The 224,568-nt window shown below is 42.5% G+C and overlaps 5 protein-coding genes and 1 non-coding gene across 14 annotated transcripts; 2 read left to right on the top strand and 4 right to left on the bottom strand.

The window, feature by feature from the left end:
- Positions 1-408: 408 nt before the first annotated feature.
- PLA2G4D (phospholipase A2 group IVD) lies at positions 409-23,978 on the bottom strand. Of its 2 annotated transcripts, XM_043472922.1 has the most exons (20): positions 23,856-23,978; positions 19,285-19,357; positions 18,953-19,089; positions 18,250-18,381; positions 17,552-17,592; positions 17,121-17,163; positions 15,788-15,842; positions 15,325-15,455; positions 14,292-14,402; positions 14,128-14,165; positions 13,813-13,948; positions 13,348-13,484; positions 11,527-11,749; positions 7,124-7,241; positions 6,528-6,665; positions 6,192-6,299; positions 5,869-6,066; positions 5,429-5,595; positions 4,583-4,769; positions 409-3,020 (listed from the first exon to the last, which is right to left on the bottom strand). In XM_043472922.1, exons 1-20 carry the CDS (start codon positions 23,898-23,900, stop codon positions 2,794-2,796), a joined length of 2,445 nt encoding a protein of 814 aa, XP_043328857.1. In that variant the 5' UTR covers positions 23,901-23,978; the 3' UTR covers positions 409-2,793. The 2 variants fall into 2 exon arrangements, with proteins under 2 accessions (XP_043328857.1, XP_043328858.1); XM_043472923.1 differs by lacking the exon at positions 409-3,020 and having other exon boundaries at positions 4,637-4,769; positions 5,429-5,566.
- Positions 23,979-44,985: 21,007 nt separating this feature from the next.
- On the bottom strand, positions 44,986-61,113 carry PLA2G4F (phospholipase A2 group IVF). Of its 2 annotated transcripts, none has more exons than XM_043472925.1 (20): positions 60,963-61,113; positions 58,976-59,048; positions 58,236-58,372; positions 58,018-58,146; positions 57,550-57,590; positions 57,294-57,336; positions 56,762-56,828; positions 54,344-54,510; positions 54,144-54,248; positions 53,914-53,951; positions 53,587-53,722; positions 51,842-51,978; positions 51,399-51,621; positions 50,554-50,668; positions 50,191-50,328; positions 49,992-50,099; positions 48,817-49,011; positions 48,380-48,546; positions 47,678-47,864; positions 44,986-47,385 (listed from the first exon to the last, which is right to left on the bottom strand). In XM_043472925.1, the coding sequence occupies exons 1-20, from the start codon at positions 61,071-61,073 to the stop codon at positions 47,165-47,167; spliced, it is 2,538 nt and encodes an 845-aa protein (XP_043328860.1). In that variant the 5' UTR covers positions 61,074-61,113; the 3' UTR covers positions 44,986-47,164. The 2 variants fall into 2 exon arrangements, with proteins under 2 accessions (XP_043328860.1, XP_043328859.1); XM_043472924.1 differs by having other exon boundaries at positions 58,236-58,426.
- A 2,114-nt stretch (positions 61,114-63,227) lies between these two features.
- On the bottom strand, positions 63,228-108,724 carry VPS39 (VPS39 subunit of HOPS complex). The gene is made up of 25 exons (XM_043471565.1): positions 108,516-108,724; positions 100,776-100,841; positions 92,201-92,265; positions 91,867-91,909; positions 90,376-90,470; positions 89,323-89,421; positions 88,787-88,879; positions 86,208-86,391; positions 81,694-81,814; positions 81,461-81,581; positions 76,880-77,009; positions 75,483-75,625; positions 72,872-73,015; positions 72,262-72,403; positions 71,534-71,620; positions 71,134-71,207; positions 70,708-70,806; positions 70,001-70,118; positions 69,365-69,493; positions 68,605-68,707; positions 68,348-68,393; positions 67,111-67,260; positions 66,811-66,945; positions 66,469-66,560; positions 63,228-65,264 (listed from the first exon to the last, which is right to left on the bottom strand). Exons 1-25 carry the CDS (start codon positions 108,586-108,588, stop codon positions 65,189-65,191), a joined length of 2,628 nt encoding a protein of 875 aa, XP_043327500.1. The 5' UTR covers positions 108,589-108,724; the 3' UTR covers positions 63,228-65,188.
- A 1,772-nt stretch (positions 108,725-110,496) lies between these two features.
- Positions 110,497-150,140, bottom strand: TMEM87A (transmembrane protein 87A). Of its 3 annotated transcripts, none has more exons than XM_043471574.1 (20): positions 150,053-150,140; positions 148,591-148,651; positions 145,004-145,089; positions 142,748-142,861; positions 140,418-140,471; positions 140,280-140,324; positions 137,282-137,399; positions 132,479-132,540; positions 131,509-131,692; positions 130,018-130,117; positions 127,450-127,543; positions 126,621-126,692; positions 124,094-124,202; positions 123,120-123,178; positions 122,280-122,383; positions 116,364-116,437; positions 115,977-116,038; positions 114,333-114,388; positions 113,804-113,834; positions 110,497-111,747 (listed from the first exon to the last, which is right to left on the bottom strand). In XM_043471574.1, exons 1-20 carry the CDS (start codon positions 150,074-150,076, stop codon positions 111,706-111,708), a joined length of 1,551 nt encoding a protein of 516 aa, XP_043327509.1. In that variant the 5' UTR covers positions 150,077-150,140; the 3' UTR covers positions 110,497-111,705. The 3 variants fall into 3 exon arrangements, with proteins under 3 accessions (XP_043327509.1, XP_043327508.1, XP_043327507.1); XM_043471573.1 differs by lacking the exon at positions 126,621-126,692 and adding an exon at positions 125,952-126,020 and having other exon boundaries at positions 149,933-150,076; XM_043471572.1 differs by having other exon boundaries at positions 149,933-150,076.
- On the top strand, positions 149,998-214,657 carry GANC (glucosidase alpha, neutral C). 5 transcript variants are annotated; one of them, XM_043471567.1, is made up of 25 exons: positions 149,998-150,122; positions 150,854-151,161; positions 152,493-152,555; positions 154,468-154,576; positions 163,315-163,442; positions 169,283-169,465; positions 175,176-175,224; positions 177,230-177,296; positions 178,743-178,839; positions 180,131-180,311; positions 180,540-180,693; positions 184,188-184,423; positions 187,157-187,283; positions 188,159-188,238; positions 190,261-190,404; positions 191,891-191,987; positions 195,358-195,459; positions 196,545-196,788; positions 201,177-201,241; positions 203,075-203,151; positions 205,874-205,948; positions 209,203-209,316; positions 210,534-210,646; positions 213,131-213,234; positions 213,843-214,657. In XM_043471567.1, the coding sequence occupies exons 2-25, from the start codon at positions 151,133-151,135 to the stop codon at positions 213,950-213,952; spliced, it is 2,748 nt and encodes a 915-aa protein (XP_043327502.1). In that variant the 5' UTR covers positions 149,998-150,122; positions 150,854-151,132; the 3' UTR covers positions 213,953-214,657. The 5 variants fall into 5 exon arrangements, with proteins under 5 accessions (XP_043327502.1, XP_043327506.1, XP_043327505.1 ...); XM_043471566.1 differs by lacking the exon at positions 149,998-150,122 and adding an exon at positions 150,244-150,487; XM_043471569.1 differs by lacking the exon at positions 149,998-150,122 and adding an exon at positions 150,244-150,487 and having other exon boundaries at positions 175,179-175,224.
- On the top strand, positions 199,040-199,146 carry LOC122444385. The gene has a single exon (XR_006270228.1). It is a non-coding gene; the product is annotated as a U6 spliceosomal RNA (small nuclear RNA).
- Positions 214,658-224,568: the final 9,911 nt, after the last annotated feature.

Genomic DNA, 224,568 nt, shown 5'->3' on the forward strand with positions numbered 1-224,568 from the left:
TCTTCGCAGCAGGTGGCCAAAGTATTGGAGCTTCAGCTTCAGTCTTTCCAATGAATGTTCAGGGCTGATTTCTTTTAGGCTTGACTTGTTTGATTTCCTTGCTGTCCAAGGGATTCTCAAGAGTCTTCTCTAGCACCACAGTTTGAAAGCATCAATCCTTCAGCGCTCAGCCTTCTTTATGGTCCAACTCTCACATCCATTTAGGCCAAGTTAATTCTTCACAATACAACAGAGAAAGTTCCAAAATAAGTGCCTAAAGATGCAGGATGGTGTGGCTGTTATGAGCCTGGCACTGATTTTAAAGCCCTGAGTTTCAGCTCTGGCTTTGCCACTTCTGAGTTTAGTGATCTGAGCAAGTTGCTTAACTCTGGTAGATGCCCACCAACCAAAGACCCCCAGGAACACCACTGTAGTTGAACATATTTGAGTTTATTGGTACTTCTTGCAACCAATGAGATCACGCTCTATGGGGAACCATGGAGTGTCTCAGTAAGTGGGAAGTAGGAGGGCTTTATTGTAGGATTTGGGCTTGTGTGAGGTGATTTACAGTGTAAAATATTGATAAACAGAAACCTCAGAGTCAGGAGGCCAGACAAGGGAGCTTTCAGACTCTCCAGTAATGGCAGAGCCCAACAGGAAGAAGAAAGACTCTTTTCTGGAAAAGACTTAGCCAATGAAAAGTCATGGACTCTGTTTACTCAAGACTTCCCACTTTCCTTTTCTTCTCTGTAAAAGCAGTCTCCTTCCCTTCCATTAAAATGTCAGCCATTTGCTTTGCACAAATTGACAAGCTAATCCTAATATTCATATGGAAATTCAAGGGACCCTGAATAACCAGGACAATCTTGAAAAGGAAGAACCAAGTTATAGGACTCATAAAAGACTTGCTACAAAACTATGGTAATCAAGGCAGTACGATATCAGCATAAAGACAGACAAACAGATCCATGAAATAAAATCAGAATCCAGAAATAGACCGTCACATTTATAGCTAATTTATTTTCAACAAAGGTGTCAAGACAATACAATGGGAAAACAACAGCCTTTCCAACAAATGGTTTTGGAAGAATTGGATTTCCACTGGATATGCAAAGGAATGGAAATTGAACTACTACTTCACACATATACAAATATTAACTCAAAATGGATCAAAGACCTAACCCTAAAACTATAAAACCATTAGAAGAAAACATAGATGTAAATCTTCATGACCTTGGATTAGGCAATGGCTTTTTAAATATGACACCAAAAGCACAAGCAGTAAAAGAAAATAAAGATAAACTGGGAATCACCAAAATCCAAACCTGCTGTGCTTCAGAGGATAGCTTCAAGAAAGTGAAAAGACAGCCCCCGGACTGGGAGAAAAACTTTGCAAATCCTACATCAAATGAGAGAACACATAAAGAATTTTTCCAGTCCAACAAAGAGACAAATAATCCAATTAAAATAGGAAAATAGATCCAAATAGATACTTCTCTAAAGAAGATATACAAAAGGCCAAAAAGTATGTGAAAAACTTCTTAACATCGACATTACAAAAATGCATACAAGATACCACTTGACACTCACCAAGATAGTTATAATAATAAATAAAAGACAGACAATGACAAGAGTTGGCAAAGGTGTGGAGAAAGCAGAACCCTCATACAATGCTGACAGGAATGCAAAATGGTGCAGCTACTTTGGAAAATGGTCTGGCAGTTCCTCAAAAGATTAAGCAGAAAATTACCATATGACCCAATTTCACTCCTAGGTATATATGCAGGAGAATTAAAAACATTGTCCACACAAAAAATCTGTATATGAGTGTTCATGGCAGCATTATTTATAATAACCAAAAAAAGAAGAAGCAATCCAAATGTCCATCAACCCATGAATAAAGTGTGGTATACCTACACAATGGAGTATTATACAACCGCAAAAGGGATGAAGTTCTGACACCTGCTACAACATGGACAAATCTTGAAAATATTATGCTGAAAGAAAATTGACACAAAAGGCCACATATGTGTGACTGTATGATTCATATTGTATGATTCCATTATATTGTACGATTCCACACATACTGTATGATTCCACTTACATGAAGTGTTTAAGCAAATCTAAAGAAACAGAGAACAGATTAGGGGTTGCCTAGGGCTAGAGTGGGGGTGGTTTGAGGTTGACAGTTAAGGGGTAATGGGTTTCTTTGGGGTTAACGAAAATGTTCTCAAATTGATTGCAGTTTCTTAATATTGGGGTGGCCAAAATGTTTGGGGTTTTCCATAAGATGTTATAGAAAAATTTGAATGAACTTTTTGGTCAATCTAGTATATAGTAAAAGCCATTGCATGCATACTTCAGACGAATGAATTATATGGCATGTGGATCGTATCTCAATAATGGTGCTTTGAAATAGCAGAAACTGAGGAGGAGGAGGAACAAAGGCAGTAAGAGAAGCCTGTCAGGATGGACTGTGACTCCTGATACCTAGAGCCACCTCTCAGGCAGGCCCTTGCCCTGCCCGTCTGGTACCTCCAGCTTACACTGCAAATTCATGCTCTTCAGGCATGAGAAGGACTGCATGTGAATGTCTGGTTGGACCAGCTGTTTTCACACTGGCCTGGTGAGGAGTTTGTTTTCAGGTCCTCTCAAACCAGCTTTAAAGGTGAGGGAGAACTCTGGGTGGGACGCAGGCCCGAGAGAGCCCGGGAACTTCAGCCCCACAAGGGCTGTGCCCACTGTAGGTGGGCTGAGCCCCTGGCCCCTGGAGGGGTCAGTGAGGCCCTCAAAACCCGGGGCCCCTGAGAAGTCTCAAGTCTGCACCCTTGGAGGCCTGGCCTCTGGGGCCCGGTTCTTCAGAACGGTCCTCAAGGCCTGCAGGATGGTGTCCTGGCTGCTCCGTACATTGTAGTCACAGAGCTGCACCAGGCGGTCGAAGTCTTCCTCCTTGTAGGTCATGTTGAACATGGAATAGGGTGAGGAGACTCCAGTGAGATCTATCTGGCCGGCCGAGAGTTCTGCGGGGCCACGCTGGACACCTGCCCGGGGATGGGAGGGGGTTAGGCACAGGGCCCGGGGCACTGGGGCCTCCACAGCTGGCAGGACTGTTCCTGGCGGCTGGGCACAGGGCTGAGCTGCTTCCCACTGAAGGGGCTCCATGCTTTCCTCCCAGCCCTGTGTCCTCTGCCCAGAACTCTAACTGTGACTGGCAGGACGCTATGTGGAGATATGAAGCGTGCGCTGCTCCCCATACTTCCTCGCAGCGTTGCATGTCTTCCACCTCCTGATACCCATCTCAGCCTCAGGGATAAGGTGGAAGCAGCAGATAAAGTCCATTAGGTTAGTGAATGGTTTCTTAGAATTCATGATGGAAACAAACATCTGAAAACCAAAGAGTTTTTGCTTTGCAAGAAACAGTCTTTGTTGAGAAAGAAAGAGAATTCCAAGATACAGACTGAGCACATTAAGAGTAAAGCTGGGGCTTCCCTCTTGGCTCAGTGGTAAAGAATCTGCCTGCTAATGTAGTGGACATGGGTTTGATTCCGGGTCAGGGAAGATTCCACATGCTTTTGAGTAACTAAGCCCATGTACCACAACTACTGAAAGGCCCATGCTTCAAAACAAAAGAAACCACTGCAATGAGAGGCCTGAGCACTGCAACTAGAGAGTAGCAGCTCCTGTTGGCCACAACTAGAGAAAAGCCTGTGCAGCAATGCAGACCCAGGACAGTCAAAAATAAATAAAAATTATAAAAAACAAAACGAAAAGAGTAAAGCTGGGGAACTTCCTTGGCTTCCAGTGGCTAAGATTCCTTGCTCCTAATGCAGAGGGCACAGGTTTAATCCCTGGTCAGAGAACTAGATTCCACAAGCCATAACTGAGATCTGGCACAGCCAAATAAATAGAAAATGTTTTTTAAAAAGAGTAAAGCTGGAAGTTTCAGAATTATGGCGGGAACTGTTAATAGAAAGCCAAAAATATGTACAAAGGCAGAATTTGACATTCCCATCAAAAGGTCATAAAACTCTGACCAGTTGGTGGGAGGCAAGGGTTAGAGGGAATGTGATGAGAGTTCAGATTTCAGGCACCCTGGAGTAGAGACCCAGTTCCCTCAGAAAGGACCCCAGAATGGGCTGCAGCAGAATGATAGAGAGGCCAACTGTGAGCCCAGGCAGGCTTAGGGGAATCTAAGAGAGAGGGGACTGGGGTCTCTCTCTCCTAGCTGTCCAACCTGGGGAGCCATTAGAAAATCCTTCAACTGGTAGCAATTATGGAGGTGACAGTGTGGGGATTCCCACTTTCCGCTCCCGCCCCTCCCCCCCGGCCCACAGAGTAGGGAGCAGAGCCCAGGTGTAGTGAGCGGCATCAGGCTAGGGGAGGCCAGCGGAGCCTGGGGTCATGACAAAGACGCGCAGCCCAGTGACTTTGCAGGGATCTGGGCATGCGCCACAGGCCAGGGTTCTGCCATGTCCCACGCTGGGTCGGACAAGCTTAAGACTCTCCTCCCTCTGCTGGCCACAGGGGCACGGGAGAGCCCAGCTCAGTGCCTGTGCGGAGCAGACTGCCAGGCTCTTAGTAAGGGGAGGTGGGGCTGCCTCACCGGGGGCTGAGTGGTCCTTGAAGGAGGCGTTGACCAGTGGGAAGTGCAGCACGACAGGCGCGTCGGGGCAGGCGGGGTCTGAGAAGAGATGGCACTCCCGGGGCTGGCGTCGGTCCTTGGGGCTGGGCTCCACGCGGGGGAACGGCAGCCCCCGGGCCCGGAAGTCCAGCTCCGTCTGCTGCAGCACCTGGTGGGGCGGGGGGACCCAGAGAGAGCACCGACTACTTCCGGGTCATCCTATGTCAGCACTCTAGAAAATGCTAGTACAGCTCCAGCCCAAACGGACTGCTCAGGGCAACCTGGTTTTGTCCTCCTCGTGGCCCAGTCAAGCTAAGTGGTGCCTCAGAGGGAGGCGAAGGATCCAGGCGGTCTGCAGTATTGTTTGACTAGAATATTTAGGTGGGGTACAGTCCTAGCACCCCCATCCCCATTTGGGATTGCTGTTCTGGCTTATTCACTCTCAGAGCCTCAAGTAAGCCCCCGTAAAGGACCCACTTCTGTCTCTTGGCCCTACCCATCCCTTTCCCCAGAGTCCCCAGGGAGGCCCCAGGGGGATGGATGCAGACAGGCCAGGCTTTCCTCTCACCTCCGTCCAGCACTTCCTCTTGGGGCGGGCATGATGAGCTTCCTCCCACCCACACCCCCTGTCTACCTTTCCTGGGAGCCCAGAGCCCCAACTCCTCCGCAGCCCTTCCCAACCCTGGCAGGAGCCTGTGAGTCAGAGCCTGTCACTTCTCCCTCTCCTTGGCAACATAGAAAGTCTGGGTCAGTGGCCCTTTGCTCTCCCCTGGAGTGTGGCCTGGCTGGAGAGAGGGTCTGGGTTTCCCATGGGACAACCAGCAGTACCTCAAAGGGCGAGGATAGAGAGTAGTCGAAGGAGATTATGAGGTCCAGCCTGCGGCCTGGCCGGAACATGGCAGGACAGCTGGTGTTGATGAAGTAGCCAGCATCCACCAGGCAGAGCTGAGGCTCCTGCGGGGTCAGCTGGTTGGGAGAGGAGTCTGACTGGCAGTCTGATGCGGGAGGCAGCAATAGTCAGGGGCAGCCACTCAGATACAGACCAACCACTCTCCCACTTCATCCTGCATTTGCCTCCACATCTCCTTCTTACCTCTGTGTCAGTCCCTGAATGCATGTCATTCCGAGCCTTTGGTAAGACCTTCTCTAAGCCACACCCCAGAGGTGGATGCTGGGACCTCCCCAAGATCTCTGGCAGCCCCAGCCATGTCCATCTCCACCCAGGAGCCAAACCTTGTTACCTGGAGACACATGGCATTGGCCCTTACCTGCCCAGGTGGTGAAGGCTTTCTGGGCACAATAGTCCTTATGCATCTGGAGGCCCCGGAGGAAGTTGGAGCTGTGCTGATAGAGTGGTCGGCTGGTCAAGAAGCCTTTAAACATCTGGGCCAGTGCTGTTCCAGGCTGCATCCACAAGGTCTCTGGCCATGAGGAGTTTCCCGAGGAGGCAGGGGGCACCTCTGAGTCTAGAGAAACAGATATTGGTCCAGTGAGGGGCTTGGAAATGCCTGGCCCTGCCTGATCCCGACTGTGCTCCCATCCCGACCCTGCAGCATCAGAAGGGGAAGCAGTCTCACTCCAGGCTCCTTACCCAGGTCCCTGATCTTGTCCCGGATGTGCTGCCTCCAGGTGTCACCAGAGCTGGTGAAGTCGTACCAGGCGTCCAGCAAGTTCAGGGAGAAAATGTTGCTCCAGATACCTGCAGGCCAACCCCCCAAGAGAGTCAGCCTCAGCACTCTGCCCCCCAGTGGTCCCCACGCTTGAGTATGGATGGAGGAGAGGGGGAGCAGGCTGCCCCCACAAGGCCCTTCCCCACAACCCAATATCCGCCCTCACTAGGGGCTCTGCCCGGGACTGGGCACAGGGGTCACGATCAGAGAGGCCTGGCCAAGGGACATCCGGGGCCTTCAGAGTGACAACCCCTCACCTTCCAGAAAGCAGATCCGGGACTCAGGGAGCCTCTTCATCAGCCGCCCCATGAAGAACTCAGAGCCGAAGAGCTCAGGAGGGACAAAGGCTCCATACTTCAGGAACCCGACCTCGTAGGGGGAGAACTCGACCCACTCTGAGGGGGCAGGAGGGAGAGGCAGGAATGAGAGGACAGTCAGCTTGGGAGGAGGGGTAGATCTGACAAGGGCCAAAGACACAACCCCCCAGTAGGTCTCAGCCTCCTGCCGGCCTGACTGACTCTTGCGCTGACCCCTTCCCCACTCAGCCTTTTGTCTACATCCTCAACCACCACAGCCCTTGCCCCAGACGGAGAGCCCTGCTGCCTGGCCCATCAGCCCATCCACACCACCGTCCTTCCAGGAGGTGGGCCACCTGTGCATCATGAGTGTGTGTGTGTGTGTGTGTGTGTGTAAATCCCCCAGATACCTGGACTGCTATGGCCCCAGTAGTGTGTGTGTGTGTGTGTGTGTGTGTGTGTAAATCCCCCAGATACCTGGACTGCTATGGCCCCAGTAGTGTGTGTGTGTGTGTGTGTGTGTGTGTGTACGCAATGAACAGGACTGAGAATGGTACCCTTGAAGTCCAGTGTCTGCAGATCGTTCTGTTTGACACTCAGGCTCAAGAAGAGAGGCAGAGGGTTCTGGCCCTGCTCCAGCGCAGCTCTCTGTCCTGACAGCTTCTGATCCACCACCTGGGATGCAGGCATGAGGGCCAAAGTGAGGTTGGGAGTACCCTGGTGACAGGGTGGGGGTACAGGCTGGGGGGAAGAGCCTGGGGGTCTGGGTGGCATGGGTGGGCACATGATGCAATTCCCACTCCTGCCCCTGTGTTTGACCAGCCCCACATGCAGGGTTGCCATGTAGGGCCTTGCAGGTTGTGAGCTGCATATCTGCAGGCTGCCGTTCACATGGACCACAGTGCCAACAGTGACAGCCACCCCTGCATCCTATGGTGCCAGTGGCCCATCTTCATGAGTTAAAGGGTGGAGGGGCCGTGGATCCTCTGTCTCTCACCCCCACACACACCCCCGCCACACACACAGAGCTTTCTGGAAAGGACTCAGTAATCCCCCTTCAGTGTGCATTGTTAGCTTTGCCAGGGGCTGTCCCTTCTAGGTAAACCTGGACACAGTTCAACCTTTAGCACCTCCCAAACACTCTCCTGACATCCTCCCCTCCCCTCATCTCCTCTGTCCCTGTTTTGCACAGTATAAGCTGTACCCCACTCTTTATCCTTGCCTTCTATTTCCAGTTTTCCCTCCAATAGAACTCTGGCAAGGATTGTGGCTTGCCTTTTGGGGAAGCCTCCAATGAGCCTCACTGAATTCTAGTGGAACAGAAGGGTCTCCTTCTATCCTGGACCATGATGCAAATATGGCTCATCTCAAGCCTCGGCAAGGGTATTGGTGGTGGCTGCCTGGAGCCCCACCTGGGGAAGGATCCTGCCGCCACAGGCCCTGGGCTGTTTCTTGTGGATTGGTACGTGTACCATGAATGCACCATCTCTCTCGGCTCTCAGAGCTGTAAGGCTGAAGGTTGTCCCACTCAGCAGCTAGACCTAAGAGGTTCCCACCCTGCTGTATCAACCTCTATCATCAGATTTACTCAAAATGTGTGAGAAATACAGATAACTGGGTCTCTTCTGAGAATCAGCAGAAGCCACTTAGGAATTTGGCTTTTGTAAATCTTCCCAGGTGATTCTGATGATCAGCCAGGTGTGTATCTAGCCCAGCCCAATCAACGAGCAGTCCTGCTCTTGCACCGATGACAAAGCCTCAGCACACCCCATGTGCTTCCCTATCCCCACAGCCCTCTGACTGAAGCCCATGAGCTCTGGGGCCGTAATTACTGAACCTGTGTACCTCAACTACTGAAGCCCCCACATCTAGAGCATGTGCTCCTCAATAAGAGAAGCCACTGCAAGGAGAAGCCTGTACCTTGCAACAAAGAGTGGCCCCCCTCGCCACACCTAGAGAAAGCCCACACAAAGCAATGAAGACCCAGTGCAGTCACAAATAAAAATAAATAAAATAATAAAAAAAGAATTATTTTAAAAAGCACACAATCAAGGTGAGCTTTAAGAGCTAAAGCATGATGACTAAGGAAAAAAAGAAAATATTTGAAAAACATTCATATTGGGACAAGATTTTTAAAACTGCACGGGTGCTTATTCTAAGGGATGCGCTGTCATTCAATAATACCACAAGCATTTTTATTCTTGTGAGCAATAATAAAGACCAATTAAGTTTGTCCTTTTAAAAATGACTACAAACTACATAACACCATGCATTAAGTCATTACTGGAGGATCAAATGGTAATTAAATATGTCTTCTTTATAGCCTAGGATCAAAATGCACTTTCTAGTACCTCAAAAAGTGAGCTGTTAAAACAAGCTTTCCCTACCTATAATAATTAATTGTTGCCACCAGGCAGAAAAGTCAGTTAATAAAACACTGCACCCTCAAAACCAAACATGAACTTAAACAGTAGAGCCAAAGAATACATAGGATATAGTAATAAAATAAAAATGTTTCAAGTAATTATGTTGATTTTATAAATTCCGTGCAATTTCAACAAAAATCCCAACAATATATATCATGAGACTGGGTTGGCTGATTCTATTATGTATGTAGAAGGGCAAAGCACCAAAAGTAGCCAAGATAATTCTGAGATCCAAGGTGGGGATAAATTTGCCCAATCAGAAACTGAGATTAATCACAAAGGTAGTTACTAAACCAGTGCAGGATGGGCACCAGGATCAAGATCGAGCCCCATTAGAATGGAATAAAGTGGTCAGGAAAAGTCCCACGAATGTATGAGTTACTGTAGATTCATGCTGACACATGACAGAAGTAGCAATGTAGATCATTGAGGATAATAAGTGATATTGGGGAAGTCTGCTATCCATGTGGAAAAAAATAAAATTGAATTCCTACTCACATAATACCTGAAGATAAATTCTGGGTAGATTAAAGCCCTAACTGTGAAAAATAAAGATATAAATCTCATGTAAGAATATACATAAAGATATTTCATAACTTTAGGGGAGGAAAAGATTTCTCAAGGAAACTCTAAAAGTACAAACCATAAAGGAAAAGAATGATACATTGGACTATATTGAAACCATGCATCAAAGTCTATTAGAACTGGTAATGATTAATATCCTGAATTTATAAGGAATTCCTATAATATAATGTTTAAAAGGTGAATTAACTAGAAAAGGATTTGAGTAGATAATCAATGTAAGAGTAAGCCCCAATGACAAATATACTTGAAAATGTTGCCTCATTAAAAATCAAAGAAATGGAAAGGTACAATAAAATTTCCTTTCACGCCCATAAAATGGACAAACATTTAAAAGTGAGAAGAGCATGTAGAGAAAAAGAAACTATAATACACTGGTAGTGAGAGTGTGAATTAACACAACCCTTTTGGAGAACAATTTGGCAATAGCTTAGAAAAGTTGAAGATACACTACCCAATGGCCTAACAATTCCACTACTGGGTATGTATCTTCAAGGCTTAGAGAATCTTGAACACATGGGCACAAGGAGACTTGTATAAAACCATTGTGCAATTAATATTACATTTTCCTTAAGGATATATATATTTTAATAAAAGTATATGTAATAAAGGTGGATCTAAGAAAGTAGAAAGGTTTGTAAGATATTATGTTATGTATAATATAAAGTATACAGGTTACAGATATGTATGTGATAATAAATTCGGGATGGTGGTTAACTCTGGGGGTTGGAGGAAAATGGGGCTAGAGGGGGACAGGGAGCTTTGGCTCTTTCTGTAACATTTCATGTCTTAGGCTGATTAGTGAGATCCTGCATATTCCTTATATTATTCTTTATGCTTTATGTATTTTCTTAGGTCTGAAAATTATTGTAAAAAACACTTATTAGGATTTTATAATAAATATTTTTACCTAATAAAAAATAAGAATGGTTGGTAATTTCCAAATAGCATTTTGCTTGCCAACAAGAACAAAATTTAAAGAAAAAATTTAAAACAAATTCACTTTTTGGTCCTTTACATGATAATCATTTTTGGTCAAATGCCTGATATCCAAAGATAAGAAAGGTAAGAATCTTTCCTCTGCTAGTATATTTGATAGTACTTTTTTGTTACACATATTAAAATACTTTTTGTGTTTTAGTCACTTCAAAAGCTTTAAGAGGAACTATAAGGGGTAAAACAACAAAAAACAATTTCACAATTTTTTTGTGAAAAAAAAAAAAAGAAAACAATCCTGATTTTCATCATTGTATCAGTTAATGTAAGATCCAGAAGTTGACTTACTAAGCTTTTTTTTTTTCTTTTTTTAAAGAAGTAAGATATAAAAAAAATTTATATGCTCAGTTTTGTCTTAATGGTGTTAGGATCACAGTAAAGAAATAAATTTGCTGACACTTGATGCTTACCCTGTGCCAAGGAACCAGCAGTGCTCAGAACAATCCTGTGAGGTAAGTACTATTTTCATTCTCATTGTACATTTGAGAAAACTGAGGCACAGAGAGGTTAAGTAACTTGCCTAAGGACACATAGCTAGTAAGAGGCCCTAGAATTAGAATCCAGGAAATATGGCTCCACAGTCTATGCTTTTAACACTACCATGAAGTGAAGGAGAATACATTTCATGTTACAGTATAAATAAAAAGCTGTTCCAAAAATCTCACTGACTCAAACACAATGCTTAACTGACTTTGGCGCTAACTGGTCCCAAGCTCTTGGGAGATCCAGAAATTTCTGTTTCATGGGTAATTAATTGAAGAATAACCTGACTCAAAAAGTCAGCATTCCAGAGTTGGCAGACACTGAGGTACAGAGGTATGGCTCTTCCCATATCCTTGAACAGTGTACTGGCCTTTCTTTCCCGACAGGAAAGGCACACGGGCCTCAGCCAGCTGCAGGGCTACCCCGCCCCACCAGTGCACACGCCCTCCACCTCACGCGCACAGGTGTCCTACCCGACCGTGCAGCATGAACTCCAGCACCAGACCCCACAGGTCCACGAAAGTCGTGGTGTGGCCCTGCTCAGCCCGCTGCGCCAGCTCCCGGTGGTAGCTCGCCAGGCAATCAGGAGAGAAGGCCTCCAGCTTACTCTTGGCCAGGTGCTCCCGGACATGACTGATGGGTCCCTTGAGGTCCTTCTGCGACCACTCAGGGTCCCCATACAGATGGGCCATTGTCCTGAGAAAACAAAGGAATGTTACAGTAGTAGACCAAGGCTCAGCATGGTTGCTGCAACTCCAGTTTCCATTCTCTGACCTCCCAGCTTGTGGTTCCTGCCACCAAACCCTGCCTGTCTGGGAGCTGTCTCAGGGTTTTCTCTCCTTGGTTGGCACTGTTCAATATAGAGTGTGAGCCACATATGTAATTTACATTTTCCTAGTGACCACATTTTCAAAAAGTAAAAAGAGACCCCCAAAAATTAATTTTAACAGTATATTTCATTTAATTCAGTATCTAAACATTATCATTACAGCATGTAATCAATATTTAAATTAATATAAATTTATATTTTTTCAAACTGTTTTTCAAAATTTGCTGCACATTTAATAACGCATCTCAATTTGGACTAGCCACATTTCATGTGATCAGCAACCACATGTAGCTGGTGGCTACTGTACAGCTATAGGCCCTACTCCCATTTCTATATGTCCTGAAGTCCTTTAAGACACTGCTTGTCACCTAAACCCCTCTGAGGAGTTTACTCATCTTTTACTCCTTAAAGTCACATTTCAATAAGACTCAAAGGAATGAATCTCCAACAGTGAGAAGTCTCACTTCATCATAGGCAGAGTGGGGTACCAGGAGGCAATGCTACCTTTAGGTAAAATAACATCTTGTGACCTACATTTTCTCATCTATACAATAGGGTTGTGAGAGCTGCATGATAAAAAAGGCTGAGCGCCAAAGAATTGATGCCTTCAAGATGTGGTGCTGGAGAAGACTCTTGAGAGTCCCTTTGACAGCGAGGAGATCAAACCAGTCAGTCCTAAGGGAAATCAACGCTGAATATTCACTGGAAGGACTGATGCTGAAGATAAAGTTCCAATACTTTGGCCACCTGGCTCGAAGAGCCGACTCATTAGAAAAGACCCTGATGCTGGGAAAGATTGAAGGCAGGAGGAGGAGGAGATGACAGAGGATGGGATGGTTGGATGTCATCACAGACTCAATGGACATGAGTTTGAGCAAACTCCAGGAAATAGTGAAGGACAGGGAGCCTGGCGTGCTGCAGTTCATGGGGTCCAAATAGTCGGACACGACTGAGCGACTGAACCACAATAGGGACAATAAGGGAGACTACCGCAGAGAGTGTTGTGAGGATACAATGAGGTAACAACCATTAAAGGAAAAAGAGCTACCAATTTGGAGTTCCTGATATGTGTCAGATATGTTAAGTGCTTCACTTGGGCTGTCCCACTCTAATCCTATCGGGTATGTGCTGTTATTACCCCCATTTTGGAGATGAGTCAACTGAGAATCAGAGGAAATAAGTTGCTCAGAGTCACTTAGTCAGTAAATAGTGTTGCCGAAACTCAAAGCCAGCTCTTTCCAGATCAGCCAACCTATGCCTATTCAGTAGCATGGAAAGGATGTCCTGCCATGCCTGACTCATGGCAGGACCTCTGATTGTCTATTTCCTCCCTTTTGAGAAAGCCATTTGGCATCCATCAGCCCATACCACTTGGCTTCCCCACAAAAAGGGTCCCATTGATGTCCTCTCCGTTTCCCCCTGGAGCCTGATCATCTCTGCTCTTCCAAGTCCCAAGGCCCCTCACCATGTAGAGCCTGAGATGCCACTGAAGTAGGTCACACAGTCCAGAAGGCCCAGCTTCTGCAGGGCCAACAGGTGGCCGTAGAGAGAGGTCATGGCCCGGGCGCCTCCTCCTGTGGCCATGATGCCTACGACAGGGACCTGGGTTGCACACAGAGACAGGTTGGCTTAACAAGGACAGGGGTGGAGTGGCCCCCTGCCCCCAGGGATGGGACCTAGTGGGCAGGGCCTAAAGGGTTCAGGATTAGAGCCAGCACCTGCTTCTCCCCAGCAAGTAACAGCTCTCAGCCCTGGACAGGTCCCCAAAGAGAGTGTCCCCAAAGAGAGCTTCCCCACACCCAATATCTGTCCCCCACATGCCTATCCCCCAGCCTCTGCGACTCAAGTATCTGGAGAGGGCACAGCAGTCAGGAAGTCCCTTAGGGCCAGTGCAAGGTATCTGCACCCACGTCCCCCTACCCCCACAAACCTCATCTTCCTGCAGGTCTCTATCCAGCTGTAGGGCCTGCTTCAGGGCCTTGGCCACCACCTGCTTCCTCCTGCTCAGGAAGGCTCTTTCCTCCGCACATAGATCAAAGCCCAGATGTACGGCCAGCTCCTCAGGGCTGGGGCGGTATAGGAGTCAAGGGTCAGGGGGCACCTGCATAGCTCAGCCACTGGTTGGTGAAGCCCACAATGACTGCCGAATAAACTCCCTGCTCCCAACTCCCAAGACTATTCTTTATACCACTCTCCCCGACCCCTGTGACTACCCCTGTCTTCCACAGATATGGATGGCCCTTACCAGCTCTCAGCCTTGAGCTGCAGCTTCACTCCTGGGGCCTGAAATCAGAGCAAGAGACCCTACTCAGGATGCCCTAGACCCTGAGGGGAGTGTGGGTATCCCCTGGGGGACTTCGGCTCCCCCATCTTTGTTCTGACACTTCCCATCTAGCTGAGGCCACTTACGTTTGTAGCAGGAACATCAACGGTCACCTCCTTCCCCATGGCCAAGGACCTCAGGGGCACAGTGAGGTGCCCACCTGAGTTGCCTGAGTCCCAGCCACTGCTTTTAGAGCTCTGGAAGAAAACTTTTGTTCACTCATTCATTTACTCAACAAATCCTTACTGTGTATCTAGACAGTGATCCAGACAGATATAAGCCCCCCTCTGATAATAAAAAAAGTAATTACAATATTTATAATTATTGTAGTTATAATAATTACACAAATAACAGCTAACTGAATTATTTTGCTATATACCTGAAACTAGCACAATATTGTAAACCAACTATACTTCAATTATTATTCAATTAATAATAATTATAATAGCTTATATTTTTTAGTATATCAATGGCTAAGAGTTATTTATTATTCTAACTGAATCATATGCATGAATCTACAAAAGAACAGGTAACAAACTGATGTTAGTAAGTATTGTAAAGGAAATAAGCAATGTGATGTGACAAAGTAACCAAAGGGCTCTATGAAGTCTACTTAAGATGGGAGGATCAAAGAGGACCTCTGGAGAGATGCCATTTGAGCTGAGATCTAACAGAGCAGGAAGAGGAGGAAGAAGAGGAGTAGGCAGCCTTGGAAAGAGACAGGGGGACAAGAAAGCACTTGGGGTGCTGGAAAAGCAAGAAGAGACAATCATGGCTGGAGCATCATGAATGAGGGAACATGGAAGAAAATGAGTCAGCAGAGGTGTGTAGGGGTCAGGTTATGTAAGGCCTGTGGACACAGACATGGGATTTTATTCTAAGAGCATTGTTGGAGGAGCCATTAGAGACTTTAAACAAAGACTGACATGACACACCCCCATGCCCAACCTAGGCCCTTGGCCATCCTCCCTATGTGCCAAGGGCATAGTGCCTAACTGGGGGAGGCTGATAAGGCCACAGGTACCTCACCTTGGCAGGGGCATGGCCAGAGAGAGGCCTGCAGCAGCTAGAGCTGGCCCAAGGCTGGGGTTGGCAGGTAGCTCCAGAGCCAAGACCTACCTTCAGGCACCCACTCAGCTCGGCCTCTTGCGCTGCCATGTAGTGGAAGCAGAAGGCAGAGGCTGTACCCAGGGCAGATGTCTGCGTGTCCTCATAAGAGCCCTTCAGCACCAGCTCCAGCTCGTCCTGGTCTAGGGAGAGAGAGGGCAGACTAGCACAAGGAAACAAAAACCCAGAACCCCAGCTAGGATCCAGGAAACCAGCAGTATTGCCCAAGACGTGGGGAGGCCGAGTGGCTGGACCATGGCAGACAGCATTCTGGAAAGAGCTCTCCCACAACCCCAGTGGGACTCCCACCTCCCGTGATGTGCCTTCCCCCAGTTCAGCGGGACTCTAATGCCCAGAGGAGCTCCGTTGCCCTTGTGCTGTGTGGGCAACCTCCCGCTGTGCAGGTTCCCCAGCCACCCCCGTCCACCCCCCACATTCCAGGCAGAGGCCAGACCTTGTCCTGAGCAGGTCTCACCTGCAGCCACAGCCTTGCTGACGACATGGACATCCAGGCGCGACAGCTCTCGGGCCTGGGGCAGACCACATTGTGGACAGGGCACTCTGCACGGGAAGCTGAGGTCCCCTCAACCTCACCCCCGGAGTCCCACTATCCCAAATCCACTGCACCCAGAACCAGAAGTGGAACCGGATGCAGAGACCTCTCACCCTACCTCTGGTCCCGGAGCAGCCAGGAAAGCCCCGTCTCCACCCAGCCTCCCAGCCTCCTACATTTGCCAAACTTCTGACATCTCCGAAAGCCCCCCAACCCTCAGGCCCAGTCCTTTCTTCTCTTTCTCTGCAGACTCAACCTGGAGGAGACATTCTATTATAACTGCTCCCAAATAGTATTATGCAACCTGCCAGTCCACAGGATGATGGACTGGGTCAGAGAAGCAAAGCCTTAACATTTTAGCCACTGAAACACCTGACTGCCGTCCAGTCGACTGCCCTGCCAAGAGAGTCTGCTGCGTTCTCTCTGTAACGCCTGCCAGCTGGAGCCCACAGCCCACTGCCCTCTCTTGCAGAACTGCTACATTCACAGCATGCCACTGGGCTCCAACACCTCGTGAAAGACAGCTGCCACAGGTGTGGCTCTTTTCAGGGTATTTGAAAAAGTAATACTAGCCCATCAAACAGACACTCGTAGGACCCCAAGGGTGGGTGCTCACTTCAGTTCTAAACTCCAGTGGCCTGACTCACCACAGGCCGGGCCTGGCCTGGCTCCCAGGTCAGGGCTGTATTGCCGATTGGGAGCTTTGCTTTGAGTAGAAAGTTTCTCATCATTGCTCACCACCCATCCCTGTCCACTGCAGCTCTGTGAGCTTGCTGTGTTTCTGGAGAGGGGAGGAGCTGGTTGACCCCTGACTCTATCTCAGGGCTCCCAGCTTGGAAGCACGCCACACTGGAAAGCCCCTCTGAGGTTCATTACCTGAATTTTCGCAGCCTGAGCCTACTGGCCTGGCCTGCCAGTCTTCGTCGCCACCTTCAGGGCTAATAACTATGAACTCATTACACATGACTAAGCACCATCAGCCTAAAATTCCCCGAAAGCTCCCTCAGAACTCCTCTCAGCAGAGCCTCGGCCTCCCCTCTCTCCAAGTGCCCTTGAGGCCCTTCCAAGCCCTGCAACCCAGGTGACCACTTAGCAGGAAGGCCAGGAAGTCTTACTGCAAAGTCCTGTCCTCGCCTCACCCCTTCTGGCCCACCCTCTAACCCCTACCCTCCACCTCTACCCTGGTGTCTGTTTTGGGTCCCTCCCTCAGCCTCCTTGCTTCCTGTTCCCACACAGGTGTGGGGAAGGTGGTTACCACAAGCACGTTGTTGGTGATGAGGTTTTCCGGGCGGTCTGACCTGGAAAAATCAAACCATCCAGAGTGCAGTCTTGCAAAGGCCAATGTTTCCTGTGCTGACATCCCCCTCCCAGCTCGGGCTGCACCCAGATGGGGCCTCCTTGAGTGACAAGGAATGTTCTCTGAGTCCTGGATATGATTCTTCGGGGTGTGGGGAAATGCTTCTGAAGAGCGGAAGGTGGGGAGGGAGGGGGAGAGTGGGGCAGAGAAAATACCACCTTCCTCATTTCATTTCTCTAATAGGGTCCCCTCACCCTGACTGGCAGGGGTGGGAGATGAGGAACAACACATCTGTACTGGACAGACCAATGGGAAGATCTGGATCAAGGATATTTTCCTCAGGAGAGCCTTGTACTGAGACACTCCCTGGGCTGGGTGGTAGCACTCACATTTTCTCAATCAGGAACTCCACGTCCAGCTCCTCCGGTCCCTGAAATTAAAGATGAACCAGTTGCCAACATGCCCACATGTCTTTGGAGTTGGCACAGCTCCAGTACGTGTGTCGTCTCATCATCTCAAGCCACCTCCAAGGGAGGCACGGTGTTACAACAGCTCCATTTTACAGATGAGGAAATCGAGTCTTAGGGAAAAATGGGCTACCTGCCCAGATTACCCACAGCTGGCAAGGCTGAAGGGGAAGACGAGGGACACAAGCCTAAAGAGGCTTGAAGATGCCAAGGGTCCATTTCATCTTCCTCTCAAGGGGGACCAACCCCAGAACTCTGCTTTCCACGCCCCCAGGCTTTGCCTGCTGCAGAAAGAGGACAGACCATCACGCAGGCCTTGGGAGGGTCAGAGTGGTGAGCAGGAGTGATGAGCCCGCACCCCCTGAAGAGCTGGGCACACCCAGCTGTGTTTGTGGTACATGAGGAAGTTTTCACATCATCCCAAACCTTCCTTCCCTGTAGAAGACTAGAATCCTTCATTAAGTGATTCAGCTGATAATAGTCAAGTTAAGCCTCCTCCTTTCCTATTAAAATATGAAAATCTCTGGGAAGGGCCTGGCAGCATCTCAATAGACAGGAGAAACTACGCAACTTCCTCAGCCTGGAGCTGAGAGGTGGGGCCGGTAGGGACCCCCACCCACCTGGGCACGCAGGGAGAAGGTCTTCCGGAGCAGCCTTCCAGGGAGGAGATCAGAGACATCATAGAGAACCTTGAACCAGGCGTCATCCTGCGTGACTGTGTCCTCATCATAGAGGGTCAGCTCCAGAATGTTCTAGGGACCCGAGAACAACAACTTAGCACGTTATTAACTCATAGTGTGGCTCACAACTGTTGAGCCCTCACTTGATGCCGAGGGCAAGAAAAGATTATTATGCCTTCACGCTTTTTACTTCAAAATAAAAATAAAGGTAAAGCCTGAAAGTGGTTAAAGGAAATCAGCAAAGTTCTTAACTTACCCCTGTTAATTTTTGTTTTTATAAGAAATTAAATTCTTTCAAAGAGTTTCCCCCATCCCAGTTCCAAGCCTGCTTTGCTGGTTCCCTAAGGCACGGTAGGTCCCAGGCACTTACTGGGAGTCTTCCATGCATGATCTCATTTAACCTCAAACAACCCAGTCAGGAGGGCTCTTATGCTTCCACTCCATGGACTGGCTTAGGGAGGACCATCACCTTGTCATTCACGTATCCTCTCGCATACAGCGCATCTAGGCTGGAGCACACAGACACCCCATTCCCCAGGGTCTCTGCCTGAGCCCCACAGAAAGGTGTGCTCCACCCCAAAACATTCATGTGTGCGGTACAACCTGTCCCCAGGTGGGTGGCCAGGGATACCCTGACCTTTACCTTGACCTGACTCTGGATCAGGAAAGTGAAGGTCTCGTTCCACACAGGATGACTGGAGTTGGTAACTGTTTTGGTCTTAAACTTCGTTCCAGGTGCGGTTGGCAGCTGTAGGACCACATAGGGGTCTGCCTCGCTCACTGCCAACATCAAGGGAGCCATTGTGAGAGAGAATTCCTCACATCACTCTCCAGGGGGCCTCACCAGGTTCCTCCCAAGATCCCTGCAGCCACTCTGGGCAGCCCGGCCCAGCCCAGCCCCTAGGCACTTGCCTGGGCCTTTCCCATAGGACCCGGCAACCCCACCTCCCCAGAGCCCAATTCACAGTTACTCACACAGGTCAGCCCAGCCCAGGCCCCGTGCCTCCAGGACCCTCACGGTGAGCCGCCAGCAGGTAGAGGCCTCCCTCTGGAGAGAAATAGACCTCTGAGTCCCTCCTGCTCAGGCACAAGCCCCACTGATCAGTACCTGAGATGCTTACTGATGCTGCCAGGCGTTGTAGGGCCAAACAGCCTTTGCCTAGCACTGCCCTTGGGGCCATGGCTGTCAGAGAATGGCAGACCTCAAAGTGGGTAGAATTTGAGAGAACCCTTCCCTTCAGGGGCAGGATTGCACAGTATAGGGAAGAATGCAGGAAATGAAGGGCCAGGGGATGCCCACCTTACTGGACATGTCAGTTTGGGGTCAACCACCCCCAGAGCTCCCAGGAGGGCAGCCCCTTGGTGAAGCATGTGGCCTGGCTGCCCAGTGTCCCCCCAGCCCTCTGGAAAGGAAGTGGGCATGTGACTCCAGGAGGCTGAGTCCCAGGGGCCCAGTGCTCCCTCATGGCCTCAGGTACCAACCCTTTCTTGGGTGTGAATTGGGAAATTCCAAGAGCATCAGGCTGTTACCGTGTGCAGGGGGCAAAATGTATTAAGATGACGTGTGTTTGTCACTCAGTAGTGTCTGTTTGTGACCCATGGACCTTAGCCTGCCAGTCTCCTCTGTTCATGAAATTCTCCAGACAAGAATACTGGAGTGGGTTGCTGGTTCCTGTTCCAGTTAAGATGAGTGTGAGGCTATATCAGCCCACAGACAAGCCCAATGAGTTGGGAAAAGAAACTGAAAGGGCAGAAGCTCCGAGGGGCCAAGAAGATGAGCAGAAGGAGGTGGCAGGAAGAAAAGCAGAGGGCAGGTGGGGTGTGGCTGAGTCCTGCCCAGGGACAGGGCCCTTTTGGGGGGGTGGGGGCGGGTATCCTCAAACTCCTACTGCTGAGGTCCTTGGCACTGCTGGGATCTAGGGGGCCACTGGGTTTTTGTTCTTCCTGAGGCCCCGCTGGGTAGTTTTTCCTGGGCACCCTGCACACGTTTCTTATGATAAGACCCTGCCATCTGAGGCAGAGGTGACACCGTGCTTGCAGGGTCAGGAGACAGCGCTGTGATGAAACCAAAGCTCTTTCCTGTGCTGCATCCTCCCACCGCCAGTCCTGCTTCTGTGCATGTGATCTGAAAGTCTTGGCTCCTGCCAGGAATCATCTCTGCCCTGCATAGGTGCTCCCTGCCCAGGGCTGGCTCAGCGTCCACAGGACAGGCTCTCCATGCCCCACAGAGAGGCTTAAAGGACAATGGGCCACAGCAAAGTCAATCAGGCTTGTGCCCCTGGGTCCTCAATCCTCCCTGTCCTGTGGCTTCTGGCTGAATGTCTTTGTCACCCCAGTCAGTTCTCTGGCAGAGCACACGTGACCCTCCCAGCAAGGTAGACTGGTTTCTCCCTTCTTGGGGATTAGTGGCAGCAGTGACATCCACAGGCCGTAAGCCAGAGGTTGTAATTGACAGGGATTTAGTGACTTTTTAGACACCTGGCTCCATTTCCTCCCCACACGAATTCCATCACCATCCACCATGGAGAAGGTGCAGGTTGGGACCTTGGTTCCTGTGAGGAGTTGTGCTCCAATGCCCACTCCACCCTGGGGAGAGGCAGAGGCAGCCCCAGGCCCCCCGATTCTCAGGGCCACAGCCTGTGGGCTGCTCTGAAGCCACTTGGGGCCACTAAGAAGCATCCCAATTGCTTGCTTTCCAGCCAGCCACCCTGCCCAATTTGGATGTTGCTGCCCATTTTCCCCTCTGGTCATTGAGAACCTCTCAACCTCAGAAAGCCCACCATTCCCTGGAGCATCTCTTTCCTAGGGTGAAACTCCATTCTCTTCACCTCTAAGAGTGTCACTAATACAGCATCTGGAGGACGGGCTGTGACAGTCACTACAATGACTGGTCATTGCTGGGGTAGGAGAACAGAGTGATCAACGCAGGTGTCCAGCTAGATTATCTGGATCCAAACTGCTTACTTGCTGTGTGACCCAGGACAAGTTACTAAACTTCTCGGTGCCTCTGTTTCCTCATTGTAGTGGGACTAATAACAGTATCAACCTGACACAGTGTTTTCAGGCTGAATGTGTTAATGCCTGTAGAATGCTTAGCAAAAAAGTAAGCAGTTTCTAGACAATTGTTCTTATTACTATTTACTAAGTACTTGTTATGTTTATGTTTCTAGGTGCTATACTAAGCATACTACATGTTCAAACTCAGTTTATTCTCCTGACAGTTTGTAAGATAGTTCTCTCATTTCACAGATAAGAGGATTGAGACTCAGCAAGGTTGACTTGCTCTAGGTCACAGAGATAGTAAGTGACATGGTGATTTTGTCACTGTCATGTCTGATTCTTGCGACCCCATGGACTGTAGGTAGCCCGCTAAGCTCCTCTGTCCATGGGGTTCTCCAGGCAAGAATACTGGAGTGGGTTGCTATTTCCTTCTCCAAGGGATCTTCGTGACCCAGGAATTGAACCTGGGTCTCCTACACTGCAGGCAGTTTCTTTACCAACCGAGCTACCCGGGAATCCCCTGGTAAGTAAGTGACATAGTTAGGATTCAAACCCAGGCCTTCAAGACCAAAGCTCACAATCCATAAGAAGGTTCTTAGGACTTTGCTTCTTTGTAAAACCATGCAGATTTCCCCCTCTGCCCTGTGGATATCTCAACATTAGCATTTCATAGATGCGTTTTAGACAAATAGGGTCATTGAGCCAACTAATATGTTAATTAATAGAAGTCTTTTCTCTGAAGAGTTCTGGGGCTTCACCTTCCCTGTTGAAAGACCCTCCCTCCTGGACTACTTCATTCACTAAAGACTGACAATGGACGTTTGTGGAGGATCTCCTGAAAGGCCTCCTGGCCCAGATTCCTGTAGCATCCTGGGAGTGCCTCCTTACTGAAAGTCCTAGACACCCTCTCTCCCCCTGCACGGTGACCCCAGGGCCTCCTCCATGGCTCAGTGCTGGCCCTGCTCAAGGGAGAATGAGGAGCGCTGGAGTCCCCAGACCGGGGTACAGAGGACCTATGACAATGAGGTCTTCAGTTGGGAGAGACAAATGAGCAGGCTGCCTTTTCTCCCTGCCGGCACCCAGTAACCTGCCTATGGGAGGCTGGGGAGACCGGGAGTGAGAGCTGCAGGCACAGCTTCCAGCCCTGAACCTTCTGAATCAGGCTGAGATGATGCTCCCAAACCACACAATTGGCCCATCCCAGAGCAAGTCCTGGATGCCCCGGCCTGCCCCACCAGCCACACTTCTGCTGCCAAGGCAGGCTCCAGTTTCCCCTTCCAGCAGTTGAGAGGTGGGGTGAGGCTGCTGCTGAGGCTTGTCTGCCCCTGGAGCCAACTTGAAGGCCTTGGGGATTCAGCCAGTCCCAGGACCGTCAAATAAGATGCTTCCCAGGTGTGTTGGTAAAATCAGGCTCCCAGGGCCTCTGAGCCAATTTTGCCCCTGGGCCGGGCCTAGAGAAGGCAAGCGTGGAAGAGAATGATGTCCAGCCTTCTCCAGGGAGACGAAGAGGAAAGTGGATGCTTCGGACACCTCCACAGCTGGGTCCTGGGGCACAGGTTCCTATTGGAGCCCAGCCCCTCCACCTTCCTGATCCTGCAGCCTTGAGTTCCCCTTAGCCCACATCAGGGCATTTCCACTAATGTCTGCCTTGGGAAGGGTCCTCCAGATCTCAGGCTGACATGGGCTGGGACAGCAGGTGTCCTGTGATAGAAGGGTCCCCCTCTGTCTTCTCCAGGAGTCCCTGGTGCCTGGCCTGCTCCAAATAAATCTTCAGAAGCATCAGGCTGGAACTGCTTACCTAGCTGCCACTCAGGCCTGGATCTCAGGGCCAAGCTCCAGAAGCCTGGCCAGCTCTTAAGTGAGATAAATGCCCCCGGATAGTGAGCTTGGCATCCTTCATGGCCACTGGCTGGGGCAGCAAGGGAGACCTGAGGAGCCAGTCCTTCTGGCCTGGGTCTGTGGCCAAGATTGAAGAGTCTGGGCTGAGGGAAAGCACCAGTGGGGTAAGAGCAAGCAGTCTGTAGGCCTCTTTGGCCTGGTTGCAGCTTCATAGCTCTAGGGCCTGGAAAATAATTTGAGGGTGGGGATTTGAGATGGCATATCTCCTGAGATGCACAGGGTGGTTCCTGGGTTCTAGCCGGATCCAGGAATTCCACTGCCTGCAGTAGTAGGCTGTGGACCTGGTGGGGTCTCCTTCTGTGACACACAGCCAACATGTTCTCTGATGTGGTGTGTGAGCCTTCGGAGGAAGGAAGGGGTGGGGCTCTAAGGGGCTGCCTGGTCGTTCACGGTGGACTCTGGTCTCCTGGGGCTTACTTCTATGGCTGTTAATCACCCATCCCACCCACTCATTATCCCTAAACACAGATTCCCTCACCTTCTGCCTTCCTCCTTCAGTCTCTGCCTAGGTAGAGACCCTAGGTCTAGGACCCTGCCCCTCCCCAGAGACCAGAATCACCTTGGTTTCAGCTGTGTCAAGCTTTTAGATGCACCCTGGCTCCAAGCCCTGCCCTGAGTGATGCCAACAGGCTTGGTGGCGTTATTACCTGGTGAGGATGGCCAGGTGGTCCCCTAGGTGTCAGTCTCTCCATGCCGACCCTTTGGCTCCACTCCAGGCCCAGCCAGGATGCCAGCTCCCTGGCTGGCTGGCAGCAACTGCTCCAGTGGGATGGGACTGACTGTGAACCTACCAGCCTCGAGGAGCAATGATCCTATAGGGTGACCGGGCCCCACCTCCAGGTCACTCCCTCAGCCCAGCACCTTCTCCTCTTCCTCTGAAGCCTGAGTCAACTCTCTTCTCCAGAAACTTCTGGCAGGGCTCCAGAACCTGCAGGTGAAGCATCCCTTCCAGACCTGGGGTGTCAGGATACCAGAGAGGGGGCAGGCAAGCAGCCAGGAGGCTAGGAGTAGCAAAAGGGCAGCCCCAGAGGCAGGCGCTGAGCAGACTCTGGCAACCTAGCTGCAGGGGGCTCTGGACTCTGGTCCTAGACCTCTTATCCCTTCCATGCAGCTGGTTCTAGAGACAGTTCACTCCTCTCAGGGACTGTAAGTAGACAAAATATGGGAGACCCCTGTAGATTAAAGATTACTCAAGAAAGCAGATCTGCTTAACCACAAAACCAAGCAGGCTTGCTTAGCAGCAAAACCAGGCGGCAGAAGCACAAGGCAGGCCCCCAAACAATAAAACAACGGTGGCTTGAGACCTGCATCCTGCCCAGTGAGCTCAGTAAGTTAATGACCCCTAGGACATGCTTTCTGTTCTGCACGCATAAAAAACAATAACTTGGGCACCTAGTTAGGGACAGGAAAGGGAGGGACAAGAAGACTAACAGGTAGGGACAAGAAAACTCCCCTGCTCAACCTGGAGGAGCAGCTGATGATGAAAGCATGGCATCTATTCAAGAATGAGGAATAAAATGGTGTTCTCTCCCTTCCCACTTTTCCTTTGAATGTGAAACTGTAGCCCACTAAGTTCTCCAGGGCATCACCTCTCAACCATTTGCTTGTAAGCCTTGTAAGTGTCCTATTCCAACATGTGCATGCACGCTCAGTCATGTCTGACTCTTTGTGACCCCACGGACTGTAGCCCACCAGGCTCCTCTGTCCATGGGATTTCCCAGGCAAGAATGCTGGAGTGGGTTGCCATTTCCTTCTCCAGGGGATGTTCCTGACCCAGGGATTGAAGCCGTGTCTCTTATGTCTCTGCATTGGCAAGAAGATTCTTTAACCACTGAGCCACCTGGGAAGCCCCTCTTCTAATAAATTGTTCTTATCTATCACTTTCTCTCCTGCTGAATTCTTCTCTACTCTGAGACATAAAGGACTATGGTACTAGAGTTCTTGGGAGCCCCCTAAAGGACACCAAATGGTTTCACTAGGAGTTTAGAGGAATTTCTGTTAAAATTCAATGGCAAGCTTTGTAGTAAAGGTAAGAGACCAATCAGAAAACTCTTAGATTATGAATATGATAGAAAAAAGCTTTGTGAAGTACCTGTTAAACTATTCATTATGCACATGCTGACTTAAAAAATAGGCACACCATGGGAGTTTTGAGTTAAGTTTTATTGGGAGCAAAATGAGGACTACAGCCCAGGAGACAGCATTCCAGACAGCTCTGAGAACTTGCTCTGAAGAGGCAAAGGGGAAGCTGGGACATACTGGAATTTTATGCAACAAAATGCAGGTGGCTAGGAACATCAAATGATTACTGTTAATTAAAGAAACCAGATATATTAAGTTAAGAAATTTAGTGCTTTTCTATGTATGGGAAGATGCAAGGGCCTGGGCTCACCAAGATCATTTTTTGATATGCACCTCAGCTATCTGGGGCCAGTATCCTGTTTTCTCACATCCTGAGTTTCCTCAGTGTTCACGATACAGAGAGGCTGCAGTCTTATGACTGCTAGGTGGCAGGTTTTCTTTTCTTCCTGAGTTCCTTCAGGACTCACCAGCTCACCATCCATGGTGGTTGCAATCCTTGATGACTGTGACATCCTTTTTTTAATGATATGGCAGAAAATATTGCATTTGTCTCATGACATGATGTGTTCTACTGAAATATCATGAACTTAGTCCATCCTAAAGATCAGTCCTGGGTGTTCATTGGAAGGACTGATGTTGAAACTGAAACTCCAATACTTTGGCCACCTGATGCGAAGAGCTGACTCATTGGAAAAGACCCTGATGCTGGGAAAGATTGAGGGCAGGAGAAGAAGGGGATGACAGAGGATGAGATGGTTGGATGGCATCACCGACTCAATGGACATGAGTTTGAGTAGGCTCTGGGAGTTGGTGATGGACAGGGAGGCCTGGCATGCTGTAGTCCATGGGGTCACAGAGTTGGACACAATTGAGCGACTGAACTGAACTGACTGAGTCATTTTACTGTCAATTCATTATATAACTGAACAATAATGATTTTTTTTTTGAGGCAAGTGAAACTGAATTAATGTTAACCTATTGAAAGTAGATTGAAAATATATTATTACAGAATCAGCCAGAAAAGAAAATTAATAATGGTTCCATGAAAAAGCAAAACATAATTTGAATGAGAAATCATTCTAAATTTGCATGAACCAGGTATAAACTCTAATGAAAAAGTAAAGGTGAAATGTTGAGAACTACAAAGAACAACTTATTTATTCAGATTTTGTCACAGATGAAGCAATGCACAAAGTCACTGGCTGGTGAATGGCAGAGTTTAAGATTATACTCTCTAGACTGAAAGCCCCGCCTCCACCCCAGACTGGGCTCAGACCCTCGAGGGTCATTGGTGCCCTCCATGGGCAGGGCCAGTCCCACAGCAATCCCAGGACCACAGGAGTCCTAAGGAAATACATCCCTCTTGAGAGTGAATTTACATCTACCTGAACTGATGCAGGCCTCATCCGGAGCCACTTGTGGGCATTTCAGAGGCAATAGGTTCTTGTGACCATTCGTATGTGTTAGTAAAATCTGCAAAAGTAAACTACATTAGCTACAACTGTGAAGAACATTGTCTTCCCACTCTTTTATCTTCTCTGTCAGCATTGATGCAACAGTGGTATTTTTAGGATCTGACTAAGGAGAATTCAGGTTAGAGACATGTACATAAATTTCAGTTCAGTGGGACATAGCTACGTGGTTTCATGTATAGTGACGTGACTGTCAGCCATTCTGGTTTAGAAATAGTTTCCAAAATACTCCTACCACGCACTGTACCAGCTTGTCTGGCATTGTGACACAGGTGCAAGGCAGACATTGTCCTGCAATACAAGGAGAATAGGATGGAGGGAAAGAAATAAGGTCTGAAACATACAGACCAAAACTAGTCTGTGGAAAATTCATCCACTCAGAAATAGGAATCCCTAAATGGAAGATATAGGTTTTGTTGAAACATGGTCAAAACAGAAGTTCTCTCCTGAAAGAGATGTTTTCAATCATGTCTTAAATGCACTTTTTCCCCTTTATTTGGTGAGGGTTTCAAGAAACAGGCATTATCCTACTCCTGTACCACAAGTAGCTAGCACATCTACAGTTGCTCAGATATGGGAGAAATTTGATAGAGGCTGTAGCAGATTTTATTTTTCTAAAGATGGCCACAGCAATGTCTCTTGTCCTCATGATCTTCTGGAACCTTACCTCTCCCTTATCAAGAGGTGAAGGCAGGACTTCTCTGGTGGTCCAGTGGTTAAGAATCTGCCTTCAAAGGCAGGGGACATGGGTTCAATCCCTGGTCTGGGAAGATTCCACATGCTGCGGGGCAACCGCTGAGCCTGCCTGCCCGTGCTCTGCAACAAGAGAAGACACCAAAATGAGACACCCTCGCACCACAACTAGAGAAAGCCTGCAGGCAGCAAGGAAGACCAAGCACAGTCAAAAAAAAAACAAAAAACAAAAAAAAGAGGTGGAGGCAGATTCCCCTTCTCTTGAATCTTCTGGGCTGGAGGCACTAACTAATACATTTTGAGGAACTTGACACTGCTTAATTCCGTGGTTAGATCATAAAAGACCATGCAGCTTCTCCTTGACAGCTGGCACGCTCCCACTGAGAGCCACCATGACAGATGTCTGAGTCATTGAGCTTCCGTGCTTTGAGGAAGCCAGGGCACGTGGAGAAGCCAGGTGTCCTTGTCCCCAGGTCCTCCCAGCCCAGGTCCAGGCATGGGGATGCATGAGCCTTCAGATGATTCCAGCCCAGCTATTGAGTCATCCCCAGCCTGTGCTCTTTCTGAATTTTTGACCCATGAAATCTATGAACCTAATGAAGTGGTTGCTGTGTTATGTCACTAAGTTTGGGATGGTCTGTTCCTTAGCCATAGTAACTAAATCAGAGCTTTTTCTCAAATTTGCTAAACATCCTCAAGTTTTACATGGCATTGTCAATGAGCTGTGGGCAGAAAGAAAGTGACTAACTAACTATTGCTATCAATAATTTAAAGACAGAATTTTGTTCTACCAGGCTAGGGGAAGATTGCTTTCTATTTGCTCTAAAGAAAATGATTTTACAAAATTGTGGTTGAATAAAGAGGCTACCAAGGAGTATGAAACCAAACGATGAAGGAAAAGGTATACAGGTTAATTAATAAAAATATTATGTTGGCTTCCAAATTTTTGTGATGTTTTGGCATTTGTCAACCTTACAATTTGTATTTTTTAAATAAGTTTACTTATTTTTGGCTGCACTGGGTCTTTGTTGCTATGCAGACTTTTCTCTAGTTGTGGCGAGTAGGAGCTGCTCTCTAGTTGGAGAGCATGAGCTTCTCATTGCAGTGGCTTCTCTTATTGCAGAGCACAAACCCTAGGGTGCACAGGCTTCAGTAGTTGCGACACATGGACTCAGTTGTTGCAGCTCTGAGGCTACAGAGGACAGGCTCAATAGTTGTGACGTACAGGATTTGTTGCTCCATGGCATGTGGTATCTTCCCAGATCAGGGGTTGAACCCATGTCTCCTGAATTGGCAGGTTAAATAAATTCTTTACCACTGAGCCACAGGGAAGCCCTACAATTTGTATTTTGTGTGCTATTACTTTATCTAATTTTGTATCAACTTGTAAACTTTGGGCTCCATAAAACATGGATCTAGTCTGTGTGTCACATTGTTCAAAGCACTTCACTTATATATCGTATTTATTGATTCCTCAAATCCTATGAGGCAGGTATTATTATTATTATCCTCACATTACAAATGGGAAAACTGGGGCAGGAATTAGTTGAGGAACTGCCCCAGGTCAATCCAAGTATCTAGCCCAGAAACAGTGCTCTTAACCACCGCCTTTGCAAAATGGTCCCTCTGCAGCAAAAATGTAGGCAAGAGGGAGGATCAGAGAGTCCCTGGACCCAGCCTTGCCTGAAGGAGTGAATGTAGTTCTGGGCTTCTCATTTGGGTCTCATCCTTTCCACATCCAGCTCAACTCCAGGAAGGAAGGGTTCAGTCTCGCCCCCTTCCTTTACCTTTCCCCAGAGTAGTGCTCAGTGACAATGTCGCAGGGGAAAGGAAGTATCTGACAGGGTGGAGGAGGAGATGGAATTGATGCCCAGCTGAGTCTCAGTCCGGGAAAAGCCCTGAAGCAGGTGGTGGGATAGGCAGCAAGATGTTGAGTGGGATGGGGATGACACACACTTCGGGGTTCAGCACTGATTACCATACCAAGATCAAGACTCAGGCAGGTCTGTGCTCTTGTTTCACAACTGGTTATTCACTCAGTTGGCAAGAGAGAAAGGACCATTTCCTGTCCATGACTGCTGAAGTCCAAGCAGGAGAGGAGGATCAGCCCCTGTTCTCATTGCAGGATTATTGGAAAGGCTGAGCCCCTCTCCACCCAGGCAGTCCATTCATTCATCCAACAGATGTTTACTGAGTGTCTTCCATGTCTCAGAGGGCCAGGTGAGTAAAACAGGTTTAATTCCCATCTGAGGAAGCTCTGTCCCATACAATCTGCCTTCCTCTCTGTCTCTCAGCCAACAGAGCACATCACTGACTTAGAACCCCGGATGTTACCCTGACGTCCTAGAGTGCTAGAGCAGGTATCTAACCCAGAAAGGAGCCTCTGGAATTTCAAGATAAAGAGAGCCAACAATATCATCATAAACACATATTATCTGGCTAACGAATTTTGTCTGGGGGCAGTGGTGGCAGGTACATGAGTTTCAGGTAAGTTAAGAAATAGGAGCGTGTCTCCAGAACTGTTGATGCACCTGGACCAACCTCCCTTCAGGACACCTCTGCCTCCCCCAACCTGGCTTTCTGCAACTCTGGGGCTCTCCCTGGCCCCCACCCTGCCCTCTTGGTTCTTCTCTCTCTGATTCCTTTTATTCATAAAACCTCTACACATTGGAGATGTGTGTGAACATTTAAAATTTATTGTGTTTATAACTTTTATACTCTATCTCATCACTTAAAAAAATTAAGCCTTTTATACAATTTCAAAACAGAAACCCCAACTAAACTGTTTTAAGCATGAGTAAGACTTTTTAATGATTTTTATTTCTGTGGGTTGATCTATCTCAAAAAAATCTTTCTCTAAACTCTGGTGGTGACCTCCTCCTTCACCACCAGATTTCACAGGAGAACTCCATCTGGACCCTGTGTCCAGAGTTTCAGGGATCCTGCTCTGTTGCCAGGAGTCCATGTGAAATTTATGCTTTGCTTTCCACACAGCATTGACTCATCTGAAATGTGTTTCCTGTAAACATCCAACAACTCACACCCCCTACCCAGGAAAGGACCAGGAGGCAATGATCTGCGTTCTGGGGTTAGGAGGGGTATGGGTTATACCTTTATCAAACTGCCCCTTCCTGCATCTGAGAAAGCAGCACCCAAGCCTCCCCTCCAAGAGCCAAGGAGACTTCCCTCCTTCTGGGCTCCTCAGAAGGGCTACATGAGTGACTTGAGCTAGAGATGGGTCCTGGGGGCCAGGCCAGGCCAGGCCCTCATCACACTCCTCAGCAACAGCTGGGGTAGATTTCTTATCTCAGGAAACAGGGATTAAAATACATATGTAAATGTGCTTCTACTGTTTTGATAATAAAGGCTGGAGAAAGTGTGAGCAAAAGGGAGCTCTCCCACTCTGTTGGTGGGAATCTAGATTGGTGTAGCCACTATGGAGAACAATATGGAGGCTAAAAAACTAGAAACAGAGTTACCATATGATCCAGCAATCCTACTCCTGGGCATATGTCCAGAGAAAAGCCTAATTTGAAAAGATAATGCACCACAATGTTCACTGCAGATCTATTTATGATAGCTAAAACACTTTGGAGAAGGAAATGGCAACCCACTCCAGTATTCTTGCCTGGAGAATCCCAGGGACAGAGGAGCCTAGTGGGCTGCCGTCTATGGGGTCGCACAGAGTCGGACATGACTGAAGTGACTTAGCAGCAGCAGCAGCAGCAAGACATGGAAGCAACCTAAATGTCCATTGACAGATGAATGGATAAAGAAGATTTGGTACATACATATAATGGAATATTACTCGGCCATAATGACAGTTACTCTTGGCTTATTCTCATTCTTGCATTCTTGCTGCCCTTAAGAATTTTTTATGAAACTTAGACCAAAACTCTAACTTGAAAAGATTCATGGCTCCAATGTTCATAGCAGCAATATTTACAATAGCCAAGACATGGAAGCAACCTAAGTGTCCATTGAGAGATCAATGGAGAAAGAAGGTATGATATATATACACAATGAAATACTACTCAGGCATAAAAGAGAGTGAAATAATTCCATTTGCAGTAACATGGGTGCAACTAGAGATTATCGGAGTAAGTGAAGTCAGACAAAGAAAGACAAATATCATATGATATTTCTTATATGAGGAATCTAAGAAAATGATACAAAGGAATTTACTTACAAAACAGAAGCAGTCTCACAGACTTAGGAAAAAACCCAAGGTTACCAAAGGGGAATGGTAGGAAGGAGGGATAAATCAGGAAGTTGGGATTAACATATATACACTTATATATACAAAACAGATAACCAACAAGGAGCTACTGTATAGCACAGGGAACTCTTCTCAATACTTGGTAATAACCTATAGGGGAAAATAATCTGAAAAATAATAGATACATGTATATGTAAAACTGAATCACTTTGCTGTGTACTTGAAACTAACACAAAATGATAAATCAATGGTACTCCAATATAAAATTAAAAAAATAACTTTTTAAAGCATTTCCCAAAGGAACTTGAGTTTACCCAAAACTGAACCTAGGGTTAGTTTAGAGTAACTGGTGATTTTCAATTCCTCTAGCCCTTGGCAACCTTCCCCTTACACAACACTCCAGAGGCTTGAAGACTGGAAAATAAGATGATATGAGCTATAAGATGAAAAGAAATCTAAAAGGCACTCCTGGAGAAAGATTCACAGAGAAGACATTCCTTACTTGGAAACTTGGAACCGGGTTTGGTACTTATGATTATTGCAACACCAATTTACGGTATTTTGTGCTATTTAAAAGTGGCACAAAAACATATTTATTGGTAAAGATGTTATTTCAGAGGTCACCCAGCAGCTGTGCTTAGCATTTTGGGCTGTCTGTGACCCCTCCCCATTTCCCAGCCTAGCTCCTCCCAGACCCTCTCACCACAGTCCCTCCTGAGTCCTCTTTAGGAGCCTAACTCAGATCAAAGGAAGCACCTATGAAAGAGCTGAGAATTCAGACCAGGCTCTCTCACACACATACACAGACACACTCTTTCACATACACCATTTGTTAATAGCTTCCAGAACAAGGAGTCCATGTTTGCGTGGGGTGGCAGTTGGACGCTGGCCCAAGTTCAAAGAGCCGACTGCGGATATTAGGGAGGAGACTGTGCACACCCACCAACAGGCAGCCTTGCCTGCATGGACCCGTCACCCCACAGCCTTCAGGAGGCTGAGCAGAGGAAGGAGCTGAGTTGTGAGGAGGGACAGGAGAGGCTGAAGAGTGAGGAGGAAGAAACAAAAGGATGATGAATCAGAAAGTACTGGTACAGACATAATGTTAGATGAAAGAAGCCAGACACAGAAGAGTACTCTGCATGATTCCTGTGTGTATGCCAGGATCTGGAAAAGAAGAAGGTGGTTTACGGTGATGAAAGTTAACATGTGGTTACCTTCGACTTGGTTATTTTCTGGGAGGGAAGCGTAACAGACTCTTCAGAAGTGATGAAAATGTTCTATATCTAGATCCAGGTAGTAGTTACTCCAGATATACACTTATATAGATATTCACCCAGTGGTACATCTATGGTCATGCAACTTACTATATAAGTTATACTCAATTAAAAGGTTTTAAAAACAGCTAGGGCTTGACAACTGGGGGTGAGGCCAGAGAGCTAAAAAGTTAACTGATTGATAGTTCAAACCCCTAGAAAAGCTGTGTTACCTCTAAGGGTGAAAGTGATTGGTTTGAAGCTGGCAGAAGAATCCTAGTTCCACAGATAATCTGCTCAATTCCAGCAAAAGATTACAGCTTTACTCTCTAGAGACGAGAAGGATTGAAGGACAAGAGGCACATCTGGGGACAGGTAGATTGAGGGGGAGTCTATGTACTGAAATGTGAGTCACCAATCCTAGATTTCTTTCCCTATTCAGCCCTAAGAATGCTGGCAGCCAGCCTTAGAGCACCCCCTGTCAGCACCATTGCCACCTCTACCAGGCAAGAGAACAACGATTCCATTCCAGGGAAATGATCCAATAAAAGAGGAAAAAAACTACAAATACTCCAGGTAAGGGTTGTACTACACAGCTCATCTGATCAACCTATAGTGAAGCTACCACTCAACTAGGTCAGACTGTACACATAAAGCTTTCAGAGATCTTTATCGCTTCACTCTTAAATGTGAACAAACAGCTGAGAATCACCAATATTTGAAGAAATTCTCCAACCTGTAACTAAAGATCACCAACTACAAACCAAAGAAAGAGATTCAGAGGAAACAGATCATGCAGATAGCAGGAAAAAAGTTTAAAAAAATATTATTAATAAAGATTATGCATCTATATAAGAAAAAAATGCAATGCCAAAAAATGGAACACTCAGAAAATACAAAGAATTCCTGTATGTTAAAAATCTGATGGCAGAAATAACTGAAATTAACAAAACAATGAGTCAATAAAATTGAAGAAATCCCCCTAGACGCAAAACTAAGCAAATGAAAGTGGCAACTATTAACTCTAAAGAAAACTAGAACTTGAAAATAAAAGAAATGTAATCATATACTACACAATCACAATAATGTAAACAATAAATACTGACTAAAAATTGTAACAATATTGGGAAATTGAGGGAAGGTAGGATAGAAGAACTGGGCCCTCATCTACCGTTTATTTGTGTGTGCTCAGTCATGCCCCACTCTTTGTGACCCCATGGACTGTAGCTCACTAGGCTCCTTTATCCATGGAATTTTCCAGGCAAGAATACTGGAGTGGGTTGCCATTTCCTTCTCCAGGGGATCTTCCTGGTCTTTCTTATGACCCAGGAAGTCATAAAAAAAAATCAAGAAATAATAGTATAAGCATGTTGCTTAGGTATATGGAGGTGAATACCTTAAGAAACAACTAGAAAAGTTCAAAGCAGTTGCCTGCTGAGTAGGTAGGAGTGGGGTAAGGAATTAATACTTTTTCATTATAAGTTCTTTAAAACTGTTGTTTTTTAAAACTAGGTACATTGATGACTTTGATCAAAATAAAAAGGTTATTTGAAAACATGGACACTTTGTCATTAATAATAAACCATTTAAAATACACATCACAACTGACTACCACTCCCCAGTGCTTCAGAACCCCCTGTTGCGAACCACAGTTCAGAAGCAGTCATTCCTTTTAGATGCTCAGTTCCAGGAGAGGCCACATGGGCAGCAGATTTTTGTAGGTATAGCAATATGTGGCTTTGAAACTTCCTGTCATCCAGGAGTATGCCCAACAGGTTCCTCAGTAAAACAACACTATGTTGGGCCCACTTTTCCCCAAACAGAAACTTTTACCTCTGGGATTTCTCATTTCAGTAAGTAGCCACAATGTCCACCGAGTTGTCCAATGGATTAATCAGGACTTTTTTTTTCAGTTGCTAGTATGAGAAACCAAACTTAAACTCATTTAAGCAGAAGAGTAATTCTTGGAGTCCCAGGAAGCCCATAGGAAGCCCTGGGAAAAGCCCGATTTCCAATTTGGCCTTCAACATTCATCATTGTGCAACTTGGACAAGATACTTAAATCACGTATAAAACGGGGGTAATAATAGTACTGTTTTGAATATGAAATGAGTTAACATTTTAAGCACTTTGGATAGTACCTGGCGCACAGCTAAGGCTCAGTAGATATTCACTATGACTATTTTAAGCTATTATGCAGGAATCACAACAAATCTGGGAGACAAATAAAAATATTCATCCTGGACATATCATAAAGTAATTGCAGAACACCAAAAATAAAGAACAAAAAATAAAAGCCCTCAGGGAAGGGAGATCAGTTGTCTACAAAGGACTGGCAATTAGGGGCTTTCCTGGTGGCTCAGTGGTCAAGAATCTGCCAGCCAGTGCAGGAGATCCCTGATCTGGGATGATCCCACATGCTGCAGAGCAACTAAGCCTGTGTGCCACAATTATTGAGCCTGTGCTCTAGAGCCTGGGACCCCCAACTACTGAGCCCACTCACCACAGCTACTGAAGCTCGCAGGCCCTAGAGCCTGTGCTCTGCAACAAGGGAGGCCACCACAGTGAGAAACCCTTGCACCGTAACTAGAGAGTAGCCACCAGTCACCACAACTGGAGAAAAGCCCAAGCAGCAACAAAGACCCAGCACAGCCAAAAATGAAATAAATAAATAAACAAAAAATTTTTAAAAATTGGCAGTTAGGCTGGCGTGGGCTTTTCAATAGCGGTAATAGAAGTCAGAAGAAAGTAAAATTCCTTCAGACTGCTGAGAGAAAAAAACTGCCAGATGAGAATTTTAACTCCACCAAACTATTATTTGAGACTCGGTATTAAATAAAGAACTTATCAGATTAAAAACAACTGAACCACCAGCAACCAAACCCTTCTAAATATTTACTCCAGGAAGAAGGAAATAGAAAAAGGATGAAATGCAAGAAGGATTGATGAGAAAATAAGTTAGTAAACATATGGTAAACCAAAATATTGACTATGCAAATAATAATAATGATGATGACTAATGTAGGGAATAAAAAAAGTAAAACATAGCATATTGACAAGGGAAATAGGAAGATGTGACTGGAACTAAAACATTCTGAGGAACTTGGTATTGTTCTGGAGGAGAATAAAGAAATGAAACTTTGTGAATTTAAGTAAGCAGGTTGAAATTTGGGGGTACCTACAAAAAGAATTCTTGGCTCAGACAGTAAATAATCCATTTGCAATGAGGGAGACCTGAGTTCGATCCCCTGGGTTGGGAAGATCCCCTGGAGGAGAGCAGGCAACCCACTCCAGTATTCTTGTCTGGAGAATCCCCATGAACAGAGGAGCCTGGCAGGCTGCAATCTATGGTGTTGCAAAGAGCTGGACACGACTGAGCAACTAAGAACAGCATAGGACAAAATAATAGACACAGAGATGTCAATTCTTTCCAAAAATAATCTATACATTTAATGCCATTCCAAATGAAATCCCAGAAAAGGTTTCAGTGGAATTTGACAAGCTGAATCTATAATACATAGAGAAGGTAAAAAAAAACAAACAATAATAGTCAAAATAATTCTAAAGAAGGTCAGGTATGAGGTTTGCTATACTATAAATTAACTATAGCCATGTGTTAGCACAGGAGTAGACAAATACAACAGAATATGGAGCCCAGAAGCAGATCCACACATATTTGGAAAATTATTAGGTGAGAAAAGTGGCAGTGTAGATCAGAGGGGAGAGAACTGTTCCCTAAATGGTGCTGGGGAAAACATAATTTAGACCTTATATTTAAAATTAAAGAGTTTGATATTTACAATATCAGAATAAAGAACATTTCTTAAACAAGAACAAAAAACACAAACCATAAAGGAAAACAATCATATACTCAATTATGCACATGTGCTAAGTTGCTTCAGTTGTGTCTGATTCTTTGGGTCCCTGAGGACTGTAGCCCACCAGGCTCTTCTGTCCATAGGATTCTCCAGGCAAGAATACTGGAGTGGGTTGCCATGCTCTCCTCCAGCAGATCTTCCCAACCCAAGGATTGAATCCATGTCTCTTATGTCTCCTGCATTGGCAGGTGGGTTCTTTGCCACTCACGCCACCTGGAAAGCCCATACTCAATTATATTAAAATGTAATTAAAATACAAAAGTTTTTAATGAAAGACACTTTCCAAAGTTGAAAAACCAAGCCACAGACTGAGGAAAGATATTTGTAACACATTTATCCAAAAAAAGTTTTAGAATAAAAAATATCTTCATGCATTTACAAATCAGTCACAAAAAAACAAAGAACTGAATATAAAAAAATGTTCAAATTTATAATCAGGCAAACCAGGATAACAAGAAACACACAAATAATATGTTCAACCTCACTAGTATTCAGGGAAATACAAATTAAAATCACAGTAAGATATGACTTCATGCACATCAGATTTGTAAACACTCAAAAATTCTACAAGATTTTTAAATGATGAAGCAAATTAAGCATTTTTCCTTCTCTTAGAAGTTCTCCAAAAGCAACATTGGAAAATAATAGAAGAAGCACAAACTCTACCTTTGATGAAACTAAAAGATATTTGAATCCCAACCCACAAAATATGTGGAAGGACTGCCAAAAGCAGCAAAGATCAAGCCATAGAGGCAGGAAGAGGAGCAGGGATGCAGGCAATGCCTGAGCTCAGAGACAGTTCAGAGTGTACACAACAGGGTGTGGAACACACCCTGAATTGCAAAGCCAAAATAAGGAATGGCGTGTATGGGCTTGTGGCAGGAACTTCCCAGGAATTGGTTTAGTTATGAGAAATATAGGAGGTAGTGCTGATTAATATCCCAGAGACAAGCCCTTTGAACATGAAGTTGAATATTCCAACACATGAGCTTGGCTGAGTAATGGAACTCATACACCCTTCCTAAGACATAAAGATGGTTCCTGTTGCGGGTACTAGAGACCCAGGCCTCTCCTTAGCCTTGAGATGCACTTTCTGTAACAGTTTGTATCTGTATTAGGGTTCCCCAGGAAAAAAAAAAAACCCAGAACTAACAGGTTGTATATATATAAAGAGATTTATTATAAGGAACTGGCTCATGCAATTATGGAGGCCGGCAAGTCCACATTTGCAGAATGGAGACCCAAGAGAGCCAGGGGTGCTCATGAAGTCTGAGGCAGCCATCTGGAGAGTTCCCTGTCACTTGTAGAAGCCAGTCTTTTTTGTTCTAGTCAGACCTTCAACTGATTGGATGAGGTCCACCCACATTATGAAGGGTAGGGCACCAATAGCATTCACTACAGACCACATTCTGTACCACTCAGATCCACTTGCTTCCCATATTCAATTTACTCTATTCAGGAACATCTTTTCCAGGATTGGACACAATTTCTGGGGACACAAACAAGAGAAGAACGAGCAGAATGAACTACAGCTTGCGCTGCTACAACTAGTCCCAAACCTGTAACTGATGCTGTCACCTCCCCCAGCACCACCACCCCAGCCCCAATCCTAGGTTCTCCTCCCCCTGAATCAGCATTTCTGCTGGTCCAAGTGGCTCCCATGGTGGGGTGTCCCAGACCCTCATTTCTGAGAGATCTGGAGTTCAGGTCACCATACTGTTAACAGACCATGGTTGCTATAGTTGCCCATCTTACAGTTAAAACTTTGTGTGAGAAAATCAAGATCATCTGATGCCAAACATATTCCTCCCTGCTCTTGTCCTAGAGAAGCTGCTCTAGCTCCCGATGATCAGAATCATCAGGATGGTAGGTAATTCCTTCCTTTGCCTGCTGGTCTACCAGCATGAGGAGCCCCAAATGACAAAGCAGTAGCCATAGTTTTATTGTGTCTCCAAACAGAAGCTCCCAGGCCTGGGAGGGCAACCCAGGGAGGGGTGTGGCTGTGCCCAGCACAGATTGGGTTTAATCTCCAGTCCTTGGGGGGACAGAATGTGGCCCCCAAAGCCTTTGGTGGTCTCCTTCACCCTTAACCCCCACTGTATCAGGGAGACCTTGTGGTCTGCAGCATGGCGCTGTGACCTCATGGTACAAGTGGTCCAAGTCTTTACTGCCCTGGACACCAGCCTTGGGACGGGGGGCAGGTGGGGGGAAAGGAGAGGAGGTTAGGAGCACGTCACAGAAACCCCCATGAGGCCTCTAGGTTGGGCAGAGTCTGGCCTTCATGTTTGGAACTGGAAATACCCATAGGCTAGTCCCCATGTGAGAATCCATGGGGTTCATTGCTATTTATCTTCCTTTCCCAGAAATGAGAAGAAAGTCGCCAGTTCTATGCTCCATCATTATAATCATGCACTGACACCCATTTGCCCATCTCTTACTTCATTACGCTCTGTGGGTAACACTCCGTCCTAGTGGAATCCAACTCTTGGACCACTTGGCACCTGCACTCACTTTAACTCCGTGACCAGGAACCTCAGGTGGGTCCTTGTGTTACCCAGCAGGCCTAGTCTATGTCCCTGGTCCATTTCCTCTGCCACTCCAATAACTCAGTCATCCTTTCTCCACTATCTATAAACCTCTAAAACCTCCAGACTCTCAGCTGATAACCTCAATTCCTATTTCACTGAGAAATAGAAGCAATTAGAAATAAATTCACCAAGTTCAAGCAACCATTTACAACCACGCCATGTCCCCAGCCTTCCCTTCTGCAGCTAGGAGCCAGTTAGTTGTCCATCTCTGATCTAAAGCCAAACCACTGACTCATCCACTAGGTCCCATCCTCTTTCCCCTACTCAAGGACATTGGTCTAGAAATTTTTCTTTCTCCCTCCTGCATTCTCTACTCTTCCTCTCTTGGATCATACCCATGAATGACTACACATGCAATAATTCTTCACTCTCCAAGCAAAAACTCTTTTGCGCCCCTCCCCCCCAATCACATCCCTTTAGCTACTTACCCATTTCTCTGTTCTTCTACACTGCTTAGCCCCTCAAGAGCTTTACCTACACTGTCTCCAATTTTTCTCCTCCAATTTCCTTGAACCAGTCGGGTTTCTCTCTCACTGCTCTACCAAACTGCTGTTGTCCAGGCCCCCAGTCAGCACCCATGGCTAGTCCAGTGATGAATTCTCAGTCCTCACCTCACTCGACCTCTCAACAGCATGTGACACAGGTGATGGAGCTCTTCTTGAAATGCTTTCATCCCTGGCTTCCTGGACACCACACTAACCTGGTATTTCTGCTACCGCACCAGCCTGCTCCCTCTCAGTCACCCTTGCTGCTTCTTTCCACCTTCCTGACTTCTCAAAACCTGTGGCATCAGTTCACACAGCCAACAGGTTCTAGAAGAGTCCCGGACATGCAGCTTGCTCTCCAGCTGCTATTTCTTCCCACCTACCCCATTCCTGCAGCCTTGGGCTCTCCCAGTCTACAGTAGGGTACTTCTAGCTGCTAAAGGGTGATGTTCTCTGGGGCAGCTGGATACACCAGGACTTTAGGCTGGTACAGGCTTGGCAGCAGGTCCCTGGCCACACTGTCTGTAGTGAAAGGGGATCTTAGGTCTTGGACCCCCACGCTGCCTCTTATTCCTGGATTTCCTGGGGTCAGCCTGATCCCACAGCAAGCCTTCTCTAATGGGAAGCTGTTTGTCTAGACACAGCTCAGGACTAGATTCCTGAAGCTGGGCCTAGTCTGGGAATGAGAGACCCCTATCTGTGTCCAGATAGGGACCCCGTCACATGCAGGTCCCCTCGGGAGCTGGCACATGGGACATCAGGAGGGACCCGAGAAAGCAGACTGCATGTAGTGTCTTGCTCAGAGGAAGGCACAGGTGAAGAAAGTGGGGTGATGAGAGAGGCATCTAGGCTAATGTCCATCAGGGGCTTCCTCTGGGCATGAAACTGCAGGTACACCTGGGAACCACACGCCAGTCTTGCAAAATCAAGGAAAGGGGCCTGTGTGAAGGCTTTGTCCTCAGTGTTAATTCCAGCAGGTGACACAAGAATGCCATAGATGAGGAAGGCCAGGTGTTCCCTTAAGCCTGCACTTCCCACCCTTCATGTTACAATACTCCTCAACAGTGATGTCATTTGCCTGGCGCAGAAGGGTAAATGGACCGGTCTTCAGGGAGCTGAAGGAAGTGGCTAAGAGGGCTGCTAACTCCCCAGGCCCTGACAGCCACCTTGAGGACTGAGGAACTCGATGTCTCATTCAGGAACCTCAGAGAACCGCAGCCACTGGCTGGCTCGCCCTGCCCTTAACTGCTGGCTGTCTCTGCTCTCCCCTTCCCACCCCTCCACCCCGGCTCCAGCTCACTCCAAGCCCAGCTCTAGCCAGAGAGACCTGCTCCCTGGGTGGTGGCAGCAGCAACCCCACAGGGATGGGGCCTCGAATCTGCCCAGCTCAGCAAGGCAAGGACCTGAGAGGACATCAGGGCTCCACCCTTGGGTGGCTTCCACGCTGAGGGCTTTTTCTTCACCTCTTGGATGTCAGCCAGCACCACCAGGAACTCCTGCTACAGCTGATAAAACAGAGAAAGCACACACGTGTGTGCGTTCAGGAACACATGAAGATGGACCGCCTTCTCCCGGGCAGGGAAGGAAGAAGAAGAAGAGGAAGATTCATGGAGCAAAGACAAGGGATGAGTCCTGGCAATTGTCCCCAGATGGCTAGATCCTCCCCCCAGCCTAAGGGAGGGTTGGGGCTGGGAACAGGTCACTCTGGTCAGCATCACCAGCCTTACCTCCAGCCATGTGGCAACAGCAAGTCCAGGTCTGAGCTAGGTTGCTCTGAATGTACCTGGCAGGGTGTGGGGAGCAATGAGGACCGAGTCATTTAGGACCAGCCAAGAGACCACTTCTCTGCAGCGCAGAGTGATTAGCACCTCTTAGAAAAGAGCAATCAGCAGTGCTGCGAGCAGACAGCCTTCCAGCTGCTGTGCTCAGCATATCACACACCTCATCTCATTTCACCCTCACGGCGCCTTGTAAGTGGCCCGTGAGAACCTTAGTGAGGCCGGCAACTCTCAGACCAAGAGGTTCCTTACCCTTTTGTGTGTCAGAGCTGACTGGTCCTATGGAAGTGATGGACGTCACCTCAGATTGATGGTGCCTTTGGGGACTAAAAAATACCATGGAGATCAAAAAATAAACTCAGGTATTATTCATAGAATAGAACTTTATGCAATAATAACACTTAACTTTTAAATTTTTATTTATTTTTAATTGGAGGATAATTGCTTTACAATGTGCTGGTTTCTGCCATACATCGACATGAATCAGCTCTAAGTATACACATGTCCCCCTCTTCTTGAACCTCCCTCCCATCTTCTATCCCATCCCACCCCTCTAGGTTGTAACAGAGCCCTGGTTTGAGCTCCCTGTATCATGCAGCAAATTCCCACCGCCTATCTATTTTACATATGGTAATGTATACGTTTCAATGCTACTCTCTCAATTTGTCTCACCCTTTCCTTCCCACACTGTGTCCACAAGTCTGTTCTCTATGTCAACATCTCCATTGCTTCCCTGAAAATAGAATATCTAACTTTTTATTTTTTAGGATGTACAATTGCTGATTTAACCTAAATTTTTTCTTAAAAAAAAAAAAAAAACAAATTCAGAAAATTTACTGGGTAACCGAAAATTGTTAATTTTTAAAAAAATGCTGGGGAGTGATCTCAGCCTGTCCTCTGTCTTTCATCTTGAAACTGGAATTCTCCATTGTAATATTTTACATATCCCTTGCAACACCAAACCCGTCAGATATAAACATAGATTAATAAACTCATAACGTCTCTTCAAGGCTCCGCTGGTCAGTCTGTAGAACTGCATCTTTCCCACCTCCTCCCTGAGTCCCACACTGCCACCTGAAGGCCACCATTGCCATTGCATGGCCAGTGACCTGACCAAGAGCCATCACAGCTGGGAGCTTGTACATAAAACCCTCTTAGCGATGAAATGACAACCAAGAATTACCAAATATATAAAGAAGGCAAAGCCCATGAAGGGTAGGCAACAGAGATTCTGCCCCAAGGAAACTGTTCACATAACAATCAGAAAACTTCCATCAAATGTACATATTAACACCATCTGAGGTAAGTGGTCAAGCATTTCCATGCAATGAAAACAGGTAGTTTCATAAGATCCTATTTGGGAATTTAAGCAGGGAAATGTGACAGTCAAAAATTAAACCCATCCCCCAGAAGATGGATAGAGGAGCAGACTGTCCACAGGTGGAGAACGTATTTATGAACCAAAAAATCATGCAAAGAAAAGTTCCAGAATGCCACACAAATGAAAAAATTGAGTGTATAAAAGGAAGTTTAGGGATACGGAGGATCCATTCATACATTTCAGTATCCATTTAATAGGAATCCAGAAAGAGAGAATGAAGAGGAGTAGTGTTTTAATAAAATTGGTAGAAAATTTCTTAGAGCTTCAAAAAGACATGAATCTCAAACTAGGAAAGAGCTTGCTCATGTTTTCAAGTTGTAACTTTAGAAAAATCATAGTGAAACTTTTGAAAATTAAAGACAAAGAGAAAACCCTAAAAGCTAGGTAAAGATAAATTACCTACAATGGGATGAGAATGCATTTGACATCAAGCTGCCCAGCAGCAATATCCAACACAAGGAAAATAAAAATCTGAGTAAATGTAAATCTGAACCAAGAATTCTTCCCTCCTCTAGACTGTTATAAGTCAGGGCAAGAAAAGCCAAGTCTAGATATATCAGGACTCAGAAGATTTATATTCCACAGATCCTCCACTATCAGTTCAGTTCAGTTCAGTCGCTCAGTCATGTCCAACTCTTTGTGACCCCATGGACTGCAGCACACCAGACCTCCCTGTCCATCACCACTCCTGGAGTTTACTCAAACTCATGTCCATTGAGTTGGTGATGTCATCCAATCATCTCATCCTCTGTCATCCCATTCTCCTCCCACGTTCAATCTTTCCCAGCATCGGAGTCTTTTCAAATGAGTCAGTCCTTTGCATCAGGTGGCCAAAGGATTGGAGTTTCAGCTTCAGCATCAGTCCTTCCGATGAATATTTAGGACTGATTTCCTTTAGGATGGACTGTTTGGATCTCCTTGTTGTCCAAGGGACCCTCAAGAGTCTTCTCCAACAACACAGTTCAAAAGCATCAGTTCTTCAGCGCTCAACTTTCTTTATAGTCCAACTCTCACATCCATACATGACTACTGGAAAAACCATAGCTTTGACTAGATGGACCTTTGTAGGCAAAGTAATGTCTCTGCTTTTTAATAAGCTGTCTAGGTTGGTCATAGTTTTTCTCCCAAGGAGCAAGCCTCTTTTAATTTCATGGCTGCAGTCACCATCTGCAGTGATTTTGGAGCCCAGAAAAATAAAGTCTGTCACTGTTTCCACTATTTCCCCATCTATTTCCCATGAAGTGATGGGACCAGACGCCATGATTTTAGTTTTCTGAATGTTGAGCCTTAAGCCAACTTTTTTACTCTCCTCTTTCACTTTCATCAAGAGGCTCTTTTGTTCTTCTTCACTTTCTGCCATAAGGGTGGTGTCATCTGCATATCTGAGGTTACTGATATTTCTCCCAGCAATCTTTATTCTAGCTTGTGCTTCCTCCAGCCCAGCATTTCTCAAGATGTACTCTGCATTTAAGTTAAATAAGCAGGGTGACAATATACAGCCTTGATGTACTCCTTTCCCGATTTGGAACCAGTCAGAACAAGACCCAGTTTCCCCCTTAGTCAGTCTCTCCCATCCAGAAGCTTCCATAAGCCTTTTATCCTTCTCCATCAAAGGGCAGACAGACTGAAAACCACAATCACAGAAAACTAGCCAATCTGATCACATGGACCACAGTCCTGTCTAACTCAGTGAAACTATGAGCCATGCCGTGTAGGGCCACCCAAGACGGACGGGTCATGATGGAGAGATCTGACAAAACGTGGTCCACTGGAGAAGGGAATGGCAAACCACTTCAGTATTCTTGCCTTGAGAACCCCACGAACAGTATGAAAAGGCAAAAGGATAGGACACTGAACGATGAACTCCTCCACTATAGAACTATTCAATTTTGCACTCCAACAAAAAGAAAGATAAAACCAAAAGAAAGACAGGAGGTCAAAGGAGAAAGTCATAAAAGATGTGTAAACACCAGCTCATCAGATGGCCTATCTGAGAAGCAATGGTCTCTAGGGAGGGGGCAGGAGAGACTCAAGCTGCCCCACCCCACACCAGCAAAAAACACTGGCCCTTTTGAGGCCCAGCTCCCCCAGCCCTCCTGGTTCCCATCCAGCTAGAGGCTCAGATCCCAGGCCAGGCTAGGGACACACACTGGGATCTAGACACCTTCCTCCCAGCTGGAAACCAGAACTAGGGTCTTCTTCCCAGAGTCGGGACAGATGAGGCTTTGTCACATAGGTTCCCTGATTAAAAGAGGAATAGTGACTTGGGCCATGGACAGCATGTATGTGTGATTGAGGGAGAGAGAGAGAAGGGAAGAGAGAGAGACAGATCTAGGCAGAGGCGATACCCAAAGTGAGCACTCCTGGCAGCAGGGGAGTGTTGAATGAGCAGTGAGTACACTAAGTCCCCAGCGTACAAACCAGTTCCATTCCGAGAACATGTTTGTAAGTCCAATTTGTACACTAAATCCAACAGAGTTAGCCTAAGATATCCATCTAACACAATTGGCTATATAGTACTGTACTGTAATAGGTTTATAATACTTTTCACACAAATAATACATAAAAAACATAAAAAATAAAGGAAACCTTTTTAATCTTACAATACAGTACCTTAAATAGTACATGACAAAAGCTGGCATACAGAGGTGGGCATTGAGTGAACAGGCAAAAAGAGTTACTGACTGGATGAGGAAAAGGAGGTGGGAGATGCTTGAGGGATGGTCAGCACTAGGAGATGGAAGGCAAGCTGCAGTTTCACTAGGGCCTGATGCTGATGGAACGCACATTTATATCTTTGAAAGTTCACAACTTGAAGGTTCAAGTGTCGGGGACTTACTGTATGGCAGCTGGACCATGGAAGGGCCCCAGGCAGTTCAGCGTTGGGTGGGGCAGCGGGAGGAGAAAGAGGCTACAGAGGCCCTGGCCAGAGGGAGAGGGCCCGAAGACCCCCACACCAAGCCCAGTCATTGCGGATCTCCTCTCCACAGACCGGAAATCTGCCAATGCTGGAGAGGCTTCGGATGTTTGGAGGGTCCCTTGTGGGTCAGAAGAAATGATAAGCAGAGGAAGAGGGAAGTAGATGGCCCAGATGGCAGGACACACCTGTGAAAAAGGCGGGAACCCAGGCTCTGAGTTCCCAGCTAGGCTCTCTCTACCCCTGCCCATCCCTAGCAGCTGACAGGCACTCAAAGGCCAGCGCCACTGGGAACACACACACACATGCATTCATGTTTGCTCTGCGCCAATAAATGGATATGCCCTCTAGACATACTCATTTAACTTCTGGGAATGGTGAGGCTATTTGCTCAAGGTAGCAAAAGTACACCTGATAAGAGGATGTGACCCAAGTTTAAAGAACAAAGATGGGTAATTAGCATGGGGAACCTCCAGCTGGAGCCCAGCCAGGAGGGGAGATCATCCCACAGCCTTCAGGAGGCTGAGCACAGAAGGGTGGGGAGCCATGAGGCAGGCAGGGGAGGCCAGAGGTGAAGAGGAATTAACAGGCGGGACCTTGGGGTTAGTGACCCAGATGGGCAACCGATGTAGTCCCCCTTTATCCTGGATGCCTTTAGCATGCAGGTGCAGTGGGGAGTGGAGGGATGGTCAGGGCTGGGGCTGTTTGCAGGAAATGTGGATTGGATGGACACATCTTTGCTTCTGGTATCAGCTCAGGGCAGTAGCCTGCACTCAGCTCTCACAGCGCCCCTTCTGTTGAGGGTCTGAAGACCTGGTCCCTCTGAAGTCCTTCTGTGTTTGGCGTGGGCCCTGGGCCATGACGGTCGCCTGAGTCCCTTCACACACTCCAGTGTCAGATGAGAACTGCTCATGTCTGCCACATACCCCTTCCCCAACACACTACCTCCTCCCAGAAACAGGGGAAAGGGGACCCAAGTCCACACACCCCCAGAGACACACCACCTCCTCTGGAAACACAGGGGAGAAGGAACCCCAAAAAGTCCAGGCTGCACCCTGGAGGAATATCCCCAGGGCCTGGGGACCTCAGTGCAGGTTCCAAAGAGATGAGAAGCAGAAGCCCTGCAGGGTCCGCTGCCCCTCCCCCTACCCAGCCCTGGTCTGGAGCCCAGGATCCCTCCTCTGTCCCAGTCCCCCAGCTCCAGCCTGGGTCAGCCTCCAGTCCTATCCCCAGTCTGTCGCCGGTCGAGAGCCAGCTGGAGGGCCTTGCGCACAGTCTCCGCATTGTTCAGGACGTTGTATCGACTCAGGGCCACCAGCTGCTCAAACTCTTGGGGCTCGTAGGTGAAGTTCATCATGCCATAGGGAGTGTCTGGCCCGTTGATGACAAAGTCCCCACCAGCCTTCTCCTCAGCCGTTTTTCGCTCCACACCTGTGACGGGACATGGAGAGAGGCTGGGCTAGGGTACTCTGTGGCTAGGAGTTGCCAATTCAAAAGCCCACCTCCCCAGGACATCCAGCTGGTTCCATGGGTTCTGCTTGGGCCCCCATCTCAGCGCTCTCCCCCTCCAGAAGGAGCCGGGCCAATGTGCATGCTGAGTCCCGGAAGGAGAGGCCAGCTGGGGCCTCCAAGAGGAAGGCTTTCATACATCATCCTGGGGACAGCACCCTCCTCACCAGCCCAGGGTTCTGTGGACCAGACCCAGACCCCAGGCTCCCCTCACCTGGGGCCAGGTGTGTGCGGAAGGTACGGTTGACCAGGGGGAAGTGCAGTATGATGGGTGAGCTTGGGTCCTCAGCCTTGGCAAAGAGGTAGCACTCGTGGGGTTCCTTCATGTCCTCCGGGGACACCTCAATCCTGGGGAAGGAGATGCCTCGGTCCAGGCAGTACTTCTCTGTCATCTGTAAGACCTGAGTAGGGATGCTGACTTGTGCACTTCTGACCCTACCTGAGGCTCCCTGGACTCACACAGGCCCAGGCTTCTACGCCAGCTCTGCCTCCCACCAGCCAAGTGACTTCAGGCAACACAAACAGATCCCACCTCCAAAACCCCACATGGCTGGAGGGAGCCGCTGACTGAGACCCCCTGGGGGGGCCCTGCTGGCTCTGTGGTTACCACTGTAACCAAGGGACAGCAGACCTAGACTTAGGCCCAGACAGGAGCAAGGAATCCACCAGAAACAGCACAGTCCAGAACAGCAGTCTTCTCTTCGCCCAGATAAAGGCTCCTGAGGACTCTCTTTGGCCTCCTCTCCTGACTCCCACTCTCCCCCATCACCTTCCAGATGGGGAGACCAGAACTCCTAACGGTTCACAAGGTGCTCACCCACAGCTCAGAACCCAGGCCCTTCTCAATGGGTGATCCCTCAATGCCCAGCCAGGCTGCTGTAGCAAAGACCCATCCCCCACCCGCCCTGCACCTTACCTCAAAAGGGGCATGCAGGGAATAGTCGAAGGACAGAATGAGGTCCACAGCTCTCTGTGGCTGCAGGCTCAGCGGGAATGGGGAGTTGATGGCAAAGCCTCCATCCACCAAGTTTAGACAGTCCCGCATGGGAGTGAGCTCGTTGGGGAAGGCGTCTGGATGCAAATCTGCACAAAGATATGCTCGTGCTCTGCAGCACCCCTCTTCTCTTCGCCCCTCTCTGTCGAGAGCTCTCCTCCTGTCTCTGACAGCCACAGGGTCTCCCATCTCAGCTCCCAGCCCTGCCTCTCAGCACAGTCATCACAGTTCTTCCCCCGCCGGCCTCCCAGCGCAGCCGGAGCTCCACCCCAACTCCCATCATGGTCAAAAGGCAGAACTGGCCTCAGTGAGCCACAGGCACAGGCAGTAGGTGGGACCCTGCCCAGAGCAGCACCCACCTTTCCAGGCCACAAATTCCCTGCCAGACACATAGTCCTTGTGCAGGAGGAGGCCCCGGGTGAAGTTGGAGTTCTCAGCTGAGGTCAGCCGGGAGGTGCATATGTCCTGTACAACCTGATAGAAGGGTCCCTGAGGGGTGAAGAGCCTGGTTCTCAGGTGCGCTGGATCGTGAAGCTGGAGCTCTTGGCAGTCATCTAGGTGGAGGTGGGAGGGTGAAATTCAGTGAGAAGTGGTGCCCCCCCTTTGCCCAGTGGTCCTTATGCTTCATAGAAGCCCACTTCATCTCCCCATACCCCTCCTCTTCCCCAACCCCAACTCCCAGGCCTCTGACCACTGCTTCCCAAACTTAAATGACTTTCTTTCATGGTCCCCATATTTTGAACGTTGCCTATGACATAGCATGTATTAAATACCACCTACCCTTAAAGCTGCATAGGCAACTTCCAGTTAGAATTTCACCCATTAAACACCTGCTGAGCAATTATCACGTGTCATGCTGGCCACTGTGCTGGGCACAGGATTGCAGAGGTGGACAGGCCTGGCCCTGGCCCTCCAAGGCTCACAGCATACCAGGGGAGAGTCACGTAAAGAGGTCATAATGGTGACAATGCCCTAGGGTCAGGACCACATGGGATGTGCGTACGGTTCTACTGGAATTTGGCGGTCAGACCCTCGATCAATCTGGGGGGACGGAGTGGAACAGAGATGCCTCCTGACAAAATAATGTCTGAGCTGAACTTTTAGAACAGGGCAAAAGTTACCCAGGGAAGAAAGGCGGGAAAGGTATTCTACGTAGCAGGAAGCTCATGGGCCATTTAAGGAGTGGGCTGAAGGGGAGCCCTGAGGTGGGTGGGCAGAGGATCAGCCAGCTGCCCAGTAGCCCCAGATTGATCTAATTGAAGCTCAAATGGAGAATTAAAGGCATAGGCTTATCACAGAGCACTCACAGCTCCCACTCCATTTTCTGACATGGGTCCCCCATCCTCCAGCCTCTCTGTAGACCTCTGGGCATCCAGAGACCCTAAGCCAGAAGATATCTTCTCAGTACATCTCTGAACTGAATGGGACATCCAAGTCCTTTGCCCTCATTCCTTAGGCCTCTGCCAGGGTCCTATTGCTGGGAAGAGGTATTGGGGGCTGGAGGTGGGCTTGGTTGGGGGATCTCTGCTCTCACCTGTGATTTTCACACTGTCTCTACACCAGTCTAGGAAGCTGAGGCCCCGGCCAGCGGTCTTCAGGAAGATCTCATCCAGGCTGGCTGCAAAGGCGCTGCCCCACATACCTAGGGAAAAAGGCAAGGCCCCAGGCCTTCACAACCCCTCCACCCACTTCACGGAGCCTGCCCTGTCCCCAGCCCTCGCACCTAGACGTACCCTGCAGGTAGCAGATCCGGGACTCGGGCCGGAGCTGCAGCAGTCGCCCCATGAAGAAGTCTGAGCCAAAGAGCTCGGTGGGAACATACGCTCCATACTTGGGGAAGCCGACCTCATGGGGGGTGAACTCACACCACTCTGGGAGCCAAAGTGAAGGGAATGTCGCCAGGGGCTTCTGACCAGGAGCCCATGGTTCCCCACCACCCTTGTGCCTGAGCAGGAATATTTGCCTTGTCCAGAGCAGGATGCAGCAGGTCCACTGTGCTGCTCCAAGGCACCCACCTGTACCCTGAAAACCCTGGCCTCTTACACCCGCCCCCACCATTGCCTCTACCTGCTCCCTAGGTCCCCACACCCTGGCACCTGCAAAGCCCTCCCCACTGACGTTGCTGCGGACGTTGACGCTGCTGTAGATGGGGTAAGGGTTCTGGCCCTGGCTGACTGCCTCCTTCTGGTCAGACAGCTTGGCAGGATTTTCCTGGTCAGGAAAGAAGGGAGACCACTTGGCCTTTTGGGAGTTCCCTTCCCACAGCCCCGTGCCACCCTGCGTGGTGTGGTGTGCCCCCAAGACTTCGGTTGCTAAGGGCTGCAATCTAGAGACAGCTCTGGAGAGGACAGGCTTTGGGCTGCAGCAGAGCAGAGGCCACTGTGGGCTTTGTGCAGCCCCAGGGCCTTTGGGAACACCCTCTCCCTTTCTTCCCATTCAAGAAAGCATATCAGAACCCAAGGGAGTCAAGCGACATTTTTAAAGGAATAACTGAAAATCCAATCTACTTTCTTTTAAAAAGTAAATCACTAGAAAACATGTATTCTTTTCTTAGAAATAAGATATCACTTTCACAACTAACAGCCACACACCAGTGGGCCAGGACCCATAGGTCTCCAGGGTCCTAAGAACTTCACTTAGCTCTCATCTCATTTCCTAGTGCCTGCTGGGTCTGCAGTTCCCGGAGAAGACACCAGGTGAAGTGCATCATGCCTGTTTGGCCAGTGGGCTGGAGTGGCATTCTTCCTCATCAGCAGGTTGGAATCCTTTGGTGCACTTTCAAAGCAGACCCGAACTAGGGCTTGACAACTCACCAACCACAACCAGCATCTCTGGCAGTGAGGCCTAAGCACTAAGGTTTTGGAAAGCTTTAGTGGAACTAAGTGCTGATGGGGTAAGGTGGACTGGAGCCACGTTCATTCATTACCGACTCATCTCTTACCTCCTGGTACAGGAAATATTCAACGAGAAGGCCCCAGAGGTCAACGAGGGAACTACGGTGGCCGCTGCTTTCCCGGATCCCCAGTTCCTGGGCGTAGTACTGCAGGCGCTCCGTGGACACTGCCCCCATCTTACTGCTGCACACTCGAGCCTGGGCATGCTCAATGGGGCCCTGCAAGGCCACCTGGGACCAGGCTGGGTCCTTGTAGAGTGTGGAGATGCACCTGGGTATGGAGGGAATTAGGGACAGGGAGGCACAGCAAGAGGATAGAGAGATGCAGGTGTCTGTGAGTCACCCCTCCTCCCCCATCCGTTGCTCTGACCTGCACCACCTACTCAGAGGGCCCTGTGGACAGAGTCCTGGGCCTCCTCACCAGATCACCAGGTCACACTCCTGCCCCTTCAGAGCTCTCCTTTATTTTGTCCTGCCCCTACCTCACTTACCAGGTGGACCCAGAGACGCCGCTCAGGTAGGTCACAGTGTCCAAGAGGCCGAGCTCCTGTAGCCCAGCCAGGCTGCCATACAAAGAAGACATGGCTCGGGTTCCACCTCCGGAGCCCAGCACGGCTACCACCGGCACCTGGGCACAATGAGAGTCATGATAACTTCTACTCCCACTGTTGCTCATCTGCTATTTCTCAGCCTATCAGACACTGGTCTAAGAGTCTTGTGTTATCTCACAGAATCTTCAAAGCAACCCAATGGCATCCCCACTTTACAGATGAGGAAACTTAGGCTCAGGGTGTTTAGATACTGTGTCCACACTCATACCCATAGTAAGTACTAGGCTCTCAAACTGATGCAGTAGAGCCTCAGAGATGGCTCTTAACATTATACCAGGAAAGTATGTACCTGGGAGGTGTATTGGATTTGCTCAAAACAGTGAAATCCAGGTTTCTCAACCTTGGCACTGTTGGTGATTTTGGACCAGATCATTCTTTGTTGTAAGGAACTTATTCTGTGTGTTATAGGACGTTGAGCAACATTTCTGGCCATTACCCAACAGACACCAGTAGCATCCCCCTCTCCTCCCCCAGTGGTGGTGACAAATGTCCCCTAGATGGGTGGGGCATGAAGTTACCCCCAGCTGAGAACAAGAAGTGAAGCGACAAACGCCAGCATGCAGCTTGGACCTGCCCCAGACACAAGAGGTGCCCAGATGTCTTTTTAGGATCAGAGGGGCCAGGTGGGATCAGACTAGAAACTTTTTGGCTCCTCAAATTTTCCAGGAAGGTCTGCTTCATTCCACCCCAGGCTTCTGGTTCCTTTCCCTGTTTTTCCTTCCTTCTCCTGTCTTGAAAAAAATGCTCTGTGGCCACATCCCAACAAGGTCACTGTGCCTTCAGAGGGCTAGAGGAGGCAGAGTGCCTGTTAGCAGGCCTGTGCCCTTTCTACCCTCTGCCCACAGAATGGAGACCAGGTGCAGGGCAGGCATTACCAAACCAGAAGTCTAGGCTGGCTCAGCTGGTCAGCACCAGGCACAGGAGGAAGCCACTGCTTGTTCCCGATTTACCCCAGGTCTCCCCCTCAGCACTGCCTTTCCCCCTGCCTCCCAGACACAGGCTCCCATGGAGCCTCCACTTCCAAATCTCTTTGTCTACTCTTAAAGACTGCATTGTGTCCTTGCCCCTGCAGCCTCCCGCGAACATGGGCGGGAGGCCAATAAGGAGGTAATATAGATTGTGTGAGGTGATAAGGGTGGGACCTTCATCCCATAGGACTGGTGTCCTTGTAAGAAGAGGAAGGGAGAGAGACTCCCCCAAACCCTTGCACATGCATGGGGGAAAGGCCATGTGAGGGCCCAGCCAGAAGGTGGCCGTCTACAGTCAGCAAGAGCAGCCTCATCAGATGCTAACCCTGATGGCTCCTTGATCTTGAACTTCCAGCCTCCAGGCTAGATAATAAATGTCCATTTTTTGAGCCACCAGTCTGGGGTGTTCTGTTATAGCAGCTGGAGCAGACTAATAGAGCCCCCTCAGCTGAGGCTGCTCAGCCCGCATTATGTATGGGGTCCTGACTGTCCCGAGCATGCCCGTCAGCTCAGGCAAACAGGCTGGCTGCCTTCCTCCACTGGTCCCCACGCTTCCTCAACGCTTCCTGTCACCTCCTAGCCACACAGTCAGTCCTCTCAAGGAAGAAGTTGGATTTGGTCCCAGCCACTCTGGGGCCCAGCTCATCCATTCCATACCTGGCTACTGTCGGGAGCCTGGCTCAACCCCAAAGCTTGCTGAAGGGCCTTGGACACGAGCCGCTTCCTCTTCTCCAGAAACTCCTTCTCCCCATCACAGAGGTCGAAGCCAAGACGCAGGTCAAGGTCCCCAGAGCTGCCTCAGATGAGGTTGGGGGTTGGGTACTGGGTGACGGTTCACTGGAGGAGAGCCTCCAGCCAAACCCATTTTCACAGGAGCAGACAGATGCACACTCCAGGGGACCCCTCAGGAAGACCCCATGGGAACCAGACACCCCCAACCTCCAGCTGAGCTGAGTCAGCAGAATAGCACCCCCACTGCCTCACCTCATCTCTGCCTTCACACTCATGGCCACCTCCTGGCCCTGGAAGAGACAACAGCCCATCACCAGAGCACTGAGTGGGACTCACAGCACTGGTTGCTCTGGTGACTCTGGCCCGGATGTGGACATTGTGACTGAGCTCCAGGCTGGCCTTATCTTGACCTCCTCCCCCTGACCCTTTTTGGTGGTGACAGAGCAGGCAGGGATCCCTCAGGCACCTGGACAGGGCCTTACCTCCCCCAGGGCCACGACACACTGCTGCTCCTGGCCTAGGGCCAGAGAGGAGAGCAGGATGCCAGGCTTGCTGGTCTGAGCCTCCTCCTTGGCCCTCGGGTCACCCTGTGGAGAAGAAAACACTCAGAGGAGAGGGAAAGGGGCCTTGTCCAGACTGGACTGATTCTGTCATTTGCTCCTTCCAAGGCCACGTCACTCACCTGGACCATGAGCTTCTCTCCTGGGTCCACCTCCAGCCTGGAGCTGAGTACTGGGTTCACATGGAAGGTGAACGTGGCTGGGACGCCCGTCTCCATGGGAGGCTGCAAGGGCAAGAGCTGGGGCTTCTCGTAGGCTCCAGGCACTGCCAGCTGAATCTGCCTAGGGCCTGAGAGCAGAGCGTCCAGGTGAGTGCCGGGTGAGGGGGTGAGCGTGGGGTGTGTGTGGCTCATGATGGTGGCACCCCAGCTGCAACTCCCCTTTTCTTCCCCTTGGAAATGTCAGCTCGTCACCCTGCTCACTCTCTGACACCGTGTTCCACAGGCAAGGTATCACGAAAGACACTCAGGGTCCTATAACCTGTCCTGGTCAGAACTGGGAGCTGTTGTTGAGCGAAGAGCTCCTGCTCAGGGCTTATGGGGCTGATGATTTTGAGTTTATTGTATTAAGTATATAACACAAGTGCATGCTAAGTTACTTCAGTCGTGTCCGACTCTTTTGCAACCTCATGGACTGTAGCCCACCAGACTCCTCTCTCCATGGATTTCTCCAGGAAAGGATACTGGAGTGGGTTGCCAATTCCTTCTCCAAGGAATCTTCCTGACTCAGGGATTGATCCCAGGTCTCTACGTGTCCTGCATTGGCAGGTGACTTCTTTACCACTAGTGCCACCTCGGAAGCCTGGTATAAAACATGTATTTTTTAATATATATATAGGATTGTATTATAATGCTGCTGCTGCTGCCAAGTCGCTTCAATCATGTCCGACTCTGTGCGACCCCATAGACAGCAGCCCACCAGGCTCCACCGTCCCTGGGATTCTCCAGGCAAGAGTACTGGAGTGGGTTGCTATTGCCTTCTCCGTATATTATAATGATCCTATATTAATTATTATATTAATTACCAGTTTTCAACAGGTACTTCCCCTCTGGTGCCCTATTCAAGCCCTGTGCTGACTGCCTTGGGGCAGGTTTGTGGCCAGAGAGAAAGCAAGTAAGCTGCACATTGTTTCCGAAGCATAAGACCTTGTGAGAACAGAGAGGGTTTGCAGGGGAGGTAGAAGGAGGACGTGGATTTGTGGCACAGAGAGGACAGGCTTGGGGAAGCAGAGAAGAGCTGGCCCTGCCTGGGTGAGGCCAGCCTGGGAGGAGGCAGGAAGAGGCCTGGGGGCCCAGGAGCAGCAGGGCCTGCCCTTGACTCTGCAGCTTTCTGGACAGCAAGCAAGACCCCAGACAGAAAGAGCTACAAATGACACCCACAAAGAGGGGACCAGACAGACCCACAAAAGAGCCCCAGATCCCAAACACTCAGAAGCAGAGGTCCAAATGGAATCCCTTTCCCTATATGCCTTCTTTGGCACCAAATGAGACCTGGAACTTGACATGAGCAGGGGTGGAAGGAAATTTAAAAATAAGTGATACTTCTACTTACACCACAGTTTTCAGGCTGAGACTAATATGGACTATTCATAGAAAGAAACAATAAAAGCTGTGGTGGGGGGAGCAAATAGGTCTGGGTGTCACAGACCTGGGCCTGGATCTGCTCCATCACTTATTGATTGTGTGACTTTAAGCAAACTTCTTCTTTGAGCCTCTGTCTCATGAATTAAAAGAGAGTAACGACTGTACCTATTTTACGAGGTTGTTCTGAGGGTTCAAAAATAAAACACTATAAAATGCTTAGCCCAGTGCCTGACTCATAGAAAGTGCCCGATGTTACCTGGGTAGCACTTGGCCCGGAGGCCCAGACTCCCAGCATCAGAGTGACCTTAGCTGCCACACAGCCTCCACTCCCCTCCCACACCTGGGCCCCCTCCTGAGTGCCTGCCTTCCGCGACAGACCGCAATGGCCCCAGTTCTTCACTTCTGGAGGTCTCTTTGTCACATGACCTCAATTCCTTCCACTAAAGAAGCCGCTGTATTCCTCACCCTCCAACTTAGAGTCAGCCTTGTGCTTGTTTTGGCTAACAAAATGTTAGTGAGTGGCGGTGATGTAACCAAAGACTCGAAAAGCTCTTGCTCATCTGGACTTGCTCTCTTACACCTCTGCAGATGTCTTCAACATATGCCCGGGCTTGTCCGCTGGTCACAGCAGGTAGACGAGGGACATGGGAGCCAAGCCAGGTCACCCCACCAAGCCCAACCTAGATCAGCCCTGCCCCAGCTGACCTCCAGATGTGTCTGCCACTGAGATTTTGTGGGTATTTTTTGTACATCAGTAGTCGAACTGATACAGCCACTGTGCTAGAATACTTCCAGAGACAGAAATTCACTACTTTCAGAGGCAATCCATTTCATCCTCGGTCAGCTTTAAGCAATGAAAAATTAAGAATTTTCTGCCTAAGACCCATCTTCTTGAAACCAGCAGCCTCCAACCCCCCAGGAGAGAAGGCAAGACCCCAGGCCCCTGGCCAGACTCACCGTGCTCTAGACATGGGGCTGTCCCATCGCCCCCGAGGGTGCCCTGGATTCTCAAACATGGCTGAACCTGAGGAAAGCAGAGGGCTGTGGGAGCCAGGGCATCCTTGGGGCCCTGAACAGGGCCTGAACCAGGAGAGAGGGAGGGAGGGCTCTCTGGGGAAAGGTTGAGCTGACATCCTTCCCAGGGCCTGTGCCTTTATGAGCAAGAGTTTTCTGTCATAGACCCCTCCCAGGACTCAGAGGCAGTCCCCTGGAAGGAAAGGGGAAGGAGAGGAGGGGCCCTGGCCAGTGGCTCCTTGGCAGTCTCAGAACCCAGGGGCCTGAGTGAGCAGAGTGCTGTGCCCAGGAGGGAAGGCTGGCTTCTGGGCTATTCCCTCAGGTGGAGGCAAGGTGCCCCCTTGTCCTTGGAGATGCATCCCCCGCATGTCACCCCTTGAGTGCCCTTCAGGCAAGTGGGCATGATGGGCTCAGTCTGGACTCCTCAAAGCCCCCCCAAGCCCTGAAGATCCCCCAACTGGTCTCCCCTACTCACCACCAGGACCCCATTAGTGATGACTTCAGACGCGGGCACCTGGCTGCAAGGGACACATGAATCCCTCAAGATGGCTGTTATTATAATAATGTAACCAAAGCAGTTGAAGAACTTGGGAAGCAGGGCAGGTTTGGGGTTAGAGTGGGTGTCAGGATCAGGACCTCCCCTCTTAGACCAGGTCAGTGCAGGACCTAGTGATTGGGAGCTGGTAGGATCTCAGCATAAATGGGAGGGTACGGGCTCCACTGGAACTCACCTCTTCTCCAAAACAAATTCCACCTGCAGCTCGTGTGAATCCTACATGGAGGGAGCAAGGGAGCACCAGTTTTCGAAGTACTCCCACAGTTTCAGGACCTTCCCTCCACCCCCGATCCTACTCAGCTCCAGGGACTAGAAGGGAGACCACTGTCGTGGCTGCTCATGGGCCCAGGATGGGGTAGCGGCATCGCCACCAGGAGCTCCATCCATTCAAGGCTGTGGGCAGGTATGTTCTAGACACTGAGGATTAATGACTGACAGAGACACAGAGCCCGTGCCCTCAAGGAGCCCACATGTTGGCTTCACTCAGGGAAGGCGTGTTTGCAGGAAGGCTTTGTGGGACCAGGGCTGCAGGATGGAGGACATTTGTCCTGGAGGTCTGGCCCATGCTGACCGGGAGACCCCTGTGCCCACTGCCTCGTCTTCTCAGGCTGAGCCCACTGCAGGCGCAGGTGGGGCAGCTCACCTGCTGGCTGAGGGGGAAGGTGTGTCTGTGTGGTTGGCCTGGCTTGAGGCTCCTCAGATCAAAGAGCAGCAGGGAGAGCTGGTCATTCTCCAGGATGTCCTTGTCATAGAGGGTGAGCTCCAGGACATTCTGGGGACAGTGTCGAAAGGGGGGACCTGAGACGGGGCAGGAGGCAAGCATCTGGGAAGAGACCTCCCCCTCCGCAGTCCAGCCCCCACCTTCACAACACCATGGATCCGGTAGTGGAAGGTCTCGTTCCACTCGGGGTCCCTGCAGTTGGCCACCACCCTGGTCCGGGCGGGGCTGGGGGATGCTGAGGGCAGCCACAGTTGCACATAGCAGTCAGCTTTGGACACTGTAGGTAGGATGGACAGGTCCTCAGCCTCTAGCTTATGACTGGAAAGGTTGCCTGGAAGAAGTTGGGGCTGGGTGGGAAGGGCAGAGAGGGGAGGGGAGGCTGCCCATGGAGCAGGCTGGGGTAGGGAGATGGGGAGAGCCCATGTCTTCGACTTTTGAGTCCATCTCCACCAGGGAGACTCCTCCCATTGAAAAGGATGGAAATTCTGTGGTGACCAGTTGAAGAGATTATGTGACAGCACAGCCCATGAGGTAATTCCCAGAAACAGCCTGATCCAGAGAACGAGCTCTAAGCTCCCCCCCAATGTGAGCCTTGCAATGGAAACCCCTAGAGATCAGACAGTGACTTCTGGCAGCGGCAGGCCTCATGTGCTCACCCAGGCTGGCACTGCTCCATGCGCCAGATTCAGGAAGGAGTCAGTGGTCTGCATATTCCCCTCCCCTCCAGCTCCTGCCTGCCTGGCCCTTGGGCTCCCTCACCAGACAGACCTCCATCCACTAGACTCTAAATACACATGTGCACTTCTGACCAGCCCCTGTTGAGCTCTGGGGAGGCCCCAGGGAGAGGAAGGGAGAAAGCGTGGCATTAGGGGAGACTCACGCAGGTCTGTGCCCTGGATATTTTTGGCTCTCAGCACCTTCACCTGGAGGTCATAGTAGGGGTGGGTCTCCCGCTGAAAGGACAGAAAGACTCGGTTCCAGGAAGCCAGCTGTGGGGCCTGACTTCCCTGCCATGGGGCCCACCTCGGGTTTCCCTCGTCCCATCACAGAGTGTCAGGCAGCCTGGCCCAGGGTCACTGATGTCCCTGCGCCAGGAACCCAGGAGGCCTTGGCAGGTGAAGCACTGGGAGCTGAGCACATTGGTGATGAATGTGACCTTGAAATCAGTCGGGCCAGGATCAAATCAAAGCTGCACTGTGGACTAGCTAAATGACCTTGTAACTTCATTTCCCTGTCTCTAAGGTGGGTGTTAAGATGATAATCTCCCCACTCCAGTACTCTTGCCTGGAAAATCCCATGGATGGGATTTTGGTAGTCTGGGATTTTGGGATTTGGGAGTCTGGTAGGCTGCAGTCCAGGGGGTCGCTAAGAGTCAGACACGACTGAGCGGCTTCACTTTCACTTTTCACTTTCATGCATTGGAGAAGGAAGTGGCAACCCACTCTAGTGTTCTTGCCTGGAGAATCCCAGGGACGGGGGAGCCTGGTGGGCTGCCATCTGTGGGGTCGCACAGAGTCAGACACGACTGACGTGACTTAGCAGCAGCAGCAGCAAACATCAGTTTCACAGACTACATTTGTATAAACTGTAATGAAATACTATCTAAGTAGTTTCTTGTTCAGATTGACCCTGTACAGTACAGAAAATACAGTATATAGAAATGCCTAAATATGAATTAATGAATCAATAGGAAAAATTTATAATAGTGACCTGAAGAATAGAAATATGTAGTTAAATTTGCCTTACTTACAAAATTACTGAGATCTGTAGTTAAAAATGAAACAGAGTACTTTTACCAGTACCGTTATTATTTATGACCATGTGACTATCTACTAAATTCATTAAGTATCCATGTTTCAGATAAGAGCTGTACTTTATTTGCATGTTTGGAGCCTAAATGTCCTTTCAGAAAACTAGCATGGTATATGTTCTATAGTTAATGAAAGCCTACAGGTCATAATCAGTATTTCCTCCTCACAGGTCAAGAACACTCAAAAACATATTGATTTAAAAAATGAGTAAGAGGATATCTCCAGATGTTTAGTTTCTATTCACAAACTCAGTATAAATGAATCATCTCATTCTGTCTGTAGATATGAAGTAGTTAATAACAAGTTTGTAAATGTATAAAAATGATTCCTGGCATATAAAAAAAAAAAAAAGATGATAATCTCACAGGGTTATAGTGAGTTTTAAATGAGAAATCATACAAAGTGCCCAGCATAAGTACTTAATACATTAACTAATTATGTTTAGTAATTATGTTTATTGTGCACCACAAACGTGCAGCTCTCCTGACTATAGTACCGCTGCTATAGCTGAACAGCTGAAGTGAAACCTCAAGTAAGGTGTTTAGGAGATTATCAAAAGAAAAAACTGTGATGAGCTGCACCCACCAGCTCCTGACAAAGGCTAAAAGATGGTCGAAGACGGGGCAGGCAGGTGAAGGGAAACCTAGAGTCATGCAGCTGGTACTGGTCTGACAAGTCGCTAAGGAGACGGCAGGTTGGGCTCAGGAGAGCAGACTGCAGCCTCCCAGGGGTGAGACTGTCTCCTCCAGACCCCAGCGAGCCCCTCACTCTCACCACCCCCTCAACCACCAACCCCCCAACTCTACCGCCAGGCTAACCCAACCAGCTGCCAAGTGTCACACATCACCTCGCCCTCCACTTCCTAACTGGGTGGGATTATTTTTAAGATTATTGTTTGGCCAGATTCTCTAAACTCTACCAGGTAATCTGGAGTGAATTGGTCCTGGCCCAGATCCAAATGCATTCCCAGGGTTGGCCCCAGTCTCCACAGCAGACTGGGCTCCCGCTCCCAGAACTTCTCCTGTCCACACCCCTGGGGAAGATCAGATACTTTACCCGCCACTGCCTCCACTGAGGTCCCCTCTTCTCTCGCTTCTGTAGCTGCACCACACCCAGGAGGGGCAGCCCCTTGCTTGCCAGCCACCTGGGCCAGAGCGCCCAGAGCATGGCCAGGCAGCCCAATTCCTGGCAGGAAACCCTGCCTGCACTCTGGCCACACTGGCTGCTGGCTCAGGTCTGACAGGTAACTGGGGTGGGGAGGGTGGAGCTGGCCGCTCCACTGAGCACTCTCAACTGGGGCTGGAGGTGGGGTTTGACATGCTCCAGGAAGTGCCTGGAGCCCAGTTTCCTCTGTCAGGAGGGACTTCAGATCCTTTCCAAGAGGATGCAGAATGGGCACTCTGGTTCCCAGTCCCAGCCCCTGGTTTTCAGGGGGCTGCTTATGGAAAATAAGACGCCTGAGGCCTAGCCCCAGATGATTTGATTTAGTGGGTATGGATAGAACCCAGGTGTTTGTATTTCCAACAAGCCTTTGAGATGATGCCAACACATGTGGTCCAGGGAAGAGCAGCCAGAAAGTGTTGTATTAGGGGCCTAGTCTCCCCCAAACTACCAGAAAATCCTAAAACCAACACCTTTCAAGTCCCACCTTCCCCAAGACTCTTAAGCAGAAACTTGGAAATCTCTGGTGTCCAGTGTTTCATCTGAACTCAAAGGTATTTCTAATCTCTCAAGGTCTCCCTCACTTGTTCTTCAAATCCTGAGGGAGCACTGCCCTAGGCCCTGGTCCAAAGGTGAAGAGGGCCCAACGTCATCCTGAAGAAATTCAGACTCCTGATTGCCCGTGGCTTCTGCCCAGGGGCTCTTCTTGAATCAGTGGAAATGCCTGGATGGTCCAGGGACAGAAGTAGGCATATGGCCAGGTGGTATGGATAAGGGCAGGCCAAAACCGGTCCGCTTGTCCTTAAGCTACTGGAGATAAAGGCGTCAGAGTCCCCTCTGACCATTGTGAGCCTGAGGCTGCAGATGGTGTGTGATGTCCCCCTTTCCGTGGACCACAACCATGTGTCCAAGATAGGCACTGTTCCTGGAAGAAAGGCTCTCTAGGGCAGTGAGTTGTTGAGAGATACATTTCTTTTCCTCAACCAAGACCCAGTCATCTCCACTCTCTTTCCTATGGCCCAAGTTGGAGAGTGAAAAAATGACATTCCAAATGAAGTGATTCAACTCCAAAATGAAACCCACAGGCAAGTGCAGACCAGAAACTCCCAGAACTGCTGTTGGCCAGGTCCCAAAGGGGAGTGCCTGTTTTTGCTCAATTTGGAGCATGAGGTCAAGAACCTATGCTGGGATCTCAGAAATGGTGTCCCACCTTCTTGGTGATCTGTACACAGCAGGGGAGATCGAAGGGGGCAGGGGCATGGAGCTAGCTGGGGGCAGAGTCAGCCAGGCCTGGCGTCCAGGGCTCCTGACAGATTGTTTTCTAGGCTGTACCTCACCCTCTCCTGGAAGCCATCAGTCCCATGCCTCAACAAAGTCAAACCTCTTAGTCCCAGATGTTTTTCATTTCCAGAGAGAACTCAGGATGGCCAGAGATGGCTCTTGAGGACACAGAAAGAACAGACCGCTGTTTTGGAGCTGGCCAAAGTGGACCCACATTTCTTCACTTCTTAAACATCCCTCAGTTCCTTACTCCCATCAATTCCACACCCACCATGCACCTCCCGGTCATTCTCAGCTGCAGGAAGAGGCATGTGGCCCTAACATGTGAAGGGGAAACAGTCTGGATCAGCTAGAGCTGCAGTGTGTCTACTGACGCGTTGCGATGAGATGTTCTCCATGTGTGCTGTCAATACAGCACTACACACTAGCTGAACTGGACAGCACAGATCAAGACAGTGTTATAATGAGTTTTTTTCCCTTAGTCACTAATTGGATTAGTCTTTTCAATTCTTTTTAAAATAATTTTTTAAGCTATAGTTTTTTTTTTTTTAATTTAAAAAATAAGTTATTTATGGCTGCACTGGGTCTTCACTGCTACTCTCTAGCTGTGGTGTGTGGGCTTCTCTTGTTGCAACACTCAGGCTTCAGTAGTTGCAGCGCGTGGGCTTAGCAGTTTTGGCACATGGGCTTAGTTTCATGTTCCACAGCATGTGGGATCTTCTTAGACCAGAGATCAAACCCATGTTCCCTGCACTGGCAGGCGGGTTCTTAACTACTGGACCACCAAGATCTTGATTCTTAAATGGGCATCTCATTGTTATTTTTACCAAATTCCACAGGAAAGCGGGGGGGAAAAAAAAGAGACCCAGACAGGCTTGGTTTCTTACTTCAAGATGTTTATTATGAGAGCTTTGCCAGTCCTCACCATAGTGCATTCATCTCCAGCCTTCGCCACACCTCCGTGGAGGGCAGAGAGTCTATGGCAAGAGAATGGAGTTCGGGAAAACTGGGTCATTTATACATTCCAGCAGGGAAGGAAACACACATTTTTTATTCTATTGCTTCAAACACGTGTGCCACACAGGTGGTGGGAACGGGAGGTGCACCCATGGAGGCCAGGAAGGCAGGGCGTGTGGGCTGGGGCCAGTTTCGGCTGCTGCTCCAAAGGAAACTCAGCCTGGTGCTCAGAACTGGTGCAAATGGGGCCCACGGTGGCCCTGCTTCTTAGCAGGGGCATGGCCAGTGGGATGTGGATCTTGTGATATGCTGTTCGGCCTCCCAAAACTGAGCAGGGTCCCCCATCTCTGTGAACAACGTTGATGGCTCTTGTCCCTTCAGACCCTCCATGGAGGGTGTGCCTGGGAGGAGCCTCGTGCACATCACCAGCAAGTCAGGCTACAACACAGGCCCCAAACAGCACAATGCTGCGGTTTAAAAAGGATCTCGGCATGTCAAGGACAGGCCACCAGAGCAGTGTCAGTATCGGGCGCTGTCACCTACCCTCAAAGCTGTTAGACTCTGGGGTCAGGTGAGTCTGAAAGCCCCCAGGGAGGACAGGATACAGGGTGCTCTCCCTGTGTGTCTTCAGCTTGCAGTGCTGGGGACTCGGCCTGTGGGCTCTGGGGCCCTATGGGAGACGGGGTCTCCTCTGAACAAGGGCTCCCCCAAGTTTGGCGGTGAGTTTTGTCACGAGCTCCTGCGCCCCACCAGCATTCTCGGCTGTCCCCGAGCCCCGCACAAGCACACCCAGCATCGTCATTGTCAGTTTCTGATCGTTTCCCGTGTGCAGCAGGGATCCCCCTACCACCCACGTCCCAGCGCAATCCTCCAACTCTTGCAAAAGAAAGCTGGACAACGATGGCCAGGCCAAAGTGGGTGCACGACATGGGCTGGAAAGAGAAAGGCGCCCCAAGCACGAAGCACTCTGCTCAGCAAGCCTAAACCAACCTGCTCTGGGGGGCTGGAGGATGAACCTGGAGCAGGAGCCTCTGCAGACATCTGCCAAGAGGTCACATACCCAGGGCAGCCCACCCTGAGAGCTACTGTCACACTCGGCCCTGAGAACGATGCTCTTCTAAGCTTCTGGGCATGGAGTGCACAGTCCAAGGAGGTTCTATTTACAACACACGTGACAGTCAGTTATCAATGTATTCCTAGAAATCAGGACTTCCTCTTGCTTCTCATTTTACCTTGTTCAAAATTCCTGGTGTCAGGAAAATGGGAGAGAAAGCCTGGGTGGAGCAGTGAGGGGCGAGATAAAGGAAGAAAATAAATAGAGAAGGAGACTGAAAAATCAAGAGTTGATTGGGGACACAGGTGAGGGGATGCAGGGTCAGCAACTATGAAGTGACCAGCGTTACCTAGAGGGCGGACCCGTCCAGCCTCTGCAGTCAGAGGGGCTCTGGGGCTTCTCTGCTCAAGGGACTCCAGGCAGCCGAGCTGAAGGCTCCTGTGAAGTCCTATGTGCATCCTAATAGAAAACTGAATAAACAACCCCCAGGAGGGTTTCAAACACTTGAGATAGTTTCCGTATTTGGGTGACTGGAATGCAAAGGCAGGATGGTGCCCTTCCTATCTCTTTCTGCCCAAGCAGGTATCCAATTCTCCGAAACTGCCTGCAACATAATGGTATAAAAGGTGTAACTAATTTCTTTTCCTATCAAAAATCTGGCAACGTCAGAACACAAGTCTGAATAATTCAGAAATGTTCCAGGGCTCAAGGGAGCCAGTGTCCAAACGGGGAGACACCCGGTGGTGGCAGCAGTCCCGATCCCCGAAGCCAGGGCTCTCCCCTCTGGGGTGGCCGAGCTGTCCGCCGCTCAGTCCTCGGCCTGCTGGGCTCAGGTGTCAGCTGGGTTGACCTCTTTGGAGCAGAAGTAATGCACGACCACCCCATTGGGGTATCTTGCAAATGCACTGCAGGGAAGGAAAATGACCTGGGAGTGAGGACTGCCTCTAAGAGAAGACAAGTTCTTACTGGAAAAGGCACCTTACCAGGAGCCACCCCAGAAGCTACCTACTCTAACCATAAAGGGCAGTGTGGCCACCACCTCGGTCACATATCCAAACAGAGGATGAGGTCCGTGCCATTCAATTGCATGGGGAATTTTTTTTTAAATTTATTAAATTAAAAAAAAATTACTGAAATATAGTTGATTTATAATGTACCCATCTCTGCTGTATAGCAAAGTGACTGAGCTATGCACATATACACCTTCTTCTTTTATATTCTTTTCCATTATGGTTTATGCCAGGAAATTGGATACAGCTCACTGTGCCATACACTAGGACCTTGTTTATCCATTCTAAATATAATAGTTTGCATTTATCAACCCTAAACTCCCAGTCCATCTCACTCCCCCACCGCCTTCTGGTAACCACAAATCTGCTCTCTATGTCTGTAGGTCTATTTCTGTCTTGTAGATAAGTTCATCTGTGCCAGATTTTAGATTCCCCATTGAAGTGGTACTTGTCTTTCTCTTTCTGACTTACTCCACTTGGTATGATAGTCTCTAGTAGCAGGGGATATTTCCTACTGTCAGCAGAGTGTAACACACAACCAGACAGGGCAATCCAGCCTGGCTCAGCAGCGGTTTACTGAGCGCCAACTGCTCATCAGAACAAATTCTGGGCTAACTCTAACAAAGGGCAGTGGGTCTTTTTGAAGGAAAGCATTCTTCCAGCCATAGAAGTAAAAGGACACATCACTTCCTTGGAGGAAGTGGCACTAACTGGAGTATATGCCTTAAAACAGAATGATGCTGCTTCAGGATTTTACCCAGGAGGCAGCAGGCTGAAAGACCTTTTTCTTCTTTCAGAGGTGTATCTTTAAAAGATAAGGACCTCCTGCTCACATACAGCTCTCAAACACCCCGTGGTACATGTCAATGTTGAGCAACCAGAGGAGAAGGGCTTTATGAGCAAAAAGTCAAGAGCCCCCTGCTACACATTTCAGGCCTTTAAATTCTCAAAGCACCCCCACCCCACAGACACACCAGAAAACACGGCCTGACCTCTGGAGGCTCAAGCACTAAAAGCGGCCCAGATAGCCCTCAGCTGCTCTTTCCTCTTGGGTTAAGGGGCTGAAATCTACCCCGAGCAAGCTATGGGTGAGGCTCACCTGTTCCCAATCTTCTTCTTACACACCATGCACACCTTCTCCTCTGTGATTATGCACTTCACCTGCTGGTGTAGAATGCGCTCTTCCTGGACCTGGGAGCAGAGAGAGTGGGGGAGGTCCTGCTGTCTGGCAGGCGGGACAGAGGAGGGGCTGGCACTGTCTCACCTCCCAGCCCACAGGGGCTCCCTAACTCAAACACCCGTGGCTACATGCCCAGCTGGTTACCGATCAGTTTGAGCCACAGAGTTACAAAGCACCCAGCTCTGCCTCTGTCTCAGGGGACGTGGCAATGGTCTCGCATGGGAAAGGACAAGCCTTCACTCGCATCAGGAAGGTGCGTACCCTCAGGAACTCTGCATGGAGAAGGTTCTTGAGCACTTGGTTGAACCTTTTCTTCTGGGCATTCTCTTCTAAGACCTTCTCCAAAAAGATGCGTATGTCGTTAATCTGAGTGTTCGCGGGCAGCAGGTTGATGGCCTGAGGACAGGAAGAGAGACGGGAACAAGGAGAGGTGGGACAGGAGTGAGATGGAAGAAACGCCTGATGTCACGGAGCCTTTAGACCCCCTCCCTCCTGCCAGCCCCTCCTGTGGTTCCACACTCCCCACTTGCGCCCTCCACCTCTGCGAGGAGAGCTGCTGACCTTGGTGGTGTCCAGCTTGCTGTGGTGTAGCTCCAGGACCTGCAGGGCGGCCTGGAGGTTGGCTTGTGGCTCCAGCAGTTCCAGCTTGATCGGACCCAGGCAGTGCACGCTGGGGGGTGACAGGTACATCCGGAGCAGGGACAGATACACCTGTCTCATACACAACAAGCCACGCACGCGTCAGGCCGGCAGCAACCCTCCCCTAACCCTCAGCATGACCACACCTAAAGGCAAGAGGGCTGGTCTGGAGGAACTTTAAAATGCAGCATTTTTCACCTTTTAATAAATTTTGTAAAGTCCGTTGACTGAAGATGTCAAAAATTAAAGATTGTGTGGGACTTCCTGGGTAGTCCAGTGGCTAAGACGCCACACTCCCAATGCAGAGGGCCCAAGTTTGATCCCTGGTCAGGGAACTAGATCACACATGCTGCAACTAAGAGTTCATAAGCCACAACAAAAGATCCTGCACGCTGCAGTGAAGATCAACGATCCCAAGTGCAGCAACTAATACCCGGTGCAGTCAAATAAATAGAAATAAATTATTAAAAAAAATTAAAGATCATGTTCTTTCCAAGAGAGAAAAAAAAATCAAATGCATTGTATTGTTTAGCATTATACTGTTAACAAAATGACTCCAAGAGACCCCTCATTTCCTTTGGCTTTGAAGGCTGAGACTCTGCCACGTATAAGCCGGTAAGGATGAGCCTAAGATGAGATGCTGCATCTTCTGGACCCACAACACCACAGTGTTTCTCAGCCTCTCACTCAATATTCTGGGCTGTGCTGTGCATGATAAGCAGCAACTCTGGCCTCTACCTCCTAGATTTGGGGAGCAAACCCCACCCCCCCACCAGTGGCCATGTAAAATATCTCTACACATTGACAGATACACATGGAATTTATGCAGAGCACACGTGGGCACCTTGTAAGAACCATCAGATGTTCCTTCTCAACAGGCTGACCAGGAAATTTATTGTACAAGTTGAGACTGTTTTAAGAGTAAAGCAGCAGGGGCACTACAAATAATCACACGGATGACAACAGACTAAGTCAGAGCCACCCTGAGCAAACCAAGACTGCGGTCAGCACGGGTGCGCAAAATCAATCAGTGCCCTAACCCATGCCCTGTCATGTCAGCAATTCCTGCCAGTGTCACCTGTGGCCCAAACCAGAGGGCGCTAGCTATGCTAAGAGGGGCAGTGCAGTGCATATGTGCTCCCTGGGGCCAACTACTTACATCTTTGTTGCCATCTTTGTTTTGGTCATAATGCTTGTGGCAGTACCTGTAAGGGAGAGAGTGATCAGACAAGGTCACATGTAGAGAAAGGGCATGGATGCTGCCTGAGTGAGCAGCCTAATGACAGCACAATCGGGGGCCCGGACACGAGGTGACCTCGCTTCAGCTGCAAGTGCAGGGGTGGCTTTCTCAGCCTCTCATCTCTCTGCAGGGCCTCTTTTAGACCCTTGGGAGGTGGGACGGCAGGGTTGACGTACTCTTCAGCCATCCTTGTGTCTTTCAGGATGTGGACGTAGATGAAGAGAGCTTGTTCGTGTTTCCCCATGCGTCCCAGCAGGAGAGCACGTTCTTCCAAGAGGCCTGGGGGCGGGGGGGAAAGAGTGTAAGAAACCATCACCATGACCAGGCAAGCCCAAGGCCAGGGGCTAAGCTATTAGAGGAATGGATATTGGGGAAAAATATTTTTATTACTTGGGATTTTTTTCAAGGAGAAAATTACTAAAATTTTTAAAAGGGAGGAAGGAGGGGACTAGTTTAGGTAGTATTTTATCTCATCTTTTTCTGTGACCATTTGTAAATGGAAGAACAATACTTGATGATCAGCTAAATGCATAATAAGCACCGACAATGTGCCAGGCGCTTCAGCCAAGGGAAGCAGACACCTGGTCTCTGCTCTCATGGAGCTTATACATCAGCCAGACATACGTCTTTTTCAGACAAATTATTCCAGATTACAGAGACTGCTAAACAAGGAACTTGGGCAAGAACAAGTACTGAAGCAACAAACAGGTTTCAACCTGGTTAACAATTAGCATGTGGTTCACACCCAAAAGAGACTTCTCTTAATCACGGTTCAAAAGTGAGTCTTCAGAGAGGACAGAATAGGAGCACAGGCCTGAAACACATGGTTTTTCCCAGGCCCAACTTTTGGGAGGGCTGGGGAACTGGTGTAAGGGAAGGATCCATTTTTGCATTATCTTCTGCTAAAGTGGCTCTGGACCTAAGCCAGACACCCACCATCAAAAGGAAAATCACAGATGAGCCGGCCTGGGTCATAGTAGCTGGAAATTTCCAAGAACATAAGGAGCTTCCGTCGGTATTCTCCCAGCTCTCCTTCCTCCTCACCAGCAGGGACTGGAGCTTTGCCTTTAAAAGAAACCACGCTCAACATGAAAGGATGCTGTTAGGCAGCAGTGTGTGGTGTCATCAAGAAAAAATGAAGGGGATGGGGTTCAGTGATGTCACCACCATGATTAGAGAGCGCCTCCATGATGCTTTCCAGTAGGCCTTCTCTTAGTTTATGGTCTCAGTACGGCCCCAAAACATCAGCTTGAGAAAACAAGCCCACCAAGCTGCTTAGAGAAGCACTCTGGTAGACAAATTGGCTCCTTATCAGCACGGCTGTCACTCTGCACACAGATCTACTCCCCCTCCTCCATAGGTGATGCCCAGGGAGGCTCAGAGATGCCCAGATCCAGACACCAGCCCCCAAGTCTCACCTGTAGGGTCACTTAGCTGCCTTGGGGCCTCCGAGGCTCTTCCTGCCCACCTGGGCCTGCAGAGAAAGTCTGCTTCTCTACCCCACCCACGGTCCCCTCAGGTCCCAGCTCACCTCTAAGGCCTGGGGCCACCCCGCATGCTGAGAACTGGTACCTGCAGGGAAGGACAGGAGATACTCCTTCATCAGACCTTGCACCTTCTCACAGTACAGCTGGATCAGGCAGTTGTGGAACCGAGAGCCGGTCTCCTCCCAAACGTGGATGACGTGCTCCTGGGGCGAGATACAGGTCTGCCTGGTACCCTCCGTGCTGCGGCATGGCCCAGCCCATTCGCCCAGGCTCCCTCACATTTTTAAGGCCCAAAAGGTCCCATCCAGATTGTCCCCTAATTAAGATTACCATGGGATAGTTCTCCTACAACCCAGCAATATCAGGAATTAGCATCTCAATTTCCAATCTAAGCTCCTTTATTAATTGTCTCATAATCATCCAAATCAGCCCATGTAATTAAGGTTAAATATTTACATTTTGGTACTTAGGACTGATTTGGTCATCCTGTGGTCACAGTCAAGTCTGGCTGTACAAATGTGGCTCTGATATGTTTTTCTCCAACAGTTTCTCTCCTTCTCTTTTATCTCTCTGTACGTCACCTAGGTTTAGAAGGTAGCATGAAAAAGTGCCATCTCCAGCTTGGTCCACTGGGCTGTCTTCAGAGAAGACTAAAAGAACCCTCTTCTTTTACAGTCCTTCCAATCCCCAAGGAACACAAACCTTAATCTGAACTAGCTAATCACTGTCTCTTATAGTCATAGATCCTGGGTTTGACTGAAACTTTTTAGTTCAGATCAAAAAATATCTTACCAGGTAAGGAATAGCCAGACCCTTAAAATTCTCCACTAAGAAGCCCAGCACTCGGTCTCGTGGCAGAGCCTCCACCTCTGGGAGGTCCTCAGTAAATATCTGTTGGAATAAAACCTGAGTTCCAGCAGCAGAACCACCTGATGGCAATCCTTCCAAACACACATGCACACAAGCATAGGGTCACACGGACAGACACTGAGGCGGGAAGGGCATCTGTGGCCAGTCGGTGTGGGGCAGGCAGACTAGGTCTCCTGGCGTCTGCACCAGGCTCTTTCTACTGCACTCCACCCGCTGTCCCATGTGTCCCAGTCTTGGAAATACCAGAGAACTGCACAAACCCTTCCTACCCCTCCACCCACAACTGTCTAAAATAAAATCAGAACCAACCATGGTAACCAATAAATCCAAGGGACTCTGTGATCCTACCTTCAGGCCATCCTCTGGAAAGTCTCTCAGCACCCACACTGAGTAGGAAAAAATTAAATGCAGATTTTCTGTGCCTAGAGGGAAAAGGAAGACTTGTCAGCAGGTGAAGTCCACACTCTGCCCACAGGACCAGGAAGGCAGGTGCCCAGGTTGCCCAGGATTTATCATCCAGAGAAGTTAGCTCTGTCCAGTCACTCAGGGATGCTTGGACCTAACAGACTGGCTACACACCAAGGGGCTGTTGTGGTCCCACCACTGGGGGACTTTCATCCCCGGAGGAACCCAGCTGGGTGAACACAAGGGAGGGCGGGGACTGACCAGCCAGAGTCAGGAAGGGAGACAGGTCAGGTTCACTTGAACGCAATCCCCTCCCCTTGCTCCTTCCACGGGCTGGACTCACCCAGATGTTGCAGGTACTGCACTGTCCGCTCATGGCCTTTCAGGGGGGAATTCGCTTTCTTGGACTGGTCCACCAGCACCTGCAGAGCTGGCCAGGAAGCCCAAGAATAAGGTCATGAGCCCCTTCCAGAAGGCCTATCTCCTTGGAGAGTCACCACACTGCACACAGCTTTCAGCAGCAAAGAGGTCTTTGCAGCAGGCCCCTTTGTCTTGCCTCTAATGTTAAACCAGGCACCTGTACACTTACTCATCTCCAGCTCTCGCCCACCTTTCAGATCTTATGATCACAAAGTACTTTGCCTAACTTATTGTTTCTTTCAAAGAAGTAGAAATGCAGACTAAGTAAAAACCGATGACCAGATCGCCTCCCTAGCTTCCCCTTCAGTGATCCTGTGAACAAGATAGTGGCTAAAGAAAAATCACAAGGAGTCGACAAGCCCACACACAGTGGGGGGTGGGGGACTCTGACTCTCTATCCCCAAAGCTTTCATGGCTGAGCTTTGAAAATCTTCAGATGGAGTTTTTGGGGAACTCTGGGTCTACCATCTCCCCAGATTGCCAGCATTCTCATTAAAATCAACTTTCCTTTGTAATATTTGCCTCTCTCTTGTGTATTGATTTTCAAGCGGGGAGCAGCCGGACGTGATTCAGTAACAAACACCTCAGTAGGTTTCCCCGTGTCAAAATACAAGAGACCCTCTAATCACAGGTGACCCCTGCCCCGGTTACCTTTCTCGTGGAGCCCCTTCTTCTCGTACAGGATGATCAGCTCGCTGTACTTGTGAGCCTTCTTCAGCACGTGCTCGCTCTCTTCGATGTGGCAGTGATTGTTCTCCAGACGGAGCAAGGGGGCCACTAGGGCCACGTTCGTCTGCAAGAGAGGCAGGACTTCAGCAGGAACTACTTCCTGGGGAGGCCCATCCTCTCTCAGCCCAGGCCTGCTTCAGGCTGAAACACCAGGCATGTTACACAAGCAAGAGAGAGCAATCAACCCTTTCCAGGACTACAGGTAGGAGCTTTCATAGCATTTATGCTCTTTCACACAATGTTTTTTAAGTGTGTGTGTGTGTGTGTGTGTGGAGGAGAAAAGAGGGTAAAGAAAGGGGAAACTGTCTTTGGGGAACTGTCCCTATTCACCTTGTAGCACCAATCCCGGTCTTGGGAGAGAAGACCAGCCCATTCTAAGATTCTGGGTCAACATCTCATCTTAACCCCTCAATTCCAAGAAGCTCACAGATGTCAGGTTCCTAAGATCAAATACTTCACTCTTACTAGTGGCAGGGATCCCAGGCTAGGGAAGAGGGAGGATGGCAGGAAGCCAAGTGCTGGGAAAACTCACATGAAGGTAGCACTTGAGCAGGGTGGTGTCAATGATCTGCAGCAGCTTTTTCTTGGATTTGATGGTAGGAGTCCCTTCCATGAGAGGGGAGGTGCTAGACTGGTGATCAGAGTCATTCAGCTTCTTTACCAATTGGCTTCGTTTCTGCCAAGGGCAAAAATGCAGGGTCAAGGCCAGGCTTAAAACTTCCTTTATCATCTGAGCTACTGGGCAATTCCAAATACCTTCAAATCAGCTCACACCTATCCACCCTGATCCCACATTGGCATTTATCAGGGATCAAAAATAGATGCCTACCAAACCACCAGATACAGTAACGATGATCTACTGAGTATTTACTACACACCAGGCACTGTGTCATGCAGTTTATAGATTTATCCTATTTTACATCTAAAACAAATACAGGTATTATTAGCCCCATTTTATAAGTGAAGAACCCAAGGCACAGATGTTAGCTACCTCATTAGTAACAGAGGCCGACTTCAAATTAGGGTTGGATTCCAAAGGGCATGTTTTTATTTTTTTTAAATCAACTTTATTGAGGTATGAGTTACATACATTAAATGTACCCCTGAAAAGTATACTATCAGATGCACTTTGACAGATAGATACATGCATGTAGCCGCCACCCCAATCAAGGAACAAAACATTTCTATTACCCTTTAAAGTTCCCTTGTGCTCCTCCCAAAGAATCTCACCCATTCCCTACATAACTGATCTGACTTCTATCACTAATGATTACTCTTTCCCTATTTTGGAACTTCAAATGGGCTTTCCAGGTGACTCAGTGGTAAAGAATCCACCTGCCAATGCAGGAGACACAGGTTTGATCCCTGGGTTGGGAAGATCCCCTGGAGGGGGGCCCACTCCAGTATTCTTGCCTGGAAAATCCCATGAGCAGAGGAACCTGGTGAGCTACAGTCCATGGGATGGCAAAGAGTCAGACTGACTTAGCAACTGAGAACGCATGCTTTCTAGAACTGCATATAAATGGAATCATTCAATTTGTACTATTTTGTGTCTGGAATGCCCATGGTCTTATTTGTTCTACCATCTCTCTGGCACAAGGCTGGTGTCAGTTACCTCCACACATTCCAAACTCAATGGAGAAGGTCAGGGAAGACTGTGCTCGGGGTTCTAAAGCTAAGATATTGGAACTAGAGGGTCTTCTGTGATGCCACATGCTTGGGACGCTTTCTGCCCCGGGAGCCTTTTCACTTGGCTCATGGACTGTGCAGTGTGCAGACAGAGGCAAGCTGGTGCGCTCCGTGCAGGCTGCCAGCCAACCATGGAGCCCGATGTCAAGCAAGTGCCAAGACGACAGATGCCTGAGTGGACCTGTGGGACACCCGCTGACCCAGAAGCAGGTGGTGGGTAGCTGGCTTACAATTTTCCTAGCAATACTTATGCCCCTCCAGGACACCCCTTACAAGTCTGCAGAACACTTATGGGAAAAAATTTTAATAAGTTCTCTGACTCTGAGTCAGAAAGGATGACATGGCTAGATAGCATCACCAACTCAATGGACATGAATCTGAGCAAACTCCAGGAGAGTGAAGGACAGGGAAGCCTGCCGTGCTGCAGTCCACACGGTTGCAAACAGTAGGACATGACTTAGCGACTGAACAACAACTGACTCTGAATGGGTGCCCAGGAAATAAATAATAGCCTTAAGCATGGAAATTTAGGGTTCAGAGACATCAATGGAGATATCAGTTTTAGTGCTGATCTAAAAATTTCACTTATCTGTCTGTAACAGTAAACTGGAAATAATTTAAGTCTAAATACTCCCTCTAAAAAAACATGTTATAGAAGAATACTTAATGACAGGGAAGGACTTTCCTAATATATGGCTAAATGCTTTAAAAGTAAGCTATAAAACAGTATATATCTTGATATCCATTTGCAATTTAAAAAATCTGATAAATAAATAAACAAAAATTATTCACAAGTACATATAAAACTCTGGAAGGACAACACTAAAATGTTAGTTACTTTTCTCTAGGTGGTAGAGCAATAAGCGATTTTTTAATTTTATTTTATACTTTTCTGTGTTTTCCAAGTTTTCTGCATAGAGCAGGTATTTTTTTCCCACAAGTATAACTGTTCCCCAAAAGTTCTTTAAAATGCTTATTCTTTTCAATGAACCAAACTTTCCTCTTTTTAGTTCCTATAAGAGCTTAGTGTGAATCTACCAGGAACAGAGTATGCTTCCTGGTACCAGGATTTGGCAAAAAAGAGTTCTATTCTATTGTTATAACCCAACAGCAAATGCAGGAGACCTAAGAGACACGGGTTCAATCCCTGGGTTGGAAAGATCTGTGAAGGAAGAAATGGCAACCCAGTCCAGTATTCTTGCCTGGAGAATTTCATGGACAGAGGAGCCTGGTGGGCTACAGTCCTTGGGGCCGCAAAGAAGTGACTTAGCAAAATATGCTTCTACTATTAAGCAAGGAGGTGAAACAGAAAAAATGTGCCCCCCTCAGACTTCTACAGTGTTCACTTATGGAACACCTGTGGCATTACAGAAGCCTCCCCCTTCCCTGCCACAGAGAAGCAGGTACTGAAACTCCCAGGCGAACTCTTCCATATACTTTGGTATCACACCTACCTGAGTCAGGTAGTCAATCAGAGCTAAGTGAGCCTTCTCCAGCTCAGCCCCAGACAGCACAGGCAGTGGGTTAGGGTACTGCAGCTGCTTCCTGTAGTCTGTGGGCAGCAGGTCTGGGTACAGGCCCATCACATGGGTAGGATCTACATGGAAGGTGAACACGATTCCCCAGATAGAAGTACAGCAATTTAAAGATAAACTAAAACGAGACTATCACTACAAATAAGTTCCAGATTGACTTTTTTTTTAAATGACTTAAGTTCATAAAAACTCAAGCTATACACATATATTTTGAACACTAAAACATTACAATGATTGCATGACTCTATTCTAAGACATATATAGAATTAAAAATGAAAATTCATTAACTCACTAAAAGTAAAGAAGAAAAAGGAAAACCTGGTAAGACAGTGAAGTTGAAAAGATCACTAGACTTAAAAAATAGAAAGTGTGTGTGTGCGTGTAAAGGAATATTAGTAAAACAAAAACACCAGGCAACAGGCTATGGAATACACTGGTAGCATATATGGCAGAAGCTAATAGGCTGATTATATAAAATTAATTCACACAGATTGGTTTAAAAAAACATAGGATTTCATTTGATTAATAGACAACAGACATGAATAACTGACAAGAGAATAATACAAATAAGGGGGAAAATCTAATCCTGGCCAACCAGATTCCTTTGATCTTGAGAAACAGATTTAAGGATGACAAGCAGTATGGCACACACCAACATGTCCCCAATCTGACACGCTTCTTTTACGTAATGTTGACACCCCACACCATGAAGAGTGTGTGTTCCCTTGCCCCAACTTGGAAGGCCCTTGTAAATCAACAGAACATGGGGAGAAGTGATCACCCTAAATGGCACTAAGGCTTCCGGCTAGGTCTCTTGGATCACCAACTCCAGGAAAAGCCAGTCACTCTATATAAGGACATTCAAGCAACCCTAGAGAAGCCTGTGTGCTGCAACCAGAAGAAGCCCGCACTCCACAACAAAGACCCAGAGTAGCCAAAAAAAAAAAAAAACAAACAACCCTACTGTTGTATCCTACTAGGCTCAAGTCAGTGACTTTTGTCTAGAACTGCAGTCAATGATCTAATCACTAGATGATAAAACACATGTCTGTTGTCTTGAACGACTTTCTGTTACCTTCCTCTAATGGCAAGGGCAAACTGGAAGTCTGTGTATGTGGATGAGACCAGAGTCACAAGATCAGGGCTGTAAATAGATAGTCACATGGCCACCCACAGGATCCTGCTAAGTACAAGGATCAATCTAGATGAGGTTAACTTTCCCCATTCTCGGAAGTCTGGTATCATTTCTCCCCATTCTTTCCAGCTTCCCCTCCCTCTGTTTAGTTCCTCATCCCGAGGCCAGACCCCCTTGTTACCTGTGCCAAGTTTAGCAAAGACCTGCATGGACTCATCGAAACGCTTCTGGCAGAAGAGGTTGAAGGCATACAAGTTCTTGATGTGATGGATCTGTTGCTGCTTTTCACTGTCGGAATCATCTTTCATTTCCTGAAAAGAGAGTAGAATAGGTAGGCGCTCACTCACTCGTCCAATATCTACCAGGTATCAGACGATATCCTGGAACATGTATATGCCACAGGGTACAAAGCAGTCACGTGGCTCTGACCTCACAGATTGCCCTTACAGTCTAATCATAAGTAACTATGCAATTAAAACACAACAGGACTTCTACAAAATACCTGACCAGTACTCCTGAAAACCATCAGGATCATGAAAAACAAGGAAGACTAAGAAATTTCCACAGGTCAGAGGACACTGTGAATGTGTGCCACCTAAATACTTTGTGATTTCTGGATTTGAACCTGGAACAGAAAAAGGGACAATTAATGGGAAAACTTAGTGAAATCTGAATAAAGTTTAGGGTTTAAAGAAAAAAAATCAAAACAAAGCAGAGTGAGTGATGACAGAACCACGCGGGTGGGGTGTTCAGGTCAGCCCAGTGTGGACAGCGGGTCCAGGAAGGTTCCCAGGAGGAATGCAAGCTGAGACACAAAGGTGAGTTGGAGCTGGCCAGGTGAGGTTGGCAGGTGACAGATGGGGGAGGGGAGGACATCTGAGGCCAAGAGGACAGCACTGTGCAAGACCCTAAAGTGACAGACAGAGAGCATGGCGTGCTCAAAGGATGGAAGATGGTTAACATAGCTGGCATGACTGGGAAAGGTCCTGTTCACAGTATAAGCCAAATATCTGTTTCTTCCTTTAACCGTCCCCCTCTTATATCCTTCTTAGCCAATCTTTACCACATTTAACTTCTTCCTTCAAAATGCCTCTCCACGTTTCCCCTTCCTTTCTTCTCCTCTTCTGTCGCTGTCACCCCATCCAGGCCACCACCAGCACGTGGCTGCGCTTGGGCTAAGCTCTCCTGTTTGGTGCTTTAAAGGCTCTCAAAGCCTGGCACAGTCTCCTTACCTAGGTTATTTCCACACATCCACGCCACACCCACCATGCCAGTCAGAATGGGCTCCAAGTGTCCTGGAAATACTCGTTTCCACACTTGTTTTCACTTCTAACTTCCTCAGGCTCTGTAACTCTCCCTGTTTCAAGCTCCTGGTCTGACCTATCTTTAAAAAGTCCAACCTTAGGATTCTTTTTCTGGCCTAATAGCAAAGTTCAGTATGTAACTGCCCTCTGAAAGTTTCGTGTATGTCCTCTGGTTAATTTAAATGAGAGGCAGGTTCCTCAAGAGCCAAGATGATATCAAGCAACCTTCTTCTGTCATAGAGCAGAATACCTAGTAAGTACAGGCCTAGAGAAGAGAAGGGAAAAAAGGAAACCCACTTTTTTCTTCTCTACCGAAGATGAAACAGACAACCAGCAGCAGAAAGAACACCGAAAAGCCATTCCTGTTAAGAAAAACGGATGCTAAAAAAGCCATGTGCTACATAATACCCTTTTCATAAAGCTCAAAAACTAGACACATACTCAAGCACACAAATATATGTAAAACACTATCAAAAAAAATCTAAGGGCATGATAAACACAAAGGTTCATTTAAGAAGACTTTCTTCTCTCTCCTTGCTATTCTCTGGAACTCTGCATTCTATTGGGTATATCTTTCCCTTTCTCCTTTGCCTTTTGCTTCTCTTCTTTTCTCAGCTACTCATAAGGCTTCCTGAGACAACCACTTTGCCTTCTCACATTTCTTTTTCTTGGGAATGGTTTTGGTCACCACCTCCTGTACAATGTCGAACCCCCGTCCATAGTTCTTCAGGCACTCTGTCTATCAGATCTAGTCCCTTAAATCTATTCATCACCTCCACTGTATAATCATAAGGAATTTGATTTAGGTCATACCTAAACAGCCTAGTCGTTTTCCCTACTTTCTTCAATTTGAGTCTGAATTTTGCAATAAGGAGAAATGATTTGAGCCACAGTCAGCTCCAGGTCTTGTTTTTGCTAACTGTATGGAGCTTCTCCATCTCTGGAGGCAAAGAGTATAATCAATCTGATTTTGGTGTGGACCATCTGGTGATGTCCATGTGTAGAGTCGTCGCTTGTGTTGTTGAAAGAGGATGTTTGCTATGACCATTTTGCATTCTCTTGGCAAAATTCTGTCAGCCTTTGCCCTGCTTCATTTTATACTCCAAGGCCAAACTTGCCTGTTACTCCAGGTATCTCTTGACTTCCTACTTTTGCATTCCAGTCCCCTATGATAAAAGGGACATCTTTTTTGATGTTAGTTCTAGGACGTCTTGTAGGTCTTCACAGAACCGTTCAACTTCATCTTCTTCAGCATTAGTGGTCGGGGCATAGACTTGGATTACTGTGATGTTGAATGGTTTGCTTTGGAAGCGAGCCTAGATCATTCTGTCATTTTTGAGACTGCAATCAAGTACTGTATTTTGGATTCTTTTGTTGACCACGAGGGCTACTCCACTTCTTCTAAGGGATTCTTGCCCACAGTAGTAGATATAATGGCCATCTGAATTAAATTCGCCCATTCCCGTTGTCGGACACAACTGAGCAACTAACATTCCTGTCCATTTTAGTTCACTGATTCCTAAAATGTCGATGTTCACTTTTGCCATCTCCTGTTTGACCACATCCAATTTACTTTGATATATGGACATAACATTCCAGGTTCCTATGTAATACTGCTCTTTACAGGATTGGACTTTACTTTCAACAAGAAATATAACCACAACTGGGCATCATTTCCGCTTTGGCTCAGCCTCTTCATTCTTTCTGGAGCAATTTCTCCACTCTTCTTCAGTAGTATATTGGACATCTACTGACTTGGGGGGTTCATCTTTCAGTGTCCTATCTTTTTGCCTTTTCATACTGTTCATGGGGTTTTCAAGGCAAGAATACTGAAGTGGTTTGCCATTCCCTTCTCCATTAGTCATGTATGGATGTGAGAGTTGGACCATAAAGAAGGTTGAGCACCCAAGAATTGATGCTTTCGAACTGTGGTGCTGTAGAAGACTCTTGAGAATTCCGTGGACAGCAAGGAAATCAATCAATCCTAAAGGAAATCAACCCTGAATATTCATTGGAAGCACTCATACTGAAACTAAAGCTCTAATACTTTGGCCACCTGATATGAAGAGCCAACTCATTGGAAAAGACCCTGATGCTTGGAAAGACTGAGGGCAAGAGAACAGGTGACGACAGGATGAGGTGGTTGGATGGCATCACTGACTCAATGGACATGAATTTGAGCCAACTCAGGGAGATGGTGAAGGACAGGGAAGCCTGGCATGCTGCAGTTCATGGGGTCTCAAAGAGTCGGACACGACTTAGCGATAGAACAACAACAAAACACAAAGTTAGGATAATGGCTGTGTCTGGAGCATAGGCAGAGGGATGGGATGGGGAGGGATGTACCGGTTACAGAAGTTATTTTTGGGGGGGTTAGGTGGTGGGTTTATGGGTACTCATTATTTTTAAAATGAAAATAAAATAATTTAGGGCAATACACGAGTGGGGAAAAAAACAGTAAGATGCTAAAATTAAATGGCCCAAGAAAGAAACAATCTATGGGATAGTAAATGTGTCTAACTAATTAAGACTGGATTTTTGTTTTCAGTCTAGAACTTATACACCCAAAATAAAAGTTCCTCCTCAAAAGTATCCACCACATATGATTATAATCATTTGTACTCCAAAATTTATGATCACTGTTTCCCTTTCAGAAATAATTTATAAGATACTCTAAAAACCAAATTTTCCTACTATTAACTACATAACAATCACTTCTCTTACTAAATTAGCACTGTCTGGTTTTAATGAGTAAGTGAGGCTCGGGATGACTTTCAGTTGTTTCATAAATTCAAATCCACTCTTTCAAGATGACAAAAATCACCACTAGGGATGTTTAAAAGAATAAGGCAAGACTTGAAAGTCAATCTTCCAGAAGCATGTTGGCAATAAGAGCGTCACTGCAACAAGAGCATGGTCACCACCCAGCCGAGAGTGTGAGGAGCGTCCCAGGCGGACATTCGAGGAGGGTGACGGCCTGAAGACTGGGGCCCTGCTGAAGGCAGCAACCTGAGGTGTGCTCAAAGTACCTAAAGAAGGCCTGCTTATCCAAGCCCAGGAGCCTACTTGTGAAAGGGACTCTGAGAGGCCTTGGAGCTGTTGCATTCAACCAAACTATAACCTTGACAATGACGATTGTTATTTTGCTATTTGCATTGTCTTTAATTTTTCAAGGCCATACCATATCTATTCAATTATTTTACTGTCCTATTAATTCAATGAAATACTATTAGTATAATTGGCATTCCTTCTACATTTGACAGAGACAGTGAGATTACTTCGAGTTACACAGATACTTTTATGGCAGGGTCAGATCCTGAATCCAAGCCCTTTGACTTTCAGCTCTGTGCTTATTCCTCCAGTCCAAGCAAAACATGAACATCTAAACCAAAATCACCTGCCTTGAAGAGGGACGAGGAAGGCAAACTCACACCCACATATCAGAAACAAAGACTTACTGCGAGCTGCAAAGCCAATTCAAACTGCTTGTCCTGGAGAAGCTGCTGGATTTGTGTCGCCATGGGGACTGGAATGAGTCTCCAGACAAAGTGATTGCTGGCCACATAGATAATGTTTGATCTGGAGACAGGGGTAAGAGAATTAGCAAGAGAGGGCCAGCTTTATGATGACCCAGATGACTTTAAAGTTTTGGAATAAGATGGCAGCTACAGTAAAGAAAGGAATTCCTTACCCGCCCGAGGTAATGAAACGGGGTCTTTGCAGTTCAATGCTCTGGACCAGAAGCCTCGGCTCAAATGTTCGGATTTCCACATATCGAGGCAACACTGCAATGATGTAGGGAGGCTGGTGCTCTGCGCGAGAGAGAACATGTTGAGTTGAGGTTCTCTCTAAGGCTTTAGGTTTATAGACATTTCAGCTTCTCATTTCTAAGCTGCACTTGGATCTCCAAATGGTCCACTAGTCAAATACCAAGCCAGGATCCTATACTGTGATATACAAAAAAAAAAAAAAATTGCCTGTCTCAGTGATGCTAAGAGAAATCTTAAGGATGCATCTTAGCTTTGCTCAGAGTGACCAGACTCCATTCCTCCTGTTTTGCTGAGAGGACTGGGTGAAAGAGTCAGCAGCTCCTTTCTCATCAGTCACAAAGCCAGGCCAAACCAAGGCCAGTGGCAGCTCCCCTAACGAGTCAGTCAGAGAACAAGGTGACATAATTTCTTTCATCCTCTTAGGAAAGGCAAGAGGAGGGCAACTTCTTTTTATTTTTTCCTGAAAATTATTCTGAAGAGAGAAATCCACATTTCTGGTCTATGCTATCTCTGCTTGAGATCATCACATTGAAAAGATGCAAAACTCCACGTGATGCTCAATGGTTCACAGAGAAGGCAGATGGATGGCATTCTCAGCATAACCATTTTCTTACAGGAGGTAATGGTGTCAAATTCATAGGAAAAGAAAGTGCTGGGGCAGGGGGAGAGGACATGGATGGTTTTTTAATAGGTATAGAGTTTTCCTTTCACAAGAGGAAAAGGTTTTGAAATCTGCATGACAATGTAAATATACGTAATACTACAGAACTGTGCACTTAAAAATGGTTAAGGTGATAGATTTTATGCCATGTGCTTTTTTTAGCCACAATTAAAAATAATTTTAAATTAGTAAAAAAAAAATGAACCACTAGATGGCATAATTATTATATAAAAATTTAACTTCAAAGGATATATCTATAAGAATAGTTTCTTGGTGTGATTAACTTGCTATAAATTTATTTTCTTGTCATTTACTTTCAGATAAAAGGCTTTTCATATTATACATGCTATTTATACTCTAAATGAATTGTACAATAAAAGTTCAAAACCAGAAAGGAACTCAGAAATGAGGGAACTGAGGCCTTAGTAATTCCTTCATTAGTTGAAATGCTACTGTTGTTATTATGTTGATATCTTTCATCTTACCAAAAAACAGAATTAAATAACATATTTTCCTTTTTTAACACTGGCCTCATTTTAAAAAGCTCTTACAATTTTCAGCAATTATCCTTCAAATAAAAAATAAATAAAAATTTTTAAAAAGCTATTATAATTTTCTTTCATGTTAATTTATGTAACTATGTAAAACTTCTGTCTTTTTAAAATCTGGCCTACTTTAATAGGGTCTAATTTAACAAAAGAAGAAATCTATCATAGAAACTCTTTCGGTTGTCACATTTTATGATTCATTCAGAGATGGTCTGGATCTCTCTGAGTCATCAAACATGGCAGACTGGTTGGCGTCCAGAAGGCACGTAATGAAGGGTGGACAACAACAGTGATTCTTCTAACAGCAAGCATTTACTAAGAGGCTAGGATGTTTCAGGCACTGCTCAAAGGGAACTAAGACATGAGCGCAGAGCTCACAGAGCCCCCACATGAACAGAGGAGACAGACAACTCATTGCATCCTGCGGGACATGCAGCTCGCATGACAGAGAAACTCCAAGGGATGGTGGGAGCACCCAGGGGGAAGTGACTAATTCCGCCTGTGGGTCAGAGAAGACCTCTGAGAGGAAGTGCCACTGAACAGGGGACTTGTCATATGAACAGGATGCTGCTGGGCAAAGAAAGGAAAAGGCAACAGCCGGACGAAAGCACAGGAATGGGGAGTCTTTTCCAAATGACTGGAGCAATTAGGAAGGAAATCCAAAAAGCAGGGGATATATATATACATATGTGATTCGAGTTGGGAAAGAATCTGCCTGCAATGCAGGAGACCTGGGTTCGATTACAGGGTTGGGAAGATCCCCTGGAGAAGGAAATGGCAACCCACTCCAGTATTCTTGCTTCTTGCCTGGAGAACCTCATGACCAGAGGAGCCTGGCAGGCTACAGTCCATGGGTTACAAGAGCCGGACACGACTTGGCGACTAAACCACCACCACTGCTGATTCACTCACTGTACAGCAGAAACTAACACAACACTGAACAGCAGCTAAATGCCAATAAAAATTAAAATTAATTAATAAGATAGTACGATAAAAAAGAATGACTGGAGCCTGGGTACAGTAGTGAAGAGGAGAGCCGAAATATAATCCAAGTTTAAAATGGACTCCATTCAGGATGAACAGAGAAATATATACATCAACATATATACACTATCAGGTGTAAGATGGATGATAGCTGGTGAGAAGTTGCTGCGTAGCACAGGGAAGCCAGTCTGGCACTCTGTGATGACCTGGAGGGAAGGGATAGGGGGAAGGGAGGGAGGGAATATATGTATAATTATGGCTGATTTGCCTTGTGTATGGCAGAAATCAATACAAAAATTAAAAGGAAACAAAAACACATGTACTCTATTCAGGAAGCTAAGACTTCTTCCTGTTGAAGGGTACTCTCTCACCCTACCTAGGAAGAATGTCCCCTCCCTTCTCACGTTAAGCCCCTAAACTTGTGAATATACATGACCTTTCTGTTGTTTGGTCACTAAGTCGTGTCTGACCCTTTGTGACCTCATGAACTGTAGCATGCCAGGCTTCCCTGTCCATCACCATCTCCCAGAGTTACTCTAACTCATGTCCATTGAGTCAGTGATGCTACCAACCATCTCATCCTCTGTCTTCCCCTTCTCTTCTTGCCCTTGATCTTTACCAGCATCAGGGTCTTTTCAAATGAGTTGGCTCTTTGCATCAGGTGGCCAATGTGTTGAAGCTTCAGCATCAGTCCTTTCAGTGAGCCCCATAAAATACTGACCTTTTGCTTTATCTTCCTTCTGGTCTGTTCATCTCTAGCCACCACCAGAATAACCACTAACACTTTTATGACTTCTACCATTTAGAAATCTACTGGCCTCTTGGACCTGCACGTGGACCCCTAACAACTGGCCCCCTCCTCATCCCTTCATAATCCATACCACCTGTTCAATCAGGTCAGTCTCTGGATGCCTGCTCACAAACTAGCATGTCTTCTGCATAGCTGCTCATTTTTTTCTGCTTAAAATGAAAGAAATTTTTCTTCAAGCTAGACCTTAAACTCCCTGCCTGGTCTAGTCCAATTTTAACAAAACTTCTTACTGACTAATTGAACAGTGAACTTCCCCTTTCTCAACTACCAAATCTCAACTCATCAGATTTAATACCTGAAGCAGGGTCTCATTTCGTCTCTTTACCCAAGATGTAATCCTTGACTCCCAAGCTAGGGCCCTTAAAGACAGCAGGCTGGTATGCCCCTCCACAGAAGTAACTAAAATATTTAATATTCACTCTCCCAACTAAAAATGAATTGCTGCGAGCGTGGTCATGGGCTTCCAGGTAATATCACTGCAAAGTGCTGGGAGCCTGAGGCAGGCGTAGGAGCAGAAACACCTGATGTGTGGGGCAGACATACTTTGAATACAATCTGCAGCCTCTAAGCTACAAAAACAAAAGCAGCAATAACCACCACATCAAAAACCTTTTAACGCTGTTATACATACCATAGGACTAAATAATTTCCAAGCTTAGTCTATTTGGCAGAGGATAAAATAAAACCATTAAAAAAGAAGGCAGGGCTTCCCTGGGGTCTTCCCTGTTTGCCAATGCAGGAGACATGGGTTCAATCCCTGGTCCAGGAAGATCCGACATGTTGTGAAGCAAATACACCCATGTGTCACAACTACTGACCCTGTGCTCTAGAGCCTGGGAACCACAACTACTGAAGCCTTTGTACCTAGAGACCCTGCTCTGCAATGAGAGAAGCCATGGCAATGAGAAGCCCACGCACAACTAGAGGATAGCTCCCGCTCGCTGCAATTAGAGAAAAAAAAGCCTGCATAGCAGAGAAGCCCCAGCATGACCAAAAATAAAAAATATATTAAAAAAATTTTTAAACAAATGTAAAAGAAAAGGAAGTAAAAGATAAAAATAGCAGCAGACAATCACTTCCTAAAACATGAGACTCTGTTTACATTTTCCCCCATTTAGTCGGAAGCTGGCAAAACCTAACTTCCTACAAAAGTCAAAATATTCTCCTTTTTTTGTGGGTGGGCCGCACTGTGTAGCATGTGGGATCTAAGCTCTCCGACCGGAGATCAAACCTGTGTCCCCTGCAGAAGCATGGAAGTCCCCAGAATATCCCATCTTTTATAACCCAGAAACACTTTTCTACTTACAAGAAGGGGAACTGAGAGTAAGTGACGCTGGAAACCAGTCTGCTAAAGCTCTGAGTGGAGCCCCATTCTATGAGAGTGGCATGGCCCCAGCCCAAAGTGGGAAAGAGCAGCTTTGCAGGTCTTACCCATGGCCACTGGGATGTCTGTCCAGTTCAGGGCACACTTCTGTGTGCAGATCCCCTCCTCATTGAGCACCACGGTGAGATCATCCTGACCCACGGCTACTTTTCCATCCGCCAGAGGTGCAACTAAGGGCTCCAGCTGTTTTCCTGTTGGGAAGAGCTCTTTGTTGGCCCCCTTTCCATCCACCTACAGGAAGACACAAAGTGAGTCACCTAGCTTTCTCCAGCCAATGGCATGAACTGAGGGATGGCCTAGAAAAATCAAGTTAAAACCCCAAGTCTACAGAGGCCAATAATATTCCTTATCTGGCATAAAGAAATATTAATAGTCTGTTATGACAATTTTTGAACCGGTTCTTATTTTCTCTAACATGGAGACAGGCATCTAGCTTGGCAGCTAACGGTCAAGTGCTAAAGTAATTGGAATTCTCATACAATGCTGGTGAGAACACAAAATGGTATAGTAGCCTTATTGGCTTCTTATAAAATTAAATATACACTTACCATGGGACCCGACAATCCCATTCCTAGGCATTTGCCCAGGAGAAATGAAAAATCTGTGTTTACATAAAAATCTGTGTGCAAATGTTTATAGTGGCTAAAAATTGTAAACAACTTTGTCCTTCCATATAATGGAAGTCATAAGAATATACTGACCCACACACAACATAGATGGATGTCAACTGCATTATGCTAAGTGAAAGAAGTCAGGCTCAAAAGGCTACATACTGTATGATACTATTTATAGACATCTGGAAAAGGCAAACTATAAGAGAAGAAGAACAGATCAGTGGTGACTAGAGGTGGGGCTGTGGGAGGAAGGCTGACGTCAGAGGGAGAGCATGAGGGAATTTCTTGGGGTGATGGAACTGTTCTGAATCTTTATTTTTCTGGCCTCAAGGTATGCAGGATCTTAGTCACTCCCTCGATCAGGGGTTGAACCTGAACCCCCTGCAGTGGAAGCGTGACGCCCTAACCACTGGGCCACCAGGGAAGTCCCCAGTTCTGAACCTTGATTGTGCTGGTAGTTACACAACTCTAGGCATCTGCCAAAACTCTGAACCACATGTCCAAAAGAATGTTGCTGTACATAAATAAAGGAAGTAGTTTTGAATAAACTAGTCCTAAAGCAAGATTCCTCACCCTCAGAACACTCCACTCTCAAGAAGGTGACAGCACACCTAAGGCAGGCAGGGCAATGAGAGCCCTCCTCCAAGCCTGGCGCCGTCCCCCAGCGCTCACAGACTCCTCTCAGGTACCTGTCTGCCGAGCTGCTATATAGTGAGTTACAAAGCAGTAACTCAGCTGGCGGTGGAGGTGTAGTCACTAAGTCACGTCTGACTCTTGCAAGCCCGTGGACTGTAGCCTGACAGGCTTCTCTGTCCACGGGACTTCCCAGGCAAGAATACTGGAGTAGCTGCTCATTCCCTTCTCCAGGGCCTCTTCCCAACCCAGGGGTAGAACCCACATCTCCTGTGTTGCAGGCAGATTCTTTCCCATCTGAGCCACCAGGGAAGCCCAGTAACTACCTAGGAGCTTGCAGTTCTGATGCTGATAAAACGAGGCCAGCCCAAGAACATAAATATAGAAGGAATATATTCACTAGAAAAACAATGAAGAGCAAACAGAGCAGGAAGGAGGGAAGTAGGAGGTGGGGAGAAAGACTTCTAGGACTGATTGCCAAGTCTAGATTACGAGAGGGGTATGAAGATGAGGAATTTATATTATCCTATAAAATGAATGGTATACCAACCTTGTCTACATACATATGCACACTGGAGGGAAAAAAACCAATGCTGTGGATATTTACCACTTAGGTTAAGAGAAAAAGCAGGTTACAAAACAATGTGTATAACATTATATTTTTCGTAAATAGAGCAGATGCACATTACTAAAAGGTTAACAGTGACTGGAAAAATTATAGATGACTTGCACTTCCTTTACTCTCCTTATCTATATTTTCTTATTTCCTATAATAAAAACAAAAGGCTTTCGAAATTTAAAAAAAATGAAAACAATTTTACAACAAATATACTATAAGATTCAGGGAGGCAAGAAACTCAAAGTCTCAAAAATACTTAAGTTACTACTAAAATCAGGGCGTTTCCTGGTGGTCTGGTCGTTAGGATTCAGTGCTTTCACTGCCTGGCTGGGATTCAATCACTGGTTGGGGAACTGAGATCCTGCAAACCAGGCAGCGCAGCCGAAGTTTAAAAAAAAAATACTAAAATTAGTATATAATTCCTGAACACCGAAGCCTCAAGATAGCAGCCCATGATAATGCTACTGGACAGAGCCAAGCAGTCCTAATTATCTAGATACAGCATGTGGATAATTCATTATGTAGAGAACTGAGAGATGACGCTGTCTGGCTTAAGATACACAGACATCTTATTTGCAAAAGATGTTTAGAGCATGAAAAAGAACCAAACATACAAACACAAACTCTGTTATGCCAAAACTCTACCTAATGCAATCTCTCGACCTGCAGTTCAGAAGCATATAATCATCTCCCCCAGGTAAACTCACAGTCAACTTCCCCAAGGTAAACTGATGATATTTGCATAAAAGGTAAACCTTACCCTTATTAGGTAGTAGTCTCTCTTGAAGCCCACACAGATAGAATTTTCACACCATGCCATGGACTTGGGCACATCTGGTACACTAAAGTCCCCCTGGAGAAAAAGAGCAAGTGTTTAACTGGAAAGATGTTAAAGGGGGAAAAAAAATAAGTGACCTTCCTGTTATTCTACTCCCATCTGCAAAATCACCCTCACCCTCCTCTAAATACAATTCTATTAGCACAAGACCAGGAAAGCACTCATAATAAAATATGAAACCCATGAAATGGACAAGGTGCATTTTAAAAAGGTGAAAACCCATTTTGATATAAATCAATCTGTGGAGATGTAGGGCTGTGCTTCCCTTGTCTCTGAAGACCAGGAGACTCTGACAAATGTGCATGAGTAACTCTTAGGTATTCAGAGTGGAACATTCATCTGGGAAGAACACTGGGTTCCTGGGCTTCAAAGGAATTGAACAGCCAATCTTTCAAGCTGTGGGTCAACTTAGCAGCAGCTCCCACCCAACCCACGGATTAGGTAACCGTGGACTTTACCTGCAATTCGTGAAATTCCCTGTCTTTCCAGAAATAGAGCTGCAGCTTCTTTTTCACAGCCACACACATCCGCAACACCTCCTCCCCAGTCTCTGTGTGCTGGGAAGAGACACGCAGAGCAAATGAGGATGCGTACACTGATGACTCCAGAAGTGGGTGACAGCTAATTCAGAGATTTTCCACCTGAAATGGCTACTCATCTGAACATTCCTGTCATACAAAGACATGCTGCCAGAGAAGCTGAGCACAACACACACCATTCTCTCAAGATGGACTCACACCCAACGTGCTGAGGAGTGTGTCCTCCCCATGGGCTGCTAGTCAGAGACACTGGCCCCAGCAAACCTCACAGACGGAAGTAGTTTAGAGAGGAAAATCTAGACAACTGCTTCCTCCTTTTTTCCTTAAATGTTTCTTGCTCATAGCTGTCAATACCTGCAGGGGCAGGGATCAGCCTGTGTCAGTGATAGCAGGCCCGCTTTCAATCCTTTAAAGGAGTAGGGGGGATAGAAAATGTCTAAGCATAAAACAAACAGTGCAGTGTCAATGTACACCATAAGTGCTAATAAGTGATCAAACCTGAGTTAGAGGGGTGAGGCAGATTGTGAAGAAGCTAAGGATGATGAGCTGGCAAAAATCAGGAGAAGTGTCTTTTCTAAACTGCGAAAACTCCCTAATGATGAAGACCACAATGATACGTTTAAAACATGAGTCAATTAATGCCACAGAGCTATGCTCATGTACTATCACAGTCCTGATTCCTCACTAACAGTTTGTCCATGGCAAGCGGTTTCATTTTTAGCTAGCTGCCTCCTGAAATACAGTGGTCCGGTGCTCTAATTAGCACACAACCAGGGAACGCAAATATTCTAGCTTCGGGTCACGTACTAAGGGGGAGGTTTCTCTAATATGATCCAAAATCAAATACTCTCTTTGGAGCCTCTGCTGAGTTTGGATATCAATATTACATTCTTCCCATCTACTGGGAGGGATGGTGAGGAAAGGCTGTATTGATCAATGCACAAAGTCAAATTTTATCTTCCTTGCACTTACCTGGAGGTCACATGTGAACAACGATGCTCCCTTTGCCTTGGAAACCGTAGTGATTTGTTGAAATGTCAACAGGTCATGGACGTAAATATTATTTTCTGTTTGGTAGGAGATAAAAACACCACTATAAATTATTACAATTCTCTAGGATAGCCAACTTCAAGACAAAAAAAAAAAAAAAATGGCAAATGCTGGTTCAAGACATTATCTTCAGTTTCACTAGCAATGACTTATTCTGGTCCATGAACCAGTAAAAAAAAAAAATAAGTAAGAGATCACTTAATCTTCTAAACTTGGATATTTTGTTTCTTTCAATCTGGGCTAGCTTGAGTAAAAGAGCTCTTTCACTTCAAACAGCACTCTTACACTTGGTCTTTCTCAAATCTGGAAACTCCTGATGTAATATCTGTAAAAGAAATTCCTTGTAAAACTACTCATGTTAGGAGGCTCCAATAAGAGAAAGGAAACACCCTATGGATTCTGTAAAAACACATGGTGAGAATTTTTTGCCTAGCAAAGCAAGCACAACAATTTCACTTGGGCCCTCTAGCCAGTTTTAGGTACTTTAAATGTTTCTCTCTTAACTAGAAACTTAAATTTAAAAGGATTCTACTATTCGGGCACTGGGCTGAACATACAGAGCATGAGGCAAGTTTCTTCTGCTTGTCAAGAAAAGGCCTTACTGGCCACCTCCCATGAAACTGTGGCTTTTCAAACAAAGCCTTGAATAGTCTGGCCCTGATCTCTCACCTGTTTCTAGCCACTCTCCACCATATACCTGAAGTTTGGCCACATCTCAGGGCCTTTGCTGAAGCTGTCTCCTCTGCCTTTAATGCTCTGCTGACCTCTGTCTTCCTGCTGAAATTCTAATCACCCACTAGACACTGCTGTCCCTCCTGTTATTAAGACCCTGCACTTTTTATAAATTTTCACTGGAACTTGTGTGTCTGCATGCTCAGTTACTTAGTCGTGTCTGACTCTTTGTGACCCTATGGACTATAGGATGCCAGACTCCTCTGTCCATGGGATTCTCCAGGCAAGAATACTGGAGTGGGTTGCCACATCCTCCAGGGGATCTTCCCAACCCAGGGATTAAACCCGGGTCTCCTACATCACAGGTAGACTCCTTCCACTAAGCCCCTGGGAAGCTCCACTGTGACTTATCCCACTATAATATGAGTACTTTCTGTCATTTTGGTCTTCAGAATCAAAACTTAAGTTTTAAAGATGGAAACCATGTCTCATTCAACTTGGTATCTCCAATGTCTAGAGTAAGGCACAATATATTTTGAATGAATGAAATGACACTTCTTGGAGAACAGAGCTCAAGATATGGGGGATGTACCTTTATTACCTGTGTACCCTGCTGTATCTGGTGTGGAATGTGTCAGTTTCACTTTAAATAACAACTGTCAAATTAACCATGAAAAGGTTAATCAGATCACAGTTTCTGTTTCTTGATACATGAAATACAAATGCAACCCCTTTTCTTACCTAACAAGCTGACCAGAATCTTAAACTGGGAGACCACGTGGATCTAGAAAAGAGCAAATCATTAGATTCAGTTAAACATTTCTGACAAGGTTCAGCAAATGTTCATTTTAACTAAAAATAAAAAGGGACTAAAAAGCCAACATCAATGGCAAGGATCTGACTTATATGCAATCACAATTTCTGCTCATGAAAGAGGATTTCAGGTATGTAATGGATGGACAGATATCCCTGCAGAAATAGGAGGACAGACAGCAGACGATTCAAAGACAAGTAAATAATTTTACCAAAGTTCTAGCTTTGATCAGGTCTCTTAGACATCAATTTCGTGGCTTACCTGCTGAATCTTTTTGGAGAAGTTCTTATTGGATTTCTCTAATGTCACTTCAAACCTGTTGCAACCTATGGAAAAGAAACAAACACATTTCCAAACACAGGAATACCTATAAAAAGAACCATGACAAAAAATGCTGCTCCATACCACTCTCCTACATGAATCATTAAAAAAAAAAAAAAATCCTGAAAGAACAGAAGTTGGAGATCTAAAAGAGACAGTTGTCTTTACTAAAGATAGTAAGTTGCTTTCAGCTCCAATTTTGGAACAAAGGGTTTCATGCACCTCTTCCTGGTGTTAGCAGAAAGGACCAAACCACAGTTTACTGAAGCTGCAAGGTACTTACAAGGATTTTATCCCACGTAATAGTACCTTGGCAAAGTATTTCATCAAAAGAGTGTAAAAAGTAACAGTCAAATATGGGAGCCCAAGCAATGAATCCCAGCCCAAAGCGTTCTTAGATCTAACTAACTCCCAGCAGCTACCATATGTCTTGCATCACAGGACAGAGCAAACACCAGCCCCGGAGCTAAAGCAACTTAATGCATCTACACTTACTGCCACTCTTGGATGATGCTACACCTGCTGACACTGTTGCAAAAAAAAGGGGGAAGAAAGTTATAGGTCTTAAAAACACGTGAAGCCCATCTTGCTCGGGTGACCAAAATATTTAGCATCAAAAACCACCAAAGGGTCAAAAAGAATAAATATCACAGCAATAATAGCAGTTATGATTAACTAAGCAACAACTAAGTGCCAGGCTCCGGATTTTTAAATTTGTGTGTATTCTCTGTGACTTCACAACCACCCCAAGAAGGAGGGTGGTTATTATTCCAATTTCATCTCTGAGAGAACTGACAGGTCAAGCAGTTAGAGAGCAGCCAGGAGAGACAGGCCAGAGGCAAACTCAGGGCTGACTTTACATGGAGCCTGGGTAAAGCCTGCACCCTGCCACCTGCCTCCCAGCTAGAGGAGAGACTATGTACATTGCTGACCATGCAAGTCAAGTCGGTGGAGATTCTCTGAGCAGCCACAAAGGCCCACGTCACCAAAGTTGGTCTTACTTCCTCCACATGTCTCTAGGAAGAGGAGACGAAGATGGGGCCTTGAAGTTGTGGGTGATTCAGAAACCTACTCTGTATTATGTCATTACATTTCATAAGGGAAAAAAAATATCAGCCATTATTGCTTGATAAAGAGTTCTCTATTTGAAAAGGGCATTATTACCTCTAACAATTCTCTTTCTAGGCAGAATTATCTAGGACAGAGATTGTCACACGTTTTGATGTCAGGACCCATTCATCTTAGAAATTACTGAGGATCAAACTTCTACATGGATTACAGCTATCAATGTTTACCATATCAGAAACCAAAACTGAGAAATTTTAAAAACGTGTATTTTGGTGGGGAGGCGTGCTATCCTGCGTCTTTGTAGCTGCACAGGTTTTTCCCTAGTTGCGGTGAGTAGGGGCAATTCTCTAGTTGTGGTGTGCTGGCTTCTCATTGTGGTGGCTTCTCTTCTTGCTGAGCCCGGGCTCTAGGCAGGTGGGCTTCAGTAGTCGCGATTTCCAGGCTCTAGAGCACAGGCTCAATAGTTGCAAGGGCTTAGTTGCTCCCCAGCATGTGGGATCTTCCCAGATCAGGGATTCAATCTGTGTCTCCTGCACTGGCAGGCAGATTCTTTACCACTGAAACACCAAGGGAAGCCCCTTAAAAACATGCATTAAATGACTTATAACAGTAATAAGCTCATTGCATATTAGCATAAATATTTTTATCAATAACAACTATTTTCTCCAAATTTAAAAGAAAAGCATTGTTTTACACTTTTGTAAATCTCTTTTAAGGTCTGGCAGGAGACCCTGGTTCAATGGCTGGGTTGGGAAGATCTGCTGGAGAAGGGATAGGCTACCCACTCCAGTATTCTTGGGCTTCCCTGGTGACTCAGTGGTAATGAATCCATCAGCCATGTGGGAGACCTGGGTTCAATCCCTGGGTTGGGAAGATCCCCTAGAGAAGGGAAAGGCTACCCACTCCAGTATTCTGGCCTCAAGAATTCCATGGACTGTATAGTCCATGGAGTTGCAAAGAGTTGGACATGACTGAGTGACTTTCACTTCACTAACAGAAGACAGTTGGCTCTCATATTTGTTTCTGCATTTAATATGTTTTGATACACTGTATGGCTGAGGTATATGACAAACATCTGTCCTCATGTGGACATGTAGTTGAAAAAGGGAGGAATAGCTTTTTAATAGCTTTTTCAGATAATTGTGGATCTTTGATGCTAGACCAAAACTTGACAAAGGGAGTTTCTTGCAATCTGGAATCTGAAACCTATTAATGAACTTTTCTGTTAAAGTCCATTGGTGTATATTACATTTTGAATGGCTCTTTTATTTATGCTTTGTTTAGAAAATATTGGTTCACATAGTTATGCAGATTTTCCAAATGTTGACACATTTTGTTATACAATTGAGAAAAAAAAAATCATGCTCATTATCACCCCAGTCTCATCAGAAAAAGCTTTCAGTGCTGAGAAGCTGTCAAGTTCATGGGGTTGGATACAATTTTTCCACAATTCTGATTTTCTCTTGAAAGCTCTAACTTTATCAGTTAACTGGCAGTAACACTACTGCCAGTTGTTTTCTTTGAAGTGAGAGACTCTATTCATTTTTGAGAAAACATCTACCAAACACCCAAATGCTCTGAAAAACCACAATCTATCTGTTAGTCATTCTCTCAAGCAGAAATGATGCTCCATTAAATAAATGGTCAGCTCAGCTCAGCTCCCAACAATCACATGAGAGCTTTCCCCTGAGATGGTCACCGGGCTGCATACCTTGCACACAGCAGAAGTGATTTACGTGTACTTCCCATTATACCACAGAGATTACTGAAGAGGTGTTCTCAAGGGTCAAGATATAATAAAACTAATACTTTTTACTGCCCCACAAAGAACATGTATGCTTAGTTGCTCAGTCATGTTTGACTCTTTGCAACCCCATGGACTGCAGCCCGCCAGGCTCCTCTGCCCATGGGGATTCTCCAGGCAAGAATACTGGAATGGGTTGCCATGCCCTCCTCCAGGGGATCTTCCCAACCCAGGGATCAAACCCAGGTCTCCCACATTGCAGGCGGATTCTTAACCGTCTGAGTTACCAGGGGTGAAACTGGCAAAAGAAAAAAAAAACACTGTGAGCATACACTGGGAAAAAAATACAACTGCTAGGTCAGTGTGGTGCCAAAGTTTTTTTTGACACATTGTCATGAAGTTGTTTTAAGGGGCAGCAGTATTAGCTGCCACTATTTTTAGACCATCAGTGCAAATGTTGATAAATGTCAATGAAAAAATGATAATGTTTTAGTGTTACGGTGCGAACTTAAGTTTTGACGTTGTGGATCCTCTGAAAGGATTGTGGGATACCTCCTGGGGTCTAGAAACTGTCGACTGAAAAAAATGCACAACCTAAAAGTTGAGAATTATATTTTATTCTGTAGGCTTGCTGAGGACCTCAGGAAGAGCCAGGATATATAGGAGTTCAGACCAAAAACAAAACAAAACCAGGTGGTCAAACATCAAAAGATAACTGCTATTCAAGAAAACTAGACTTCTCAAGTTTAGTGCTTTTCTATGTATGGGAAGATACGAGTCTGGACTCACTGAAATCATTCCTCTGATACGCACCTTAACCATTTAAGGCCAGTATACTGTTTTTCAGGCTTCCCAAGTGGTGCTAGTGGTAAAGAACTCACCTGCCTGGGTTGAGAAGATCCCCTGGAGGAGGGCATGGCAACCCACTCCAGTATCCTTGCCTGGAGAATCCCATAGACGGAGCAGCCTGGCAGGCTACCGTCCATGGGGTTGCAAAGAGTCAGAAACGACACAACCGAAGCGATTGAGCACGCAAACACATATACAGTTTTTCTCCCTTCTGAATCCCCTCAGGGTGCACAGCTTGAGCCTGTAGTGGCTGATGGCTTGAGGGTCACACATCCTTTGCTCACTGATATGGCACGTAACATTTTTCCTCCACAAGACCAGACTTTGCAAACCACTGCTCTAGGGTGAAGCATCACTGAAGTAAACATAAAATTGTTAAGACCTAAGATGAGAAGCAATCTAAAGCTTCTGTTTAAGATACCAGCAGACTGAAGTTTCTGAGTAAACTGAAGCCGAGAGATGTTTGTGAATTCACAGGAGTGAGACGGCTCAGATCAGATTGGAATCCAGGTCCCGTTCATCCCAGTCTTTCCAAGAAATCTTATTACCCACTCTGTCCCTTTCCTCAGAAAGATAGTCTAGTCGAAAACTTATCAAGGTTTTAATAGGGAGAGAGTAAAGAGACAAACTAGGTAATTCAATTGTTAATCCCAGTAGGGGATTGTCAGTAAGGAAAAAAGTATGGGAGACCCCCGTGTAAATCAATGACCACGCAAGAAAGCAGGTTTGCTTAAGCACATGTGTGTTAAGCCGCCTCAGTCATGTCCAACTCTTTGCAACCCCATGACTGTAGCCTGCCAGGCTCCTCTGTCCAAGGGATTTTCCAGGCAAGAATACTGGGATGGGTTGCAATGTCCTCGTCCAGGGGATCTTCCTGACCCAGGGATAGAACCCTGGTCTCTTATGTCTCCTGCATCTGCAGGTGGGTTTTTTTTACCACTAGCACCACCTGGGAACCACAAAGTGACCCAAGAGAAGCATGAGACGTGCCTCCAAACAATAAAACAATGGTGCATGAGACACACTTCCTGCCCAGTGAGCTCAATGAATTAATGATTCCTAGGTCACACTCCTCTGCACACACTAAAAACAAAAATATGAGGAAAAAGTGACATTATATTGAAACCTCAGATAATTTATCATTTTTAGCATATGTTATTGCCTATTTTGTTCACTTCTATTGTGCCATGATAGTCCCAGTTTGACCATATAGGACAAGAAAACTCCCCCACCTGGCATGGTGGAAGAACTGATGACGGAAGCATGACATCTGCTCAAGAATGAGGAAGAAGGCGGTTTTTCCCCCTCTCCCAACTTTTCCTTTGATTATAAAACTGTAGCCCACTAAGTTCTTGAGGTATAGCATCCTCTTGCCCATCCACTTGTTCGTCTCACAGGCGTCCTATTTTAATAAATCTCTGCCTATCTATCACGGTGCTTCTTGCTGAATTCTTTCTGTGCTGAGACATAAAGGACCGGAACTCCCAAAAAATGCCACCTAGTGGTTTCAGTTTGGAATATCTCAAATGTGGAAACTCAGTTCCATGGCTGATTCATAGAGGCCCAAGTCTATTTCTGGCTGATAAACACAACAGAAAATGGCTTAGAACTGAACTGTTCTCTAAGGGTATATGGAGAAGTGAGGCTTCTAATTAGAGTTTGATTTCCTAACTGTCTAAGGTAAGTTAATACTGCTATCCCAGTGACCTGTGGGGAAACAGGGAAAGTAACTAACCTGTCAAGGGTTACATGATGAATTGGGTGGGGAAGGAACAACCACCACCAGGGTTCCAAGTCAGAGTAACATTAACATTACCAGTTTGAGGCTATACTATGTTGAAAAGTTAACTTTAAGAGTCCAGTTTTCAACTCCTCATCACTTATACAGAAATGATATATTAAACAAGTTACTTTATCAGAGTATTCAGTATTTGATGGTACAAAGAAGTGATTATCTTTTGGGATAAGAATATTAGGTTCTCTTAACTCGATGCCTTGTACATCATCTGAGCCCACAGTAAAGGGTCAAAACAGAGTTGCTTAATGTTGAATAAAATCAAAGGCAGGTTTAATTTTTAAATTATAGACTGGGTTGATATCACAGAATACAAATATTCTGGCTTTGAAAAATTTAAAGCAAGGGCCAATAAAGTACCGTCTGGGGGTCAAACCCAGTCCTCCACATGTTTCTATAAATAAAGCTTTGCTGGCACACAGCCACATCCATGCTCTTTTGCTACAGTAGCAGAATAACCATGACAGAGATCTTATGACCTGAAAAGCCCCAAATATTTACTATTTCCGTAAGTAGATAAGATAGGGGCTCCCCAGAGAAAGAGAATCAGTCGTGGTTTTCTTGACATAAAAGAAGCCATTTTCGTTCCCCTAAGCCGTTCCGTGATCTAAACCTGACCACAGTGCTCGTCCCTGCCAGGTCTCAGTAATAATGATCTTCAGGGAACAAGAGAACAAACCTTTATCAGGCAAGAGAAGTCACAACAGCAAAAACAACACATCAGGTATCAAGACCCCCAGTTCTGTTTCATTGGTAAAGATTAGCCTACTTTCTTAAGATTTTGCAGAATTTAACACCTGTCTGCCCACCCTTGCTGAAGGAATAATGATGTTGATCTTTTCAGACCCTCTTGACTTCACTCAACTAAAGTTTCAGTTCTCAACTACCCAAGTCTCTTAATTTAAAAACTTTCCCAATTTTGCTGCTTGGGGACACACTGCTTTGGGAAAGATCTCCAGTGTTCTCCTTAGTTGCAACAAGTAATAAATCCTTCTTCCACTCTCTTTCTTGCTTGTGTCTTTTTGCTCAACACCCACCAAGAGGCGAATCCAGTTTTGGGGTAACATTTAGTTCTTTTTTGGGAACAAGTTAGCAGACTATTGATTTAAAGTTAAAAAACTTAGAAATGAAATATAGTAAGTCTCCTACATACTAACATTCAAATTGCGAACTTTCAAAGATGCAAACACGCGTTCCATCAACATCCGGTGTGACTGAAATTGCCGGCTGTGCCCTCCGATTCTGTTAGTTGGGTACCCAGGCTAACTCTGTTGGTCTTACAAACAAACAGGACTTACGAACGTGCTCTCAGAAAAGAACTCGTTCATGTGTAGGGGACTTACTGTAAAGCCTATTTTGATCTTCTGGTTTCCTTTCCTACCCCATCACTGAACTTGACTAGGTACCATTCTCCTCCCCTATTACACCAGTGAAGGGAAGCAGAATATACCACCCTCACATACGCTTCTCTGACACAAAGATTATTCTGAGCTGAAGGTAACTGAGGAGCAGCAGATACAAGAAAAGCTCTCTACCCTCCCCCATCTACCAAAGAGCAAGACACAAATTTACAAAGGTACCTTCTCTCCCCTCTCTACCAAGGACAATATTTAACTTAGAGACAACTCTAGACCCTTATCAGCCCAGAGACTACACCAGAGCAATCTACGCAACAAATTTATCTTATCTCCAGCTAGTTTCCCCATATATTTGCCACTCTAGAAACTCAAAGTCCTCTTCCTTTGTCTTGGTGCTTCTCTGATTTACAGCTCCTCATCCAGTCAACCTCAGATGGGTAAGAGTAAAAAAGAATTCTTTCCTCCCTTACACCCAGTAAGATGCTCTTTTTTCCCCAATATGTTACCCTTGTTACGAGCTCCAAAGAGAATGCTCTATTTCCACTCTTACAGAAACCTATTTACTATGGAAAGTTACATACTAGGTTGAAAGTCATATAATTCTGTTTTTTCTAATATAGCCAAATAATGACAATTTTATATGGTTCAACCTACTTTGGCATTAACAGCTTATTCCTATAGTATGTATCTCCAGGATATAATATACAAACACATCAATGTTCTACAAAGAGAACACAGAAATAAAATTAGGAAAAGGGAGTGAGGAACTTTTTCCCCACTAGAGGGCACTCTAACAGAGTAAACTTCAAATATTTTTAGAGGCTTCCCTGATAGCTCAGTTGGTAACAGAATTCTCAGGCAATGCAGGAGACCCTGGTTCAATTCCTGGGTCGGGAAGATCCCCTGGAGAGGGGATAGGCTACCCACTCCAGTATTCTTGGGCTTCCCTTGTGACTCAGCTGGTAAAGAATCTGCCTGCAATGTGGGAGACCTCGGTTCAGTCCCTGGGTTGGGAAGATCCCCTGGAGAAGGGAAAGGCTACCCACTCCAGTATTCTGGCCTGGAGAATTCCGTGGACTGTATAGTCCGTGGGGTTGCAAAGAGCTGGACACAACTGAGCGACTTTCACTATCTACATTTTTACTGACAGAAATATTTGATTAAAGTTTTAGTTTTCCAAGTCCTTGCATCTGACCCCAACAATTTTGTGAGATACTTTATAGAAGAGGAAACAGACACTGGAAAGGACCTACTCAGAGTCACATGTCGGAGAAGTAAAGCCTGACTCAAACCCAGGTCCTCTCTGCCCTAGCCCACCCTGCAGAAGTTTAACACGATCTTTAAAATCAATCGCTCCTAACTTTTCTTCCCTTTCTATCGCACCATTTACACAAGAATTTTATTCCTGTAATATTTCTTTTTTCTGGCCTGAGTCTCCAAGAAGTGAGAAGGGAAAACACATCCAGCCCCACCTCCCAGAAGGTGATATGGGAACGCAGTCTGAAAAAAAGAGAAAACCCTTGAGAGTCTCACAAGTTTCTCCTTACTCCCCGCTCTTCCACTGTGCTACCACCAATCCCCACTCACCTTTTTAACGGTCCAGTAATCATTGATTTCACAGCTGTATACCAGTTGACTACCAATTTTTTTAACTTGAGTAGTAAGCCACTTCTTACTTGGTTCTGAAAAGTTGCCACTTACCAACATCTTTCCGAATCCTATAGAGAAGAAGATGACCTTGTTTTGTTCCAACAAGCAGCCATTCCTCTGAAAAAGAAAAGGACCATCAGCTTTAGTAAGACCCTGTTTCTTTAGGTGGGGCTTATAATCAGAAATCAAAGGGTTGAGAAAATGAGTTGGCTTTGATAATATGTGTTTTGCAAAACTAAGAAATGTTTATATTCAAGAAATGTTTGAGAATCATATAATTGAAAACAATATTTATTGAACTAGGTGAGACATATCAGAGAATGAAAAATGCCCCCAGCTTCATTGTTTCAAAATGAAACCGACCAAAAATATGATAGAAGTTTATAAAATCATAAAATGGGTAGCATAAACATAAGACTAGGTATGTTTCCATGTGATATAGCGCATGAAGCTTACAGAACTATCTCAAAAGATGGTCTAACAGATAGTAGCAAGTGTGACAAAGATGTGAAGAAACTAGAATGCTCATACATTGTTCTCAGGAAAATAAAATTGCAGCCCTATGAAAAACAATCTTACAGTTTCATAAAAGACTAAACACAGAGTTACTGTATGACCCAGCAATTCCAAAACCCATGGGTATACACATAACAGAAATGAAACATATCTTCCCACAAAAAATTGTACATAAATGTTAACAGTAGTGTTATTCACAATAGCCAAAAGGTGGAAACAACATAAGTATCCACCAACGGATGGGTGGATAAACAAAATGTGGCATATCCATTCAATGGAATATTCCAGTCATTAAAAGAAATGAAGTGGTGACATATGCTACCATGCAGATGGATCTGACAATATTATACTAAATGAAAGAAGCTAGACAAAAAAGGCTACATATTGCATGATTCTATAATATTACATGAAATGTCCAGGATAGGCAAATCTAGAGACAGTAAGATTAGTGGTTGCCTAGAGCTGGTGGGCTTAAGGAGAATGGGGCGAGTGGGCTTGGGGAAAAAGAAATGGGATTTCTTTTCAGGGTTACAAAAATGTTTTGAAACTGACTGTGGTGATATTTGCATAACTCTGTGAATGTACTGACAACCATCAAATTGTACACTTTAAATGGGTGAGTTTTACGGTATATGAATTATATCTCACTAAAGCTCTTAAAAGAAAAAAGAAATGATGGTCTTGGTTACTGGTTCTTTAATTTTGATGTGCATCAGAATTATTTGAGGATTTATTAAAATAGATTAGTAGGCCTTGCCCTCAGTTTCTGATTCAGTAGGTCTGGAAGTGGGCCTGGGAATCTGCATTTCTAATAAGCCCCCAGGCAATGCTTATGCTGTTTGTCTAGAGATAGCATTTTGGGAGACACTGCTCTTGGCTAAAAGTCAAAAGGTTCTCAAAGGACTTAAATAATTACCCTAATAGATATATATCAAATAATTAAGCTAAATTAAGCATGTACAGATATTTCCTTGGCTTTTTGATGCTGTAACATAAAGGTCACTCACTCCCTTCATAAACTTCTAGATCCTCTGCAAAATAAAATATTGGATAATGACATAGACAAACTTTACTGAGGATGCAGTAAAGTATTCCTGGAAATGCTAAGCACTTATCAGATGCTATAACAACTATCCTTTGAAGTATCTTTTTCTTTTTTAAAAGAACTTTTGGCCATACCACATGCGGGATCTTAGTTCCCCAACCAGGGATTGAACCCATGCCCCCTGCAGCAGAAGCATGGAGTCTTAACCATTGGACGGCCAGGGAAGTTCCAGTATGTCCTTAACTTAAATCTCTATTTTATAGATGAGGAAGTTGAGGCCTAGGGAATAAGTAACTTGTCCAGAGTCACGCATTTAGTAAGACATGTGTAGCAGAGACAGGATCCCAACCCCAATTTGTCTTACCCTTAGCCACATGCTGAAAGTGAAAGTCACTCAGTGTCCAACTCTTTGCAACCCCATGGACTGTTCATGGAATTTTCCAGGCCAGAATACTGGAGTGTGTAGCTTTTCCCTTTTCCAGGGGATCTTCCCAACCCAGGGATCAAACCCAGGTCTCCCACATTGCAGGCAGACTCTTTATCAGCTGAGCCACAAGCAAAGTCCAAGAGCACTGGAGTGGGTAGCCTATCCCTTCTTCAGGGGATCCTCCCAACCCAGGAATTGAACCAGGGTCTCCCACATTACAGGCGGGTTCTTTACCAACTGAGCTATCAGGGAAGCCCTGATATGAAGCACATGTTATGATGCACTTATTAAGGCATCTCATCTCAAAACAATGGGTGTTAGCCACAGGCTATCTGAAAGGTACGGTTATGTTTATAAAACAGGTCCGGAGCAACACCAGAAATATTTCTCCAGGTTGATGTCCTTAGTCTTCCAGAAAAAGATAATGACTCTGTTCTCTTTTAGGTTTTAAAGTAAAGGCAGGACACAGAAAGTAAGATAGTGTGCTCTCAATGACATAAGTGGAAATGAGAAATAACACTAGCTCCAGTAGAACACTGGTGATTTATGTCAGAGCAGAACATGGGGGAACAAAAAAGAATGCAGTTCACAAGGCTTGCTTTGAAAAATATATCATGTTTAGAACTTTACTTATATTAATAGATATCACTGTACTGAGCAATTGATAATATTAAGGTTGATTTTCAGGACACCCACCAGTATTTCAAATACAAATAAAACACAATTTTTTAAAAATTCACTTACACATAAAAACCTACAGCAAAAAGGCCAACATAATGTTCACCATCTTCCCCATCCTCTCCACCATGACCCCCAAACACCTGCCAGTTCCTGTTTTTCTTTACCTCTTTCAACAGGTTCATCAACTACCCAGATCTGCAAGGCCTATCAACTTTACCTCTACAAGGTACCTGGCAACAGCCCTCTCCCAGAGTCCCCGGGGACCCCTCAGCTGGTCTCACGTTATGTGTCCTTCCATGTTTGCTGGCTGTTACCTTAAAGCACATCTCCAATGCTGTCCAGTTGGGGTTTAAAAAATCCTCATGAAGATGGACTGCCAAAACATGAAGCCAAATTCCTAATCATGACTTTCAAGGGTGTGCTTTCCATTTTTATTGACATGTTTATTTGCCAATAGACATTTCTATCAAATGTCTACTGGTGATAAAATGGAATCAAATAAATTTCGTGAAAATTTTAAAAAAATTTTAATTGAGGGACTTCCTTGGTGGTCCAGGGGTTAAGAATCCGCTTTGCAAGGCAGAGGACTAGGGTTTGATCCCTGGATGAGGAACTAAGACCCCATATGCCTTGGAGCCTGAGAGCTGCAATATGCAGCAACTAAGACCCAATGCAACCAAATAAAATAAATAAATATTAAAAGAAAAAACTTCTTAAAAAATGTTTTAATTGAAACTTTATTTGACCCTTCTCGATTATTCCTCTGGAGATGCTGACGAAAATGCACTTATCATACATGCAACATATTGAAACAGCTTTCTTTTAACTAGGAAAAGCACCACACACATATTCATTTCTAATAGTCAAAGTCAAGGAAAAAGAGTGCATCATCCAGACATAACAATGGCACAGAGCTCTGACGAGGCCTGATTTGGTTACGGAAGTCAACGGGGGTTCAGGTGGCCGGAGGACCAACCCAGGGACCAGAGGACCACCCCATGCATGCTCTATGTCACCAGACAACATAGCTGTGCGTGCAAAACACCGGAAATGAAAAGCCTGCAGAGCGGGCAGAGCACGGGGTAGGGGGAGTCTCTCTGGGACTCAACGCTGCACGTCAGAAAGTGGAACATACTACACAAACGGGTAACACAGGCAAAAACAAAGGAGAGTCAGCCCTAGAAAACTCCCAGTGGCCTAATCCTGAGCCACAAGATCATAGACACGATTCCTCCAGGGAAGGAAGGTGGAGCCCTCTAGCTCACAATTACCCTAGCGAAGCTCCATCCAACAGTGCAGCTCAGTCCAAATGCATGTGATAAACCCCCACTGCTGAACATGGCATCGAGTACAGAGATGAACAGGATAGTGGTCACTTCCCTTCTTTAAGTCACAGGGCAAAGAACAGTGTTTCTCAAAGCATCAGCCCCTGATTAGCTGTGTTAGAATCACTTGGACTTATTAAAAATGCCCATTCCTGGAAAAAAAAAAAAAAAAGCCCATTCCTGAGCCCAGCTCCTAGAGATTCTGATGCAGTGATTCTGCAGTGGTGCCCTGAAATTTGCAGTTTTAAATTTTTTCATTATATGATACATTTACCTAATTCCAAAGCTAAAACTATGAGAAGTCCGTCCTGTCCACTTCACCTTGTTCTCTTCCTTCTGCTGTAAGTAACCATTTTAATCATTCTTGATTTATTTTTCCACTGTTTCTTTGGAAATCAAATAAAAATGATTTGGTATACACACATACAGATACACACACATATATCTACATTTTTTTATAGGCTCTGAATATATATTAAAGTTTGAGAACCAAGCTCTAGAATCAGATATGATTTACTGGATTTACCTTGGAAAAACTACTTAAATTTTCAGGTTCTTCCTCTGGAAAATGGAGTTGTTATTATTGCATAAATGCTTACTACATCTAAGTAGTCAACAATGAAAGCCCTTACTATTAGTCAATTAAACAAATATTTAATAAGTATCCATTGAGTCAGGAACTGTTCTAGACACAGTAAATAAACCTATGGACAAAACAAAGTTGTTGCTCTGAAGGAACTTATACTCTAATATGGAATGACAGAGACAATAAAAACATATAAAATAGCAGTAAGAGGCTTCTATGATAAGAAGATAAGGCTGAGTAAAAGAGGAGCACATTGGTGGATGTGGCATTTTCTTTTATACAGAATAGCTCGGGAAAATCTTGCTGATTTATGTGACATTTCAGCAAACAAAATGAGGAATGAGCCATATATCTAGGACAAGAGACTGTCAGGCAGAGGAAACAGCAAGTGGAAAGGCCCTGAGATTAGTTACATGAGTTACATGCTTTGTGTGTCCACGGAACAAGAACAACCATGTAACTAGTAGCAGAGAGGAGCAAGGGAAAAGACCATAGGGAAAAACAAGGAACATAACTAGAGGCCTGGTCATGACAGGTGTTGCCAGTCATGTTAAGGACTTTGGAACTTATTCCAGTTGTGATGTGAAGCTACTGGAGGGTTTTGAGCAGAGGAGAGATGCAAATAGATGACGTTTTCAAAGGATCTCTCTACCTCTATGTGGATAAAATACTGCAAATGGCACAATGGCAAACCCAGGGTGATGAGTCAGAAGACTATTACAGTCATTCAGATGGGAGAGACTGGTGCCTTCATCAACAGCAGTAAACAGTAGAGATGGAGAGAAGCGGCTGGATTGTAGAATTTTTCAGGAGGTGGAGCAGATAAGATTTGCTGATGGACTGGATATGGTGTATAAGAGAATAAGAGAAGTCAAGGATAATTCCAAGGCTTTGGGGTTTAGCCAAATGGGTAAATAGAAATGCCATTTCTGTTTGCAGAGATAATGGGATACAGAGGGATGGGCACATTTTGAAATCAGGAACTGTTCTGGCCATGCAACCAGATATCCAAATGAAGATGCTGAAGAGGCAACTGGATTCTACAACTCTGGAATTTTGGGAGAAGTCCTCCTCCTCCTCATCACCATCAGTATCTTCCTCACTTCCATATCCCAGAAGATGGGATTATGGTGGCTCTATGACATCTTCCAGCTCAAATATTGTCTGGCCCTCCAGAGGCCTGGAGGTTCCTGGATGAACTTTCCACCTAGGGTCACAATGTAGACAGAAGGGGTAAAAACTAGAAACAGCAATATTTACTGCTGCTAAAGCCTGAAAATAAAGTAGTTTTGAGGCACAAGGCAGTAAATGGCTTCTCATAGCCCAATACCTAGTGCAGCAATCTTGTAGGCAACAGGTGTTTCTCCTGTTTTGCTGGAGTTTAGACAGGCCAAAAGCTACCTACCATTTCAAAAACTGTTTCTGGAAAGCACAGGTACAGAAAATCTTTATGGTAACAAACTGCAGTTGGTGAAAGAGCCTGAAGTATGTGGACTACTAGTCCCACAGGGTATCAGGGTCAAGGATTTTGACAAGTTAAGTGGAGTGTGGCAAGTGGCTGCATCCATCCTTTTCAGAAACATATGTCCGAGGCTGAGTGGATTAGCCTTCCCTCCATGTTCACATATGAGGCAGCGTAAGTCTCTGTTATCATTTATCTTGTATTGTAATCTGTTCACATTTCTTTGTCTGCCACTGTGTGTCCCAGGAGCACAGGCACTGTTTCTTACTCATCTTTGAGTTCCTGTTTCTAGCAGAGAGACTGGCCCATGCAGGCACTTAATACACACTTGAGAAAGAAACAGGGGAGTGATCCCCTTTGTGCTGAGTGGCAGGCCTTTCATTTTTTCAATTTCTTTTTTTTTTCTTCTCTATTTATTTTAAATTTTTACTGAGAGCATTTAATGACAGAAAAGTGGAGGTTTTCTTGAGATACTTGGAGGAAGTAGGATTCTCTCCTTAACCCTAGGGCAGATTGCTGTGGAGATGTGACTTTAAAAGTCCCAGAGCTAAACAACTATACTATTACTGTATAGCACAGGGGCCTGTATTCAGTATCTTGTGAAAACCATAATGGAAAAGAAGATGAAAAATAATGTATGATATATGTAAAACTGAATCATTTGCTATACAGTAGAAATTAACACAATGCTGTAAATCAACTACATTTCAACAAAATAAAATTTTAAAAAGAGGTTCATGGCAGCTGGGGGAGAATGGGGGGTGCACACATTAATAAGATATGTAGTGAAGGTACCTTACTGAAAAGGATGTGAAGAACTCTGACTGAGTGGCACTGTCCATGACAATGAATAGAATGCCAGCTACCCACCAAGATTCCACCAGGCCCATCATGATACTCAGCTCAGTATAAGATCTGATTAAGGTTCTGAGCCACCTTGATTTCTAGGACCTGGGCATTAACAGGAAAGACTGAAATTACTTCTGTTTGGTCTTTGGTTATCAGACACACAAACACTCGTGGATAGGAGCATAATGTTCACAGGAGTCAAGGTTTATTTCAGAAACCATTTGTATTCTAGAACAGAGACACCTGATCTTGCTTTCTGTACTGGCCAATTCCAAGTGGATCATGCAAAGTTTAATGGGTTAGGTTTCCTGACAGCCTGAAATGACCCTCTTCTCCTTATAGGAGTTAGGTAACTTGGGCATTTTGATTATGAGACAATCAACCACTTGGCTAGATTAAAAGTGGAGAGTAACAAGTTAGCTACAGTAATTAGAAGTAAGTGATGAGGGACCATTAAGGGGGAAAAGACATAGCTGCTTACTTGTTCAATACAAAACAAGCAAACAAAAAGCAAAACAATGTTGTCTTTCACCTGGAAAACAGTCTGGACAAGTTCAAGCCCCTAGCCGTCTAAGAACTTCTGTGGAACTTTGTTACCCAAACTAAAGACTTACTAGGAACAGAAATAAGCCAAAACTGAGTAGTTAATAAGGAAAGTTCCACCCCCACTCCCTACCGAGAGCAAGGGCAGATGGACATCCCTAAAATGCCTGGATCCCCGGAGATCGCCTAAACAGCTTCACCACCCTCACTGTCAACAGTGCTCTGCTTCCCCTCATCCTAGGCCCCTCTTGGAGGACGCCCGACCAGAGTTCACACAGCCAGAGGCCGTCCATTTCCCTAGCCTCGTGAAAGGTCTCAGTCGCTCCCGCGCTGACCCCATCTGGCCCCTCGTCTCACCCCAGGCAGCCAGACAGTCGATCTGCAGAGGCAGCTTTTCTAGGATCGGCACCGGCTCGAAGGCGTCGTGCATGGCGGCAGGTGCAGTCGCCGCCACAGCCTCAACCGGACTGTGCCGGCTCGGGTGTGGGGCCGGAATCACGACCAGGGAAGAGTGGGGACCTCGACTACTGGCTCTCGAGCAATAGAGCCATCAAAACACCGGACTTCCTGCAGAGTTAAGCCCGCCCCTTCCGCAGCCGAAGCTCCGCCCCTTCCGCCCCGGTTCCTAGAGTAATCGCCAGGAGTGATCTGGTACCTAGGATAAGCGTTTTTCGCTGGACCATCGTGTAGCCCGAGTGGTCATGGGCTTAACACGGTGGAAAAGGGATCTTAATCTTTGAACTGTTTTGGGCATCAGAGCCTGATGAAGAATTCAGGCTTTGGAGTTAGACTTGGGATGGAGACCTGTTATTTAGAAAATGAGCTCAGTAGCTGTGGCGTTTAAGAAACAATCTCTAGAAGCCTTGGTTCTGTATCTGCAAAGTGATGGTAGTGTTGTGTACCTAACCTTGTGAGCTGTTAGCAACAGCTGACATTCTAAGCACTCAATCAATGGTAGTTTTAGTATTACCATTATAAACCCAACTAATTCGCAGTAACTTTCCCTTGTATTTTATTTTAGGGGCTTATCGAGGCCAGTGGTTCTCAAAGTATGGTCCCTACGTCAGCATCACCTAGGAACTTGTTAGAAAGGCAGTCCCAGACCTCATCCAGCCCTACTGACTCAAACACTGAAGGTGGGGAGGGGTGGGTGGTGGTCCAACTGTGTTTTAGTAAGTCCCCAAGGTGAGTCCATGAACTTTTACTTAAAAGTTTTAGAACCAAAGCAAGAATGATCTGTATCTGGCAGTTTACCCCCAAGAAAACAGATAGTATGCCATGAAGTGAAGCATTTGGTTTAAAGCAAAATGTAAAAGAAAAAAGGAGTGAGTCTTTGATATAATCGTATTAAAAGAAACAAAAACAAAAAACCTACAGCTCTGGTCACTTTTAGTTTCTTCATCTGTAAATGAGTTTCATCTGTAAATCTGTCCCATCTTTATCAAATACTGTTTCTGATAATCAAATGAAGTATTTTCAAGTAGTAAGAAACACAAAAATTGCTAAAGAAATCTTGGGGCTAATTTTCCCCATAGAAAGAAACTGAACACCTTGAAAATTTAGAATTACCAGCTGTTCTGCTAGAAGGCCTGCTACCTTGTAGTTCAAGACCAAAATAAACCATGTAGACTCTTAAGTTGGTTACAGGTCAATGTGATAATATAAATTACTTCTGAACCTAGTCTAAGAACTGATACACTACAGCCAATCACATTAACACAAGAAGCCATGAGAAAACAGAATTACCAGGCTATAGAATTTGTGCTATATACCCCTGCTTTTAACAGTAGGTTTCTGGGAATTTCCAGGTAGTCTGGTGCTTAGGACTTGGCACTTTCACTGTTGGTGGGGGGACTAAGATCCTGCAAGCCATGTGGTGTTTAAAAAAAAAAAAAAAAAATATATATATATATATATATATATATATATATGGGTTTTTGCCTAGTTTCAAATTAATATCTAACCAGTCTCAAAATATATGACCAACTATCCTGCTGCATTATGACCACTATTCACTTGCTGAGTTTTGGTGTGGAAGGACAGAAGCACACAAAGTTAATACCAGCCCTTTGCAAATGGGTTAACCTGAGAATAGGCAGTTCCTGTTGTTTCTTAAGAGATACTATCTAGGTGATTTCTGTTGTTGTTAATCACCATACCAAACAGCTAGAGAAATGTTACATAAACACTTTAGTGAAGATTGTAGTCACATGGTCACTGATTTTAACAGAAAATAAGACAACATAGAATAAAACCCATGTAAGGAAAATTCAATAACAGTGTGAAGAAAGAATGGTCTTCAGAGAAAGTCTTGGGAAAAAAGTGACAAAAACATGAATTTTGTTAAAACTTTTTAATATTAAAAAGTGGCATGAACTTTCTATGTAGAACAAAAAATCTTGGGAAGGCAAAATTGGACAAAATCATTTGAACAAATAATAGTGCTTCAAATGAATCCCATCACCTTGTGATGTTTCTTATAAACCATCCCTAAGCCAACACCAGATACAAGTACAGTCAATCCTAAAAAATGAGCAGCAGTCCAGGGCCTCCACATTATTTCATGCAGAAAAAACTGTTTAAGAAAGAAGGACCTGTTTCCTTTATATTAGCTCCTTCTTCTGAAGCATATAATCCCTTTAGCAGGGTGCTCACTCACATGCACTTATGATGGAGTGCCTTTCTGCATCTAGTGCAACACCCAGTGAAAGGCATGAAGGCAAACAAAGCACTGCCCAGGACTCCACAATGCTGCCCTTGAAGGCTTACAAAACAGTAGTTAAAAGTTCTGGAGTGTGCACCACATTGCCAGCAATGGGATGTGTCACAATAGCAGATGTCAAAAGAGTTAAGCTAATATTTCTCTCTAAAGTACATCTGAAATAGAAAAATCTTTAATATACACCATTTGTAAACAAAATTGCACTTGATTTTGCTTCTTCAAATGATCTAAATCACACTGTAACAGTCTCTCTCCCTTTGTTGTTGTTGTTTTAATCACTGATAGAACTGTGGCTCCTTAACGCAGGACTTTTTTTTTTCCTCTAAACTACCTCTGCAAGATTTAACCTTGGCTTCCCAGGAAATGCAAAGATAATTAACAATTTCACCCATCACCTACGTAATTCCCTAAATAAATAAAAATTACAGGCAGTTGCTCCTGGATATTACGTATTATGGCGTTGATGTCACAGTTCTTCAGAGGATGTTAAATTTTTTAGTTTGACAGATTAAACAATTTAAACATTATAGAAGGTTTAGGAACAACATACACAAGTTGCATAAACATCCATGTCAGGGTGTGGGAGGGAAAGGGGCATCAATGCTGCAAATAGAAAACTTGTAGATTCTTTTCATCCTATGAACTTGTTTTCAAGAGTGTGTTCTCCTTGTTCCAACACCTCTCGCCAGCTCTAATGCACAAAGATCAAGGAACAGATCAAGATGTCATTGCCTCCTTTAATCCCATGGAGCAGTGCAGTGACTAACATAGAAGCTGATCTCTTTCCAGGTACTAGCCATCCTCAGTTGCAAATCTTCCCATTCTTTACTCCATTTTGGACCTTTCGAAGTGTGTGATCATTCGTTCCTAGGGAGGAATATTAATTTTAAATGGTCTACATTCCAAACATCTTTTACAAAAATGATCACAGGTTTTCTTAAGTACTTGCTTAAGTTCATTAGCTATTTAGAGTAATACTTCCTAATCATCTATGAAGATTTTGAAACATACAGATGTCCAAGTCCAAAGATTAACTGAAGCAAAATCTCTAGGCTTCTGGGCAACAAGTCACAAATCAAAAGGAACTGTGTATTTTAGAGTCACTTAAGTTTAATAAAAATGTCTACCTCCTGTGATCCAGGAATTTAACTTAATGAAAGAGTCAAGGATATGGGCAAAGATTTAGCTTCTACCATCTCTACCACTGTTAACAGAATACCAGAAAGAATTGTGTCCAAAAACATAAGACTGTATAGACAAACTACAGTATATCCTGATTAAAATTACATCTGATGAAAAAGTTCTAGACATCTGTTGCACAACAATGCACATATAAATTAACACTTTGCACTTGAGAAAGGTTAGAATGGTAATTTTATGTGTTTTCCATAATTTTTTAAAATCATGTAAAAAATTACATTTGATTATAAAACAGTATTTATAATATGCTGTTTCAATTGAAAAAATTAATGTAATACTATTAAATTTCACAGTAACTACACAGGAATTTTACTTTAGAATGTTCTTCATTTTTCCCACACTCGGACAGAACTGTAAATCCCTTTGCAATATGATCAATTACATCAGAAAATCTATCCTTTTCACATTTTCTCTTAGAAATACCCCTCCCTGAAGCTCTCTGTTCTCTTCCATTCTGGACTAAATGCTCTCCAAACCTGTTGCTCAGCTGTCACTGAGAATTTCTTACATCATCATCCTAGGAATTTATCCCTGCCTCTGTGTCAGATCCTTGATTTCCTGGATCCAAAGTCTTTCTCTTTACAGCTCTCTCATATTCATATATTTTATGAATAAACATTTACATAATAATTTTACTTTAGAATACTTTCTAATTTTATTCTAGAATACACTTCCTGAGAAAGCACACATAGGATATCAATTACTTTATTTTTTGCATGAATGAAAACATCTTTATTTTATCCTCAATTGATAATTGAGTATAGAATTCTAGTTTGAAAATAATTTTTCTCAGAATTCAAATACATTGTTCTATTATCTTCTAGTTTCCAATGTTGTTGAAGAGTCTGATGTTGCTGAAGAGTCAGACTCTTCAACTCTAGTCCTTTATCTGTTTCTCTTGTAATTCATTTAAGTTCTTGAACCATTTTTTCATACAGGACAATATAAAACCATGAAGTCTGCCACCAAAAGTACTACAATAAACACATATTCCCCTGAACAGCACAACTGGGTTTCACATACTCAGCCCTCTCTGGTTGAAATATGGATGTCTGGAAAGCTGAAGCCAAAAGGGAAATCCTGAAGGCCAACCCAATTATAAGCAGAAGGTGGTGCCCAAGAGAAAGAACTGAGAATACACCACAAAAAGCCAAGTGTTCTGTAAACAGGCTTGTCTGAAAGGTCCAGTTCTCAGTTAATTCAATGCATTGAACAGCTAAGGAATCTGACACTGTGTGCTGTACCACACAGCAGGTCAGTGGGAAGTGAAGAAACCAATTTTTAACAGTCAATCCAATACAGTAAGTCACAATTGGGCAAAGGCTTTTAAAGGCTTTCTGAAATCAAGATAACCTAAACATTCAGAACATGTCTAGAAGAGGTTTCCATGAACTCAGACTACAAGTCTGATATAAGACTTCATGAGAAACCTTCTAGATGAAGTGTATGGAGCCAACTAAAAATCAACATAAACATTTTGTTGTTGTTCAGTCTTCAAGTTGTGTCCGACTCTTCATGACCCCGTGGACTGCAACAGCATAAACATTAGAAGTATACTAATTATCCTTATTATCTGTAAGATAGTGACACAGATAGTACTCATAGTAGGTAACAAAATCAGGCCATTAGAGTCAAATAAATCAGTGTTCTTAAACAACAGACTGATGACTGCCTATTAAGCCACCAGACACAAAGTTTATGTGTATATTATTTGATTACTAACCTCATCTGAATCCAAAAGGGCAGGAAGTGCTCTACAGAGAGAAAAACAAACTGATAAATGTAAAATAAAGCCATAAATGGTTCATAAAGGATAGTGGAATAATGAGTACAATTTAATGACATTTCAGGAAAAGACCAAAAAACCCACAAGAATCAGTTACTAAAATTGTATGGACTTTAATAGGACCAATGTTTAATTAACATTATAGACATCAAAAGGAACTCAAAAATTCCAAAAGGATTATCCCACTGATTTTAGGAAGACCTATAGCTAAATCTTTCTGAGCAGAAATGTCATCTGAATAAACAATCTGGATTACTTTCATTTGTATTAATACATCATTCCTAGTTTTTAGTTTCTAACATCTTTTAATGTTTTTAATACTTTAAATTATTTCCAATAATTTAATTTTTTACTTCCAGAGTTAACCACAAGCATTCTCATTACTATGTTCTTCAGCTCAACTCATTTAAAATAATAAAATACTACTTTGAAAAAGTATTCTTGTGGTAATGATTAAAAAACTTACACATCTGTCACAGAAGAAGGAACATTTTCTTCTACCCACTTTAAATCATCTTCCTGCTGAGAACATATAAATGCCAGATGTTACTAAAATGCACCAAAATATACATCTCAAGTAAAGATCTAAAGAGGTCTCAACTTAATCTTTTGTCACTCTGAATTAGTATATTCACGTAACAGGACTGAAAACACAGAAGTCAAATAATTTAATTTGAAAAACTAAACTATATATATGAAATGTAAAATGGTATCTTATATCCCTAAGTGCTTTCTTTTCAATAGTGTAATACCTAGAGTTCTTACTTCATGTAAGCTTTGAGTCTTAAAAATAAAATAAATTCTAAAGCCCTTTTAAATGTAGAGTGAATGCACAGTTCTGAAGGAAAAAAAAAGCTGACTGAAAAAATCTTGATCTTTTTTCCTTTAAAAAAAAAATTCAAAGTATAGTTGATTTACAATGCTGTGTTAATTTCTGCTATATGGCAAAGTGTTCAGTTATATATATATATATATTCTTTTTCATATTCTCTCCATTATGGTTTATCAGAGGATTTTTTTTTTAAGTTATATTAGAGTATAGTTGAATTTCAATGTTGTGTTAGTTTCAGATGTACAGCAAAGTGAACCAGTGATACATATATCCACTTGTTTTTAGATTCTTTTCCCTTATAGGCCATTGAAGACTAGTAAGTAGAGTTCTCTGTGCTATATAGTAGGTCCTTGCTGTTTATCCATCCTATATATAATAGCTTGCATTTGCTAATCCCAAACTCCCAATCCTTCCCTCCCCCAACCCTTCCAACCATAAGTCTGTTCTCTATGAGTCTTTTCTCTTTCATAGACAGGCTAATTTGTATCATATTTTAGATTCCACATTTAAGTGACATAATATGGTATTTGTCTTTCCCTTTCTGACTTAGTATGGTAATCTGTTCATCCATGTTGCTACAAATCGTGTTATTTCACTCTTTTTTGTGGCTGAGTAGTATTCAATTGCGTATATGTACCACATCATCTTCAGTCATTCATCTGTTGATGAGTATTTAGGTTGTTTCCATGTCTTGGCTACTGTGAATAGTGCTGCTATGGACATGGAGGGGGTGGTGGGTGCCTGTATCTTTTTGAATTAATGGTCCGAAAACATGCCCAAAGGTAAGATCCCTGGATCATACGGCAACTCCTTCAGGAGCCTCCATACTATACTGTTCTCCATAGTGGCTGTACCAATTTACATTCTCAACAACAATGCAGGAGGGTTCACTTTTCTCCACACCCTTTCCAGCATTTGTTATTTGCAGACTTTTTTATGATGGCCATTCTGACCAGTATGAGGTAATATCTCATTGTAGTTCTGAAAAAATCTTGATCTTTACTACAAAAAAGACCACCTTAGGTTATTAATGAGGCTATGACTACACTGATGAAAACCATTACACAGAACCATCAGTATGGCCTGGAACTTTTTTAGGACATAGCAGCAAACCATCTAGTTAAAGATTACTAGGTCCCAGACAGAATCTCTTGCTATCTCTGTTTTAAAAATGTTAATTATACAACAGGTTAAAAAAAAATCACTAAGACCTATACATAACTGCTGAATCCACCAAGGGCTAGAGGACAGGGCAAAAAGAAAAGATGTCATACTTACTGCTTTATTTACTTTACTATTTCCATTTGGTTCTTGTTTAGTACTTCTCATTTTCATTCCTTCTGTAGAAGAAAAAAAAAAAAGTAGATACGGTTAACTACGTCAGTGACCACACTGACAGCAAAAATAGATCCAGAGCTTCATTTTAAGCTTACTGACACTAAATTATACTACAGGTAGGTTTCTTCATCTTTACATTTTTGCTGGAAAGTTCAAAGTAAAATTTTCAGCTCATCTATAGCAAGTAAACTGGACATTTAATGTGCCATTATTCACTGAACATGGTTTCATCTAAAGACTGATACCCTTACTTTTGCTTTCCTTTAACTTTACCAAAACCAGAAAAGAATATTTAAAGCACAAATAAAAGGTGAATTTTATCACTACCAAAGCTTTCTTTCAGCATAGGTTCCTTTTGTTCATCCTCCTCCTCTTCCTCAGACAATGGTGAAAAGGCAAACCTGACAGAACAAAGGTAGAACATAAGGAAAAAATTAGAAAAGGAAAAACATTACTCCACTATCTGGATTTTACAGGACTAATTATTGAAACTTCAATTACAGTCATTCATAATATCAGTTTCAAGAATAACACAACAGTTCCTTCCCTTCAGAAAGCTCTCAACTGCTGCTCTGAACAAGAGAGAAGTAGGACGGTATCATAGTTATGAGTGCAGGCTCAGCCACAGACTACTTGTGGCTTTAGACAAGTTCCCTATTCTTCTCTGTGCCCCAGGTTCCTCATCTGTAGATGGGGATAACCATAGAACATTACTGTAATAAAGAAAGCAGGTAAGTTAATTCAAATAAAGGCTTAGAACAATACTTCACAGTAAGCACTCAATAAATGTTCATTTATTAGCATATGTACCACACAGGGGTAAGCATATAATTCAAAATTTCAGCCTTCAAACTGGTAGTTATGATTTGGGAAGTCTGACTGTGTTGTGTTCCAAGTAATTTATCCCTCCTTTGCAACTTGCAAGAGGTTCAGCAAAGCTTCTACTCTGGATAGGTAATTCTCAGAATGCTTAGCTGTGAACTCATTCTGCACTTTTCATCTTACTGTTGCTTATTATTTTTATTTTCCTGTTTTAAAATCTCCCTTACAAGATAAACTCTTTATAAGCTAGGAATAATAGGGAACACCTATAACCTGTTAAAGGGTAACTAACAAAAATGCACAATCCTGGCAATCCCAAGGCACTCACTAGTACTGAGAATATGCTATGTGCCAGTGTGTTCTTAAAAATTCACCTTGTATACACAGAGAGACCTAGTCTTTGCCCCTGACTAATAGGAGGTGATCTTTATCTCCCTGGCATGTCCTGCCTGATATGAGTGTCACTGGTTACCCACTCTGGCTTTGGCCACAGGATAGTCTAATAATGTGATTTGTGTTAAGCTCTCTGACAGTCAAGAATCCACCTGCAATGCGGGAGACCTAGGTTTGATCCCTGAGTTTGGAAGATCCCCTAGAGGAGGGCATGGCAACCCACTCCAGTATTCTTGCCTGGAGAATCCCCACGAACAGAAGAACCTGGAAGGCTACAGTCCATGGGGTTGCAAAGAGGCGAACACAACTGAGTGACTAAACACAGCACATACTCTGGGGCACACAATATCACTTCCAGTCTCCAGAGGAACCAGCAGCTAAAGATTACAAGCCTGACCTCCAGGCCCCCTTGGAGACTGAAGGTTAGCCACACAGGCAGCAGGCACTCAAACCCCAGCAGTGTCCCACAGGCCCGGGGGAGCTTCCCTCAGTGGGCAGTATCAGCGTGTCCTGTCACTGTCATATACACAGTGCAGCCAGGAGGAAGGAACACCGTCTGTGACTCCATGGGGAGCCGACAACTGGAGAGATGCATTTGGACCCCTCCTGGACTCTGTATTGTAAGTCTCTCCTCCAAGCTGATTTTAATGTTTACCCCTTTTCTGTAATAAACTATAGCCATGAATGCAACAGCTTTCAGTGAGTTCTGAGTCCTTTTAGTGAATTATCAAATCTGAACTGGTTCTGCAAATCCTTGAACTTGCAATTGTGTGTCAAAAGTGGAGACAGTCTTATAGGGACCATTCCCTCAGATTTTGCACCTTGGCTAACTCCAGGTAGCCAGGAACATTTCTTGGTCTTTGTGGAATGTACTTCTGGTTTGAGGGATGGGGGATGGAAAGAGAAGGTAGATAGTTCACAATAAAGTATATACATTTTAGAAGATAATAAGTGCACTGAAAGAAAAAAATGGGGCATAGGGGTACTGGAGGATATAAAAATAAATGTATATAACTGAGCAGGACCCTCTACGATCTTCCTGGGATAATTCCTCCCCACACTACCTCCCTCCTCCCTGGCTCCAAACCCTCTGCTGGCCTTTTGTTTGTAGAAAAACTTTAGCTTCCTAGGCCTTCCCCGAGTTCCAAGGAAAAAATTCAATCAGAGAAATGAGAAAATGCGGAAGCAAAGGAAAACAGTCAAGCAAGACAAAACAATAATATTTCAGCCATTCAACAAAGTCAAAGACACTTAAGTTCCTCCTTATGGGCTACATATAATAGTCTAAGCCACATCCTTTGAGCTGTTTTTCAGATACTGAAACCCCCACCAGGCGGAACTATGTGCTGCCAAAAGTCGATAGATCCCAGACTGGCTGGAACCAGAAGGTTGATGGGTACCGATTCCCAATTATCTCACCTCTAACCAATCAGAAGAATGTCCATGAGCTGATCATGCACCCATACCCCTACCCCCTATCTTTAAAAACCTTTCTCTGCTCTGGAGTAGGAAACGGCAACACACTCCAATATTCTTAGCTAGAAAAATCCCAGAGACAGAGGAGCCTGGCGAGTTAAAAAAAAAACCAAAAACCTTTCTCTGAAAACCACAGGGGAGTTTGGGTCTTTTAGCCTAGCTGCCCGGACTTGTTGCTTGTGTTCTGCAATAAACACTGTACTTTGCTTCACCACAACCCAGGGTCAGCAGATGGGCCTTACTGTGCACAGGCAACAAGCCCAAGTTTGAGTCGGTAAAATGTACAAGGGTATTTAAAACATTCTTATAGCTTATTCCTATTTTTAATGTTCCTGTGCATAAAAGGTATTTATTTATAGTAATATTTACTATTACAGTAATACAGTAATATTTACTATTTATTTACAAGCCATTATTTATTTAGATTGAAGCTGGATTTTTTTAAAGTAACCATAATTTTTATTTTTCTTTTATCAAATATAGATTACAATGTTGTATTAATATCTTCTGTAAAAAAAAAAAAAATATCTTCTGTAAAGAAAAGTGATACAGTTATACATACATATACATCTTTTTTTATATCCTTCTCCATTATAGTTTATTACAGAATATAGAATATAGTACACTGTGCTATTCAATAGGAACTTGCTTATCCATTCTACATATAATAGTTTGCATTCACAGCAGGCCTTTAGAAGGACCTACTTACAATGATGCTCCATGGCTGATGTCCAGTAACTTGGTACTTGAACTGTTCCCTAGGTTAAGGGTGGGCCACTGTACCTAGGCTGTCTGTACAACGCAGTCTATAATAAAATTTGCTTTACTTCTGGGCTTTTGGAATTTTGGTGCATATTAGATATAAAGTGGGGCTTCCCAGGTGCCACTAGTGGTAAAGAACCCACCTGTCAAGGCAGGAGACATAAGAGACACAGGTTCGACCCACGGGTTGGGAAGACCCCCTAGAGGAGGGCATAACAACCTGCTCCAGTATTCTTGCCTGGAGAATCTCATGGACAGAGGAGCCTGACAGGCTACAGTCCATAGGGTTGCACAGAGTAGGATATGACTGAAGACACTTGGCAGGCATGAAGATACAAGGTGCTTACATGGCCAGGCCCCAGTAATAACCTGAGTGCTGAGTCTCTAATGGTCTTCCATGGGCAGAAACATTACTGTATTTTTTGTGTTGGGAAAAGAAGCATGTATGATGTATAAATACTTCCTTAGAGGAGGTGAAGAACATCAGCAAACAAGGATTTTTCTATACTCTGTGTCTCTCTTGCTGATCTCACCATTTTGCTGTAACAAACTTTGCTCTGGGATTTTCCTGGTGGTCCAGTTGTTAAGAATACCCCTGCAAATGCAGGGAACATGGGTTCTGAACACTGTTCTGGGAGGATTCCACATGCTGCAAGGCAACTAAGCCTGTGCTTCCACAACTACTGAACTCACACTCTAGAGCCCACAAGATGCAACTAACTGAGCCTGCACACTCTAGAACCTGTGCTCTTCAACAAAAGAAGCCACCGCAATGAGAAGTCCATGCACCACAACTAGACAAAGTCCTTGTGCAGCAGTGAAGACCCAATGCAGCCAAAAATAAATAACAATTAATCAATTTTTTAAAAAAAGTACAACTGTATACTGAGTCTCATGAGTCCTTTTAAACATATGTGGCCTTGGAAACCCTGGAACACCCGAAGTGGAAATAGTCCAAATGCCTATCAATATGAAACAAGTTAATTAACTGTAGTACATCTGTACCATGTAATATATATAATGCCATCCATGAAAATAGATGGTTTAATTTAAACCAGTTGCCTTGTGCATTCAACAGTGCACTGTTGAGTGAGTAAAAGAAGATTCCACATGTGAACAAGGAATAGAATGTGGAAGAATACATCACATTAGGCTATTAACACTGCAGTTACAGGGAGTGTGCACAATGTACTTTTAAAAAAGGAGAAAGGAAGAGAGGTAAAGCAAACATTTTTTTTAAAAGACTGAAGAAAGAGAAAATTCTTGTGTATAGATATAGCCAGCAAATGAGCAGAAGATCAATAGATCAATTTGTAGAGGCAGGTGGCAGCGAAGACTGAGAAGCTGCCAGAAATGATAAGCGCAGTACACTGGAAGACAAAGCTTCCAAGCTAGTGGCCTGCAGAGTCTGACCCAGAGTATGAGGAGGCAGTCGGCAGGAGGCCCTGGTCTCTGGGCAGCCTCATTAAGAAAGGAGGCAGAGCCACATGGAAGTTTAACACTTCCTGAGCCCAGGTCCCTTCAGCTCAGTGCAGCCACGAGTGCGGAGATAAACGTGACAAGGGAGAACCAAGAGCAATTTCTGCTCCCGGCCAAGTCAGTCAGGGGGGCAGCACCGGCCACATTCATCCACCAGGTGCTGACGTCTACATATCTGGGGAACTGCTGGGTATGCCTAACGTTAGAGAGCTGGTCAAGGGGAACTTTGCTTCCACATTGCAGCTGTTGATGGCGTTTGCTTGTGGGACATATGCTGACCACTGAGATGAAGCCCAGAATCTTCCCCTACTCACTGAGGCCCAGAAGGATAAGTTTTGACACCTATCAGTCGTCAGCCTGGCTGCCAAAGGCAAGTATATCCTACATGCAATACTGTGGAGGCCTGCGTCCTGCAGAACGTGTGGCATCTGGAAGGCCCTGTATGTGGACATGCTTCACATTCCAGCACAACCAGAGGCTGGAGGCTGACATCCAGACACCAGGACCTCAATATCCAAATATAACCATGTTATTTTGAATTCAAATAAATTTCTATATTGACGATAAAAAAAAGAGTATACATACATATATCAATACATAACATGACACAGAAATAAATCTATGAGATGCCTATCTATTAAAAAAAAACTAATGTAAAGCAGGGTCACCAGACCTTTGGTTATACCATTTCAACCTTTTCCTTCTTTGGTGGTACAGTTGTATAATATAAACTCACAATTGTCTAAAGCACAAGAAGAAAGGAGAAAAACAGGAAAACAAAGGTATGGCTAATAACAAAATAAAGACAGCCAACTCCTAAATAATTGAGATTTGCCTACAAATAAAGCAAATTCACATGTTAATTTTTATTCCACAGTCACTTAAGTTCTCATTTTACCCTTTCTGTTGTTACAGTAAGCTGAGCTAACAACTATACAAATTGTTCTTTCCTCCTGGAAAGTAGATAGATGATACTCTCATTACAATTGTCACAATCTACTTCCCTTTTACTTACCCGTACAAATATTAACAGAAGATGTCGGAACTGACAAGGACCTCATATCAATAGGTATCAATTTCCCCCCTCATTATACGAAAAGGAAACTAAGGCTCAGAGAGATGAAGAGAGGCAGCATGTTGAAAATCACAACTCAAATTAATAGTACATGAGCCCAATTTCCTAAACATGGACCCACAAAGTATTACTTCCATTATATGACACAGCCCTAACAGTGTCACTCACTGAACCACGCCTAATTGATAACATATCCATTTAGTGGTTATCAGCTTGAATAAGAAGCGTCCCCAAACCTTTGGTTATTCGCAGATGGTCGCCAGAGAACCATGATGACAAACAGGATCATGGAGAACAGCAACCGCCAGATGGCATCATCCACCCACAGCTCCCGCCAATCCTACCAAAAGGGGAGCAAAAATTTATATATTAATATACCATCTTAACTAGCTGTTTGCAAAGCCCTTTGCATAGAACAAGAACCACATTTATTCATTCAACTTGTATTCACTAAGGGCCTGTTATGTGCTAATAAGCACTGTGCCACGTGCTTAGGAAACAAAGTAAATGAACCTAATTTCTTTCCTTGTAGTGTTTACTACAGAAAAGGCTCTAAGCAGACAGAGTACCTGTCAGAGCTTCATTGTAGCTGAGAATCTTTAGGGAAGGGTTTTTATACAAGGTAAGAGAAAATAACATCAGGTTTTTTTTTTAAATAATTTTCACTTCTATTTATTTAATTTTACCATACTAGAGCTTGCGCTCCCTCCAAAGAAATGTTATTGGCCATATTCTTTGTGCTCAGATCTTAAGGACGTGGTTTTTACTCAGATCAGCATTATTCACACAAACTTAATGTTTAAGACTCTGGATTTCTTGTTTGAGAATCTTTAGTTAAGGCAAGATTGGGTTATGACAGTCTGTGGTTATCATTTATAAAATTCTCTTGAACTACTGGTATATATCATATGTGGTATATATAAAATACTCAGGAGGAAAGAAGTATTCTAACTCCCAGAATGAAGACCTAACCCTAATTTGTTATAAAATGCAAACCTTACCACTGTCATCAACATAATTGTCTGTGTACAACAAACAGTACACTATTCCTAAATGTATGTTGTTTGTTAACTCACCGACTGACAAGTCACTATCCTGAACTTCATGGTTGTCCAGATGATAAACACAATAGACGCTAAGAGGAAACAGAAAAAACAAACGTGGTCAGTGTGAATGCTGGTTTACATCCCCCATTACATCATTCAATTCTGGTTAAGTGGAATCTCACACATCCCTAACCCCCAAACATGATCACTACACTTTCTGCTATTTTACACACTTATACAATACAAAACTACTTAACTACTCGATACAAGGTCCATGATATGTACTCTTGTCAAAAATTTCTGTACTTAAAAGAGTAGATTTGTTTACTATCTGACTACTTCAGTAACCCTGAGAACTGGAAAAGACAGTATTGAAAATATGGCTTTTACCAGCAATATCAATAATTTTTTCCCTTCCTTTACCCTTAATATTGTAAATGTTAATTTTTTGTTAGCCAGTCAAATGGGGGGAAAGGGTTGATAAAATGATTGTAAAACAAACACAACTGTTGGTTCCAGTCATAGGTCAGACCTCACTATACTGGTTACAGGAGCCAAAAGGCAAAAAATAAACCTACTTTGGCTGTGGTCTACCTAATGCCTATATTTTACGCATGCTTAGTAACAGACGTGGAAGGAATATAAAGGCAACATATTCTGACCTAAAACTCTATAGCAAGGAAGTATTAATTAATGTCTTCTAAAATAAATATGAATGCTGTATGGCACTGAAACTAACTTGCCTCAAGAAAAAAGAATGAATACAGGACAGAGATATACCAAGAACTGAAAGTGAATGCAATTATTCTTCATCTATTATACTTAAATGATTCTCAACCTCTTCTGAACCACAGACACCTTGGAGAATAACAAAAGCTAAAGACCCATTTCCCAAGAAAAATGCACAAAACTTTTCTATGTAATTTTAAAGAGTCCACCTGTGATCTCTCGGGTTAAGAATCTCTACTCTAAAAGGATCCCATTTAAAGATCAGGAAGACTTACCTGCCACTGCTAAGATAAGTGTGTTGGTGAAATGTCGATACAAAGAGAGTTTTACGATGTTCCTCCTAAGTTTTAATAGCTTCATTGTTTGAGTCAGGCTAATAAATATGTGTTTGAAGGTCAAGGAAATCAACATTCAGAAAAAAACAATAAGCTAGTAAATTAATTCTCAAGTTTCTCTGAAGATATTATCTTAATGATAAGAGGTCTTACAGCTTGCTTATTCTCAATCTCACAAACACTCCCAGGCCTCAACATGATTAATAAGAAAGTCTTCCTTTTCAATGAGATACTGAAGAGAAGACAGAACCAGGATAAAATGAGAATGGAAAAAGAAAAAAAAAGAAGAGAAAAATTATTAAAAATTGAGAAATTAAGACAGGAAGCAGTTTTCTAGAGAAACAAAAATGAAAAAGAAAATGAAGACAAATGGAAGAAAATGAAAATGAGAAACAGGCAAGGGAATAGGAGTCGGCATTATCTTTTCTCTTCCTCTAACGTTAAGTAGCTCTGTTCTCACTGTCCCAGCTAACCCAGCCTAGGGTCATAAATACTTATGCCTATAACCTTCTACAGTTCTACACCTAGATCCCTCGTGTAACATTAAGAAAACTACCATCCGCAGCTAGATTGACCCTGAATTAAAAGGATGGTACAACTACAATTGGCTGAGTATTCCAGGCAGTTAGCCTCTGAAAGTAATGACTCTCCATTTTCAGAACATTATTCCCAAGGAGAAGTTGCCACAGAAGACAGAAGGGGAACTGATGACTACTAAAGAGGATATCTGCCCTCATATCCAACTTTCAGAATGAGCAGACACAAAAATGAGTGAGCTGGAGCTTGTTCTGTGCTTTGACAAATATCTAGCTGCTACCTAAACACTGGGTTATCTCTCTGTTTGGTCTTGTCCCACTTTCCTCTTCATTCCTCCCTGTATTTACAGAGGTTCACAAAGTACACTTGAAAGATACTGATGTAGGAAAGCCCGATCATTTGAATCAAAAACATTTTAATTTCAAAGATCTTTGATAAATGACAATCTACTCAAATTCATAAACTTATTTTGTTTACATTCAGCCTTTTATACCATTAGTTTATCAAGACAATAATATTGCACGATTATACCTAGAAGCATATACATAAAACCAAGAAAAAAAGAAATCCAAAAACTCAAATCCTTCATTCAATAGGCCAAATCTCTAATAAACAGTATTTAATTTTAAGAAGCAGGAGAAAAAAAATTTGTCTGTTGTGTGCTGGCTGACTTCACCTGCAAATGAATCAAAATTTACTTCAAAGAGTGGAAGCCTTCAGACAATTCCAAGTCACCTTCTGAACAGGGGTTCAAAAACATTTGACCTGTAAGGACTTAAATCTGCTAAACTCATATAGAATTTTAAGAGTCAAATAACCTTATGAAGTCTTGAAACCGTATTTTAAGAATCAAAATTTTTTCATAGTTTTCAAAGCATTTAATAATTCCTAGAGGCTGAAAGAAATGGCAGAGCAGTCAGTCACTCTAACACTAAGTGGGATGGACAAATAAGTCCAAAGTCAAAGTTCATTTTAAAAAAAAGGAGGAGAGGGAGGTGTAAAAAGTAAATAAATAAAAGGAACGCCAGAAGTTTGTATTTTGTGCTCAGACACCGTCACTAATTTCTGATGCAATTTGAAAAATTAAAAACAAACAAGAAAACTGCTTACCTCAGGCCTCAGGTTTTTAAACTGAAAATTCCCTAATCCCAGACTAAGGAGTAATCAACAAATTAAAAAAAAAAAAAATCCTTTACAAAAAGATCCTTTTCTCCAAAAGGAGAAAATGGATGGCCATCAAACTAGCCAATGAGAAGGATATCCACCAGCAAAGGGCAGTGTCTAGGAAAGCCAAGGGGATAAAGGCCAAGGAAGCAAGATCAGTCTGGGCCTGCAGACAAAGAAAAAGAGATGGTGAAAAAAGAGATGTCCAGAGAGGCATAGAGAAGAAATCAGCACATGATTCTGCATTTATATAATCAACTGGAGTGATTTTGCATTTTAACTTAAAGAAAACAAAGTGGAGTAACATGTGGTACCTACATCATTCTTCCCTTCTGATAAACCATCATGCAGAATATACAGCTGTTAGCATTTCACACAACTTGTTGACTACAATCTCAACACAGTGAAATATGCTGCTAACTAATAAGGGACAACCACCACATTAAGATCCACATTAAGAAGTGACTATACCAAAAACGTTATGGCAGTACACGCTCCCATCCCAACCTATCATTTTTCATCATTTTGATTTTGAGTCAAAGACTCTTTTCACATTTAAAATTTTCTGCATCATTTATATACTAATAATTACTGATTTCTAGAATTGTATACAACATATTTTACGAAAAAAGCTCATCTCAAAATAAGATGTAAGGCAAGTAAGTATCTGTCCCCAAAATTATGCTGCTCGTTTTCCTAAGTTTAAGATACTATTTATTCATTCAATCCTAATTACTCAATCACCAGGGCATTATTGAAAGGATATCCATAAAATAATACAGGCATCAATTGCTGAGAGGGCCAGGTTTACTATCAAAGTCAAGGGATACGAAAAATACTACAGTAGTAGGAGAAAGAAAATGAAATTGACAGGGTTAAAGTTGCTGAAAGTCTAAGAAAATTACATACAGAGGACAGTGCAACTTGAAAACCAAATGTGCATCCATAAAGTGTTTCATTTAAGGGGCAATTTGTTGCAAAACTTACTGAGCTCAGTTCAATTGAGAGAAAAGTTTACAGTATTTATCATCTTTAATCTGATAATTGATTAGAGAGAGTAATGAGCTAGGGAGGCCCACTTCTTCAAATTAAACCAGCTCTAACATAAATTTCTTTATCATATATCTCAGTGCTTTGGTTTTCATCCCTGATAAAGGCATAATTATGTAATTCTCAATAATTATATAAAATATAATCAGTTCAATTTTAAGAAACCTCTGAAATTCCAGTCCTGGTTAAGCAAAGAGCACTGTCACTTTAAAACAAAAATTAGATTAACCAGAAAATGCTTGTCACTTATGCAAGAATGGAGCCCACTGCTCCATTGTTGCTTTCCACTGAGGAACTAGTAAATAAGCAATAATTTGGGGACAGGTGGGAAAGCATTCACTCCTCATCACACATTAAATTTATAAAGCTCTAAGAGATTAAAAAGAAAAATAAATTATACATACGTTTTGGAAACAAGAGCCCAAAGGTGACTTAGAGGAAAACAGTAAAGAAGCCCACAGACACTTCTAATTAACTTCAAGACAAAAACAAAATGATCACAAAATGGAGAAGGACCACAAAAACTCAGATTAAGCAGTACTGACCCCAGTAACTCTGAGGACCCCTTCCATGCCAGAGAACAAAAGATAAAGGGCCCCTGCTACCACAACCTTGTGAAGAGTGACTCCAAGGCGAGGCCTAAAGAGGAAGAAAAGAGATAGCTGAGTACAAATGCAACAAACCCCAGGACAAGTTAAGTAACAGAAACTCATGTTGACTAACACAGGCTAACAACTTAACAGAGATAAGCCAGACATACTTGATCTACCTGAAAAAAAAACTCAAATAGATGTATGGTTTTAAATCAAGACAGTAAACACTAGAACTTGAGATCCAATCCCTTACTACTAAATTTTTCAAAACCTTTTTATTACAGAGAATCCTGAAATATATTCAATAGTAAAATGAACCCCTATAAACCCATTATCCAGTCCCAAAAGCCATCAACCTACAACTACTCCTGCCTCATGCACATCTCATCCACTTTTCACCCCCCATATTATCCTGATACAATTCCTAGACATCTTATCTTTTATATATATATATTTCTGTATATTTTAAATAGATATGGACTTTGAGAAAACATAACTACAATATCATTATCAAATCTAAAAATTTTAACAGTTCTTTAATACAGTCAAAATCTTATTAAAACTCATTAAATAGCCTGTTATTATGCTCAAAATTCAACAAAAATGAAAAGTCCGAGTAGCTGCAGTGTCATCTGAGGAAAAATCTTAGACCCTTGAAATTCAAATACCTTTGAATCAAAATATACATTTTAACAAGACCCCAAGAAGATTCATTAGAGCATTATAATGTGAGATGCACTGCCTTAAATCATGTCTACCTAAGCCTTACCAATGCCTGTTCTTACATTTTGTTATACACTAGAGAAACTGCAAATGGACAGTTTGGTATTATCTGGTATTATCTTAGAAACCCAGAATATTTCCTGGCCTACAGGAAGCAACCACACACATTAAATGAATAAATAAATTGCAAAAGTGAGAACCCCAATCCCATTTAAAGCAAAACTCTCTTAAATAAACAAATAAATTTTAAAAATTAAGGTCTCCCATTTCTTTAATTCCACTTAAAGCAAAACACCTTGAAAATAACTGCCTATACCTAACTCCTAATTCCTCTCCCCTATTTAAGAAAATTCCTCCTATTTTCTCTTAAACTCACTCCAATCAAGCTTTTTGTTCTGCCCCTCAACAAAACCACTCTTATTTAAGGTCACTAATATCATTCATGTAGTTAAAGCCGTGTTCACATCTCAATCCTCTTACTTGACACAATTAATCACTCCCTTCTTAAAACTGTCTTCAGCTTCTCTCCCACTTCACTAGTCACTTCTCAATTTCCTCTGCCCTAAAAAGACCCTGAAGCTAGGGAAGATTGAAAGCTGGAGGAGGAGGAGACAAAGAGGATAAGATGGTTGGATGGCACCATCAACTCAATGGACCTGAGTCTGAGCAAACTCTGGGAGATGGTTAAGGACAGAGAAGCCTGTTGTGCTGCAGTCCATGGGGTTGCAAAAAGTTGGACATGACTGAGCAACTGAACTACAACAATTTTACTTCACTTCATTGACTTCTAAATAATAATAGTTCAAGGGATCAATCCTTTCAACTCTTCTTTATATACATTCACTTCCTTGATGGTCACATCCTATCTCAAGGCTTTAAATAACATCTATGCCCTGATGACTCCCAAGTTTATGTCTCTGCCCTAATTTCTTCCTCCTACTTCCCTTGTTCGGATATGTGAACTCTTAATCCTGGCTCTACTCCCAATTATTCTACCTAAGATCTTCCTGAACTCGGTTAATGTCACTTCCATCCTTCTATTTGCTTAGGTCAAAACATTAATTGTTGGCATCATCCCTGATTCGTTTTTTTTCTTTCATGTCATATATTTGCTCTATCAGTGAAGTCCATTGTCTCCATCTTCAAAATATAAAAGAATCTGACCACATCTTAGCATCTCTTCCCTGGGGTGTATATATAGTTCTTTCACTAACTTGGATCTTTTCTTAAATGTCACTAAGTGAAGCCTTCCTTGACCACCATAATTATAACTTCGAGTTCCCCCTCCTGGTTAGAACTCTCTATACCCTGTCCCTGCTTTATCTGCTCACTGACACATTAGACTTTTCACTCACATACCTTTGTCTGTGCACCAGCCCACCCATAAATGTAAACTCCAAGTCTTTCGTTTTCTTGCTGTAGCCCTAGGACCTAGAACAATGTCTAATATATAGAAGGCATCCAAGAACACTCTTCCTATTTAAAAAATCTGATTTGCAAGAATATTTTGGAAGAGTAAAGACAACAAGTTTACTCTCAAAGTTTGATGTTTCAATGTCATTTGCTACATTGCAGGTTTCCTGCAGATGCTCCCTGAATTCTAACCAGTGAAATCAAACCCTAATGTTTTTCCAAGTTCTACAAATCTACAAAATTTCAGATGTTTTTGACTTCATAACTATCTCTTATATGAACTCTTTCAGAAGGACACTGGGAACCTGAAACACTGTTTCAATTTAATCAGCATCTTAATTTGCTCTTCCATTTAGGAAGGCAATACTTAAAGACAATACTTACTTGACTATGCCATATCCCAGACTGACTATGATGACCAGGGTTCGAGCCAGTGAGCGTTTAACTGCAGAAAGCAGCTCTGCAAGGATTAGGGCACCCTGGACTGTGAGAAAGAAAAAAACGGAAAAACAGTGCAGCATGTAATCCAAGTTTGGGAAAAGGTACAATTCTAGACCCAAAATGTAGATTTTTAACATTCTTCAGAATAAACGTTGGTATCAGTCCTACTTGAAAAGAATACCGATTCTGCCAATGTTTACAAGTAGAAGCTGATAGGATCTTCCTCATGTGGAGGGTAATCTGGGTGTGTCAATTTACTTTCCCTCTCCACCACCTACTTCACTAAAACCTCAGAATACCCTGAAGTGAAGTAAAGTGAAGCCACTCAATCATGTCCGACTCTTTGGACCTGTGGACTGTAGCCAACCAGGCTCCTCTGTCCATGGGATTCTCCAAGCAAGAATACTGGAGTGGGTTGCCATTTCCTTCTCCAGGGGATCTAATTTATAGCATCTAAGGAGAATTCTTCCCATTTTAAAAAAAAACTGTGAAATATAGCACAGAAAAGCACAAAACACAAACAGAATTTTCAACTCTTTTTTTACACCTATTATTTTCAAGCCATTTCAAAGACTAGAGAAAGTTCTAATTAGTATATCTTACAATAATAGTTACTAATAATTAAATGAAAAAAATAATTATATGGTCTGATGAGAGAACTGAAGCTATCAAAAAACACTTCAGTACAAAACAATTTCTATCATTATCTGTTCACCTTACTAAACCACAAATACTCTTCTATTTTCATGGTATTACTGTATTTTACCAAACAGATACAACCCCCACACCTCTAAGGTAGCTTTGAAATCAAGGTGTGTCTTACAATCAATGGCATCTTACAATTAAACTGGTAGTATTTACTTTCTTTCTTATTTCTTAGATGAATGTAATAATGGTACCTTAAAAATCAATAGCAACCAAGATTCAATAATGGTGAAAATATTCCCAAAATGGCCACTACTGTTGCAACTTTTGAGAGTATATTTCATAAAATTATTCTTAAATCTTCCCTGGTGGCTCAGACGATAAAGTGTCTGCCTACAATGTGGGAGACCTGGGTTCGATCCCTAGGTCGGGAAGATCCTTTGGAGAAGGAAATGGCAACCCACTCCAGTACTCTTGCCTGGAAAATCCCACAGACGGAGGAGCCTGGTAGGCTAGTCGATGGGGTCGCAAAGAGTTGGACATGACTGAGCGACTTCAGTACCGTACCTTACCCTTTTTTTTTTTCTCATACCTTACTCTTAAATCACTGACCCCACAAGTTAAGAGATTAAAAACAATTTCACTATCACAGTGATTCTGCTTAAGTTGTTCTCATAATCAAGTAACTAAAAAGCTACACCTACTTAATGACTGCTGACCTTGGGAAAATTGTTCTTAAGTCTCACCTACCAATCACTCACAAACTGGCAAACATTTTTTGGTACATACCAGATTCTCCTTTGTATCGGATGTTTTGAAATTCTGCATAGAAGACAGCTTTCTCAAGCATTCCCAGAAAGATGACAGCACCAATCCAAAACTGAATTCTCAGGAGATCTCTCCAATAGCAAGCAGACCACGCCAGCCACAGAACACCAAACAGGACATATACAATACACATCACCATGAAAAACTGTCATCAAAGTGGGTAAAAGAAAAAAAGAAGGATTAGGGCCAAGAGTCAATTTAGAATCTATACATAGTCTTAACATATTATAAAAAATATACATATTACACATTCTATTTAAAAAATTATTCTTTATTTCTGTAAAGTTCAATACTAAGATAAAAAAATTGTCTCCTCTTGGGCAGAGGGAGACTGCCTAAGGACCTGTCATCAAGAGTGACCACTCTTCTGTATTAAAAGGTTTTTTTTTAGCTCACAATCAAAAATTATTTAAATGAAGACAACACAGAGAGGAAAAAAGGCAAGGTAGGGTTAGGATACAGCTGAAGGCTATGGAACACCAGAGAGTAGGAAAACTCTAAAAGTACGAGGAAAAAAAGAAAAAGAAAGGAAAAAACAACAATCAAGAACAAAAAGAAACCTGAAAATAGATTAAGGATGTTTTCAGACAGACACAGACTGAAAAGGAGAAAGCATCATCATTTAGTCACACTAAGTGGGATCAGAAACTACAGAGTTTTAAGTACCCCATTTTGGATCCAAGAGATGTCAAAAGTGAATCAGGTATTCTCCAACTCTAAAATTCTACAAGTCATTGAATTCTTCATTTTATAAATGAGAAAATGAGGCATGGAGGGGTTCACTGATACTCCCAAGATCATATTCTAGTAAGAAGTAAGTACAGAACCACAAGCAGTATTTTCTGAACTGTTCAGGAACAAGTCTTTAATACTGCCTCAAAACAAGTTAAACACATCTAATGTTGAGGTTAAAGAATTTAAGTTCACTTACAATCATCAGTGGGTATTCTTCAAGCGTGAGGTATTCATAGGGACCTTTCACTTCAACAGTCACTGCCAAAACACAGTCCTCAGAATTAATGTAAAGGATGAAAAAATTAAACAGAAACATCATCTGACATTTGTTTGATGGAATTAATGAAAATTCCATTGGGTAATTTACTTTTAACCATTTCAACCATGAAGTGTTCTGATGGTTCATGCTGTGTCCTGCACAGGTCTCTGGCTCCATCACCATTTTTGGTAGAGAAGTCCTCTCTTCCCACACTCATATCCTTTAAAGACCAAGCTGAATGTATTTCATCCATAAAGCCTGGTGAGCTGCCCAACTGGAGCTATTCCTCATCTCCTCTAAACTCCAAACATACTTCACATATGCTTTTTCTCACATCACTAACATGCTTTGCAAAGTACAGGGCTTCATTTCTTCATTCTGTTACCCTCTTTGCCTCTTCTCTCTCCTGACCTGTTTTCCTATTGCTTTATTTCTTTTTCACCTACTTCAATTTTACTTAACTTTCCTACTATTAACATATCATTTTCAGAAACTGCTTAATAACAACAAAGTGTTTAATGAAGCAAAATAAATGACAGTAACAACAAGAATGTGAAAGACAGATCTGTCTTACTGAAGTAAACCTATGACTATTTTTAAACTGTAACTGATAAAAACTACCTGGATAAATTTATGTATGATTAATAAATAAACTGCTTTATCTGAAAAGTGACATCTATCTCCAGATACAGACTATGCAACAAATATTTCTTACTAATTTTTATCAAGCAAAAAGGACATACCATTATTAAAAGTAAGACCCAATACTTATATGAAGAAAAGGAGCATCCCATATTAGCAATCACAAAACTTTCATAGCCAAACTGGTTAGTAATCTAAACCTTCTTCATTTAATGAAAGAGTAAATACAAACACTTTGTAAATATTTGTCACATTCTCTGTTTACTCTACAGGAGAAGTCAGCAAAAGACAGTACATGGGCCAAATTGGGCCAACCATTCCAAAGTTTTATTGGCAACCAGTCACATCCGCTTACTTACATACTGTCAATGGCTATATTTACACCAAAGGGCGGAGCTGGGTAGTTGTAGCAGAGAGAACATTTACTATCTGGCACTCTAAAGCTAATCCCTGCCCGATGCTAAAATATAACATACATTTTCTGAGCACTTACCATGTGACACACATTATGGAAAATATAGGAGATGGAAAGATGCATGTATTCTGCCACCAAGTGGATTACCATCCCCATATGAGAGGGAGTTGGAAAGCAACAGAGAACTGTCCCCCCGGAGCCAGCCCCAGAAGGATGTATATTTTCTATGACAAAGTAAAAAGCCATCTAGGCAGAGGACATTACATGATCAAAGAAAATGATCATGGTTGTGAAAATGCAGGATACATTTAAAGGACATGTAGTTCTGAGACTGTACATGGTACTATATAGTAGCATTTTGACAAAAGGCAGAAGAAGGTAAACTTGAATAATCTGTGAAGTTTTCTAAGTCTTGCTGCAGAATTGAACATTTTATAGGTAACAGAAGATACCAAAGGTTTTAATGAAGGGAAGAAAGAAGATAAAACTGTCTTAAGAGAATTTTAGGGCTTCCACAAGGTATAGTTAAGTTTTGAGTATCACCTTCTTAGTTCCAAATGACAGATGGATAAAGCAAAAGCAAAAAAAGAGAGAGGAAACAAAAAGGACAGGAGCTTGAAAAGATAAACAGCTCCATATATCAAAACAGAATAAAAATGCAGAACAGTGCCTGAGACTGAACCCGTGGTCAAGGTGGACTCTGGGTCCTAAAGCTGCAGTAGCTGAGCATGCAGCTTCTACTAGATCACTGAAAATAGCAGGTGTTCAAGATAAAGGGGGAACAGAGTCATTTGATGAATGAAGAGGCTGAACTGGAGGGAGCAGGGTTTCTTCTCCATCCTTTTCAAAGAAAGAAGGTTCAAAGTAAACACTAGCAACTGTTCAATGAGGCTATTGCCCATTAGAAAGCCATGGGTCTGGAGGATATACATATGCCTTGGGTCCAGAAACTGCCAGGTCACCTCTGGTTTGCCTAGATCTGCTATATTCCATATTATTATGGAGAATAAGACCCATCTCTGGTCTTGGGAATTAAATATTCAATACAAGAATCCATAAAACAAGCCCTCAGATTGGGAGAAAATAATAGCAAATGAAGAAACAGACAATGTATTAATCTCAAAAATATACAAGCAACTCCTGAAGCTCAATTCCAGAAAAATAAATGACCCAATCAAAAAATGGGCCAGAGAACTAAACAGACATTTCTCCAAAGAAGACATACAGATGGCTAACAAACACATGAAAAGATGCTCAACATCACTCATTATTAGAGAAATGCAAATCAAAACCACAATGAGGTACCATTACACGCCAGTCAGGATGGCTGCTATCCAAAAGTCTACAAGCAATAAATGCAGGAGAGGGTGTGGAGAAAAGGGAACCCTCTTACACTGTTGGTGGGAATGCAAACTAGTACAGCCACTATGGAAAACAGTGTGGAGATTCCTTAAAAAACTGGAAAAGAACTGCCATATGACCCAGCAATCCCACTTCTGGGCATACACACTGAGGAAACCAGATCTGAAAGAGACACATGCACCCCAATGTTCATTGCAGCACTGTTTATAATAGCCAGGACATGGAAGCAACCTAGATGCCCATCAGCAGATGAATGGAGAAGGAAGCTGTGGTACATATACACCATGGAATATTACTCAGCCGTTAAAAAGAATTCATTTGAACCAGTCCTAATGAGATGGATGAAACTGGAGCCCCTTATACAGAGTGAAGTAAGCCAGAAAGATAAAGAACATTACAGCATACTAACACATATATATGGAATTTAGAAAGATGGTAACGATAACCCTATATGCAAAACAGAAAAAGAGACACAGAAATACAGAACAGACTATTGAACTATGTGGGAGAATGTGAGGGGTGGGATATTTCAAAAGAACAGCATGTATACTATCTATGGTGAAACAGATCCCCAGCCCAGGTGGGATGCATGAGACAAGTGCTCGGGCCTGGTGCACTGGGAAGACCCAGAGGAATCGGGTGGAGAGGGAGGTGGGAGGGGGGATCGGGATGGGGAATACGTGTAAATCTATGGCTGATTCATATCAATGTATGACAAAACCCACTGAAATGTTGTGAAGTAATTAGCCTCCAACTAATAAAAAATTAAAAAAAAAACAAAAAACAAAAAACAAACAAAAAAAAAAGTTGGAAAAATAAATTGATCAAATGCTCAATGCAAAAAAAAAAGAATCCATAAAACAAAAGTTTAAAATTAAGTCAAATGAAATAAAGAATAAAAATTAATGAAAAGACAATGAAATAGGAAAATTAACAAAGCAAAAAACTGGTTAATTGGAATAAAAATATAGTAAAACAGAATTCTAGAAAGATTTTGCAAGTTAAAAAGAGAAGGCATGAAAGCAATATTAAGAATTAAAAAAATTTTTTTTGGTAAAAGAAATATCATTACTAACTTTATGCCAACAAATTTAAAATCCTGAATGAAATGGAAAATTTCTCAGGGGGAAGGAAAAAAAAACCCAATTCAAGGAAAAATAGAAAAACTAAAATATTTATTACTATTAAAGAAAAAAAGTCAGTTGTCTAAAATCTTCATGGGGGGAAAAGAAGAACATCAGGCCAAAACACTATCATAAGTGAGTTCTATCAAACCATTTAAGGAATGGATAATTCCATCCTTACCAAAACTGTTCAACAGAATATAAAACCAGGGAACATTCTTTGATTCATTGCATGAAGATCAGCAATAACCTGAACATCAAAACCCATAGAAGACACACAAGAAATGAAAATATTAGGCCAATTTTACTTTGAACATAGACAAAAAACTCTAAATAAAATTCTGGAAAATAGAATCCGTGTGTGTGTGTGTGTGTGTGTGTGTATCAAGGCCAAACAATGGCATCTCAGAAATTCAAGAACAGTTTAACACTAAAAAATCAGTTAATATAATGCATCACAGTAACAAATTAAATGAGGAATCTATATGATCAATTTAATAAACTTGATTAAAACATTCCATAAAACTGAGTATTCATTCTTAAAAAAAAAAATCTTGAAACAAAGAATATTTTGAAAAATCTACAGTAAATACCATACTCAATGGTGAAATGTGCCAATACTACCAATAAAGTCAGAAGCAACATAAGGATGGCTACCATCATTGCTTCTATTCAATATTCTACTCGAAAAGGCAGGGGAGGGAAGAAAACTGCAAAGAAGGAAGAAACAAAAAAAGAAACTACAGAAAACAAGACTAATTAATAAGTTATTGTAAAATTCCAGGTGATGATTCCCTGAAATGGGTGGCAAAAGTAGAAAGGAGAACAGTAAGAAAAACTGAGACATTAAAAAATAATACAAGTCAATTAATTTAAAAATGTCCAAGTCTTGACTTAGTAACTAAATTTTAACTAGTCTATTGAGAACATGATACTAACTGAAAAAGTTAAAAGCAGGAGTATCAAATAAAGGGAAATGAAATCTAATATCTATAATACATAGTAATAAAATATGAGTACCTAAAACTGTATCTTGTTCACACTGGATGCAGAAAAATGTTAATTTCTCTCCCTCAATTTTTCTACTTGACAACATTCTTCATTTATTCCCTCTCTAAAGCAATTTGACACTACCCACCATGCAACACAACCAGACAGTAGTAATACAAATGATAAAAAGAAACAAAATATACTTACTGGTAAAAAGATTACTTCGTGAATTTTCTTTTGATGATTCCTTGGAGGATGATATGCCAACATGTACAATAAAAATGTATGGTGCATCTTGCCAAGTTTTCAATGGATCATGCATTACCTACAGTGGAAAGAAGACATCAAATCTTTCAATCTTAAGAATTGGGAACACAGGTTAATTACAAAATATATTATTCCAAAATATTTCAGAGTGTGCCTAGAAACATGGTCGATTCCTTCACTTTTACTTATTAATACAGTAGGCAAAACAGGCTTACAGTGCATATATAATAAAGTAGGTTAGATAATAAATTATTCACATATGACTTTTTTTAATGAGGGAAACCTCAGCTTAAATCACTAAATTGAGTCTCTGTTGTAGCTCAGCTGGTAAAGAATCTGCCAGCAATGTGGGAGACCTGGGTTCGATGCCTGGGTTGGGAAGATGCCCTGGGGAAGGTAAAGGCTACCCAGACCAGTATTCTGGCCTGGAGAATTCCATGGACTGTGTAGTCCTTGGGGTCACAGAGTCGGACACGACTGAGCAACTTTCACTTCACTTCACTTCACTTTTAACCAAGTCATGAGAGGATGCCAGGTTGTATTTTACAGACATATCCCAAACAAACTAAAGAAATTTAGTTTAAATCACCTGGAAAAAACCACCAATGATGACATCAGTAACTTATAAACACCAATTCCTGAAACTAATTCCCTTCGTTCAATGCCCTTCTCAGGACCACCACAGTTTCTGCTAACAAGGTCTTACATTTATATAAAATATTTGATCTTAGCTAGGCTATATGAAAAGCCAAGAGTCACTGTCCCCCAAAGTCAGGAAGTAGAATTAATAGCCACCATGCTTGTTGAACTGGTTATCTGTTCCAAGGCCAGTTAGTCTGTGCACAGCCTTAGCAAAAAGCCACTAAAGGATTTGTTGCCTTACACACCAGAGAGACTATGGACCTTCAGAAAAGCAAAACTATAACAGAAAGACAAGATAAACACAAAAAATGCTTGGCTACTTCTTCCTCATGTCTGAAAGGAGGCACAACTACTTAGAATTGCAATTTATTATTTTCGGGTCTTAAAAGGAAAATTAAGATTTTTACTTTTAAGTTATTGAAGCAAATGTTCACCAACACAGAATTCTTCTGAAACCAGAAAAAAAGATCTAAAAACAAATACATCTACAAGAATATTCACTACAGCACTGTTTCAACTGCAGGATAATGAAATCTGAAACCAGAAAAAAAGATCTAAAAACAAATACATCTACAAGAATATTCACTACAGCACTGTTTCCAACTGCAGGATAATGAAACATTAAAAATGTCCAAAAACAGATGATCTAACAAATTGCAACATATTCATATAACAAAATTCTATGCAGTCATTGAAATAACAATGCCATACAATATTTACTGAACTGGAAGGCTGTCTATCTTATATTGCTAAAATTTTTAAAAAGCTGCAATACAGTACATAAGATTCTCATTTTTAATGCAAACAGACAAAATACTAGAAGATAAATGTTTATAATCTATCAGGGTGTGGTAGTATTACAGAAGATTATTTTCTTCTTTTCACTGATGTATATTTTCTAAATATCTGACAGTGAACAAGAAAAAGCCCAATGGATTCTGTTAAAAAAAAAAAACAATTTAATGAAGCTTGCCATGCCAAACTTATTTTTAGGTTAAAATTCTGTACAGCTAAAATAAGGGTAGGGAGAGTGGGGACAATTCCAGAATGGCAGAATAAAGACCCCTGAAAATACACTCACCAATAAAAGCAACAAGAATATGGGCAAAAATTATCAAAATCAACTGAAGACTTGCAACCCATCTGAGATCTGTTTCCTCAAGAAAAAGCACCTGAATTTCAGCAAGAAAAGCAAGCCTGTAGTGTTTTTGTTCACCGTAACTTCTTGACCTTTTTTCTAAGCTCCTTAAAACCAAAGTTTTCACAATTTTAACAGCTGTGAAAAACAGCAGTTTGGCAGCCAGTGAAAAAGTCTGGTGGTCCCCTAAAGCCCATTCACCAGAGCTGTCTGTTAGGTGATGAAAAGCTCCAATCTCAGGGTGTATCTTTTACATGATCTGATTTCAGAGCTCATTCAGTGGGAAAGACCCTGTACTCAGAGAGTTTTCAAAATACTCAGCAGCAACTGTGAAAGATCACAGCTGCCTGAAGTGACATTACCAGATGAGGCTATCAAGAGGCTGACTAAAAACTTAAAAGGAAAATTTGGAAATAAGATGTCCATAGGCGTTTTGAAAACCTTCAAGATATTCCTGGAAATCTAGAAGGCTCCAAGTACACTTAGGGCTGGGCACATATGTGCCAGACGGTGCACACGTGCCCAATCAAGACCTGAGTAGGCCCTAATTACTCACCCCCACTGATCTTGAGGCTCTATACAAGAAGCAAGTAAAAGTTAAGACAGAGTTTTAAATTGTGAAAGAAGCCAGACATAGGTCACAAATTGCGAGAGAGAGAACAGTGGTTGCCTAGAGCTGGGGGAAAAGAGGAATGAGGAGTGACGGCTAATGACTACATGGTTACTTTCTGGGGTGATGATGTTTAGAATTAAATAGTGATTGGTGGTCACATAACTAAAAACCTCTTAACTGTGCATTTTTAAAAGGTAAATTTTGAGATAACACTCTTCAAATTATATTCTATCACAAGATAATTTTAGATGGAGTTCTGGAGTTCAAGGTTCTTTCTTAAAAGTTTCTTACTATTTACAAATAATATTTATAGGGTGGTAATTACAAAGCAATATAGACTGTAGCAAACATGGAAAATACAGAAAACACAAAGAAAATAAAAATCACTCACAATATCATCCACAGATTACCATTATTAACATTTTGGTATATAGCTTCCATTCTTAAGTTTCTTTTTAAAAGTAAGCATAAGATAAGAATTTAAAGTAAACAAACATAAGAACACTAAAATGTGTTCGATGCCCTAAATTCCCTACCACACTTACAGTTTTGTCTCCAGTAAAGGTAAGATTTGTTCCATTCTCCTTAGCCTGAAACAGGAAAAAAGAAAAAAAATGTAATTTATTAATTAATTCAGAATTTCTACTTCACTCTCAGAAATATGTAACAAGAAAAACAATTACCTCCTGTCTTTCTCCTAAAAGAGGCAATCTATGCACAGTATCTCCAGAAAAGCTCTATGAAAGATGAATATAAATTAAACATGTATAATAGCAAAACAAAAGCACAGCTTAAAATCCACAGGAACAGTTAAAGCAAAACATAGCATAAAAGTAAACAAAATAGTATGACATTAACAGACAAAATATTTCCAATTAACCACAAACAAGTGAATAAAACCTTGCTGGGAACTAAAAAATAACAGCAAACCAAACTGGCCACTCAATTTTTCTATAAGATTATAGATACTGTCATTCTTGACAAAACCTTAGATGGAAGATACATAAATAGGATAAATGGATGTCACAGTTCCCCTCTATTTCCAAGGGTGGGGAAACTGTGACTCAAAGCTATAAAGCTTTAGATACAGAAATGGGATCTGAACCTAAGACTCTCAACCCTAGGATCCATTGCTCCTTCCATCACATTACATGACATGCCTGTTAAAAAACCTCCACTAATTACCTTTCTTTCCAGTTATCAGCAGAGGAAGCATTATCCTTCCTGAGTAATTAGGTCATGTTACATTAGACTGGAGGAAGAAACCTTATGAACAAGGATTTATGCCAAAATCCTGGAAAGCTTATAGCAGATATAAAGTAGTTAACCTTGGGAAACAGTATATAATAGGTAACTTTCACAATCAAATCCAAGAAAGGCCAAACAATCCTCCTAGCCTAAAGGATAAATTTGAAAAACCAAAAGAAAATCCCCTACTCAACATCATATTGTGACTAGCTTTCTTTTTCTACTTTACTTCTACTATTCTAAAGCTATTTTCTTTTTCCTTCAAGACTGTAAAATCTATACTATGGCAAGAAAGCAACCCATGTATTGACAGTTCAAATTATCAATTACTTCATTTGCTCATCAATTATTAAGTAAAAGAGTTCTTATCCAGCATGTATATTATCTATGGTGAAACAGATCACCAGCCCAGGTGGGATGCATGAGACAAGTGCTCGGGCCTGGTGCACTGGGAAGACCCAGAGGAATCAGGTGGAGAGGGAGGTGGGAGGGGGGATCGGGATGGGGAATACGTGTAAATCTATGGCTGATTCATATCAATGTATGACAAAACCCACTGAAAAAAAAAAAAAAAAGTTCTTATCAATAATCTTTATTTGCAGTAGCTAGAGAGAAAGCCTAACTTTCCATGAACTCCTTGCCTCTTCAAGGCAAGCTGCTAAATAATTCAAAGCAGCATTTAAATGTAGTAAGAACAAAGCAAAGGCTATAGCTAAAATAACTATTTTCAAACCTATAAAATGTATAAATTTATCCTATCAAAAAACTGGGGTCAGATCCTACTTCTAAGAAAAGACAATCTTTTAATAAACTCCATTTATATGATTACATACATGTAAGCATACACGACATTGGCAATTCCCTGGTGCTCCAATGATTAGGACTAAGTGGTTTCAAAAGCAGGGGTCAGGTTCAATCCCTGCTCAAGGAACTAAGATCCCACAATCACAAGGTAAGGTGAAAAAGTAAAATAATAAATAGAATAAAATACACAGTATAATTCACCTCTTCCCCTTTATGTGAAAAAGGTGTAAAATTCAATCCTTTGACTTCAGGTCTATAGTAGTAAAATCTAAAAATGTTGATTTTTCTGAGGACATATCAACTAGATGAGATAAGAAGAGAATTAAAAAAAATGAAAGTTTCAAAAGTCCATCAATGGATGAATGGATAATATAGTATAAATGTACAATGCAATATTATTCAGCCTTTAAAAAGAAATGAAATTCTGATACATGCTATATGGATGAACCCTGAAAACTTTTTAAGTTAAAGAAGCCAAAAAACAGTGTATGATTTTACTTCTCTGAGATATCTATAACAGTCAGATTCATGGAGAAAGAAAGCAAAATAGCTATTACCAGGGAAGTGAGAGTAGGGGGTTGGTGCTATTATTAATTGTTACAAAGTAACCACTTAAGATGATGAAAAAGTTCTGGAAATGGCTAGTGGTGACAGTTGTACAATAATGTGAATGTATTTATGTAACTGAAAGGCACATTTAAAAATGGCTAAACTGGTAAATTTTATGTTATGTATATTTTACTGCATTTTTTAAAAAGTGGGGCTTTGCTTTTCAAACACAAAGGAAAGCGCATCCTCTCTTTGATGAGAATATTTAAGTAGCTGACTATGTACCAATCAGAACGTGCTTCTAACCTATTTCTGTCAGAAGAAAGAACTGAGGAGAAATGGACATCACCAAAAATACATGTATCATATTTCTCACCTCTTCTATTTCCCTTGAACAACTATCAAATATTACCTGTGCTTTAAAGAGTTCACTGCAGTTCTGGAACAATTTTGATGATGTTTCATATTTCCCAGACAAGTCTTTTTTTTCCTTAAGGTTTTCCAAGTATGTGTCCACTTCTTCCAACTGGAAAATAGAGAAAATACCAAGTATTTAACTTAGTTTTTACATGAAATATTTAAAAGATAACAAATAGACTGTCTTCAGTACAAAGATAGTTTTGGATTTGCTATTTTTAAAATTAATATCAGATAAAGACTATATATTAATATTCAAGAATCTTAACAGTACTCAAGTACAGAATTCTAGTCTATGACTCAAGAAGGGTAGGTCCTCTAAAAATTCCAGGAAGATTTGGGAAACTGTCAGAGTCTAGAGGGTTTTGTTATAAGAAAATATATTTACAAGAGTTCCTTGACTAAATTAACAATACCAACAACAACAAAACTTGTGCTTATAAGCTAGATAAGCCAGAGTATAGAACTACTGCAGCCATTCACAGCCCACTATTAATACTCTGAAAAAGTTCATCATTTCTGTGGCTTCATCAGTTCTGTGATTTTTCTCCCATACCAAGATCTCTAATATCACTCTTTTTTCCTAAGCTGCAATTTCACACTTCTAACTATCTGCTTATTATTTCCATAATTCTGTCCTGTGGCAATTCAAAATAATTTTTACATTCTTACCTCCACTACCCATGAGGACTGAATCTGCTAAGGTCTTGACCAGTTTTTATCACAAGCTTCATCTATATGAACTTTTTAACTATAAATTTAACTAGTGATCGATTGATTAGGAGAAAAGGATCAATGATATTTCAAACCATACTCTAGAAATACTTCTCTCTAAATTTTTCAATCCTTCTGGTCCTCATCATGGGGCTTCCCAGGTGGTGCTAGTGATAAAGAACATGCCTGCCAATGCAGGAGATGCAGAAGACCCAGGTTTGATCCCTGGGTGGGAAGATCCCCTGGACAAGGGAATGGCAAACCACTCCAGTATTCTTGCCTGGGGAATTCCAAGGACAGGGGAACGTGGCTGGCTAAATTCATGGGGTCACAAAGAGTCAGACATGACTGAACGACTAATATACACAGTCCTCATCATATCAACCTTACCCAATGTTCTATAACAAAAACAAAACAGTCACCAACAAAACCCTAATACTGGGTAGAAATTCAAAATGCTTAAGGTTTAAAAAACCAACTGGATGCTAGATACTTTTTAAAGACTAGTACTTTATTTTTCAAAAGAAACCTCAAGAATGTAGGGGAAATGTAAAAAATGAAATGATACAAACAACTGGATAAAAACAGAATGAAAAATCTATCCAGGAGCTGTATATCTTCAATGCTCATGTACATTGTACTACAGCAATTCTGAAAGTGTGGTCCATGGACACTTCCATGCATCTAAGAGGGCAAAACTATTTTCATTGTCCTCATCTGTTATTTGCCTTGTGCTGACAGTGCAAAAGTAATCATCCAATTACCTGAAAATACTATTAAAATACCATTCCTTTTCCAACTACAGATCTGTGTGAGGCCACATTTTGTGCATACACTTCAACCAAAATAACACATCACAACAGACTGAGTGAAGAAGATATAAGAATCTAGCTATCTTCTATTACACTAGACATTAAATAAGAAGTGAAAAAGTGAAGTCGCTCAGTCGTGTCCAACTCTTTGCGACCCCATGACTATAGCCTACCAGGTTCCTCTGTCCATGGGATTTTCCAGGCAAGAATACTGGAGTGGGTTGCCATTTCCTTCTCCAGGGGATCTTCCCAACCCAGGAATTGAACCCAGGTCTCCTGCATTGTAGGCAGACACTTTACTGTCTGAGCCACCAGGGAAGTTCAGACATTAAATAAAGAGATCTGCAAAAATACAAAACACCACCACTGTACCCAGTTTTTTGAAAATTAATTATTTTTCCATTATATTAACATGCAATTAGTTTATCATTGCTATTTTAAAATAAATTATATATATTTATGTATTTTTGCTTTAATTTCTAATATAGTAACCCACATGAATAAAGGCTTTTGGGGTATCTACAGCAATTTTTAGGAATGTAGCAAAGTTCTGAGACCAAAAAGTTTGAGAACTGATAGTACAAGTATGCCTGAAAATTGGAAAGTATAATTCCAGTTCCAGTTCTTCTCCTCCATAGCTACATGACACTCTCTCCACTACCAGGTGGGGATCCAATGATCTCTAAATAAACTCAAAGAAAAGTCTGTAATTATATGTTCCATACCTTGAAGTTGTAGATTTCATTGTAACAGTCAGCACTTTTCAGATACCATGTTATATTCAAAGATGCATCACAAGGTTCTCCATCAACTATAAAAGAAGAAATCTCTATGAATAAAAGATAATTTGATTGCCAAACAAAGTATGTTTCCTAAATTATTACCCCATATCCCACTTCCTGCTAAACCAGGATACTTAAAAGACCATCCTTTCTCCAAACAGAAGGTAATGAAGTAATACATTTCAGTTGTCTATTATCATTTAAATATTTACTAAGCAAAGCACTTAAGTACACAAAGATACATGGCACTGTGTTAGGCCAAATAGGGGAACAGAAGGGAACAAATTACTGAAGACTCTTAAGAAAAGTCTTTAAAAAGATTCTAGCTGAAGACTCAAGGAATAACCACATTGGAAATGTCACAAGACAATAATCAAAATAATTTCATTGAGGGAAAACTTCAAAGTGTAAACCCTGAGAGACCTTAAATGGATACAAAAGAACTATCAACAAAAAGCAAACCTGGCTGAGGAAGGCAGGAATAGCAAAAGCAAAGATAAAAGAATACTAGATCCTTTTTAAAATTCACCTTAAGTGCCGGGGTCCAGCCCCTGCAGGATCCAGGGGAACCCTCAGGATGAACGGCGTCGGCGAGAGAGAGAGACACAGTGAGACAAAGCTCGGGGGCTAAGTCTGAAGTTTATTTTTGCACGGCCCCTTTATGCCCTTAACAACATCTTTTTTGAGGGAAGTGCATATTGCTTACACACAGGGCATCTCAAAACATTATAGCAACTTGACCTTCAACAGAAACAGGATGTCACCCACAAACTTTTAGTTCACAAGAGTCTTTCTTATCATTTGGCCTTCAGGCCTGCTAACGTTTTATGGCTTGCACCTGGTGTGACTTAAGCAACTTCAGTAGCTGACCCTGTTTTTCTTGTGATTAATCTATTTTCTTTCTAATAGACGTCATCTCCATGGGAACTAGATAGGATTACATTATTACGGAACAGAAATGCGAAGGACTGCAAAAACAGCAGATATAGCACAAAACAGGCTCTTAGTCTAAAAGTTAACTACCTGCAAGAAGTTGCCAGCTAATCTCTATCTAACATATTTTCTATTAGGCACATTTGTGACTATTATTTGTGGAGCTTTTCTCACCCCGTGGAGGGACCTATGCTTAATAGTTTCTTTTGTTAGCATACTGTGCTTAGGATGTTCAGAACAATCATGAGCATTTTTTACAATAGGAGCATACATTTATCAAACAAGCCAGAATGCCAGCAAAAGGGTTTGAATTGAAGCATCTCCTTCATCCCTGGCCCCTTCATAGGGTACCAGCGTCTAGGAGATTTATTAATTAGGGTTTTAAGTTGGTCTTTAATCAGTGAAAGAGGAACAGGAGAGCTCTCAGCAGGCAACACAAGAATCTGCAGCAGGGCAAACAAGAACAACAGCAGAAAAGGGGGGAGGATACAGGGTGGGGTAGAGGCCGAGGCCAACCTGGAGGGTCCCTTGTATCCTGAACGGCCTTGTGTGTCAGGTATTTTCTTCATGACCTCGTCATGGGTGGGATCTCCCATAATGGCTCCCAGCACTTAAGAGAAGCCCCAAGGAACCTCATGAAATCACGTAAGTCTCACATAACTTATTAAACATAATTTGGTGAACAATATCCTAATGAACCAAAGCGTAAGTCTGAAGACTTGGGAGTCTATTAGATTGTCAACCTGGGGGAAGTTAGTATTCCCTTTTATCTTCGTTCCAGCAGAAAATGAAAAAACATACTAACCATGCCTACTTTGTGCAAATGTGACAAAGGTAAACACAACTATACCTAGGAACCTACTTTTGGTTCTTAAGAAGCACACCTAAAATTACAATTTTCTCCTTTTCTCTGTTTGAAGTGGTCTTCTCAAACTAATTTTTAAGTGGCACAGTTTTATAAGGCTCAACTAAAATACACAAAAAATCTGATGTGTTGAATAGAATTTATGGAAATGCTAAAAAGGATACTGCAATCTTGTTATGAACTACACAGAAGAATCAGAGAAGGAATTAATCAAATAAAAACCAGTAAGAAAAATCCCCTAGAAAGGAGATTTGCAGGGAAATATAACTGCAAAAATACTACTATTTATGTTAAAAGACATAGAATTTTAGGGGGACCATGCCGCAAGGCTTGTGGGATCTTAGTTTCCCAACCAGGGATTCCACCCTGGCCCTTGGCAGTGAAAGCTCAGAGTCCTAAACACTGGACCACCAGGGAATTCCCAAGACAGAACTTTAAATGAATGGCTTTAAGAGACACTGAAAATGGTCCTGCCAATTTCAAGGAAATCTATAGTATACCATACCCACAAAAGCATAAAATCAGAGACAAGATTAAGTATAAGAAAACACAGAAGTAATAAAGTGAAAGACAATTTTAAGCCTCAACTCCTCTAAAAACAAAGCAGCATCAACATTTCAAAATATGCAGCTTGGCTAAAAACCACTACAAAAACCATTAGAACAGAACACAGGGAAAAAGAATCCATACACAACAAAAGGACAGACTAGCACACAGGCTGTCAGGCTATTCCCAAAGACAAAATACTGCTATCCCTAAAAGCTCTTCTTTTCTAATAAGAAAACCTCACAAGAAAGACCAGCGTGTCACAGTAGGTTTGATTTAAATCAAACTTAAGTCATTAGCCAAGAGATTATATTTTCATGAAAACAGTATATTGTTCACAGAAATTCTACCTGACCCCTCCATCCCACTAGATTGTAAGCTCACTATCTAACACTTCCTTTCTAAAACAGTGCCTGGCACATAATATGTGTTCAATAACTACTTACTAAATGATTCAAAGAATAAAATCGGATATCCAACTATGATGTAACTTTGCACTTTCACAAGGAGAAATATGCAGAGGAACATACATGGATGATCTGGATTTTTAGTCCTGATCTTGAAACGGAGCTGCCCATGATCATGCATTCTCTAAAAATAAAGCCAGTTTCAGAAACAAAAGGAAGCTTTTCTTTAATAAACAATGGGGTATTCTGGATTCAGATACATCGGCTTTCCCACTGGACAGACTGGTTTTGTTCTAAATAATCCCTATTTCCTGGTAATTATCGTTGAGCTTCCTCTTCCAAAGATACAAGTGGTAAAATACTCCTTCTGCAAACAAAAGCTTTACTGAACATATTTGTGCAGAGCCAATGGTCTGACAAACCTAGGTCATGTGTCCAATAAACTTCTAACAAGCACAAAAAAGCAAAATCAGCAGTTATCTCTGTGACTCAGAACAGATTAAAACCCATGCAGTCAACCAAAACAACTTGTCTACTATATACTGCAAACACTAGAAAAACAAGAGAAGAAAATAAAGTTCACAGAAGTAAGTATTCTGAAGATTATTCAGTGAAGGACCTTAGTTACACTATATAAGTTTATACCTAGGTAGTGCTGAACTATTAAATTTCAGAATTTATGTTGAGTGTCAATTATCAGAGGTAGAAAATAGGTAATTTAAAAGTTTAAAGATCACTCAAAAACTCGAATAAAAACTTCATGAAATGCAAAAACTCACATTTCAGGAAGATAGTGGTATTTTTGAAGAGGATCTTTCCAAAACTAAAATAATTTTTCGCCTGCAAAGATAAAGGAGAGATAATTAGCATAAGAATCACTTTAATTCCAAAGGCAGAATATAACTGAAACAAAAACACAAATTTATAAAATGTTGAAGTTACTTTTCTTAACACACACACACACACAAGGCATCAATATCCTTCCGTTTAGTAAAACCCAATCATAACAAAACTGCAGGATTTTGCTGCTTAGTACAGAGACGTGATTTTTTTCCCCACAGGCCATGAAGCAAGGACTCTAGAAGGAAGGCTGCTACAAATCCTAACCTAACTTCAATCTTCCTGGAAGGTATTTCTTAATCAGTTAATTCCCTTTACTCACTAATCACCATCCAAAATAACCCTTCAGTGCTTCAAATAAACTATTCTATATGCCGAGAGCCAGATTTAACTATCAACCGTTTTACAAACATGTAAATACCTAAAACTGAGAGCCTGAAGATCACAAAATGACCAAAAGCTGTAATTCTTGCCATATCAAAAACTCAAATAAGATTTAGGTACTATGACCAGTGAGCAGAGCAGGACAAAAAGGCCACTGTGGTTTTAATAAGACTAATGCTTTTTGGCATTTCCAGCCAGCACCTGATTTGTCGGCTCACAGGACTACAGTTCTTACTCAAACGGGGTTTCGAAAGGGTGATAAAAGGCAGAAAGGATCAACCAATCTAGTCAGTTGTCCTTAAGAAAGACTAACTTACCATAAGAAATTTTAGCATACTGTTTATTCCGTTTTGAACATTCTCATGTTAGAATACATCATTTTAAATGCCTAGGCTTCCCAATTACATGGCAAAGCTTATATTAACCATTTCAAAGTCCAAACGAAATCAACCAACTTCGTAAGTAGAACTATCCATTAACAAAAAAGTGAAGAGAAAAAAACAGAAAGATGTCTATTTACATATACCTCTCATCCAACCCGAGGTCACAAGATTCTGCAAAACTTCAGCTGCAAGAGAAACCATTCTCCACCTACACATCAAGTTTACACGTCTCCAGTCTGTCAATGAAAAGTTCTCTGACTCTGCTAACAAGAAACCGATCCACAGCCACTCTCCGCTCCAGAAATGACCCTGACATTCCTGCTAATCTACCCACAGAAGCGCAGGGCTTCCCGCTCCAGGAAGGTGAGTCCCCGTTAAGGCAGCTACACCGACGCTACAGGCAATCCCACCCCTTTGGAAGCGGACTTTTGTGGAACCTTCATGGACCCCTTGGGCCGCCGTAGCCCCACCCCTCGTTCCTCCAGTCTCAGTTGCTCCTGAAGTGAACACTCACCGACGGTATCGGAATGTGCCACTTGGATCGCCCGGCAGCAGCGACAGGTGCCGGCCCTACACTGAAAAGCGACAAGGGGGACGTTCGAGCGCCTAGGAGGAGAAGAATGACAGGCACCACCTGAAGCCACGCAGCCACCGCCATCTTCACACCCGTGGAGTGCCTATCGAGAGCATTTCGCCTTCTTCCGGTTCGTCTCGCCCTCTTCCGGCTCCGCTCTGGGGGCGGGATCATCCGGGTCCTCACAACCCCTGGGGGCTTGTTTGTTTTGCGACTCAGTGGCCCCGCCCTCAGGCAGTCGTCACGGCTTAGTGTGAGGCTTAGGACCTACTGCGCATGTGTCGTCCTGTCATACCCTGGTCACCTTGGATTGTTAGGATGATCGCCAAAAGCTACCACTGAGTCTGTCGGCCCTTCTCTGTCCTAGCCCTTAAAGGGTTTGGGGACCAGGGAGGAACACAGTGTGGCGTTTGGCTTTCTCCTCCTTCCGTTCGTCCCAGTCCTCGTCCCTTCTGAGTCAAAATCAGCCGCTGGGGCCAGAAGTCTGGGAAAGCCGTAAGTCTGGCTGCTTATTTAGCGTGTAGTAGTGAGTTCTTGGTTGCCAGAAGTATTTAAGCAAACACTGGAGTTTGGCAGTAGTGGAGTATAACCGATTCCTAAAATAGATGGTGTAGTCGATAACCCCTTTTAAAAGCCCCTTCTAGTCCAGAAGAATATGATGTAGCGTTTGGCAGGAAAACATCAACCTCCAGCAACAACCGGCTGGCACTTCCTACTCAAAACTAAAAGTCAGGAGAGGTCAGGTCAGTTTTCAGTATCTGTGGCGTGACCCTCACTGAGGTAGATGTGCGGAAGCCTCGCTGCAATCCCGCAGGCCAGCTCCACTTCCAGGTTCTCACGCTCTTGATTTTCATCCTCTAGGGTTCTTTGAGTACACGCCTCCTCCGATGCAAAAACCTTTTTCGGTTCCTAAGGAAGGGAGCTCGTCACCAACCACTCATAACCAAGAAAAAATTGCCAAATAAATCTCTGTAGAAACGCTAGTTGGAGTCTAGAAATCCCAGGAGAAAGTGTCGATTTGTCACTCCTTAAGGACCTGCAAGTCCCAGAAACTTGGTGGTGAAGCGCTGGTTATTTAGAAAGACTGACAGTCTAAAAGACCTCCTGAAACTCGAGACCCTGTGAGGTGACTGGGAAGCCATGGAATCAGCTGAGAAAGAGGAAATCAGGTAAAGGTCCAGTGGTCCCGCAGGGACTGACTCCAGGGTCCGCAGAGGCAGGGGATAGAGAGTACCGGAAAACAGCATTCTGGATTTGAAGATTTTATTGATTGATTGATTGCATATCTTATTTGCCTGTTTTATGTTTGTGTACTTAATTTCTATCTTTCTCAATTCCCCAGGGAGTGCTTGCTTGGCAGCACATATACTAAAATCAATTCTCCAGGGAATTAATTGATATTAATAGCCCCTTATGAAATACTTGCAGGATGGTTAACAAAACTGTGATCGGAACTCTTAATACATGAATTTCAAACATGCTGCTTTCCAAGTTCAGCTAAATACACCTCTTCCTATATCATTGCAGAGTTCATTCTTCAAAACTGAAAAGAGATTGCAAATTTCTCTAATCTTTACACACTTGATTAAAAGAAACAGTGACAGAGATTGAGTCAGTGAACAATTTGATTACTTCCGTGATAAACCATGGCCAAGGGTATTGTCTGGGCTCATTTTCACAATATTTTGAAGTTGGTGTTCAGTCATAGCTTCCTACACAATCATGGACATGCTTATTACAGATGTGTTCATTATGTGTCTCCATGAAAAATCACTGTGGTTTTATTTCTTTACTTAGAGCCAGTAGTTGTTTTAATTGGTATATATTAAACACATATACTGAAGTATATATACATCTTGATCATGTTCTCTTCCAGAAACAGCTTTTTTGGAAACTCAGTTTTAAAAAACATTGGCCCCTAAATTGTCAGCATCATTTTAAAAAGCAAACGATTTTCCTTCTTCATCTGTTTGTATGCTTATTCTAGCACCTTACACATGCCTCTGTTACAGCATTTGTCAGATTGATTTATGATATTGGTTAGGATCTCAAAGAAAGCTTGAATACTGTCCTTCACATGTTCCTCACAGCCCAACACTAAAAAAGAATATTCTGAAAGTACTTTGTTGAATAAATAGGTGGGAGGGTTGTTTTTATTGGTTTGGTTTGAGGTTTTTTGTTTTTACTTCTTCAAATTTTATTGTATTACTCATAGCCTTCAGTCATTATTTTTAAAGAACCCTTTCTCATAAGTGACAGTGCTTTTTTTCTTTTGCTTTCAAAGCAATCCCAGAGCTTCACGTTTTGTTGTCTACCTTGGGTGGTTTACAAAACAATATTGTTCTGCAGCAAACACATTATCGTGTTATGTTATGGCCTTGACACAATTTGGTATCATAGTGATTTATGTCCCATGTTTATATTATAGTTAGAAAAGGTACAAAAATTGGATTCACACACCCAGTGTAAAACAGATTTCTTAAAATGTCTTTTTATTTAGTGTTGAAGATGAAGCTGTGGATAAAAACGTTTTCAAAGACTGCAGCAAGATTGCTTTCTACAGGTAAGGAGAGGAAGTGTATGACCTAGGCAAAACAGTTCTGAAAATATTTCGCAATTGATGTTTATTAAATTTTTGAGAACTGATAGACTTTCTGAGGAAAGAGTCAATTAGGAAATTCAGTGATCAAAGAGTTTATAGACAGGAGACTTTGACTTTTACTACTTTAACTTACCCTTGTATTATTTTATAATTAATATGTTACTATTAATTATAAGTAATTATATTGTATAGTTATATGTTATAATTAACATTACTATGTTAATAAAGCCACTTTTATTTTTAAAATCAGTGTTTTTAAACTAATATTAAATTTTTGAATCTTTGAAGAAATAATACTTTTACATGGTTCAAAAATCAAATACTATAAAAAAGAAACACATTGAAGAGTTACTCTCATTCCTGTCCCCTTTCACGCCGCTCCACACCTTCCCTGTAAGTAACCAGGTTTATTCATTTCTTATTTCTCTTTCCAGTATTTCTTTTAGTAAATGCATATATTCTTTTATCACAACTATGCTTACACCATATAGCTTTCTATCTACACATGTATGATCAGTCACTCAGTTGTGTCTGACTCTTTGAGACCCCATGAACTCTAGCTTACCAGGCTTTTCTGTCCGTGGAATTTTCCAGGCAAGAATACTAGAATGGGTTGCCATGTCATACTCCAGGGGATCTTCCTGACCCAGGGGTCGAACCCATGTCTCCTACCTCTTTTTTTCCCCTGTTTAATAATTTATTCTGAAGAGCTCTGCAAGAATACATGGAGTTTGTCCTTTTCACAGCTGTATAGTATTCCATTGGGTAAATTATATTATAATTTATTCAGTCTCTTTCCTCTTGCTAGACTTTGGGTTGTTTTCAGTCTTTTGCTATAATGTCACTGCCACAGTGAAAAGCTATACATATCTCAGGACTTCCGTGGTGGTCCAATGGTTAAGACTCTATGCTCCCAATGCAGGGGGCATGGATTCAATCCCTGCTCAGGTGATCCCATGTGCCATATGGTATGGTGTGGCTAAAAAAAAAAAAAGAAAGAAAGCTATGCATATGTCATTTCCTACACATGCAGGTCTATTTATAGGATGAATTTCCAGAAGTGGGAATTTAGGTCAAAGAATAAATGTGTTTGAAATTTTAACTATTACTAGGTATCCCTCCATAGAGATTATGTCATTTTGTACTCCCATCACCAATATATGATTGCCTGTTTCCCCAGAGCCTCAACAAATATTTCTTTAAAATCTTTTTTTTTTTTTTTTTTTTAGTGTCTGCCCCTATGTGGTCCTAACACTGAAGTCACCAAACATATCATACAACTCTTCAATTTATTCACACTACTGTAGAGGCAGAAAAATCATATCATTTTAGTTCTATAGTGAACTCCTGGTCACCTTGTCAAACCACTAGATTATATTGGATTTCCACTAGAATTTACTAATAAGTTTCTATTAAAGTGTACATTTCATGGAAAGAGGGAGAGAAATCAATGAGCTAACAAATGTCACCTATGAAAACTGCCCCTTGGGATTGATATCCATGGTAGGCCAGTGGTTAAGACTTCATGTTCCCAAAGCAGGGGACACTGGTTCAATCCCTGGTTGGGGAACTAAGATCCCACCAAAAAAAAACTGCCCCACCTTCTCAATAAAGGGGAGAAAATACCATCCTTGAGCAGTGTTATGGTGAACAATTTTACTAGTACTCTTTTATTTTGTTAATTGTATTAGCACTCTTATTAATTTTATTAGCTCTCTAAAGTACTTCTATTAGTGCTTTATTGAGGTACTAATATATTGCCTGTGCCCAGTTGACTTATTATTGAAGTGAATTTTAATAACTTCCACATGGTGATATAGTCTTTTGGAGGCTGAGTCACAGATCATTCTCAGGCATCTGTATATATCTGCAGGCGTCAGAAACAGCTGCTCTCCAAGAAGTCTACCTATCGAGCATTACTGGACTCAGTCACAACAGGCAAAGACAGTGCCAGGTTCCAAATCATCAACGAACCAGCAAAGGTGAGAAAAAATATTTTCTACAGAGAATTCTTTGTTTCTATATTTATTTGGGTTGAATGAAGTGAATTTCTACAAAGCCTAGTTAAACTATGTTTGCTTCAAAAATAAACTTTGTGAGACAAATCATGCTATCTCTTTACTATCTACACAATGTTATTTTAAAAGTAATATGCCTGTCAACATATAGATTGCCTTGTATCAGATGCTTTCTTAGATGTTTTACAAATATTATTTCCTTTTAATTAATCTTTAGAAATTATCTAAGAGGTACATTGCATTGTCCCCAATTTTTAGATAAGGAAATTGAAGTCTAAAAGACCACCTGCCCAGAGTCATAGTTAGTAACCAGAATTTTCACCTGTGACTGTAGACTCTGTCACATACCTGAGCTCTTTCTATCACGGTTAACACAATTTATACTTAAGCAAGGTCTGGATTCAGTGACTGTCCAAACCTCAAAATGTGATTGAACAAGAGGAACGATGGTATCTGCCGTTGAGTAAGTCTCAAATGTTCCCTTACCCAAGCTGCTTCACTCACAGATCACCACAGTTCTTACATACTGAAACATCAGAACAGCGTCCTAAGTGCTTTTTCTCATCTGTTGGGCTTGCACACTACTTCCCATGGGCCAGTCACAGAGGAAGTGCTGTGGGCTGAGCTCAGAAGTGTGGTTATGCACAAGTAGCTGATGATTCCAACTTGACCCTCACTTCAGATCTTTCCCCATCTTCTAAAGGTGTCCTCAGCTTCTAAGGCCTCCCAGACCAATCTGGTTTAATTGGTAATTCACTGAAGAACATAGGTAAAGACATGCAGTCTCGGTGCCATGACAGCATAGATAGTAACTCCATCAGCTAACAAATCCCAGTTCTGCGGAGCAGACCGAGAAGACATCCCCACTTGCACTGCAGCATTGTGAGCAAGCTCCCTGTGGTGCTGTCACATGTTGTATAGCATTACACCAAGGAATCTCCTCAGAGAAGACAGAACCAAAACTGCCCCACAACGTCAGGGCATTCCCTGTCACATTTAACTTACCCTTCCCTTGTAGCTCAGTTGGTAAATAATCTGCCTTCAGTACAGGAGACCCGGGTTCGATCCCTGGATTGGGAAGATCCCCTGGAGAAGGAAATGGCAACCCACTCCAGTATCCTTGCCTGGAAAAATCTCATGGACATAGGAGCCTGGTGGGCTGCAGTCCATGGGTTCACAAAGAGTCGGGCACAACTGAGCGACTAACACTTACTTACACTTAACTTAGCCAGTGAAGTGAAGTGAAAGTGTTAGTCACTCAGTCGTGCCCAACTCTTTGTGAACCCATGGACTATAGCGTGCCAGACTCCTCTGTGCATGGGATTCTCCAGGCAAGAATACTGGAGTGGGTTGCCATTCCCTTCTCCAGGGGATTTTCCCAACCCAGGAATTGAACCCAGGTCTCCTGCATTGCAGGCATATTCTTTACTGTCTGAGCCGCCAGGGGCAGGAGTAGCAGTGGCACAGCGAGGAAGACTACTTTCCATATGAAGTTATAGCGATTTTAGTCATTTCAAAGATGTAGAATCTTCTGACATAACTTTCTTGCCTGAATTCAAAACAGGGGCTGGAGTCATATCAACAGTTCTGTGTTCTCTGTCACCACTCCCTGCTCCCAACTTCTGGTTATGTAAGGATGCATTTGTGGTAGCAGCACACTTTGTTCATTTCTCCTAACTACACTGATGGGATGGTTAGCCTTTCTTCAAAACCTAGTGCTGCTTCTTATACCACTCATCTCCTTCTAGAGGAATTTCCCCCCACCCCACTTGGCATCTGTGAGACCTTTGAGTTCACAGCTCATGGTACCCTCAAAATCATAGTTCCTTGACTACTGATCCAAGTATCCCAAACTTGGCATCCTTTTGTAGCCAGGTTTTAAAGGTTTTCATGGGAAAACATGGGATAGCATTAATTTATTTCCTAGAGAACCAGCCACCATTTGCATGTGGTTTAATAGCCAGTACCCGGCCAGGACCCTGTATTCAGCATCAGCAGAAGCAGCTGGATCCAGGAAATGCAAGGAGTCCACAAGAGACCTTCCAGGAGTCAGTAGCCCTAATACCATCAGCCAGGTTGCTTCCTTTCACATTTTTCCTGTCACTTGCTCTTTTTCCTACTTGTCTCCAATGTGTGGCCCCAGAGAGCTGCAGCTGTCCTGAGGTCAGGGCAGGAATCCCTTTCCATTCTCGGGGAGGTTCAGTCTGCTGAGCACCTTAACAATCCATGTCTAGGTGACACATGCTGAGGCAGAGTATATTAAGGCACTCAGAATACCAATGTGGGCCAAAGCGCAGCTTCTCAATGCAGCTCCATGCCAATGAAGTGAGTGGTGGACCCTTTTACATGGCTTCTTAGAAGACTATCAGTGAGTTTCTTTGTACACACCTCTTTTTGGATCCTGAGCATGAGGGACAGTGCCATTCAGGTCAGGTGCTAGAACCAGAGCCCACCAGATCTGTATGCCTTCAAAGGAAAAGAAGCTGTAGTCCAGGAAGACCCACGGGAGCTTAGCACAAGACAGCATGTGATTCAAAAGGGAGCTGAGGAGTCGGACAAGCAAGGGCAAGTGATCTGGGATGTCAACAGCATGGCTCCCAAGACTAAGAACTTTGAGGACCTCGTGGAACAGACTCCACGTTCAGTTATTGGAATTAACAGGGCTGTGCAGGAAATCCACACACTCTGATCTCAGGCAAATGCATGCAAGTGTATGTTTGGGGAGATCACCCTCAAATTCTGAGCTGGACTTCATTTTAATGTATTTTTAATGTCCTCCTTGTCACTTAGAATTGAGATGACTAATAGGAACTTAAGGTTTTGTACCCTCTCTGTTTGTTAGGGACAACAAGGATTCAGATAGTAATTTCTAAAGTTGTCTGAACCTTGTGTCCTGCTCACTGCATAGTCAGGGAGCCACCACTAGTGGTTGTTTCTGGGACGAGATGGATGTTTCACAGGAGATTTCAATTAGGATATGGTATGGCTATAGTCTGGAGATTTTTTTAAAAGCTGCATACATCCACTTGTTCAAAATGATAGCTTTTTACTTCAGGTTCAGAGAGACAGAACCCCAAGTCTAGGAGGATCATATTCAGCTCACAGCTGCAGTTCTCAGATTTCACTGATGAGGCAAATGCAGCCCTCTTAGTGCCTGCCTACCCCACCCTATTAAAACTCTTAAAGCAATAACTTTGTTGTCAATGTCTGTTGTTAATTTTTGAAATTTTTCTTCTCAATTCCTTTCCCCAACCTGCCCCTTTATAAGCAACCAGGAGACAGAACAAAGGTTCATTCAACCTTTTTCAGCTCACACTGTCATAACACTGGGTGTCTCAACAGACATTTCTTTCTCACAGTTGTGGAGTCTGGAAATCCCAAGATCAAGGTTCCACTTCTGGGTGTCACCTCCTTTCTGTACAGTTGATCCTTGAACATATAGGGCTTAGTGGTGCCAACATCCCCATGCAGTGGAAAATCCAAGTATAATTTCACAGATGGCCCTTAATATACATAATTTTGCATCTGCAGGTTCAACCAACCAACGACCACATGGTACTACAGTTGTGTTGTTGTTGGCCTCCTCACTCGGCATGTGGGCTCTGGGGTCTTAATTACCTGACCAGGGATTGAACCTGCACCCCCTGCAGTGGTAGCATGAAGTTTCAACCACTGGACTTCCAGGGAAGTCCCTGTAGTATTTATTATTGAAAAACGATTATTGAAAAAAAATCCATGTATAAGTAGACTCACACAGTTCAAATCTCTGTTGCAGGGTCAGCTGTATATTCACATGGTGGTGGTGGTTGTCGTTCAGTTGCTTAGTCATGTCTGACTCTGCACCTCCATGAACTGCAGCACGCCAAGCTTCCCTGTCCTTCTCTATCTCCTAGAGTTTGTTCAAACTCATGTCCATTGAGTCAGTGATGCCATCCAACCATCTCATCCTCTGTCGTTTCCTTCTCCTCCTGCCCTCAATCTTTCCCAGAATCAGGATCTTTTCCAATGAGTCAGCTCTTCCCATTAGGTGGCCAAAGTATTGGCTCTTTAGCTTCAATGTCAGTCCTTCCAATAACTATTCATGGATGATTTCCTTTAGGATTGACTGGTTTGATCTCCTTGCCGTCCAGGGGATTCTCACCTCAGCACCACAGTTAGAAAGCATCAGTTCTTCGGCTCTCAGCCTTCTTTATGGTCCAGCTCTCACATCCATACATGATTACTGGAGAAGCCATAGCTTTGACTATACAGACCATTGTCGGAAAAGTGATATCTCTGCTTTTTCATAAGCTGTCTAGGTTTGTCAAAGCTTTTCTTCCAAGGAGTAAGCATCTTTTAATTCCATGGCTGGTGGAGAGAGAGCTTATTCTCTGGTCTCTTCCTATAAAGGCAGTAATCCCATCATGACTTCACCCTCATGACCTCATCAAAACCTAGTCACCTCCCAAAACTTCATCTCCAAATGCCATCACATTGAGGATTAAGGCTTCAGCATATGAATTGGAGGGCTGGATGAGGCAGGGGTGGGTTGGGAGAAGGGAGAAGATGACACAATTCAGTCCTTAGCAAACATTAAGTTCCTGGGACCATAATATTACAAAGCAAACTGAAGTGTCACCAGTGTGTTGCTTCTAAGTCAAGAGCCCTAGGTCTTTAAGAAAAGCTGGTTGCAGGTTCAAATGCCTAAGTTTTCACAGAGGGTCTTATTTCTTATGGTATAATAATCAGTATTTGACAAAGAAGCTTCCAGAAGAAAACCTTAAAGGTGTTATCAGTAAAGCGTTGACTACTTTTTTAGAACTCCTTTTTCCCTGCTATTACTGATTTTTTACTTTCAGTCAAAATTTGACCTGGATTGAGAAACAGAGAATATCTACTCTTGTGACATCAGAGAAGGGAAATTTATGTTGTCTTCTGAAAGTGAAAGTGAAGTCAGTCAGTTGTGTCTGACTCTTTGTGACCCCATGGACTGTAGCCTACCAGGCTCCTCCGTCCGTGGAATATTCCAGGCAAGAGTATTGGAGTGGGTTGTCTTCTGAGTATACCTAAAAAGCACTGTTAGCAAGGCTATTTGGAACCGACCTATGTCTTTGACCTATTTTATGTTGCTAATTTTTGCTCTTTTATGACATAAATGACCATTTGGCAAAATGTTTGCTTTGCAGTCTATTTGCAAATTTTCACCAGAGACAACACTTCTAGCAGCTTTTACAAGAATGCGAAGAAATCTCTGAGCACCTCCATGAAATTACCCCCTTGACTCTTCATCTAAGCCTCATGAAAATGAGACTTTGCCTAACCAGCCACCTCCTCAGCTGATGAGGAACAACTGCCACTTGTTATCCAGGATTATTTCTGCAGAAATGGCCAGGAACAGGCAAAATAGTTTGGAATCTATCTAAGCAATCAGAAACACACCTGGACAGGCTAATTGTCCTTGGAGACAGACTAATATCCAGTTTAACTTGCCAGTGTTCTCCGTAGATCAGTGCTTACGATAAACCAATTGGCTGCAACTGAGGAAGGAGCAATAAGTCCCCTACAGCTATTTTAATGTACTCTTAAACCATTCTCTGAATCCTGGGAGGTCTTGACCAATAGCTGAGAAAGGTCCATGCTCACTCTTCTAGGCCTTTTACGTTAGCTTTCCTTACAGTGTAGTAGAGAGACCTAGTGCCAGAGGAAAAGCAAGCTCTACCCGTCAAGGAGTAGTTGATGAGGTCACAATTTCCCTTGTTAATACCCACCACCATTTAAATACGTCTTCTAGGCCTCTTCTGTTAACTCAGTCACAGTCTCTGCTATTTTTTATTTTTAAATTTAATATAAAGTTTATATTTTTTAAAATTTAATAAAATTGTGATAAATCTGCTGCCTGAATATACAAACAAAGCTGTTTTTACCAGTGATTTTTTATAATTTGTCTATTTTTTTTCTTATAACCAAAGAAATAAAAACTAGACATATGGATTGCGAACTACCAGGTTTTATTTTTATTGAGTATGGGAGAAATAAGATAGGAAATGGGAATTTATACTCTCCAAACTACAGAGGTGAGCCTCAGTGAAAAACCAAGTAGAGATTTGGAGTACTAAAATGAACTTCCAAAATGTATTCCTTTCTCTGATAATTTATTTCACTTTCTCTGGTAGGAGAGATTTACATATCTTAAATGTTTCTAAGGGAGCAAAACCCATGCTGTCTCACCTTATTTAAAATGTTTAAAAGTTTTATGTTTCTTATTTTCCATAAATCCATCTTGCTGCAATTTTTATTGCTGTTATCTATGTATTAACACTAAATAATTCTGAGTTTAAGCAATGTAACTTCTGTAACAATGTATTTTTCATCATTTTAAATCATTAATAGAGATTCAATAATTTATTTGGATATTATTTTAAAATAAATGTCCAAACAAGTCTCTATAGAGCAGGAATATTTAGAAATTCTCAATGTTTTAGATAGAAGGATATAACATTCACACCCAGACTTTTTGATAGCCAAGTTTTGGTGGAAGAATTGGGCAATACCTGGCAGTTAAGAAGCCCCGGAAAGTGGTTTATAAACTGTCATCCACAGAGCCCTGAGGTTTCTGTGGAGGTGTCTCAGGACTCAATGCAGGGAGGGGAGGGGGCTCAAAGGTAGAGGCTCTGAGCTTCTTTCTGCTGTCTTCAACCCAAGTAGCTTTACTTATTGGACTTCTGAGAGTCCACTACTGTTAATTTTTTTAAGCCAGTAAAAACAGATTTAAGGTTTAAGGAAATGAATCTATGTTGATGATAATAAGGAACATGTTGATGATAATAAGAGATAAGAATGAACCTGGATATTGACCTTGAAAAGGGTTACCTATTGGCAAAATTGGTTTGCTCAAGTTAAAATGAAAACAAAATGGGGCTTTAACACTGATATATGGGTTTGCTTGCATAAGATCATTTGGGAAAAGCAGGGTTATTGCTATTTTTTCTCATATAGTTAGGATTCTTTCCTAAGCTGTAGCCTCAAGAACAGAACATACCAGAAAAGTCTCTGGTTTAAAACATAAATTTTTAAAAGAAAGTTATTTTACTAAAAATTGGAGGATCTCTGAGTGCATAAACTGGATTCAATATTTGTTAATCACACATAGGCAGACAACCTGTGTGCCCTCTGCTTAGGATGTTCTTGCCCCATTTTTGCCTACCCAGAGTCCTGCTAATTCCTGAAGGCCCTGGTCAAGTCCTTCTTCCTCCAGAGAGATGCCCCTGACCCCTCTCCTTACAGTCATCAATATTCCCCTTCCTTGTCCTGGCACAGCACTGTCCTTGTCCTGACTCAGTACTTATCATAAAATACTTTATAGTTACTACATACGTGTTCCATCTCCTCTAAATTGCACTCTCCCTACGAGTTCAGCCATCCTTTTCACAGCATTCAGCACACTGCAATATTAGATTCCAAATAAATGTTAGCTGAATTAAATTTGAGAGACTAGTGGAAATATATGTCTAATTTGGGAAAGAATACATAATCTAATAGGATTTCAGTCTTACATTTGGACACATTTTCAAATCTTAGAATCCTGATGGCACACTTCAAGTAAATCAGATATACAAAAGAACATTAAGCATATAAGCAGTATTACGTATGATTGGGGGTGGAAGAAAGGGGGAGGTATTGGTCAAAGTGTACAAACTTCCAACTATAATATGATGAATAACTTCTGGAGATTTAATGTACAGCCTAGTGATTGTAGCTAATAGTATTCTATTATATACTTGAAAGTTGCAAAGAGAGTAGATCTTAAATGTTTTCACCACAAAAAGGAAATGGGGAAATGGTAATTATGTGACTTTGTGCAGATGTTAGCTAATGCTATGGTGGTGATCAGTTTTGCAATTTATAAGTAACAAATCAAGGAGTTGAACAACAAACGTACACATGTCAATTGTTTCTCAATAAAGCTGGGGGAAATAATTACTGATAACTACTGCATCATAACCCTATTTTATAATACGAATGTCTGTAAAAGAACTCACAGCCTATTTACCACTTATACCTGGTCACTCCTCAGTGTCCTATTACTGCTTAGGTGCCCTGACTATTTCCTATACTCTGAAGAGGCAAGGTTCCAGTAACATCATTTGGGGGATTTTGTTTTGCTTTGTTTTTGGTTTTTGATGCTGATTTAATATTCTCCCGGTTTCCTATATCTTACTTGCACCACATCATACCTGTTCTGCATTACCTCATGCAGCCTACCCTTCTTAGCTCTTCATTTAACAGACATTATAGTAACAATACATGGGGCTTCCCAGGTGGCTCAGTGGTGAAGGATCCACCTGCCAATGCAGGAGAGTTTGATCCCTGGGTTAGGAAAATTCCCTGGAGGAGGGCATGACAACCCATTCCAGTATTCTTGCCGGGGAAATCCCATGGACGGAAGAGTCTGGTGGACTACAGTTCATGGGGTGGCAAATAGTTGGACACGACTGAACAGGCATGCACGCGCACAGCCCTAGAAAACATAGGAGGTATTTGTTTCTACTATAGGTAGAGCCAGGCAAGTACATTTATAGACTGGAGAGCCTTTTCCTTCATGATTCCCACTGTTCACCAGTTAGCTTGCCCTGTAATAACGTAAACATAGTTTTCTAGTTATTGTAATTTGTAGAACTGACCTAGGTAAGCTGTTGAAACTAATCTCATGTATGTGTTCCCAGGTTCCACTCCTGGCTGAAGTTTGTGGCATAGAGGGAAATATTTTCAGACTTAAAATCAATGAAGAAATACCCTTGAAACCTAGATATGAAGTTCCTGATGTCCTCACAAGCAAGCTAACCACTGTAAGGTAAGCCAAGAAACATGCTACCTGGAATATACCCTCAATATGTTTTTCTATCATACCTTGAGTAGCAGCTTTTGTTTGAGTCTCATATTTTGTGTTTCAAAGATACAACCATTTGCAAAGTTAGTTTTCAGTTATTTGGGAATAAATTTATCCATTTAACGTTATCCATTCTGTATTCTCTTCCTCTGCCATTTGACTCATCAGTACTTATTAATGAAGAGAAGTAGAGCTTCTGATCTCTTCTCTCCTCCCCACAAAGTAAAAAATTTGTCAACCAGACCCTGGGAGCAAACAGAAGAGCTATTTAATTGACTCACTCAGATGAGCAGCAGGGCCCCAGGGATTGAAGGTACTAGCTGAACTCCCAATGCTTATAATCATTTATACAGTTAGACAGACTCACTTTTAATTAACAGCAGTCTCAGAAGTCTAACATGTAATTTGACTTAGAGTCAGAGATAAATTAATAATAAGTTTCTAGGTGAAAAAAAAAAGTCTTTGGGGATTAAAGGGTTTTTCATGTACCTGCAGAATCTGCCTCAGTTCTCAGCACATTTTCCTGTAATATTTTAACTTGGTTCTGTCTGTGGGTTTGTTATTTTCTTTGTATCATTTCACTAAGGGAATATGACATTATGCCAGATGCTTTAATTTTCACTACATCATTATTATAGTTTTATGTGGATTATTTTTCTATGAAAATCTAATAAATAGTTAATAAATTAAAAGGGTAAATTAATCCAGCTATGGTAAACTATCATAAACTTAAAATATATCACTGAGTCATTACAATATGCCAAGAACTTAGGAGACACATGTGCACCCATGGCTGATTCATGTAGATGAATGGCAAAAACCACCACAATATTGTAAAGTAATTATTCTCCAATTAAAGCAAATAAATTAAAAAAAAAGAAACTATTCTCAAGGCTTTGCAGTTTGGCAAATGAGAGTGTGTATGTGTGTGTTTCTTCTTGGTCACATTAGTTTTTACTCTCCTGGATGATTCATTTTACTAGTAGATCTTTAACATTTTTACATCTATGTTCATAAGTAAAATTGGTCTGTAGTTTTCTTTTTCTGTGGTATCTTTGCCCAGGTTTTGGAGTCAGGGTGATATTAGCTTTGGGTAGTAAATATGTTATATTAGTTTCAGTTTTGCTTCTATTTCAACCTCTTTCTAGAGGGCTTTTGGCTACTGTAGTAACTAGAAAGCTAAAAACTGCATTTCTCCATTTCCCAGACTCACATGTAGCTAGTTTCTGGTGTATTTTAGGTTCCATAGAGTTATCTTGATCTCAGAACTGAGTTTCCCATTTTGCTGGTATGCATTGGCAGCATGGGGAAACAGTGGAAACAGTGGCTGACTTTATTTTTCTGGGCTCCAAAATCACTGCAGATGGTGATTGCAGCTATGAAATTAAAAGACATTTACTCCTTGGAAGGAAAGTTATGACCAACCTAGACAGCATATTCAAAAGCAGAGACATTACTTTGCCAACAAAGGTCCGTCTAGTCTATGGTTTTTCCAGTAGCCATGTATGGGTGTGAGAGTTGGACTATAAAGAAAGCTGAACGCAGAAGAATTGATGCTTTTGAACTGTGGTGTTGGAGAAGACTCTTGAGAGTCCCTTGGACTGCAAGGAGATCCAACCAGTCCATCCTAAAGGAGATCAGTCTTGGGTGTTCATTGGAAGGACTGATGCTGAAGCTGAAACTCCAATCCTTTGGCCACCTGATGTGAAGAGCTGACTCATTTGAAAAGACTCTGATGCTTGGAAAGGTTGAGGGCAGGAGGAGAAGGGGATGACAGAGGATGAGATGGTTGGATGGCATCACCAACACAATGGACATGGATTTGGGTGGACTCTGGGAGTTGGTGATGGACAGGGAGGCCTGGCGTGCTGCAGTTCATGGGGTTGCAAGGAGTCGGACATGACTGAGCGACTGAACTGAACTGAACTTGGCAGCTATAGAATGACTCTATATATATAGAATGACTCTAGAGCCACTAGTTAGGGCAGTGGTTTCTTAATCTCTGGATTGCATCTAAGATGGCATGATCCTGGAGTCCAGCCATTGCCACATTAACTTCTCTTTACCCAACTTCCTGTTTCCAGCTGAGAGAGAAGTTCTGTTGGTCTACAGTTATGTGGTATTGTCCTAGGGGTCATTACTGAGCACTCAGCCAGGAACCAGCTACTTCAAAACTTCCATGCCATTGTAAGCTCATAATTTCCCCATATTAAGTCATTTCCTTTCTGCTTAAAATGGCCAGAATTGTTTCCGTTATCTACAGTTGAATCTTAACTGACATAATTGTTGGTATCAGAAATGAATATAAACAACAGATCCTCAAGGATTGAAACATGAGCTTAATTAGCTGATCTAGTTGGATCTGAAGGTAGTGAGGTTTTCATTAGACAATGCAATATTAGTGTTTGGGGCTGAACACTACCCTCCCCGCAGACTCATATGTTGAAACCCTAAGTCTTTATACCTCAGAATGTGACTGTTCAGAGATAGGGCCTTTGAACAGGTAATTAAGTTACAATAGGGTCATTAGGGTGGGCTCTGATCCAGTGTGACTGATTGATGTTCTATAAGAGGAGACAATTAGGATTCAGGTAACACAGAAGGATGGCTTTGTGAAGACACAGCAAGAGGATGGCCATCTGCAAGCCAAGAAGAAAGGCCTCAGAAGAAAGCAAACCTGCTGACACTTTGATCTAGGACTTCCAGCCTCTAGAATTGTGAGAAAATAAATTTCTTGTGTTTAAGTCACCCAGTCTGCGGTAGCAGCTCTAGCAAACTAGTGTAACTAGCAATAAACCACAGCATTCTCTGGCAAAGTCACTTAAATTACTACTTGTGGTCACCTGAAATCAAGTGCCTATTGAAAGTGTGGCTCTGGCAGACCAAGTGGTGGGGCCACAGCATCACCCGATTGTCATACAAAATTCAAAATGCTGAGGTGGCCAGGTTGTTACTAATTTCACTGAAGAACTTAAAGAGAACAATAGTTTCAGGCTTTTAAATTCTTAGCTCAAGATATTGTCAGAAACCTAATAGGTTTCTATGACCATCTTACACATCTCTTATATGTATAGAGTCCTTGTAACTACAGAGTACTTGTAGCTGAAAGTCAGATACAGGGTTAGATTCTATGGTTTGCTGAATTGAAGTGTAAGTTGAATTCAGAGCTTTATCAGGTCTATGAATTTAGGGCATCAACTGTGAAAAGATAGGACTCCTCAAAATTGAATAGCAACATCTGGGAAGATTTGGATAACTCTGAGTACCTAAACACAGAATTCCACTGAGCCTCCCAGTTCAGCTAAAGACTCGCCTTCTCCTCTGATGAGGCTGGCATTACCTTGCTGGGACACTCCGTGTTGACCTCACCTGAAATATACTATGCCACGGGATCCCAGTGCTCCCTGCGCTTCTCTCCTACTGCCTTTCACTGCCTCCAGATCCACTGTCAGAGTCAGACCCCAACATACCCAGGGAGCCAATTACAGTCGAACCCAGGAGGTACCTAAAGAATTAGAAGATTTTATATTGGCAAAAACCTGGGAAATAGGCATGGTGATGGTTTCTGAAGGACTCCTAGACTGGAAGGAAGCAACATAATTTTAGGATCATGCTAAATTTACTGAAATAAATCAGAGAATTCAGATTTGATATGCTATCTAGGACAGCTGAAAGAGGTTCTAATTATTTGCTTGATTGGCTAAGTATAATCTGTAGAGTCAGCTATGGATTCTGCTGAATGAAGCTGAGATACCAGAAATTCCTTGGCACAGTGTAGAAGAAATAATTCATAGACTTAGAGAAATAGAAATGTTGAAGTGGGTATGTCATATGCAGCCACCTCATCTAGCCCCTAACTCTGTTCTCCAAAGAACCCAAAAGACACTAGTCTTCACTGAGAAATATATTGGTGAGGTAACACTTGGAAAACATTATAGTGAGTTAATGTCTTTTCTGAGCTAGAGACGATGGTGGAAATGGTACCATTAAAACAGGGTCCCTGGTTTCAGTGGAGATGATGAGACTGTAAATAGCAAAGTCAAAGTAGCAGCATTTAGTTGTTGGAGACAAGGTGGACAATTTCCTTAACGTGCAGCAGGGCCTGTGTGGTACTCAGAATGGCTCAACCCTCAGGGCAGTGAACAATATGTCAGAGTCCATTAGACTGAAATAGATGGGCTAAAGTCCTACTTGATAGACTAATCAAAAGAATTCTATTTAGATTTGATAAACAGTGAGACACAATCTCTCAATCAATGGAATTAGTTTCCAGAACCCAAGCATCTTACTTGAGGAGAAGGCCTAGAACCCATGGAGGAGGATTTTGCAAGGGTATAATAAGATTATAACCTGTCCCTTTTAATCCTCCCTAAAGAGACCTGTGACCATTTACCAGGGTAACTATGCACTAGAAAAAGAAATATCTAGACCTAGGGTTTTAAGTGCTGCCTCTGAGCTTACATAACTCCTGGGGGATCTAAAACATCCCAGAAGTCTACCTGTCAACTGGGGGCTGATGGAAGTCAGGTGATAAATACATAAAAGTTTGACCTTTCCATCTCACTGTGGACTGAATGGATAATAACCCAATCTGTGTTATTTCCTCAGTTTCTGCATGTATGGTTAGAATGAGAGAAGGAAAAGAAAAATGTTTAAATTCTATGCACCAAAGTGTTTTCCTAGACTGTCCAGACCAAGGTAATAATAATGGTGATGATCAGTTCAGTTCAGTTCAGTCGCTCAGTCATGTCTGACTCTTTGCGACCCCATGAACCACAGCACGCCAGGCCTCCCTGTCCATCACCAACTCCTAGAGTCCACCCAAACCCATGTCTGTCGAGTCGATGATGCCATCCAACCATTTCATCCTCTGTCATCCCCTTCACCTCCTGCCCTCAACCTTTCCCAGCATCAGAGTCTTTTCAAATAAGTCAGCTCTTCGCATCAGGTGGCCAAAGTACTGGGGCTTCAGCTTCAGCATCAGTCCCTCCAATGAACACCCAGGACTGATCTCCTTTAGGATGGACTGGTTGGATCTCCTTGCAGTCCAAGGGACTCTCAAGAGTCTTCTCCAACACCACAGTTCAAAAGCATCAATTCTTCTGCATTCAGCTTCCTTTTTAGTCCAACTCTCACATCCATATATGACCACTGGAAAAACAATAACCTTGACTAGACGGACCTTTGTTGGCAAAGTAATGTCTCTGCTTTTGAATATACTGTCTAGGTTGGTCATAACTTTACTTCCAAGGAGTAAGCGTCTTTTAATTTCATAGCTGCAATCACCATCTGCAGTGATTTTGGAGCCCAGAAAAATAAAGTCAGCCACTGTTTCCACTGTTTCCCCATCTATCTGCCATGAAGTGATGGTACCTGATGCCATGATTTTAGTTTTCTGAATGTTGAGCTTTAAGCCAACTTTTTCACTCTCCTCTTTCACTTGATAGTCAACATTTACTGAGCACTTACTATGTTCCAGGCACCGTGTGATCTCATTTATATGTGTGGTCTCGTTGAATCCTCAGAAAGCTATGTTTGTTCTCGCTTTTATCATTTCCACTTTACAGATGAGGAAACCAAGAACTGGAAAAGATTAACCTGTCTAAAGTTACACACCTAGTGCATATTAGAGCTATGTTCAATCCAGGCTTTCTGACACCAAAGCTCACACTCCGAATTACAGCTTTCCACTGCCTTGTCATGCTATGTCACATGAATGTTGATTTACTGATTTGAACTGAGACTTGCACTGAGCCACATAAACTTAGAACAATTTGTTTTTCTCTCCCTGCCTTGTTTTCCAGGCTGACTTCTTGCCCAGGGGATACAGGCAGTCTGGTGTTGGCAAGTGGAAAAGGAGATCTGAAGTGTCACATCACGGCAAACCCATTCAAGGTCGACTTGGTATCTGAAGAAGAGGTTGTAATGAGCATAAACTCCCTGGGCCAATTATACTTTGAGCAGCTGCAGATTCCTCCCAAGCAAAGGTATTTTTGCACATTACTTAATACATATAGAACTTAAAATCTGATTGTGACTATGTCTCCATAGAAAATTGATTTTTTTTTTATTTGTTAGAATATTGTTCTGAGAAACTTCATCTTTTCACCTGTACAGACTAATGCAGGCTTGATGACAAAAGTTATTCCCAGACATTTGCAAAGGTGGTACTCTTAACACATCCTATATTTTTGACTGATGACATTCTCTACCCTACACCTTCTAAAAAAGGACCCTGTTAACTTGATAAATGTTAATGTGAACTAACATCTCTTCAGAATTTCACTTTATCCCCCTTACAATAACATGAGTTACCTTAGACTTGAATAGTTGCCTAGGAATTTTCTGGAACCAACCACTTGATTAAAGCTGTTTGTGTGTGGGTCACATGAATTGGAAGATAATTGTAGAAGGAGATTTTTCATCCATTTTTACCAATATTGTTTTTAAATCCTCCAGTCTATAGTACTATTTTTATTCAAATAATGAACATCTTACATGAGCTTCAGAAAGCATTCAACATAGTGATTTTTTCCTGAGTCTCAGCTAATTTCTGTTTTTAAAGTTTACTGTTAAAATTTTTATTTTATCACAGAAATGTGTTCATTATACACTAAATATAAAATATTGAAAAGAAGAAAAAATTAAAATACCCATAATCCTGCCACTCCTACTGTTAGTACCTTATGATTTTAATTCAGTTTACTTTTTTTGACTGAAATACTAACAGCATAATAAATCCCTGTGTGTCTGTTATTTATATTTTGTTGTTTATTTATATTAAAAATATTAACTTTAAAGCATTTTTCCTTTTAATAAACTCCTATTATTTTGTTTTAGGGGTGATTTCTAAGTTGGGCTTTTTAATAAAACCCAGTAAAGTCTCCCTCACCATTTGTCCTTTGAGTTACCTAGTTCCATGTTTGAAAGTAATCAATGTTTCCAGTTTTCTATGTATCCTTCTAGAGATAATTAATGCCTATACAGTAAAACTAATGTATTCTTTATTTTTTCCTTTCCTGACACAAATGATACACATTATTCTCTACCTCCCTTTTTTTTTCCTTTAGCAATGTGGTAGTTTCTAACTTCTTTAAAGCAGCTACATCATTTCTATTATATGGTTACACTATACGGCTTCATTGAGTAAATCTCTACTAGTGGACTTTAAAGTCATTTCTGATCTTGTTTTACAACTACTTACTTCATGACTAACCTTGTATGTGTGTCATTTTGCATACATGCAAATATATCCATAGACCAGAGTCATAGAAGTATAATTTCTGATCAAATGGTTGTACATCTGTTATTTTGATAAATGTTTCCAAATTGCCTCCCATACAGGTTGTGTACTAGTTTATATTTCTATCATTTTTATTTATGTTTGTGTTAGAAAAATTAGATTATCCACCTAGGGGAAAAAATTTAAGTTAGGTCTTAACCTCAAAACATTAGCAAAAATGAATTCCAGGACTTTCCTGGTGGTACAGTGAATAAGAGTCCACCTGCCAATGCAGGGGACACAGGTTTAATCCCTGGTCCGGGAAGATTCCACATGCCGTGGAGCAACTAAGCCCCTACACCACAGTTACTGAGCCTGCGCTCTAGAACCCATGAGCTACAACTAGTAAGCCAGTGAGCCATAACAACAGAAACCCATGCCTCTAGAGCCTGTGCTCCACAAGAAGAGAAGCCACCACAGTGAGAAGCTCACACACCACAACAAACAGCAGCCCCAGCATGCTGCAGCTAGAGAAAGCCCATTCACAGCAATGAAGATCAATTGCAGCCAAAAATTAAAAATAAATAATTTTAAAAAATAAAAATAAGAGAAAATATAGAATATTTTTAATTGTATTAGTGTGGTAGAAACTGAAGAGCTGTAAGGAAAAAGATGGATTTGATTACTTAGAAATTTTAAACTTTATTATAGCCACAAAAACAAAATACAAACAACAACAACAACAACAAAATCTTGAACAAATTGAAAAGGCAAGAATTTGCAATTTCCAGTTTGGCATGTGAGGAGCTCAGAAGTTGCCACAAACAAGAATGAAAAATCAAAAAATAAAATTATTCAAAAGATAATATAGTCTTAAATGTAAAATCTAAGACCATAAAACTTCTAGACAACAACATCAGAAAATCTTGATGACCTTGGATTAGGCAGAGGTCTTAGATATTACACCAAAAGCATGATCCACAAAAGAAGAAATATGGTTAAATGAACATAAACAAAAGTAAAAATGCCTGCACATTCAAAGACCATATGAAGAGAATGCAAAGATAAGTCATAGACTAAGGAAAAATATTTGTAAACGTATATATGATCAACAAGTTGTATGTATACTGTAGAAAGAACTCTCAAAATTTAACAGGAAAGTAATAGATTTAGACAGATATTTCACCAAAGATGTACAAGTGACAAATAAGCACTTGAAAAATATGTCCAATGCCATTTTTATTAGAGAATTACAAATTAAACCACAGTGACATACTACCACACATCTATTAAAATGGCTAAAGTTTAACAGGCCAACCATATTGTTAATGTAATTTGACCAAATAAAATTATGTCCTTCATAGGCAGGAGCTGATAAACTGATACTGGGCTTGGATATGTTAAAAAAAAAATTTTTTTTTCCCCTCTATAGACAGGATGAGCTGAAACCAGGGAAGAGTGAGTTCACTAGACAGGAGGAACATGGCTATTTGAAGTGAAAAATCAATCCACAGCATCATAATAAACAATTACGACTGATATGTATATTCACAACAAAATAATGTCACTACATCTAATGAACAGCACCAAAAAATATACATAGATGGACAAAAGTTCCCTGATATAAATGGTAGCCTAGACTTAATATTCTTGTGCATCCTTAGGAGTCATTCTTGGAGATTAGATTGAGATTGGTCTCTGGCAGAATGTTGTCCCCTGTCTATTGAACTTTCATGCTGCAAGAAGAGGTAAAAGCCTTATTCTAAGTGCAGACAAACTTTGTCCTTGTGTAATATCCTAAAGGGGAACCATAGTTTACATGCAATCTGGTGATCTTCTGCTGTGAAAAGTGTTTATATTGCCTCTTTCAATGTATTTGCTTGTTTTAGACACTTTGAACAAGGAAAGGAAAAATAAACAACCTCTGAACTCTGATCTTCCATTGCTTTTATACATTCCGATTGTGAAGTTGAGGGTCAGTCAGTTCAGTCGCTCAGTCGTGTCTGACTCTTTGCGACCCCATGAATCGCAGCACGCCAGGCCTCCCTGTCCATCACAAACTCCCGGAGTTTACTCACACTCATGCCCATCGAGTTGGTGATGCCATCTAGCCATCTCATCTTCTGTCGTCCCCTTCTCCTCCTGCCCCCAATCCCTCCCAGCATCAGGGTCTTTTCCAATGAGTTAGCTCTTCACATCAGGTGGTCAAAGTACTGGAGTTTCAGCTTCAGCATCAGTCCTTCCAATGACCACCCAGGACTGATCTCCTTTAGGATGGACTGATTGGATCTCCTTGCAGTCCAAGGGACTCTCAAGAGTCTTCTCCAACACCACAGTTCAAAAGCATCAATTTTTCGGTGCTCAGCTTTCTTCACAGTCCAACTCTCACATCCATACATGACCACTGGAAAAACCATGGCCTTGACCAGATGGACCTTTGTTGGCAAAGTAATTGTTAAGGATGTTCAAAAGCCCATGGGAAATTTATATGTCTTCAGAATATTGTGCCTATTCTAATATGATGAGCTTTTAAAACACTTTTCTTAGAACAAGAATCAATTTTTGTAATCGTATAGATACTCAGCTAATTCTGAATGCTGCTGATGGCATAACTATGTTTTTAAATCCAAAAATATATTCTTGTGTGCTACATTAAGATGCTATTTTATATAATAAAGATTGTTTTCTTTTTTACTGACTCATTTCAAAGAGAAAGAATTTTACTTGTAAGTAAGCTGTTTTTTCCTCCTAAATATCACAAAACAATTCTTTTTTCCTCCAATAAATTATAGAGCATTATGATCTTTTAAAAAAGAAAATAGAATAGTTTTATTAATTTCAGAAAGAGCTTACTTCAAAACAGGGGAAGTTGTTAGGGATAAAGAATGCCATTACATAATGATAAAGGGGTCAATTCCCTGAGAAAACAACAATCCTTAATGTGTATGTGCCTAACAACAGAGTATCAAAATACTTAAGGCAAGAATATAGAACTGCAAAGAGAAATAGATGAATCCACTATTATAATTGGGCTTCCCTGGTGGCTCAGCTGGTAAAGAATCCACCTGTAATGCAGGAGACCTGTGTTCAATCCCTGGGTTGGAAAGATCTCCTGGAGAAGTGAATGGCTACCCACTCCAATATTCTGGCCTGGAGAATTCTGTGGACTGTATAGTCCATGGGGTCGCAAAGAGTTGAACATGACTGAGTGACTTTCACTCACTATTATAATTAGAGACCTTAACACACTTCCATCAGGAATGGACAGAGCCATCAGAGAGAAAATCAGTAAGGACATATTCTAATTCAAAAGCACCATCAATCAACTGGATATAATTGACATCCATAGTCTCCTTCATACAACAACAGTAGAATACACATTCTTCTTAAACTCACATGGAACATTCACCAAGACCATATTTTGTGTCATAAAACACACCTTAAGAAATTTAAACAAATAGAAATCATACTGTGCCAGCATGATTTGCATTAATTTAATGCAATTAAAGTAGAATTCAACAACAGAAAGCTGGAAAATTCCAAAATACTTGAAGATTAAGCAACATGCTTCTTAGTAGCACAAAGAAGAAATCTAAAACAAAGAATATTTCAAACTAAAAGAAAATTAAAATACAACTTATCAAAATTTGTAGGCTGCAGCAAAAGCAGTACTGAAGAGTGAAATCTGTAGCATTGAATGCAAATATTAGGGAGACAGACGCATTTGAAGAGAGGCACAGAGGAACTCCAGAGGAGCAAGTAATTTCTGTTGTTTATGCTCACTAGTGGGTTCATAGTCGTTCACTTTAGTATTAGTCTTTAAACTCTGCACATACATTACATACCTTCTATATGTATGCTGCATTTTACACTAAAGAAAAGATTATTGTATAATGAGTATAAATAGATAATTTACAGATTATAAATAACCATTTAATGTATAAAAAGGTAGTCTGCTTCACTTATGGTATAAATTCAATTTGAAATGCATTATCTTTTCTAAAATTTTAGATTGTCAAAGAGTTTTAAAAAATCCATAAAGTCTAGTATTGTTAAGAATGGGAAGAAATGAGCCCTCAAATACAACTAATAGATGTTAGAGTAAGTTGTCACAATCATCCTGGAAGATGGTGCATCATGTTGCTCCATACTAGGGTAATACTGCATAAGAGGAACTGTGTTTTATCTTGCTTATGTTAGTATTATGAGCATGTATTACAATAAAAAACTGATTAATGTATTTTTAAAAGAGTTAACAAGAAAATTAAAATCTGTCTACATTTGTATAAGATATCAAGCTCTTGGTAATGTTCACCATAAATGTTTAATTTTGTAAACTTCTTTTTATAATGATATTATTTTTAGTAAGTTAAAGGATGTAACGTATGGGGTCTCAAAAGTTGGAAATGAAAATCTTTTATCATTGAGCAAATTGTCAGTCCTGCCATGAGTGACACAGCTTTTTTACATTACAACAGAGCTACCAAGAAAAATGAGGAGGATGCATCAATTGATACCACTCAGGTAATCTACATAGAGCAATTTATCTTTTTAAAATCTTTCCCACTATTATCATCATTATACAAATATAGTGGGTCTGTTCTTCCCTTATACAGATGGGTAGTTGGTCAATGCTCTACTATATATAAATGGGACCTCCTGTAGGCCAGGCACTGTTCAAGGAGTTGGTGGTATATCATCGAACTAATCTAATTCCCTCATTATCATGGAGCTTACATTCTTCCAAGTCACATTAACCTTTTTGTACTTTAAGAACAAGGAAAAACTGTGGAAAGGTCTTCAGCAGAGATCCATGGTCTGATTTCTGTCTAAAAGATTATTTTCGCTGAGTTCCGGAGAATGGACATTCTGGAAACGTCTTCATCCAAAGCCACATGCATCTTCAAAGGGTCTCTAACAGTAGCTATGGTCATCAGGAAGGTGAAAAACATTTCCAGTTTAATAAGACAAATGCTTCTTCCTCTTGAGAACTGACCAATACTGACCCTTAAGAACAACTAACATGGTTATTGTGCCTTACACAGCTTTGCACTAATACACTAGACCAGCTTTGGGGAGAGCTCTAGTCAGATAGCTTAGGTAGTGGTTTTGAGTCAAACACCCCATTACAAGAATCTAATGAAAGCTATGAACCATCTCTGTAGAAAAAAAAAATTTTTTTTCATACTATTTCAGGGAGTTCACAAACTTTAAAACCTATCTGACCTCAGGATGATAATCCCTGCATCAAGAATTCAGGCGTGATTTTAAAGAACCCAACACACAACACACAGACTCACTTTACAGAGGCTTTCATTATAAAGAAACAACCTAGAAACAGGAAAATAGCTCATTTTTAAAAAAGAAATGTGCTTTTTATATACACACACAGTTCTTTTAAAACTTCTCATTTTGCCAGAGAAAAAGAGACTTCTGTAAAGCTAGGACATTGATAGCTCTAGATCAGAAGATTGCAAACCTGAGCAATCACCGTCCCAGGTGACCTCTCCCCCCAGCATAGGAACACCGCCAGTAGTCTGGCTAATTGAAGCTGGTGAGAGAAAGTGCTCGTCTCAGCCAAAAATCTTTGCTTAGAGTCTCTCAAAGGAGACCCAGGTTATTTGACTCTAAATGTTTTGCTTTACCTACATAAAAACTACATTTTTCAAAGTGCTTTCCCATCATTTTGGCTCTTGTAAAGATATTCATGTCAAATGGTGTGACAGTTCCTAAACAATTAAACATAGAATTACAATATGATCCAGCAATTACATTTATGGATATATATCCAGAAGTAAAAGCGGGGCTCAAACAGATATTTGTATACCTATGTTCATAGCAGAATAGTATTCACAGTAGCCCAAAGGTAGAAGCAATCCAGCAATCCAAGAGTCATTGACTGATGAATGCACACACAAAATGAGGTATGTACACACAGTGGAATATTATTCAGCCTTAAAAAGGAAGGCAGTTCTGACATATGCTACAAAATGGATGAATCTTGAAGATATTATACTAAGTGAAATAAGCCAGTCACAGAAGGACAAATACAGTATGATTCTATTTATACGGGTTATCTAGAGTTGTCAAATTCATAAAGACAGGAGCTAGAAAAGTGGTTGTCAGGAGCTGGGGGGAGGGGAGATGGGGCGTTACTGTTAATGGTTGAAGTGGTTCAGTTTGGAAGGATGTAAAAGTTCTGGAGAACGGAATGTGATGTTGGTTGCACAATAATGTGAATGTACTTAATGCCACTTAAAAGTGGTTAAAATGGTAAGTTTTAAGTTATATATATTTTACCACAATAAAAAATATATTCATGTTAGCTGTAGATCATAAGGATGATTAATGGCGTTTATATAGAACACAGATCTAATTTAATATATTGATATCACAAATTGGTCTTTTAAAAGATGAGCTCATTTCCTCAGTCTAGTATTCTAATCAGATAAATGTGCTATTGTGGTAACCACATGTGTTGCAATATATAGCCTTAGTTTGCTATCTTTTTCCTTTTTTGTGCCAACAGGAAAATCAAGAGGAACTGGGCCTGTGGGAGGAGAAATTTGAAAATTTTGTGGATGTCAAAGTTAATGGTATAATTAAAATTGGTGTGGTGTTCTTTCCAAAACAGTTCTTTCCAAAATAGCCAAAAGTTTCTATCTAAAAGTCCCTTGAGCTTTGGCCCCTAAACACCTGACTTCTGTAAGGTGAACAGAAATCTCATATTTGGGACCACTATTCTTCAGTAATGCATTGCAACAGAGAAATAGCTTATGACTTGTGGGGAGTGTAAGAGAAATATAGGCCTCATGAAGCTTCTGGTCTCATAGAGGGACCTAGGTCAGTATATTGCTTGCACTCTTCAGTGAATCAATTGCAAATTCTACATTCTGTTTTTATGAGAGTCAAGTGATGAGAAACCCAGCTCATTAGCTCCAACATTTCAAGCCAGTGGTTCTCAGCCTTTTCCAGGCCTCCCCACTATTCATGTGAGTGTTGAGTGACCATCTATGACATTTCTCACTACACTTAGTGGTGAGGGGGGACTTAGGGAATGTAGGTGGCAGGGAGGGAATTTGTCTCTTTAGGAGATAACTTTTCAAATACTTGGGGCTTGTTTAGTGGGAAAAAATACTCACTTTTCTTCTTCCTCCCTACCCTGTAGAATAACAGACCTTCTCTTAACTCCTTGAGAATCTCTGATCTAGCATCTATTTCTATAGCCTAGTATAATGATCAGGATGACAGTGTAGCCCAAAGTTATAAATAGGGGAACCCTAAGGCTCTCCCTTATGTAACACTATAGTCCTTTCTGTATCTTATCTATAGCAACCCCTTTCCATAAACTCCTCCAAATAAGGACCGTTTGATGTCAAATACTTTTACCCAAGAGTAAATTTAAATCAGTGTTCTCTCTCCTAGTTACTTTCATTTTTCCCATATCTCTAAAATAATTGTTAAATGAAGGACTTTGTCTTTGGTTAAAAGAAATTTTTATGTCTACAGTCACAGGGAAGGGGGTGTATATTGAGGAGCTAGGAAAGGTACTCCTGGTGCCCTTGACCTCACAGTTCTGTATGCAGTAAGAATGAACAATCAGGCAGAAGACACCCAGTCTTTCATCTGGCAAGCATTAAAAGTGCTCACTACCCTCTTCTTCCTAAAGCAAACAAGTATGCAATATAGTTCAGGAAAATTTAGGGAAAAAAATCTAAAACTTTGTAATCATATTTTACAGATAGAAAAGAAATACACTGTAAATGTGGGAAAAATTGGTTTTCTGCTACACAGAGAACTGTAGCACACAGCTAAGAAAACTAACTAATAAGTGACCAGAACTTTGCTTTGTGCATTTTTTGTATCCCCACAACACCTGAATACAACAAAGTACAGAGAGTCAGCATATGTGATTGATCAGGGCCAGCTCAGGTCTCTTGATCCATAGTCCAGTCATCTTGCTATTCTTATAGTTAACTGAATCTCATTAATTGATTGTCCCATTGAGAAGCAAAACTCAGTCACTCCCCTGGTCCCTGCAGGTCCTGCCTCCATTGGTTTGGATTTCTCTTTGCATGGTTTTGAGCATCTCTATGGAATCCCGCAACATGCTGAATCACACCAACTTAAAAACACAAGGTAAAGTGAAAAGAATTCTTACAGGAAGCTCTGGTTTCTGGACTGGAAAAGTTTGAAAAGAAAATATGTGCGATAACTGAGTCAGTGCTAATATGTGCCTGGTCTTTCCCTCTTTGATATTGCTTATAGATCTTTAAGAATTTCCCTTTAATGATCACTCAGAGCAATGGTTTTCAATTTTTATTTTGTTTTTCAGCAAAAGTTAGACAATTATAAAAACTGTAATGCTGAACTTAATAGTATAGAAGACATAAAAACATGGAGCTGAGTGACTGAGCATGCACACACTCATGGTTGAAGTAGCAGGAAGATCTTCGTTACATTATCTTCCCGGGTTTTGCTTTTGTCTTTCAGTTCCTTTCTGGGGAACCCTGGGAAATATACTGTGAAGATCAGTGACCTTGAAAAAGGCTTTTACTAAAAAAGGACAGTGAGCTAGAGTGGAAAAGTGTGGCATCTCATATCACTTTGGATTCCCTTGGGGAGATTATTTCCAACTAACACCATTGACCAAAAAATACCAGAGGTATCAGACGAAGAGGTAGCAGAACTGAAAGAGTCTGGTCAAATTTGCCAGGTTCAGATGCTGTTTAGATGATAGGTAGACATAGTGACAAGTGAATCAGAAACTGTTGCTCTCACACCAACCATGCTTCCTACCTCAATTCAGTTCCTAATCTTTCCTTATTCAGCACTGTGGGGGCATGTTAGGACACTATCATTTTGTTTTAGTGACAGAGAAATACTCACCAAATCTGTCAATTTAGTTTTTGCATGCTACTATGGAAGATTCATAGGAAACGGTCCTCACCTCACAAGAGATACTCAGAAAAGATATTTAAGATATGAGATACACATGCCAATAGTAGCATGAAGAAATGCCAAAGGAATCAAAGGAGGAGGATCATATTCAGCCAGATTGAGTCAGGAAACCTTTAGAGAAGTGGTCAAGAGTTGAGCTTTGAAAGATGTATAGGACCCAAGTCTTTGCAGGGGATGTAAGTAAGTGTTAGTCGCTCAGTCGTGCCTGATTCTTTGCAACCCCATGAACTGCAGCCTACAAGGCTCCTCTGTCCATGAGATTTTCCAGGCAAGGATACTGAAGTGGGTCACCATCTCCTTCTCCAGGGGATCTTCCCAACCCAGGGATCAAACCTGGGTCTCCTGCACTGCAGCCAGGTTCTTTACTGACTGAGCTACAAGGGAAGCTTTGCAGGGGAGAATGGAGCTATAATATTCATTAATAATGTATACATGATGGTCATTTGTAATCCTTCTTTGTATGTTTCAGTGATGGTGATGCTTACCGTCTTTATAACCTAGATGTCTATGGATATAAAATACATGACAAAATGGGCATTTATGGTTCAGTGCCTTATCTCCTGGCCCACAAACTGGGCAGAACTCTAGGCATTTTTTGGCTAAATGCCTCAGAAACACTAGTGGAGATCAAAACAGAACCTGCTGTAAAGGTGAGCTATGGATCATGACTGCATACCATAATTATAGAAGAGACAAAACTAGTGAAATCTAATCATAGTTCAGGGATTTCTAGTGGCAGTCCCCTGCCACTAGAGTCTTTACAGTATAACTAGTGAAGGCTATTGGTATATACAAAGGAACAGACCGTTACACACATATGGGTGGGTCTTGTGGGTTAGAGGGACATTTTTCAGACTTTCATTCCATTCCTTTTTCAGTACACACTGACCCAGATGGGCCCAGTTGCTGCTAAACAAAAGGTCGGGTCTCGAACTGATGTGCACTGGATGTCAGAGAGTGGAATCATTGATGTTTTTCTGTTGACAGGACCTACTCCTTCTGATGTCTTCAAGCAGTATTCATACCTTACAGGTACTTGCATGTGGAAATGCCAGTTTCTTGTTCCATTGTATTTCCTCTAAACTGTGTAGAATCACTGTAAATTAACATTTGTAGCACATGATATAGCATTTATAAACAACTTACCCAAGCTTTTTAAGAAGCAAGCATTTATCCTTCCACTTTCATCCCATTCAGCATCTCATCCCATTCCCTTTAACCAGTGGAATGATTAAACATTCCACTGGGGCTGGTAATCTCCACACTCTAGTCACTAATGTTCACCCATCTGCCTTCCTTGGAGCCTTAAAGGCTCCTAGGCTTTCTTTACCTTTAACCCCTTTAATCCCTGAGCTTTCTCTACCTTTATTTCAGGTAACCAGTATCCCAATCTGAACTTTTATATGTTCTCTTCTCCATTAAAATGTACCACTGGGATTAGCACTAAAGCATTTTTATCTTTAAAAGATATGAGATCATTTTGATTAACGCAAAAAAGCATTTGACAAAATCTAACACTATTTCATGATAAAAACATTCAGAAGACTAGGAGTAACAAGAAGCTTCCTCCACATGATAAAAGGCATTTATGAAAAATTCACAGCTATCCTCATACTCAATTCTGAAAGACTGCAAGGTTTCCCCTAAGATCAGAAACCAGATGAGGTTTCCCACTTTCACCACTGCTACTGAACATTGTAGTTGAAGTTCCAGCCAGAGAAATTAGGCAAGAAAAAGAAATAGAAACCATCCAACTTTGAAAGGAAAATGTAAGATTATCTCTATTCACAGACAATGTGATACTATATGATATAAAACCCCAAAGAATACACATGCACACACACACAATTAACCTAAGTTGCATGGTACATGATCAGCACACAAAATTGGTTGTGTTTCTATACACCAGGAATGAACAATATAAAAATGAAATTGAGAAGACAATTCCATTTACAGTAACATCCAAAAGAATAAAATACCCAGGAATAAACTTAACCAAGGAGGTGAAAGACCTGTATGCCAAAAACTACAAAAAAAAAGAAAAGAGAAAACCTGAACTAAAGAAGGCCAAGATACATAAGAAGAAATCCCATGTTCATGGATTGGAAGATTTAATATTATTAAGATGGCAATCCTACTGAAAGCAATCTATAGGTTTTACAATCCCTGACAAAATCCAATGTCATTTTTAAGTAATAGAAAAAATGATCTTCAAATTCATATGGAATTTCAAAGAGCCTGAGTAGCCAAAAATCCTGAAATAAAACTAATTTCAAAACTTATTGCAATGTTAAAGTAATCCAAACAGTGCAGTACTGGCATAAGGATAGACGTATAAGCCAATGGAATAAAATTGAGAGTCTAAAAATAAACCCATAGATCTTTGGCCTATTGATTTTCAATAAATGTTCAAGACCATTCAGTGGAGAAATAATTATGTCTTAACCACATGTACTGGGACAACTGGATATCAACATGCAAAAGAATGAAGGTGGACCCTTATCTCACACCATATACAAAAAATTAACTCAAAATTGATTGATGAAATGAATATAAGAACTAAAGTCATAGAACTCTTATAAGAAAACAGGTAAATCATGACCTTGAATTTGGCAACAGATTCTTAGCTATGACATCAAAATCATGAGCAACAGAAGAAAAAAACAGATAAGTTGGACCTTTTTTTTTTTCCAGCTGTGCCACTTGACATGTGGGGTCTTTGTTCCTCAACGAGGGATCTAACCCACACCCTCTGCAGTGGAAGTAGGGAGTCTCAACTGCCAGACCACCAGGGGAGTTGCAAGTTGGGCTTCTTTAAAACTAAAAACTATTGCGAGTCAAAGAACATTATCAAGAAGGTGAAAAGCCAACCTGTAGAATGGGAGAAAATATTTGCAAATCATGTATATGATAAGGATCTAGTATCCTGAATATATAAAGAACTCTTATAACTCAACAGCAAAAAGGAACCATCTAATTGAACAGTCTAATGAACCAAGGGCTTAAATAGACATTTCTCAAAAGAAGATGTACAAATGGATTAACGAGCACCTGAAAAGAAGCTCAACAGCATTAGGTAAATTAAAACTGCAATGAGATACTGCTTCAAACCCACTGGGATGGCTAAATCAGAAAAGAAGAGAGAGAGAGAGATAATAGTAAGTGCTGGTGAGTATGTGGAGAAATTAGAAACTCATACGTTACTGGTTGGAACATAATATGGTTCAGCTGCTGTGGAAACAGTTTGGCAGTTCCTCAAAAAGCTAAACATAGAATTACCATATGACCCAGCATGATGACTAATTTTGTGTGTCAAGCCATGGTGCCGAGATATTTGGCTAAACACTAGTCTAGATGTCACTAAGAAGTTATTTTTTAGATGAGATTAAGAATTAAATCCGTAGACTATGAGTAAAGCAGACTCACACTCTGTAATGTGAGTGGGTTTCATCCAGTCAGTTGAAAACCTTGAGAAAAAAGCCCCCCTAAAGAGGGGCTTCTCCGGTGACTCAGCAGTAAAAGAATTTGCCTGCAGTGCAAGAAACACAGGAGACACAGGTTCAATCCCTGGGTTGGGAAGATACCCTGTAGGAGAAAATAGCAACGCACTCCAATATTCTTGCCTGGAGAATCCCATGAACAGAGGAGCCTTGCAGGCTACAGTCCATAGGGTCGTAAAGACGACACAACCGAGCGACTGAGCACACACATCCCCTAAAGTAAAAGGAATCTGCCTTGAGACTGTCTTTGTACTCAAGCTGCAACTTCAGCCCTTCCTGGGTCTCCAGGCTGGCCTACCTGCAGAATCCAAAGCTACGAGCCCCTACAATCACATGCACCAGTTCCTTAAGATCAGTCAGTCATTTTCTTTCTCTGTATATGTATCAATACGTATATAATATACACATATCCTTTTGATTCTGTTTCTCTACAGAACCCTAACTAATTCATCCAGCAGTTCCACTCCTAGATATATACTTGAACTGAATGGAAACTGAACAGATACTTTTATGCCAAAGATCTCTACAGCATTATTTACCAGAGCCCAAAAGTGGAAATATGCTAAGTGCTCATCAAAAATGAATGGATAAACATGGTCTTCCTGGTAGTACAGTGGATAAGAATTCACCTCCCAGTGCAACAGACATGAATTCTATCTCCAGAAAGACTCCACATGCTGCAGAGCAACTAAAGCCTGCATGCCACAACTACTGAAACCTGTGCATCTAGAGTCTGTGCTCTGCAACAAGAGAAGCCACCGCAATGAGAAGCCCATGCACTGCAACGAAGAGTAGCCTCCACTCACCACAACTAGAGAAAGCCCTTGTGCAGCAACGAAGACCCAGCGCAACCAAAAATAAGCTAATTAATTTTTTAAAAAGATGAATGGATAAACAAAATGCTTTCTTCTTGATGCCCTAAGTGCAAGACTCAGTGCTTAGACCTTGTAGATTCAGGAAACACTTATCAAATGTACAGTTAACATTGTGGTGGTACCTGGCTCAGTTGTCATCTCCCCCTTTTAGGCACACAAGCCATGCCCCCTCTCTTTTCTCTGGGGTACCATCAATGCCGCTGGAACTATGAAGATGAGCAGGATGTAAAGGCAGTGGATGCAGGATTTGATGAACATAACATTCCTTATGACGTCATGTGGCTGGACATAGAGCACACAGAGGGCAAGAGGTACTTCACCTGGGACAAGAAAAGATTCCCAAACCCCAAAAGGATGCAAGATCTGCTCAGAAGCAAAAAACGTAAGGTAAAATAAGCCCGTGGGCTTCCCAGGTGGCACAAGTGGTAAAGAACCCGCCTGCCAACGTAGGAGATGTAAGAGACGCAGGTTTGTTCCCTGGGCTAGAAAGATCCCCTGGAGGAAGGCATGGCAATCCACTCCAGTATCCTTGCCTGGAGAATCCCATGGACAGAGGAGCCTAGCAGGCTACAGTCCACGGGGTCGCAAAAAGCTGCACACAACTGATGTGACTTAGCATTCGTGTACGCACAAGACAGCATTCTGAACCTCTTCATTGCAGAGCATTTAAAAATGTTTAAGTTGCCTTAGCACATTAGTGAACGAGAACCATCTTGTAAAAAAAAGGCCGGAAAATAGTACTTTCAAGTGTAACTGTAATTGTGATCATAGAAAAGCTTTTGTGAAAAGGTAATAACGCTATCCATCCCTGCCTTAGTGGGTCTAGGTCCCCATAAGGATGAAGGGGCCTACCATTCAGTTCCACTCACTGTGACCAGCGTGTACTAATGTGATGGGTGCACCTCACACAAAATTTGATGTCAAGATTGATGATATCACACTAGCACCAAAAGGGTATGAAAATGTTAATTAATCCCATAGGCATTTTAGGGGTGCAGAGCTGCTCCCAAGCACCTCTGAAAATGGCCTAAGAGAGCTGGGAAAGGAGACCAGCTCAGGTTTTAAGGTGGTTACAGTGTTGAACTAGGGCTCGTGTGGTTTGAACTTCTTGTTGGCCCCAAAGAAGGAAGCATCAGGGCTTTGTCAGCATGCAAGGTGGGGGCAGAAGGGTAAAGGGGCCTGAAGATGTGGTGGGGCTTGAAGCTCTTAACAGTCAGTCAGAAATGGAGTCAGATTCTTTTAGTACACTATTTTTCCTGCATGCTTCCCTGATGGACTCTACCTGTCCCTGTGGCCAAGGAAAAAACTAAAATAGAAAACAAGGACAAGGAGACGGCAGGTGTGGTGGTGGTGGTGGTCATGACAATAATGAAGAGAGTGAAGGAGAAAAAAAACAGAGGAAAAAGGGAAGAATCCCGTATGCATCTCATGAACAGATCCCTCAGTCCCTATCCGTGAAATTCAAGTTGCCTTTTTAACCCATTCTATTGCTCCCCAGGCCTTTTACAAGTGTTCAAAGCCAATGCTGTTAACTCTTAATCTTCCAATTAATAAACATTTATTGGTGTTTATTATGGAAGCAGCCCAAAAGCTAACTGACAGATGAGTGGATAAAGGAAATGTGGTGTATACACATAATACAAAATTTCTCAGCCTTTGAAAGGGAGGCCGTTTGGATACATGCTACTACAACATGAATGAACTTTGAGGACATTATGCTGAGTGTAATAAGCCCATCACAAAAAGACAAATACTATATGATTTCAGTAATCTGTAATATCTAAAGCAGTCAAAATCATAGCGACAGAAAGGAAAAGGGTAGTTGTCAAGGGCTAGAGAGGAGGTGGCAATGGGAAGTTGTTTTTAATGGGTATAGAGTTTCAGTTTTACAAGATGAAAAGAGTTGTAGACATTGACTGTACAACATTGTGAATGCACCGTTGAACTGCAAGGTCTCCTATGTCTCCTGCATTGCAGGCAGATTCTTTATCTGCACGCTTAAAACTGGTTAAGATAGTGAATTTTATGTTATGTATATCTTACCACATTTTAATATTTTTAAAGTTTTTTAGCATGGAGAATTAAACATCAGTGTATAGAGTAGATTTTAACAGACATGAAGGATGATTATTATAAGATTATTCTAGCCAAATAGATGGTTTTCAGGCCCTCGAGTAGGGGAGAGTGATGGTATTAGAAGGGCAAGGAGAGATGCTAAAGATGCTAAAGACCTGGGGCTCTGATCATAGCTCTTTTCAAACCTCCTTCCTAAATGCTTCCCTGGTGGCTCAGATGGTAAAGAATCTGCCTGCAATGCAGGAAACCTGGATTTGATCCCTGGGTCAGGAAGATGCCTTGGAGAAGGGAATGACAACCATTCTAGTATTCTTGTCTGAAAAATCCCATGGACAGTGGAGCCTGGTGGGCTAAAGTCCATGGAGTCACAAAGAGTTGAACATGAATGAGCAATTAACACTCCACTACTTCCTAAATATGGCTGTACCATTGGATTTTGGGGGGTTTTGTTTGTTTTTAATAATTCTCTTTTCTTTAATGTTTGCTTTTGTGTTATCTTAGCCTCTTAGGTATCCAGGGAGCAGAGACCTTGCCTACTTAATCCTTATGTGAAGCACTCAGCACCACAGAGAGAGAATCTTAATAAATGTGATCTTTAGAACATGTATTAGAGGGACAGTAATTACTGTGAAAAAGAATAAACCTGGTTTTGATATCAAGTTATATTCCCATGAGCACATAAAAGGTGATAGGATTTTACTGGTGTCAGTAATAGTAGTTGTTATGGGCTTCCCTGATGGCTGGGCAGATAAAGAATCCACCTGAATGCAGGAGACACAGGAGACGCAGGTTCAATCCCTGGGTCGGGAAGATCCCCTGAAGAAGGGAATAGTAACCACTCCAGTATTCTTGCCTGAAATATCCCATGGACAGAGGAGCCTGGTGGGCTACAGTCTAATGGGTTGCAAAGAGTCAGACATGACTGAGTGACTAAGCACAGCACAGTTGTTTTGAGTATGTGAACTCCAAAACTATGATGAAAACATATAAATGAACATATGACTTACATGAAACTGAGATCTTTAACCTTTTATGTTCTGACAGCTTGTGGTCATTAGTGACCCCCACATCAAGATTGATCCCAACTACTCAGTGTATGCTAAGGCCAAAGAACAGGGCTTCTTTGTGAAGAATCATGAAGGAGGAGACTTTGAAGGTGTATGCTGGCCTGGTAAGATGTCATTTTTTTCACCTGATATCCACTGTTTAGCCCCAATTAATGAAGGCTGCATTAATTTCTTATAGATGTCACATGCTATATTTTAGGTGCCTTTCCTTAAAGGTATTATCATCTTTTATATCTTTCATCTAACACCTGGTATGATGTTCTTTATATACATTTAAAAGTCAGTGAATGATTGAAAAATAAATAAGCAAACCTCAGTGACATGCTGTTTCCCTTAGCAAATAAAAATTAAAAGCCAGAGAACTAGAACAGGAGGAGAAGAAGAAGAAAGAAGAGTCCTGCATGTCTCTCCCTGTGCTTCTTTGCCTCAACAGCCCATAGCTTTGACTTGCCAGCCTTTCATGAGTGATCTCAGCTGCCCCTGACAACTCTGAAGCCTTCATTTCAGAAATCATTAATTTAAAGCCTTGGTAGAAACTCCTCACAGACAAAAGGGAATTACCAGTCTATCATCTGATAGCACTCTATCACAAATTCACACACAGTGGAGAAAGCCCATGCATTCCTCTTTTCCCTGTATCACTTATAAACACGTCTCTGCCCTCCTTCAGAACAAAAGGTTCACTCCAGGATATCCACCATAATCCTTACTGGGACTGTCTGAGGCCATCAGTGAGGGACAGGCTCCATCCTGATGCTTGTTCGTTGGCATTCCCCTGCCCTCTGGGTCTGAGAGGACTAGTGATTGTCACTGGAGTTCAGCATTGCCTTCTTATTAGCTTCTCACCAGACTGTGCCTCTGTATCGGCTATCTTTTACGTTTGATGTAAGGCACTCATTCATTACCCAGCTTTCACATCTTACATCTTACCATGAGGACCACTGTTCCTAACAGGCTGTCTGCTCTTCTGCCTCTGCAGGTCTCTCCTCTTACCTGGATTTCTCCAACCCCAAAGTCAGAGAGTGGTATTCTAGTCTTTTCGCTTTCTCTGTTTATCAGGTTTGTTTTTATTCCTTTGCCCTTTCCTAGTTACCTGGAAGGATGAAGTAAGGAAAGAAGTGATTAAATAGAAGTACTCTGCTTCACTGAGTAGCTCCTGATAAATAATCCTTATATGAAGAGGCAGGGATGTCAACCACATATCAGACTTTGGTGGTGCCATATGAATGGCATATGAGGAGAGGCACCATATGAATTACCAAATGCACAAAAGCTGTGATTTTGACTTTCATTATGATAGACTGTATGATATATCAAATTACTTAATACTAGAGATTTATTATATTTTCAAATTGTAGAAATTTTTACTTTGTATGGTATTATTAAAAATGATAATGATATATGTGCAAGTTTCTTGCAGAGTATAACATGACATTAAAAGTAAGGTATAATAATAATTCTTAAAATCTTATAAAAATCACAGAGAAAACTGGAGAGGCCACATCTAGACAACTGTTTTCAACCAATGTTGGTAGTGATAAGAATGATAACTAATATAAATTGAGTACATGCTATGTGCCAAGCACTATGCTAATCACTTTGTGTGCATTATACCATTTCATCTTCACAATAACTCTTTGAAGTTGAATTGTAATTAACTCTAATTCCACAGATGAGAAAATCAAGGCATGGACAACTATAAAAATCTGCTAAATTCACCCATCTAATAAGTGGTAAATCCAAGATTTTAACTTAGGTCAACTGTCTCCCAAGCCTGGCTCTTAACCACTAACCTCTAGTTTCTGAGCATCCTGTATTAGGATATAGAAATAGGAGCTTCCCTGAGGTTAAGAATCTGCCTTGCAATGCAGGAGATGCGGGTTCCATCCCTGGTTGGGACCCACATGTTGTAAACCATCACGCCACAGCAAAAGATCTCACATGAGGCAGTGCAGATCCCGCGTGCTGCAACTAAGACCTGATGCAGCCAACTAAATAAATAGATGTTTGTTTTTTTTTTTAAAAAAAGAAGAGAACTTAGAGCAGGGATAAATAATAATTGGGCCAATCCAGTCATACACACTTGTTCCCCTATTGTCTATGGCTGCTGGCACATAACTATACCTGGACTGGGTTATTGAAAAAGAGGCCCTATGGCCTGCAAAGTTGAAAATATTTACAATCTGGCCCTTCCAGAAAAAGTTTGCCAGCCGCTGCCTTAGAGGGTGTTAAAGAACAGTCAAAGCAGCTAAATACTTGGAACCTATACAGCCTTGTTCATTCAAATATACGTGATTAGAAAGAATTTGAAGTAAAGAGTCAGAAAAAAAACATATAAGCCGAAAGACTACCATGTGGGGAAGGCAGCATATGTATTTTCTGGTATCCCAGAAGACAGCCTGGTCCCTGTGAGAGAATGTTACAAGGAACAAGACTTTCAGAAAACTTGGAATGAGCTGCCTGAGAGACTCCTGGTCATTGTAACTATTGAATAAAATGCTGAGAGACCAGGGATTTTTATAAAGGGACTACAGCACCATGTTAACTGGATGACTCAACAGCCCCTTCCCACTCTAAGTCAAACAATTCTCTGTAGGATACAAACTCTAGATCCTGCTGACAAATGGTACCTTAACTGTCAAACCCTTCATAGTACTAGAGGGAAGGCAGAATCTCTTCACAGACGGCTCTAACTGCCCCTAGTAAGAGCTGGAGCAGATGAGGGATGATGGAGAACCTGATTGTGAACGTTCACAACCTGTCCTGTAGGGGTTCTCCAGGAGGTCTCAGAATGGACTTGTGGGTGACGTGGGAATACAGCATAGCACTCTTTCATTCATCAGCAAGTATTTATTGAGAACCCTCTGCCATTCAGGTTGTTCTAGGTATTTGGAATTTATCAGTGAACAAAACAGACAAAATTCCTTGCTCTGTGGAACTTTTATTCCAGCAGATGACAGAGCATAGATAATAAATATAATAAATAATAAGGTAAATGGAGTAGGAAAGAGGAATAGGGCCGGCTGTCATAATAACCTTGTCTCTATAGGAGTTTTATCATGATCAAGATTGACTTCCTAGGGATCTACTGACATCCTCTACATATGGAACGACATGAATGAGCCCTCTGTCTTTAAAGGCCCGGAGCAAACCATGCAGAAGAATGCCATTCATCACGGCAACTGGGAGCACCGGGAACTTCACAACATCTATGGCTTTTATCAGGTAAGACATCTAAAAAGCAGCCGCCTGGATCCACAGGCCCTACCTTTGGGGCTGAAAGTCATTTGCTTTGTAACAGCCATGCTATACTGTTCATTTCTCTTTGTGTGTCTTTTCTGTCAACTGTAATAGGTCTTATCAGGTTGTAGCCAATATAAAACAGTATTTCTCCCTTTGCATCTTTTCCTTCTATAATGAACCTGATTGATTAATTTATAGATATTGTGAAATTAATGATAACATAGAAACATCTTCCTTGACAGTAGCCGTTAGTAAGGAGCATTAGATAATCCTTCAAACCTTTTACTGAAGTAGGCTGTGCATAAATACACCAAAGACAAAACAAATTTTTAAAAATTTCACAAATGTCTAAATACAGCAAGTCTTATGTTCATACCAGTGAAGTAAGATTTAGAACACAGAGGCACAATTTCAGTCTGTGTACTTTCTAAATGTAGAAGGCCTTCCTTAAGTACTTAGCCTTCTCAATGGAAGGTGGTAGAATTGCCTTCCATTTGCCAGTCACATTCAAAAACCTTTGCAGTCACTTGCCCTAATTTATATTTGTGGTTCTTTGTTATCTTCAGAGTGTAACGGTGTTCCTGTGACCCTCCCACCAATTGCTGTTTTCCAGTGGGAGCTGCTGGCTACATATGGCATGGTTTCCAGATAGTATCAGTTTACTTCTGTATACAGCCTCTTGCTATAACTGTAAACTACGTTATAGTTGGAGAATTTTCTTATGTAGGCCAGAGCCAGTCACTTAACCTCTCCGAAGCTCAGTTTTTTTCCATTAACGAAAACTTATCTCAGAGGTTGTTGTGTAAATTATAAGAGAAAAATCTTATAAAAATACCTATAATAATACGCACCAAATAAATTCTCTTTTATTATTTACCACTATTTCATTGCTATTTTTCAATTTTTATTTATTTATTTTTTTGACTGCACTGAGTCTTAGTTGCTGCTCAGGCTTTTCTCTAGTTGCGGCAAGCAGGAGCTGCTCTGTCGTTGCAGTGTGCAGGCTTCTCGTTGAAGTTGCTCCTCTTGTGGAACATGGGCTCTAGGGCACCCGAGCTCAGTAGCTGCAGCTCCCGGGCTCTAGAGTACAGACTCAGTAATTGTGGCGCACAGGCTTAGTTGCTCCTCAGCATGTGGGATCTTGCCAGACCAGAGATCTAACCTGTGTCTCCTGCATTGGCAGGCAGAGTCTTTACCTCTGAGCCACCAGGGAAGCCCCTGTTTCATGGCTATTTTAATCAAAGAAATTGTTTCACTCTTTTAATAGGGAAATTTAGAGCAGTTTCATTACATCATGAAAATTATTTGGAAGATTTTTTTTTAATATTTTCCATTTCATGTTCCCACCTATTACTTTTTGCACATGAAATAGCTTATTGGTGATGTCTGCACAATGCCATAATTCAGTCATCTATTTGAAATTTTTCTTTTTTTTTTTATTTGAAATTTTTCTTTTTTGACATCATAGCAAATGGCCACTACAGAAGGACTGATCCAGCGATCTAAAGGAAAGGAGAGACCCTTTGTTCTTACACGTTCATTCTTTGCTGGATCACAAAAATATGGTAAGGACTGGCTCATAATGTCATACTTAAAAACACAAGCTAGCAGCCTGTCTCTTTTGACCATATATGGTATATGGTGCAACTCTGTTGATACTTTCCTTTTCAGTAGATCAGCCTTAGATTGTAGAGAGTGATGTGCCCTGAAATATTTATTTTGTCCTGAGACAGAGTAAACCAATTTTAATAAAGTTTAGTTACTTGTTTCCCATGGAAGAACTTCCCTTGTGGCTCAGCTGGTAAAGAATCCTCCTGCAATCAGGGAGACCTGGGTTTGATCCCTGGGTTGGGAAGATCCTCTGGAGAAGGGAAAGATTACCCACTCCAGTATTCTGGCCTGGAGAATTCCATGGACTGTATAGTCCTTGTGGTCACAAAGAGTCAGACATGACTAAGCAACTTTCACTTTCACTTTTCATGGAAGAACTGGCCACTTAGTTGGCAGAATATCTTTAGAGAATCTATTTTCTGGGATGGCCATTTCTGACCCTGTCTCTTTGATTTATCAAAACCAGAGAAAATATACTTCTAACATTCCTTCAGTCACCTGTTCCACTAAGCAATGTGGTTTAAAATAGACCTAGCTTTTTTGCTTGTGGTCAGGGTCATCTATAGCTGGATCCAGTTTACTAGCTAATGCAGATCTAGTTCAGCCTAACCACCCCATAGCAGGAAGGCTATTTTAAGTCCCCTGACCTTGCATAAATAGCCCAAAGCTTAGGTCCCAGTTTGAGGAATCCAGCCTTTATTTCACCAGAGACATTATTAGGCCTCCTACTCCACTCCTGAAAACCAGCCCCAGTGATACTCTGGAAAAGGTCACAATATTATCAGCAGGCAAAGATGTACAGAGATGCTCAACACAGCATTAGTGCTTAAAATAAAAAGAAATAAAGAAAATCCAGATTCTAACAATAAGGGAATAGTTATTCAGTTATGGTGTATCCATATGATAGACTGTCATAAGGATATTTAATATATGCCTTAATTGCATGGTAGATGAGGGAGGGGAAAAGCAGGATACCTAAATGTTTATATATTATCCTGATTTTATTTAAAAAAAATATATATATATAGGTATATGTAGGTAGTAATCTAAATGAGGCTTCCCAGATAGTGCTAGTGGCAAAGAACCCACCTCTCAGTTCAGGAGACCTAAGAGACTTGGGTTCGATCCCTGAGTTGGGAAGATCGCCTGGAGGAGGGCATGGCAACCCACTCCAGTATTCTTTCCTAGAGAATCCCATGGACAGAAAAGCCTGGCCAGCTCAAGTTCATGGGGTCTCAAAGAGTTGGACACGAAAGAGGCGACTTAGCAAGCACCCACGCAGTATTCTAAATGAATATAGTACCATGGTGATTATGAGTTACTTTAATTTTCTTCTTTTTTATCTCTATTTTCCAAATTCTCTATAAGTATCCTTTTTAATCACTAAAACAAGTAAGGTCTTTGAATGAAAACATTTATAAGGAGAAATTTTAAAAAAGATATAACTGGAGGTAGTGGAGAGGTGGGCTGGGGGTTTGGGGTTAGCAGATGCAAACTATTACATATAGAATGGATAAACAACATGATCCTGCTGTGTAGCACAGGGAACTATATTCAATATCCTGATATAAACCGTAATGGAAAAGAATATGAAAATGTATATATGTATAACTGGATCACTGCTGTGCAGCAGAAATTAGCACAAAATTGTAAATCAGCTATACTTAAAAAAATAACAGAAGATATGCATATAAGTAATCTTTTATCTCTTAAATATATTGGCCCGTTGCCTAGTCTTCAATATTCTGTGTGAAGCTATTGACTCACCACCAAAGCGTACCAAGTGAGGCATTACAAAGAACACTGTTGTATCAAGTCCTGTGCTGAGACCAACAGCCAGAGAGAACTTCCAACTAAACAGCCATTTGAGACCTGAAAACATCTGCATATTTACATGAACTTTGATACTTTATAAGAATGTTGTGGGTTTCAAAGTCATTATGTAGATATATACATACCTCATTTGAAGTCCAGGAGGAATTATGAAGGTACTGTTTTAAAAGAAAAATCTCTTGAAAATATTTTCCTTTGCTAGCCATAGGACAGCCTAAAATTTCTACAAAATATTAAAACAAAAATAGCCACCAAAAGTATTTTAATAAAAGAGAGACAAATGTTTCAGGAGTAATATAGACTTAATAAAATAGGTTATTTTCTTTTATGAATCTCTTTAGTGCTATATATCTTTACAAGTTCTTATCAACTATTCAGTGCTCAAGAGCACTGGCTTTAGAGTCAGACTGCCTGAGCTCAAATCCTACCATATCCACTTTTGCCATATTTCCGTCTGCTGTAAAATAAAGTTTGTTTACCTGATAGAGTTGTTATGATGATTAAATGGAATGATACAAGCAAAGTAGCATACCTCCTGGCTCAGCGAGGGCTCTATAAATGTTAACTATTGTTATTGCTACTTTATTTTGTCTCCCTCATGTGGTCTTAAAACCTCTTATAGAGGATTTTGCAGAAAGCAGGGTGGCACATAGGCATGTAGAATTCAGAAAGAATCCAACACATAGATGGTCAAATATTTAGCAGCAAAGTTGCCAAGGCAATTCAATGGAGAAAGGAGTTTTTTCAATAAATAGTATTGAAACATGGGGTATCCATATGGGGGAGAGGGGAAGAACCTTGACCCTTACCTCACACCATACACACAAAATAACTCAAAATGGAATATAGACTTATATTATAAAAGTTAAAACAAACAAAAGGCTTCTAGACAAAAAATGTAGAAAACCTTCATGACTTTGAGATGGCAAAATTTCTTAGAACACAAAAAGCACAAAACATAAAATTAAAAAATGATAAATTGGACTTCATCAAAATTTTAAAAAGAAATTGTTAAGAAAATGAAAGTGAAAGTCACTCAGTCATACCCAATTCTTTGTGACCCCATGGACTATACAGTCCATGGAATTCTCCAGGCCAGAATACTGGAGTGAGTAGCCTTTCCCTTCTCCAGGGGAACTTCCCAACCCCAGGAATCAAATCCAGGTCTCCTGCATTTCAGGCAGATTCTTTACCAGCTGAGCCACCAGGAAAGCCCATTGTTAAGAAAATGAAAGTCAAGTCATAGACTGAGAGAAGACATTTGCGATATACATATATGTTTATATATGTGTGTGTGTATATATATATATATACACATAGAACTTGTATCCAGAATATATAAAGAGCTTTCACAATTAAATAATTAAAAGAAAGAAATGTTTTCCTTTATATTGTCTATTACAAATATGGAATCTAAATATGAAATTGAGTACACATGGGCTGATTTTTTTTTCTTTCTTTCTTTTAATACCTTCTTACTGATGACCAAAGGTGCTGTGTGGACAGGTGATAACACAGCAGAGTGGAGTTACCTGAAAATTTCTATCCCTATGTTACTTACCCTCAGCGTGACTGGGATCTCTTTTTGTGGAGGTAAGATGATAGCCTCAGGCCTGAAGTGAAAGAAAAATCAAAGCAGGGGTGGGTGGTGTTTTCATTAAAGCTGGTCAGAAATCCCTTCTTGTGAGTTGTTTTCAACAGAATAAACGTGGGAAAGAGAAAATGAGGAGAATGGAGAACAGACTAGAGAGGAGAATGAAGGGGACGAATGTCTCGTCTGAACAGAGAACATGAAGTAAAGTCATCAGAAAGAGAGCCACAGTGTTCTTTTCCTCATTCTCTTACTGCTCTGTTCCTTTCTTTAGACACTCTTGATAACTGAGTTTCTCTTCTTGAAATACTCCTTTTCTATCTGAAAGTGAAAAAAATGGAGAGAACTACAAAGAATTTAGCAAATCAGAAATCAGCTATACAGAAATCTGTGGCATTTTATATATATGCACACACACTTGGAAAAGATAAAATTTAGTTAAAATTCTCTGATGGGCTGCCTTCCCCTAGTCCTAGTAACTCCCTGCAGGTGAGCGATCTCAGTACAGAGATGCTCAACCTGGCTACAGGTCCAGCTGCTCCTTGTTTTCTGTGGGACTGGAAGCACTTAATGTCACATTATGATATTTGTGTTTTTCAATGGCACTAGTTCACATTTGACACAAAGAATTTGTATCCTGCTTAAGGGCTAAACCTGAAATTTTCTCCCTAAACCTCTAATTCTGATTATGTCTCTCTCTTTAGTTCTTTCTATAGTTTTTATCTTGCTTTCAAAATCAGTTGCCAACCACCCCCACCCACCCCCATCACTAAATACAGGCTTATTGACTCGCGTAGATATTTTTCAGTTTCTGAATTACCAGGGTTCAGGACAAACAGAAATATTGATCTTTCAATAAAGCCTTTTGACAGGAAAAGAACATATTCAAAGAGCATATTGTCAGATCCCTAAACAGCCTGAGGTTTTTAGTATGTGCTTCCTAATTTGAGGCCACACTTTGATGCTGTTATTTTGAGTGCATATACATACCTTTGCCCTATTGGTCTGCAAGGCCTTATCTTACCTGTGGGCATCATCTGTTAGACCCCTGGGTGTCTCACTCAGCCTTTCTTTACTGACTAATCAGCGGATGTAGGTGGCTTCATCGGGGATCCAGAGGCAGAGCTGCTAGTACGGTGGTACCAGGCGGGAGCCTACCAGCCCTTCTTCCGTGGCCATGCCACCATGAAGACCAAGCGACGGGAGCCCTGGCTCTTTGGGGAGGAGCACACCCCGCTCATCCGAGAAGCCATCAGAGAGCGCTACACCCTCCTGCCCTACTGGTATTCTCTGTTCTACTCTGCACACGTGGCTTCTCAGCCTGTCATGAGGTAAACAGGCTTCACCACCACTCCAGTAACCAGTCTCTACCAGAAGATCCCCTCAGCCACTGGCAATGAAGTAACTACAGTGATTGCAAAAGAAAAGCCAGGTGTTTAACCAAGTGTCAGTCAGGTTATTGAGCACCAGCTGTGAGCAGGGTCAGGCAGTAGAGGTCACAGAATATAAAAACTAGATCTCCTGCCATTTGGTGATTCAAGCATTAATATTTGGTTAGTGTTAGTTGCTCAGTCGTGTCCAACTCTTTGTAACCTTTGAATAGTATCCTCTGTCTGTGGAATTCTCCAGGCAAGAATACTGGAGTGGGGTAGCCATTCCCTTCGCCAGGGGATCTTCCCGACCCAGGGATCAAACCTGGGTCTCCTACACTGCAGGCAGATTATTTACCATCCAAGCCACCAGGGAAACCCATAATATTTAGTAGGGGATAGAAATAGAAGAAAGAAAGGAAGGAAGAGAAAGAAAAGATATTGTACTTCAGTTCATCTAGTATTTAATCCATGTAGGGAAACAAAACATGCTACCCCAGAATGTGTCTTTTTGGCTTGAGGATTCTTAGGAGCTGATTGTTTTTAAATGTACAAAAGGCTCAGGAAGTCTTTCTTTTTAACCTCCTCCTTAAATGCCTACATGAATTTAGATAAAGAGCTTGGTCCAGGAAGTACATTATCACCAGAGATATCTACAAGGAATATGAGCTAAGCATTACTATGCTTAGCAATAGGGGAAGTAATATGCTTAGTAGGGGGAAGGTGGGAACTAAAGTCCTCTCTGTGTCCCATTGTCTTTGCATGGCCCAGCAAATGTTTATCAAACATTTGTTTTTCCATCTCCAAGTGAATATCTTGCCTCATTTTTGGTTTTTTATCTTTTTTTTTTTTTTGGCTGCACCATGAGGCATGTGGGATCTTAGTTCCCAGACCAGAGAACCCATGCCCCCTGCAGGGGAAGCACAGAATCTTAACCACTGGACTACCAGGGGAAGTTTCCTTTCTCCGCTTTGAAGTCCCAAACCTCACTCACTTCTTCTCTCAGGTGTTATATCAGCCTCAATTGCCTATCTTGTCTTTAGGCAGTATATTTTTATGGAGCTCCTGTTTATACATCATTAAATTTGATTTTCTACTGTTAAACTCTGTCTTGTCAACTTAATTCTTAAACCAGTCAGAAAAACCTAGGATAGAAGAAAGTAGCTTTTTCGTCCCCCACACCCACAAGCATTCTCTCGTGAAGAACAACTTATTCTGCCAGCCTTAGCTCTCTCTTACCCTTAGGGCTTTTCCTGGTGTATAAATTATATTCTGATTCTATTTTGAAGGCAAGATGTGAATGCCAACTTTCTGGGTTAGAGAACAGTACACACAGAGACACACATAGTACATCAAGACCTCTAGATCAGCAGTTCCTCAGCCTGACTCAGATCAGAATCACCTGGGGAGCTTTTTATAAAATACAGATTCCCAGGCCAGACCTCCAAACCTATTATGAGTCCCTTGGTTAAGTTCCAGAGATCTATGTTTGTTGGAAGTTTTCCTGGTAATTTTAGACATCAGCCAAGTTTAGATGCTTTGTTACTATTTAATAGCAAAGGAATAGATTATTACAAAGGCTAGTGAATAAAATGAAAATGTTTCTCTTATTAAAAAGTATCTTTCCCTCATGAAATTGAAAGCAACATTAGAACCATGAAGTTAATATCCAGAAATATTGAAAGTTTCATGATTTACTAAGCCCAAATGCCTCCTACTTAGTTGTGTACAACAGTAATAATAAAACAAAACCCAAACACCACACGAGTTTCTGAAACCTCCACAAATGTTGCCAACTTGAAAACAAGGAAAACCAATTCTTTTCACGTAGATAATGATTAAGGATGCATGAAAAGTATTGACAATTAAAAAATGGCACAGATTCTACATTATAAAATTCAATTTTACCAACATTTAAGTTTGGTAGAAACCAACACAATACAGAAAGTGAAGAAGAACTAAAGAGCGTCTTGATGAAAGTGAAAGAGAAGAGTGAAAAAGTTGGCTTAAAAGCTCAACATTCAGAAGACTAAGATCATGGCATCTGGTCCCATCACTTCATGGCAAATACATGGGGAAACAGTGGCTGACTTTATTTTGGGGGGCTCCAAAGTCACTGCAGATGGTGACTGCAGCCATGAAATTAAAAGACGCTTACTCCTTGGAAGGAAAGTTATGACCAACCTAGATAGCATTTTAAAAAGCAGAGACAGTGCTTGCTTCGGCAGCACATATACTAAAATTGGAACAATACAGAGAAGATTACCATGGCCCCTGTGCAAGGATGATACTCAAATTTGTGAAGCGTTCCATATTTTTACACATGAAAAGATGCTCAACATCTCTCACTATCAGAGAAACGCAAATCGAAACCTCAATGAGGTACCATTACACACCAGTCAGAATGGCTGCTATCCAAAAGTCTACAAGCAATAAATGCTGGAGAGGGTGTGGAGAAAAGGGAACCCTCTTACACTGTTGGTGGGAATGCAAACTAGTACAGCCACTATGGAGAACAGTGTGGAGATTCCTTAAAAAACTGGAAATAGAACTGCCATATGACCCAGCAATCCCACTCCTAGGCATACACACTGAGGAAACCAGATCTGAAAGAGATATGTGCACCCCAATGTTCATCGCAGCACTGTTTATAATAGCCAGGACATGGAAGCAACCTAGATGCCCATCAGCAGACGAATGGATAAGAAAGTTGTGGTACATATACACAATGGAATATTACTCAGCCATTAAAAAGAATTCATTTGAATCAGTTCTAATGAGATGGATGAAACTGGAGCCCATTATACAGAGTGAAGTAAGCCAGAAAGATAAAGACCAATACAGTATACTAACACATATATATGGAATTTAGAAAGATGATAACGATAACCCTATATGCAAAACAGAAAAAGAGACACAGATGTACAGAACAGACTTTGGGACTCTGTGGGAGAAGGTGAGGGTGGGATGTTCTGAGAGAATAGCATTGAAACAAGTATACTATCAAGGGTGAAACAGATCACCAGCCCAGGTTAGATGCATGAGACAAGTGCTTAGGGCTGGTGCACTGGGATGACCCAGAGGGATGGGATGGGGAGGCAGATGGAGGGGGGTTCAGGATGGGGAACACATGTAAGTCCATGGCTGATTCATGTTAATGTATGGCAAAAACCACTACAATATTGTAAAGTAATTAGCCTCCAACTAATAAAAATAAATGAAAATAAATAAATAATAATAAAGAAAAAGCAGAGACATTACTTTGCCAACAAAGGTCTGTCTAGTCAAGGCTATGGTTTTTCCAGTAGTCATGTAGGGATGTGAGAATTGGACTGTAAAGAAAGCTGAGCACCAAAGAATTGATGCTTTTGAACTGTGGTGTTGGAGAAGACTCTTGAGAGTCCCTTGGACTGCAAGGAGGTCCAACCAGTCCATCCTAAAGGACATCAACCTTGAGTATTCATTGGAAGGACTGATGTTGAACTTGGAACTCCAGTACTTTGGCCACCTGATGTGAAGAGCTGATTCATTTGAAAAGACCCTGGTGCTGGGAAAGATTGAAGGCAGGAGGAGAAGGGGATGACAGAGGATGAGTCGGATGGCATCACCAACTCAATGGACATGAGTTTGAGTAAACTCCGGGAGTTGGTGATGGACAGGGAGGCCTGGCGTTCTGTGGTTCATGGAGTCCCGAGGACTCGGACACGACTGAGTTACTGAACTGAACTGAACTGGACACAATAAAGTAAAGCAATTGTCCTTCAATTAAAAATAAATTAATTTAAAAAAACATTTAGTTTGTTTTACACCAAACATGTTAGGCATTTGGACTTGGACAAAGTTCCGATTATGCCTGTCAGAGTAATTTGGTGCTCAACAATGAGAACGAGAAGTTTTGGGTACTAGAATTCTCAAGCTTTAATTGAACCATTTAAGCTAACAGCTCTTTCACACAAGAAAACTATATAGTAATCATAACAAGGGGATCCCAGTTGGTGCTAATGATAAAGAACCCACCTGCCAATGCAGGAAATGTAAGAGACTGGGTTCGATCCCTGAGTCTAGAAGATGCCCTGAAGAACCCACTCCAGTATTCTTGCCTGAGAAATCCCATGGACAGAGGAGCCTGATGGTGGGCTATAGCCCATGGAGCTGCAAAGAGTTGAACAAGACTTAGCAACTAAACAACAGCAACAATCATAATCAGTGCTTATAAAATCTTGACTCATATGATAAGAGTCTTGACTTTTTCCAATTTCCTTTAAATAGTTATAAACTGAAAATATGAGTGAATTATAAAAAAAATCTAATGATGTTGAAGTAAGAAATTCCTTTTTTCTTTTCCCCAGGCCTCTGTGGGTAGAGTTTCCTAATGAATTAGAGACTTTTAGTGTGGAAGATGAATACATGCTGGGTGAGCATTTCTGGATGAATTTTACTTATGATAAATACTATAATTATGTTTTTCTTATTATATTTTCTAGTATAGGAACACTAAAAAATCCCTAGTCTCAAGAAAGCCAAAAAGAAAAGAAATTTCATCACCAAGATTTTTAGTGTATTGGTGGGATCCCAACTCTATTCTTTTGTCATGTAGTGCTTCTCATAATATGTTAACATCATATAAACCCATTCTGTTTGTGAATGCAATTTGGGATTCTTGTTCAGGGTCTACCTCTAAGCCTTAAGATACCACCACAGGGAAGGGAAGTAGAAAAAGTAAACCAGATAGTTATCTTTGTAAAGACCCAGAAGAGCTTATTTCATATGCAAAACAGGACTGGGGTTGTTTGTTTTCGGTTGGCCTCTTTAGTAGGGGTTAATCAAATTTGGACGGAGAAGGCAATGGCACCCCACTGCAGTATCTTGCCTGGAAAATCCCATGGGCGGAGGAGCCTGGTGGGCTGCAGTGCATGGGGTTGTGAGGAGAAGGAGTCGGACACGACTGAGTGACTTCACTTTCACTTTTCACTTTCATGCATTGGAGAAGGAAATGGCAGCCCACTCCAGTGTTCTTGCCTGGAGAATCCCAGGGACGGGGGAGCCTGGTGGGCTGCTGTCTATGCGGTCTCACAGAGTCGGACACAACTGAAATGATTTAGCAGCAGCAGCAGCAGCAATCAAATGTGGAACAGGGAAGTTTATCATTTGGGTAATACATTCAAGAGGCCAGGCTTGACAGAGAGTTGCCCAGAAGGTGAATTCTGTTTCTAAACAGTAGAACCCCCAAAATGTAAAAAACCTATCTCTTTAGGTCTCCACTCATCCTTGGGTCTCAAGTTAAAAAGCTACTGCTTCCTTAGGGAAAATTTTCCTGACCAAATTGCTTCCTAATATCTATTTCCACCTGCCTTAATCAAAGTCAGTCCCTCTTAATACATAATTTTCATTCCATTTTGTACTTTTGCCGGTTTACTATTTGTCTTAGCTCTAATTAATTTGTAATTACTTGTTTAATATCTGTTTTTGGCTGTAAACTTGATGAGGGCAGGGACCTTGTCTGTCTAATTTGAAGCTACATTCCTCGATATGATACCTGCCCAAGAAAGAGGGCCTGAATATCTGTGCAGACCACACTTCTGGGTCACAGTTGTAGACTCACCACATTCAGAGTCACGTATAGCAAACAATGAAGCATTTGCAGACGTGAAATGGTGCTTTCATACTACAGCTGGGCACCAAGTGAGACCATGCTGGACTATGTCAGGGTCCCTCCCTGTAGTCCTAATACACCATAAGTGGATTAGTGATGGCAGTGATACAGTCACCTCTGGTCACCTGTCCTCTTTCTGACTAACAATACGTCTCCCTGAGGAATCATTGGTTCAACTCACTAGGATCTCTGCCTTTAAGAAGTTCAGTTGAGTGGTCTTTGAAACCACAGAAGCACTCAATTAAGAGAGCAACACTGAAACATACACATTACCATATGTAAAATTACATAGCCAGTGGAGGTTTGCTGTGTGACACAGGAAGCTCACATCCGGTGCTCTGTGACAACCTAGAGGGGTGGGGTGGGGTGGGGTGGAGTAGGAGGTGGGGAGAGAGGCTCAAAAAGGAGGGGACATATGTATACCTAAGGCTGATGCATGCTGATATGTGGCAGAGACCAACATAAAAACGAAAAGTAATTATCCTCCAATTATAAATAAATAAATTTAAATTAAAAAAAATTTTCTTAAAAGACAAGGGGTGTTTTCAGACCTCTTATAATGAGATTCAACTTTATCTCTTCTCCACTTTTCAGGAAGTGCTTTATTGATTCATCCAGTCACAGAACCAAAAGCTACTGTGGTTGATGTGTTTCTGCCAGGGTCAAGTGAGGTAATAGTAAACAAACCTCCACATACCTTACGTGTGTCGAATCTCTTCCTTTCGAACTTGGTGGCTTAAAACGACAAAAATTCATGCTCTCACAGCACTGGAGGCTTGAAGTCCAAAATCACGGCGTGACAAAAATTTATGCTGTCACCACACTAGAGGCTTGAAGTCCAAAATCACGGCGTGGGCAGAGTTGGTTCCTCCTGGAGGTTCTGAGGGAGGGTCTGTGCCATGTCACTCTCCACACTCCCCACTTCTGGGGGCTGCCTGCACTCTTGGCATTCCTTGGCTTGTACCCACCTCACTTCATTCTATGCCTCCATCTTCACTGTGTGTGTCTGTGTCTCCTCTCCCATCTGTCTCTTACAAGACACTTGTGGTGATATTTAGGGCCTATCTAAATAATTCCACTGCATTCCCTGGTGGCTCAGAGGTTAAAGCGTCTGCCTGCAATGCAGGAGACCTGGGTTCAATCCCTGGGTCCGGAAGATCCCCTGGAGAAGGAACTGGAACCCACTCCAGTATTTCTGCGTGGAGAATCCCATGGACGGAGGAGCCTGGTCAGCTACAGTCCACGGGGTCGCAAAAAGTCAGACACGACTGAGCGACTTCACTTTCACTTTCACTTAAATAATTCCAGATAATCTTCTTAAGATCCTCAATTTGGTCAAATCTGTTCCCATAAAGGTAATATTCACTCCTTCCAGGGATTAGGAAGCAAATACATCTTTTTGAAGGGCCACCATTCAGCCCACTGCACCTGTCATCATTGATAGGACAATAGTCAGGCTTTTCTACAGAAAGCCCATGAATGATGTTCTTTCTACTTGGTTTCTCTAGTAATTTGTAGTTCTGAAGGTGGGGGCTCTTTACAAAGGTTCCCCTGCCAAGCAGAAACCTGAGAAAAAGGTTAAATATTACAACAGCTAAATGAATTGGCTTGCCAAGCATTTATGCTGAGATTTCTTAAATTAATTCTAAGTACAGGCTTCCATTAAGAGGAACGAGATCCCTATCTGACTTTGCCACAATTTCTATTAATGTCCTATTATCATTTTAATCACACTGTTATGACTATGTAGCCTATTCTTTCAACACTTTCCAGGAGTGTTCTGTGATTGTTTCTCTTGCTACATCTTCCCAAAGGCTGGGTAGGAGAGCCAAGCTGCTTCTTGCCTGAACTTTACCTTGCTGGTTAGCTAGTATAGCACCACGACGGGCAGAGAGCTATCTAACAGCCTAGCTGTCACCTTCCCATGTTTCTGTACAACACATTCCCTCTCCTACAAGTCTCTTTCTTGGGGAGGCCTTCTCTGACATCCTCTTTAAGATCACAGACCACTCCCACTGCCCCTGGTACCGTCTAGTTCTCCTTCATCCTTTGTCTCCGTAGAACTTGCCATTTTAAACAGCCTACACATTTACTTTTATGTTTTGTTTATTGTTTATCTCTCCCATTAGAATGTTAGCTTTTTGAGGGCCATGATTTTTATCTGTTAATGGCCACTAATCTACATGGTGTTTTGTTACCAGTTGTAATCTAATCTACATGGTGTTTTGCACCAGTTGTACCCTTCCTAGGCTGGGGATCTTTGATTATGGTACCACACACCCTGTACCTCTCATTTCAATCAGACTGGAAATGGTTGATGGGTAATCCCAACTCTTGTTTGAATCCTTTTTTTTTTTTTAACCTTTCACTCCCACCAACTCTTTATCTTGAGCTACCAGAATTCACCAAAGAAAGACATTACAAGGAAAGATAGCTAAGGGATTATCCCTTGTAAACACAGACACAGAAATCCTTGACAATACACTAGGAAACTGAATCCAGCCGAAGATAATACTTCATGACAAGGTAGGACTGATCCAGTTGAATTAAGAGTTCACTGCCGCTGACAGTCGTCAGGGCACAGCCCTCTCACAGTCACAGCAGGACAGTGACTGATTCAACATCCCAGCTTTATATAGGCTCTGGTAATCCCAGGAGGTGAACTATGGCTGCCAGAAATTATATTGGACTAAAAGAGAGAAAAAGGTTTTTTCATCCTTAAGATAGTATCTTAAGGATTTATCCCATCAGATTACTTTGGCAGGAGCTTTTTGGCACTTTAGCAAGTAAACCCCCTTGATGGGCATCTCAGATAAGAGTTTGAACCTCATCCCTGAATTGTACTCTGTTTTTAAAAAGAGACACTGTATTAGTAATCCACATTTCCATTTGTTTTTCTCTAAGGTCTGTTTCCTTGTCAGACACTCTTTTCTCCTGCCTCATTTGTAATTTATTTGCTTGCAGTGTGCTTTTGTTTTGTTGTTGTTTTCTCCCTTCCATCATCTTTTTCACTGTAAGATCATTACATTTTTATAAGCCAATTGAACTATAAAATCCACGAGGGCAGATTCTATGTCTTTCTGTTCACTCGTGTGTACCCAGCAATGCTTGGCACATGGTAGGTTGTTCAGTAAATAACTTTTGGATGGATGAATGGAAATATCAATGGCCTTTTACTCAGCTTAATCCATCACAGTACTAGGTTAGTTAGTCCTTTGGGATTTTCTTAAAAGCATATGTTCTCTCTAATTTCTATTCAAAAAATTTTAAATTAAACTTATTTTAGCTTTATGGTTATGTGAAATCCAAATAAATGGATGTTTTATTAAATAATGAAATCATGAGCAAAATGTGCTTATACACATTTTTTCACTAGGGTCTGTTTCTTTTCAGATTTGGTATGACTCTAAGACATTTGCTCACTGGAAAGGAGCGTGTACAGTAAAGATCCCAGTAACCTTGGACTCTGTAAGCTATTTTCAGACTGTTATTTTTACCTATTGTGCTGATTAGTCTACTCAGGCTGCCATGACAAAATACCATAGACTGACTGGCTTCAACAACAGAGTTATTTTCTCACTGTTCTGGAGGCTTGAAGCCCCAGATCAAGGGCCCAACCAGTTCGGTTCCTGGTGAGGGATTTCTTCCTGGCATGGAGACAGACACCTTCTTGCTGCATCCTCTTATGGTAGAGGGAGTGTGTGCTCTTGTGTCTCTTATGACACTAATCATTTGGATCAGGGCCCCACTCCTATGACTTCACTTAATCTTAATTACCTCTGTAAAGGTCTTCAAATACAGTCACACTGGGGGAGCAATGGCGAGTGACCATTAATGGGTACAGGGTTTCTTTTGGGGGGTGATTTTTAACTGATTATGGTGATGGTTGCATGACTCTGAATATACTAAAAACCATTTAATTGTATACTGTAAATGGATGAATTATATGACATGTGAATTTTTTATCAATAAAACTGCCAAAATGTGAGGGGAAAAAAAAAGAGTATAAAAATAACGTGTACCCTGATTTCAGTTTGGAACACTGAAGACAAACAGTTCTCCCCCATTTATTTACCTTTGTATGTCAAAGAAGAATAATCACACTGACAACAGGGAGTAAACACAGTGGTAGCACACATACCATACAGAATATCCTTCTACAGGACCAAGTCAGGAGACCTGAGTTTCCAGTTGGACCTCGAGGCTATGAGTTATGATGTCAGACCCAGAGTGGCCCATCCAGGCTGCATCTTTTTTTTTTTTAATTAATTCATTTGTTACATTTATTTGGGTGCATCAGGTCTTAGTTGCAGTACTCGGGGTCTTCACTGTGTCATGTGGGGTCTTTAGTTGCGGTGCACGGACTCTCTAGTTGTAGCGTGCAGACTTACTTGTCCTGCGTGCTGTGGGACCTTAGTTCCCCAACCAGGGATGGAACCTGAGTCCCCTGTATTGCAAGGTGGATTTTTAACCCCTGGACCACCAGGGAAGTCCCCCAGGCTGCATTTCTGAAGGGAAGTTTGTTCCTGCAACTGGATCACAGCCACTACCAGAGGCCTGAAGTAGTGTGAAAATTTTTAAGTAGATGTATGTTATTTTTTTTAATTCTCAGCAGCAATATGAACCCCATTATAGAGAAAATGGGGCTTCCCTGGTAGCTCGCATGGTAAAGAATCCACCTACAATACAAGAGACCTGGGTTCAATTCCTGGGTCAGGAAGGTCCCTTGGGGAAGGGAATGGCAGCCCACTCCAGTATTCTTGTCTGGAAAATCCCATGAACAAAGCAGCCTGGCAGGCTATAGTCCATGGGGTCAAAAAGAGTCAGACACAACTGAGCGACTAACATGTTCATGTTCACATAAAGAAAATTATTTCAGATGCCAACTTTCAGATCCAGAATAGACCTTGACATTCATCTACTTGAATCCCTCATGCTTACAGGTGAAGACAGTGAGGTTCAGAGAAGTTAAATTACTTGTCCAGGGTTTCAGCTAAATTGTGGCAGAACTGAGATAAAACCCCAGGTCAATTGGGCTTCCACTCCAGGGCCCATCCATATTAACTTACTGCCTCATTCTTTGAAGGAAAATAAAAGAAGAAAAAGTTGACTGATGAGGGTGGGAAGTAAATGTGCTTTTACTTTTTGCTGTGAGTCAAGCAGACGGTGGACATCTTGCCTACTCCATCCTTACTGCCAACTTCCTGTATACAGCAGTCCCCCTTATCTGAGGCTTCATGTTCCTCAGTTTCAGTTACCTTCGGTCAACTGTGGCCCAAAAATATTAACTGTGGTCCAGAAACACTAAATGGAAAATTCCAGAAATAATAAGTTTTAAACTGCATGCTGCCTTGAGGAGCATGATGAAGTCTTGTGCCATCCTGCTCCATCCTGCCCAGGATGTGACTCATCCCTCTGTCCAGCAGATCCAAGCTGTGTATGCTACCCACCCATTAGTATAGGGGAAGGTATCATTATATAGGGTTCAGTACTCTCCTCGGTCTCAGGCATCCACTGGGGGTCTGGGAACATATCCCCCGTGGGGGGAGGGGGTGCCTACTGTATTCTAACTCTTCTCCCCACTTGTAGCTTACTCAGAGCAACGTGTAAGCCCTCATATGATCCAGGGAGCTTCCTAAGAGAGGACTACACTGGGAGACACGGAACCTACTGGGCTGTCCTTGCTGGGAGTGCTATTTCAGAAGACCCATGCCTACAGCCCTGTTGTCAGAGTCACGTCAAGTACCCTTGGCAGCTTCTATAACAGAAATTTCACAGATTCACCCTCAGAATTGAGCCAGTAATCCAAGTGATGCAGGGAAGCAGGGAGCAAGGGGTATATAAGCTAAAGTAGGGACAACAGTTATGTATCCCAAACCAAGAAACCACCATCTTTTATGAACATATACACATATATATCTGGGCCTGCTTGCATAGACATAAAAATCCCCTCTTTAGTAGGGTCCTAAAAATAAACTTGTTTGCTATACTGACAGGCAAATTAAGAATACAAAGCAGGAAAAGCTACCTATAGGATAGTTAGAAGAGATAATAAATTGATGGAGGTGAGAAGTTTTCCCTAATAATTTTTTAAGTGAACCATTTTTAATATTTGAACTCTCTTCCTTTTAATGCCAGGGCCTATAGTAAGCTACAAGCTGGGAGAAAAGTAAGAATACAGTAGACCCCCTTCCCCATGGGGGATATGTTCCAAGACCCCAAATGGATGCCTGAAACCGAGGAGAGTACAGAACCCTATATAAAGATATTTTCCCCTATGCTAATGAATTTGTGTTCACAAATTTATTTTGCTTTTGAGTCTACATTTATGAAGAATGTATAATGGGACTTCTCTGGCAGTCCAGTGGTTAAGAATCCACCTGCCAATTCAGAAGGCATGGGTTCCATCCCTGCTCTGGGAAGATTCCACATGTCACAGGGCGACTAAGCCTATGCACCCCAGCTACTGAACCTGTGCACTCTGGAGCCTGTGCTCTGCAACAAGAAAAGCCACCGCAGTGAGAAGCGTGCGCACCACAGCTAGAGAGTGGTCTGTGTTCAGTGCAGCTAGAGAGAGCCCAAGCGCAGCAACAAAGGCCCAGCACAACCAAAACTAACTGAATAAAAATTTTTTTGAAAAGAACGTATAATGAAATATTTTAAAAGCCTACTTTGAAATTGCCTTACATGAATCCTCCTCTGAGAGTATTGTCCTATTGTAGATACCAGTGTTTCAACGCGGTGGAAGTGTGGTACCAGTAAAGACCACTATAGGAAGATCCACAGGCTACATGACTGATTCCCCATATGGACTTCGAGTGGCCCTGAGCACTAAGGTACTTGAAAAATATTACTTTTACACCCCTTGTTTGTTATGACTCTCTTTACAGTGGTAGCCTTGAGTGTATAAAAGTGGTGAAGCCCATCTGTGGGATAGGTGCTTCTGATGTTCGTCTAGAAATCAAAGTTTTGAATCATTTCTGCATCATTGTCCAACTTATCTAACTTTCCTGAAATTGTTCTTCAGGGAACTCTGAGAACTAGAAATTATAGAAATTTCCTCTAGGGCACTGTGACCCTCGGTGCCCTGCAGCTTGGCATTGATTACCACTGGACTGAAAGCTCATTGGGCCAAAGGCAGCCTCCCATGCGGATTAGCCCTGACTCAGTCTCCGGTAAAAGGGTCCTGTGTCTATGAAACATTCCAGGGACGCAGCCCCACACACAACAACTTCCATTCTCATTGGATGGCTCAAACAACTGCAATCTCCTAGGGTAAGGTCTGGAAGGATCCAGAATTGGTCTCTTCTTTTGAAGAGATCTTTTGAGCTGAATGAGGCCTATAGCAGATTCCTCTCTTGACCATTTGCCAAAATACAATGCCAAACACCAATCCTCACTCTTAAGCAAATGTTATAATTCACTTTCTTTTTCTTACGTCTTTCTTTTCCATCCATTTCTTTTAAGCATGTCTTCTTGGGTCAAACTGTGGGCCTTGGGCCCATGGGAGGCCGTGGAATAAACTACAAGAGACTTGAAGTTCATAGCTCATGAAGCATTGTCAGTAACAGGGAACTGCCATATGGAGTGCTGTGATGTTGTCTGACATGCAAAAGGGATCCTCCTACCAAAAGTAGGAACTAGGCACCATTCTCCAAATGGAGGTTCTTCTAAAGATAGCTGATGTCGTCCATTATATACTTTTTCCTTTTAACTTCAGTTCCATTGGGTGAACGTTTCTTGACCTGTTGTCACATCTTAGGGTAGTATTTTTGAAGTCACCTATGCCACTGACCATACTTCAGAGTTTAAATCTCTTTCAACAAAGCCTAACTCTCTGTGCCTCCTCTTGTGTGACTTCCTTATTCATATTATTTCACAAATGGGTATTGAGTGTTTATATATTTTATGACTACTTTGTACAGCTTTAATATTAAGCAGTTGTTCAACATAATTTTTCACAGATTTTGTAATCAGTTATTTCCTTTAGGGGGTGACAGTCTTTTCCAAGAAAGCTATTACATGAGCATACTCTCTGTGATTCACTCTCCAGGGTTCTGCCATGGGTGAATTCTATCTCGATGATGGCCATTCTTTCCAATACCTCCACCAGAAGCAATTCTTGCACAGGAAGTTTTCGTTTTCCTCAGGTGTTTTGACCAACAGGTAATGGCAAATAAAAGAGCCGTGTGCTTTAATAAATAAATTATGCTATCCATTTGTTATCCTTAAATCCTTAAATGCAAGGCTGATGTTTTAAGGTACTATTTTTAAAAATTAATGATGAAGGCCATTTGTATTTTTCTTCTTTTCTTCCAGATTCATTAATGTATGAATTAGAAATAAAATTGTAATATATACAAGTATAGTATACAAATACAATTGTAGTATATTTAAAGTATACAGTATGATGACTTGATATATGTATACATTGTGGAAGTATTCCCGTCATCAAGTTAATTAACACGTCCATTACCTCACATGTTTAACCTTTTTTTCCACCTTTTGATGAGAGCACAAGTTCTACTCTCTTAGCAAATTTCCGTTATGCAATACAGGATTATCAACTGTATTTGCCATGTTATATATTTGATTCTCAAACCGTATTCATCTTATAACTGAAAGTCTGTACTCTTCCACCAGCCTCTCCCTACTTCTCCCACCCGTGAGCCCCTAGCAACCACCATTTTACTTTGTTTCTATGAGTTCAACTCTTTTTTCCTTTTTTTCTTTTTTTTTCACATTCCACATGTAAGTGATGCCATTCATCACTTTGTTGAATATTTCAGTTCACTTCTTGTACTGTTCAGGTCTGTGTTTTGTTAGGTACTTTTTAATATTTTCCATATGTATTGAAATTCTCATTTTGTTCATGCATTGCTCTTTGAACTTGGTGAGCATCCTTATGACCATTGGTTTGAACTATCTATCAGGTAAGCAATTTATTTCATTAAGGTCAGTTTCTGTAGATTAATCAGGTTTTTTTGTTAGGAACATATTCTCCTGTTTCATCTGCCTTGACTCCTGGTGTTGTTTCTCACATTAGATAAGACAGCCATGTCTTCCAGTCCTTACATACTGGCCTCATGTAGGAGATGATCCTCATTGATCAGCCTGTCCTGAGCTCCTTATAGCTTCCAGACCTTTGTGATTATCCACACTGCCATGTTTGTTCTTAGTGACTGCCAGTAGTTAAGGATATGCTGAGACCCATCCATATCCCAAAGGGGCATATTTTAGTCATCACTTAGATACAGGCTGATTAGAACCTTCAGGCAGTAGCTGGGAAAGTATGCAGTTAAATCCTTTCCAGGAAGAATCTGGATATTTTTGCCAGCTCCCTCTGCACTGAGCCCTGGGGGGACAGCCACGCTGCCTATTAACAACTGCTTCTTTATTTGCTGTAATTAACTCTGTTGTCTCTCGGAGCAAGGTGATTTGAGGGCCTGTCTCTCCAGGTGGGAGCCTTGAAAGGAGGGACACTGGAAGTATGACCCAAACCTTTTACTTTTTCTGGAGAAGCTAGGATTGCAAATTCCTTCCCAATTGTATGGGACTATGCCAGGGGTGGGGCTTCCCTGGTAGCTCAGAGGTAAAGAATCCACCTGCAATGCAGGAGTCACAGGAGACACAGGTTCATTCCCTGGGTTGAAGAGATTCCCTGGAGGAGGGCATGGCAACTCACTCCAGTTTTCTTGCCTGGAGAATCCCCATGGACAGAGCCTGGAGCTTACAGTCCACAGGGTCACAAAGAGTCGGATACAAGTGAAGTGACTTAGCACGCAAACATGCCAGGGGTGGGAGTTATATGGAAAGTGTGTCTCAGCCTTTCCTGCTTGTTTTGATGTGGGTATTTTCTCAGTCACCCAATGTGCAGGAGTCACTCAACTAGTTTTCTGGTTTCTCTCAAAGAGAATTGTTCCATGTGTAGCTTTATATTCAGTGCATCTGTAGGAAAAGGGAAATTCAGGAGCCTCTTATGTTGCCACTTTGGTCTGGAGCCCCTGGGAATATTTTTCAATCACTCTATGAACATCCCTTCCTTATTGTCTTCATCTCCCTTTCCTTCCTTCTCTGAAAAATGAAAAAGAATTCAGTATAAATTCCTATTAATCCCATTTATCCATCTATTCAAACATTCATTAAGGATCTGATTTCTTGCAATTTGATTGCAGCATCCAAGTCACATTTGGGACTTCAGTGTCCTTAAGTGATGTCCCTCCTAATGGCTTGTTACAGGAAGACTACTGGTTAGCTTGGGCTTTCCAGATGACTCAGTGGTAAACAATCTGTCTGCCATAACAGGAGACACAGGAGATGCAGGTTTGATCCATGGATCATCAGGATCTCCTGGAGTAGGAAATGGCAACCTGTTTCAGTGTTCTTGCCTGGAAAATTCCATGGACAGAGGAGCCTAGTGGGCTACGGTTCATGGAGTCGCAAAGAGACACGACTGAGCATGTTTGCACTGGTTAGCTTGTCTTCGGCATATAGAGTCATCTTTTCCCATCTCTTCATCCTAGTAAATGTGACAGCTAGGTGTCACATGCCTCCATAGGCATGAAAGATGGGAGGGGATGGTGATCTAGTAGCCAGTCCAAACCCCTGTTCCTCTCCTTTTCCTAATGTCATTTGTTGTATCTATTCCAGTTGTGCTGACGAGAGGGGTCATTATCCCAGCAAGTGTGTGGTGGAGCAGATCTTGGTCCTAGGCCTCAAGAAGCAGCCATCTTCTGTGACTGCCCACTCAGCTGGTGAGGAAACAGTCCACTTGGTTCTATAAGCATAGAAGTATTTGCCGTGAAGAGATGGTTAGTCTAAAGTTGATATAATGTGCTTAGCCAAGTGGACTCTGCTCTTTCTGGCAGGAGTCAAATATACTAGTATCTAGAGGGGACGAGGCCATCCTGCTTCTCTCTTCATCAACTGCCTTTCTGCTTATTGTAAGCTGTTAATATTTTCCTGAGGGAAATCATTTGGGGTTTGAAATAATATTGTAGCTTCTCTGAATATTTGTTTTAAACTGTAGGTATCTGAAGTCATAGGGAATCCTACTGATATTTATTGAGTTTCTTAAAGGACCTGGGACAGGATATATCTTTTTTTTAACCTACTGAATTTGCTGGGCAAATCACTTTGCTCCTTACAGTTTCTTTTCATTCAGTCTTTTACTCAGAAAACTGGAGTGCTTCTTGTTTTAAAAATTCATGGAAGTCCAGGAGTACAAGTGGTATTAATTTGGATTCTCCTATATGGAATATAAAATTTTGTGATAGAGACAGAAACATTTTCAAATTCAAAGAAAAGACATTTCTTTCCTGGATAGTCACCAGACTTTCCCTTTTACTGTTTGGATCTCTAGATGGCAGTGCTCAGCCCGTGGCTTTTACCTACTATGCCGCAACATCCACCCTGAACCTGGAGACGCTCTCGCTGAAGATTGGTGCTGACTGGAAGGTGCACATCCAGTGACAGAGCAGTGCCCCTGGTGACAAAGCCAGGAGCAGCTGTGCCTCTCTGCCTTCCCCGGGGCCTCTTGTGTGATTCGTGCCACATGCTAATTGGCTTCTCTGGCTTAAAGTCATCTTTCATTAGTTACAGTTTATTAGTGAACAGTAGATTTCAGATTTTTCAGATGTTACATGCTTAGATGTGCTAGGAATCATACTCTTGGTGTCACACACCACTTCTACATGCAAGTGGCCCAGAGACATTTATAGCATTCACAGACCTCGCGTTGCTCCTTGGGCCATGGCCTGGGGTATGTGCTGTGGCCAAGTGGAGAGCTTCTCTTTGAGCACAGCTGGGTGAGTTTGTTTCAAGTGACAGGTGGGCCAAGCCTGTGGCCCACTTGTGGAAGCTTGTCTCAGTCCATGTGGCCGAGCCACTCCAGCTTGAGCAGTTGAGCTGCTCAAGGTCTCTCTCGAAGTGGACAGTGGCCTCTGGTAACCACCCCTCCCCCCAGATATCTTTTACCCACTTGGACATAGGCAAGGCAACCCTTTTCTACTTGCACTGAATGTACTGTAGCAACAGGGAGTTACTCTACCTTAGAGACTGAAAAGCTGGCTTAAAACTCAATATTCATAAAACTAAGATCATGGCATCTGGTCCCATTATTTCATGGCAAACGGGAAAACAATGGAAACAGTCATAGATTTATTTTCTTGGGCTCCAAAATCACTGTAGATGGTGACTGCAGCCATGCAATTAAAAGATGCTTGTATCTTGGAAGAAAAGCTATGCCCAACCTAGACAGCATATTAAAAAGCAGAGACATTACTTTGCCAACAAAGGTCTGTCTAGTCAAAGCTATGGTTTTTCCAGTAGTCATGTATGGATGACTTGAACCACAAGTGGGGAGAGTTAGATCACAAAGAAAACTGAGCACTGAAGAATTGATGCTTTTGAACTGTGGTGCTGAAGAAGACTCTTGAGAGTTCTTTGGACTGCAAGAAGATCAAACCAGTCAGTCCTAAAGGAAATCAGTCCTGAATATTCATTGGAAGGTCTGATGCTGAAGCTCCAATACTTCGGCCACCTAATGCGAAGAACTGACTCACTGGAAAGACCCTGATGTTGGGAAAGATTGAAGGCAGGAAGAGAAGGGGACGACAGAGGATGAGATGGTTGGATGGCATCACCGACTTTATGGACATGAGTTTGAGCAAGCTCCAGGAGTTGGCAATGGACAGGGAAGCCTGCCGTGCTGCAGTCCATGGGGTTGCAAAGAGTCAGACATGACTGAGTGACTGAATTAAAGTGAGAGACTGAATCAATAGCACAAAGGGATTCTTTTACTTGTCATGTTTTTTGGGTATCCAAAGTTCCAAATTAATCTCCTTAAAATTCTGATCTCTTAATCTTGGTTTTATTAAATACTGTCTACTACCCCAAGATTATTTGTAACATGAGTAAGCTATAATTTAAATTAATAACATAAATACCCACCATCAAACTTCAGAATAAGAACATAGGACCAGACTAAGGATGAAGTAAGTGAGACACTTGCCTGGGACAGAAAATTTACGGGGATGCCCAAATTCACAGTAATCAAAATAAATAATACTTTAATGCAATATTTTAAAAATCAACACTAAAAGAAAAAATCCATGATGAACAAATATCACAATTTTAAATAAGGATAGGATCAATATACCACATTTTACGTTTGACTCAGATCCCAGCACAGCTCGGCATGGGCTGGAGCACTACACCACAGCAGCCCCTTGGGAGGTCCCCAGGGACTCCCTGTGGCCACAGCATCTGCTGGGGCAGCCTCGTATCCTCAGCCCTCCTCAACATGCACACTTGCTTATCAGGCATCCTCCACTTAGCAACTTGCCAACTGCCACCCCAGTGCCTTCTGTTCCCTGGACCCAATATCCACTGCCTGCCCTCTATGTCTGCAGATCCTACCATCTGTCCAGGCCCAACTCAAAGCCCACTTCCCCATAGAGCCTTTCTAACTCCCTAACACCCACAGCTCCCCTTTACCACAAGCAGTGATTTTGCCCTTCTCTGACAGGCGGCCCCACTTCTACATAACATGCAGTCTGATGAACATTCTCAGGGATGGTCCCTCAGTGTTTCAGGTTCATCTGTCTTATTCCCCTATAGGTGGCATGTTCTCCAAGATCATGTTATATTTCTCTTATATCTGCCAGAGCGCCGTTACACTTGACTTTTAGTAATGATTGGCTGACTGATGGATTGATTAAAAATTGAGAATTGAATATACTTGTTTCTGTTTGACTTTTATGACATAGGACTCTTCCCTCCAGTTATAGTAAATGTTGTGCATTTCCCAGTGGACTCATTTCATTATATCAGTTGAGCTTTGCACTATGTGTAAGTACACACAGACATATGCAGATTCTTTGTTCCTGTTTCTGCAAGTTTTACAATTAAGGAGAAAGGAAGAAATCTCCATTGACTGAAGTTGTATTTCCCAACTTCACATTTCCCTGCCAACCTAATTGGAAAAGACCCTGATTCTGGGCAAGAATGAAGGCAGAAGGAGAAGGAGATGACAGAGGATGAGATGGTTGGATGGCATCACTGACTCTATCGACATGAGTTAGAGCAAGTTCCAGGAGTTGGTGATGGACAGGGAAGCCTGGTGTGCTGCAACATGGGATTGTAAAGAGTTGGACACAGTTGAGCAACTGAACTGAACTTGAAAGCTGAATGTTCTTATCTAATATAAATGATGGTTTTTAATAGCATTTAAAGCTGAGTAATTAAAACCTATCTTCAGATCAATATATATTGCATGTCTATTCATTTAAAATATTTTGGGAACAAGGACTGTAATAAGAACTGTAGAGTAAGTTAGTGAGGAACTTCCCTGAATTGACCCAGAACTATACTGCAAGGTTTAACTAGACACACTGAATGGAGAAAAATACAGCCTGGGCATTCTCGAATGTTCTCTGCTCTTAATCGCTTGTCACACTTTCCCCACCTCCTTTTTCTGATGCTAAGGTCCAGAGAGCTTGGACCAACTTGGGGCCAAGTCGATCTACAGTGTTCAGTTACCTTGTTGTGGCTAATTCTGGATGTGCTTTCTCAGGAAACTGGATTTTATGTAATAAAGTAGAGTCATTTCAGCAGTGATTCAAACAATACTCTAAAATGAGTGTATAACATGTCTTTCCTTTAAGACTTAAATGCCCTGAAATGAGCTGACAAATCAGTTTAAAAATAGAAACTGCTCAAAAGCAATATGGGCAAAGGTAATACACAGAAGAAATTGAAACAGGGAAAATAAATATGAAATATGCTCAACCCTATTAATATTTAAAGAAATTCAATAAGGGGTGCCTGATTGGCCAAGATTAAAATGAAAATGTCCAGTATTAATATTGGCATGGGAGGTAGGCATTCTCATGCATCATTGGAAGAATGAGAGTAAGTATAATCTTTCAGGATGGCAATCTGGCAATCGCATCAAAATTTTTAATTTGCATACTTTAACCCAACAATTCCACTTCAGATAAATCAGATAAATTGCTCAGAGCTACTAATTGCAGTGTGTTTTATACTGTTGAAAACCAGAAATAAACTGAATGTCCTTTAACAGGAGATTGGTTAAATATAACCCTTTCATACAGTGGAGTGTTATGCAACCATTAAAATAACAGCCTATATATATCAAGATAGAAGTGTGTTTTGGATAAAATGTCTACTGAGTGACTTCATTTAAGTAAATAATAAACCAAAATTTGAGGTACCATCCTATACTGTGCAAAATGAGGAACTGTTTCAGACTGAAGGAGGAAATAGAGACCTGACACCAAATGTGTTCTATCCTGGAACTATAAGGGACATTACTAGGACGGTTGGGAAAATTTGAATGGGATATTTTGATTACATGGTAATTTTCCTAATTTTGAAAATTGCACTATGATTATATAGAAGAATTTCCTTGTTTTAGGAAACACATGGAAGTCTTGAATGTTAAAGGGTAATGGGCCCCCATAGCTCTAACTTACTCTAAAATGGCTCAGAATATAATTTATGTATGTATGTATGAGAAAAACAGAGACAGAGAAAATCAGCAAAATGTGTTAAAAATGTTACAATTGAAGAATCTGGATGAACCATGTACAGGAACTTCTTATACTATATATTCAACATGCCTGTAAGTTTTAAACTATTTCAAAGCAAAATTTTAAAAGCAAAGGTGCTGGGCCATATCTCCATAGTATCTAGCAGCTATAAAAAGTTTGGTTTCTATTATTGTAAAGGGTTATAAGGTGTGGCATGTAAAATAGGATGAAAAATGGGGTTAAGAATGAACTCCAAGGATTTCCCTGGTGGTCCAGTGGTGAAGAATCCACCAGCCAATGTCAGGGACACAGGTTCTATCCTTGTAGTGGGAAGATTCCACATGCCACAGGGCAACTCAGCCCGTGTGCCACAACCACTGAGCCTCGAGCTTATGCTCCTCAACGAGAGAAGCCACCACAATGAGAAGCCCTTGCACCACAACTAGAGAGTAACCCCTGCTCACTGCAACTGGAGAAAGCCTGTGCACGGCAATGAAGACCCAGCACAGCCAAAAATTTAAAAAATTTTAAAAAAAGAATGAACTCCAAACCACTATGGAGAACAGTATGGAGGTTCCTTAAAACACTAAAAATAGAATTACCATATGATCCAGTAATCCAACTTCTGAGCATGTATCCAGAAAGGATGAAAACACTAATTAGAAAAGATAGGTATACCCCAGTGCTCAGAGAAGCACTGTTTACAACAGCCAAGACATGGAAGCAACCTAAATGTCCGTCAGCAGAGGAATGGATAAAGAAGATGTGGTACATTTATACAATGTAATATTACTCAGCCATAAAAAAGAATTAAATAATGCCATTTGCAACAACATGGATAGACCTAGAGATTATCAAACTAAGTGAAGTAAATCAGAGAGACAAATATCATATGATATCATTTATATGTGGAATTTAAAAATATGAAACAAATTAGTTTATTTACAAAACAGAAGTAGGCCCGTAGACTTAGAAAACAAATTTATGGTTACCAAAGGGAAAAGGGGGGTGAGGGGTAAATTAGGAGCTTGAAATTAACATGCCCATTACTATATATAAAATAAACAACAAGCACCTACCAAAGAGCACAGAGAACCATATTCCATATCTTGTTAAAAACCTGTAATGGTTTCCTTTGTTGTGCAAAAGCTTTTAAGTTTCATTAGGTCCCATTTGTTTATTTTTGCTTTTATTTCCAATATTCTGGGAGGTGGGTCATAGAGGATCCTGCTGTGATTTATGTCAGAGAGTGTTTTGCCTATGTTCTCCTCTAGGAGTTTTATAGTTTCTGGTCTTACAGTTAGATCTTTAATCCATTTTGAGTTTATTTTTGTGTATGGTGTTAGAAAGTGTTCTAGTTTCATTCTTTTACCAGTGGTTGACCAGTTTTGCCAGCACCACTTGTTAAAGAGGTTGTCTTTTTTCCATTGTATATCCTTGCCTCCTTTGTCGAAGATAAGGTGTATATAGGTTCGTGGATTTATCTCTGGGCTTTCTATTCCGCAAGGTGAAAAGACAGCCCTCAGATTGGGAGAAAATAATAGCAAACGAAGCAACAGACAATGTATTAATCTCAAAAATATACAAGCAACTCCTGCAGCTCAATTCCAGAAAAATAAATGACCCAATCAAAAAATGGGCCAAAGAACTAAACAGACATTTCTCCAAAGAAGACATACAGATGGCTAACAAACACATGAAAAGATGCTCAACATCACTCATTATCAGAGAAATGCAAATCAAAACCTCAATGAGGTACCGTTACACACCAGTCAGGATGGCTGCTATCCAAAAGTCTACAAGCAATAAATGCTGGAGAGGGTGTGGAGAAAAGGGAACCCTCTTACACTGTTGGTGGGAATGCAAACTAGTACAGCTGCTATGGAGAACAGTGGGGAGATTCCTTAAAAAACTGGAAATAGAACTGCCATATGACCCAGCAATCCCACTCCTGGGCATACACACTGAGGAAACCAGATCTGAAAGAGACACGTGTACCCCAGTGTTCATTGCAGCACTGTTTATAATAGCCAGGACAGGGAAGCAACCTAGACGCCCATCAGCAGACGAATGGATAAGGAAGCTGTGGTACATATACACCATGGAATATTACTCAGCCGTTAAAAAGAATTCATTTGAATCAGTTCTAATGAGATAGATGAAACTGGAGCCCATTATACAGAGTGAAGTAAGCCAGAAAGATAAAGACCATTACAGTATACTAACACATATATATGGAATTTAGAAAGATGGTAATGATAACCCTATATGCAAAACAGAAAAAGAGACACAGATGTATAGAACAGACTTTTGGACTCTGTGGGAGAAGGTGAGGGTGGGATGTTTCGAGAGAACAGCATCAAAACATGTATATTATCTAGGGTGAAACAGATCACCAGCCCAGGTGGGATGCATGAGACAAGTGCTCGGGCCTGGTGCACTGGGAAGACCCAGAGGGATCGGGTAGAGAGGGTGGTGGGAGGGGGGATCGTGATGGGGAATACATGTAAATCCATGGCTAATTCATGTCAATGTATGACAAAAATCACTACAATATTGTAAAGAAATTAGCCTCCAACTAATAAAAATAAATAAAAAAACCTGTAATGGGAAAGAATCTGAAAAAGAATATATGTGTATATATATATACACACACACATATGTACATGTATATATATGTATGTATATATTTGTCTGAATCACTTTGCTGTATACCTGAAACTAATGCAACATTGTAATCAACTATGTACTCCAATTTAAAAAATTTAAAAGAATGAACTCTAGTACAAGAAAATACGTTTATTTCTGATGCAGCAGACCTCTTCAGATCATCAGATAAGCTGTTCCTCAGTTGAGAAATGCCAGCCAAGCCAAGTCCTCTACTTCAGGGAACACAAATACCACACTCAGAGCACCAGGCCGGGAGACCCTGACCTCCCCACCCCGCACCCCTGCCAATGCTGTGGCAGCATTCTCTGTGCTTTTATATGTCTCCTCACAGAGGTCTTGTCTGACTGCAAGGGCTGACCAAGGAGCCTTACATCCTGGTTAACTGAGATTGGCCTATCAGATAGATAGGGAATAGCCATAGGGAATTCTGGAGTTTGGTATGTGTGCAGAATTCCTTCACTTTTTCACATCCCTTTTAGTATCCCTTTTGCTATCATGATAGCAGAAACACAGTCAAAACACTTAAATATTTGGAGTTTAATGGCTTTTAGCTCATAATTGACCATCTTACCTAAAAGCCTTCTCAGTAATGGAACTTCTATGGCAATATCAAGCATTCTACTCTGCTTTTAAGGTTTCCATCTATCAAATCCTCTGAATGCCCAGCATAATTCCGGGGGTGGGAGGGAGGTGGCACTCTAGACTAAAATAACTTCTCAGCCTAGGGGATAGAAAGCCATCAGCAACTCTCCTGGAAACATTACAGTCTTAACCATAGACAATGGAGGCCGTATAACTGGCATTCTAGCAGAAATAAAGGAGACATTGGCATCTGATATCAGATCTGCTTGTCTTATGACCAGCCGTGCTAAAGATTGCAGTGTTGCAGCAAGGCCAGCCAGAGTCAGACAGCTGCTTCTTGACAGTTGTTTTCAGCACGGCTGATGGTGTTAGATTCCACTCCCATCAGAGCTAGGAAAAGGGAAGCCCTGACTATTTATATACAGGAATCCAGAGATCTTATGCCTAATGCAGGTTATTGGAGTCTTAGTTTTGCATTTACTCTTTCACTGATTATCAGGAGACCCAGGGTCGAGCTTGGTTCATTAGCAAACTGGTAGGGTGATCTTGGCCATGTCATTTAATCTCTCTAGGCCTGTGTTTCCTCATATTTCGAGAAAAGAGATAATCTCTAAAATTCTGTGACTTTCCCATGACTTAACTAAAAATACAGTAGATATCACAAGTTATCTAACCTCTAAAATGGGATTAATCAAACCTGCAGGGTTGTGTACAGATTCAAAGTATTCCATGTGTATGAAAGGAAAAAAATAGTAACTTTGGAGAAACCTGGTAGATACCACCTTTGCCAAGTAATCAAGGTTGATATCACCAGTAATAAAACACATCAATATTAAGTACCCCCAGGTCTGATTTGATGAGAAGGGCATATAACCTCTGCGATATTCTTCCCCCAAAACCATAACCTCAGTCTAATCACGTAAAAACCAGACAAACTCAAGTTAGGGACATTCTGCAACATACCTGACAAATACACTTCAAAAGTGCCAAGTTCAGGAGAGACAAAGACTCTGGAACTGTCAGGGATTGGAGGACACCAAGGAGATATGACAATTAAATGCAATGCAGGTCAGCTTCTGTAAAAGAAGAGGAAAAAAAAAAACTACATAGTGGGAACACTGAAAAAAATATAAACATATTTGTAGTTCAATTAATAGTACCTTACCAACATTCGTTTCTGAGTTTTGATCATTGTACTGTGGTTATATAAAGTGTAAACATTAAGGGAAGCTATTGAAGGGTATTTGGGAACTCTGTGCTGTCTTTGCAATCCTTTTGTATGTCTAAAATTAATTTAAAAGTTTTAAAAACTATGTGAAGTAGCTAGCTCACAGTAGGCATGTAATGAGTGGTAGGTGTTCTAATTATAACGGATTCATTAATTCCAACAGTGTTGAGTTAAAGAAATGTTGGTGGGAGACAGTGATACACAATCATTAACTGCCTTGTTGGTGTAACAGGAGTCATTCCAGCCACAGATACTGCATAACTTAGGCTGAAATGTGTTATAAAAGCTAGTTCTTCATTCTTTTTTTTTTTCTTCATTCTTGAAGAGGCTTCCAGGAATTGAAATGTGCAGCTGTTTACATGCTCATTATCTGCCTTTGTTTGTGGACTTAAATTGGATTTCTCACTGAGAGCATGAGTTTCTACAGCTGTGTAGATGAATAAACCTTGAGTCTGGACCTGCTAATCTGATAGGGGTTTTATCCACAACCATTGGTAAAGCAAACTGAATACCACCTTGCACTCTGTACGTTTGATATTCCCATCCTGCTATGACAAGAGGCTGATCTCCATCACACACCTGTCTTCATTACCCACAGATGGAGCTGGCTTAGACAGTTGAGGAAAGAAAGATCAGCTGTGTGTGGCCTGGAGACAGCTTCCTCCTCCAGGGGCAAATCAGTCAAGATACTTTAATTGCATTGACAAAGCAGTAAGAAGCAGAAGAAATTTCTTCTCACACAGAGAAGTTTCATTCAACAGATATGCAACATATGTTTGTGAAGAGCCTTCCATAGGCTTAACCCTGAGGGTGAAGTCAGTCTTTTTGGAGGCTCTTTTAGTGCAGGCAGGTAGGCACACCACACCTCTGATTGGAGACTGTGACCACACGGTCCTGGGCAGACGCACTCGCAGACACATGGAAGATGTTCAGTAGATGCTCATAAAGTGAAAGCCGATTTGTACCGATGTCATTCAACCTGGTTTAACCCCCAAAGAGTATTAACTTTGGTTCATCTCTAACAATTGTCAGCTACAAACTGGCACTTGCCACGGACACTTGCCATCTACCCCTGCAAGGATTAAACCATGTGCTATTGCAGCTGCTGACGTTCAACGCACCATGAAAGGAGTTCAGGGTGGAGAGCAGAAATAAAGCACTGTGGTCCAGTGGGGGAGGAGGGAAACTAGCAGAACAGGTCTTCAGATAGCTAGATATTTTCAGGAGCCAAGTTTATGAGCCCAATTCTCATATCTCTTCATATCCAGAAAAGCACTAAAATCCTTCACGGTGACGACTGTTCCTCATGACTAGCAAAAGCTTTATGAGATTAGCATAAACCTTCTAGAAAAATATGTGCTTGATTACTTGTATTCCCCCTTCCAAAATCACATATATACTGACCCTCGCTGCCTCTTTGGAGCAGTGTCTCAGAGTGGTCTGAGATGCTGTCTCCCCAGCTGCAGTCCTCATTTTGCCCAAATAAAAACTTAACTTGCAACTCTCACCTTGTGCATTTTTTTTAAGTTGACACAATAACAACATTTATTTTGTGCTTAAGGCAATCCTGGTACTATTTTAAATGTTTTACACAATTTAATTTTTACAACAACTCGATAACAGAATGACTAACATTATACCCGTTTTATAGGCAAGAAGACTGAGACATCAGATGAAAGGAAGAAGTAACCTACTTAATCATGGAGAAGGGAATGACAACCAACCCCAGTATTCTTCCCTGGAAAATCGCATGGACAGAGGAGCCTGGCAGGCTACAGCCCATAGGGTCACAGAGTCGGACATGACTGAGCAACTAACACACACAATCCACCTGCAGCTGCACCGGCACAGCAAGGCAGCAGAAAGCCTAGACTTTGGACCCAGACATCAGCTTCAGATGCTCCCTCCTCTATTCTACCCTTCAAGAGTAGCAGTAAAGACCCTTGGGCTTTTCCTTGGAGAGATGAGAGAATAAGCTTATGGTTCCTACAAGTTGCAACTCCAGACCTAGGGCTCCTCAAAACTGCAACCCTGGGGATCATGACCCTGGTAAT

Source organism: Cervus canadensis, chromosome 6, assembly GCF_019320065.1.
Source record: "Cervus canadensis isolate Bull #8, Minnesota chromosome 6, ASM1932006v1, whole genome shotgun sequence".
In the NCBI taxonomy this organism is placed as follows: domain Eukaryota; kingdom Metazoa; phylum Chordata; class Mammalia; order Artiodactyla; family Cervidae; genus Cervus; species Cervus canadensis.

Excerpts from the sequence above, each read along its gene's own strand:
- PLA2G4D (XM_043472922.1), bottom strand. The coding sequence starts at position 23,900 with ATGGAGAGACTGACACCTAGGGGACCACCTGGCCATCCTCACCAG. Across the intron at positions 18,382-18,952 it reads TGATCCAGAGTCAGGTCAAG|AACATTCTGGAGCTGACCCT; the intron begins GTAAAGGTCAGG and ends TCGGGTCCCTAG. Across the intron at positions 6,067-6,191 it reads GGACAAGATCAGGGACCTGG|ACTCAGAGGTGCCCCCTGCC; the intron begins GTAAGGAGCCTG and ends CTGTTTCTCTAG.
- PLA2G4F (XM_043472924.1), bottom strand. The coding sequence starts at position 61,073 with ATGCTCTGGGCGCTCTGGCCCAGGTGGCTGGCAAGCAAGGGGCTGCCC. Across the intron at positions 57,591-58,017 it reads CCTTCCCCCTCAGCCAGCAG|GATTCACACGAGCTGCAGGT; the intron begins GTGAGCTGCCCC and ends CCCTCCATGTAG. Across the intron at positions 51,622-51,841 it reads GGCGTCTCTGGGTCCACCTG|GTGCATCTCCACACTCTACA; the intron begins GTAAGTGAGGTA and ends CTCCATACCCAG.
- VPS39 (XM_043471565.1), bottom strand. The coding sequence starts at position 108,588 with ATGCACGACGCCTTCGAGCCGGTGCCGATCCTAGAAAAGCTGCCTCTG. Across the intron at positions 75,626-76,879 it reads CTTTGCTAAACTTGGCACAG|ATCCTACCCATGTGATGGGC; the intron begins GTAACAAGGGGG and ends CCTTCCATGTAG. Across the intron at positions 73,016-75,482 it reads TGATTGACTACCTGACTCAG|AAACGAAGCCAATTGGTAAA; the intron begins GTAGGTGTGATA and ends TGCCCTTGGCAG.
- TMEM87A (XM_043471572.1), bottom strand. The coding sequence starts at position 150,076 with ATGGCGGTGGCTGCGTGGCTTCAGGTGGTGCCTGTCATTCTTCTCCTC. Across the intron at positions 140,472-142,747 it reads GTGAACTCTTTAAAGCACAG|AGCTTTTCTGGAGATACTGT; the intron begins GTAATATTTGAT and ends CATCTTTCATAG. Across the intron at positions 111,748-113,803 it reads CCCTTTTGGATTCAGATGAG|GAACGAATGATCACACACTT; the intron begins GTTAGTAATCAA and ends ATTCCTCCCTAG.
- GANC (XM_043471567.1), top strand. The coding sequence starts at position 151,133 with ATGGAATCAGCTGAGAAAGAGGAAATCAG. Across the intron at positions 190,405-191,890 it reads ACATCTATGGCTTTTATCAG|CAAATGGCCACTACAGAAGG; the intron begins GTAAGACATCTA and ends TTGACATCATAG. Across the intron at positions 205,949-209,202 it reads TCCCAGTAACCTTGGACTCT|ATACCAGTGTTTCAACGCGG; the intron begins GTAAGCTATTTT and ends GTCCTATTGTAG.